The 288,358-nt window shown below is 45.2% G+C and overlaps 7 protein-coding genes and 1 long non-coding RNA gene across 16 annotated transcripts; 4 read left to right on the top strand and 4 right to left on the bottom strand.

Annotated features, from left to right (window-relative positions):
- Positions 1-8,799: 8,799 nt before the first annotated feature.
- Positions 8,800-80,928, top strand: si:dkey-97m3.1 (fatty acyl-CoA reductase 1). The gene is made up of 13 exons (XM_042335841.1): positions 8,800-8,977; positions 21,746-21,813; positions 42,409-42,633; positions 58,929-59,104; positions 64,044-64,223; positions 65,729-65,906; positions 68,371-68,415; positions 69,351-69,469; positions 75,365-75,432; positions 76,737-76,908; positions 77,405-77,534; positions 78,479-78,606; positions 79,171-80,928. The coding sequence occupies exons 3-13, from the start codon at positions 42,433-42,435 to the stop codon at positions 79,331-79,333; spliced, it is 1,560 nt and encodes a 519-aa protein (XP_042191775.1). The 5' UTR covers positions 8,800-8,977; positions 21,746-21,813; positions 42,409-42,432; the 3' UTR covers positions 79,334-80,928.
- An 11,111-nt stretch (positions 80,929-92,039) lies between these two features.
- Positions 92,040-95,925, bottom strand: LOC121849207 (lectin-like). Its single transcript, XM_042335437.1, has 5 exons — positions 95,907-95,925; positions 95,315-95,487; positions 94,784-94,927; positions 93,974-94,085; positions 92,040-92,145 (listed from the first exon to the last, which is right to left on the bottom strand). Exons 1-5 carry the CDS (start codon positions 95,923-95,925, stop codon positions 92,069-92,071), a joined length of 525 nt encoding a protein of 174 aa, XP_042191371.1. The 3' UTR covers positions 92,040-92,068.
- A 29,138-nt stretch (positions 95,926-125,063) lies between these two features.
- On the top strand, positions 125,064-129,698 carry LOC103186226. Its single transcript, XR_488722.1, has 3 exons — positions 125,064-125,152; positions 125,791-125,902; positions 129,550-129,698. It is a non-coding gene; the product is annotated as an uncharacterized LOC103186226 (long non-coding RNA).
- A 17,595-nt stretch (positions 129,699-147,293) lies between these two features.
- LOC103186225 (TUB like protein 3) lies at positions 147,294-225,457 on the bottom strand. 5 transcript variants are annotated; one of them, XM_042335311.1, is made up of 14 exons: positions 225,207-225,457; positions 194,293-194,344; positions 180,703-180,865; positions 177,356-177,481; positions 173,191-173,322; positions 170,415-170,543; positions 169,461-169,622; positions 169,128-169,246; positions 160,402-160,599; positions 159,558-159,670; positions 157,749-157,863; positions 155,260-155,358; positions 152,110-152,281; positions 147,294-150,933 (listed from the first exon to the last, which is right to left on the bottom strand). In XM_042335311.1, the coding sequence occupies exons 1-14, from the start codon at positions 225,224-225,226 to the stop codon at positions 150,800-150,802; spliced, it is 1,734 nt and encodes a 577-aa protein (XP_042191245.1). In that variant the 5' UTR covers positions 225,227-225,457; the 3' UTR covers positions 147,294-150,799. The 5 variants fall into 5 exon arrangements, with proteins under 5 accessions (XP_042191245.1, XP_042191247.1, XP_042191246.1 ...); XM_042335313.1 differs by lacking the exons at positions 170,415-170,543; positions 173,191-173,322; XM_042335312.1 differs by lacking the exons at positions 173,191-173,322; positions 177,356-177,481.
- A 10,569-nt stretch (positions 225,458-236,026) lies between these two features.
- rhno1 (RAD9-HUS1-RAD1 interacting nuclear orphan 1) lies at positions 236,027-246,745 on the bottom strand. Of its 2 annotated transcripts, none has more exons than XM_007905113.2 (3): positions 245,748-246,745; positions 241,452-241,639; positions 236,027-237,869 (listed from the first exon to the last, which is right to left on the bottom strand). In XM_007905113.2, the coding sequence occupies exons 2-3, from the start codon at positions 241,617-241,619 to the stop codon at positions 237,012-237,014; spliced, it is 1,026 nt and encodes a 341-aa protein (XP_007903304.1). In that variant the 5' UTR covers positions 241,620-241,639; positions 245,748-246,745; the 3' UTR covers positions 236,027-237,011. The 2 variants fall into 2 exon arrangements, with proteins under 2 accessions (XP_007903304.1, XP_007903305.1); XM_007905114.2 differs by lacking the exon at positions 245,748-246,745 and adding an exon at positions 244,999-245,095.
- Positions 246,746-249,931: 3,186 nt separating this feature from the next.
- foxm1 (forkhead box M1) lies at positions 249,932-266,563 on the top strand. Of its 3 annotated transcripts, none has more exons than XM_042335902.1 (9): positions 249,932-249,990; positions 251,000-251,689; positions 255,524-255,672; positions 258,767-258,925; positions 259,665-259,793; positions 260,304-260,369; positions 260,802-260,859; positions 261,241-261,434; positions 264,430-266,563. In XM_042335902.1, the coding sequence occupies exons 2-9, from the start codon at positions 251,044-251,046 to the stop codon at positions 265,291-265,293; spliced, it is 2,265 nt and encodes a 754-aa protein (XP_042191836.1). In that variant the 5' UTR covers positions 249,932-249,990; positions 251,000-251,043; the 3' UTR covers positions 265,294-266,563. The 3 variants fall into 3 exon arrangements, with proteins under 3 accessions (XP_042191836.1, XP_007903303.1, XP_042191837.1); XM_007905112.2 differs by having other exon boundaries at positions 261,238-261,434; XM_042335903.1 differs by lacking the exon at positions 260,304-260,369 and having other exon boundaries at positions 261,238-261,434.
- Positions 266,564-268,635: 2,072 nt separating this feature from the next.
- LOC121849206 (testis-expressed protein 52-like) lies at positions 268,636-271,554 on the top strand. The gene is made up of 3 exons (XM_042335435.1): positions 268,636-268,676; positions 270,009-270,557; positions 271,194-271,554. The coding sequence occupies exons 1-3, from the start codon at positions 268,636-268,638 to the stop codon at positions 271,351-271,353; spliced, it is 750 nt and encodes a 249-aa protein (XP_042191369.1). The 3' UTR covers positions 271,354-271,554.
- Positions 271,555-273,779: 2,225 nt separating this feature from the next.
- LOC103186222 (DNA ligase 1-like) lies at positions 273,780-280,060 on the bottom strand. 2 transcript variants are annotated; one of them, XM_007905109.2, is made up of 3 exons: positions 279,800-280,060; positions 278,758-279,417; positions 273,780-275,955 (listed from the first exon to the last, which is right to left on the bottom strand). In XM_007905109.2, the coding sequence occupies exon 3, from the start codon at positions 275,814-275,816 to the stop codon at positions 274,074-274,076; it is 1,743 nt and encodes a 580-aa protein (XP_007903300.1). In that variant the 5' UTR covers positions 275,817-275,955; positions 278,758-279,417; positions 279,800-280,060; the 3' UTR covers positions 273,780-274,073. The 2 variants fall into 2 exon arrangements, with proteins under 2 accessions (XP_007903300.1, XP_007903302.1); XM_007905111.1 differs by lacking the exons at positions 278,758-279,417; positions 279,800-280,060 and adding an exon at positions 276,875-276,899.
- Positions 280,061-288,358: the final 8,298 nt, after the last annotated feature.

Below are 288,358 nucleotides of genomic sequence, written 5' to 3'. Positions count from 1 at the left end.
GCAGCCAAAGAAGGTCGAGTTCATGCAGGTTCTCAGAGAACAGCATCTCCCCTCGCAGACATAAAGCTGGCTGTCAAAATGGCTTTTTGGTGTTAATTCATTTCTATGTTTCACTCTCCTGCAGATAAACAAGATTTTAAAGAAAATTACCTGTATTTGATGTACAGCATGTTGAAACGTGATACTGTTGGAACAGCTAAAAAAAAATCGAAATGGCAACAAAAATCTAGGTTAATGCCATTCTGACTGCAGTGTGTTCAAACCAAACCTAAAAATAGCTGTATGCTGATAAAAGGGTTAAGGAGAGTTGTTGGTGCAGAGTGACAGATTTAATGGCCTGATTATTTTTCTCTCCATCATGTGGTTTTATTAGTCAGCTATTGAGGTGTCCTGTAACTCGGAGTCCTTGCCTTTTCTCTGTGTGATGCTGTGTATTAATACCTACCTTGTCCTGTCACTTGTTGGTGCCTTATCCTGTCTATGTGTAATGCTGTGTATTGATGATTGACATTCCCTCTCCATTCACACAAGCACATAGAGAACATTGGTGTGTGAAACTGCTCTTATATACCTTCAACATTTTATATACTGCTTACCTGACCCTTGGAGAAGGAGCACGGCCTGTCCTTTGGCCAAACAATGGGGCATGGTGAATTGTCGTGGTAATGATTTGGTGGGTAACAGCAGGACTGCCTATAATTTTTCCCTGGTTGATTGATTTCATTTTAATTAACTAAATTAGATTAACAGAAATGTGTACATGGTTTACCACACAACCACAAGGTTCCCAATCTCTCTGCAGGCATTGAACTTATCCTAAATATATACACACTATGTAGAATAAAAAAAATCTGCCTGTTCTCATTCTCAGCCTGATTTGGTTGAATTAATTTCAAGAAAAAACACAGTTTATTCAATTCCAATATGACAAATAAAGATTATTAATTGCATTTTTTATTGGTTAAAGGTTGATTAAGAAGATTGAGCTCTCTCCCTTTCTCCTTCTATATGTCAGTGAAAACACAGCATAAGTGGAGCACTGAATGGCATGAACTGCAAGTGAACCTCCCTGAAGCCCAGCTAGATTAATTTGGGTTTGCTCAAAAATGTCTTAAATTGTCGTGGTCTCCCCCGAAGCAGCTAAAGAACCTTTTGGAGATCATTTCGTAGAAAGAAATGTGTTTGAGAGGACACCTGATAGAGTTGTTTAAAATTAAGGAAGGGTTTGATAAGGTGGACATTAATAGGCTGTTTCCACTTGATGAATCCTTAACAGGGGGGCATAATTGTAAAACAGTCCTCTCAGAGGGGAAATGTGGAATTCACTTGAAGTTATAGTTTACACAGAAAGTGTCAAGGGTTTGAAAAGAAAACTCTTCAAAGAGAATTCAGTGAGGGTGAAGGAAAGACCAACTTAAAAAAGAGTCCAGAGAGAGAACTCTGTTCAAAATTCTTTGCCTGGATAAAAAGGAAATGAATGTAATTACAAAAGCATATTTTCCCTGCAGGAACGTGTCCTCTCTGTTCCACATTTCCAGGTGTATCCGTATAGCGCTGCCCCCCTAGCCTGGGAGAGCACAGCCCTCTCATGATACTGCACATTCTGGAGGTCAGGTCTGGATTGATTCCCAAGTTTCTGTGAAGCTTCTGCTCCATTAAACTCAGGGACATGGGTGAAGCAGCAGTAGAAAGGTGGAGATGGGCCCCAGACTTTTGGGGAAAAATGGGGATTCCTTGAAGCAAGGCAAAATATAATAATCCTTGCATTTGATATAGCGGATTATCTCATCTTCGAGACGTCTCAAAGCTCTTCACAGAATATACTGTAAAGTGAATTGACTGTATATTTTGTGGGACCAACGTGGCAGCTAATTGCGCACAGCAGTGTCCCACAAACAGTTGTGGATTGAGGTGAACGCTTTATTACTTTTTTTTAAGGAATAATTACCCCTGGAAAAGTGATTCGTTAATCAACTAACAACCGGCTTCCTACTTACTGCTAGGTAAACAGAGGCGTATGGAGTAAGGAAACTTGCACAACACATCGCCCTGCTGGGAATCGAACCCAGGTCTCTCGCTTGCAAGGCAAGTACTCTAACCACTGAACTACAGGACTCAAATATGTTTTTTAAAGTCTCGATACCTGTCTATGTCTACGCACTTCAAGCAGAAAGACTTTTCTTCAAGATCTTAGACATTTCTTCCCCCTTTAGCATAGAATCTGTGTAAATAGAGAAATGTGACGCGCACCAGTCAGTAACTGAGTATTTGTCTAGGCCTCACTTTGAGTTTCAAGTGTACAGATGTTGTTTTCTCATCATTGTTGTCTTTTGTAACAGAGGGGGGAGAGAAAATGTGCTGAGTGCACAGATGTACATTTCCCTACCAAACACACAAAACGTTTCAGTAGTAGTGCAGCCAGAGAGCATTCTGCTGCCTGCCTGCTCAGTGGGAGGTGGCTCGAGTATGGAGACAATCAGAAAGAATGTGTGAAAATGGAGCAAAAAAATGTAGTTTTACTCAGGGGGTGGAGGGTGGGTGGTGGATGGTGGAGTCACCTCTAGACAGTGCTCATAAGTACAAAGGAAGCTCACAAGAGTTGAATTCAGCACTTTGGCATCCTCAGTCTGTCCCTCACACACAAAACTGCTTGCTCCAGCAAAGACTGCAGAAACACGCCTTCTCATACATACTTCCAGGAGCTGGAAACAACGCCTGCTTATGTTTGACTCATGTTTTGCTAGGAGAAATAGAATGAGGACTATTTGGTCCATTCATTTTTTGTTGTTGTTGGTCAGACGGGTGTCTGATACACATGGAAACCCATCACCATGATTAAGAGTATCCAAACCAAACTGAGAGTTCCAGGGAATGGAATGCACACTCTCTCCCAGGGAAGACGCATCCTGCTTACCTAAATCCAGGAAGCATTAGTTGCAAGTTGGCAAGAGCCCAGGCTTGGGGAAACCAGAGTGTGCATTGGGGTACTGCTGGGGTCTAACCAGCTAAAAACGCATAGCTTGGCATTGAGGACACTGCCTGGCAAGCTTTCACGCTGCTTAACCATGTAGGACCATCCTGCCTTTTTGGGCTTTAGATTGCAGGGTTAACAGGAGCAAAATGGGAGGATTCCCAGCTCCGAGTCACTGGTCTGCCTTTCCAATTCCCACTGATGAGCCAGGTTGGATCTGCTGTCATCAGAATGCCACAGAGGGTTGGTTCAATTCAGATATTCAGTTCTGCCAGTTCAGCTCCAAGGAGACCCCACTTATCTTCCCCAACACCCTCCAAGGAAGATAGGTCCATTAAATGCCTGCTCCTTTGAACAGACCACACAAAACGTGTGAGCCCTGTAGCTTAGTGGTTAGAGCACTTGCCTCGCAAGTGAGAGGACCTGGATTCAATACCCAGGAAGAGCGAAACATTGGGCAAGTTTCCTTACTCCACAAGTCTCTGTTTGCCTAGCAGTAAGTAGGAACCCGATTGTTAGTCGAATGGCAGATCGCTTTTCCGGGCATAATAATCCCTTAAAACAAATATGGTCACTCAATCCACGACTGTTTGTGGGACACAGCTGTGTGCAATTGGCTGCTGCATTTCGCCCACAAAATATAGTCAATTCACTTTACAGTATATTCTGTGAAGCACTTTGAAGATATGATAAGGTGCTATATCAAATGAAGGATTATTATTATTAAAACCTACCCTATTACAGGTGTAATTGATACAGATCATCAACTGTGGCAAAGATCTCCTCATGTACTATATTCTTAATGTTTAATGATGTTGGTAAAAAGGAATTAATTTCCCCAGTGATTGGGAATGTACATGGGCTGATGTCTGGCAAATGAAGTTCAATACAGATAAGACTAGGATAAGTAAGAATAGGAGCGACGTGGAAGAATAAAATAAAATCCTTGCATTTAATGAAAGCGCCTTATCACATTGTTGAGACATTTTAAAGCAATTCATAGGATTTACTGTAAAGTGTAGTGACTGTGTAAGTGTGGGCCAACGTAGCAACCAATTTGCGCACAGCACTGTCCCACAACCAGTTGTGGATTGAGTGACCAAATTGTTATAATTTTTTTGGAAGGGATTATTAACCCTGGAAAACGATCCACCAATTGACTAATAACCAGGTTCCTACCTGCTTGGTAAACAGAGGCATGTGGAGTAAGGAAAGTTGCTTGGAATTGAACCTGTGTCCTCTCGCTTGGGAAGTGAGTGCTCTAACCAATATGTTGCAGGACACCATTTTTTATAAGCAATTGGACCCAGTTGTGCCTCAGGACACTTGAACCAGTTATAGTGCCCTTCGTGCCATCTGCCAGAGATCAGTCGGTGACTATCCTGCTCTGTATGGTTGAGATACCACAGTGCAATTTCCTCCTGATGTGAAAGGCACTATAAAAGAGTAATTTGTTGTTGTTGCAATTTGATTTCAAGGCTATCCTATTAATGCACATTTTTTTATATAACAACATTGGATGAATGTATCTCAAAGTACTTCACATTGGTGATGGGGATCTGCAGTGGAGCTGGCAATGACCAGGAAGATCTCAGGTCTTGAAGCCACTTTGAACCCTGAAAATCCACACTCACTTGTTGGACACCTAGTATGACTTTCCTGGATGGTTCAATGGATCGCATGATACTCCAACCAGATAGCATTAGGAAATATATTTTATCCTTTAAATTAATAAAAAGAAACTCTTGTGCACACAAAAGGCAAAAGGTGATTTGCCAAGTTTGAAAAGCAATTGGAGAAAGACCTTCAAGCGCAGAGGATGCTGACGCCTGGAAAGGAAAGTGTGTCTCAGACAGTTTTAGTCTGATAACTTTGCAGACTGTCAGGTAAAACATTGTTGGAAGCTGAGTAAAACTTCCTCAACTCTGCCCAAGCAATACCGTTTTTGGGTCTTGTGCGCAAATTGGCTGCTGTGTTTGCCCACAAATACAGTTACCAACAACAGCAACAACTTGCACTATATAGCACCCTTCACACAAGGTAGCATCTCAGAGTGCTTAACAGTGGCAGATCCTGATTCCGAGCCGGCGTGGGTGGGTGGGGGGTGTGGACGTGGCCATAAGCATAGTTGAAGAGGAAGGTTTTCAGATGGGACTTGAAAAAGTGGAGAGGGACTGAGGGAGAGAGTTCCAGAATTTTGGGGCGTAATGGCTGAAAGCGCAATACTTTGCAATACTTCCTGTGAAGCATTCCAAGAAACTTCCCCTCATGAAGAGTGCTATATAAATGCAAGTTGTTGTTGCTGGCTCAACGATGTGATAAAGCGCTGCATCAAATGCAAGGCTTATTATGAAGTTCCACAATGTGCACCAGCCATCCTCAGGCCCTTCCGAGTTCTACTACCAGTTTAGTGCAGAATTGAATAAAGCTTTGCGTCCACAGAGGGTGGGTCAAAGTTAATTTCAAACAATTTCGTTTACAGTCATTCATGTGGGCTGGATTTAAACCCAGGACCTACAGGTCAAAGATGATTGACACTAAATTACCATATGAATCAGCTGGTAACCCTCACAATTTTGGCTCAAGAGATTTCAGAGTTGAAAGCCCACATTGGGGAATTTGAGCTCACAGTCCAGCCTACGTTGTATTGTTGGGGAGCGTTTCTTTGTCAGAGGTGCCATCCTTCAGATGAGAAAGTGGCTGAATGTTTGGTCCACCACAGGAACATGTGTACTTTAATCTTTCACTTTTTGTAGCATTGCCATTATGGAGATACAATTGTAACCTACAGTGGAAACCTCCATGGTTTCCAGCTCTTGCCGCATTTGCAACCTTCGCTTTCTCTTCAAGGTGCTGAAATGAGTTGTTGCCTCCCAGCTTTGTTCCTTCATCTCCTACCCCTTCCTCTGTGAATCCCTCCCATTCATCTGCAGGCATGGGATCCCTTCCACATTTACACGTTTTGCACCCAATGCTATCTCTCTGCCTCTATGCTTGATTCTAGGACCAATACCGTTCTGACCGATTGACCGTCAGACATCAATTTGAACTTTCCACGGCTCAGTGTCAACAAGCCTGGGACTCCCACCTCAGGTGTTGACTACATCAATTCATATGGATTATTTCTCAACCTTGCGTCGCCTGCTTTAGCCCCCAGATTGTAGCACTTTTGATGAGGGTTAGAAGCTTTCTTCCAACCAGACCCTCATCCACGACTTCATTGACTCCAGCCAGGCTCTATTACTGCAACTCCCTGCTTGCTGGATTCCCCATCTCCTCTCTTCAGAAATTGCAGACCATCCAGAACTCTACAAGCCATGTGAGGTGCGCTGCATTAATGTAATTTGCTGTTGACTGGTCAGCATGTTTAGGCAGACATTAAAGTCATTAAAACAATCCATAAGATAAAATTGGTCACTCACTCCATGGTTGTTTGTGGAAATTGGCCATTCCGTTCGCCAACAATGTACAGTCAGTCCATTCTACAGTAAATTCTGTGAAGTAGTTAGCGACATCTTCCCAATACAATAGAAAATACAAAATTACATTGTGCTTTGAAGGAGGCAAGGGAGGGAGCAAGGCAAAGGAGATGTGGGATGGAGTTCCAAAGGGTGGGGGCAGAGAGACTGAAAGCCTGACCGCTGATGGTGGGGTGAACCGGGTGGAGGATATGAAGGGGCTGGAGCCTGCTGAGCGGAGGGAGCAGATGGGTTGATATGGGGTTAGCAGGTCACAAAGGTAGGAAGAGGCAAGGCTGTGGAGAGCCTTGAAGGTGAGGATGAGGATTTTGAACTCTATCCTCCAGAGAATGGGGAGCCGCGATGGTGGGGTGATTGGATCACGGACCCTGGTGATTCTTGAGAGGACTCGGGGCACAAGCTGCAGAGTTCTGGATGTCTGCAGCTTGTGGAGGGAAGCGTTGGGAAGGCCGACAAGCAGGGAGTTGGCTTAGTTGAGCTAGATGTGATGAACACATGAATGAGGATTTCGGGGGCCTGAGGGTTGAGGCAGTGACACAGCCGGACAATGTTGTGGAGGTGCGGGAAGGCAGAGCAGGTCATGGCATGGATATGGGGTAGAAAGTGCAGTTGAGTGTCAAACAAGACGCCTTAGGTTCCAAACTGGCTCAGTGAGATGGGGAGTGCATCAATGGATGGTGATGCTGCCAGTGCCTGAGGTGTTAAGGTGCTCTATAAATGGAATCTTGTTGTTGTTGTTGTTGTAAGGCGCTGACGGGAGCCAATCAGGAGAGCTCGGTCTTTTTGACGTTCAACTGTAGAAAGTTAACAATCATCCATCAACAACAACAATGCGCATTTATATAGCGCCCCTCACGTAGGGTAACGTCCTGGAGAGCTTGACAGTGGCGAAGCAGACATACATTTTTTTTTGGTCAGCTGGGTGTCTGACACATGCGGAAACCGATTATCATGCTTAAGAGTCTCCAAACCAAGCTGAGAATTCCATACATCCCACCTACACATGAAAATGCCAGAGATAGATTTTTGGAATGGAATGTGCACTCTCCCCCTCGAGGGACACATCCTGCTAACCTAATTTTGGAATTTATTAGGCGCAGGTCGGCAAGAGCCAAAGCTTGGGGACCCCATAGTGTGCGTTGGGGTAACTGCTGGAGTCTAACCAGCTAAAACTGCATAGTTTGCCATTGATATTGCTGTCTGTCAAACTTCCTGCTGCTTGGACCTCACTACGCATTCGGGCTTTGGGTTGTAGCGTTAACAGGAGCTGAGCTGAGTGCAACAGTGGATTGGAGGGGGTAGTTTTGGGGGAAAAACAAGTGCAGAAGCCCTCGGACCCTCCCCTTCACCATTGGAGGTCGCGCTTTCAACCACTCTTCCTCAATCCTTTTGCCTTGCCCCCTCCCTCCCCTCTTTCAAGTCCTGCACGAGAACTTTTCTCTTCAACCGTGCTGACAGCCACCTCCCCCCACCCCTGGTTTGGAGTCAGGCTTTGCCACCGTTAAGAGTTCTGAGACACTACGCTGCGTGGAGGGCGCTATGTAAGTGCAAGTTGTTGTTGTAAAAAAAATTTGAAACTTGTTGAAATAGCAGCAGCTTCAAAAACAGACTGAAATCTCTTCATTATTCGAATGAGAACATCGCCCCCCCCCCCCCCCCATACATGGGGTGAGGCCATCCCTGTTCCCCAGCCGCCGGTTTAAGATGTGAGTGGAGACGATTTGAAGCTATTTAAACCCAATACAGAGAGGCTCAGTTTATTGCAGTGAAATTACACAAACCAGGTTCGTTTGGCAGATTCTTCCGACAACAAACAATATATATAAATGAATGTCGTTTGCTTGAACGCTCTGCGGGTGGAGCTGACGTGTGGAAGGCAGGAGCGCGGGTCCCAGGAAGGGGCAGAGAGTGAGAGGGGATGAACAGAGGCAGGAATTCAACGCTGTCTAATGTGAGCCCCAGAGAGAGAGAGACAGACAGAGACAGAGAGAGACAGACACAGAGAGAGAGAGACAGACACAGAGAGAGAGAGACAGACAGAGACAGAGAGAGACAGACACAGAGAGAGAGAGAGACAGACAGACACAGAGAGAGAGAGGACAGAGACAGAGACAGACAGACACAGAGAGAGAGAGACAGACAGACACAGAGAGAGAGAGAGACAGACAGACACAGAGAGAGAGAGACAGACAGAGACAGACAGACACAGAGAGAGAGAGACAGACAGAGACAGACAGACAGAAGAGAGAGAGAGACAGACAGACAGAAGAGAGAGAGAGAGAGAGACATACAGAGACAGACAGAAGACAGACAGAGAGAGAGAGAGACAGAGAGAGAGAGAGAAACCGAGAGAGAGAGAGAGAGAGAACAGACAGACAGAGAGGGGACCAGAAAGGCGACTCCTGAGTTGCGCTGCGGAAGGAGAGAGAGAGAGATCGAGGCGGCGAGTGGCTGCGGTGAGGGTCTCGGGGCTCAGGGCGACATCCGCAGCAGCACCGCTCACCTCCCACAGCGACCCGTGGCCACGGTGAGCGCTCACACTTTTATTTTGCATTCCCCCCCACTCTGCATTTTGACAAACTTGTCATACAACAGATGGTTTTTGGGGAGTGGAGGGGTGCGGGAGGGGAGGGAGGGGTGCGGGAAGGGAGGGGTGCGGGAAGGGAGGGGTGCGGGGGGGAGGGGGTGCGGGAGGGTGCGGGAGGGAGGGGTGCGGGGAGGGAGGGGTGCGGGAGGGGGTGCGGGAGGGGTGGGGGTGCGGGAGGGGAGGGGTGCGGGAGGGATGCGAGGGAGGGCGGGAGGGTGGGGTGCGGGAGGTGGGGTGCGGGAGGGAGGGGAGGGGTGCGGGAGGGAGGGGAGAGGTGCGGGAGGGGTGCGGGGAGGGGTGCGGGAGGGGTGGGGTGCGGGAGGGGGGGAGGGGTTGCGGGAGGGAGGGAGGGGTGCGGGAGGGGAGGGGTGGGGCGGGTTGTTGCAAAAAAAGAGAAATACTGTGAACGAATGTAATGCTATTAGGATGTGCGAGGGAGAGGGGAGGGGAGGGGAGGAGGGGAAGGAGAGGGAGAGGGGAGGGAGAGGGGAGAGGGGGAGGGAGAGGGAGAGGGGGAGGGGGAGGGAGGAGGGGGAGGGAGAGGGGAGGGGGAGGGAGTGGAGAGGCGGAGGGAGAGGGAGAGGGAGAGGGGGAGGGAGAGGGAGAGGGAGAGGAGAGGGAGAGGGAGAGGGAGATGGAGAGGGGGAGGGAGAGGGAGGGGGAGGGAGAGGGGGAGGGAGAGGGGGAGGGAGAGGGGGAGGGGGAGGGGGAGGGAGAGGGGCTCCGTAGCTTCAGGCGGATCGGGAGTCGGCGGTCCTTTAACGTGTGGCTGAATCTCCAGTAAAGGTCCATCCGAGGAGACGCTCGTGGAAATTGAAGAGAAATGAAGAGCCGCTGCTTCCTCCCACAGTTGGGTGTGGATCCGCAGCGGCTGTCTGTCTGGGTACCACCCCCCACCCCCCACCCCCCACCCGCGGGGTCTCTGGCAGTTATTTCCTTCCAGCATTGCAAACCCCGCACACTGGGGTTAGGGTGTGTGCATATCAGTGTGTACATATTGCACGTTTTTCTTTTTCATTCCCCCTCCACTCGCTGCCCCCACAGGGCAACTAAAGGGCGTTTGACTCATCGCGCTCAGCATCTTCATTAACCCCGTGTAGGGTCTGATGACATTCCCGCACACCCTGAGCCAAGTACTTGGTCGTTGAAGGTGCTCAACATCCAGCAGCAGCACCGAAAGCTTTCGAAGACATTATTATTGGTGGAATCCCATAGTGTATGGTTGAGAGCACAAGTTTGGAGGGCTATGGGGAGACCGCGGGGGAGTGGGATTGATTTGCATAGCTCTTTTCAGAGAGCCGCCGCAGACACGATGGAGCGAATGGTCTCCTTCTGTGCTGCATAATTGTATGATTCTATGAGCGTACCAAAATGACAGTTTCGGTATCTGTTAACCGTGAGAGGCGAGAGAATTGTTTTGCCTCCCCACCTGTCCATTTCACAACAAAAAAAAATTACATTTATATAGCGCCTTTCTCGTCGGATAGACATCCTAAGGAGCAAGGCAGTCATGGATTTGCACCCAGCTGGGGCTCAAACCAAGCTGGTTAGAGTGCAGGGGTTTGGGGGTGGGAGGGTGGCCGAAGGTGCGGTCAAAGAGGAAGGTCTTGAGATGGCCCTTGAAGGAGGCGAGGGAGGCATGAGGCAGAGAGATTTGAGATGGAGTTCTAGAGGATGTGGCTACTTAATTTAAAAATATATAATATCATTTTAAAATGTAAAATGTTCTTACTCCGCAAGCCTCTGTTTACTTAGCAGTAAGTAGGAACCCAGTTGTTAGTCAATTGGCGGATCTCTTTGCAGGGGTAATAATTCCTCAAAAATTTCAATCCACGACTGTTTGTGTTACACTGCTGTGTGCGATTGGCAGCCATATTTCGAACACAAATTACAGAATCAATGAACTTTACAATATATTCTGCGAAGCGCTTTGAGACGTCTCAACGATGTGATAAGGTGCTATATCAAATGTAAGGATTATTGTTATTATAATTGCTTCAAAAAGGAAAGAGATTGTTTTTTGTTTGGGAGCTGTATTGCGTAATAAGTGTTCCCAAGATTCTACACTGTGTAAAGTGTGCTATATAAATACAATAATAATCCTTGCATTTGATATAGTGCCTTGTCACGTCTTTGAGATGTCACAAAGCACTTCACAAAATATACTATAAAGTGAATTGACTGGATATTTTGTAGGCGAAACAGATTGAATGTGAGGAAGGAAGGAGAGCTGAGGATCACACTGAATTGTTATGGAATGTTATAGATGCTATAGAATTCCATAGCACACATCTTCTCCTGCACCAGCCTCCGCAAACCCATTGCTCTCCTTATCGTCTTCCTGTGGTCAACAATCACGCACTTGCTTTATGACCAGAGCAATCCTCTAATGGTTACTCCTCTTGCCTTTGCTTGGTCACCTGCAGAGAAACCCAGGTGTCTATCCTTTTCCTCATCTACATATTTCCTCTTGCTAAACTAATCCACAGTTAACTTCCACATGTATGTAGATGACACCGAAACTTACTTTTCCATTTCAACTCTTGACTCCAGTTTCCCTGATGTTTTATCAGACATGAAGGTCTGACAGCTACAATTTCTTGCAGCTCAACATGGATAAGATCTAAGCCATCCTCATCAGCTTCTGACAACATCTCCTCATTTTCGGCTCTGACCTCCTAAGCTTCCCCAGCCTCTCTCTCAAACTCACCTAACCAGTCCCAAAGCACAACCTTGGCATTCGGTTAAATCCTCAGCTCTACTTCTTTCCTTACATTCGTCCCTGACCAAGACTGCTTTTCTTCACATCGACTACATAAGCCCCAGCTAAAACTCCGCCACCCTTCATCCTTACTCCCACCAAACTCCATATGCCCATCACTCCAGTCCTACTAGATGCCACTGCTTCCTTGTCTCCCAACGGATCAACTTCAAGGTCCTCATTGTCACCTATCATCCCATCACACCACAGCACTCTGTGATCTCCAACCCCTCTTTCAGAGGCCTCTGCTTGGCACATTTAGACTTATTGCGCATCCCCTATTCTCTTTGCACCACCATTGCAGGCCAAACCTTTATATTCTGTAGTCCCAATCACTTGAACTCCTTTTCTCTCCCCCTCCATTTCAACTCCTCTGTCTGTCTTTAAATAATAATAATAATCCTTGCATTTGATTTAGCGCTTTTCACGTCTTCTAGACGTCTCAAAGCGCTTCACAGAATAGACTGTAAAGTGAATTGACTGTATATTTGGGCGAAACGCGGCAGCCAATTGCACACAGCAGTGTACCACAAACAGTCATGGATTGAAATGACCAATTTATTATTGTTTTTTTGAGGGATTATTACCAGGCGTCTGGAGTAAGGAAACTTGTCCAAGGTTTCACCCTGTCTGGAATCGAACCCTGGTCTCTCACTTGCAAAGTGAGTGCTCTAACCATTGAGCTATAGAACTCGCAAAACTGGTTAGCATGCTTAATAATAATAATAATAATAATAATGATCCTTGCATTTGATATAGCACTTTTCACGTCGGGAGGACGTCCCAAAGCGCTTCACAGAATATACTGTCAAGTGAACTGACTGTATATTTGTAAAGTGAATTGACTGTATATTTGTGGGTGAACGCAGTAGCCAATTGCGCACAGCAATGTCCCACAAACAGTCGTAGATTGAAAATGACAAATTTAATTATTGTTTTTGTTTTTTGGAGGGATTACTATTAGGTGTGTGGAGTAAGGAAACTTGCCCAAGGTTTCGCCCTGCCTGGAATTGAACTCAGGTCTCTCCCTTGCAAAGCGAGTGCTCTAACCACTGAGTTACAGGACTCCACTTCTCGCTTGTATCACCCAGGTTTGATTGTCAGGCAGGGTGAAACCTTAGGAAAATTTCCTAACTCCACACGCCTCTGTTTATCTAGCAGTAAGTAGGAACCCAGTTGTTAGTCGATTTGCAGATCGCTTTCCGGGGTAATAATCCCTCCCCCCAAAAATGTGGTCACTCAGTCCACAACTGTTTGTGGGACACTGCTGTGTGCAATTGGCTGCCACATTTTGCCCTCAAAATAGACAGTCCATTATTTACAGTATATTCTGTGAAGTGCTCTGAGTCATCTCAATAACGTGATAAGGCGCTACATCAAATGCAAGGATTATTATTATTATTTTTATTATTTTCTTACAAGCTATGTAATTGCAAGTTGATGTTTATAGTAACTGCTGTATGTAACAGGATTCCCATCTAATCTGATGTATTTTGTTTTTTTGTTGGATGTTTAAAAATTGGTAAGGATCAAACAAAGGATCAAATCAAATTAAGGGAGTGCATCATTCAGGGTCAATATTGTGCCATGCACTGAAATTAAAAAGGCCACAACACTTGTGTGTTCTGCAAACCCCTTCACAGTGAACAGGATGCAGCAGGAGAGACAATGTCACAATGTCTTTGAGTCTCACACCACAAAATATACTATTTTATCACTGCTTGATTTTATTTTCTCACATATTGATACAGGTTGGTTTGCAACAAAGAGACTTGGATTTGCTGTGGTGGAATTGTTTCTGTTTCAGGAACTCAGAGTGTGTGAAAGCTTTTTAATACAACATCCCTTTAAGATATCTTCCCAGTCTATGTTTGGATGGTGTCTGGTCAGTTGCTCTATGACTAACACATCCTGCCCGTTTGGCATATCGCTGAATCACTTAAGTTTAGGAAATAAGATGTAATCGTTATTCATTCTTTTCTGCCTAAATCATTTCAACAACTAAATTCTTTCCACTGTTTGGGAGAGCCCCGGTCACCTTTCTAGTTGCCCCGAAAAACGGCTTCACTCAGATGCATTCCTTTTAAGTGAGGAATTGAATGTGCGAGGAATCGCTGCATTTTAAAAGTCTGTACGGCAGTATAGAGGAATTGTAATAATTTAACCGTCTCCTGTAGTAAAGAGAGATTGCAAAACTTTAAAACTCTGCAGCAGTATGCAAGGATTGCAAAACTATAAATCTCTACAGCAGTAATAATAATAAAGCCTTGCATTTGATATATAGAGAGATTGCAACACTTTAACCCTGTACAGCAATATGGAGAGATTGCAAAATTTTAGCCCCGTACAGCAGTCTCAAGAGATTGTAAATACTTTCACTGTGTAATAGGAGAGAGTAATTGTAGCAGTATAGATGTCTATAACAGTAAAAATGTTCAGCTTAACAGGTGCTGGGGCTGTGTTGGATTCATATGTCAGAAAATTTGCTTATAAAATACAGTCGTTACACTTTACAGTGTATCCCATGAAGATCTTTAAGGTGTCCTCCTGACATGAAAGGCCCTATACCAAATGTAAGGACCTGAGACTCGGTGAAAAAGAGAAATGGTCAAGTATGGGAAACCTTGGTGTTTTCGCAATGACCCTGAGCCTGATGTTGACCTAAATTAGGCCTAGTCGGAAGTTTCTGCTTCCTCAAATGTTTTCATCCAAATTGTGACATAGTGCTCAAGGTTTGTACAGGATCCATACAGTGTTGTTGTGAAATCTGCTCCAGTCATGCCTTGAGCACAGAGAGCTGTCCGCATTACAATGACCTTTTGGAAATATTACTGCAGTGGAACTTAAAGGGCCACTAGCTACATTGAAAAGAGTTGAGGAGCATTTATTTTTTGCTGTTTGGGGATTGCGGAAAGGCCACGTCCCATTTTTGTCCTGGTAATGTGATATATATGCAAATACTTGACGAGAAGCTGCAACCCAATTCATGTCATTGTTTACGGACAAAAGAGGAAACATTTACGAGACTATCACAAAGAAGGTAACACGGGGTTGACATCGCACCAAAGCACTGTACTCCAGCTTCCCTGAATCCACTGGGTTACATACATCGACACAAGGAGCAAAAAAAGGCCTAGAGGCCTGTGAAATTCACTCCCACCAATGCTACAACAAATAATAATAATAATCCTTGCATTTGATATAGTGCCTTATCACATCTTGGAGATGTCTCAAAGAGCTTCACAGAATATGTTGGCTGAAGTTCACAGGTCTCAAAGCAAAAACTCAACAATAATGGTTCATCCCGTGGAATCCCATAGCATTGTGGATTGACTGTATTTTGTGGGCGAAACATGAGAGCTAATTGCACACAGCAGCGTTCCACAAACAGTCGTGGATTTGAGTGAACAATTTTTTTTGAGGGATTATTATCCCCAGAAACAATCCGTCAATCGACTAACAACCAGGTTCCTTCCTACTGCAAGGTAAACAGAGGCATGTATATTAAGTAAACTTGGCCAAGGTTTCGCCCCACCCAGGAATCAAACCCGGGTCCTCTCGCTTGCAAGGAGAGTGATCTAATCACAGTGCTATGGGACTCCACGGGTTTAACCATTATTTTTGAGTTTTTGCTCTGAGTCCTGTGAGCTTCAGCCAACTTTCCCCCCCCCCCTGTGTTATAGGGTGGAAGACGATCGGGTAGGTCTTGAGCGGTCTGTGAAAGAAGCAGGCTTGTGGACTGCATTTTTAGAGTATTATTAATAGATAGAAAATCGTTTATTCTTGGTCATGTATTTTCCATCCTCACAAGTCCAGTTTGTTTGCAAATATTGCAGAATAAACTCACTGTTCTCTGTTTCCAATGTGGATGTAAGTTGCTTTAAATTCTCCATGTTTCTACCTTTGCCTGACCCAAGATTTTATTTTATACTGAATGAATTTCTGGAATGCTTGCCCATGGAAACTTCCAACAGTCTTCCTGCTCTCTAATTTACAGTTTATTGTGCAGCTATGCTAGTGAAGGCTTGCTGGTCACTGGTTCTGAGGAAAATTCTCTTTCAAACTGAGACTGAATTTAAAACCTTTTTGTTTGGTCAGCCAGGGGTCTGACACTTATGGAAACCCATCACTGTGCTTAAGAATATCCAAACCAGACTGAGAGCATGGATGGAAATTCCCTGTGCCTGGAATGGAATGCACACTCCCTCCCTGGAGGGACACACCCAGAATGGAATTTGGTGTAATGATGAAGATTAACCAGCTAAAACCGCATAGCTTGCCATAGCACTGTCTGGCAAGTTTTCTACTGCTTTTCCAGCTATGACCAACCACCCTTTCCAGGGTTTTGCTTGCAGGCTTAACAGGAGACAAGTTAGAAGAATCTCTATCCTGTCTGCCCCTACAAATCCTACTAATGAGCCTGGCTTGTTGTTCTGTCTAGAATGGGTTGGAGTATTACAAACCCACCTGGCTCAGTAACTGGACTAGAGACCGCCACAGAGGCTTGCCTCGATTCCGACATTCCACTTGCAAACAAGTCACCTTGTAGGCAGCTCAACTCCCAAGGAGAACTGGAGGCACTTACTTCCCTCTTCCGACCCCACCTTCCCCAGGAAGATAAAGCTGAAACCATGAGGATACAAAAATTCTCTTATTGGCAAGAGATCAATTCAACAAATTAGATTGATTTAAGGAAGGAAAAACGTTCTGGTTACTGTATGTAATGACTTGTTTCATTGGACATATTTATATACAGAAACCCAATATTGATTTGTGTTTAAATGTATTCTTCAAATTGATTGTCCAAATCTTTGGAGAGCAAGACAAAGTGAGTTTGGTAGAGAGTTCCACAGAATATGCAAGGCCTGCTTACCCTTTTTAGCTCATTTTGTTTTTTCTGATCCAATAAGCACCAAAGTCCCCTCTGATCTGACAAGGAAAGTGTACCAACAACAACAACTTGGATTTATATAACGCCCTCCGCGCTGGACAGCGTCCAGAGCGCTTCACAATAACAGATCCCGGGGCCGAACCAGGGGGGAGGGGGAAGAAGGTGACCAAAGGCGCAGTCGAAAAGAACGGCCTTTAGCCGAGACCTTAAAGTTGGAAGAGAGGGGCGAGGCAAAGGGAGTGAGGAAGGGAGTTCCAGAACCTTGGGGCATAGTGGCTGAAGGTAAGGCTGCTGATGGCGGAGCGGAGGACTCGGGGGACAAGGAGGAGGCCAGACCTGGTGGAACGAAGGCAACTGGCACTGTTGTGAGGAGAGAGGAGGTCAGAGAGTTAGGGGGGCGCAGAGGAGTGGAGGGATTTAAAAACAAGGGTGAGGATTTTGAAATCGATCCTCTCTGGTACAGGCAGCCAGTGCAGTCTGGCAATGACTGAGATAATCGGGGAGCGGAGTTTGGTACAGATAAGAATGCGAGCGGCAGAATTCTGGATGATTTGGATTTTGTGAATGGTACTGGAGGGGAGACCGGCGAGGAGGGCATTTGAATAGTCCAGCCGAGAGGTGACAAAAGGCATGAACCAGGGTTTCAGCAGCTTTTGGGGTAAGATATTGGAGGAGACGGGTGATGAGTCGGAGGTGGAAGAAGACGGTGCTGGTGAGGGACCGGATGTGGGGGAGGGAGGATAATTGGGGGTCAAACAGGTTGCGCACGGGTTCGGAGAGTTTTAGGGCAGGTCAGGTAGGTGGAGAAGGTGAGAACTTTGGCGATTGAAGACTTTGATGAGAGCCAAAGAATATGGCTTCCGTCTTGTCAACATTTAGCTGAAGGAAATTCGCGCTCATCCAGCTCCTGATGTCTGACAGGCAGGCTGACAAAACATCAGGGTGGTCGCAAAGTGAGGTGGAAGAAAAGAGTTGGGTGTCGTCCGCATATATGTGGAAGTGTACCCAATGAAATCCCCAATAGATTAGGAAGAGGAGAGGGCCAAGGATGGATCCTTGGGGTACCCTGCAGGTAACCGGGTGAGAACGGGAGGAGAAGCCGTTTGTGCAGATGTACTGCTGGCGGTTCGTGAGGTAGGACTCGAACCAGGCGAGTGCAGTCCCACTGAGGTGGATGATGGAGGAAAGACGGTGGAGGAGGATGGCGTGATTGACTGTGTCAAAAGCGGCGGAGAGGTCCAGGAGGGCAAGGAGGCAGAGGGAGCCCTGGTCACAGATAGAGAGGATGTCATTTGAGACTTTCACAAGCTCAGTCTCTGTACTGTGGGCAGGGCGGAAACTGGACTGGAGGGGATCGAAGAGGGAATGGGAGGAGAGGTGTGCATGGAGTTGATTGGCAACAACGCTTCCTGGGACTTTGGCAAGGATGTGCAAGTTTGAAATAGGGCGGTAGTAGCTGGGGTTTGAGGGATCTAGGGACGTTATTTTGAGGAGGGGGGTTATGACAGTTTTGCGGAGGGCAAGGACTGATCCAGAGGAGAGGGACTGATTGATGAACCAATCATGCAACTCAGTCATGTAACCTGAGACCCAAAGGTTCTGTGTTTGAATGCCAATGGCACGGTCAAAGAAGAAGGTCTTTAGATCGGACTTGAAGGAAGCAAGAGAGAGTTCCAGAGTGTGGGTGCAGAGATGCAGAATGCCCATCCGCCGATGGTAGGGCAGGAAGTGCGGGGGATCTGAAGCAGGCCGGTGTCCCCCGAGCGAAGGGAGAGGACAAGCTAGTATGGGGTAAGGAGGTCGGAAAGGTAGGGGGAAGCAAGACCATGGAGGTCTTTGAAGGTGAGAACAAGAGTTTTGTACTCGATTCTCTACAGGATGGGGAGTCACTGAAGCTGGGCAAGAACAGGGGTGATTGGTTCGCAGAGCCTGGTGCAGAAGAGGACACGAGCTGCAGAGTTGGGAAGCAGCAGACAGTTGGCGAAGTCAACTACGTTGAAAGCGTGGATCAAGGTCTTGGCGGCCTGTGGTGAGAGGCAGTTTCAGAGGCGGGCAGTGTTGCGGAGGCGGGCAGTGTTGCGGAGGCGGGCAGTGTTGCGGAGGCGGGCAGTGTTGCGGAGGCGGGCAGTGTTGCGGAGGCGGGCAGTGTTGCGGAGGCGGGCAGTGTTGCGCAGGCGGGCAGTGTAGCGCAGGCGGGCAGTGTTGCGCAGGCGGGCAGTGTAGCGCAGGCGGGCAGTGCTGCGGAGGCGGGCAGTGCTGCGGAGGCGGGCAGTGCTGCGGAGCCGGGCAGTGCTGCGGAGGTTGGCAGTGCTGCGGAGGTGGGCAATTTTGCAGAGATGGGGAAAGGTGGAATGGGTCATGGCATAAATGTGGGGTTTGAAGGATAGCTGAGGGTCGAAAAGGACACCTTGGCTCGGTGAGGTGAAGAGTGCAGCCACGAATAGTGATAATATCTGCAGGTGAGGTGAGGAGGTAGCCAATTGCGCACAGCAATGTCTCACAAACAGTCCCACTGTTTGTGGGACTTTGTTCCCCCTATGGATTGAGTGACCAAATTTTATTACTTGCAGAAAGCAATCTGCCAATCGACTAACAATTGGGTTTCTAATTATTGCTGGGTAAACAGAGGTCGAGGGAGGAGAGTAAGGAAACTTGCCTAAGGATTCACCCCATCTGGGGATCGAATCCGGGTGCTCTCATTTGTGAGGGGTGCACACTAACCACTACACTCCATTTTTTTCAATAATGGACATTGCTTAATTCCATGATCTACTGAAACTGAATATATCTCCTATCCTGTTGTAGGGTAAAGGACGTTAATACATTTTCAACTTTCCTGCAAAAATATTTATTTCTCAAATGATTATCTGTTCAAATGCATGCTTGAATCATCCATTCACATCTTCCTCACTTCCAGGATAAATTTCTCTAATGTTGCCCTTGCTGATGTCTCCAACTCCACCTTTTCCAAACTTGCTTCTGCTCCAGAATCTTCTCCCGCACTGGATTCTGCTATCCTTATGAAACTCCACAAAATTGATTTCAGGATCCTCGCTTCAAATCCCTCCAAGATCTTGGTTTATCCAACTTTGCAGACTTCCATATCCCTCCAAGACCTGCCGTCTGTCTCTGAGCTATCTGCTCTTCTGACTCTGGTTCACAGCTCTCACCCCAGCCCCTTTGACTCTACGTTGGAGGTTGGACCTTCAGTCTCCATATCCCTTCTTCTCATAAACATTCTTCCAAAATTACTTTTTCTCATTATTTTTCTCATTCTCTCTTCATTCATAATCTTCCGCAATTGATTCTTGCATTTGCCAACAAAATACACTCACTACGCTTCACAGTAAATCCTGTGAAGTGCATTGAGATCGTCTCCTGAGGAGAGTGCAAGGATTATTATGAATCCAAGTGCGAGGATTATTATTAATATACTATTATTATAAATCCTTCCTGCTTCTTGAAAGCTTTGAGGTGTTCTTTTACGAAAATGCAACAGTGTAAATGGATCTGTTGTCCTTTAAATACTCGCCAGAAATTTTTAGCTATAGTTTTTTTTCTTCCGTACACTGATCTCGTTTAGTGTGGGGTTTCTCCGATGCTGCAGCATTGAGTGGCAACTGATTTTCCAATGCAATGCAATGACAATATCACTTTTGAAAACAGTGCAATATTTCCATGGTGCAGACAACAACAGCAGATAGCACATATATACTTCATAGCTGTTCACGCAGGAAAACGTTTGACAGAATCAGTCCCTGTGCAAGTAAGTGCAGAAGAATGGAGTGTGCTGCGCAGGTTTAGAACTAAAAATATGATTGGTTCAGTTCAAGTAGATTGGTTTAGTTAAAGTGTGAGGACTGTTGTAAAATATAAAATAAGTGTTGTGCTTCATGGTATATCTGTGATCCTTTCCGAATGGAAGTGAAATTTTGACACATAATCCAACAATAATTTATACTTACACAGCACCTTTTACATTGGAAGACTGTTTCAAAGTGCCTTACAAAGACTGAGCGGGAGCTCAAGCCAGCAGAGAGACAGGAGGGGAAAAGGGGCTTGGTGACTGAAAGAGACGTTTTCAGAAGGGTTTTGGAAGTCTAGATAGAGGGTGCAAGGTGGAAATTTTAGGAAGGGAGTTCTAGAGGGAGGAGGCAAAATAGTTGAAAGTTTGCCTGCAAATGGTAAGGAAGAGCAAGTGGGGAGGGGGAGGGGGAGGTGGGTGGTGGGGTGTAAGTAAGCAGGGCAGAGTTGGTAAAGCAAACAAAACATTATAAATGTCTACAATCATTCATAGGCGTCTCATTCTTCTGCTTCGTGTCAATTGACCAAGGGCAGTTTGGGTATAGGTTGTCTGTAAATAGATAGCTTCCACATCAGGAAACTGTTTGCTGTCAGCAGCAAACAACAGCTTGTAATTATGTAGCACCCTTTACATAGATAACATCTTAGAGCACTTGACATTGATGGATCCGACACCGAGCAAGAGAGGGGTGGAAGTGGGAGGTGACCATTGGAGTTAGGTTTTTAGGGGTGTCCTAAATTATGTAAGCAGGAGATATCCACTGGTCACCAGCATTGTTTACTTTGGCAGCATCTGCTTACAATGTAGAGTCCAGTAGCATAGTGATTAGGGCACTTGCCTCGCAAACAAAAAGACCTGGGTTTGATTCCCAGGCAGGGTGAAACCTTAGACAAGTTTTCTTACTCCACACGCCTCTGTTTACCTTGCAGTATGTAGGAACCCAGTTGTTAGTCGCTTTTCTCGTGGTAATAATCCCTTCAGAATTTTTTTTAATAAATTGGCCACTCAATCCACGACTGCTTGTGGGACGCTGCTGTGCGCAATTGGCTGCCACGTTTGCCCACAAAATATACAGTCAATTCACTTTACAGTGTATTCTGTGAAGTGCTTTGAGAAGTCTCAATGATGTGATAAGATTCTATATCAAATGCAAGGATTATTATTATTACAATGGAGAAATCTCATCATAAACACACAACACAATCTGTGAAGGGACCCACGAGATATTAACCTCCAAATATTTGTTCCCAGACAGGTTCTCACCTAAACTTTCAACACTGCATCACAGGAAGGAGAGCACTTGGAGGTTACAGTAAACGGTGAGATACTTTCTCTGGCACTCTGAAGGATTGTGTGGAAATTTTAGACAAATGCAATTTTTCAGGGATCTGGCCTACCGGTAGAGCTCTACCTGGCTCTGTGGGACATGATGGGCCTGGACCTGCTACAACAACAACATTTATAGAGCCCCTTTCACATTGGGGGGGACATCCCAAAGTGCTGAACAGTTAGGTGTCAGGGCCTGAGCATGAGGGAGGGGTGGTTTAGGGGTGAGGGAAGGCAGAGAGGTGGGAGGGTGACCAAAAACACGGTCGAAGAGAAGGGTCTTGAGACCGGCCTTGAAGGAGGCAAGGGAGGAGGTAAAGAATTGGCAACTAATCTCACTCCTACTATGGACTGTAAGATCCCAGCAAAGGTAATCTCCGAGCAGATAAAGACTGTCCTCGGGCTTGTAATACACCCAGACCAGACCTGCACGGTTCCGGGCTGAAGGATCTCAGACAGCCTTGCACTGCTCAGGGATACCATTGCATATGTGCAGGACAGGTAGGTGAAGGCCTAACTGATCAGTCTTGATCAAGAGAAAGCCTTTTGCAGGGTATGTCACAGCTACATGTAAGAGGTACTCTCCAGAATGGGATTCGGGGAGGGAATATGCAAGTGGATCCGACTGCTCTACAGAGGCATCTGTAGCGCAGTTACAGTCAACGGGTAGGAGACTGAACCGTTCCCCATCAGGTCTGGAGTAAGGCAGGGCTGTCCCCTATCCCCCATCCTGTTTGTCTGCTGCATTGAACCCTTTGCACAGGCCATCAGGAAGAACAAGAGCATCAAATGTGTCACCATCCTGGGCAACCACGGCTCACAAGCCAAGGCTGCCCTGTAGATGGATGATGTCACAGTTTTTTACACACACCAAAAATCATTCTTGAGCCTGCTATGCATGTGCGACCGGTTTGAACAAGCCCCGGGAGCCAAGGTCAACCACCAGAAAAGCGAGGTGATGTATTTTGGAGACTGGAAAGAACGCAATCACATACCGTTTGCAGTGAAGCCAGACTCCATCAAAGTCCTCGGCATCTGGTTCGGGGCTGTTGGGGTGTGCCAAAAAAGCTGTGATGAGCGTCTAGGTATAGTGATGAAGAAACTGGTGATGTGGCGCCAGCGCTCACTGTCCATCACCAGGAAATATCTGGTGATAAAGTGTGAGGCCCTCTTGGTGTTACTGTATGTGGCCCAAGTCTGGCTTTTGACCAGGAACAACGCAGTCACCAGAGAAGTCCTCCAACTGATCTGGGGGTCCAAGATGGATTGTGTCCGCAGAGACACAATGCACAAAACCCTGGAAAAAGGGGGGAAAGGGGTCCCTAACGTGCCCTGATCCTCATGGCCACCTTTGTGTGTAGCTGCCTGAGGCTGTGCCTGGAGCCACGTTACGCTGGCAACAAATGCCGCTACATGTTGGGATTCTACCTGTACCCGGAGCTGAGAAGGGTGGGTCTGGCAGAACTGCCTCGAAACACCTAATCTATGTTGAGAAATTTCTGAAAAACACTATCCCAGACCCCCGCGCAATCACCGAGTGGTCCATGCGACAGGGAGTCGAAACAGTTTGAAAGGGGGTGGAGGGCAGACCCGATCGTGAGATACCCTGCGGCGATGGCCAGCTGCGCCTGGCAAAACGTCTCGTCACTGGCCCTGACCAACATCCATCAGGACATGGCCAGGCTGGTGATAAAAGGGGCCCACATGGATGTAGTGCACACAGGGGTGACCCCCAACTGTTTTAAAGAGAGCGTCCCAAAAATCATGTGCACAAGCTGTGTGCGGTGAAGGAATGTAAGGTAAAGAACGGAATGTTTTTGTATCGGGAGAAAGGGAAAAATGTAACAGAAAATGCAGTACATTGTGTTTGTTTTGGATTTCTGTTGTACCAAATATTCTATTTATAAATAACTATATTTTCAAGAAAAAGCAATTTTTCACGAATCTGGGTGAAATCTTAGTCAAGTTTCCTTACTCCACACCCCTTTGTTTATCTAGCAGTAAGTAGGAACCTGATTGTTAGTCAGTTGGCAGATCGCTCTCCAGGGGTAATAATCCCCTTCCCACCAAATTGGTCATTCGCTCACAAAATATACAGCTAATTCACTTTACAATATATTCTGTGAAGCTTTTTGAGACGTGATAAGATGCAAAGATCAAATGCAAGGATTATTATTATTATTAGACAATAATTGCAATTCTCACTGAGCACATTATCAGGAGATCAGAAGTTCTTCCTCTTTAGAAAAATTGATTGCAATTGTTGTCTCTTCCACTCAAATAATAATAATGAATAATAATAAAGGAAAATAATCATTTGGTAAAGAACCTTTTACATTCGGAAGACATCTCAAAGTGCTTTGTAGGATTCATTGTAAAGTGTACTGATTGTGCATTTTGTAGGAGAACAAGGCATACAATTTGTGTACAGCAATGTCACACAAACAGCCATTAAGTGAACAACAAATTTATCTAGGGAATTACTGGGCAGGACACTGGAAGAACCTTCCCTCTCTTTTCCCATTGTGCCATGATTTTCAAGTGTTTTCAAGCTGTGCAAATTTTCCTTGACTGAGACCCTCAGCTACCAAAATATCTTCATATCACCATCTATCATACAGAATCAACACAAACCTTTTGCTTCTGCTATGGCTTCCTTCTCTCCTTTCTAATTCTCTCCCCAATTCTCTGCCTGAGTATCCTAGTTCAGCTGGTAATACTCTCAACTCTAAATCAGAGGATAGTGGGTTCAAGCCCACATTATAAATTTGAATTCATCAGCGCATTACTGGAGGTAACGTCCTTCGGATGAGACATTAACTGAAATCCTTTCTGCTTTTTCTCGTGGATGTTAAAGGCTCTATTTGAAAAGAGGAGGGAGCTTCTCCTGGAACCTGGTCAACAATCCCACAATAAAATTGGTCACTTACTCCATTGCTCTTTGTGGGACTTTGCTGTGTGCAAATTGGCTGTCTCGTTCGCCTGCAAATACATAGTCGCTACATGTTACAGTAAATCCTATGAAGCACTTTGAGACAACTTGACCATGTTAAAAAGCATTATGTCAAATCTAAGAATTATTATAAGGGTTATTATTAATCAAGCAATTATTATTAATGAGTGTCTTGGTTCTGCTTTCCGAGTCTTTCTCTTCCATGTCCTGCCTCCACACTCAACCCTTCTGCAAATAACATCAATGACTAAAGTGTTACGTTTGCCAATAAAGAACTGTTAAAGAAGGCAATAGAATGAGTAAAGGGAAGAATCATTGAATGGTAGGTTGGGTCTGCCGTTAACCAATGTCAGGTGGATAAATTCCAAAGATTACAACAAAGTACACAAAGCACTGTACACAGGAATGACTTCAGAGATAAGGGTGAGGCGAATGAATGAAAATAATTTAGGAATGGTTTTAGATCAACTTCTCAAGTGCTCTCAGGTTGACAGAGAAAAAATGTGGTCGCTCAATCCACGACTGCTTGTGGGACACTACTGTGTGCAATTGGTGTTGTGTTTCACCCACAAAGTACACAGTCAATCCATTTTACAATATATTCTGTGAAGCGCTTTGAAACGTCTCAAGGACGTGATAAGGCACTATATCAAATGCAAGGTTTATTATTATTATTATTATAACATATTTAGTTACTTTATTGGGGTTGTCAGAGAAATGTAATCAAACATCTCCTTGTTTCCATTTGCCTTCTGGTTTCAGTTGTATCCGGGTTTTGTACTAACTGGGAAACAACTCGTATTAAGTTCTGTTTAGTTTTATGCTGCCAGTAGCAACACCTCTTAAAGTAAGCTGCATGATACCAGTCCACGAACACCACCGGGATCTGTGGCGTGTGATGTGTGGTGTGTGTGTGTCACCCTCCAGCTTCAAATACATATAATTGGTTAGTCTGGTGCAGATTCCACCACTCACAGCACCACAGCTCAGGATAAGCAACAGAACTGCAATGTCATTTTCCTGTGTGTGCACATGCATGCTCACTCTGTACTGGAAAGTGTACCTGTGTCTGTGCACACAGGTGGGTCCCAGAGACAGCACAGTTGTCACAAGATAAACGCCGCAGCTTTAGGATAAGCAGTGCTGAACTTAAGAATTCATCTCCTGCCTTCACTTTTAGGAGTTTCCTCCACACCACACTCAAGACGAAGGATAGAGCATTCAGATATGTTCATTCTGCCTTTAATAGAGTGTTTCATTCTTGGGTCACAAAGGGCTGAGAGAATTATGTAGAATGAACCAGAAACAGGCCATTCAGCCCAATTTATCTGTGCCAGTATTTATACTGTAGTGCAGCACTTTGTTAAGTGGCCTGATCGTCACTCCCTGTATTGCCAGTGCACCAGGCGATTCCATACATGATTTGTGGAGTTCAGTAGCGTATGGTTAGAGCACTCGCCTCGCAAACAGGATGACGCAAATTTGATTCCTGGGTCCTGCAAAACCGTAGGCAAGTTTCCTTACTCCACTCGCCTCTGATTACCAAGCAGTAAGTAGGAACATGGTTGTTAGTCGATTGGTGGATCGCTTTTCCTGGGGAAATAATCCTTCCCCCCAATAATGTGATTACTCAATCCACAACTGTTTGTGGGACACTGCTGTGCACAATTGGCTGCCACGTCTCACCCAAAAATATGCAGTCAATCACTTTAGAATATATTCTGTGAAGCGCTTTGAGGTGCCTCAACAATGTGAAAAGTGCTATATCAAATACAAGGATTATCATTATTATTATTTATCCTCCACACGAGGCTGCATCCCTTGTATTCCCCTCTTCTATACACCCTCTCTTCTCTCTCCCTCCTGTTTGCCTCAAGTATGCCATGGGATCTTTGATATCCATCTGAACAGATGGGATGTTGATCAAGACAGCAGAACAAGAGGACACAAGTTTAGAGTTGCAAAGGGCAATTTGAGGACAGATACAAGGAAATATTTATTGACTCAGACTAGGATTAACGACTAGAACAGTTTGCCAGGATGGAAAGTTCAGGCAAGGATGCTGGACTCATTTCAAAAACAGCTTGATGGTATGACGGGAGGATGGTAGATTGGGTATTCTGTAAGGATGAGATCAAATCAGCTAACAGGCCATTGAGTCCTGGACGAGAGATAACTTTCTCCAGCTCAACGTACGCAAAACTGAGGCCCTCCTGATTGGCTCGCGTCAGCGCCTCCGCACCTCAGGCGCTGACAGCATCAGCATCCAAGGCTGCACTCTCCACCTCTCAAAGCCGGTCAGGAACCTCGGTGTTCTGTTCGACCCTGAGCTGTCCTTTCTCCCTCGTATCTGCGCCACAACTGGCACCGCCTTCCATCACCTCCGAAATATCGCCAGACTACGGCACTACCTCACCCCTCACGCTGCTGAAACTCTGGTCCACGCCTTCATCACCTCAAGGCTGGACTATGGGAACTCTCTCCTCGCCGGCCTTCCCGGCACCTCCCTCCACAAGCTGCAGGTCATTCAGAACTCTGCAGCTCGTGTACTGTCCCGCACCAGGCTTCGGGACCACATCACTCCCACCCTCGCTCGCCTCCACTGGCTCCCCATCCCCCAGAAGATCGAATTCAAGATCCTCACCCTCACCTACATGGCCATTCACGGCCTTGCTCCCTCCTACCTCTCCGACCTACTATCCCCCTACCTACCCGCCCGTACCCTCCGTTCCTCTGGCTCCGGTCTGCTCCACATCCCCCGCCCCAACCGCCCTACTATCGGTGGCCGGGCCTTCAGCCTCTCAGCCCCTAGGCTCTGGAACTCTATCCCCCAGTGCCTTCGCCTTGCCTCCTCCCTTTCCTCCTTCAAGGCCGGTCTCAAGACCTTTCTCTTTGACCGTGCCTTCAGCTCCCCTCTCGACTCTCTACCCCCTCCTCGCTCCCTCCCTTCCCTCCCCTCCCCCTGACCATTTCCCCCCTGCTCGGGTCCAGACCCAACTGTACAGCGCTTTGGGACGTCCTCCCGACGTGAAAGGCGCTCAATAAATGGAATCCTGTTGTTGTTGTTGTTTACCTGAACTAATCTGGTGATCTTTTAAATACATTGGCACATTTTGCTTCAACCATTGCTTCCAGCAGTGCGTTCTATATTCTCACCACTATTTGTATAAAGACATTCCTCCCAAACTCCCTTTTAGATTGTGACCAGTTATCTGATATTCTTGGCCTCTCGTTTTGGACTCACCAGCAAGTGGAAACAGTATCAATGTCCACCTTATCGAATCCATTCATAATTTTAAATACCTCCATCGGGTGCAGCAGTGCAAGGACAGTGGTATTTGGATTAATGGAGAAACCCTTGATAATCGAGTAAGTTGTTCCTCAGCTTTTTTAAAAAAACAATTAATAAAAAAGGAGGGGATTTAAGCATTAGAATTGGCCTCGTCTTTGATGCGCATTTATAACAACAAGAACAACAACAAGATTGCATTTGTATAGTGCCTTTCACATTCCAAGGCGCTGGAAGATTTAGGTGGCTTTGTAGATCAATCCTGGAAACAGATTTTACCACAAATGTGACAGTTGAGAGATTATCCAATTGATAATACGGTTGCAGCAGATAGACTCCTTCTGTCTACATTTCTCTTCTTCCTTGGAAAACTCTGGCTTGTTCAAAATCTTTGAAATAAAGAGTTGCGTCTGGGTATCAGGCTGTGACTCCTGAATTACAATCAATGGCCAAGACCTGGCAGCAACGGCCTATCAGTGAAGGTACTACTGGACTGCTGCAAAACATGCGTCAGTTTGTTGTCAGAGAATAGTTTTGTGGAGGTGGTACTCTTAGCGACCGGTGACTTTAGTTTCTTTACACCCAAAGTAACAGCCATCGCTGTCCTATGAACTATTTGTAAGCCACATAAAGGCATAAAATTACAGGGAGAGAGGAGGTCATTTGGTCCATCAAGATTCAACTTGTTGCTTGGTAATCTGAAAGCATTTTACTTCTTCCCCCAATCATAATAATAATCCTTGCATTTGATATAGTGCTATAACATTTGATATTTTTGAGGGATTCTTATCCCCAGAAAGAGATCTGCCAATCAATTTACAATCGGGTTCCTCCTTACTGCTAGGTAAACAGGCATGTGGAGAACTAAACTTGTCTAAGCTTGCGAGGCAAACATGCTAACTACTATGCTACGGGACTCCCTTTTCACTTCTGTCAAGAGCACATCAAAGTCAATAGTGCTCCAATTGTTTTCCTTATAAAAACAACAGTGTTGGGGTCTGCAATTGTGAAACCGGCAGGGGCCTGATCAGCAGAGTAACAGTTTGTCGTGATGTAGTTATTGATGTTTTAGCAGCATCGATAGTATAGTCAGCCAGTCACACCCAGGCTGGCCTGAGGATTTAAAAAGAACTTAAATGTCTCATTCAATCTCCCATATAAACCACCCGTCTTGCTTCCATTCAAATCTCCCAGTCCACTGCTTCATTCATTACCTTTGGCCTTTAACTTAGTTAACAGTGTAAATAATCATCAAACAACCTCACATTTCATATTGTGTCGATAGTGTATGAAGAGGGCTCAATAGGTAATTGCTGTCAAGTGCAATCACTGTGCATTTTGTTGCAAATACAGCAGCCAGTTGCATACAGATATGTCCCGCAAACAACGTTGAAGCATATGACCAATTTTACCTGGGGGACTGTTGGCCAGGACACCAGAAGAAACTGCCTTCTTTTTTTAGAATAGTGCCATGAGATCATTAACATCTACCTGAACAGGCAGGTGGGGCCATGGTTTTACATCGAGTCCAAATGACGGTACCTCTGACAATGCAGCACTTCCTCCAACACTATACTGGAGCTTCAATCTGGACTGTGAGCTCAGTGGCCTAGGTCTCTCCGAATTAGTGGGCCTCATTCCATCTACTCACATCTGTACCACTCATCAGTCAGATACACAGAGGCGCTGGCATGCATTCCTTCAACATTGGTCTGTCTAAACAACCAACTCACTTCTTTGTGTAGCACAGTTTTTCCTGCTGGTTTCGACTAGAACCCGGATGGTGCTGAGTTGATGCAGCATTAATGCTGTTGCACAACCTGGAATAGCTCCCACAAGACTCATTCTTTTTCAAACTAAAATCAGCTCCACCAATTTCTAAATATTGTGCTGCTTGTTATACCATTCCTCATGCTCAGGTTAGCTCGCCGGAGGACCAGCAAAGATCTGACTCGGCAGAGGGCAGTTTTGAGGTGAGTAAGTAGGTAGAGCAGATATATCCTGGTTTATTTCGTTTCAGTTTGCGGCTATTTTTTCATTACTTTATTCAACAAGAACAACAACAACTTATTTTTATATAGCGCCCTTCACGTGGGTCTTGGAGCGCTTAAAAGTGGCAGAGCCTGATGCTGAGCCGGGGGAGGGAGGAGGTGATAGTAAGCCCGGTCGAAGAGGGAGGTCTTCAGTCATGATCTAAAAGAGGGGAAGGAGGGGGCAAGGTGAAGGTGAAATGGCTTCCATCTGTCGGCATTCAGTTGCAGGAAGATTGGGCTCATCCAGACCTTGCTGTCTGACAGGCAAACTGACAGAACATCAATGGACCCGGAATCGCACATAACTTGATTCAGACAGTTGCCTGACTAAAATTCAGTGGTGCTCAGAGACAATTTGTTGTTCTGTTTCCTTAACCAACACAAATTGTTTGATGTCTTCAGAGAAAGAATACTGCCCATAATAATTAGGTAGTGACTGAAAGGAGCAAATACATAAATGTTACCATCATTCCAAATTGTTTTTACCTTTTCACTTAACAAATACCAGAATAAGTTAATGATTCTTCACAGTGTAATGATGGGAACATTGTATTGGTGAGATACCAGGAAGGTGTGGAAATGATAAACAGCTCAAATAATATGACAACAACTTGGGTTTATATAACGGCCTTCAGCGAGGTAGAGTCCCAGAATGCTGAAATAATAAACAGAAACGTGTTGAAATATGTAACAGCACGAATTATATCACAGTACAGTAATGTGTGGATATGTGTATCAGTGTGAATTATACCATAAGAGGCAGATGGTTGCACTTTTTGTAGGAGCAAAGTGGTCAGGAGACCACTGTGAGGGCATGCTGAGCCTTTCTGCTGACTAGACTTTCAATACTTGTGTGAGCACCATTAAAATGCTGCAAGTGAATGTCAGCAAATAATGAAGAAACTCCAAGGCTCAGGACAACAGCTGTTGGCAGGTTTTACCTGGAGTCCTGGTTTGCAAACACACATATATAATAATAATAATCCTTGCATTTGATATAGTGCTTTTCACGTCTTCTAGATGTCTCAAAGCGCTTCACACAATATGCTGTAAAGTGAATTGACTGTATATTTGTGGGTGAAACGCAGCAGCCAATTGCGTACAGCAGTGTCCCACAAACAGTCGTGGATTGAAAATGACCAATTTATTATTTTTTGTTTTTTGGAGGGATTATTATTAGGCGTACCCAGAACTTGGTGTACATCTGGATTGATTTGCAACGTGGTGAGCAACTGCTGCCCAAGCTCCGCATCTCCATTCTGTGGATGTGGCATCTAGTGTATGCAGTATCCCTTTGAGGGATGCTCCAATGATGGGAGGCTTCCCAAAGGAAATTCTTTTCATGAAGGTAGAAAGTCACATTGATTTTATGTTGGCAGCATTTCAATGACTTTATATTTGGTTTCTTATTATTTTAGGAGACCACTGATCACAAAGTCACACTAATGATTTTTATTCTGGAGTAAGCATTTCTGAAATGGGTTTAATTTTTATTCTGGAGTAAGCATTTTCGAAATGAGAATCCATGGTTGTAGTAAATCAATGCAGCGTGATGATAAATGAAAGTAAGGCAGCTCCAAGGCACAAGTATTACTGACATGAAACCCTCCTGTTAATCAGCTATTGTGCAGAATGCAATGTGGTACATTTGTCAAGCAAAGTGTCTGGTCCTGGTGAATGTGAATTCATGCTGCAGGTGACAGTGTTGATCATCCTTTGCTGGTTTGGTTAAATGAACTGAGTCCTCTCAAAGCTGAGAAACGTCTTTCACATTTGCTGCTGGTAAGTGGAATTGCTGCTGACATCCTTAATGGGACGGATGAATGTGGATGAAATACTTTACCGCTTCTTTGCCATGTATTTGCATCTAAATTTGCATCTTGCAAGTGAGACACGTGGGTTCAATTCCTGGCAGGGCGAAACCTTGGGCAAGTTTCCTTACTCTACGTGCCTAATAATAATCCCTCCAAAACAAATCAGTAATCGGTCATTTTCAATCCACGACTGTTTGTGGGACATTGCTGTGCGCAATTGGCTGCCACGTTTCGCCCACAAATATACAGTCAATTCAGCAAATGCAAGGATTATTATTATATTATAATGACTCATCCTCAGATATCTTGAATCGGAGTCCTGTAGGCAATTGGTTAGAGTGTTCGCCTCGCAAGCGAGAGGACTCGGGTTTGATTCCCAGCTGGGGCGAAACCTTAAAGAAAGTTTCCTTACTCCACGTGCCTCTGTTTACCAGGCAATAAGTAGGAACACGGTAGCTAATCAATTGGTGGATCGCTTTCCAGTGATAATAAGGCTTTTAAATAAGTAAACAAACAAGCAAGCAAGCAAACAAATAAACAAACAAACAAACAATTTGGTCACTCAATCCACAACAGTCTCACTGCTGTGTGCAATTGGCTGTAGTGTTTCGCCCACAAATACACAGTCAATTCACTTTACAGTATATTCTATGAAGCCTCAATGATGTGATAAAGCGCTAAATCAAATACAAGGATTATTATTATTATTATAGTAAGATATTGTGTCAGCCTGGCTCAGCTGGGAGTCAGGGTGTAGCACTTGCGTTGTCTCGGCTAACACTCATACATCGTTGGAGATGCTGCCCTTCGGATGACACATTAAACTGAGGCTTTGCCTGCCCATTCAGGACGTCAGAGATCCTGTAGATGGGAGTTACTCCCAGTGTCCTTACCAACAAACCCCCAGACAATGGCTACTTGTGGGCAAATTAGCTTCTGTGTTTGCGTACATAATATACAGTCACTGTAGCTTGCAGTGAATTCTGTGAAGAATTTTGCTCTTTGTTCCTGACGTGAAAGATGCAGTATCAACTGCAAGGATTATTTTTAAGGTTTTTATCGGCTCCACGACTCGTCGTTTCATTGCAGCACGGGCTCTCTGTTTAGGCAATGTGATGCATTTGGCAGAGGTAGACGTGTCAGCTGGTCTCTCATTTAGGTAGGAAGGGAATTGGCTGGTTCTTCACATTCTTCCAGTGATGCTCATGAGGTTGCATTGGATCAATGTGTTTCTTGGTTAGATGCCAAAGCTACCAGGTTGTGTGATGGCTTCATAACTCCTCAGAGTATAACTCAACACAATACCCTCATGTCCTTTTTCCCTGATACTGTTTGTTATTTGATCAGCTTCCAAGATGTCCCCTTCCCCCTCTTCGTCCAATTATTTGTTGCTTGGAACTGCAAATGGCCTTGAGTGCTGAAATATTGCATGTTGGTATGACAATTCCCGTTTGGTTATTGTCGTGAGTAGGTGATTTGGGATGTCCTCCCGACATGAAAGGTGGTATACAAGTGTAATTTTTTCTTGTTATTTGGGTGGGACACAAGCAAAGATTAAACAGTGTTGCTGTCAGAGTGCTGCAATGTTCTGGAACTTTGCACGGCAACGTTTTAAGATCAGGGAGCTGTAAACATCTCCCTCAGGGGATGAAATAGATACAATGGCCTCCCTAATATATCATGTGGAGCAGTCGTGTAAGCCAAACAGCCTTTTCCATTTCTGCACCTTCCTACTTTGTGGGGAGGAAGATGAAGGATGAGGAAGTAGCATCAGGAGATAATGTCAGAAAGGACTTGATGGATCAAGGTCAGAGAGGAGATGGAAACTACAGTGAAGAATACAGTGAAAGTTGAAAGAAAGGATTGAAGATAAAATGTCTTCATATAGATTTCCACCACCCAGCAATGGCTTCCTACATAACTTTTCTATTTTTTTTTGTTGACTGTATGATCTTTTTAAAAAATATATTCTTACAATATTTTCTTTTTCTTGTCATTCCCTGTTTAGCAGTGTGAGGATTGTCATAATTATGGAACATAACAGCCTTCCTCTGGGGCAGCCAGTGTCAACATCAACAAGCCCAGGATTAGTGTTCTGTAGCACTTAATTAGATGCAGTCCATCTAACTGCTGTCTCCCTGAGACAGTCTCAATAATGTGCGTCAATCTCAAAACCACTGCCCCACCAGTGTGACATTTCTCAGCTATTTATTTTGAGCCTCATTCCTCTATTAATTAACATTGGAAGTTGAATTGAGATTGGCATTCATCAACACTGCTTTATAAATCCATCGCATCGCTACCTACTGTACCTACTGCTTGCCATCCCATTGATGTTCCCATACGTCAATGGGGGTTCAGGTGAAGGCTCTTCCATCACATCCTGTAGCTCAGTGGTTAGAGCACTCGCTTTGCAAGTGAGAGACCTGAGTTCAATTCCAGGCAGGGCGAAACCTTGGGCAAGTTTCCTTACTCCACACGCCTAATAATAATCCCTCCAAAAAACCAAAAACAATAATTAAATTGGTCATTTTCAATCTACGACTGTTTGTGGGACATTGCTGTGCGCAATTGGCTGCCGCGTTCGCCCACAAATATACAGTCAATTCACTTTACAGTGTGTTCTGTGAAGCGCTTTGGGACGTCCTCCCGACGTGAAAAGCGCTATATCAAATGCAAGGATTATTATTATTATTATTATCCCGATCCTTTGTCAGAAAAAAGGGAAAGAGATAGAAAAGGACAAAGTCATGAGAATGTAACTCAGTCAGGTCTAAGGTGCTCCAGTACCTTCTCAGACAGTGTTTATTCCAGCATTGGGTCTAGATAAAATGCAGAACAGATACCTAGATGGCAAAGGAAAGGTACTGTAAATTTCTTAGCCTTTTGGTTGAGATCAAGAGAAGTTTAGCTTCTGTTTGGTTTGGGACTTGGATCTGGTTATGGGGAAAATTCTTAAATTCAGTCTCAATTCAAGAGTCCCGTAGTTTACTGGTCAGCGCACTTGCCTTGCAGACAAGCAGATCCCGGTTCGATTTATGGGTAGGGCAAAACCTTAGGCAAGTTTCCCTACTCCACATGCCTCTGTTTACCTAGCAGTAAGTAGGAACCAGGTTGTTAGTCGATTAACGGATTTCTTTCCGAGGGTAATAATCTCTTGAAAAAAATATTAACTTGGTCACTCAATCCATGATTGATTGTGGGACTGAGCACAATTGGCAGCTGCATTTCACCCACAAAATACAGTTAATCCATTTTGCAATATATTCTGTGAAGCGCTTTGAGAAGTCTCAACCACTTGATAAGATGCTATATCAAATGTAAGGATTATTATTATTGTATTATTATATTAATTCAGGTCAGTTCTTAAAATGACCCAATTAGCACCCCAATTAAGACTGAATTTGAGAATTTCCACAATTCTGTGCAGTCTTAACATTTAAGACAAAATGTTCTGACAGATGAAGAGCGGGTAGAATTTCAGGCTACTGTTAAACAGCTTTGTTGTCCATTGGTCTTTGGTATTGAGATTACATGACTCTCAGTGTCTCAGTAGGTGCCAGTTTCATGATAATAACATAATAATCCTTGCACATATCATGCCTTATCATGTCGTTGAGACGTCTCAAAGCTCTTCACGGAATATATTGCGAAGTGGATTGACTGTATCTTTTGTGGCAAAACGTGGCCAAACTGGGTTCCTACTTCCTGCTAAACAGAGGTGTGTGGAGTAACAAAAACAACAAATTACACTTGTATAGTGCTTTTCATGTCGGAAGGATGTCCCAAGGTCCTGGCCTATGATTTCAGCCCGCCTGGGAATCGAACAAATAAAATAAATCCTCTTGTTTGTGAGCAGAGCGCTCTAAACCAACACTACAAGAGTCCAGGGTATATTGGTAACACCTGATTTTTTAATCTGTTATGAATGCAGTTATCATAGGCTCCTTATGTTAGGCAGGTGTAGAGTGTGGATACGACTTGTGAGTGTCAATATAGACGTTTTTTGACAAAATGTGTTCCTTAATACGTTAATTGTTACTTGGTTGTCGGGTGAAAGCGAGCGATGGGCGAAGTTACATCTGCCGTAGTCAGCTGCAATTGTAATTTTAATTCTAAAAGCTTTGCAAGCTCAATGCACATGGCTCTCTGATGTAAAGGATAATCACATAAGACCTTTGATCACCTGGCATTGGAATTGTAAGCATATGGAATGATTAAATTCCCATTAGCTTTTTTTAAAAAAATCACTTGCGGAAAGCTGGCATTTCCTGTTGCAGTTTCCCTGTTATATTAATACTCTGTTTTTAAATTCCTTATTATTTTTAGAAAAGATTGCAGTGCTTCAGCATTTTTATTGTCCGGACCCTTGGCATCTTGCTTGACCCTCAACTATCCTTTCTATCCCACATCCGTGCCATGAACCTCTCTACCTTCCCCACCTCCGCAACATCGCCCGGCTCCGCCACTGTCTCACACCACAGGTCGCTGAAACCCTCATTCACGCATTCATAACATGCAGGCTTGACTATGGAAACTCCCTGTTTGTCGATCTCCCCAAATCCTCCCTTCATGGGCTGCAGATCACCCAGGACTCTGAAGCCCATGTCCTCTCCCTCACCAGGCTCCGTGACTCTATTACCCCCACTTCTCGCTCGACTCCACTGGCTTCCCATCACACAGAGGATACAGTTCTACTGGTCCTCAACTTCAACAAGACAGAGCTCCCCCAGCACTGCACTGACGGAATTCCAGAATGACTGAGCACCTCGCACAGGTGTCAGCCGGTAATTCTTGTGAAAAGAATTGTTTTAAAATACTTTTTGAGATAATTGTAAATTAACAACCACATTACTGATCATAATAAGGCAGTAATTCAAATTTTTTGGGGGGTCAGCCGAGTGTCTGACACGAGCAGAAATCCATTTTCCATTTTCATTTCACCTTCCGTTTTGTTTATGATGATTGATGCTATCATTTTATAATAATAATAATTCTTATATTTGATGTAGCTCCTTATTCAAATTATTCAAAAATTATTGTTGCTTTGTGGTATAAACAACAATGTTGCTATGCTGTTTAAATTGAGGAAGTGGTTTCGTTCTCAGAATGAGAACTGTATATATAATATTTAATAATAATAATAATCCTTGCATTTGATATAGTGCTTTTCACATCTTCGAGACGTCTCAAAGCATTTCACAGAATATACTGTAAAGTGAATTGACTGTATACTTATGAGCGAAATGCTTGTGCAGCCAGAATGGCTTGTGCTTTGCGATTTCCTCTATGGTTCAATCAATTACCTTCCCTATTGTTGATTCGCTCACACCCGATTTATTCACCACGAAATGTGGCAGCCTGTTTGCGCATAACAATGTCCCACAAACAGCCATGGAATGAATGACCAATTTCATTTAGGGGATTTTAGGCCAGGATTCCGGGAAAAACTCCCTTCTCTTTTCAAATAGTGCCATGGGATCTTAACGACCACCTGAACAGACAGATAGGAACTTGGTTTAACATCTCATCCGAAGGTGCAACCTTCTCCGACAGTGCAACATGCCCCCAGCACTGCATTGGAGTGTTAGCTTAAACAATGTGAATACGAGTTCCAATGTGGGGCTTGAAACCACAACCTTCTGACTCAAACAGCAACAACAACTTGCATCTAGATATCTATATAAATAGCAGAAGGGATGAGGGACAAACACTGAGCCAAGCGGACACCAAAAATGTCATCTCACAATAAACTAATTCACCAGTGAGTCAGAAGGTTGTGGGTTCAGGCCCCACCACAATGAACAGGGTCGACCATGCGATCGCTATAGTGGAATTTATGCTGCAGTGAAGAAGTGTATTGTAGTTGCACTGCATTTGTGCTACAACCATATTTATGTGACATATTTATGTGAGGTGCCATTTCGGCTGCAACAAATGTCTCTGTTGTCCCAGGAAAGCTGATTTCCTGAATAAGACCCTGACTTGTTTCGAGTATTATTTTATTCATCTCCTTCCCTTCCCATCCTCTATGAATGCTCTCCCCACTCTCTCCCCTCTGCACTATCTCCTCTAGCCTCCCGTGGCCACCATGCCTACGGGCTGACAATGCCCCGTTAAATACCTTGCTCCCGGTCTCTGTGTGCACACTGTGGCTGTTGCCCAGACCCTGAAAATGCTTCCCTTCTAGTCCCCACTCTCTGCTACTCCCAATCAGTCCTTCTGTCCCACTGCCCTACTTACCCTCTGTCTCTCCTAGATCTCATCAATGCATCCTTCTGCTCCAGCTTGTGCATCCTCTGCCGGGCCTATCGTCGCTCTCGGTGATGGTTGACCCAAAGCAGCCACCCTAACTGCCCCATCACTCACTCTCCCCAACACAGCAGCCTTGCCCACCTCCGAAAGGTAAACATTTTCCCCCATGGATATCCTTACCCTTCCCAACTCCCCCCCGCCTCTCCCACTCTCCACAGTCAGTTGTCTCCCAGAGCCTAAAATCCTCCCGACCCTCCCTCTGAAGTCCTCCTCCACCATCCCACCTACTTGCATTTCTCTCCAGAATATCGGCTCGCTCTTAAACAAAGCCCTCAAGGTTTATGACCTCATTCTGAAACCTTGGGCTCACTGAAAACTGGCTGTCCCCCGGCGACCCTGTCTCCCTGATTGAAGTTTCTCCAGCCTGGTTACACCTTTCACCACACCCCCCCACCCAAACCGACATGGAGGTGGGGTGGCCCTCATCTCCCAAACTTCCCTCGCTCTATCCCTCTATTCCTCCGGCTCCTTCCCCTCTTTTAAACACTTAATCTTGTAGCTTCCCTCTCTCCTTGAAAATCCTCATCATTTATCGTTCTCCAAAACTGCCTGGTTCCTGACATCACCTCCCTCCTCTCATCCATCTGCCTCTGCATTGAACACCTGCTCATAATGGGTGATTTCAACCTTCACCTAAACTCCTCTTGCCCCATCTCCTCTGACTTCACTGCCCTCCTCTCCACACTAAACCTCACCTTCCACGTAAACTTCCCGACCCACAACCGTGGCCACCCCCTCAACCTCATTATCACTAATGGCCTTAACATTTCTGATCTGTTCATCACGGATAAGGCCATCTCAGATCATTTCCTCATGTCCCTCTCCTCCCGCATCACCCTCCCCTCTTCCAAGCCCTCCACCATCTTTGTCCGACCTTGGAAAAAGCTTCCATCTGAGTCCCTCTTCCTCAGATCTCTTCTCCCACAGCGATCCTGATGCAGCCACCAAGACACTAAACAATCGCCTCTCTGCAACCCTCAATTCCCTTGCCCCCTGAAATCCCAGGCTGTCTCCAAATTTATCCATTCCCCCTAGTACAACAGTCACCTCCTCTCCCTCAAAATAAAAACCCAGATGCTTGAGCACAGATGGCACAAATCCAGCCTCACAACTTACTGCCAGCTGTGGCTCGAGGATCTTTGCAACTATCGCCTTTCCCTCTCACAGGCCGAAACTGCCTATTACTCCAAAACTATTTTGGAAACCAAAAACAACCCAAAGGCACTGTTCTCCACAATCCATCACCTCCTCCACCAGGGGTAATAATTCTTTCAAAAAAAAATAAATGCGTCACTTCAATCCACGACTGTTTGTGGGACACTGCTGGGCACAATTGGCTGTCACATTTCTCCCACAAAATATACAGCCAATTCACTTTACAGTATATTCGGCTTTGAGACGTCTCAAAGTTATGATAAGGTGCTATATCAAATGTAAGGATTATTATTATTCCTTGCCAAAGCTTTCGAATGCATTGTCGCAAACCAGCTTTGCTCTCACGTCTCCCTCCATGCCCTCCTCAAACTCCTCCAGTTGGTTTCCCCCCTGCCCACAGCACAGACAAGACACTTGTCATGGTCTCAAACAACGTCTTCTCTCTCTATGACCACGTCTCCCTCTGCCTCCTCATCCTCCGAGATCTCTCTGCCACCTTCTTCCATTCTCACCCTCCGCCTTGCCCCTTCCTTCCCCATCTTCAGGTCATGCCTGAGGACCTTCCTCTTCGACCGTGCTTATGGTCACCTCCTCTCGGAGGCGTCACGCTCTGCCACTGTCAAGTGTTCTGGGACGCTACTCTGCATGAGGGGTGCTATATAAATGACCTGCTAACTCCATACAGACCTGTCTGCTTCCTCTGCTCAGCAGTCTGTGGCCTGCTCCATGTCCCCCGACCTGCCTGCCCAACCATCGGCAATCGGGCCTTCAGCCTTTCTGCTCCCACCCTTTGGAACTCAATCCCACATTGCCTTCGCCTTGCCCTCTCTTCAACTGCGCCTTCGGTCACCCTCCTACCCCCATCATCCCTGCCCTCCACCTCTCTTGATCCCAACCCCCAGTTTGGGTGCAAATCCTTGACTGTTCAGCGCCTTAGGATGTCCTTGCTACATGAATGGTATGCTATGCAAATGTAATTTGTTGTTGTTGATGCATCAAAGCAAGAGCTGAACTCTGCTGAGCACCGGGAGAATCCTGGGATTTTCATAATTTATGCCAGCAAGCCTGCTGCCAGTGGGAGGGGGAAATGAGGAGAACATGGTGAAGTCCAGAAGAAAGTTTGACACAGAGACAGGCTTCTTTTAAAAAGGACTGTGAGTTTATAAACATTCGGGGAGGAGCTCAGGAAGTTAACTTGTTCTGAACAGTTGTGTTTCAGAGCGGTCAACCATTGCTAATTGTGTCTTGTGATGGAATTGGCTGTATATAAACCAGCATCTATGTTTCTGTACAAACTGCTGATGTCTGAGAAATCTCCAGCCTCATTAAAGACTTGCCGAGGGATGCGTGGTGTCCACTTTGAAATAAAATAGAGGGTTGTTGTTCGGAGGGGTCACAGCCCATCTGTAAAATCTGACACAAACAGAGGTCCACACTGTCAAGTACGAGAGAAGAATCTGAGAGAGACTGAGAAAGAGAGACAAAGAGAAACTGAGAGAGAGACAGACTGAAAGAGACAGAAAGAGAGAGAGACAGAGACACAGAGAGAAATTGAGAGAGACTGAGAAAGACTATGAGAGAAAATATATTAAAGGAGTCCAACCATTGGGTCCTCCCGAAAGGAGTCCTCCCACAGGAGTCCTCCCAGCTGAGTGTACAGCTGAGTATATGTGGAGTCCTGTAGTTCAGTGGTTAGAGCACTCGCCATGCAACCTGGGTTCAAGTCCAGGTAGCGCAGAGTTTCCTTACTCCACATGCCTAATAATACAAAACACAAAAAACAATAATAAATTGATTATTTTCAATTCACAACTGTTTGTGGAACACTGCTGTGTGCAATTGGCTGCGTTTCGCCCACAAATATACGGTCAATTCACTTTACAGTCTATTCTGTGAAGGGCTTTGAGACGTCGAGAAGACGTGAACAGCGCTATATCAAATGCAACGATTATATTATTATTACATAAAGATAAAATGTCTATCTGTGTATCTGTCTGTGTGTCAATCTATATTCCATATTGGATCCTTTGGTTGCAAGCGAAGCTGTAACGGGTACAACTAGTTAAAAATAACCAGCCACTTCTCAGAAGCAACCTGGCAGTTTCTGCAAATGGTGCCTGGCTAGTGCTCTCTCTCTCGGTTTATCCACTGTATCACCACCTCCAAGAACAAATTACATTGTATAGTGTCATTCATGTCAGGAGAATGTCCCAAGGTGCTGCACAAGTCAAGGATTTGGACCTATGCAATGGTTGGGATCAGGAGGGGTAGAGGGGAGATAGGGTAGGGGTAGGAGGGTGATCGAAGGCGCGGTTGAAGAGGATATAATAATAAACATTGCATTTGATATTGAACCTGATCTCGTCTTCGAGACCTCTCAAAGCTCTTCACAGAACATATTGCAAAGTGAACCGAGTGTACATTTTGTGGGCGAAACTCGGCAACCAACTGTGCACAGCATTGTCCCACAAACAGTCATGGATTCGGTGACCAAACCATAATTTTTTGTTAGATTTGTTTTAAGGGATTATTACAACAAGATTACATTTGTATAGCACTTTTTACATCAGGAGGACATCCCAAGGCGCTGGATTGCCCCCGGAAAAACGATCTGCCAATTGTCTAACAATCGGGTTCCTACTTACTGCTAGGTGAACATAGGGGTGTGGATTAAGGAAACTTGCCCAATGTTTCGCCCTGCCCGGGAATCAAACCCAGGTCCTCTCGCTTGTGAGGTGATTGTTCTAACTGCTGAGCTACAGGACTCAAGCTCCACACTAAGATACAGGGTACAGAACGTCTCACGTTGACATCAAAATTCACAGAATTTACTATAAAGGGTTGTGACTGCATATTTTGTGCACAGCAATATCCCACAAACAGCCATGAAGTGAATGACCAAGTGAATACAATAATGTGTAAAAACATAGTGAAAGCCAAACATGAACCAAAGACTGGTGCTGCCCCTGCAATTTTCAGGGATCCAGAAAGCGTATTTATTAATTGTTTGTCCTTGTTTTTCAATCAAGGAACACTGCGAAAGTGGGGAAAAAATGACGACCAAGATGTCAGCAATCGCCATGTACTATGCAGAGAAAAACGTGCTTATCACAGGAGCCACAGGCTTCATGGGGAAGGTGCTGGTGGAGAAGTTGCTGCGATCCTGCCCTGACGTCAAAGCCATCTACATGCTTGTGAGGCCCAAGACTGGGCAGTCGGTGCAGGAGAGAGTCACCAAAATGATGAAGTGCAAGGTACCGCATTACCATCCTCCAGATAACCCTGCACACTTCAGGCTGTGTTGCTATGTTGTGTTGGGCAAAGGATCCAATTGTCCTAATAATTGAGTGATTTGTTTCTTGGGTTTTGCTGGAACTGGGAACTATTTTACACGTGAGGAAAGCTGGCATTCATATTGACCATGAGGCATGGGAGACGGGAGAGAGAAGAGGAAAGTATCATTACACATGGGTGGAGAGGCCATTTCTTGTGATGTCAGTGCAATATAGTAAATCGTTTAAAGCAGCAACAATGCTACTGGCCAGATATATGACCGCTTTCAGTGATGTATGTTACCAGCCTCAGTGATGATGTACATTCCTGATCTCAGTAATGATATACGTGTGTCCATCCCTCAGCAATCAGTGAATTAATAATAATGTTGGCTCTTCTGTTGCTTATGTAACTCACTGCAGTGTCCAAAGTAAATCAGATGCACTGGAACCACATGAGCGAAATCAGGAAAGTTTTTGTAATGGTTTATATCTGTGGATGCACACCAGTAAGCCCTAGTGGGAACTCAAATTCATAACCTTCTGACTCAGAAGAAGCTATCTTATCTATCACCTCAAAGACTTTGGACCCAACCAGGCTGATTCAGGCAGTTTGCCAACCAAATGGGCAAAGGCCCAGATGTGGCGATTGAGGAATCTCCACCAGAGACCAACAGAGGTTAAGTGTGGGAATCTCGGTTTCTTCCTGATAGTGAAAGGTTTACCCGCCTCCTGATTTTTCTTGATGAGAAAAAGTAACTGCTGGAAAAGTGGATGAGAGAACTCTCTGCTGAGCTCTCAGTGTAAGCACTTTAATCCTTTTGCGACAGTTCTCACTCCTTGATGTATGTGCAAACTTTAGTAATGCTTTTGTACTAAGTGGCCTCTGCTCTCTCTGTCAGTGTGAGTCCCTGTTTTGAAGATGACTCAAACTAGTCAGAGTCACATACAGATCAGTATTCCCGGTTAACTCCAATGTCTGGTAACTGGAATGTCTAATCGGAGTCTGCTCGCACTAGCAGAACTCCTAAGTCAACAGCTACTCTCTGAAGTGCTTACACCTTTTCTTGTTTTAGAATATTACAGAGACTCAAGGATACATTCGGTAGAAACAACCATAGGCTACCTTGCGTTAAGGAACACAACAATTTAAGATATACAGCAATGAGATCAAACGTAACTATCACACATAACTATATCAACTTGCAGTCCAATACGACATTAGTAAAATAGATTTAAACCAACCCGATGGTACAATAGTCCTGTACATGTCAGTACGTACAGGAGGATGACCATTAGTTAGCGACCATGAGGAGCAAGAGCATTGCTTTTTATAGGCGTGTGGCTCCTCCTACCGTATGATCCAAATGCGAGGGCTTTTTCCCGTGCCAGCGCCCACGTGTCCTTCCACTCTCCAGGCAGCTTGTTAACTGACTGTCAATCAAACAACCCTGGACCTTTACATTGCTGCAAGTCGGGGACCTTAAGTACTCTGTTTGCGAAGTCTTTTGCAAGCAGCTTCTGCAACAGAATCCATTTAAAGGAGGCGGAGGATGCCTCCCCATTTCACTTAAGTAATATTATATTGGTTTCTATACTAATAAAGCAATATTTGTGTGTGTGTATCAGCCAAAATCTCAATAACCGATTGACGTAGAGACATGATTTATCATAAAGATCTTGGAACTGGGAGTGTCATGGGCTTATTTGTTTTGGGGTATCTTTTATCTTTGATGAGCTATGACCTAGACAAGCTCATTACACATGTATGTGCTGCAGTTACACCTGGTGGCCGCGCCACCTGACAGTGGCGCTGTGGCATCGTGCGTCACAGAGCACGCACACACGCAGCACGAGCTCAGACTAAGCCAAGGGGCGGGAATAAGATGGTGGTGGTGAGGTGGCAGTTACCTCGAGCAGCGTTGATGGTAGCCGTTCGGCTGCTTTTCCTGCTGTTCCTGGGCAGCCTCGGGCTGGACTCTGCCACGTCAAATTTGGGCCGGTGGCGGGTGACGGTTGGCTCGGTAAGGCCGCTGGATTTCCGGGTTCCTCCACACCGCAGCCTAGAAGCGACCAGCCGGGGAGGGCGTGACCTGGGGCTCGAGTTGGGGGCCGGGGTTTAGCCCCTCCCCCTCTGGAGTTTAGCCTCTCCCTCTCTCCCGTTCCTTATGTATATAATTTTATTAATAATAATAATCCATGCATGCTTATAAAATCGAAATGTCTGTCTGTGTGTCTGTCTGCGTGTCAATCTACATTCCATGTTGGATCCTTTGGTTGCAAGTGAAACTGGGTACAGCTAGTGTGTGTATATATATATATATATACACATTATTTACACATTACCACGGACTGCAAGAATAGGGGAACGATGACACTTTGACAGTCGCCTCCATTCAGATAACAGAAGCAATGTTGCCATTCAGAGTTGACCTTTGAAAAATTGTCACAAAGCAAAAACTGCTTGGACAAAAATAAGTTAGAAAACCTTTGAATATGAGATCTGGAAGCATAAGAACCAGCCCTGGGACAGAACTGCTCCTAGTGCTGTGGGGACTGTTGTTGAAGCTGTCACATTAGTTTATTTGTGCCCAAGAGTTCTCACAGGCGGGTAATATGCTTCCATTTTCCTGCAATACTTTCAGCCTAGTATTTATTTCTACTTTTAGGTGTCAGCCTGGTTGAATTGGTAGAAGTCTCTCCTCTGAGGTTATATTCCATGGCGACATGCCTTTGCAATGTTGGAGGAGTGTTTGGTTATGGAGGTGCCGTCATTTATATTAGGTACCTCCTCTTCCCCTCGCTCCTTCCCCTCCCTCTTCCCGCATTGCTGTTCGGATCAAATTTTCCTCGCTTTTTTGAGTGATGATTTGAACTTTATTTAGCATCTTAGTTTCACCCCATTGATAAGCTGTACACTTCCAGAGTGCTGCACGACCCTGCACTATTCACACACTTTCACAGAAAGATTCAGCCCGCAAGGCTTTGAAACATCATCAAAAGAATGCAGCTGTAAATCAGCAGGCATCTGTGAATTTTTTAGTGGCAGTAAAATTTGTACAATAATAATCCTTCCATTTGATATAACGCCTTATCATGTTATTGAGAAATCTCAAAGCACTTCACAGAATATATTATAAAAAGACTTGACTGTGTACTTTGTGGGTGAAGCCAATTGCACACAGCAGGTGTCCCACAAACAGTAGTGGATTGATTTTATTTATTAACATTTTATTTTAGGGGTTATTATCCCCAGAAAGCAATCTGCCAATTGACTAACAACCGGGTTCCTACTTACTGTTAGGTAAACAGAAGGTGTGGAGTAAGGAAACGTGTCTTAAGATTTCACCCTGCCAGGGAATCGAACCAGGTACTCTCGTTGTGAGGCGAGTCCGCTAACCGTTACACTATGGGACTCCATAGTGGATCTCCCTCCCTCCACACCGTTCCCAGCTCCCAAACTTTCAAACACCGCCTCACAACTTACCTCTCAGACATTTTGGCCATCTTTGCCCTCCCCACCCTCTTCAGCAGCTACTCCTTCTCCCCAGCAATGATAAGTGCTTTTAGATGTCCTCCTGACATAAATGATGCAATATCAACACATATTGTATTGTAACTAGTATGGTATGCCTTTCAAAATCTGAGTTCAGCTGCTTTTCACCATAAGAAGGTAGACCCGTTGAGCTATTGACGTACACAGCTACAGATCCAAGGTTGCCCGTAATGAGCCTACGGGTGAAAATAAAAACATGCTTATGTTGGAATTCTGCACTGTACAATCTATCAATGTCCGGTGTCGAAATCTTATAAAGGAAGCCTGTTCCTTCCAGTTCTGCTCTTATTGTTTCGGTCAGACAGTCGTGTCTTTCTGGGCCTCCCAATGCTGGCACCATGTGGTGAGGTGCTTTTGGACTGCAGACTGAACAATTGTGTTCTTCACTGTCCAGAACAGGCACGTAATTCAGCCACTAAGCCTGAATCTCCCACCATTAATGACTTGGTTCTTCTGTCAGGTTTGTTCACAGCGCTACACTGAATGTCAAAAAGTGAATCAAGGATCAACGAAGTTCTTCTGCTGAAATAATTGGCATCTCCTCTGCTGGAGAAGCTGAACCTTTGCCATGCCTAAGTAGCTATAAATTGTTAATGTCCAGCAGCAAAAGTTCAAGGGACAAAATGAGTCAGTACATTTCAGGGTGGAAAAAAACATGATGTAAATATTTCACAGGAGAAGATTGTGTGTGATTGCACACATCTGAAATGTGGTGGGGAAAGGGACTCAGAAACATCTGAGATTGAGGGGCGGGAGCCTCTGTAGGGAAACTAACAGAAGACATGCTGTAATTGAAGGTGAGAGCAGGTATTGGTCAGAGTCAGTACACAGAGGGAATCTGCTTCCAGGTGGCAATCGTAACAAAATAATAATAATTCTAATAATAATTCATAGATTTCATAGATTCATAGAATGTTACGGCACAGAAAGAGGTCATTCGGTCCATCGAGTCTGTGCCGGCTCTTTGACAGAGCAAGTCACTTTCACTAACCCCAATCACCAGCTTTCTCCCCAAAAACCCTGCAAACCCGTCTTCCCCAGATACCTATCCAGTTCTCTCTTAAAAACTGTTATCGAATCGGACTTTACTATCCTTTCAGGCAGATCATTCCAAATTCGAACAACTCGCTGAGTGAAAAAAATTTCTTCTAACCTCCCCTCTGCTTCTTTTGGTAGATATCTTAAGCCTGTGACCACGGGTCACAGACACACCTACCAGCGGAAACAGCTTTTCCCTATCTAGCCTGTCGCAAGATTTGCCTTTAACAAATCCATGTTGGCCGTCTCTAATTACCTCGTGTTCCTCTAAGTAGAGATTTATTCTGTCCCAGATTATGGACTCCAGTAGTTTTCCGATGACCGAAGTTAGGCTGACTGGCCTGTAATTTCCGGGTTTGTCTTTCTGCCCCTTTTTGTAGAGGGGGGTAACATTAGCCATTCTCCAGTCTCTTGGCACCACTCCTGTGTCCAATGACGATTGAAATATAATGGCCAAAGCCTCCGCTATTTGAACCCATATCTCCCACAGCAACCTTGGGTGAAACCCATCTGGTCCTGGTGACTTATCAATTTTGAGCCCAGTCAATCTTTCAGAACTTCCTCTCTGTCTATAGTAACCTGATCTATGTCCTCTACCTCTCATCCAATACTGCGGCATTTGGGGCATCCATTTCCGTTGTGAAGACAGATGCAAAGTACTCGTTCAGTACATCAGCCTCTGCCTCCACAACAAGATTGCCATCATTGTCTTTGATTGGCCCCACTCTATTTTCCTTTATGTGCTTGTAATTCTTTAATTTGAGATAGCACTACAGTAAAGTGAACACAGCAGCCCAATTTGCATGCAGCAGCTAATAATAATAATAATAATAATAATCCTTGCATTTAATATAGCACTTTTCACGTCTTCACAGAATAGACTGTAAAGTGAATTGACTGTAGATTTGTGGGCGAAATGCAGCAGCCAATTGCGCACAGCAGTGTCCCACAAACAGTCGTGGATTGAAGTGACCAATTTATTATTGGGTTTTTTTGAGGAATTATTATCAGCTAAGAAGTGAATGGTCATTTTTTATTTGGGGGATTATTGGCCAGGTCTTCGGGAGAAACTCCCTTCCCTTTTTGAATAGTGTTATGGGATATTCAACTAAAGAACAGTCAGACAGGACTTTGATTCAATGTTTCCTCTGAATGACAGCAACTCCAACGAGGTAGCACTGCCACAGTAAATACTGGAATATCAGTTAGACAATGTCTGCAAGCCCTGATTTGCATCTTGAACCCACAACCTTCTGACTCAAAGATAAGTGCAAGCCAAGCTGCATCACATCTTTGTAATTGTTTGCTATCCTTCAGCCTTGCTTATCATGGTATCATCTGAAGTCATCGTCTAAACATGAAATGGTGTGCAACTCATTACCATGGGTAAATGAATTCTGTGCCAGAACTTGGATCAGTTAGGAAGCCACCTATAGACATTGTGTGCTAAGAACAACAACTTGCATTTATGTAGCACCCTTCACACAGGATAGCTTCTTGGAGTGTTGAACAGTGTTGCAGCTAAGCTAAGGAGAAAAGGGAGGTGACCATAGGCACGGTTGAAGAGGAAGTTCTGCTGAATGAGCAAACTGGAAGAGGAATAATACCCAGGAAGATTCCAAAACGACGAGCTGACAGAGGGCTTTAGAAACGTGTTGGAAGCCACTCCAGCACAATTGCCTCAGTATACATTATCTTTATGCCTCCATTTGATTGCTATCTTGTAATCACCTTTCCAGGATCCATTAGTCTACATTAGTGGTGGCCAACCCATGGCCCACGGGTCAAAAGTGGCCTGGGGGCTATAAGAAAATGGCCCACCAAATATTCGCATTTACCTGGGTGAGTCTGTTTTTTTCAATGTTTTATTTCCAGTAACAACTGAGTGACAATGTTTATGGTGTGCCCATATATCAAGAAATATTCAAGCAAGAAAATTTATTTGGTTGTCCGATCCACATAATTGCTGCCAGGTACCCATTTCTCTGAGTCCTGTTAAGATATAGTGTGATTTTATTCCAACTGCAGTTCAAGAGGTCAAAACGTTGTGATATCTACCCTAATATTTAAAACAAAAACATAATTTCTTTAAGACTTACATTGCAATGGTATCACTACTATATCCCGGTATAACAAACACCATTGAGTGCGATAAATGTATCCCATATCCACTCAGATTAACCATGAGAGTGCTGTGTCCCAGAATATTTTTCAGAAAATATTGCAGATGAAGAAATGTTCTTTTGCCCCTTTTATTTTGCAATTTTAAGCATGAGAGAGACACAGAACATCTGTTCACTGTCTACTGAACAAGAAATAAAGCAGGTGTACATTTGCATTGCAAGATGAGAGTGAGTATGTAAAAACTGATCATTGCTGTGATGAGAAGGCAGTTCAGTTCTATACCTGGTCCCGCTTCCAACAGATCACTTTGCCCACTTATTTCATCCTCCGTTTCAAAAACGATGCTTTTTTTTGAAAACCACACAACTCAAGATAGAATACTGCATTTTATTAGCTTGCCCCACCCTCTGGAATTCTATCCCCAAATCCCTCCAACTCGCCCGCTCCACCGCCTCCTTCATGGTCCATCTCAAGACCTTCTTCTTTGACACTGCCTTTAGTCACCATCCCACCCCACTCCCCCTACTCTCCAACCCAACCCTTAACTCTCCAACACCTTGGGACGTCCTTCCGATGTGAAAGACACTATATAAATGTAATTTGTTGTTGTTGCCAACAGAGAGAGCTGCTAGAACAACAACAACAACAACAAGATTCCATTTATAGAGTGCCTTTCATGTCGGGAGGACGTCCCAAGGTGCTGGACAGTTGGGTCAGGACCCGAGCAGGGGGGAAATGGTCAGGGTGAGGGGACGGAAGGGAGGGTGCGAGGAGGGGGTAGAGAGTTGAGAGGGGAGCTGCCTATTTCCACCTGCTTCACTGCTTGGCTATGTTCCCTGGTGTATTCTTCACTTCCTGACTATATTCCCGGGGTATTCTTCTCTGTCTGATGTTTCGAGAGGTGACTCCTGCATAAAGCCCATATGTGTCACTCTGATCTCTAGTTATTCAGCTTTGAGTGTGCTCCCTTTCAGAGTCACTGTCCTGAGACATCACTACATGGGCCTCTCTGACCTGAAATCCTGAGGACAATGTCACTGCTAGACTTGCCTGTTATAGTTGCTCCTTGTGTCCTAAGAAGATTTTATCAGTGTGGCAGTGTTGCTCCCACTGTTGTTTTTTTTTGCAGAACACATTTTCAAATCCAATGTTGTGTTAGTCATCAATTTTTGGCTGTATTATAAAATTCTCAAAACCATGACGGAGGACATCAGTTCATTTGTGTTCAAAAATATCAGGAAAAGGTTCATGCACCGTGTGCTTTCAGGAACGATATTTCCTCAGATCAGAAGAGATAGTAATTTCACAATCTGCCTTTGCTTTGCAGATTTACATTCTGCACTGCTTGTGGTTGTTGAACACAGTGGCTTGTTACAATACTGCAACCGCAGATAAAAGGGAAACAAGTTCAGTGGATTTACTTCCCAGAACAACTTTCATCTTGTAACTGAGAAAAAAGGTCGCCCGGGCTTTCACCCGCTACGGGTAATTTCACAATGGAAAGAAAGATGTTTTATGGGAACGGGTGCTGATGACATGCCTCTTGTCACTGGTCTGTTAATGTCAAAAGGCTGCTGCAGGCCTGGGGAGATGTTTGCAAGATGATTGCCCCAACTTTCCCTCCATAACACACACTTAATTTCCCCTTCATCTCATTCTGTAAAGTGCTTCCAAGAATTTTCTTTTAGGGTAAAGGCAGCTCATAAATATAAATTGTTGGTGTGGATTTGAACAGCTGGTGCCTGGTGTAAGAATGACGTGAAGAGGAATACTCACTGATGTTGTCAGATGTATTTGTCAGATGTATGGCGGTGGTACTGAACAGATTTGGATTAGCACGATACTGACAGTGGAGTAGGTGACAACTGGAGGATTGCTTTTGTACATTGTCATGATACTTGTCTCCATCTTGTTTCATGAATAGTGGATTGAAGTGAAGAGTATCCTGCAGTGTGCCTTTCCCCTCAGGTCGGGTGTCAGCTGGTGGGGAGAGAGGATACACAGAGAAAGAGAGAAATAAAATCACTGCAGACTGTGGTTAGAAGAGTTCTGAAAGTTAGATGGAACAGAACCATCTCTGCTTGGCCTGAGATGTACTGTACATTGCACACTGAGTTGTTTGCTCCTTCAGATTTGCCATCCAGTGTGCTTGAACGATCTATGACTTGTGCTGCTAATCCATATCAATCGAAGATTCTTTATGTCCCTGCACTGCAAGAATTTGTCAAATGAGCATAACATTCTTATTGGCCCCGTCCGCTCAGTTATTTTTTAATCCCATTAGATTTTTAATAGTAATAATAATCCTTGCATTTGATATAGCACACGTAGCATGTCATTGAGACATCTCAAGCGTAAATAATATACTATAAAGTGGATTGCCTGTATTTTGTGGATAAAACTCAGCAGCAAACAGCCATGGAGTGAGTGACCAATTTTATTTTGGGAAGATTGTTGACCAGGACACCAGGAGAGAGAAATACCCTTCTTTGGTATCTCTTTAACATCCACCTGAACAGACAGATGGGACCACGGTTTTAACATCTTGTCCGAAAGATAACAACAATAGCTTACATTTATATAATGGACCTCATGCAGGGTAGCGTCCCAGAGGATGGCACCTCCAAGAATGCAACACCTTCCAGCACTGAATTGGAGTGTCTTCTTAGACTATGTGATTCCAAGTCCTATCTTGGGGCTTGAACCGACAATTTTCTGACTCTGAGGTAAGAGTGCTACCACTGCACCAGGCTGACACACCAACCATTTTGCCAACATCCATTTTGCCAAATGGTCATCTGAGGAGACTGAAATTGAGCAGATTCGAGGAAAGTGAAAAATAAAGATGAGTTGCTTCTAACCAATAAACCAACATTTCACTGCTGGTTAGGTTATCGTTGAATATTTTCAACATTCATTTCGACATCTAGCCTCAGTTATTGTTTACATCAAGTTTTCACTGGAGGAGTAAAGAGAGCAGGCTGGTTGGCTTGGGGAAGGACAGGAAAACCAGTGCTCATAAATTTCTGACAATTCACCCCAGGGCTTCACCATGATCCAACCAGCTCTCTTGAACAAGGACAGTGTGAATGCTGGAGGGAGAAGAGGATGAATGGGGAAGTTGTGATGTGAATATGGGATGACAGCTGAAGTTCAGACATTAGTGTTGGTGTATCAAACAGTCAACTTTGCAGAGTACAATTCATTTTTTTTTTCCACCGTAAACAAGAAAACCGCATATAGTTGTCCTCCCATCCCTTTGCTACTGTCTGGCGCTGTACAGAAACAGGGGGAAGTGGGAGATTACTTTAATTGGGAAGAAAGTAGGCATTTAGGCTGTTTGCTATGTATTTACCTGTTAATAAATACAGGGAATGTGGGATGGACTTCCAGAGGGTGGGGATAAAGAGGCTGAAGACCCGACCACCGATAGGTAGTATAAATAATAAGCAGATTATTTTCTAGAGGGGGAGAGACTAGATAGTGTTAATGTTCAAAGGGATTTGGTTGTCCTTGTACAATAGTCACAAAAAGTTAGTATGCGGGTACAGCAAGCAACTAGGAAGGCTAATGGCATGTTGGCATTTATTGCAAAAGGGTTAGAATACAAGAGTAGGGAAGTCTTGCTGCAACTGTATAGGGCCTTGGTGAAACTGCACCTAGAATATTGTGTGCAGTTTTGGTCTCCTTATTTAAGAAAGGACATACTCGCCTTAGAGGGGGTGCAGCGTAGATTCACTAGGTTGGTTCCTGGGATGAGGGGGTTGATCTATGAGGAGAGGTTGAGTAAACTAGGTCTATATTCTTTAGAATATAGAAAAATTAGGGGTGATCTTATAGAATCATATAAGATTCTTATGGGGCTTGACAAAGTAGACAGTGTGAGACTGTTTCCCCGGTAGGACAATCTATAACTAGGGGTCACAGTCTTAAGATTAAGGGTCAGCCTTTTTGAACAGAGTTGAGGAAACACTTCTTCACTAAGAGGGTAGTAAATTTATGAAATTCTCTACCCCAGAAGGCTGTAGATGCTCAGTTCTTGAACATATTCAAGACTGAGGTTGATAGATTTCTAAGGATAGAGGGATTAAGGGATATGGGGATAAGGCGAGTAAATCGAATTAGGTTAGAAGATCAGCCATGATCTTATTAAATGGCGGGGCAGGCTCGAGGGGCCGAATGGCCTACTCCTGCTCCTAATTCCTATGTTCCTATGTAATACTTGGCTGTGTGGCTCTGTGCTAACACACTCAATGTAAGTTCCTACCAATCCTTTGGTTATGAATTATAACATGTCTACCTGGCTGAGCAGAAAGTGCATTAGTTACAGCTCTGCTTCAAGTTCACAACAAATGAGACAGCTCATTGAAGAGATGAACACTAGCAATTACAAACTCTCAGTATCCGTAACCTTCAAACTCACAGACAGACCAACACACTCTGAGATAAGATGAACAAAGTCAATAAGTTTAATATTAATGTATAAATGTGTTAAATTGTTTTCAAATTTTCTCCCCATTGATATACACCTGTCTGCTCATGACCTGACCTCCACTTGCTGAGGTGTGGTTCTGCAGGCACCAGTTGCCCTCTGGTTCCCTTCCCCATCTGGAGTACTGCATTTAGTTGTGGGCACAGCACCTCAGGAAAGATATACTATAACAGGGCTAAAACGATTGAATTATGAGGACAGGCTGCATAAACTTGGCTGATATTCCCTTGATTTTAGAAGATCTAATAGAAGTGTTTAAAATGATAAAGAGATTCAATAGGTTAGATACAGATAAACTAGATCCTCTGGTGGGGGAATCTAGAACAAGGGACATCATCTTAAAATTAGAGTTGGGCCATTTAGGAGTGAAATTAGGAAGCACTTTTTCACACAATGGGTTCCCCAAAAGGCTGTGGATGCTGGATCAATTGAAATTTTCAAGACTGAGGTGGATTTTTGTTAGGTCAGGGTATTGTGGCTTATGGAAGAGGCAGGTAAATGGAGTTGAGGTACAGATCAGCCATGATCTAATAGAATGGCAGAACAGACTTGAGGGGCTGAATGGCCAAATCCTATTTCTATGTTCCCAGTTGGCCATTGTTCGTGTCTGAGCCCTGGCTGTGTTGGATCCGTTTACGAATGACCGACTGATGCTCACTGCTTGGGTTCACGCATGCAGTAAAAAGTTACAATGAATAATAATGAATTTACTTGACTGTAGAGGATGTCACAGCTGAACCTGGTGCACCTTTCCCCACCTAGCTGCCACATATGTAAACTACCAGCAGAGGGCAAATTAGAGAATCCAGAAGCACAAATCCTGGCTGGTTTACCTCTCCCTCATCTTGGAAATGCTGGGACCAATTTGCCTTACTGTGCAACCCCAGATGAAACAAGCAAATTGGGAAGAAACCTGCAAGCTCCTAGAGTAAGTTGCAGCTCTGTTTCCTGTACACTCAGGCTGCGGATGCTGCATTTCTTAAGAGCAGTTGTTGGAAGTTGCATAGTTGGCACAACAGCACGATCCTTGTACAGGGTGACCAAAAAGACGTGATACCATTACATTGTCTAATAAGTCTTAACAAATTGGGATTTTTTTTGGAAATATCACAACCTTTTGGTCACCACATATTTGTGTCATTGCATACATTGCACATCTTTATCTCAGACATGGGAATGGAAACTGCTGATTATCTTGTGCTGACTTGTATAAGCTGAGAAACATATTTGCAGTCTTATGTTGTTTGGGTTTCAGTTGCCCACCTCAGGAACGATATTCTGATTTTGGAGGGTATCCAGTGATGATTCACTGGAGCAATATGTGGGATGAAGTGGCTTAGCTATGATGAGAGGTTGCGTAGATTTGAGTTATATTTCCTCTGATTCAAGTGGTTAAAATAATGCAGGAATTGACAAGCTAGATAGGGCATCCTGTGGTGAAGTGATCCCAAACAAGACAGTATTAAGCCTGCGAGCCAGGTGGGTTAGAAGTGAGATCAATAGACATGAAGGCCATTGATTCTGACTGATTCAGAATCCACAGCCTTCACAGAAGGGGTTGTGAAGGCCATAGTTTCTGAATCAGTCATGATTTTCAAAAGGGAGATTGACAGATATTAAGCAATTTGGAGAAAAGGCGGGGAATATCTTCCATAATGTAATAATAAAATGGCAGAACAGGGGGCTGCTTTCCAGGGCAATGTTGGATTAAAGGCATGGTTTGCCATGATAACTGGGAGTTGTCATGCTGTCTTAATACTGCTGGGAATAAAGCCAATGTCGAGATCTCTTACTGGGACAGTGCACAATTGGAACTCCAGAATCAATAAAGTTATGAACGAGGTTACCATGTGATCAAGTCCGTAAAAGCTTGAAAGTTTTGAAAGTGCCTTGAAAGTGAAAAAGTGCTTCCTGATTTCACTCCTAAATGGCCCAGCTCTAATTTTATGATGATGCCCCTTGTTCTGGATTCCCCATCAGAGGAAATAGTTTCTCTGTAGCTACCTTATCGAATCCCTTTATTATTTTAAAAACCTCAATCAGATCATCCCTCAACCTTCTAACTCAAGGGAATACAGATCAAGATTATGCAACTTGTCCTCATAGGTTAACCCTTTAAGACCTGGTATCATCCTGGTCAACACCTTGGGATGTCCTATACAAATGTAATTTGTTGTTTGTCATTGATTCTACGCTGCACCTTCTCCAGGACCAATATAGTTTTCCTGAGGTATGGTATTTGTTGGAGAATGCAGCAGCCAGTTTGCTCACACCAATGACCCACAATCAGTCTTGGAGTGGGTGACCATTTTTTTAATTTGACGGATTGTTGGCCAGGACACGTGGAGAAACTCTCTTCTCTTTTCAAATAATGCCATGGGATCTTTCACGTCAATCTAAATGGGCAGACATAGGTTTAATGTTTCATCTGAAGGACAGCACTTGCGACAATGCAAGCACTGCATTGGCATGTCTGCCTAAATCTCGACGTGGGTCTGGAACCCCCAACTTTCTATCTCAGAAATTTCATAAATGTATTTAATCCGTGAACTTATTTTTACATTATGCATACTGGACATCTGGTCCAATGCACAGTTGTGTGCAGATTACCTGCTAGGTAACAGCTATTGTGGATCCTTCACATCACAAAGCATCCCACAGTGTTAAGGTTTGCAATTTGTTGGGACTGCAATGGAAGAGTCATGCAAACCCATGATAAATGACCTGATAACTATACCCTTTACATTTTGAGCCTGTTATAGTGTGGAAGGTGTTCACTTGCCACAGAAATAGCTGTGGTGGCATTTGTGGCTGTTGAACATGGCTGCAGAAAACACAGGGATTTATAGTCTAAATATTGTTGTCCTTCTACTTGGTCAGAGAAGCTCTCATCAGATGGTGTATTTAAGATATTATTCTTAGCATGGTCTGTTTGCACAGTCCCTAACCACTGCGGTGATTATGGGCAAGGGGCCCAGAAAGAGCTGGCACTGAGAAATACTGTTACCTTTTATTTTTCTACTATGTTGCCGTCGATTCCTTCCTTTTGCTATTCAGTTTGATTTGACAAGATAAGTTTCAGAGGGAACATTTTAGTGGCGTGTTGATATTGGATGGGATAGAGAAAGTAAACCCGGGATATGTTGAGTTATGTCAATACAGCAGTACAAGAGGGCACAGGTTCAGCGTTGGAATATTTTAGGGCAAATTCTAGGAAGCATTATTTTACACAGAGAGTGGTTTACACTGGAACATGTTACCAGGAAGGGTAATGGAGGCCAGCACTACAGTCTCTATTTAAGAAATAGCTTGATGAGTTCTAATGGCTGAAGGGCCTTCTTTATATGAAGAATTCTCCTTAGGGAAACCCAAAATAATTAAGTGAACTATCGCAAACAAATTGTGCAGATGCTATAGCGATCCTGTGGTTAACAAAATCATCTATATCTGTCCAATTCGCCCAGTTTCCCATTTCAGGCAGCCAGAAATTTTGAGCAAAGCCCATGGGGATGAGTTCACTGTATTTTGTGTCTGAGTGCAGCTGTGCTTGAATCACACATGGTCAATGCTGTGCTGTAAACTCCTGCCATGAAGACTTCCTGTGCCTTCGTTGGGAATAATCTCCAAGTGAGGTAGAATTGATGCCTGCCTGACTGTTGGATAACTGCTTAGGATTATTGGGATTTTCACCTACAGTTACACAAGATACCTGGACATGGCATCACACTATCCATTTTACATGTTTGTGGCCCTTAGTTGGACAGAATACTAATCTTTGCATTTAATATAGTGCTTTATCATGTCGTTGAGACGTCTCAAAGCGTTTTACAGAATATATTGTGAAGTTAATTGACTGTGTATTTTGTGGGTGAACCTGGGATTAAATTGTAGACAGTAATGTCCCACAGTCGTGCAATAAGGGACCAATTTTATTTATTGGGGGGGAGGGATTATTACTCCGGTAAAACGATCCGATAATTGATTAACAACCAGGTTCCTGCTTGCTGCTGGGTAAAGCAGGAGTAAGAAAACTTGCCATGCTTTCACCCCGCCCAGGAATTGAACCAGATTCCTCTTGCGACCGCGCTAACCAATATGCTACGGACCTCACAGTTGCTTAGCGTAGTTGCTCATTACTTTTTTGCGACTGTTACCCCTACAGCTTACGGTTTCTCTTCTTTTCCTGATGAAAAGGTGAAGGTTTTGGAATTCTGGAAACCAAAGAATTGAAGTGCATAATATTATACAAGGAGACTGGATTTTAACATTGTGAGGATGCGCGGCAGAGGAAAAGAGATTAGGGGAACAACAGAGAAAGATTTCTGAGAAGCACGTCTGCTTGAAAGATGCTTTATAAATGCAAATTGGTGTAAGAAGGGAAATGGAGCTCGTAGTGTTGGTCAATCAGCATCTGATGGAGAAACAGAAGTCTGGTTAGCCTATGGTTGTCTTAATGATTGGTCATAATATAATGAAGCTGCCCTTTCATAGCCAATGATTGTATCATGAGAAGTATTTTCTATCAGTGCCATGTCTGGCTCAGGTGGTAGCACTCACAGAAGATGGAGGGTTGTCCTGACCAACACCCAACCCCCCCTTCAATAAAATTGATCACTCACTTCACTGTTTGAGGGACGTTAGTTTGCACAAATTGGCTGCCATATTCACCACAGTGACGACTCTTCACAGTAAAATTTGTGAAGCACTTTGAGCCATTTTGACAATGCAAAAAGCATTATATTAAATGCAAGGATTATCACAATTAATATCATTGTTGCAACGAAAGATGCGAGTTTGTTTCTGTTGCTTTGCAAATGACGGCTCTGCCTCTTTCAGCTCTCGCTTGAACTCTCTTTGATTTGGCAAGTGGAACGTGTTGAGAAGCCCAGACCTTTCCAAATCAAGGCAGAATTAAATGCTGAAAATATCTCCTTCAAATGCATCCACATTGTGGGAGAATTGATTGAACATTAAAAGCTAAGCACATTATATTGGTAAAGCCCGCTAAATGGAGCAGGGTTGCAGTCCCTAATCCATTAACAATATATTTAATCTTTTTCATTACAGTTGTTTGATAGGGTAAGAGAAGATTCCCCAGACTTCCAGAAAAAGATTATTCCCATCAGCAGTGAGCTGACACAGCTGAACCTTGCCATCAGCGCAGTAGACACCGAACGCCTGCTCTCCTCCATCAACATCGTCTTCCACTGTGCAGCCACCATTCGCTTTGATGAACCTTTGAAGTAAGTGCCTTGGATGACTTGTGCCAGCAGACAGCAAATTGAGAGAAATCAAACAAAGATGAGTTTCTTATCTAATTGCCCTAATTGGGTAATTAGCAGGGAACGCAAAACACACTGCTCTGCAGGGGGCGCTTTTAACCAGACCAGTTACTGTGTTGGTTTAACCTGCTACCCTTACACAACACCTTTCACACGCATACTTCCTGTATGTCCTTTAAAACTGTTGGTCATTTCCCTCCCTCTCCTATGTTCTTTCCTTAACCACAATCACCAATGTCTTCTGGCTACTGTTCTAGAGGCATTGGCTGCCTTTTGGTACCTGGTGGAAGTGGCCATTCTTTATTTGTGAGGCTAAATAGTCAGTCAGCAGGCTATTCGACCAAGGTGGGATGTGTGGCAACACTTATCCAACCTTTTCCACATATTTGCACTTTTCAAAGAGATCACTGGATTGTCATTTAAAGCAAAGGAATCCTGGCTGATTACCCTCTTCCCCTCCCTCACCCCTCCCCATTCCTGGCCAAGGGGTGGTTCTGCTGATTGACATGCTCCCAGTGTTGCCTGCCCAAGACTGGACAAACCATAAGGAGAACAGACACTGGAATGAACTTGGAGATTATTATAGCAGCTTTATTTGGATGGTAAGAACAGAGGAATAAGAGTAGACGCCTTTGGTCACCTTCCTCCCCCTCCCTCTGGCTCAGCCCCGGGATCCGTTACTGTAAAGCGCTCTGAGACGCCGACCGGCGTGGAGGGCGCTATATAAATCCAAGTTGTTGTAGACGATCAAGCCATCAAGTTCAAGTTCAAACCATCAAGAACTCTTCCACAATTTTATTACAGTATGATTGATCTGCAACTTAATACCATTCCAATCCTTTCACCTTATCCCTTGACATTCCTAAATATTCATTTGCCTCCCTCTTAAATATTTCAACTGACTTATAACCTTTTGGAACAGTGAATTCTACATTTGCACGATGCTTTGTAGGATTTTTTTCTGATTTCACTCTCAATTTACCTCCAATACCTAGGTTATGTCCTAGAATCCACATGCTTCAGGGATTCAACCAGGGCTGTCTGGGTCTGTGTAAAAGTAGCTTTGCCAACTGAGCATTGGGAGAACATTAACTAATGCAATTTCATATTAATATATATCATCTATATATCATTTGTATATATATATCATATATATCAATATATCATTTGCCAATTCAAAGAGAATTAGGGGGGTTATTTGAAGACTGAAAACTTTGCAAATCTAATTCCACTTGGGTATCATTCCGATCGACATCAAAGGTACAAAATCTTGTTGCTGATAAAAAATATTAATTTTTTTCAGAGAATGCAAAAAAAAATTGCAGTGTAGGAAAGCATTTGAAGCTGATATTACCATGATGCATTGCTTACATTTGTATGAAGGTGACCCCAATACCCCCACCCTCGTCCGGTTCCACTGGCTCCCCATCCCTCAGAGGATAGAATTTAAAATCCTCGTCCTCACTTTCAAGGCCCTCCACGGGCTTGCCCCCTCCTACCTCTGTGACCTGCTGATCCCCTATCAACCTGTCCGTTCCCTCCGCTCAGCAGGCTCCGATCTGCTCCAGGTCTCCCACCCGACCCGCCCTGCCATCGGCGCCCAGACTTTCAGCTGTCTGTCCCCACCCTTTGGAATTCCATCCCATCATCTCTTCGCCTTGCTGACTCACTTCCCTCCTTCAAGGCAGGACCCTCTTTTTCGACTGTGCCTTCAGCCGCCCTCCTACCACTCTGCCCTTCCTCATCCCAACCCTGCCCCCCCCCCACACTCCGGTCTTGATCCCCAACTTTCAGCGTGCTGGGACGTCCTCCTACATGAAAGACGCTTTAAAATGTAATGTTGTTGCATAGCATCTTTCATGTTGGGAGGATGTTGCAAGGCGCTGGACAGTCAGAGATTTGGACCTGAGCTGAGGTTCATGGTCGGGAGGGTGGAGGGCAGGGGAATAGGAGGGTTGCCGAAGACTCTGTTGAAGAGGAGGGTTTTGAGATGCGCCTTGATGGAGGCAAGGGAGGGAGCGAGGCGAAGGGAAAGTGGGATGGAGTTTCATAGGGTGGGGGCAGAAAGGCTGAAGGCCCGACCGCCAATGGTGGGGCAGGCTGGCCAGGCGGTGGATGTGGAACAGGCCACCACCTGAGGAATGGAGGGAGCGGACAGGTTGATATGGGGTCAGCAGCTCACAGAAGTAGGAAGGAGCAAGACCGTGGAAAGCCTTGAAGGCGAGGACGAGGATTTTGAACTCTATCCACTGGGGAGCCATTGGAGCCGGGCGTGGGTGGAAGTGATCGGGTCATGGAGCCTGGTGCGGAAGAGGACACAAGCTGCAGAGTTCTCGATGATCTGCAACTTGTGGAGGGAAGAATTGGGAAGGCTGACGAGCAGGGAGTTGGCATAATCGAGCTTTGCATTTGACATAGCGGATTATCACGCCTTCGATATCTCTCAAAACGCTTCACTGAACATACTGTAAAGGGAATTGACAGTGCACTTTGTGGGTGAAACACGGCAGCCAATTGCGCATGGCAGTGTCCCACAAACAGATGTGGATTAAGTGACCAATTTATTATTATAATTTTTTTTGAAGGAATTATTACCCCCGGAAAAGCAATCCACCAATCAACTAACAACCGGGTTCCTATTCACTGCTAGGTAAACAGAGGCATGTGGAGTAAGGAAACTTGCCCAACGTTTCGCCCTGCCTGAAATTGAATTCCGAGGCAAGCTCTAACTACTGAGCTGCAGGACTCCATGTGATAAATGCGTGGATGAGGGTTTTGACGACCTGACAGTGACTGATCCGGGTAAATGTTGCGGAGGTGGGCAAAGGCAGAGCGGATCATGGCACGGAGATGAGGTAGAAAGAACAGTTGAGGGTCAAACAAGACACCAAGGTTCCGCATTGGCTCAGTGAGATGGAGTGTGCATCCTTAGATGGTGATGCTGCCAGTGCTTGAGGTATGGATGTGCTAATTGGAGCCAATCAGGAGGGTCTTGGTCTTGTTGACTTTCAACTGTAGAAAGTTAGCTGTCATCCAGGACATTCTGTCTGGACAACAGTGGTCCTGGAGTCGAGGGTCGAGGCAGAAAGATAAAGTTGGGTGTACTCCAACCTAAAATAATCTTTATTGCTCAGTAACATTTTGAAAATTGAGGGATAATGTTAATCGTAATATTCTTTGATTTTGGTAGGATCCTTGTGACACTGGAAGGTCTCAAAGCTCTTTACAGGTTATTGCTGAAAAGTGAGGTGACTGAGTCAAAGGCAAATGCAGCAGCCAATTTGCCAAATATTACAAAATAGAGCAAGAAAGTGAAAATCATTCCAGCCATTACTGCAGTCTGTCAGGAAGTCAACGCAAGCTGAGGGGAAAGCAAGTGGCTCTCCTGACAATCACGTCCTCCTAATCGCTGGCTCCTGCCACTGCCATGAGTTCACCCAGGAGGAGTGAGTAGGAGGCTCGCAGTTGGAAATGGTCTCGGGCTAGATGAATCATCGACCGGGCTGAGTGATTGACAGAGAGGGGTAGAGAGAGAGTGATTAAGAGAGAGAGAGCTTGAGGGAGAGCGGGAGAGAAACATAGAGAGAGGGAGAGAGAGACAGAGGCAGAGAACAGAGAGGGGGAGAGAGTGACCAAGAGAAAATGTGAGAGGAGAGAGAGAGAGTGTGTGTGTGTATGTGGGAGGGAGGGGGAGGGAGAGAGAGTAATTGTGAGAGAAGGAGAGTGTATGTGAGGGAGAGTTGGGAGAGAGTGATTGAGAGAGGGGGGAGAGAGAGAGTGTGAGAGCAGAGAGAGAATGTGTGGGAGAGAGTATGTGAGAGAGAGAGTGTGGGAGAGAATGTGTGCAGAATGATTGAGAAGGAGCCCACCTCCCTCAGCTCCCATTCCCAGCTTGTGTGCCTAGCCGTGGAGTGTTGATCGCTTTGAGACATAAATTTTGTTATGCTTCTGGAAGGGAAACACAAAAATATTGCTTACACGGCCCGTGGACATTTCTCAAATATGACATCCGGCTCTCGGCAGCCAAAAGGTTGGACCACTCTGGCCACATGAAGGAGGATTACTTTTTATTGGTGACAGAATCAATTCCTTCTTTCCTCTTCAAGTTATCATCAGGCTGTAAAACCTGTGAAGAACAACCTGCTCACAAGACACCTTATCACCTGTGGGAAATAATATTAGTCCATAGCTTTATCCCAATGCATTCAGTTGCATACCAGTGGCATTGTTTGCTACTGTGTGTGGGAGGCCTGAATTAGATACATCATTTCCATACACAGCAGGGTGGGTGTGATCAGGAACTCAGGCCAGTGACGATTGGAGTAGAAATGGAGCCTACATCTTTTCTGTTCCTCTCGGGGTTGAGTCTCTTGGGTGGTGAGCTCCAATCAAAAGGAAAGTTATGGGATTAGGTGAGGGCATAGAGGAGCACTGTGGCCTGAGTTTTGTTTTTGCTGATGTTTTAAATTAGTGAGCAAATCAAAATAATAAACAATAATCCTTACTTTTAATGCAGTGCTTTTCATGTCAGGAGGACACCTTAAAGCCCTTAATAGGATTTACTGTAAATTGTAGTATATTGTTAGTGAATGCGACCCTAGTAAACCCTAATCTGCCTCCACTTCCTGAGGTGCAAGAGGCACTGGAAAGAATGGACTGTTTTATGAAATTAAGAGGAGCCTGGAAGCCTGACCGAGTCTCTTGAGTCATCTAATGGTTTGACAAGTACACACGTCGTTGTGGCTCTGATTTGTATGTTTCAGTGAGGGAAGTTGGCACTGAATTCCAGATTACTGAATGCGAACTCATGCAGAAAATGTGTGCTGTGCAATTCCATGTCTCATTCGGGGATTGCTGTTTCTGCTCAGTGACTCTGTGTTCCACTCTGGTTACCCTGTAGACACGCCCTCCAGCTGAACGTGGTGGCAACACAGCAGCTCCTGGCCCTGGCACGACGGATGCAGAATCTTGACGTCTTCATCCACATCTCCACTGCATATGCAAACTGCAACCGGAGCCACGTAGAAGAGGTCATCTACCCACCCCCCGTTGAACCCAAAAGACTCATTGACTCTGTGGAGTAAGTATGCTTTTAAAGATAGTTGAGACCCAGATAATACGTGGTTTGAGTCTTAAGTTCATTAAATAAAAATTTCAGATCATGTGCTCTGTTGTAGATTTTTAAGTGCACTCATAATTTTGAAGCTCAGATTCAGAGAATTTAAATGACCCCACATGAAAGGGTGAAAGAACAATCAGCTCTTTTGAAGGACAGTAGCGTTTTTTTTTTGTCGAGTTTCTCCTCTGAAGCAGGCACAGTTTTTATGTCAGGTGACGATGCCTGGCATTCCTTCCTCATAAACTCTTCATTAAATGTGTGAGCCTAAAGGCTCTACTGTTGCCCAGTGCTTGAAGGGGGTGTCCACTGATTAACTGTGGCCCTGGGCATCATGATAGAGAGAAGGTGGGAAGGAGGAGAGGTAACAGCTAGTTGGTAGGCATAGGAACTTTGAATTTGTAACGGCACACGGTTTGTGATGAGTTGTCAGATCACTATTGTGGTCTCTCATCAATCCTTTAATCCTTTAAGTCAGTATACACCAGGAATAGGACTAAGTACTTCCCAGTGCCAGTTAATGGAAGTACAGCAATAATAATTATGATGATCTATGAGTTTGGTATGGAGCCATATCAGCTAATCGAAATGTCTCAAAGCACTTCATAGGATTCACCGTGAAGTGTAGTGACTGTGTATTCTGTATGCAAACGTGGCAGGCAATTTGCAAAAGGCCAGTGTCGTACAAACAGCTGTGAAGTGACACACCAATTTTTATCTGGTGTTTTCTTGACCAGGACACCAGGAGAAAATCCCTTCTTTTTTGAACAGTGCTATAGGATCTTTAATGTTCACCTGAACAAGTAAACAGGACCTTGGTTTAACGTCTCACCCAAAGGATGGAACCTCCAACAATGCAGCGTTGTGCTGTACGTTAGAATACATTGCAAACAAGATACTTAACAGTGAGGCAGAAGAAGGTTTTTGGATTATCTAAGAGATATCTTTACAAAATGAAGCAATTGTGGAACAAACAGCCCGTCGACTTTCTGGCGTCCCCCAGGGCTCTGTCCTTGGCCCTCTCCTCTTTAATATCTACATGCTCCCCCTTGGTGACATCATCCGCGTACATGGGGTCAACTTCCACATGTATGCGGATGACACCCAACTCGGTCACCCTCTTTCCCCTCCCCTCCCTTCTCCCTCCCTGACCCCAGCTCGGGTCTGAAATGTCCAGCGCCTTGGTACATCCTCCCGACGTGAAAGGCGCTATACAAATGTAATCTTTTTGTTGTTGTTGTTGTTGTTGTAGGGTACACCAAGCTCCCAGTGCCATTGATATGAAGGAAGCACCATTAAAATAAGAGCATTGTGACCAGCTTTTTACAAGTGGTCGCATTTTATAATAAGTGAAGATAAAACATAATTGATATGTAACCCAGAGACCAAATGTTTGTTTATTAATTGTTGGAAGCGATTCAGAGACGTATGTTTGGGTTTCCAAGAGTAACAAATATTCCTTTTTGTAGGTGGATGGATGAAAGTATAATTCGAGACATTACTCCAAAGCTGCTCGGTGACTGGCCCAACACCTACACTTACACCAAGGCTTTGGCAGAATACATTGTGCATCAAGAAAGTGCCAATCTGAACATTGCCATCATCAGACCCTCCATTGTTGGAGCCAGTTGGCAGGAGCCATTCCCAGTAAGTTTGCTTGCTCTGAACAGAGTGCTTGTCGCCGGTTACTGTTGCCCATGGTAATGTTTGTCATTGCGAATATGGATATAGTGAATGGAGGTCTTGCTCGCAGGAGCAAGACGGAGGTAAATTTGTTGGGGGTGGGCAGAAGATTGACGATAAGGTCAAGGAATTAGGAAAGGAATTCATATGGGCTCACACCATGTGACCAACTTGCTGAACAGGTTTGAGCATCAACAACAACAACAACAAGATTACATTTGTATAGCGCCTTTCACATCAGGAGGATGTCCCAAGGCACTGGACAGTGTGCAGCATTTCAGTCCCGAGCTGGGGTCAGGGAGGGAGAAGGGAGGGGAGGGGAAAGAGGGTGACCGATGGCATGGTCGAAGAGGAGGGTTTTGAGGCGAGACTTGAAGGAGGCTAAGAGGGGGCGAGATGGAGTGATTGGGAGATGGAATTCCAGAGGTTGGGGGCACAGTGGCTGAAGACTCTCCTGCCAATGGTGGGGCGGGTGGGTCGGGGGACATGGAGCAGGCCGGAGCCGACTGAGCGGAGGTAACGGGCGGGTTGGTAGGCGGTTAGGAGGTCGCAGAGGTAGGGTGGGGCGAGACCATGGAGGGCTTTGTAGGTGAGGACCAGGATCTTGAACTGGATCCTCTGAAGGATAAGGAGCCAATGGAGTCGGGCGAGAGTGGGGGAGATGGGGTCACAGAGTTTGGTGCGGGAGAGGACACGGGCTGCAGAGTTCTGGATTATCTGCAGCCTGTGAAGAGAGGAGTTGGGAAGGCCGACAGGCAGGGCGTTTGCATAGTCGAGCCTGGAGGTGATGAAAGCATGAACAAGAGTTTCATTGTCCTGAGGGGTGAGGTAGTGGCAGAGTCGGGCGATGTTACGGAGATGAGGGAAGGCAGAATGGGTCATGGCTTGGATATGGGGAAGAAGACAGTTGAGGGTCGAACAAGACACTTAGGTTCCTGACTGGCTTGGTGAGTTGTAGTGTGCAACCATGGAGGTTGATGCTGCCAGAGTCTGAGGTGCAGAGGCTCTGACATGAGCCATCAGGTTGGCCTCAGTCTTGTTCACATTCAACTGTAGGAAATTTGCCCTCATCCCGGACTTGATGTCCGACAGTCAGTCTGTCAGGACAGCAGTGGTGCTGGAGTTGAGGGTGGAAGCAGAAAGATAGAGTTGGGTGTCATTCGCATATATGTGGAAGTTGACCCCATGCCTGCGAATGATGTCACCAAGGGGGAGCATGTAGATATTAAAGAGGAGAGGACCAAGGACCGAGCCCTGGGGGACGCCAGACGTGACAATGTGGGGGCCGGAGGAGAAACCGTTAGAGGCAACAAAATCGAGGCGGTGAGAGAGATAGGATTTGATCCAGGCAAGGGTAGGTCTGCGAAGATTAAGTAAAGAGGAGAGGCGGTGTATGAGGATGGAGTGGTGACAGTGTCGAAGGCAGCAGAGAGGTCGAGGAGGACAAGGAGGCAGAGGGAGCCCTGATTACAGATATTCAGAATGTCATTAGTGACTTTGACCAGGGCTGTTTCCATGCTGTGGGCAGCGCGGAAGCCGGATTGGAGGGGTTCAAAGAGGGAATGGCGAGAAAGCAAGGAGCAGACCTGGGAGCAATGACTCGTTCCAGGACCCTGGAGTGGAGGGATGGGTCCAGGGAAGGTTTTTTTAGGATGCGGATGATGATGGCTGTGTTTATGGGGGTGGGACCTGAACCGGTGGTCAGGGAGAGGTTGATGATGTCGGTCAGTGCTGGACATGCATTCGGCACTTAGTGAAACTGAACAGCAGTCCTCAGAAAATGTGAATTGATGGTTCTTGGCTTGCAGACAGTGAGAGTAAGCATGAAGAAGTTCAATGCTGTCTTGTAGTGTTAAACTGCTTCAGGAAATTAGTTTCATCAGGTGTCAGCCTGATTTTGTTGAAAGCACTTTTGCTTCTGAGTGTGTTGGTTGTGGGTTCAAGAACCGCATTTGGACATTTGACTCACAGTCCAGGCTGACATTCCAATGTGAAGCACTGCATTGACGGAGGTGCAGTCCTTCGGATGAGACATTAAATTGTGGTCACATCTGCCTGTTCAGGTGGACTTTCAAGATCCTTCAGGGCTATTCTGTAAAAGAAGGGAGTTTCTTCCGGTATCCTGGTCAACAGTCGCTAAATAAAAATGGTCATTCACTTCATGGCTGTTTGCGGTACATTGCAGTGTGCTATTTGTAAATCCTGTGAAGTACTTTGAGACGGAATCCTGACATGAAAAACGTGACATTAATTGCAAAGAGGCCAATGTCAGAGTTCTGATTTGTGTTCTCTTCTCACACAAATAGGTTTGTTCTGTGATGGTCACTGTAGCACAGAGTGGAAGATTTAATGTGTTTAAGGAGATTATGCTTTTATTGTGGTGGGGCTGTATTTAAGTGTATTCTACAGTGTTGACTCTTTTTTGCAGGGTTGGATTGACAATTTCAATGGACCAAGTGGCCTTTTCATTGCTGTATGTAACACTGTTCTTGTTTCTAAAAAAATAATGAGAAAGTAATTGTAATTGTACAGATTGTGTGTCCTAATATCTGATTGAGGTGTTTAAAATGATAAAGGGATTTGATTGGGTAGATACAGATAAACTATTTCCTGTGGTGGGGGAAATCCAGAATAAGGGGCATCATCTTAACATTAGAATTAGATCATTTAAGAGCAAAATCAGGAAGCACTTTTTCACACAGAAGGTAGTGGAAATCTGGAACTCTCTCTCCCAAAAGGCTGTGGACCAATTATAATGTTCAAGACTGAGGTGGATAGATTTTTGTTAGGTAACGGTATCAAGGGATATGGAGCAAAGGCGGATAAATGGAGTTGAAGTACAGATCAGCCATGATCAAGCTCAATGGGTTGAATAGCCTACTCCGGTTCCTATGTTCCTTCTGAAAGGCACTTTGGTGGTTGATCTTTTTGGAAACGTTTTTTAAATCATCCCAAGTTTAGTGCACCGCTAATGAACATTGTCTTTTTGTTAGCTTTTGGCCTCAGCTCAGTTTCAAGGATGGGCTTTGCTTGATCACATGAAAGCAGTTTAATCATCAGTTGAGGGTGATGTATTCCAAAGAGGTGGTTCATAATAGAATGCACCGAGACAACAGAGAAAGAGAACACAGCCTGAGAGTTGTGAAGCATAATTTCAGGACAGACATCAGGAAGTATTACTTTACACAGAGGGTAATTTATGGCTGGGAAGAGTAAGAGTGATTGAAGCCAGGTGAGATGTATTCAAAAAACAGCATGATAATGCCATAGGGCGGGTATTCTCGAAACATCAGTTCAAGTGGGTTAAAGGTCCTTCCCTATCCGAACCTCTCTGGTAACAACAGAGATGGAGCGCATGGTTGGGTCAGGTGGATTTTACAAATTGTTTATCTTGTTTCCATTATTCAGGCAGGCAAAGGAATTCTTCGAACCATGAGGGCAACCAACAACGCAGTGGCTGACCTCATCCCTGTTGATGTTGTGGTTAATCTGACTCTGACCGCTGGCTGGTATACAGCAGTTCAGAGGTAAGCAACTTTTGTGCTCTACACAGGATCTCATTATCACACCCCTGCATTTGTTAAAATGGCGCAATACACCCAGACCTTACTGGCTTTTAATGTTTTGTGTTGTATTTATAAAGCAAATTCATATCTTTATTGGAAGAGCGAATTTTAGTTGTGAAAGTCACTTTAAATTGGCAACCTAGTGATGAAGTATAGTGCGAGGTTTGGGGAAATTGTCTGAAGGGATTCTCTCTTGCCCAGCGTCATGGCCATTAAACCCCCAAATAAAATTGGTCCATGGCTGTTTGTGGGATTGCCTGTGTGCAAACTGTCTGCCTTGTTAGATCACAAAATATACAGTTTGCACTTCACCATATGTGCTGGAAGTCCTTGTACACCCCCCACCCCAATTACAAAGTAGCAAAATGAGACTATGGAGGAGCTTAAAAAAGCTGTCAGAGATGCATTTCGCCTCACCACTCCATCCATGTTACAGAAAAACATTATTGCCATGAAAATAAATGTTGCTCACACTGATCCTCTGGATGTCCAAATACAGTTAAACACTTCTACAGAATGCAATTACTTCTAAGTACAATTATCATCATTCTTCCACCTGTTTCAGTTGTTGGTCAGAAAAGCACTGTAGAAAAAAACAGTAACATAATAAAGAAAAAAACTTCTGGGAATATGGTGGATCAGCTGAGACCTGTTGCATGCACATTGTGTGCCATGTGGGAACTCCAGGATGATTCACTTGTGCTGGACAACCATATGTGCAGAAATTGCGGCCGGCTACTAGAGCTCAAGCTTAGAGTTTCTGAGCTTGAGGAGGGGCTAGGGTCACTACAGTGCATCCGGGAAGCTGAAGCCTTTAATCGAACGTACATTTCAGGAGGTGTTCACCCAACAGCCACAAAGAGTTCAGGAGGAGAGTTAGTGGGTGACCACCCGGGGTGGTAAGAAGAAGAGACAGGCAGTGCAGAAATTCTCCGAGAGTGTGACACTCACAAACCATTTTTTTGGACTCAAGCTGGGGGTCGGGAGCAGGGAGGGTGGAGGGCAGGGGGGAAGCAGGGTGATCAAAGGCACGGTCGAAGAGAAGGGTCTTGAGATGGGGCTTGAAGGAGGCAAGGGAGGGGCCGAGGTGGAGGTACTGCGGGATGGAGTTCCAGAGGGTGGGAGCAGAGTGGCAGAAAGTCAGCCCGCCTATAGTGGGGCGAGCGAGGAGGGTGACATGAAGCAGATCGGAGACCGCTGAGCGGAGGGAGTAAGCAGGAGGGTAGGGGTTTAGGATCTTGAACTGTATCCTCTGTGTGATGGGAAGCCAGTAGTCAGGTCATGGAGCCTGGTCCAGGAGACGACATGGGCTGCAGAGTTCTGGATGATCTGCAGCCTATGGAGGGAGGAGTTTGGGAGGCCGACAAGCAAAGAATTTGCATAGTTGAGCCTCGATGTAATGAAAGTGTGTATGAGGGTTTCAGTGGCCTGTGGTGTGAGACAGTGGCGGAGCTGGGCGATGCTGTGGAGGTGGGGAAAGCAGAGCGGGATATGGCACAGATGTAGGGTAGAAAGGATAGTTGAGGGTCAAACAAGATGCCAAGGTTCCAGACTGGCTTAGCAAGGTGGAGTGTGCAACCATGGATGGTGATGCTGTCAGCGCCTGAGGTGAGGAGGCGCTGACAGGAGCCAATCAGGAGAGCCTCGGTCTTGTTCAACTGAAGAAAATTAGCTCTCATCCAGGACTTGATGTCTGACAGACATTCTGCTGTGGGGGAGGGTTTAAATTAATTTGGCGGGAGGGTGGGGGGGAACCAGGATGTGCCATCAGAGAGGAGAAACAAGGAACATAGAGGAATGGGAGAGAGAAATAACTGAAATAAAGAGGAGAGATCAGACAGGGAATAAATGCAAAGCAGACAAAGGCAGTTTTGGAGTGCATGTATGTAAATGCCCAGAGTGTAACAAATAAGATTGGTGAGCTGCAGGCACAAATTGCCACAAGGGATTATGATGTAGTGCCAATAATTGGGATTTGGCTCAAACAAGGGCAGGAATGGGAGCTTAACATTACAATGTATTCAGGAGGGATAGGGAAGGAAAAAGAGGAGGGAGTTGGCAGTATTGATCAAATATATTGTTAGAGCCCTGGAAAGGGATGATGTGCTAGATAAGTCAAAGACAGAATCTATTTGGTTAGAGTTAAGGAGCATTTAGCTGTTTAGCTGCAGGGTGTATACTATAGATCACCAAATAATGGGAAAGAGATAGAGGAACTAATCTGAAAGCAGATTTCAGAAAGATGTAAAAACAATAGAGTTGTGATAATGGGGGACTTAAAATATCCAAACATAGATTAGGAAGAAAATAGTGTAAAGGGCACAGAAGGGGAAGAATTCCTAAAATGTGTACAGGACAACTTTCTCAATCAGTATGTTTACAGTCCAACGAGGAAGGAAGCAGTGCTGGATCTAGTGCTGGGGAATGAAGTGAGGCAAGTGGAGTGGGTTTCAGTGGGAGAGCATCTGGATAATAGTGATCACAATATCATTAGGTTTAGAGTAGTTATGGAAAGGGAGAAGGAACAAGGTGAAGATACTCAATTGGAAATGAGCTAATTTCAATGAGTTGAAAAGGGATCTGGCCCAGGTGGATTGGAAACAAAGATTGACGGGTAAAATGGTAAATGAGTAATAATAATAATAATAATCCTTGCATTTGAAATAGCGCTTTTCACGTCTTCTAGACGTCCCAAAGCGCTTCACAGAATATGGGAGGCCTTCGAGGAGGAGATAGTTGGGGTACAGACCAAACACATTCCCATGATGGGGAAAGTAGGGTATCCAAAGCTAGAGCTCCCTGGATCACTATGGAAATTGGGATTAAAATTAAACAGAAAAAGGAAGCTTGTGATAAATGTCAAATTCAAAATACATTTGAGAATCAAGCAGAGTACAGAAAGTGCAGAGGAGAACTGAAAAAGGGAATAAGAGTGGCAAAGAGAGTGTATGAGAAAAGATTAGCGGATGACATAAAAGGGAACACTATAGTCTTCTATAAACGCATAAAGAGTAAAAGGATGGTCAAAGCAAGTGTGGGGCTGATTAGGGATAAAAAGGAAAACTTCTTGTGGAAGCAGAAGGCATGGCTGAGGTACTGAATGAGTACTTTGCTTTTATCTTCATAAAACAGGATGTCACAGTAAAGGAGGAGGACATAGAGAAATTGGATAGGATAAAAATAGATAAGATGTACTTAAAAGGTTAGCAGTGCTCAAAGTAGAAAAGTCAGCTAGTCTGGATGGGATGCATCTTCAATTGGTGAGGGAAGTGTGGGTGGAAATAGTGGGGGCTCTGGCCACAATCTTTCAATCCCCCATGTATATGAGAATAATGCCTGAGGACTGAAGGGTTGCAAATGTTACCCCTTTTTTTAAAAAAAGGGGAGTGGGATAAAGTTGGTAACTACAGCCCAATCAGCCTAACGTCGGTGGTGAGGAACTTCTAGAGACCATAATCTGGGACAAAAATAATTTTCATTTAGAAAAATATAACTTAATTAATGACAGTCAACATGGATTTGTTAAAGGCAAATTGTGTCTGACAAACTTAATTGAGTTCTTTGATGATTTAATGGAGAGGATTGATGAAGGTGGATTGATGCAGTTGATGTAATGTATATGGACTTTCAGAAGGTATTTGACAAGGTGCCGCATTATAGAGTTAGCAAAATTGAAGCCCATGGGATAAAAGGGACAGCAGCATGGATACGAAATTGGCTCGGAGTCAGAAAGCAGAGGGTAGTGGTGAATGGTTGTTTTCAGACTGGAGGGCAAAAAACAGTGGTATTCCCCAATGATCAGTATTAGGTCCACTGCTCTTTTTGATATATGTTAATGACTTGGACTTTTGTATAAAGAGCAAGATTTTAAAGAAACAAAACTTGGGAACATGGTAAACAGAAAGGTAGCAGACTGCAGGAGATCATAGTGAAATGGGTAGACATATGATAGATGAAGTTTAATGCAGAGAAGTGTGAGTTGATGCATTTTGAGTGGAAGAATGAGGAGAGGCAATATACAATAAATAGTACAGTTTTAAAGAGGGTATAGGAGCAGAGAGACCTGGGGGTTCGCATACACAGGTCGTGGAAGGTGTCAGGACAGGTTGATAGAGTTGTTGAAAAGGCATATGGGATCCTTGGCTTTAGAAATGGAGGCATTGAGTACAAAAGCAAGGAAGTTATGCTAAACCTTTATAAGTCACTAGTTAGGTCTCAGCTGGAGTATTGTGTCCAATTCATGGCACCACACTTTAGGAAGCATATCAAGACCTTGGAGAGGGTGCAGAGGAGATTTACCAGAATGGTACCAGATTTGATAGACATTAGATAATGTGGAGAGACTAAAGAAGCTGGGATTGTTCTCCTTAGAACAGGAAAGGTTAAGGGGAGATTTAATAGAGGTGTTCAAAATTATGAGAGGTTTTGATGTAGTAGTTAGGGAGAAGCTATTTCCACTGCCTGGTAGGTCAATAACCAGGGCACATAGATTTAAGATAATTGGCAAAAGAACTAGAGGGGAGATGAAGAGAATTTTTTTATACAGAGAGTTGTTATGGTCTGAAAAGATGGTGGAAACAGATTCAATAACAACTTTCAAAAGGGAATTAGGTAGTTACATAAAACTGAAAAATTTGCAGGGGTATAGGGATAAGAGCGGGAGAGTGGGACTGATTGGATAGCTTTTCTAAAGAGCCGGCACAGGCACAATGGGCTGAATGGCCTCCTTCTGTGTTGAAAGATTCTATGATAACTGCACTTTGTGGACACTCTGTACTTAATGAATAGAAATTGTTGTCAGGAATCCTGTCTCTGCAGGTTAATGGTAAGTTGTTCCATCTTGTGATAGAAAGCAGTCATTCCACAATGGGAGGATTTTCACTAAGTGAACATCTGCTTACAGTTGTGAATTGATTTATTTTAATTAACTCCATCTGTCTGTCCTTTCTATAAGGCCAGGAGAACAAATGAGGAGAGGTGGGTATTGGTGACCGCAGAGTAATTGGTGTCAGAGTGGTTCAATTGGTAGCAATCCCACCTCAACATCAGCAGGTTGTAGGGTCAACTCACACATCAGGATTGGAACTTGATGTCTACCTTCAGATGAGAAGTTAAGGCCAAGGTCCTCTCTGCCTGTAGAGGTGGATGTTGAAAATCCCATGGCACTCCTCAGAAAAAGGGAGATTCTCCCGGTGTCCTGTCCAACTATCCCTGAAAATAAAATTGATTTCACAGCTCTTTGATTTATACTGATGTTTATAAACTGGCTGCTGGGTTCATTGACAAAAAACAATTGTAACGCTTGACAGTAAATCTTGGAAACACTTTGAGACATTCTCACACTGAAAGATAACATCAAATGCAAGGATTATGATAGTGCCAAATTCTGAGCAGATGGGAGGGATATCTCTTTTAAATACTTTGCTCTTTTAAATACCTAGCAGCGGTACACTAATTGCATTTGTACTTTGATTTAACGATGTGATCAGGGAAAAATAAAATGTTTTGAGTTGCAAGAAGCTCAGAGGGCAAGTCCAGTGTCCAAGTTACACTCAGGTATTTAACAAGAGACAGGAGGTTTGTGTTTTTGGAATTTGACACAGATACATTGTGAACATCACCAAGATTTAGGAACCTGTATTCAACCACAAATGTGTGACTGCTTAGTGCCATTCATTCCCCCACAGTTAGGCAAATGCATTTGTCACAGCTGCATTCTGATCAGAATCTCTGGGATACTCACTGCATATTATTGCAAGGCTGGAGAACTGGAACTAAGATTAAATAAGATAATACATGGACTGCTGGATCAAAAGGGATGAACTCACATTTGTGCAAATTTTGGTTATATTTCAGACCCAAAAGTAGCCTTATTTACAACTGTACTACAGGAGCGATCAACCCATTTCACTGGGGAGAGATTGGTAAGTTACACTTAGAAAAAGAAATGAGGTGGTGGGTGAGCTTTGCTTCAGTAAAATTGTGTTGCATGATGTGGTAGGAATGTGCGTGAAAATAATAGTTTTGTTTGGGATGAACTGAGTTGGGTTGCTTGCAGTGCAAAATAGGTAATTGATAATCACACTCCAAATATTGTTCCGCCTCAGGAACTTAACGTCTTCTAAACTGTTTTTGTTTTGTACAACAAAGATCGTTAAATGCATACAAGAAAATGATGCCAATGTTTTTAATATCAGACTTCTGAAGTACCACTCAGTAAACATCACTGAATTTGCTACATCAAAAGCCTTCAGTACTGCTCTCTGTCTCAAGGTTACTTTTCCACGTTTTACAGATGTTAGAAAAATGCGAGTTCCAATCAAACACAGCTACTGTTTGCAACTAGAGTGGTGTTTATTAAACTCAAGGATCCGTTCAAATTCCCGATGGGCGTGGGCAAGCAAGTACAATTGATAGATTCACCAACAAAACAATACTACCGGGATATAAATCTTCCGTCAGGTCTTCACTACGGAGGCTTCCTTCAATGTTCAAGCTTTCAGTCTTCCAGCACCAGTAGATATTGTCTCGGAGACCCAGTCTCAGACGGCCCCCGAACAAAGGGTTGAATGGACTTTTATGCTCACTTACGTCCAATCATTATTCAGACATTGGATCACATGGCCCAAATCACACTGGGTTCACGTGAACATCTCATGGTGTGTACGTGCAGCAGCAGCCACATATTGTCTTTGAGACACTCACGTAATCTTGAGCGTACGTGCAAGCAGCACAAATATTGTCCTTGAGACACTCATGTGATCGTGAGTGTCAATCATGAGTTTCAGTCCTGCCCACGAATTCCCGTGGGGGTGTCCGGTTGTCTCATACTTAAATCTAAAAGTTAACCCGTTCGCAACATCTTATGATTTTAACATTATAAAAAAAATTAAAATTCTAACACAGTAGGCAGAAGATACATTTGTAGCACATAGTACAGTGCCATCTACAGTATGTGTGCGCAGTAAAGTTATAATTTATACAACTCTTCCAACAAGTGAATCTTCTCTTTGGGTTGTTCATCGGGAACAGATGCATCTCACAGGACAGGTGAATTATTTTCTGCAGCACCAGATCTCAACTGTAAGAATCATGGAAATTTACAGCAAAAAATACTATCATTGGCCCATTACTTCTATGCTGGATTTTTTAAAAAAGCAATCTATCCAGTCCCAATCTACCTGCCACAACTCTGCAAATTACTAATGTAATTAATTTCTCTTTCCAGAATACCATGTTATTTCCACCTTTAAGAGGAATCCCTTGGAGCAAGCCTTCCGGAGGCCCAATGCAAACATAACATCCAATTACTTGATCAATCAATACTGGATCACTGTTAGTCACAAAGCCCCTGCTTTACTCTATGATGTCTACCTGAAGCTGACAGGCCAAAAGCCAAGGTAAGTACACATCCTAAAGGGTGTGGTAAATTTTGAGCACCTACAGTTGGACTCTGGTACTGCTTGTAGCACTGTTATTCCCTGGACATCTACATTTCCCATTGCAGAATAACTTGCATAGTTCAGAGAGACTTGAAATTCAGCTCGAGCAACACCAAATATTGAGTCATTGAATATGGCGACTCTTCAATCTGCCCAGAATATTCTGGTCACTACGTAAACCCCACTGTCTCGTGAAGGTGCGTCACACTGGGCATCGTGCAAGGAAACAGATTTCAAATACTGGCAGAAGGCAAGATCAAAAGAGATTGCCAGCAAGTCAGGCATTTGGCAAGCGTTGCTCAGTCTCTGCAGTCCATCAGGTCTGCTCAACTGAACCCTGTCATTTTACCTACAAAATACACAGTCAATCCACTTCACAGTATATCCTGTGAAGTGCTTTGAGATACAAAGGTGTGATAAGGCGCTATATCAAATGCAAATATTATTATTGCAGAATGATGAGGATCTTCAACAGACTTCACAAATCCATGATGCTACTGGAGTACTTCAGCAGCCAGTCCTGGGTGTGGAGTTCAGACAATATGAACTTGCTGATGAATTACCTCAGTCCTGAAGATAAGAAGGTAAGCACCAATTCATCCATCCAGCTGCACAATGCTGAATACCAGTCCAGTGTTGTCAGGCTCACCGACACCTCCTCACACTCGATCTTGACCTCTGCACCATGCACTGTGTTAATAGTGGCAAGATTAGTTTAGTACAGATGGGCCATTGCAGTGAACTTAGAAATTGTTAAAAACACAACTTTAAAATCGTACACATGATAAAACCAGTATGACTATCGACTCCTTACCGACCTGCGGACTCCCTCCGCTCAGCAGACTTTGGCCTATTCCATGTCCCCCGCCCGGCCTGCCCAACCATCTACAGTTGGGCCTTCAGCCTCTCTGCTCCCGCCCTCAAACTCCATCCCGGAGCACCTCCACCTCTCCCCCTTCCTTGCCTCCTCCTATGCGCATCTGAAGACCTTCCCCATTGACCTTGACTTTGGTCATCTTCGCATCGCCACCCCATTCCCTCCCCCCTCTTAATTCCACCTTTCTACTTGGCGCCCAGAACGCTAAATTTAATATGTCAACCTATCATGGGAGGTGTTTAACTGCAAAAACAGGGCAACCACAAGGTGTCCCACAACAGTGGATGCCTGGTGCGCATCCACTTTTTTGAGCCATTTGAATCAGAAACTGAAGATCATTGTCCAATGTTATCAAAGATAGACAGAGAGAGTATCAAGATGAATCAGGAATAAAGCAAAGTCCAATCATTGACCAACAAATCTGCTCAACGGTGCCTGTGGCAGAGTTGGACAATTCTAACAAATTGAAACGTAGTGAGTTTTGTTTTCTCTCCCAAGTCACACTTGCAGACCCCAATATTTCAACCCAAATTTGTGAGCCAACTGTAATTTCACTGCATTCATGAGGGAGAATGTTTGATGGAGAATTTCTACCTTGATTGATTGAGGCAAGACTGAGGATCTCATCATCCTTCCAATTGTTATTTTCAGGGATTCAATTTTGATGTCCGTCAGCTTCACTGGCCAGAATACATAGAAAATTACTGTATAGGAACAAAAAAGTATGTGCTGAATGAAGACATGTCTGGGTTGCCAGCAGCAAGACAGCACTTAAAAAAGTAAGTACTTGGTCTCAGTCCTATGCACTTCTGTTTAGAAAATGTAGGAAATGGGAGGGGGGGGGTGAGATGATAAAGCTACAAGGATACCCAAATCCCAATTCCTGCAGGATAGCGGATATAGAACCATAGAAGTTTACAGCATATTAAACGGTTATTCAATCTATCATGTAGCAGTGACTCACAAATTCTTATGTCATGTCAGTATTGGCAATTTTTCTGTGCTGATGACACTCCTACTGACTGAAGTGAAATGATTACGCCTGCCAATTCCTTGGCTTCTGACATTCCTCATTTGCAAAGCTCTGTTGAATGCTCCATTTTGTGCCTAAGCAACATTCAGCTGCTCAATGTTTGAGAAGGTTGACTGAGGGTTAAATCCCAACAAGGAAGTTCTCTTCCCTCCTCGCTGCAGGTGATGTTTCATAACTGCAAAAATAATCCTTGAATCCACAACCTTCTGACTCGGGTACCAGATTGCCACCAAGTGATCGAGACAGGCTCCTTTTCAGAGACATTCAATTGAGTGTAAACCGACATTCACTCCTGACTTTTCCCTTCCAGGCTACGAAATATCCGCTATGCCTTCAACACCATCCTCCTTGTCGTCATCTGGCGCGTTTTCATTGCCCGATCCCAGATGGCTCGTAACATCTGGTACTTTGTGGTGAGTCTTTGCTACAAGTTTCTATCCTACTTCAGGGCATCCAGTACCATCAGGCACTGAGGCCTGTGGTCCTGCAGTGGGAACGACCTGGACTTCACGAGGCCTGAAACCAAATGAAAAAACCCAGACAGAGACATTTTAAAAAGCTGAAACAGAAAAAAACTTTCCAAGCCATTCCACAGGAAACTGTTTGATCCTGCAACCACTGCACACTGCCAATGTTAAAAACCCAGTCCAGCAGGAGGCATATTAAACCTTCAGCCAACCCAGCCACGGTGCGATCTTCTGGTTTCCTAGCCTTAGCAACTGCTTCAGACCGACGAGACTGACATTCATTATCAGTAGTTCTGTGCCCTCGTCATACAATACCCCATTCGGTTTTATTAACGATAGCACGGAACGGACTGCAAGTGCCACGGTGATTTCAGTGCAGTTATATTTACAAACTGCTGTTCATCACACACAGAACTGGTTTCAATGTACAGCTTCGACAACTTTCAACGCATTGGACATAGCTGGTGAAGGCTGCCACCTCTTCCCCTGATTCTAAAACCACAGATAATGTGTGGCTCAAGCTCAGAGGTTTGCTTTCTTGATAAGAATTCATTGGAAACCTTGAATGGAAAATTCCTTCCTCACCAAGAGAAAAGTGAAGTAAAAAAAAGATGACTGGTGTCTGATTTGAAGACAATCCACTAAGAAACACCAGACGGGTGCAACGCTGCATAGATCACATCTGACAGTCAGTGTGACCTGCAGGGCCTGTTATACATTCAAATCAGTCATAGAAAGTTTACAGCGCAGCAGTAGGCCAGTGGAGGGAAAACCATGTTTCCAGAAAATACACAATATAACTTGGTGCTAAAATGAAAAGTTTACCAAACATGAAGCATATGCAACTTTTCACCAAAATGTCTGAATTTCTTCCTAATGTTTCAGAAAGGGAGGACTTTTCCAGTTTAACAAATGCCAATAAGTAATGACTGCAGAGCTTGGCGACTGCGAAGCACAAGATGTTGATGGAATAAAAAGGATTGGCATGTGAAACTAAAACCACTCATTATATGTTGACCCAAAGTTTTTTTTAATATGCTTAGAGTGAGCTATCTCCACATGCTTTCACTGTCCTTAAACCATTTCCAGCAATAATAATATATTTTTCAGGTTCCAGGTGGGTTTGTGGTTTAAGAGGGAATAAAGGCTGCAGGGAAGGACGACTCCTGACTCATGGACCACCACTCAACGGGCAGGTGTGGTCTAAGCTGAGTTAAGTTGTTTGCCAATCATGATTCAAACCTATTCTCAAATCCAGCTAACCAAACCAGAGCTCTTGTCTTCCAACCAGGCTGAGGCAGTACATACATACATAGATAGAAACCCATCACCAATGTCCATCTTGTCAGCTGGCTCTCAGCAAGAGATATACTTGAAGTTTTTTTTTCAGCTGATTGTCTGAAATATTGAATGCTTGACAGTATGCTTGACAGTTCCACATATGCAAATTCCCACCTGAAGCATTAACTCATTGTATTTCAAATGTTGTTTCATCTTCTGTGAGCTGCCAACATTCTGTCGGTTATTTTTTTCCTGCCTCGAGTGATGTTAAAGTGTCTTCACATTTGTGGAGGAAATAGATACAACCATTTGTACCCTTATAGTAATTCTGCCTCATGTTTATCACAACAACAAAATTGCATTTGTATACCACATTTCACGTCAGGAGGACTCCCAAGGCGCTGGACAATTAGTGTTTCTGACTGGCTTTCTCATCTAACCAACCCACCTGCTCAGTGAGGAGTGGCCTGCTTCACAACCCCTGTTCTGCTTGCCTCACCCTCAGCAGTTGATGTTTCAGAGTTTGCTGCCCCCACTTTGGAATTTCATTCTGGAGCCCCTCAGTCTCAACCGTTCCAGGTCCATCTCAAGACCATCTGTTTTGACCGTACCTTTGGTCATCATCAAAAAAAAATGTGGTCACTCAATCCACGATTGTGTTTATGGGACACTGCTGTGCGCAATTGGCTTCCATGTTTCGGCCACAAAATATAGTCAATTCACTTCACAGTATATTCTGTGAAGTTCTTTGAGACATTTCAAAGACATGATAAGGCACTATATAAAATGCAAGGATTAGATGACTATCGTCCCCCTGCCCTAGCCCTTCTGTTTTGACCGCACTTTTGGTCATCTTCCCCAACGACAGCCGTATCTCAGATACCAGCTCAGGTGCAGCTCTCAGCTGTCCAGCATCTTAGGCTGTGCTCCTGCTATGAAAGGCTCGGTATAAAAAGTAAATTGATCATTTGATATTCAAAAAGTTGACTGCAGTGTTCTTTGCATTTAATGTGGTATAACTTTAGTACAAGATAAGTCAAAAATTCAGTTTATCCTTTCAAACAAGCTTCAGTACATAGTTTATGATGATTATTAATATAGCCAGACAAAAATGCGTTTAAGAGACTATTAAGAGTTTCCATCGGATTCACTCAACTAGTCACTATAGGTGAATGTCGCAGCATATAGTACAATATCCCACAAACATCCCTATAGTGAATGACCAATTTAATCTGGAGATTATTGGCTTGAACATCACAAGATACTCTTTGTATAGTACTGTGGGATCCTTCATATCCACCTGAACAGACACACAGCATTTCCAGCAATTTGATTTTCCAGTTGTCCTGTGAATTCCTCCGTACTCTCTTGACCTGATTTGGATCAGTAATTGTCAACCTCAATGTAGAAACTTAACATTTTGTGCAAAATATCATTGAGACAATAAAAATTCCTTACTTCAGTAAGAATTTCAATTACAAACTAAAGTCCTTTTGAAATGTTGGCATATATTCCTCATTGCTGAATACAAGTATGGTAAGTAACCATTAGTATCAGATGAACCATATCAATATTTTACTCTTTGTGGCTTGCTCAGTAAATGAAACTTAACTAAATAAGTTGCACGTTGGACAAAATACTTCATACTGACATCATAGACATAGTGCCAGTACTGTTTGGCTAGTTATTAGATGTAAACGATAGTCATACCAATACTCTAATCACCATATTTCCCCACTTCTAAGAAGCCGGATTGCAGTGAAAGGCAGCTCCTGGCACCTTGGAGAAGATTAGTGTCCAAGCTGATGAAGATTGGAATGAAATGTTCCCATTTATGTTACACAATTCATTTCAGCATTGGTTGATCTCAGTGTCAGATGCACATCGATACTCAGGTGAACTGCTTTTTTCAGGACACCATCTCCATATTTCCTCCATGTATTGAGCGTTATGCTATAGTCTTTCAGCCCCCAAGCTTCAAACTCTCTGAGCCATTGAGGCACAAACCTCTTCCCTTTTGCTTAGCTACTGCTTTTACAGTTTTGCTGCTACATGATCAAGAGAAGGTATTGTCTGTTTCTGCACGACTTTAACCCCTCGCCCCTTCTCTAACAGGACATTCTCTGCCTCCTTTGTGTAATCTCCATCACAAATCTAATGTAAAGAGCATTACCTCCATCACAAATTCTTTGCAAGAATGGTTTCAAAAAAGGTTTGCTTCCAATCACTATATAAAAATGGTGCATATGTCAATCACTTGTTTGAATTTTCAATGCTGCGATCATATTCACTGGAGTCAAATTGTTATTGAAAGCAGGTGGAGTTCTAAATGCTGTAGCTGACAGATGAAAAGGACTGACCACATCTCACATGGTTGGTCGGCTTCTATTGAATGCTCAGATGGTAATTTGTCAATATTTCTGGTTATTTATACACGTTACTTTGAAATGGGCCCTGGTTAAAAAAAACACTGGTGGATTAATATTTCAGTCAGCTTGCATAGTTAAGATAATAAGGAGTAAGGCAAAAGGAAACGGTCATTGGAACAAAAAGATCTGCCAAGATTCAAGTAATCTGCCAAGGGTTGATAACAGGCTTGGTAAGGATAAGGCAGTGGATGTTTGTATATCCGAGTTCAGGAAGATCTTTGATACAGTTCCTCGTGAAAGGCTGGTACTGAAAATAAAGAAAGTGGGAATCAGAGAAAGTATCTTGCAATGGATATGTAATTGACTGACCGATAGAACCCAGAAGGTGTGATACAGGAAATATTATGAGGCTGGAAGAATGTTACTTATGGAGTTCCACAGGGGACTGTTTTGGGACCTCTTTTATTTAACATCTTCATAAAAGACCTGGAACTAGGAGTCATAAGCACAGTGGCTAAATTTGCAGATGACACAAAGATAGTAGACTGCAAAGATGAACAGAATAGGTTACATTCTTGGGAATTAGGCAGACGATGACAGATGAAATTCAATGTACAGAAATGCAAAGTACTTCACATGGCAACAAAAATAAATCGAGGAAGGGACTATTATTTAAAATGATGAGAAATAATCCGTATAGAAAATGAAAAGGTCATGGAGTCCTGATTGAAAATAAATTGAAGCTATTGCAACAGTGCTATTGCTGTATAATTCTATGATTCTATGATTGAGTAGCTCTTCCAAAATGGCCTCATTCTATGCTGTAAGATTCTATGATTCTATGGACACTGCTTGGTAGCAGTGAGTAAGGCAAATCAGATGCTGGGTTGTATTAAAAGGGCAATATTGAACCAATGTAGTGGGGTAATCCTAACACTTTATAAATCACCGGTGCAACTTCACTTGGAATACAGTATGCAGTTCCGGTCACCGCAATATAACAACAACAACTTGCACTTACATAGCATCCAGAAGCGCTCGACAATGACCCCGAGCCAGGGGGAGGTGATAGTAAGCACGATCAAAAAGGTCTTTAAGCAACATTTGAAAGTGGGGAGGGAGGTGGCAAAGCGGAGGGTTTGAGGGACGCAGTGGCTGAAGGCACAGCCACCAATGGAGGAGCGGAGGGGACGAGGGATGAACAGAAGGCTGGAGCCAGCCAAGCATAGGCAGTGGGTGGGGGAGGGCATGAAGGGATTTGAAAACTATTGAGAGGGCCTTGAAATCGATCTGTTCAGTAATTGGGAGCCAGAGGAGCCTGGCAAGGACTTGTGTGATGGGGTACGGAGTTTTGTGCAGGTGAGAATCCGGACAGTGGAGTTTGAATTATTCGTACTGTGGAACTGGGGAGACCAGGAAGGAGGGCATTGGTTTAATCCAGCTGGGAAGTGACGAAGGCACGGACAAGGTTTTGTCTTCTTTTGTTGTGAGGTACGGATGGAGCCGAGCAATGTGACGGAGGTGGAAAAAAGCGGTCCTCGTCAGAGAATGGATGTGGGGTAGGAAGGAAAATTGGAGAATCAACCTGACTTCTAAGTTATGCACAGGTTCGGTGAGTCTGAGGGAGAGCCTGGGAAGTTTGAGGAGTTCAGTCCCACAGGAGAGAAGACATTGATGGGAGCGAATGAGTATAGCTTCCATCTTGCCAACATTCAGCTGCAGGAAATTTGTGCTCATCCAGGCCTTGATGTCTGTCAAACAATCTGACAGGACATCAGCAGATTGAGAGTCAAAAAGGATATTGCAGCGATTGAGAGGATAGAAAGGAGGGCAAGCAAAATGATTGAGGGATGGAAGGACTGGATTTTGAGGAGCGAGTAGATAAACTCAGCATGTACACACTGGAGAAAAGGTTCACACTGTGGAGTCCTGTAGCTCAGTGGTTAGAGCACTCACTTTGCAAGTGAGAGACCTGAGTTCAATTCCAGACAGGGCGAAACCTTGGGCAAGTTTCCTTACTCCACACAGAGCCTAATACTAATCCCTCCAAAACCAAAACCAATAATAAATTGGTCATTTTCAATCTATGATTGTTTGTACAATTGTTTTTGCTGTGCGCAATTGGCTGCCGCGTTCGCCCACAAATATACAGTCAATTCACTTTACAGTGTGTTCTGTGAAGTGCTTTGGGATGTCCTCCCGACGTGAAAAGTGCTATATCAAATGCAAGGATTATTATTATTATAAGGTTGAGGGGGCGATATGATTATGGCCTTTAAGATTCTGAAGGGAATAGATAATGCAGACCATGATAAGCTGTTTTATCTTGTACTGAACAGGAGAACCAGAGGACATGATCTGCAATTGAATGGGGGTTCATTTCAGAACAATTCTGTTGAAAATTCAGGACAAATCTGCAGAAACACTACATCAGTGAGCGAGCAGTAAACTTATGGAACAGGTTCCCTAGGGAGACGTGGAAGCAGAAAATGTTTCAAGAACAAATTAGATAGATTTCTAATAGAAAATAATATCTTGTAATACGGTACATAGTTTGCGACATAAATGTCAAGCGACTGCCAGGATGGACCTTGGTCTTCTTTCACCTAGCAAATTCTTATGTTCTTATGGATGACTAATAGTTATCATGTCAAAGCACTTCACAGAATATACTGTAAAGTGGACAGACTATATTTTGTGGGCAAAATGAAAGGACCCCTCCTGTTCCATTTTGTCAATGAACTGCAAAATCCTTCCTGCAGTGTATGTTGGACAGGAGGATTGATCGTTACTCTGATGCAAGAGTCATTAAGAGTGTCTGGGGTTGAAGCAGAAATGGAGGACAAGCCTCAATGTCAATATAATCCAACCCACAATGGGACTCAGGTACCACCCACTCTTCCTTCAAACACCAAATTAACCTTTTAATTTCCTTTCCTTGCCCTCCCTTCTGTTTTACAACTTGATTTGATTTTGAAGATCCCTCCATGTCATGTACTTCTTCAATTTAGCTGTCTGCAAGGAAAGCTAGGTTTTTGATGCACATCTTATTTGCGACAATGTCTTTGTACCCAATCAGTCTCATATATGAAGATATCCTATAATTTAGTCTTATGCTTGTTTTTGTCTAATTTACCCGGTCAGTTCTTTCATTAGTTATTATTTGTAAAGTGTTAAATGCCCTAATGTACACCTCAGTCTGTTTTATAGCCAGTATGATGCTCTTTTGTTACATATGGTATCTGGTATCAGCTATGGTCTTATTTCCACATAGGACAACAGGACAAGCCAGCTCCCTTCACCAGAGTCCACTTTGACAACACTCCTGTTGCAGCTTGGATTTTAATGGTGATCAGTTTTCATTAACCATCATACTCATTGTCGTTAGATGCTGTGGAGGCTCACGTTGAGCATCAACATCAGCAGAGACTGGTTGGGCTAAATGATCAGTTTCTGTGCTATAGATTTAATGTGTACATCTGATGCATCATCCATTTGAGCTTTAAGTTAAAAATCTTGCACTGATAGTCATGTCCTATTTGAGAGTGATTTGGAAGGGAATGGATTCTTGTTAATTCTGCAATTTATCTCCCCATTGCACTTTGACACAGAAATTTAGTACAATTATGTTCAAAATCAGTAATCTGAAACCACAAATTCATACATCAGTCACTTCACATCGTAATGGTCACAATTTTTTGGAGTGCCTGGAGCACACAAAATTGACAGACTGAAATATACAGTCGTGGAACTTTGTAAGGGCACCCTCTGCAGGAAGCTTCATGGTTCAGCAACTTGAAAGCAAGGATAAAATTGAAACAGCTCAAGTTAAAATAAAAATAATTAACTAGATGTTTAACATTGTGGAACAAAAATCACTCACAAAATACAGTTAAAAGACACTTTACAGTATATCCTATGAAGAGCTTTGTAACATATTGATGATGTGAAAGGCACTAAAACAACAACAACAACAAGATTGCATTTATAGAGCACCTTTCACGTCGGGAGGACGTCCCAAGGCGCTGGACAGTTGGGTCGGGACCCGAGCAGGGGGGAGATGGTCAGGGTGAGGGGAGGGAAGGGAGAGAGCGAGGAGGGGGTAGAGAGTCGAGAAGGAAGGTGAAGGCACGGTTGAAGAGAAAGGTCTTGAGACCAGCCTTGAAGAAGGAAAGGGAGGAGGCAAGGCGAAGGCACTGGGGGATGGAGTTCCAGAGCCTAGGGGCTGAGAGGCTGAAAGCCCGACCGTCAACGGTAGGGCGGTTGGGGCGGGGGATGTGGAGCAGACCGGAGCCAAAGGTGCGGGACAGTACACGAGCTGCAGAGTTCTGAATGACCTGCAGCTTGTGGAGAGAGGTGCCAGGAAGGCCGGCGAGGAGAGAGTTCCCATAGTCCAGCCTTGAGGTGATAAAGGCGTGGACCAGAGTTTCAGCAGCGTGAGGGGTGAGGTAGTGCCGTAGTCTGGCGATGTTTCGGAGGTGATGGAAGGCGGTGCCAGTTGTGGCGCGGATATGAGGGAGAAAGGACAGCTCAGGGTCAAACAGAACACCGAGGTTCCTGACCGGCTTTGAGAGGTGGAGAGTGCAGCCTTGGATGCTGATGCTGTCAGCGCCTGAGGTGCGGAGGCGCTGACGTGAGCCAATCAGGAGGGCCTCAGTTTTGCGCATATTGAGCTGAAGAAAGTTGTCTCTCATCCAGGACTCGATGTTGGACAGGCAGGCTGTCAGGACATCGGTGGTCGTGGAGTTGAGGGTAGAAGAGGAAAGGTAGAGTTGGGTGTCATCCGCATACATGTGGAAGTTAACCCCATGTCTGCGGATGATGTCATCGAGGGGGAGCATATAGAGGGTGAAGAGGAGGGGACCGAGGACAGAGCCCTGAGGGACACCGCATGAGACAGTGCGGGGGCTGGAGGAAAGCCGTTTGATGAGGCAAAATTAAGACGGTGGGAGAGGTAGGACCTAAACCACTCAAGGAAGGTTGAGGTGGGAGGACAAACGGTGGAGGATGATAGAGTGGTCGACCGTATTGAATGCGGCTGATAGGTTGGGGAGGACGAGGAGGCAGAGGTCGCAGATGGTCAAGATGTCATTAGTGACCTTGACCAGGGCGGTTTCCGTGCTATGGGCAGCACGGAAATCACTATATCAAATGCAAGAATTATTATTATTATAAACATGTACAGATAGATATCAAGTCAGGCATCAGGAACCCAAGCTGACCTCTCTCCTCCTGAACCATCAGTGAAGAGTTCTCCTTCAATCAGAAGGTGTGGGTGTCCAATCTTTCCCTTAGCCCAGGCACAAATTAATTTTTCTAAAAGTTCCGATTTTGAATTAGGTGCAAAAGGTTCAGAATAGACACAAGGAAGAATTTCTCAACCCAGCAAGTAAAAATTGGAACAGGTCACCAGGTGGACAATGATTGTTGGTTGAGGTAAGCACACTTAGCGTCCTCCCGATGTGAAAGGCACTATACAGATGTAATTTTGTGTTGTTAATTAAAAGGTGCTCGACGCTGATATGGGAGGACCGGTAGGTGGGTATCCCAGAGGAATGAGATCAGGTAGAACCAAGAATTATCTTTATCCAAACTTCTTATAATCTTGTGCAAATTTATGCTTTATATCACTTGGAGTAATCAAAACTGAAAACATACTTGCTTCTTCCTACTTGAAAAATCATTCTCCACCTGCAATCTAACAACATCCAGGTCTACAAAACATATTTATACTTCACAATTAATACAGCTTAAAACTTGAAAATAAAGCAGCAACATACTGCTGATTAACAGTTTGTTGTCCATTTGTAGTGGATTCTCTAAAAACAAAGATTCTGCCAAAAACAAATTCAGCAACCAACTAGGAAGAAATGTGTTCAACCTAGCTCAACAGACTTATTTGTTCTCAAACAACTTTTAACATATATAAGAAAATGCAACTGCAACAAAATTACATTTATATTTATTTACATTTATATAGCACTTTTCACAACAGAAAGACGCCCAAGGCGCTGGACAGTTACGGGGTTTCAGCAATATAGAGACTACAAGACAACACAACAAAGAATAACCATTGCTGAGAAGGTCCTTTATATATGAGCAGTAGCCAATCCCTTTCCAGTCCTGATCAACCAGTTCTTTTGCCAGGAGAAGATCCATCAGCTGAGGTCCATCCCACCCCAGTTTGTCTACTGAAAGAACAACAGTGTCAACTAACTACTTGTTCACACATTAATGATTTTTATTAATTCGTTGAACCCATCCCTCTCTCTCAATTTGAGATATATGAAATGCAAGGATTATTATATTATAAATTACATTTGGTCCATCACATATTTTCACCGGCTCTGACCACAGCATTGTGGAGTCCTGTAGCTCAGTGGTTAGAGCACTCGCTTTGCAAGCGAGAGACCTGAGTTCAATCCCAGGCAGGGCGAAACCTTGGGCAAGTTTCCTTACTCCACACGCCTAATAAATATCCCTCCAAAACCCCAAACAATAATAAAATTGGTCATTTTCAATCTACGACTGTTTGTGGGACATTGCTGTGCGCAATTGGCTGCCGCGTTCGCCCACAAATATACAGTCAATTCACTTTACAGTGTGTTCTGTGAAGCACTTTGGGACGTCCTTCCGACGTGAAAAGCGCTATATCAAATGCAAGGATTATTATTATTATTGTAACTTCAGCTATAGGCGTGATCTCAGACAAAAGTATTTCATCTTGCTTTTGTTGTAGCACTGATAATATCAAAATATCTTAAATTACTTCACCGGCAATTACTGTCAAATGCAATGACTATGCAGTTGTGGGCTGACTCTGCAACTGGTTTGCACACAGATTCACAAAAGCATGCGTAAAGTGAATACAAATTAATCTTGAGGGTTTATCACCTCCAGACTGGACTTCTCCAATACCTTCCTCACCAGCCTCCCTAGTTTTTTAAAATTCAGCTCCTCACATCCTCATCCGCATTCCACACCCTTGTCTTCAAGGGCCAATTTTTCACCACAAAACTTTGCCTCCTCCCACCTCCACCATTCCCGGGCGGTGCCCCTGGGCCGAGCACTGCAGCCAATCCTGGTTCTCATCACCAGAGGCTTCAAGCAGGATGAAATCACCATCTGGGGCCAATCACAGCCCAGTTTATCTCCAGGAATACACAACTTTTGAGTTATTTCAATATAAATCTCAACAAACAACTTGTGGAACAAAGTCAACAAAGTATATCTTCACTCAGTAAACAGCACATTCATTTCAATGTCACTGAACCAAAGACTGTGATAGCCTCCTCCAACCCTTGCAGAATCTCCCCTGAATTGGAAGATGTGCTCTACATTGAAGGTCACCTTGAGTGACACTGAGACATTCAGGTTCTGGGTTGCTTTGACGGAATGAAGCTCAGTGTCTGAAACCACAAGTGAAACACATAGTGATCAGGGGCAGCTGCGACTGCTCCAGGCACAGAGTAAAGGGGACTCTAACATCAACTCTGTTAAAAGTTAAAAGAAACAGATGTTTCCCTCAATGGGTGGTACGAAGGGAACAGTCATGGTGACCGGACTAGTACCAAAGGTTTGAATCCTGCAGTTGCATAACTTGAATTTAAAAAAAACAAAATGACTGGCTCAGTTCACAACACTTTCAACTCTGAGTTAGAAAGTTGTACGTTCAAGCCCCACTTTGGGACATGGAACTCACAATCCAAGTGGAGACTACATACAGTGCTGAGAGTATCAATGCATTGTAGGTCATAAAACCTCACATAGATCATAAAACCAAGGTTGGGTTGCCTTTTCAGCTGGATGGAAAAGATTTTGTGGTACTATTTGAAAACAGAAGAGTTTCTTCCTGTGTCCTGGTCAAAGAGAAAGTCATCAATGCAACTTGTAATGTAAGTAAAGAGGGGTTGAAGGGGAGGGATTGAGTGTCACTTTGCAGTAAATCCTGGGAATTGCTTTGAGATGTTTTGACATGATAAAGCACTGTATCAAATGCAAGGATTACTTTTGTTCTCATCATCAAAGACAGCAACCAACCCTCATTCCAGCTGGAGAGCATGAGAAACAGCATACTTTGGAATGAGTTGCCAAACTACTGAAGCTGTGGCACAAGACGACCTGCATGCTAAACATCAAAGTGAAATGTAATAGATCAAGCTGAGCAATCTTACCTCCAACGGGTCAGACAAATACTCTGAATTACAAAGCAGTCACATCTCAGGCTGACCTCACCCACTGACCTGCTGGCAATTAATACAGGCCATCACAAGGCTCCTGGGTGCCAGCCGCATGAGGCAAGACAATGCTTGGCGCCAGAATTGGCAATGATCCCATCTCACTGATTTTGTGACAAACTCAGTGTGTGATCAAGTTGTGTTTTGCTTTATTTTCAGGTTTTGAGCCAAAATGTTGTTGATCTGGAAATTCCAAATTCAAGTAGAAAACTTCGAGGAGGGGATGAGTGGGTTTGACTCAGTGTTTCACCTGAAGGACATTGGTTTCGATCCAACCCAAATGGATTGTATGAATGTCTCCTTCACTGGCGGCTGGAAGGATCTTATGCAACATTGGTTTACCCAAGTCTAATCCCATTCCTTATGAGCAACAACAAAAAACAGATATTTCCCAAGTCAGATACAGTTCAGGTTAGAAATAAATGTAACACCCTTTTGACATTGTTCCATCCAGCACGCCCAGGTAGCATGTCTGACCCGTTGGAGGTAAGATTGCTCAGCTTGATCTATTACATTTCACTTTTCGTGTTTAGCATGCAGGTCGTCTTGTGCCACAGCTTCAGTAGTAAATCTCCCTTGATTTACTACATCAAAATGAGCAGCCAAATCTATACTGCACAGTGCATTGCCTTAGTGAAACATCTGAGGAACTGTCCACAAATAGCAGGAGGTTCAACTTCATCTTTCAACATGGAGAGTAAAAATGCTCCTATAGTCTGCAATAACAGAACAGGGAAAGGGAAGAGCAAATAAGATGTTTGAATGCTTTATTTGTCTCTGATAGAGCATCATATGACAATACATCTACACAGCTCCACTCACGCATCAAAGTGATTTGCAGGTTAAGTATTAATCTATTTATTGCTCAATTTGTAGGAGCAAATGAAGTTATACTCTTGAGAGCAGTCAGCGTCGAACCACAGCCCGTTCTCTGGAAAACAAACACAGACACACACTGTGAGACTTGTCCACAAACGCATGCAGAAAATCCCAAAGAGAGAGCCAGAGCAATGCAATCATATAAGCAGATACAAGCCCATCTTCTGTTAATAAGGTGAAGAACCAGAGGGTGATCGTTCCAATCACCATTTTGAGGTTGACGAAATAAGGATCATGTCTAAAAGCTCTCTGATGTGAAAGGAATGAGAGAGACAACAAACGACCCATTATTTGAGACATGCCTGGCAAGAGCAAGCAGGTCAGAACAAAAATATTCCTAAAAACTCATGCATGCTGAAGTCTCATTCCCCTGATCTTCACCCACCATGCCTGTGCTGCTGGTATTTCTCCCATTGGAGCTATCTACACGAATCTCATTCCCTGCTTTCAGCCCCATCGAGTCTGTGCTGGTGCTCGTTCCTCCAACGGAACCCACTAGTCTAATCTCATTCCTCTGATTCCATGCTTTGTATTTCTAGCTGGTTAAACACCAGCAATTCTCAAACACTGAGGTCCCCAAGCCTTGGGGACTTGACACTTTCTGGAATAAGATATGTAGGATGTGTCCCTCCAGGAAGAGAGTGCCCATTTCCATTCTAGACACAAGGAAACTTCCAAACTTCTCAGTCGGAACTGGCATAGTGATGGATTTTTGCACATGGCAAACATCCAGCTGACGACAAAAATGAATCTCCTGCTTTTACTCCAGCATGTCTCATCAAGTGTGAGCTCCCACATTGGAAATATCTAATCCCATTCCTTACATTTTCCCCTCATCTCAGGGCTCGTGCCCTTCGCGGTGCAATATACTCAAATCCCTTTCCTTACTTTGTTATAGCTCCCCCACTGGGCCTATCTCATACCATCCCCTGCTTTTCCTTCATCGTATCTGGGCTGGTGCTTGCATCCTCACTGGAGCTATCTCCTCCATAAAAATAATAATCCTTGCACTTGATATAGCGCTTTTCATGTCGGGAAGACATCCCAAAGCGCTTCACAGATCATACTGTAAAGTGAATTGACTGTATATTTGCAGGCGAACGCGGCAGCCAATTGCGCACAGCAATTCTCAATCCAATATCTTCATTTTTCAAGTGTTCACCTTATTCGCTTTTAAAAGATGTAACTGACTCAGCTGTGTATGACCATGTATTCCACATCCAAATAACACTGAGCATCTTATCTCCCCTTAACATTTTCAGCAATAACCCTCAGTTGTTATGCCCATTTCACCATGGGAATAATCTGTGACCATTTAGCTCTCAAACACTTTACTAGTTTTCAACATGTCTATTTGATCTACTGAGAATACCACCCCAGCATTTAAACCTCACGTCATAACTTTATCCTTTCTCCCTGGTATTACGACCAGTGGCCAGACTACACTGTAGTAGAACACCACACATCCATACAACTATCCAAGTATCCAAGTTGGACTCTGATGTTGGCAAGAAAGTACCTGTTATTGTGTACACATGTGCAAAGTTACAAGGTTCAAGATTTAATCGTTAAGTGTGACGGTTGGGCACACAACAAAAGGAAGGCAAGTCATTCAGCAAATTATTATAGGAGCAGTGTAGAATCTGAGTGGGAGATAGACACAGAAAGAACACTTGAGACAGAAACAGTGGGTGTGAAAGAGATACAAGTGTACCTGCACAGGAAGAAAAATGAGAGGACTGGTATGTGTGGCACTTTAGTGACAGTGTAACGCCTGATGAAAGGTTTTGGTTGATGACCCGTTATCCTTAATGTTTCCATATCCACAATTGGGCCAATCCCATATACTGCTTTTGCCAGCACAAGTAAAGATGACATACTGTTTTTATTCATCATCACACAGTTTTCCTTCTGCTTCCCATCATCAGGCTGGTTGTAATACCATTCGCTGTGGTCCATCCGTGAACCGTCCAGCCACAGAAAAGTCCCCTCCTGCAACAAACCGATGAAGTTTATCAATGTAGAGAAATTACTTGCAAACTGAAAAATGTTTTTGAGAATGTGGAACACAGACCTAAAAGGGAGTTTCGTAGGAACTTCTTCAGGCAGAAAGAGGTGGGAATATGGAACTCACTGTCAGAAGTTGTCATTGAAGCAAAAAGTATCTACGTATTTAAGGAGTCCCGAAGCGGTTTGGAGTTCCATAACACTATGGTTAGTGCGCCTGCCTCACAAGCGAGAGGACCCAGGTTCAATTCCCGGGTGGGGCAAAACCTTGGGCAAGTTTCCTTATTCCACACACCTCGGTTTACCTAGCAGTAAGCAGGAACCCAGTTGTTAGTCGATTGGTGGATAATAACTGATTGAGGGTAATAATCCCTCCAAAAAAAGAATTGGTCATTCAATCCAAGTTTGTGGAACACTGCTGTGTGCAATTGGCTACTGCATTTCGACCACAAAATACAGCCGATTCACTTTACAATATATTCTGTGATGCGCTTTCAGATGTCTCAACGATGTGATAAGTATTATTATTATTATGTGGAAACTTGATGCATACATGAGGGAGAAAGGAATAAAGAGGTCGAGGAGAAGGAGTTGGAAGCTCATGTGTAAGATAAATACAGACTAGTTGGGCCAAATGACCTGTTTCCGTGCCATATCATACTATCGAACTGTATGTAACTTACTTTATAGCAGTCACTAGCACCAATCCATGTCATTGTGTCTGCATGGTGGTACGAGATCTGTATGAGGGCTGAGAGGAACAAGTTTTCCAATGGGCAATGCACAGAGGCGAGATGCCCTCCTTTGGCCAGGTTTTGACAGAACAACTGAAAAAACAAAAGACACGATAGTAACGTTTGGACTTGTTGATAGTAATGTTTGGACATGGCGTCAACTTCCACATATATGCGGATGATACCCAACTCTATCTCTCTGCCTCGATCCTCGACTCTGGACCACTGCTGACCTGACGGAATGTCTGTCAAAGATCAGGATGAAAGCTAACTTTCTACAGTTGAACATCAACAAGACTGAGGCTCTTCTGATTTGCTCCCATCAGCGCCTCCACACCTCAGGTGTTGGCAGGACGCCTAGCACGCCCCATCCCCCACCCACTCTACACACACTCCCTACACACCCTCCCATCCCGCACCTCTCCAGCCACAGCCCTGCCATACCCCTCTATTCCCACACAGGAACAAGGAACGTGTTACCTCTGCATCAATCCAATTGATCTTTTCATGGATGTACTTGGAACAGATTCCATTATAACTAACAAAGCCTTCCAGGCAGGGTCCCTTGCAGATACCCGTTTCATAACAAAGGGATTCAATTTTCCCACCATAATCTGATGTGCTTTTGCTTTCAGCAGGTGGCACATAGAAAGCTGCAGGCAAAGAAAAAGAAATTAACATTAAACATGACAATTCAGCTCCAAATGAAAAGGGCACTTTGTCCTGTGTGTTATGTTCTCAACAAACAATGTGTAGAACACTATTTTATTTCAGCTCACCGGTTACAAAAATCAAAAAGTCCAACCAAAAGTTCTCTACTCAGTTCTCCCTGCTTCCTGCATTTCTACCTCATGATCTCCTCCCATTGCTTCTTGTCAATTGGTCCTTATTGTCTTAATGAGTATCCAACATCTTCCCTTTTTTGGTTTCTTCTTATTTTTATTGTTTTTCTTTGCATTTCAGTTTTGTTTTCAATTAATCTCCTTGTTGATTTTACTACTTTTCCTGACTTGGTGATTCTCAATGTTTTTGGCATCCTCATATCTTCCATTTGCTCTTCTTTTTTTTTTACCTCTGTCCTTCTTTGGCATATTTCCCACGATGTCCTTCCATATATTTTTCCTTTATCACTTTTAAGTCAATAAGATCTTGAGTTTTCAATGGTACCTTATAATCCGAGCAGATTATCGCCTTTTAATTTTACAATGTGAAACTTTATCTACTTTTAGTCTACTTTTCCCCTTTTCCAATTTGTCTTTATTGGATTCTCCCAGCTGTATATAATGACATTGCACTTGCCTGAGCTCCTGTATACAATTTGCACCTTAACCGTTTCCTTTCTTCTGTGCACCATAGCGATATCATACACTCCCTTTTTTCTTTTTCTGTATGCGCTATCTTCATGATTTTTATTGCATCAATATTATTCTCTTCTTGTTCAGTCACTCCAGATTTTGCATCAGAATTATCCCTTATTTCATCTTGCCTTGATCTTATTTGCTCTATTCTAGTTCTCTGTGGCTTATTTGGCCCTTTGTACTCATTTAGTCCTATATGCCTTTTCTCTGCCATAACTCTTCTATCAGATCACCCCTTACACTTCTCTTTTCAAGAGAGAAGAGTTCAAGTATGTTCAGCCTTTCCTGATAGGTATAAGCTCTCAGTTCTGGGATCATCCTTGTGAATCTCCTTTGCGCCCTCTCCAGTGCCTCTACATACCTTCTATAATGTAGGGACCAGAACTGCACACAGTATTCTAAGTGTGGTTTAACCAAGAGATTTACTTATAAAGAGATTTATTTATAGAGGTTTACCATAACAACAACAAGATTACATTTGTATAGCACCTTTCACGTCGGGAGGACGTCCTAATAACTTCCCTACTTTTAATTTCTATCCCTCTAGAAATGAACCCCAATACATGGTTTGCTTTTTTTTATGGCCTTATTAACCTGCGTTGCTAGTTTTAGTGAATTGCGTATGTGTATCCCTAGATCCCTTTGCTCCTCTACCCCATTTAGGATTTATTTTCCAGGATATATGTGACTTCCTTATTCCTTCTACCAAAATGTACCACCTCACACTCTTCTACACTGAAATGAATTTGCCATTTAAATGCCCACTCAGCAAGTTTATTAATGTCTTGCTGTAATTTGTTGCAGTTCTCCTCTGTATTAACAACTCCATCTAATTTAGTGTCTCTGCAAATTTTGAAATTGAACTGCTGATTCCCAAATCCAAATCATTAATGTATATTGTGAACAACAGTGGTCCCAATACCGATCCTTGTGGAACACCACTGCCCCCCCGCTGCCAGTCTGAGTAGCTACCCTTTACCCCTACTCTCTGTTTTCTGTTTTGCAGCCAGCTTGCTATTCATTCTGCTATTTTTCCCCTGACTCCACATGCTCTGACCATATTCATTAGTCTATTATATGGTACCTTATCGAATGCCTTTTGGAAATCTAAATATATTACATCTACCGCATTACCCTTGTCTACACTTTCTGTTATCCCTTCAAAGAATTCAGTGAAGTTGGTCAAGCATGACCTTCCTTTTTTGAAATCCATGCTGACTATTCTTTATTATATTTTCTGTTTCCAGATGTTTTTCTATTACCTCCTTCAGTAAGGATTCCATTATCTTTCCTACCACCGATGTTAAGCTGACAGGTCTATAGTTCCCTGAGCTTGTTCTATCTCCCTTTTTAAATAAAGGTATAACATTAGCTATTCTCCAGTCCTCTGGCACTACTCACTTTTCTAATGAGTTATATATTTGTAATAGTACCTCTGTTATTTCTTCCCTCGATTATTTTAATATATACTGATGCAATCCATCTGGAGCAGGGGTTTATCATCTCTGAGTTTTGTTAGTTTTTCGATTATATCTCCCCTTTGTATCTTCAATGTATTTATATTATTTTTGATCACTTCTTCTACTGTCATGTCCACCTGATCCGTCTCCCTGGCGAATACTGAAGCAAAGTAATTATTTAATATTTCTGCCATTTCACTCTCGCAGCCTGTGAGCTTATCTTGTCCATCCCTTAGTGGCCCTATTCCTATTTTAATTTTTCTTTTGTTATTTATATGTCTGTAGAATATTTTACTATTTATTTTTATATTCCTTGATAATTTAATTTCATAATTCCTCTTTGCCTTCCTAATTTGTTTTGACTATTTTCCTGACCTCTTTGTATTTTTTTTGTCATGCTTTTCCTTGTTGTTTACGTACTTAGTGAACACTTCTTTCCTGAGTCTCAACTTTGCCCTGAGTCTTTATTAATCCATGGTGTCTCATTATTATTTAGCTTTGTCTTGCTTTTTAGTAGAATATATTTCTCCTGGACTCTATTGATCACTATTTTAAATGTTTCCCACTGCTGCTCTATCTCTTTGTTTTCCAGTATTGTTTTCCAGTTTATTTTCCCAACTTCCATTCTCATCTCCTCAAAATCAGCTTTTCCCAATCTATTACCCTGGTCTTTGTCATACTCGTGTCCGTCTCAATCTTTATCTTAAACCTTATTAAGTTATAATGGCTATTGGTCATTTTCAATCTATGACTGTTTGTGGGACATTGCTGTGCGCAATTGGCTGCCGCGTTCGCCCACAAATATACAGTCAATTCACTTTACAGCATATTCTGTGAAGCGCTTTGGGACGTCCTCCCGACGTGAAAAGCGCTATATCAAATGCAAGGATTATTATTATTATTATTATTGCCTAGCTATTCCACTACTCGTACTTCTCTTATCTGCTCTGGTTCATTTCCCATTACTAAATCCAGCAGGGATTTCCCCCTTGTTGGGCCCCTTACATACTGGGTAAGAAAGGAGTCCTGTACATATTGAAGGAACTCCATTCCTTTATCCCCTTTACCTACCTCTTCTTTCTAGCCAACTTATTTGGGAGTAGTTGAAATCCCCCATAATTATTACTCTATGTCTTTTACTCATTTGCTTGCATATTTCTTCCTCTACCTCCCTTCCACTATTAGGTGGTTTGTAGAGTACCCCTATTTGTGTTATTGATCCCTTCTTATCTTTTATCTCTATCCACACAAATTCTGTTTCTATCGTACTGATGGCTGTGTCCCTTTTTTCTACTGCCATGATATTATCCCTAACGAGTAGAGCTACTCCACCACCCTTTTTCCCATTTCTATCCTTTCTAAATATGAAAAGGATACTTTCTACAGGTTTCCTGTATATTTATTTGCCTTCTAGGCCTGTTTATCCTCCGAACTCCATAATCATTGTCCGAATTATCCCAGCTTCTTCTTTGAGCTAATTCATCACTTTCCATCATCTCTTCTGCATTTCTATTAATGTCCCTCACGTATGCTTTGGACGTTATTTCTATACCAATAAGTTTCTATACCAATAAGTTTGATTTCAAGATCCTCATCCTCACCTACAAGGCCATTCACGGCCTTGCTCCCTCCTACCTCTCCGACCTACTATCCCCCTACCTACCTGCCCGTACCCTCCGTTCCTCTGGCTCCGGTCTGCTCCACGTCCCCCGCCCCAACCGCCCTACCATCGGTGGTCGGGCCTTCAGCCTCTCAGCCCCCAGGCTCTGGAACTCTATCCCCCAGTGCCTTCGCCTTGCTTCCTCCCTTTCCTCCTTCAAGGCCGGTCTCAAAACCTTTCTCTTTGACCGAGCCTTCAGCTCCCCTCTCGACTCTCTTCCCCCTCCTCGCTCCCTCCCTTCCCTCCCCTTACCCTGACCATTTCCCCCTCCTCGCTCCCTCCCTTCCCTCCCCTCACCCTGACCATTTCCCCCCTGCTCGGGTCATGACCCAACTGTGCAGCGCCTTGGGACGTCCTCCTGACGTGAAAGGCGCTTTATAAATGGAATCTTGTTGTTGTTGTTGTTGCAGAGCTTTTTGGAGCATTAACTTCTCCTCTTTCAAGAGCTTACTGCGTATTTTATTATTCAACCCTATTACAATTTAGTCTCTGATCATCTTTTCTCTTCAAGCTCCATGATTGCATGTTTTACTCAGTTTTCTTAAATCGCACAGTATTGATGAAATGATTCCATACGCACTTGCTTCCTTGTTCCAAATTTGTATCTATCTACTGTGATATAGTCGTACAGCATCTTTCCTGCATGACCTTTATCATCTGATCTAATGGCTTGTCCATATCTTTCTCCGTAGTTGCAAAGTAATCCCTTGCTTCTTCTTCTGCCACATTTAGGACAGAAGCCGACTGCTGTAGTTGTGCCAATTCCTTCACATTTGACACTATTGCAAATATTTTGAAATCCCATTCAAATCTTTGCCAATTATGTCTTAAGTTATCTTCCAACCTTAATAGTCACTGTATTTGTAGGTATCTTGTCATTGCATCTCGCTCTGCTGCTCCAACACTCATTTTGTCTTTTGTTCACTTCCCTGTTCAATCTCTTAGTCTTTTCAAAATCGGTTCAGTGTTACTTCTGACACCATGTTATGTTCTCAACAAACAATGTTTAGAACACTCTTATTTCAGTTCACCAGTTACAAAAATCAAACAGTCCAACAAAAAACTCAGTTTTCTCTGCTTCTTGCTCTTCTACCTCCTGATCCCCTTCCATTGGTCCTAGTCAATTGGTCCTTATTGTCTTAATGAGTATCCAACACTGCGCAACCTCATCCTTGCAGAATACCCACCCTCCTGTAGAATCACAGAATCATAGAATTTTACAGCACAAAAGGAGACCATTCGGTGTATGTGAACCCCTAGGTTTCTCTGCTCCTAAACCCTCTTTAAAACTGTACGATTTAGTGTATATTCCTCTCCTCATTCTTTAACTCAAAATATATCACCTCACACGTTTTTGCATTAAACTTCATCTGCCCTCTATCCCCAAGTCTGAGTCATCAAAAAGAGCAGTGGACCTAAAACCAACCCCTGGGGGACACCACTGCACACTTCCCTCCAGTGTGAAAAACAACCATTTACCACTACTCTCTGCTTTCTGTCTCCTAGCCAACTTTGTATCCATGCTGTTACTGCCCTTTTATCCCATGGGCTTCAATTTTGCTAACTAAATGATGAACCTTTATAAAACACTGGTTAGGCCTCAGCTAGAGTACTGTGTTCAGTTCTGGGCACCACACTTTAGGAAGGATGTCAAGACAACAACAACTTACACATATATAGCACCCTCCATGCAGGGTAGTGTCTCAGACCACTTAACAGTGGTGGAGCCTGACTCCAAGCTGGGTGGGGTGGAGGTGACTGTAAGCACGGTCAAAAAGGAAGGTTTTCAGGCGGATTGAGGGTGAGTGTTACACAGTTTCGGGGCAGAATGGCTGAAAGTACAACCTCCAATGGTGGAGCAGAGGGTGCGAGGGATAAGTAAGAGACCAGTGCCAGTCAATCAGAGGTGCCGGGTGGTGGATTGGGGAGTGAGGAGGTCGGAGAAGTTGGAAGGTGCCAGGAAGTGAATGGATTTGAACACGATGGTGAGGATCTTGAAGTTGATCCATTTGGTGTTAGGGAGACAGTGGAGCCTGGCCAGAACTGGTGAGATGGGGGTATGGAGTTTGGTCTGGGTTGGTATGCAGGCAGCAGAGTTCTGAATGAGCTGAACTTTTTGAATAGTGGAGTTGGGGAGATCAGCGAGAGGTGCGTTTGAGTAATCCAGGCAGTTAGTGACAAATGCATAATTGTTTCGGCTGCATTTGGGGTAAGGTACAGTCGGAGGCGGGCAATGTGGCGGAGGTGGATAAATGTGGTCCTAATCAGGGACCAGATATGGGGGTGGAAGGAAAACTAGCGGTCGAACCAGATGCCTAGATTGCGCACTGGTTTGGTGAGTTTGAGGGAGAGCCCAGGGAGGTTGAGGAGTTTAGGTCTGCAGGAGTGAAGATGTTGATGGGAGCCAAGGAGTAGGGCTTCCGTCTTGTCCACATTCAGTTGCAGGATGTTTGCACTCATACAATCCCTGATGTCTGCAAGGCATTGGAGAGAGTGCAAAAGAGATTTACCAGGATGGTACCATGAATGAGGGACTTCAGTTATCAGAAGAGGCTGGAGAAGCTAGGATTAGAGAAGACTAAGAGATGACTTAATAGAAGTTTTCAAAATTATGAGGGGATTCGATAGGGTGAACAAGGAGAAAAAAATTATTTTGGGTGGGTCAGTAACCCGAGGACACCGATTTAAAATGGTTGTTAAAAAAAACAGAGAGGGGAGGTGAGGAGATTTTTTTTCACAAAGCGAGGCTTATTATATCTTAGAGATGTCTCAGAGCACTTCACAGAATATACAATGGCAAGCTTTAAGGTTTCAGCTGATTAAACTCCAGCAGTAGCCCCAAAACACACTATGTGGTCTCCAAGCCTTGCCTCTTGCGTACCACTACATACATAAAGAATGGCCCTTGAATAAAGGACTGGAAATGCAACTCATGAACTGAACACCACATGAGACAAAATTCTTCACCAGAGGAGGGAAAAAAGATAGAATAGACAAAGAAACCCAGGGAGTCTCAAGGAGAATTATAGTATACAATGGAACAAAGACAGACCAAAAGCTGAATGCACAAACCACCTTTTCTTAGTCTAGGTTTCGGTAGTTTATTTTTTAAAAATGGCTCTCAAATTATGATTTCAAGAATAATCCACAATTCTGCGCAATTTTAAGACAAAATTGTCTTAGAGGTTAACACCGGGTGGACCTTCAGGTCAGAAAGTCACCAGCAACAGACCAGATGGGTGCAGAAAGCAGTCAAGCATCAAATTCAGGAATCAACTTGGAACCGGGGATGCTCATAAATTCTGAAAAAAACTGTACAAGAGAACTGAGAGTACTGACCGTAGGAACAGCCACCAAGAACAAATGCAATTACACCAGACATGGGAACAAAGCAATGTGCAGGTCCAGTGAAGATCATTGCAATCAATCTGTGAAGTCCCAACCTTTGACATCTATGATATCCTTGAATAAATTTATTGAACAAAAATCTGTCCAGCTGCCTCTTCAGTTTATAAATGCCCATTGGTGATTCATATTCAGTCTACTTATGATATTTCTTAACATATTAGGAATAAGAAGTGTAATTATTGAATTTCCAAATCATTGAGCATGTCGAAGAATGAAATTGAATGTTATAAGAATTCGATAATTTTGCATTAAGGAATATCCCAGATTAGCTCTTAATTTTCCTTATTTGAGAACATACATTGTGATGGTGAAAAGAGTTGAAATGGTAATGTGAATCAGTTTTATTGTCTTTTAAATGAGTTTATTGTCTTTTAAACAATGTGAACAATGATATACAGTTGTCTCAAACACCTACTGAAGAGTACTGCACCGTCAGAAGCAGCAGCACTTTGGTGCCTTTTGCTATTTGTTGCAATAAGGACATTCTGCCATTGCTGTTTAAGGTCAAGGGCAGTATCCATTCAACCTATCCACACAGACTGAGGCCGGGGTTTCCCACTGGCTGACATTTGCAGACTGACCCCACACATCCATGTAAGCAGATGGTTTGCTCAGGTCTTTGCCTACCCGTTCTGTGGAAATCCTCTGAACAGCGCAACTGGGGAGCTTGTGGAACAAACTTCCATCCATCAGAGTTGCAGTTACTTCCCCCCCTTCCCACTTTTAAAACCCGCCTCAAGACTTACCTCTTAGATCACACTTTTGGGTTATCTTTTCCCACCCCGCCCACTTCAGCTCCCCCCTTCCTGCCTGCTCAATGCCCAGCCAGCAGTGTGAAATGCTTTGAGACAATCCTCCCAACATGAAAGATGCTATATAAATGTAAATTGTACTGTAATTAGATGTACACTTGAACCATGAAAATATTAAAAGGTTGAGTGAATGGGACCAAAGTAGATAACTCTAGTAAGAAGATATCATGCCATAGGCATGATTGGCTAAATGGTCTCCTGTGCTGAAATTTCTCACATGTAAATTCAATAGCTTAAGATTTTATTTTGTTTCCACTGGACTTCCATGCAGGAAATCCAATCTTTGTAAACCAAGCACTTTGTTTAATTTGCTCTTTATGGCAATCAACTGAAACTCAGATGTTTAGCAAAGTCAACAGTGGAAATTACCTGCTGCAATCGTGAAGAGCGTCCAACTCAATACCAGAACAGAAGTCAACATTTTGCTGAAGCTTCCTTTCAACTAAATAGGAAAGGATACAACAAAAAGCTTTCTGTGATAAACTTGACACGGATCATACATGAATTGCATAAAAACCTGCTATCACCATGCTCCTTGCCCTCATTTGGCAAGCCTGGCTTCCCCAGTGCTATAGTTCTATTTGATTGCAACCAGTTATAAACTACCTTTTGTTGTAAACACACAATTCCAGAAAAAGCCTGTTTAACCCTTTATATATGGGAGAGGTCCAACAAAGATTCATACCAAATTTGTGTTGTAATATTGGTTGATTCTGAAGTACTCTAACAGCTAGTTTATTTCAACCTTGCCTATTCCAAGTGCAGATTTATAGTCCAAATTGTAAACTTTCTGTTTTTCCACAGGTGAACAGCACAGATCCGAGCAACTCTAAGACATCAAACTCGCTGTTTATGCAACTTATATGCGTGCCAATTTATAAACTCAGAACTGCATTCTGCATAGAAAGTCGCTGCCCACTTATATAGATACTTTTGAAATTGAATGACTTAACGACCGATGCTTAAATAACAACAGATTGTATTATCCTACACCAAACAAAAATGCGCATAAGGTTATAGGCCCTTAATATTGTCCATCTATTGTACTTCTACAGGCAACTCAACAGAATTTTTTTTCACAAAAGGACATGTGGAGTCCTGTAGCTCGTGGAGTCCTGTAGCTCACTGGTTAGAGCATTTGCTTTGCAAGCGAGAGACCTGAGTTCAATTCCAGGCAGAGGGCGAAACCTTGGGCAAGTTTCCTTACTTCACACGCCTAATAATAATCCCTCCAAAACCAAAACCAATAATAAATTGGTCATTTTCAATCTACGACTGTTTGTGGGACATTGCTGTGCGCAATTGGCTGCCGCGTTCCTCCACAAATATACAGTCAATTCACTTTACAGTATATTCTGTGAAGCGCTTTGGGACATCCTCCCGACATGAAAAGCGCTATATCAAATGCAAGGATTATTATTATTACCAGTGGTTCACTCCTCCCGTCCTCTTCCCAACATTTCAGAGTGTGTTTCACTTCACTTATGCCTTAGCAAAGTGTTTTGGATCCGCTGGACACCATTGGCCCATGGACTTGTCAGTCATATGCTGCCTTTTTCCCACCCACAAAACCCCACCCCAGATAGTGCACTGCAATGCTTGTTCCCTGACCTTGGTGCAGCTGGGGGCGATTCTCTCAAACACAGCATGAATAGATTTTCTTTGGCATTTTTGTTTATAGCAGTTTTTTGTGTGTTCATAACTCCATGACATTGCAAGAGTTTTGACCTGGAGATTTATATAACAACACCCCACTGAAACTGGACTGCAAGGCTGGGCAGACGTAACCTTATCAAGACCAATTTGGTGTCACAGCCCCCAGAAGTAACAAAATACTTACCCCACCACCAGTAGGACATCAGCACACAATCTACACCATAAGCCTCAATCACACCAAGTGCAATAGACAACTCTGAGCCCAAACGTCAGACCTTTGCCAGCATTAACAGCCTCTGTTCGTGCAACCAACATCAAAACAAGGCTGCACCAGTCTCTCAAAACTGATTCCAGTTCTTGAAGCAAAACCCAGTCAAGACCCTAAATCTGTGATTTAGGGCTTCAACTGTTATTCCTGGACTATTGAGACCACTGACAACTACCTGGAGTGTACACATCGGAGTCGTGGGCCAACTAGGAAGCCACACATGCACATGCAATGTTAGGAAGCTAGTAATGTTCTGTAAAGCGATCCAAGACGCTACCCTATGTGAAGCGTATACAGTGAAAGTGATTGTTGTCGTAATGTATGAGACAGGAAAGACCATTGCGGCCCCACGGTTGAACTCAAGTTAAATCAGAAATCTGACACTTTTCCACGTCTCATTCTCCTCAATGAAGTTCTTTGCCGAATATCTATCCAATTCTCTAAAATTTGCTGCCACAATCTGCTCCCATCACCTTCCTGGTCCATTCCAAATACAGCAATCACTCTGTAAAGTCTATGAATCCTGCTCTGTAACCTTGGACCAAGTTAAACTTGTACTTAAGGTTCAGCTTATCGATACCTATTTGTATCTTGAATACTTCAATAAGATCTCCCCAAAGCCTTCCCTTCTCCAATGTGAACATTACTAGCTCCCGTAACTTCTCAACTCAGGTGCCTAATTATCCACCTTTTAATTAAATGAATTAAATTACCTGTGTGCAAGGAATCATGCTATTGTCGAGATGTGGAGGATGTGAGTTGGAGGAAGGATGTGTAGGACATCATATTTGGAGCTTGGATGGAACAATTGAGGAAAGTTCAGAGAACCCATATGACCAGAGTTGTAGAATATGTAGCACAGAAACTTTAAGTCTACACTCGTCCTTTTCTCCAGATGGGCCACCACATCAGTAACATTAGTAGTGGGAAACTTCGAGAGACAATAATCTGGGACAAAAACAAAATTCACTCAGAAAAATATAGGTTAATAAAAGACAGACAAAAAGGATTTGTTAAAGGCAAATCATGTCTAACAAACCTGATAGAGTTTTTTGATGAAGTAACGGAGGAGGTGGATGAATGTAGTGAAGTTGATGCATGGATTTTCAAAAGGCCTTTGATAAACTGCCACATAAGACACTTGTAAGCAGAATAGAAACCCAAGGTATTAAAGGGACAGTGGCAGCATGGATACAGAACTGGCTGGGAGACAGAAAGAGGGAGTGGTTTTCTAACTGGAGGGAAGTGTGCAGTGGTGTTCCGCAGGGGTTGGTATTGGGACCACTGCTGTTTTAATCTATATAAATGACCTGGACTTGGGTATAGGGAGTAAAAATTCCAAGTTTGCAGATGATACTAAACTAGCAAAAGTAGTAAACGATGAGGAGGATAGTAGCAGACTGCAAGAGGACATAGACAGACTGGTAAAATGGGCAGACACGTGCAGACAAAGTTTAATGTAGAGAAATGTGAAGTGATGCATTTTGGGAGGAAGAATGAGGAGAGCTATAAGCTGATGGTACAATCATAAATGGGGTGAGGGAACAGAGGGACCTGGGGGCTCATATAAGTAATTTTTTAAAAAGTGACAGGACAGTTAGATAAAGCTGTTAAAAAAGCATACAGGATACTAGGCTTTATAAATAGGGGCAAAGAATACGAAAGTCAGGAAGTTATGATGAACCTTTATAAAACACTGGTTAGTCCTCAGCTAAAGTACTGTGTTCAGTTCTGGGCCCCACACTTTAGAAAGGATGTCAAGGCATTGGAGAGGATGCAAAGGAGATTTACCAGAATGGTACCAGGAATGAGGGACTTCATTTATGAGGAGAGGCTGGAGAAGCGAGGATTATTGTCCTTGGAGCAGAGAAGGTTAAGAGGAGATTTAATAGAAGTTTTCAAAATTATGAGGGGATTCGATAGGATGAACAAGGAGAAACTATTTCCACTGGCGGGTGGGTCGGTAACTCAAGGACACTGATTTAAGACAGTTGTTAAAAGAAACAGAGGGGAGGTGAGGAGAAATTTTTTCACATAGCGAGTTGTTCGTATCTGGATTGCATTGTCTGAAAGGATGGTAGAAGCCAATTCAATAAAAAAATTTAAGAGAAGTAGTTCATTATTTGGGGAGGACAAATTTGCAGGGCGATGGGGAGAGCGCAGAGGAGTGGGATTAATTTGGATGAATCTTTTCAAAGAGCCGCACAGACACAATGGGCCAAATGGCCTCCTTCTGGGATGTATAATTCTATGATTCTATGATCTCATTCCCCTCTCTCGCTCACTCATTCCCTACACCCTTTAATATTCACTTTTTCAATCATATATCTCATTCTCTTTTGAAGTCATCAACAGACTACTACAACTACAGTTAATAGCAAAGAAGTTGTTCTCTGTGTAAAGAAGATTTTTTTAACCTTTAATTCCTTTTACAATTATCTCACATGTGTTTTCTTAATTTACTTATCAACCAGTGGAATTTATCTATTGCTGTTTATTGACCATTGTTATTTATCCTATCAATAGCCTTCCTAATATTGAAGATTTACATGACGCTGTGTCCTAAACTTCTCAGTTCCTTAAAAAGTTCCAAATTCTTAAGCTTCTTTTCATCCTTTCAGTATCCCTTTCCCATTGCTCTATCTTTCTTGTTCATGGGGAGTGGGGGGGAACAGGTCAATACAAATGATAAAAAGCAACTAGTAAATATTCTTTAAATGACAAGGGGAGATACATCTACCATCATAAAAGCCTGATGAATGCCTGTATGACTGTCCTATGTTTTCTTGTGTTAATTCAAATGGTAGCCTGGCTCGGTTGGTAACAGCCTCTGAGACAGAAGATTGTGGGTTCAAAGCTCCACATTGGGATTTTTAACTCTCAGTCTAGGCTGAGCCTCCAATACAGTCCTGGGGTGCGCTGCGTTTTTTGGAGGTGCTATCTTTCGGATGAGACGATAAACCATCTTCCTATTAAGGATCTCATGATATTATTTGAAGAAAGAAGATTTTCTCCCAGTGCTCCGGCCAACAATCCCCTGGATAAAATTAGTTATTCGCTTTATGACTGTCAGTGGGACATCGCTGTGTGCAAATTAGCTGCCACGATTGCTTACAAAAATGCACAGTCACTACAGTTTACAGTGAATCTTGTGAAGTGCTTTGAGACATCTTCCTGATATGAAAGGCACTATATCAAATGCAAAACATACATATATTATTTGTATAATTGATGGGCCAAGACACACGCAATGTAATTGCACAAAGCATGAGATTGCATGCTTGATTAGAAAGTACATTTCCATTGGGTGTGCACTCTGACCTTTAAAAAAAACAATTCGCATGGGAATCAATCTTGCAAGTGATCACATTGATGTGACATATGGGTGAGATTGTGTACTGTGTAATTTTTCGGAGCGTACCTTATTTATCTCTTTGCACCTTTTACTTATTTAAGCTACGATTCTTCACTAGATTGGATCTTACATACAGACATCCTAATATCATTTACAAAATTCACATAAAATGAAAGTCCCTGACTTGTGATTCAAGTCCCAAGTCAGGGATTTGGAGCTCATGGTCTTGGCTGACACTCCAAGCAGTGTTGATGGCTGTTGCCTGGATGAGACATTAAACTGAGATTGCACCTACTTGTTCAGGTTCAACTATTCAGCAACATTCATTTGTATTGCATTCTTCATGTAGGGTGCTATATAAGCACAAACAGCCATAGAATGAATGACAAATTTTACCTCGGAGATTTTTGGTCAGGACACCAGGAGAAACTCCTTTTTCTTTTAGAACACTACCATGGGATCTTTAACGTTCACCTGAACAGGCAGTGGAGACCTCGGTTTTACGCTTCATCCAAAGGACAGCATATGGATTCCAGTGCTCTGAGGCACTATCCTGCATGAAGGGCACAATTTAAATACAAGCAAGTTATTTTGTTGTTGAGTGTCAGCCTGGATTATGTGAATTCAAGTGCCGATGTGGGTTTGAACCCACAATCTGCTGACTCGGAGGTAAGATGCTTCCAACTGAGCCAAGCTGGCACCTGTCATGGATGGAATAGATGGATACGTGCATGAGTGGGATCGATGGTAGGTGCATGGATAGGTTATGAATAGATACAACGAATTCCCTCATAATTTTGAAAACTTCAGAAATTTTGATAGGATAGATAAGTGGATGGGTGGATCGGAATTGAATCTGAATTAAGGTAGTGTTTCATAGAATGTCAATTATAATATGACAATAAGACATATCAGTTGGGATCATACATTTAATATGACTTATGCAATGTATAAGACATACCACATACCATAACTTGCATAAGTCATAACATATTGGAGTTCCATTGGAGGTAAGCGTGGGAAACATAGTTTTGATCCAGCAGCCGGTAAGTGTGGTATTATAAGTTGCGCGATTGTTAATACGATTATTGCAGATAAATTAAAATGGCTCTAATAGGAAATTCAAAGGGACTTGGGCAGATGTACAAGTTAGGCGATTATAAGATTTCTACAGTGCAGATGTATGTGAGTTTCACTGTACCTTCCAGTTTTGCAATGATATCTTGGGATTAGAAAAGGATTTCACTGCACCTCGGAATATTTCAACTCAGCTCAATCACCCTCTTCAGGAGATTAATGAACCTGGATCATTCCACGATGAAACACAATCGTACAAACATTGAGATTTAAGTGTGTTTGCTCATGTCATACTTTCTTCAATTGATTGAGTAAAGTCTAGAGCCCTCTTGTGGCCATAATTATGCTGTTCAGTTCTGTGAGCAGGTTGGTGCAGAAACTGTAAAGAAACATCAACATCAAGAGTACTTTTTTTCTGCAATCTCTGGAAGTCAACGGTCCTAAAATCACAGGAATAAAAGCAGGCACAACAGTAATGTAGCCTGATTTTCAGGTACCACCATTAACATTGAACAAAAACCCTCCAGTGGTTTGTGAAGTCCAACAAAAACATTTATATAGCACCCTTCACACGGGGTAGCATCCTGGAGTGCTTGCACGCATGTCTCAATATCATTAAGATACTTACACGATGGCATCAAGACATCTGCAAGTAAGGGAATACCACTCAGTCTCCTGCGGGTCGGAGGCTGTGTTCAAACACCGAATGCACTTTTTGAACTGGGTTTCTGGAATCTAGAACCCCTGGGAACCACAGTATTATAGGGTAACAATAACAGACAGCCAAGTCTCTCAACAACAACAATAACTTGCTCTTATATAGTGCCCTCCATGCACGGTAGTGTCTCAGAGCACTTAACAGTGGCGGAGCCTGACTCTGAGCCGGTGGGGGAAGGTGGCCGTAAGCACGATCAAAGAAGATGGTGCTCTTCAACCGTGTGACCATATATTGTAAAGTGTAATGACTGTATATTTTGCGGACAAAATAACTAACCCACACACAACAGAAACAGCTTTCAAAGCATCAACTTATTTACAATTTAAACTCATGCACTTAGCTTCCATCTCAAAACTCAGGATAGAACTAGAGAAAGCAAATACCCAGCAGAAATATTTGATTCTCAAAAAATAAGAGCAACAGTGAACTGTCCCAGTCTTCATCGAAAGTCTGTTTTGGTACATGACCATGAGCAAAGGCATGTCTGTCCTGTGAACCTACCTGACGATAAATGCTGTTCACAGCCAAGTCTTAAGGTCCTTCTGTTTGCACCACTCTTCAAAATGTCCACTCCCTCTCCAGCAAATCTTTCGACATCCATGACCTCAGCCAGAGCATATCCATCTCCTTGGGTTAACAGAAACACGGCTGGCCACCAGCAACCGCTTCACCAAAGCCTCCCTGCCTGGATACATGTTCCACTATACCCTTACGTGACTAATACTCCTTGGGATGGAGGAAAGCAAAATCTCCTTGGAGCTGAGATAACGCCATGTCCAAGGTGACATGGTCTGGCAACAGAATGTCAGAATTGAGCCAGCATTCTTTGGTGGCCTCCGTAGTCCAGTGCCTAGGCCTGATAGGTCCACAGTATTCCAGGGCACTATTGATGGCAGTACATCAACAGGACTTGGAATGGCAGACCAGTCACTGAAAGCAAGGAATCCTCCCACTCAAGTCCTGTTAACCCTGCAAGCTAAGCCCTAATGAGTAGGATGGTCCTAGCTGGACAAGCAGTGGGAAAGCCTGCCAGACTATCAATGGCAAGCAATGCAGTTTAACCTGGTTAGACTCCAGCAGTTATCACAACGCACACTCTAGGGTCCCCAAGTCTGCCAGACAGTACAGTATTATCAATGGCAAGCTACCCTTACCTAACTAATGTGGCGGTGGGTAAAGTTCTCATCTCCTAAACCTCCCTTGGTCTAACCCCCTACTCCTCTGCTCCTTCTCATCTTTTGGGCACCTAACCCTGTACCATCCTTCCCTTCTCAAAATCTTGCTAGTCTCCCCCCACCACCTGGCTCCTTCCTCACAGACATCTCCTCCCTCCTCACATCCCTCCCCATCTGTATTAAGCGCATCTTCATCATGGGCGACTTCAACCTATATCTAAACTGCCCCATCTCCTCCGACTTCTCAGCCCTTCTTTCCTCCTCCCATAACGGAACTGCCTGTATCAACTTCCACAACCACAGCTGAGGCCATGCACTAACCTTATTATTACACATAGAACCTTGACATCTCTGAGCTCTCTATCATGGAAAAAAACAATTTGCATTTGTATTGTGCCCTTCACCCAAAGCAGCGTCTTAGAGATCTTATCCAATAAGGCCATATCCAACCATTTCCTCATCTCCCTTTTCTCTCTCATCCCTCTTGGGACGTCCTCCCAACGTGAAAGGCACTATACAAATGTAATCTTGTTTTTTTTATTGTTCTTCCAAGCTCTCCACCATCTCTTTCCACTCCTGGAAAAAGCTTTCCCCTTAGTCCCTCACAAATGCCCTCTCACCTCGGACCTTCTATCCCTCTATCTCTCCACCTGCAACAATTTCAATGTAGCCATCAAGCTGCTAAACGAGAGTGTCTCCTCCGCTTTCAATTCACTTGCCCCCTCAAAATGAGAGGTCTCCCACCCCATCCACTCCCCCTTGGTACAACAGCCTCCTTCACTCCCTTAAATTCCAACCCGGGAGCACGAGCGCAGATGGCACAAAACTGGCCTTACGGTTCACTGTCAGATGTGTCTCAAACACACTGAAGCTTACTTATTTTCCCTCATTTATGCCAAAACCACATTCTACTCCCATGCCATCCTAGAGGCCAAAAGTAATCCCAAAGTTTTTGTTCTCCACTGCACATTACTTCCTCCATGCAATTCTCAAGCTCTCTCGATCCTCACCTACGATGTCTAGTGCAAAGAGATAATGGACTTCTTCATATTTAAAATAGACATAAACTGATTGGCTGCATCCACCTCCTACCCCCTGTACTCCATTCGCCCGCACTCTACACTCCTTTGCCCCCATTTCTCCCTCGTCCCTTACAACCATAATCAGCCACATGAAACTTAGGTGTGAGGTTAAATCCCCAGCTGTCCGGCCTACCCTACATCCATTCCCTGAGCAGGACTGCTTTCCTCTACATCCACACATCGCCAGCCACCAACCATAACTCACACCTACTGCAGCTGAAATCCATTTTCCATGCAATGATCTTTCGCCTTGATTTTTCCAATGCCCTCCTCGCTGGTCTCCTCAGCTCCACCATCAGTAAAATCCAATTAATTTAAAACTCTGCCATCCATTTTTTTTATCCGCACCAAACTCCACACTTCCATCACCCAAATACTTGCCTGGCTCCACCAGCTCCCTATTGCAGAACTGGGACATTTAAATCACTTCCAGCCCTGACACCTCCTTACCTCTCCGACTTATTTAGACCCCACCCCTCTACCTGCATTTTCGCTCACCTGGCTCCAGCCTCCTGCAATTCCCTCATTCCCTCCGCTGCACCACTGGCAGGCCCGATACTCTGAAATTCACTGCCTCAACCTCTCTACCTTGCCGCCTCCTTGACCATCTTCAGATCACACCTAAAGACCTTCTTCTTCAACCGTGTCTCCCCTTTCTCCTTGGCTTGATGTCAAGCACTGTCACTGTTAAGCACTCCAATATGCTAACCAGAAGGAAATGGCATTATATAAATGCAAATTGTTGCAGTTGTTGCTAAGTCACCTGCATAATAATAATAATAATAATAGTAATAATAATAATAGTAATCCTTGCATTTGATATAGCGCTTTTCACTTCAGGAAGACGTCCCAAAGCGCTTCACAGAATATACTGTAAAGTGAATTGACTGTATATTTGTGGGCGAACGCGGCAGCCAATTGCGCACAGCAATGTCCCACAAACAGTCGTAGATTGAAAATGACCAATTTATTATTGTTCTTGGTTTTTGGAGGGATATTATTAGGCGTGTGGAGTAAGGAAACTTGCCCAAGGTTTCGCCCTGCATGGAATTGAACCCAGGTGTCTCGCTTGCAAAGCGAGTGCTCTAACCACTGAGCTACAGGATTCCACGCACTTTACAATGCGTACAGGCACACGCATTGTAAAATTACACACACACTGACTGAACAATCACTACCTTTTTCATTTGGAATCACCAAGAGCAAAATCATTCACTTCAAGGCCCATTGCCTCCAGGCACGTGAGAATTCTCAAAAGGATTGTGTGATAATTCCTAAGTATGTGACTTGGAGATCCCAGCTCTTTATCCCAGTACAGAGCGAGCAAGTACAGGTGAAACGCTCACCCGACCGTATCAATTCATGCTTCAAAGAACGATTCTTGTGAAGTTTCCACTATTATTGGCCACTCCATATCTGATTCCAATATGCCTCTTGGTTCCACATCGCTTTCCTCTGATTCCTACATCAGGTAAAAACAGTGAATGCAATATTGATTTGACCTCTTGTGTTCATGGTGTCTGCAGCATTTTAAGATAGTACTGGGAACACAGATAGTATGAACACAGTGAATATCTTCAATACAGTAAGACCCAATAGTACACAGAGAATCTCCAATTGGCCAGACTTAGCTCATGTTTTGTCCCAGAGGTTTGTATTGGGATGAAATACACATGATCTGGTGAAAGGGAAAGGATATTAACATTTGCAGATATCATGAAATGGGAGGGTACGACAAACTGAAGCAGATTGCAAGAGGTAACATAAGGAATATAGAGTGTGAATCAGAAATCCTTACTCATAGTTTTTAATTATTAATTATGTTTTTTTAAGACAACATTTGTAGAGAGTTTGCAGCTATTACAGATGTCTTTCATCACGTTCGTGAAAGTTTTTGTCATCAAGTTGATATATGTACACATGGAATGCAGTTTGAACATCTCATAGACCTAAGAGTAAGGACTTTTGATTTGCCCTTTTGATTGTACAAGTTAGAACATGGCACAAAGATAATGGGCCAATTACCCTCTTTCTCTACTGGAACTTCAGGATTTTATTCCAAACAATCTGGTAGTGCTTCACACCTTCTATCCACACGCTATGCCTCCACATTCATCCCGAGGTGCCTGCCTTCCACGTCTCAGGAACACATTAAGCATGTTGTAATCTCCCATCTTATCTAGATAAACCACATTCAGCAATCTCAGATCTAAAGTTGTTTGCTCCTCCTTCAGACTTACCACTGACGTGTAACAGGAGGGGTGGGCCTATATTGCAATGTGGCACAATCTGACTGGTAGGCACTGCACAAGTGGCTTAGAATCCCACCCATTTTCCCTGGTTATTAATTGTAAGTTTGACCAAACCTAATGTCAGCCCCCATCCTCTCACAGTTTGCAGGGTGGGAACAGCATGTTGTGGCAGTTTTAAACACACATCATGTGCATTTCAATTGTGTCCACCTTCCCATGCAAGTAAGCAGCAACAACATCAACTGGCTTCAGCCATTTCAAGCATCATAAGATTATTGTTTAAGCTCATTGCACTGTAAAGATGTAAAAGAGTGATTAGAGGTATGGAGCAACCCAGTCAAGGAGAGCACAGGGAAGATTCCAGGGTAAAAAAAAACATCAATCCACAGCAGTCCGCATTAAACCCCACCTGAGCAGAGCATTGTCTGCCACCCGCACCACTGTACCAGCTCCCACTTCCCTCAGCATCTTCAGTCATGATCTCTCCCAGTGCGATCGCAAAATCAAAGAATGCACACCAACACAGCAACAGGCCATTCAATCCATCGAACCTGCGCTGGTGTTTCTCTCCACAGAAATGTAAGACATTCTCTGTACAAGAAACCTATTCGGCATATTGTGTCTATCCGACTCTAGCTGTTTTATAAACCACCCTTTATAACAACAACAATTTGCATTTTGTATAGTGTCCTTCATGCAGGATAGCATCTCAGAGCACTGCAGAGCAGCGAATGAACTCAGGGTGATAGATGGTGACACAGAGGAATATCAATCCCACTTTCTGGGTTTAACGTTTTAACTTCTCAGCTGCTTGTTCAGTTTCTTTTTCTGAAGGATTCTATTAATCTAACCTCAAGATCCAATCACTTGTGGTCATTCATTCCAAACCCTACCAACTTTACATGAAATGAAATGCTTTCTACTCCCTCCACAAGTATTTCTGTTGACAATCCTGAAACAAGACCCCTTCCAATACCAAAGGAAATAGACTTTCCCTAATTACCTATTTCAGGATCTTAAACACCTCAATCATATTCCCTTTCAATCTTTGCTCCAGAAGAAAAAGCACCAATTTAGCCTGCTTCTCTTCATACGTGTATTGACTCATACTTGGTATCAGCCTTGTGAATCTGCAATGCATCCTTTCCCCCACATGCTTTCTTGCTAACCTTTTGAACCTCCTGCATCGTCTTTTGTGATTCACGTATTTGTACTCCAGGTAACTACATTTTACATTTATATGGTGCCTTTCACATTGGAAGAACGTCTCAAAGCCCTTTATAGGGCACAGTTTGATTTTAATGATTCCAATTGACTATCGTATTAGGGGAACTGGAGGGGTCGAAACAGTTCAGGGTGTGGTTGGGGCGAGGGTGCTGAGATGGAGGCGAGGGAGTTGGTGAGAGCTCATTAGATACAGTGAGGTCATGACAAGTGAAGGACCAGAGGGGGAGTTCAGAATATTCAAAGGTGTTTGTGATAGAGAGAGGAGGTAGTTTTCTCCAAGGGTTGAAAGAAACAATGCTGGACTTTGGAGATTGTGAGGGGGAATAGGAAGGTTAGAAAATGGTCAGAGATATAGCTTTGTCTGAGATGGAGATTTTGGAAATGGAGACCCTCAGAAATAACCAGATCATGGGGATGGCAAATTATCCGAGTGGAGGCTTTATGTGCAGGATGAGGGAGAAGCGTGGAGAAGTCAGAAAGGATGAGAAAGCGGCAAAGTGGAGGCTAAGGTTACGCAAGGGGTGGAGGTGTCAGTGAGAAAGGTATCGGGTTTGGTTGTATGCGGTGGAATTTATGTAGTGGGTAAGGTTGATTGAGCTGAGGAGGGAGGAGAATTTGTTGGAGATGGGACAAGCATTGAAGACTGAAGTTGCCAAAGATGAATATATGCTTGGAGCAGAAGCTTAGGGTGGAGAGAAGGGTGGAGAATTCAGCAAAAAAAGCACTAGGAGGTTTTAGATGAGTTGTAAACATTGAGGATCTTGAGGGAGAGATGAGAGGGATGGTAAAGAGTGAGTGAGGCATTTGAAGAAAGGAAAAGCTCCGGAGGAGAAAGAAGGAACAAGAAAGGATTTAGGAAAAGAGTACTGGTGGGCCTTGGAGCATGAGAGGAGGGCAGAGTAGTCAGGGTGGCTGCTCTGGGATGGCTGTGTGACAGAGGATGCCCAGGCTGCAGCAAAGGGAAGCTGTGGGGTGATCCAGGAGAGAAGTGAGTTGGGACATTGACAGGAGAGGAGAGAAAAGAGGCAGTTGTGAGGAACTGGAAAGGGAATAAGAGTGATAGAGTGGCAGGAGCTAGGATTGCTGACCAAGAAAACAGATCAACAAGGCAAGCCCTAAAATTACCTTGTTTCAGGCCTCAACTCATAAGAACATACGAAAAGCGAGGCAAAAGAAGACCAAGGTCCATCCAGTTCACCTTCCAACATCCTGGCAGTCGCATGTTATGTCCCAAACTATATATTGTATCCAAAGATATTATTTCCTAACATAAATCTAGCTAATTTATTCTTGAAAGACTCAACACTTTCTGCTTCTATTGTCTCCCTAGTGAACCTGTTCCATATGTTTACTACTTGCTCACTGAAGTAGTGTTTCTTCAGATTTGTTCTGAATTTATTCCCCTTCAATTGCAGACCATGTCATCTGTTCCATCACAAGATAAAACAGCTTACCATGGTCTACATGATCTAGTCCCTTTAGAATCTTAAATACCACAATCATATCGGCCTTCAACCTTTTCTCCATCATGAACATGCCCAGTTTACCTAATCGCTCCTCATATCCAGTCCCTCGATCCCGTCATCCATCTTGGTTGTCCTCCTCTGTATCCTCTCAATTGCTGCAATATCCTTTTTGTATTACAGTGACCAGAACTGCACACAGTATGTAGTAACCAGGTCTCCCTGTGGCGATTGGCCTTACAAATAGTAAAAATAGTTAGCATTTTTTAAAAAGACACTTGGACATGTAAAGTTTTTGTCAAAACCTGTGTTTTTAAAGTCTTTTTTTCTTTGTTGGTTGAGCTAACTTTGAGTGACTACATCTGATTGTCTGATTGTCCTACCTCTCCGACCTACTATGCCCCTACTTACCTGCCCATACCCTCCGTTCCTCTGGCTCCGGTCTGCTCCACATCCCCCGCCCCAACCGCCCTACCATCGGTGGCTGGGCTTTCAGCCTCTCAGCCCCGAGGCTCTGGAACTCCATCCCCCAGTGCCTTCACTTTGCTTCCTCCCTTTCCTCCTTTAAGGCCGCTCTCAAGACCTTTCTCTTCAACCGTGCCTTCAGTTCCCCTCTCGACTCTCTATCCCCTCCTCGCTCCCTCCCTTCCCTCCCCTCACCCTGACCATCTCCCCCCTGCTCGGGTCCTGACCCAACTGTCCAGAGCCTTGGGACGTCCTCCCGACGTGAAAGGTGCTCTATAAACGCAATGTTGTTGTTGTTGTTTGACATTTTGTCAAACTGGTGTTTGTAAACTGATAATGACTTTGTGCCATAAATATACGCCAATTGGTAAATATCCAGACCAGCAGAAAATAATAATCCTTAATAATAATCGTTATATTTGATACAGCAAGAAGTCCTGTAGCTTAGTGGTTAAATAACTTGCCTCACAAGTGAGAGACCTGGGTTTGATTCCTGGCAGGGAGAAATGTTAGGCAAGTTTCCTTACTCCACATGCCGCTGTTTACCTAGCAGTAAGTCTGTTGTTAGTCGATTGGCAGTTTGCTTCTCCGGGGGTAATAATTCCTTAAAAGAATACTAATAGATAGGTCACTTCAATCTACGACTCTTTGTGGGACGCTGCTGTGCGCAATTGGCTGCTGCATTTCGCCCACAAAATATACAATCAATTCACTTTAGAGTATATTCTGTGAAGCGCTTTGAGATGTCTCGAAGACGTTATATCAAATGCAGGGATTATTATTAAATAATAGTGCCTTCCTGGATTTTTTGTTCCCACGTGAAGTACTTTGCATTTCTATACATTGAATTTTATCTCCCATCAATCTGCCCAATTCCTAAGTATGCTCAAGTCTTCCTGTAACCTATCCTGTTCATTTTTGCAGTCTACCACCTTCATTAATTTTGTGTCATCTGTACTTGTGCTTGTGATTCGTAGCTCCAGATCATTTAACACCTCATGTTATGTTTCTGATAGAAAGATGAATAGTTAATTCTATTATTTGTAAGGACTGGTCATGTTAAATCTCTGCTAACTCTGAGTAAGTAGGAAAAGTTCTCATACACTCTCAATTGGCAGTGAACCTAATATGTTTGAATTGAGTGTTAAGCTGGCATCTCCACCGACAATCTGACTAAACTGTATTAACAGTTGTTTTGATTTTTAACAGATAGCATCTCTCCAATCAAAGAGTGGAAAATTAATGGGTATGTTCTGAGGCTGGTCCTGTAGGTCAGACTCACTTGATTGGTCCAAATGTACCAGAAAGGTAGAATTAGAGCGACGTATCCCAATCTTACAACAGTGCTCTTAATATGGTCCTCAATGTGTGATTCATAACAAGCGTTTAACAGCTTAAAAGGACTTGCTTTGCAGTTACCCTTGTTTATTATTGGAGATTGAGCACAACTTTGTGGGTGCTGTGCTTGCTATCGCAACTGATAATTTGCAGGTATGCAATGATTCAATAAAGTTAATTCTTCATTTTGGGATAGTCCATTTTGAATTGTGTTTATTTTGCTTTTTTATTTGCTTTGTTCTATTTAGAGCTGGTGAAAGCAAGCTTCAGCAAAATGTTACCTCTGACTCTACTCATCATGGTCATCTCTGTTGGTACAGGTAATATCCCCTCTTCTCTTCTAAGCTTCAAACAGATCAGAATGCCAGCTGATCCTCACCAGCCCAGAGTGGGTCCAGTCACTGTGCTCATCAAAAACAGTCCTTTGCATATCTCACTGTAGTGGCCTAAGGGTGATGCACCCTCAGAGTGTCCTCCCAAGTCAAACAAACAATTTGCATAAAATGAACTGGTTGTTAAGCATGTTTTGAATTTAATTTTCCATGATTTGTTTTTGGATAAGCTATGTGTCTAACACTTGTGGAAATCCATCACCTTGCTTAAGTGTATCCAAAACAGACTGAGAATCTACTTACGTATGCCACCCACACATGGAAATTTGCATCTAACATGAAATGCGCAACCTCTCCCTGGAGCTACATACCCTGTTTACTTAATTAGATGCAGGTTGGCAAGAGCTGAGGCTTGGGGACCCCAGAGTGTGCATTGAGGTACCACTGGAGTCCAACCAGTTAAAACCGTATAGCTTATCACTGAGAACACAGTCTGGCAAGTGTTCCTGCTGCTTGTTCAGCTAGGACTACCCTTCCCATTAGTGCTTTGACTTGCGGAGTTAACTAACTGGGAAGAATCCCTACTCTCAGGGATTGTTTCAAATTGTTTGTGCAGCCAAAAAGGTTCCAGAATCTGTTGTAGGAAACTACTACATTTTAGTCACAAAATAAATGCTTCCTGTGAGCTAAAAGTCCCAACAAGGGGTTTGACCCTAACCTCTGAGACCAGCATGTTTACTCTTATGGAAAACTGACAATGCCCACCAGTCTATCTAGCTACCTAAATCATTTCTCTTAAGATTGGTTCACTCACTTTAACCAACCCTAAATCCTTTTGTTTGAAAGAAACATTTATAGTTCCCTTTAGAACTTCAATACTCTGTAGTGCCAACAATACTTTGTAGTGCCAACAATTTTTTCTGCATATATGTCAGCCTGGCTCAAATGGTAGCAATCTTGATCAAAAGATTGTGAGTTTAAGCCCCAGATCAAGTATTTGAGCTCATCATTCAGGCTGACACTCGAGTGCAGTGTTGAGGGATTGCTGGATTATCAGAGTTGCTATCCTTTGGATGAGATGACCTAAACCAAGTCCCTGTTGAGAGGGATATCAGGCCTGACCCCAGAGCAGCCAGTCTTGCTGCTGGGACTTGGAATGGCAGACCTATCACTGGGAATAGGGATTTTTCCTGATAACTCTGCAAACCAAAGCCCTACAGGTGGGTGGCTCTTGCCTTGGAGTACTGTGGACCCAACCAGTCAAGAACTGAATAACCGAGGCTGCCTATTTGATTCCTTTGTTCAGTTGGCAAGCTGGTCACTTTGAAGCCAGATCAACTCCAAGGACACCTGGCTTACCCCTCCCCACCCAAGCAGGTGAGTCACAAGTTGGTTATTTGACATTCGACAAGCACAGGTTTGAACCCTTATAAAAATCCCATTCAGTTCAAATTGCAATGCCCCAAACTCCGTCCATGGAGTTTGTAGTGTAGTAGAATTCCTATATCTGCACTTTGGTGTTCAATGTGAATCATTTACAAATAATAACTAGAGTGAAGTTCTAGGGTCTGGGAATTCTGCTCTGAAATAATAACCTTTGCGTTTGCCTCATTTTCAGCTTTTGTTTCTGCATCTCACCATCCCAATTTGTCAAGATATTTCCATGGAGAAAAAGATAACAAAGACATATATGGAGTTCGCAAACCTTTCTTTGGAGTTAAAGAAGACACACAGCTTATGGACATACCAAAAGTCAATCAACCCGTCAATGAACCGTACAGTGTCCCATTCTCTTATGCCCCCGTTAACCACTGGTATGGAGGTGACTCATCCACCTATGAAATGACAAAGGACAAGTTTGCCCTGGCTGCTGATCGAACCTGTAAAGATCAATCTGGCATTTGTAAAGGCCCCTGCAAAGATGACTATGTTGCTTTGAATGGTGTCTGTTATAAATACATTCACCTCCAACTGTGCTTCGCTGATGCAGAGGTAACGTGCCCAAGATTTAAATTATGTTATGAATGGTATATTATTATTCCATTGTTGATAATAGTTTCAGAGAGGAAATAGTTTTTGCTGTGCCTCAAAGTTGTACATGAATTGAGCAGATTATTTAAACAAATTATGATGTTGACTTCTGCACAAGCAAGAATAAAGGTGGTATCTGGCTTTGCCAATGCAGAGGTCAGAGAATTCAGTGCCACGTATGAAATAGAATCATATAGACCCAGAGCGTTCTTGATCCAATTGTATTGCGAGCTCAGGCAATGAGTCCCAACCTAAAGAGCTCTAAGGGCACTCGTAGGATCACTACATTGTCATGGTGAGATAAACTAACTGAACCCAAACCAGGAATCAACCTTAGGATCTAACAGGGTTTCATAAGAACAGTGAAGGACAGGACACATCATACCTCCGAGCCATGACTTTCTGGTATTAAATTATTAAATTTGCCATCTAAATTTAGACTCAAAGTTGATCCCAATTCTGGAAACATCTCTCTCCCAGATAATCCAAATATCCAACTATCAATTAATCTAAACACAGAAAACAGCTCTTCAGTTGCCACATTTCCCAAAGCGTTGGGCATCATTTGCTGCAATATAATTGGAGAAAACAATAAGTTTTGTTTTATTAAAAAGCTAAGTGTGTGTGTGTGTGTTTATGTATGTGTGTTGAGGGCCGAATCTCCATGCTTGAAAAGAGCAGGAGAAGACAAAATTGATCAAGTTCTGGTTTGAAGAGTGGTTAGATATACATTAACCTGTAGAGTGTGGCAAAAAAGCAAAGACTAGGGGAGTTGAGGCATCCAGGAAAATAATGAGTTGAAAGAGAAGATGCTGTGATATGTTTTTATTTCAACGGATTGAGGATTGAGGGAGAAAGGAGAAGGAGTGAGATCTGGAGCTTGGGAGAAAAAGAGGGGAACATTCAGAGGATGCCTGTCAGACTTGTATCCTGTCCTGAATGTGAGAGAGTAAGAAAGAGTCTCCTGATATACGGGAGATAAAAGAACAGAATTTGCAGAGTTAGAAAGGGGTAACTATGTGTATTTCTGTTCCCTTTTTATAAAATGGAGATAAACTATTCAATGTAATAGCATTATATTTAAGCACTCTGAGATGCTACACTGCGTGGAGGGCACTATGTAAGTGCAAGTTGATGTTGTTGTCCTCCCGACGTGAATGGCACTATACAAATGTGATTTTGTTGTTGTATAAATTGTAAACATTATATACCATATCAAGTTTTTCCTTATTGTTCTTAAATATTTATACAATAGTTATGTAATATTCAGTTCATTACTTCTACAAATCATAATTTACACATGACTGACTCTAATTTTCTAAAGTTTTTTCAATCCATGACGTAATTGAAGAGGACTTTGAGCAGTCGAATGTAATTCCTTTAAGGAAGACAAGGTTTGGAAAATTCTTCAAATTCCAATTAAGGCAAAATAGTCTTGGAGGATAAGGCTTAGTGAAATTCTGACCTCTCAAATCTAGTCTCATGGGAAACCTTAATCAGATGTGGAAGGAAGTTCTTGCTTCAAGTCTATTGTGTTTGCTTGCACTCTATTTGGAAACATTTACTCTCCCAGCCCTGGGTGATCACTCTGGAGACTGGTGAGTTTGACTGTCAGTAATCTAATTCTGCACCCTGTGGGATTGGCCATACAAATAGTTAGCATTTTTTATAAAGACATTTGGACTGTTAGAAACCAGTAGAAAGTACATATAAAGTACTGCACTGGGTTTTTGTCAAAACCTGTGTTTTTAAAGTCTTTTTTTCTTTGTTGGTTGAGCTAACTTTGAATGATTACATCTGATTGTCTGCCGTTTGACATTTTGTCAAACTGGTGTTTGTAAACTGATAATGACTTTGTGCCATAAATATATGCCAATTGGTAAATATCCAGACCAGCAGAAAATAATAATTCTTAATAATAATCGTTGTATTTGATATAGCAAGGAGCCCTGTAGCTTAGTAGTTAAATCACTTGCCTCACAGGGTTTGATTCCCAGGCAGGGCGAAACATTAGGCAAGTTTCCTTACTCCACACACCTTTGAATACCTAACAGTAAGTAGGAGCCTGGATGTTAGTCAATTGGCGGATCATTTGTCTGGGCGTAATAATACCTTCCAAAAAAATGTTTTTTCAAAATTTGGTCATTTAATCCATGAATGTTTGTGGGACACTGCTGTAGGCAATTGGCTGCCATGTATCGCAGACAAAATATACAGTGAATTCACTTTACAGTATATTTTGTGGAGCATTTTGAGACATCTCGAAGGTGTGATTAGATGCAATATCAAATGCAAGGATTATTATTATTATTGTGTCTTATCAGGTTGTTGATAGGACTCAAAATGCTTCATACAATATACTGTAAAGTGAATTGACTATATTTTTGGTCATATGCGGCAGCCAATTGCACATAGAGTTATTCACCATGTAAATATTCTCTGGTAGGAAAATAAATACTCCAAAAGACAGACCAAGATATGCCACCCATCCCACAATTTTTGGCTGACTTCCAAAAAATACAAGATGACATTCAAAAGATTAGAGAAGAGGAAGTATCCATGCTGTAGTGGATTGATTGACCAAGTTATGATTTTTTTTAAAGGGATTATTACCATAGAAAGCGATCCAGCATCAACTAACAACTGGGTTCCTATTTTCTGCTAGGTAAACAGAGGCATATAGAGTAAGCAAACATGCCAAAGGTTTTGCCCTACCCAGGAATTGAACCCGGGTCCTCTTGCTTGTGAGGCGAGTACTCAAATTAATACACTGCACGGACTCCACCAGTATATAAGAATAAGCCTTTCAGTGTTTGATTAAGTTGTTTGGCTTAGGAGGACAGTGGAGAAGCTATTCTCGTCTTTGATCAGCTTTGATAGTATGTTATCAGCGTTTGTTCCACTGTGACGGATGAAAATATAGAGAACCAGTCAGACTGCTGAGACAGTTTTTTCCTGAAACTCTAGCAGACGAGGTGTTAAACGTATTAATTCTTATTTTGAAACAAATAACTGTGATTTTTCATTATCCAATCTGCAGCAATACTGCAAGCAAAATGCGCCCGGTGGCCATCTAGCCTCCATTCACTGCCGATTGAATCATATGTTTGTCACAAATGTGATTGAGGTCTCGTATATAACATTTCCGTACACTTGGCTTGGGGGCAGTGATTGCAACAAAGTAAGTATCATTTGCTTTTTCTGGCTTCACTGAATGTATTTTAATTATTTTCCAATCTCTATTTCTCTTGAAGATACTGGGTTCAGGCCTGAAGTTAAACTGGTAACTTGCTTGGTCTGCCTGAGGTTTGCTTTGCAACCCAGCCATTGTGTACACCACAATACTATAACACTGTGTACACCACAATACTGTAACATTGTGTACACCACAATACTCAGCACAATATTGTTCAAAACTAACATTGCACATAATTGCTGTGCGCAATTGGCTGCCGCGTTCGCCCACAAATATACAGTCAATTCACTTTACAGTCTATTCTGTGAAGCGCTTTGGGACGTCCTCCCACGTGAAAAGCGCTATATCAAATGCAAGGATTATTATTATTATTATAATGTACAATACTATACAAATGTACACAGTACAATACTGTACAAATAAACACAGTAAAAACGACAATATGTACTAATGTACACAGTACAATTCTGAATAAGTGCATAAAGCGCAATACTGTGTCACAACATAACATTGTGTCAATACGACATAAATCTGTAATGCCAACAGGCTCCCTCAATTCATCTTTTCCTGGGAATGTTGGACAGCTGACAATGGAATATTAAAGAGTCATTGATTCATTGCAGGAGGGGATTTTCGTTTGGACTGATGGTTCACCCATGGACCACACAGCTTGGTGTCCCAGTGAACCATTCAACGCAAATGGAAAGGAGAGCTGTGTTGCACTCAACCACAAGAGTAAGTTGACTTTCTCTCATATGTATTTTAATGTTCTTAAGAGGATCTGCAAGAAACAAAGGCTCAATGCCACTTCAAAGCAGATTCTTACTTATGCAAATTTTGTACTGACGGGCACCATATCAGAAATGAGAAGGCCAGGCTACACTATGTCAATAATAAACTCATTGCAATTCCCAAATGTTCCCTCCACAAACTGCAAACTCTCCAGACCTGTGCAACTCGTATCCTCCCCTGCACCAGATTCCGCAAACCTACCAACGCCATCCTCACCCAACTCTACTGGCTCCCCATCTCCCAGAGCATTGAGTACAAGATCCTCATTTTCACCTTTAATTCCCTCCACACGTTTGCTCTACCCTACCCTCTTAGACCCTATCAACCCACCTGCTCCCTCCACTCAGCAGGCACTGGCCAGCTTATCATCCCTCACCCTGCCTGCCCCACCATCGGAGAAAGGACTTTCAGCCTATCTGCCCCCACTCTCTGGAACTGCATCCCAAAGTCGTCCATTTTACTCCTTTCCTCGCCTCTTTCAAGGTCGTCTTCTTTGACCGCACCGTCGGTCATCTTTCCACCCCATTGCCCTTGACAAACCCCCTCCCACCCCACGACCCACCATAATCCAAGCTCGGGTGCAATCCCTCAACTGTCCAGTGTTATAGAACGTCCTCCTTACATGAACAGAGCTATATAAATGCAATTTGTTGCTGTTAGGAAGTGGAACATTCAACCGGTCAGTCACACGCAGAGGAAAATCTCTTTAGCTCTGCTCAAATACCTAGCGAACTTCATCTCAGTCGCGTACCTACTGTGTTAGCAAGTACCGGTGTGATATGTCCAATAACAGCCACCTGGATTCGATCACCAAATTAATGTTGAATTGAGAACAACCACACCAGGAACTATAATCCAAATACCCTGTCTATTCTCATACGGAGTCTTGCAGTAACAGACAGAGACCCTTGGCAGACTGGACTGTATTAGAACCATGTCAAAATGACAATTTGCTAACCCTGTTCACCTATGGCCCCACTGTCAGATATGAGGAACTGATGGAGCTACATGGACGGTGAATGCGGGCAAGATTACAACACTCTGGAAATTTGTGTTTTTCGTGACAAAACGATCAAAGTGCACTTCATGCAACAGCAACTTGCAATTATATAGCATCCTCCACTCAGGGTAGTGTCTCAGAGCACTTGATGACACATAGAGGAGCAATGCTGCATTGAATCACATCTTGAACTTCAAAATTCCACTGTCCTCCAAGGCCAAAATGGCTGGAACGATCTGATGTGACCCCAAAAAAATTAATTCATCACTAAGATGTCAATCTCACTGTCATAGGGCCAATCTGATAATAATAATAATCCTTGCATTTGATATAGCGCTTTTCACGTCTTCTAGACATCTCAAAGTGCCCTCACAGAATATGCTATAAAGTGAATTGACTGTATATTTGTGGGCGAAATGTGGTAGCCAATTGCACACAGCAGTGTCCTACAAACAGTCGTGAATTGAAAATGACCAATTTATTATTATTTTTTTGTTTTGGAGGGATTATTATTAAGCTTGTGGAGTAAGGAAACTTGCCCAAGGTTTCGCCCTGCCTGGAATTGAACCCAGGTGTCTCGTTTGCAAGGCGAGTGCTTGAAGTAGAGTGGAGTGAGTGAGTGCTTATCTAGGTTGAGACATAGATAGTTCAGATAGAACTTTACTCTACAATTGACCCAACCTGTACTAGACTTGAGAATGTTTGGAGAGCTCTATCTCAACTGATCCATGCTGTGCCTGACCTGGTGATGCTTGACAATGGAATGGAATTACGATGGAATATTGCTCTATTTCCCAGCACAAACTTCCCTCATTTTGTTTGCTGCTTGGCAGCGAGACAGTGCAATTCAATTTGAGCGCTGGCTATTTTGGCATGATATATATAATATATTTTGGCATGATGTGGCTTTGTATCTAAGTATTATTTTTATCACCCATCTGAACTCATCCTTCCGAAACACCCACCCTACCATCTTTAAATCACAGCATCAAGCTACTGTTTAAATATGTCCCATGACCTGGCAAACTGTTACAGTCATTAATTACCCTGTGGTTAAGCAAAAACTTGCTGGTTCTGTCCTGAAATTGCCCTTTGCAGCTACAGGACGTGGAGTCCTGTAGTTCAGTGGAATGGAATCCTGTAGCTCAGTAGTTAGAGCACTCGCAAGCAAGAGACCTGGGTTTGATTCCTGGGAGAACGAAACATTGCGCAAGTTTCCTTACTCCACGCCCTGTTTACCTAGCAGTAAGAACCCGGTTGTTAGTTGATTGGCGGATCACTTTTCTGGGGGTAATAATTCCTTAAAAAAAAAAAAAAATTGGTCACTCAATCCATGACTGTTTGTGGGACACTGCTGTGTGCAATTGGCTGCCGCATTTCGCCCACAAAATATACAGTCAATTCACTTTGCAGTATATTCTGTAAAGACATCTCAAAGACGTGATAAGGCATTATATCAAGTGCAAGGATTATTATTACTATTAAAAGTACTTGGTGGTTTGATATATAATTCATAGAATCATAGAATTATACAGCACAGAAGGAGGCCATTTGGCCCATCGTGTCTGTGCCGGATCTTTGAAAAGAGCTATCCAAATCAATCCCACTCCCCTGCTCTCTCCCCATAGGCCTGGAAACCTCAAACAAAAGCACCCAGTTTCGACTGCCTAGCAAATTTATTAATCCCCAACATCTGCCCTATGATTAACTGTTAATTGACTTATTTGCCTGCTTACGTATAAGGTTGTCTCTACCGCAAGAAAGATTTCCCACTCTTCTGCTGAATGAAAGAGTTCTCTCTTGCTCTCTGGTATCTCTCTTGCTGAAGAATTCCTACTCTCACCAAATTCCTTAACAAAATTCTCACTCTGTTCTACCTCACTCAATTCCCTCCTCACGGTGCTGGGCTCTCTGCTCCAATTCAAATCCAATTCAAATTCAAATGCTTTTGGACATCCTCTCAACATGAAAGGTAAATAAAATAAGTGTAAATTGTAATGTATTGTATAATTCAGCCCTTTACTGGCTGCTGACCTGCTGTGAGCCATCTCGTACTCTCAATAAATCCTGCCAGTCAGACGATATTTCCTCCAAAATAAATAACGTAACATTATTATCAAGGAACAATCAAAAACATATTGGCATGATGATGCGGAAACTATTAGGCGTTTCCACATCACCATGCCTAAGAGTATCCAAACCAGAGAATTCCATGCATCCCACCTACACATAGACATCCTTCTTACCTAATTCCATAGAGTACAAAGCACGGGTTGGCAAGAGCCAAGGCGTGGAGTCCCCAGAGTGTACCCTGGGGTACTGCTAGAATTTAACGAGCTAAAGCCTAGTTATATGCATTGAAGTTATTATCTGGCAAGCTTCCTGCTGCTTGTCCAGCTCGGACCACCATAACCATTTGAGCTTGGCTTGCAGGGTTAACGAGCTGAGTGGGAGGATTCCCTGCCAGGCGAGCTGGTCTGTCATCAGCAGTGCTCCAAGTATCCGTCTCTCTGCTCAGGCAACTTGTGCAATTCTACACTTATTCATGTATTGAAAAGGTTAAATCTCATTCTGTTTATATTTTTTTTAGGTCACTTTCTCTGGTCAAGTGAAGACTGCAACAAACAGTTCAATTTTGTCTGTGCTTATAAACTGGCCTGTCCAAGCCCTGACTGTTCAGCTTGTTGAACCACATGAAGCATTGGTTGAATAGCCTTACATTCTACCTGACATGTTGGTCTGTTATTAGTAGAAAATAAAGTAGTGAAGCGCTCTGTTTTGTCTATGTTTGTTAATGTATCCATATAAGTGAAGAACAATTTATAGTCTTCAACATTCCTTGATTCACTCATATTGTTGACCCTGGCTTATTCAGTACTTCATCCATTATTTCATCATCAGCCCAGGCAACTCAGTTTATGGAGCACTGAACCTGGGACCATAATAAGCCCTTCATACGGCCAGAGCATATCCAGGCTAACCATGCCTGAGAAGAAGTCCAGCAGAGAGGAACACGCCTGATACATAACTTCAGAGTTATGAGGAACAATTAGATAAGTCCTCAGCCTCAAAAACAGATGTCTTCAAGACGCGCTCAGAAAGGTTATCAGAAGTTTTAAGGACAGGGAAAATAAATCTGGAACATTTTCTGATATCCCAAGAGAGCAGGGCAAGAGGACACAGGTTCAGAGTTGTGAAAACAAGCTTTATGACATTTGCCAGCAAGCATTTCTTTACAGAGAGAAATCAACAGCTGGAGCAAGTAACCAAAAAGAATAGTTAAGGGAAATTACAATCTGTAACGGGAAGATGCTAAGGTGGGATTTCACATAATGAAAGGTTGAGATCAAATAGGATAAAGGGCCTTATTGGCTTAGTTTACAACACTTCCACATCAGGTTCTGGGTCCCAGTTTCACATTGGGACTTGAGTCCAAAATGACATTGCAATGTAGTCCTGTGAAAGTGCTTCACTGTCAGAGGTCCTTCAGATAAGATGCAAAGCAAGATCATTACTCAGGTGAATGTTAAAGATCTTATAACACTTTTCTCCTAGTCAACAGTCCTCCAGATAAATTCATCATACGCTTTCTTGGTTGTACGTGGGACCTTGCTGTGTAACTGCTATATTCAGCTGCAAATTAACAGCAATGCCTTGTGAAGCATTTTGAGACGTTTTGATAATATGGAAACTGTATCAAATGGAATGGTTTATCTGAATACCCTTATCTATGAAGTCTCTAACAAAAATCATAAAAATAAGTCTCTAAAAATAAAAGCAGTTTTAGTCAACCTGGAGTCAGTCAATTGAGATATTGAATATCTTTGACCAATCAGTCTCAGTTAGACCTGGGAGTGTCGGGACATCCTGATTCTTGGGAGTTAATGTGCTGGGTTCTCCCAGCTGGACGAATTCTGTCGGTTTTCCTTTTTCAGTTCACTCTTGTAAACCTTTATTGAGGTCATAGTTCCAAAGCATGAAAACACAGTCAGAAATGTTTTCTTCATATTCATTTTTACATAAATATTGATTGAAAGGAGGGTAAGCCAATAAGTGACTATTTAAGATTATTAAAGTTGAAACCCAGTTACTAAAGGAGCAGCTGGTGATGCTCTTTCACCTTCGGAACTGAGTTCAAAACAAGGATGAAATTCTCTTTGCTGCCATGAATGCTTCATTGTGAAATAAACTTTTGGTTATCTCAAATCTCTGTAACAGATGGCCACTACACCGAGTAGAAATTTGTGCAAAATTCACTACAAATTGTAGGTTTTAATCTCAATCTAAACTATGTGCATAGAATAGTAGAGGCTGATTTATTTTGTACTGAACCTATCCTGCATCTGATTTGGGACTGCAGGATGGGCCAACATAGAGGGAGGATTACTCTGCATCGAACCTGTGCTGGACCTGGAAGGGGTCAGTGGGGCAGTGCAGACGGAGCCTTTGTATCAGCACATATGCAGCATACAATTCTCAGTTTACAGTACATCCTGCAAAATGCTTTAAGATGTCTTTCTGACTTTTTTTTATCTAACCTGGTCTGTAGTTGATACGGGAGTGAATGATTAATGTAGTTTAGAGGAAGCTTTGCTCTGTATCTAAGCTGCACTGTTCCTGAGTTGAGATGTATAAAAACAGAAGTCACTGGGAATCTTAAATAGTCACTTATTGGCTTACCCTCCTTTCAATCAGTCATCATAAAGTAAGCAACTCCTTATAAACAAAAACAAGTGTACTTCACTCAACTCCTCAGTGAGGTGTATCCAGTGAGTTGCTGATGAATCCAGCTGAGGAACATCCCAGGTTCATTAGTATTGGCTACATCTCAGCCCTATGGAAAAGAAGGAGAAACTAGAGGAATAACATTTCACCACTTCTCACAGTGTTCCTTACTGCTACGCATTAACAGGCTTGGGAATATTGTGCGATGGAAAGGCGATAGACATTGTGTGACTATGGATAGACTATTCAAGGGGAAATGAGAAAAAAAACATTTCACAATCAAAATATTTGTGATTGTGGTATCTCGTTGGGAGAGTGAGAAAACATAATTTGGCTCACTGAGTCAATTCATTCCACAGCGTGTGTACAATCTAATCAATGAAGAAGTCACTCTCCCTTATTTTATTTCCAAACTGAAGATTGTCCAAAAAAGATTTACAATACACTGGTGCCTCCAATTTATTTCTTATGCAATTTATCAACCTCCTACTTTCAAAATGTCTCAACTTGTTGGAAAACCAAATTGATGTTAACCTATGAATTTGACATTTCTAGGGAGCCAATGTCAGCAGCATGAATATTCTTATAAGGAGCCAAGACGCAACTAAACCTAATAGTGTGGAACACCTAATAGAACCAATCCTTGGTACACAGAGTATAAACGGGGAATGTAAAACACTCCCAGATTTTTCTCACGATCCATAATGAGATATTGCGAGTGAATCAAGTCAGTGCAGAGATCTGTTGGGTAGATAAGCACGGAAACTCCTTTGTACAATCCAGTATATCTCTGATATAACTGTGGTTCTCATTCAAGCATAGCGTTCTGTGCTCCAGTCCAGTTCTCACTTGTTCCCCTTACTTAGATCATTTCGCCAGGCAAATCATTCCCTTACCCTTTATTCATTGGTCCAGTCAGTATGTATGAAACACAGTCAACAATGATTAATTTCACTTAAAGGCACTGATTTAACTATGATTTGATGATAATAGCATTGATTCAAGGATAAGATAAATGGAATGAAATTATGTAGATTCAAGGAAGGCTTAACATATTCCCTTTTCACACTAATCTTCTGCCCAACAATTTACAGAATTTATAATAATTATATTTGTGTGTGAGGTAACGCCTATAATAATGATGCATCTCAAAAGGTGACAAAGAGGCATCAGCTGGCAATAACTACACAAAATTAATTTATCTAATCTCCAAACAGCACAACATCGTCCTTCAACCCACGAGCACACAAGTTATACTTCATGAAGGAGCAGGGACTGTTCCTTCGTCACTTAAAGGTCTTAAACCACATAACTTCACAAAAATCTTAACACTGCAGTCCTGGTGATGTACTGTGGAAGGGCAGATGAGCAGAACACAACTAAGATAAGACAAACCAAATGTGAGTGTTAAGTGAACACGTAGGATGGCATATTTGGTGCTTGGAACCAAAGTTCAGAAGATAAATAAAGTAGCATCGATGGAGTTAAGATAACATTGGTGCGAGAGAGAGAGATAAGAGTAGCGGCTAAAAGATTTGTGCGGTATACTAAGTCTTACTTGGAGACTGTGGATCACCAATTAGATCAGTGACTTAATGTACTGACCCACATGGATGCAAAATATTCATTCCCTTGATTAGATTTTATGTGTAGATCAAAGAAAGCTCATGGCTCCTCCTTTCAAGATCAGCTCAATTTGCTTGTTCTGTTGCTATTGTAACACTTTCATTTTCCTTTGAGTTGAACCAACTTCAATTGCTCTTTCTGATAGAAGGTTGGTCTTACTGCAACAGGAAGGAGATGTGGAGATATTCATTTTATTTGCTGAAAATGTAACATTCAGGACTCAGTTTGAAAGTAGGATCTCCTTGGAACTGAACTGGATCCAAGGTGACATATTTGGCAACGAAATGTCAAAATCGAGCCAGTCCTCTGTGGCGGTCTCAGTACTCCAGTTCCCAGGGCTGCAGTACTCCAAGGCATTGCTGATGATAACACAGACACTCTGGTTCATCAGCAGGATTTGGAAGGACAGACCAGTCACTGGGAGCAGATTCCCTGACTGGTCTGTCCTTCCAAGTCCTGCTGATCCACTCAGCTCCTGCAAGCCAAAGCTCTAATAAGTAAGTTGGTCCTAGCGGGAAAGCTTGACAAACTGTGAGTTACAAGGGAAATGGCTCAACAGCTTTCCTCATAATATTAACAATAAAACACACCCGTGACAGAACAAAGAAAACATTGGCAAAAAAAACAATACATTTCAAAACCGTGACAAATCACAAACCCATCCTTTTGTTCCCCAAGCAATTGTATAAACACTATATTCCATTTGTCTTAAGGAAGAAAAACACACCTGTAACAGAAAAAAAACACGCATTCCACTTTAAATTGTGGATTCCTGTAGCTCAGTGATTAGAGAACTCGCCTCGCAAGTGAGAGACCTGGGTTTGATTCTGGGCAAGGCGAAACCTTGAGCAAGTTTCCTTACTCCACACGCGTGATAATAATCCCTCAAGAAAAACCCTGTAGCTCAGTGGTTAGAGCACTCGCCTCGTAAGCAAGAGACCTGGGTTTGATTACTGGCAGGGCAAAACCTTGGGCAAGTTTCCTTACTCTACACGCCTGATAATAATCCCTCAAGAAAAAAAGCAATAATAAATTGGTCACTTCAATCCACGACTATTTGTGGGATACTGCTGTGCGCAATTGGCTGCCTCGTTTCACTCACAAATATACAGTCAATTCACTTTACAGTATATTCTGTGAAGCGCTTTAAGATGTCTAGAAGATGTGAAAAGCGCTATATCAAATGCAAGGATTATTATTAGGTTCAATATTGTCAATATAGTGCTAGGGAGCAGTTACACTTTGGTAGTACCATCTCTGCCTTCCTTCCCTTACTGGATGGCAGGCCAAAATTCCCACTCCGTTGCTCCCCCCTTTAAGGGGAGAGACTTTTTCCTACCCACCCACGCACTCTCTTGGGACATTCTCTGGTTACAGGTTGAATATCCCTCTCTACAAACCTTTCCTGAGTACAGGGACCCGGCGGGGAGGTGGCACTAACGCGCGTGCACGCACGTATCGTGGAGCTGCTCTAGCCAGAGTCAGGCCCCATCTGACCCTAGCCTCAGCCAAACCTAGCTACAGCACGTCCCTCATGACATACTCCCTGATTCTCGCCTACACTAGTCTGTAGCAGGCCTTTACTGACCCATCTCGATGCCTGAAGACCATCCCAAAGGGCTTCCTTCACCGAGTTGATGACCCTTCAAGCACATTCAAGGTCAGTCGCTCTTTGCGTCACCGAGAAGAGGCCATACAGCACAGGATACCATGACAGTGGAACTCCCAGGATGAAATGCAAGACTAGCCACTGTGTCCTTTTACACCTCATTGGCGTATGTCCAGGTGTTTATTGGACAGGTCCAGCGACGACCTTCTCCCACATCTGACTAACAGTCACCGAAGGGTACCCGAATTTCAGTTCCCTCACCTCTCTCTCTTAGACAACGCCTATTACCTGCTGTGCTGACCACTTGGTAATCCCACAGGGGGCCACAGTGTTCCTGGCTAGGAATTTCTCTATTTCAGTTAAGTACCTTGGGACACTCCAACTGAAAGGAGTGTTCCTCGGCAGGTCTGTCAGCCCCATCCTTCTTAACACTGGGTACAGCAGGTATCGATACACAGAGCCCGTATAGCGGGGCTCCAGGCATATCCTCACGCAGCTGCACACGAAAGTGGCCATGAGAAATCAGCTACATTTGGGACCCCCTTATCTGGAGTTTTGTGCATTGTGGCTCTACAGACACAATCCATTCCAGATCTCCAGATAAAGTGAAAAATGGCTCTGGTGACTGCACAGGCACTGTTTTTGGTCAAAGGCCAGACTTGCGCCATGTGCAACAAACCAAAGAATCACCTCGCACTGGATCACCAGATTTTTCCCAGTGATTGACAGTGAACGCTGTTGCCACCTCCCTAGTTTCATCTTTACTCGCATTGTCCACTCTTCCCAGTTTTTCTTGCATGCTCCGACAGCCCCGAACCAGATGCCAAGGATGTAATCTGGCTTGACTGCAAATGGTGTACATTCACGTTCTTGCCAGTTGCCGAAGTACTTCACCTCACTTTTCTGTCAATTGACCCGTCAGGCCCGTTCAAAATGGTCGCAGATGCCCAGCAGGTTTACGACCGATTGTCGGTCAGAGCAAAAGACTGTGACATCATCGATATACAAGGAAACCTTGGCCTGTGAGCCGTGGCTACCCAGGATGGTGACACCTCTGATGCTCTCCTCCCTCCTGATGACTTGTGCAAAAGGATCTATGCAAAAAACAAACAGGGTTCTGCCTGACTCCAGAACTGATGGGAAGAATCTGCGTATCATGTCAATTTAGCATGATTGCACTACAGATGTCTCTGTAGAGCAGCCGGCCCCAATATAGAATTCTCTCCCCGAAACCCACTTTGGCAAGGACCTCAAACATGTAGTTTTGAGATACTCCGTCAAAACCTTTCTCCTGATCCAGACTGATTAGGCAAGTCTTCACCCCATCCTGCATATAGGCAATGGTATCCCTGAGCAACACAAGGTTGTCAGAGATCTTCCAGCTCAGAACTGCACAGATCTAGCCAGGATGTATCACCTGCTCCAGCGCCATCTTCATCCTCTCAGAGATCAGCTTGGCCAGGATCTTATAATCCACATTTAGCAGCGAAATCAGCTTCCAGTTTTTCATCTCTTCCCTTTATTTTTATATATCAGGGTGATGTTGCGTTTCTTCATCGAGTCCACCATGATCCCCTCCAGAAGCATGCTGTTGTACACTTCCAGGAAGTCCGGTCCTATCTCAACCCACAGAGCTGAGTAGAGCTCTACCAGGAAGCCATCACTCCCAGGGGTCTTATCGGTCTGAAGAGACTTGACAGTCCTAGTCAACCTGTCCACCATCTTCTACCACCTGTGGAAGAAGATCTCCCCATGGTCCCTCTCCGCTGCCCTGGAGCCCACCGAACTCCTCCCACTCTGGCCCATCTCTCGCACCAACCCACTCGCTGTGCTTACTCTTCTCCACAGCACCCTCTCCACCACACTCGAAGCCCTTGCCTCCCTCACCTCCCAAACTGCCTCCTATTCACGATCCTGACCCTGGATCCTCACCCTGGTTCACCAGCCACCTCCGCTCGCTTAACAGCCAGGTGTGAGCTGCCAAACGCATTTGGCTCAAATCCGACCTAACGGTCCACTGGCACATCTGGCTGGACCTCATCAAAACCTACCGCTCCGCTCTCGCCTCGGCCAAATCGTCCTTCTATTCCAGGTTAATCCTGGAGGTGAAGGGCAATCCCAGGCTCCTGTTCTCCACCACTAACCGGCTCCTCTGCCCTCCCCGCCACACCTCGCAGATTCTTTCCTCTGACTCTCACTGCAAGAAAATGCTGGACTTCCTCGAGTCCAAAATCGAGGGAATCTGCTCAGCTGCCACTGCCCCCCAATTTGCCCCCATTCCGTACCCCTACCCCACACTCCGACAATTACTCATTTCTCCTTCCACACCTTTGAACCTGTCCACCCCTCAGGTCCTAGCTTTCACACCGTCTCCACTTTGTCGCAGCTTCTCCTCCAGCCCCCGCACCATCTCGTGCGGTGTTTTTCAGGGCTCTGTCCTCGGTCCCCTCCTCTAAGCCCTCTGCATGCTCCCCCTTGGTGACATTATCCGCAGACATAGGGTAAATTTCCACATGTATGCAGATGACACCCAACTCTATCTCTCTGCCTCCACCCTCAACTCCAGGATTACTGGCGTCCTGACCGACTGCCTGTCCAACATCAAGTCCAGGACGAGAGACAACTTTCTCCAACTCAATGTCAGCAAGACCGAGGCCCTCCTGATTAGCTCTCTCCAGCACCTCTACACCTCGGGCACTGACAGCATCAGCCTCCATGGCTGCACACTGAACCTCACTAAGCCAGTCAGGAACCTGGGTATCTTGTTTGACTCTGAACTGTCCTTTCTCCCCCACATCCACGCCATGACCGGCACTGCCTACCACCACCTCCACAACATTGCCAGACTCCGCTACTGCCCCACCCCTCAGGCTGCCGAAACCCTCACCCACGCATTCGTCACATCAAGGCTCGACTCCCTCCTCATCAGCCTTCCCAACTCTTCCCTTCACAAGCTGCAGATCATCCAAAACTCTGCAGCTCGTGTACTCTTGCGCACCAGGCTCCATGACCCCATCACTCCCAACCTTGCCCGACTCCACTGGCTCCCCATCCCCGAGAGGATCGATTTCAAGATTCACGTCTTCACTTTTAAGGCCATCATGGTTTTGGCCCTTCTATCTCTCTGACCTGTTGACTCCCTACCAACCTGCCCGCTCCCTCCGGTCAGCAGACTCCGGCCTGCTCCATGTCTCCCGCCCTACCATCGGTGGCCGGGCTTTCAGCCTCTCTGCCCTCACACTCTGGAACTCCATCCCATGGTCCCTTCGCCTCGCTTCCTCCCTTGCCTCTTTCAAGGCCGCTCTCAAGACCCTTCTCTTCAATCGTGCCTTTGGTCACCCTCCCATCTATCTACCTTCCCTTAATAATAATCCTTGCATTTGATATAGCGCTTTTCACGTCGGGAGGACGTCCCAAAGCGCTTCACAGAACACACTGAAAAGTGAATTGACTGTATATTTGTGGACGAACGCAGCAGCCAATTGCGCACAGCAATGTCCCACAAACAGTCATATGGATTGAAAATGACCAATTTATTATTGTTTTTTTTTGGAGGGATTATTATTAGGCGTGTGGAGTAAGGAAACTTGCCCAAGGTTTCGCCCTGCCTGGAATTGAACTCAGGTCTCTCACTTGCAAAGTGAGTGCTCTAACCACTGAGCTACAGGACTCCAAACCCTACACTACACCTCCCTCATGCTCGGGCCTCGACACCTGACTGTTCAGCACTTTGGGACGTCCTCCCGACGTGAAAGGAGCTCTATAAACGTAATCTTGTTGTTGTTGTTGTCCATAGAGAGCGGGTGATCTAAGTTCTTCCGGCTGCCCTCATTCAGTACCTCGGTGAGGGCAGACAGGAAATCCAGGAGGCTGTGCTCTCCATGGGCTTCTCACAGTACAGGTCGGCATAAAATAACCTTGTGATCCTCTGCATGCCTTCCTGGTCTACGCACACCGAGCCATTCTAGTCCTTCAATCCAGAGATCACAGAGCTGCCTCTGTTTTCTGGAAGAAGAATCTCAAACACTTCTTGTCCTGTTCTATTGTGTGAAATCTGAAGTGGAAAATCACCTTGGAAGTCTTGGAGGCAAGGAGCGAGGTTTGCTGGCCTCTCACTTCCTCAAGTTCCTCCCTCACCTCTGCACCTTCCAACCGCTGTCGCAGGAGGCCCTGCAGTCTGATCTGGGGTCTGGCCATTTCCTTTTGCCTCGCTCACCTTATCCCTTTCTGATCAAATTTATTAATTATTATCTTTACCATTTCCCACCATTCAGTTGAGGAGTCACAGAAATCCCTAAGATTTGCGCACACTGAGCCGTTGATACCCTTGATACCCTTCCACAACACTTCCAGATTTCCCCGTCATTAATTTCACGTTCAAATTCCACGTCCCCTTACCCATCCTACGGCTTTCCCGCACTTGCAGGTTAGCCAACAGGAGGCGGTGGTCAGTAAAGAACGCTGGCTGGACATCTCTACTCCTAACCTCGAGACTTCTCAAAACGAAGAGGAAATCTATATGTGAAACAAAAACACCCATTTGGCCTGGAAAGGTGAACTGTTTTGGTGCACCATCTGCGGGGCCCTTGAAAATGTCATACAGATGCATGTCCATCACCACTCTTTGGAGCAGCTTGGACATAACATCCATTTCCCATCAGATCTGGAAGATCTCCCATCTCTCTTCAATATACAATTGAAATCCCCTCCTAGAATGACTGGTTTGGATGTGACCAACAGCGAAGAAAGCAACTGGAACAGGGCCACGCATTCATTCTTCCCTGTCGGGGCATACACATTAACAAGCCTGATCGGAGCTCCGTTATACAGTACGTCCACCACGTGGACTCCTCCACTCCTCCTTATGGTCAGTGTTAGTGAGGTTCTTCCCCCGAGGTAGGACCAACATTCCAAAGCTGCAGCTGTCATTACACCCGTATCACACAGAGTCTGTAGGAATACTACCACTTGGATCAGGCTCTGTAGCTGTCGGAGTGCGAGATTCTGCACTCCTGTAGGAACAGCACATCGGCCTTTACCCTGGATAAGTAGTGGAGTGTCACAACACAGCCCGGTTTATCATATATGTTGGGCACGTTCAGGGGTACCTATCTTCAGCGACATCTTACCCTATACTTACTGCCTTTTCCTTGTCCCCTTCTTTTCCAATCTCCTGCTCTGATCTGTTCCCAACAGCTTTGAAGGAGCTGGCAGGTACCCTCGACCAAAAGTTCATACTTTCCTTCTGTTTCCAGTTTCCCGTAGTCCCCGAATCATCAGTCCTCTGCCTGTTTTTAGTCCCAAGGATGATGTTGCGGGAGCTGGTAGTAAACGCCCCCAGTTTTCCTTGTAGTCTGGGGTTTTTCAACTTCTTTGTCTCTTCGTCTCCAGTCCCCTTCCTGTATTTTTCCCATTGTTGTTGGGTCTGGCAGAAACCTCGCCCAATTGTCCATACTTTTTTAGGGTTCCCGCCTTTTTTCCCCTTTCACTATCACCCCCACTCCTTCACTGTCCGTGTCCACGTTTTCTGTCTCCTCCTTCTGTTGGGTTTTCACTCTCTTCTTCGCCTTTTTTTTCCCCGCACCCGTTTGCCAGCCACCTGCCACTGTCCCTCTTTTCCAGACTTCTTTTGTTCGGCCCTGTTCTAGCTTGGAGGTTTTATAAGTTTTTCCTCGGTTTACCTCCATCTCTTCCTTGCTGCCTTCCTTTTCGCTTGAATCTATTTCTTCCTCAGAGGAGGTATCATCCAAAGATGATTCCATTTTTGCCTGCCTGGGTATTAACTTCTCCTCCATGAGCAGCATGACCTGCTCCTCCTGTTGTCCTTTTTTCCTCTCTTCCTGTCACAGTCCTTTTCATGTGACGGCCTACTTTCCCTCCATCACCTACTGCCTTGCCTGGTCTCTGGAGTGATGGCTCTGGACCGGTTTCTGTCCACTCCTCCTTGGGCAAGTTCAGTAAAGGTGTCCCATTTCACCACACAGGTCACACCTTTTGCCCATTAGATAGTCTTGTGCCAAGTGGCCAAAACTTTTGCAGTTCCAACAGTCTGTGTGCAGGTTGCAACATAGGGGCCCATCTGTCTGCATCTCAGGAAGCATGCTTGGGGCTGTCCAGAATAGTACAATATGCCCCTGAAGTTCCCAATGATAAATCGGGAGGGGATGTGAGCAACACTCCCCTCACCTCTCCGCTGCAGCTTCGGCCACAGACCCCGACCTCCTTTATCTCCCTTATATTGAGCACCTCCTCACAGTGCTTTTCTAAAAAAAAACAGATGTTGGACTCCAGCACTTGGGGATCATTCATTCTTACAAGAGCTTTCCTCTCCTGTCTTAACCTCTCTTGGAACAGGGCCCTAATCTCATATGGGGTCAGGTTCCCCTCCCCTTGATCTCCTTCAATTTCATCGCCTCCTCATACGAGATGCGCATCACCTCGTATCTGCTCTTTTCTTTATCTGCGTAGACACACCTTAGACATTCTTTTGTAGTGCTCAGGGTCTCATCAAAGCCCTTCTCAATGAAGGCCGCTCTGTCCATATTATACGGCACATTGTTCCAGACCTTGAAAAGGACAGTGTCCTTTATATATAAGTCCTCCTCTTTTCTCCCTTTTTTTGCATTTGTTTGTCCCCTGACTGCAGTCGCATATGACATGAGGTTTGGGGGGGGGGGGGCCTGGCTGGATGGGGGGGGGGGGGCTGGATGGATGGGGGGGCTGGATGGATGTGGGGGGGCTGGATGGGGGGGAGGGGCCTGGCTGGATGGGGGGGGCCTGGCTGGATGGGGGGGGGGGGCTGGCTGGATGGGGGGGGGGAATGCCTGGATGGGGGGGGGGGGGGCCTGGCTGGATGGGGGGGGGGCCTGGCTGGATGGGGGGGGGGAATGCCTGGATGGGGGGGGGGCCTGGCTGGATGGGGGGATGGGGCCTGGCTGGATGGGGGGGGGCCTGGCTGGATGGGGGGGGGGCCTGGCTGGATGGGGGGGGGAATGCCTGGATGGGGGGGGGGGGGCCTGGCTGGATGGGGGGGGGCCTGGCTGGATGGAGGGGGGAAATGCCTGGATGGGGGGATGGCTGGATGGGGGGAGGGGGGCTGGCTGGATGGGGGGGGGCCTGGCTGGATGGGGGGGGAATGCCTGGATGGGGGGGGTGGCTGGATGGGGGGGGATGCCTGGATGAGGGGGGGGGCCTGGCTGGAGGGGGGGGGATGGCTGGATGGGGGGGGGGGTGGCTGGATGGGGGGGGGGTGGCTGGATGGGGGGGGGGTGGCTGGATGGGGGGGGGATGGCTGGATGGGGGGGGGATGGCTGGATGGGGGGGTGGCTGGATGGGGGGCGATGCCTGGATGGGGGGGGGGAGCCTGGCTGGATGTGGGGGGAGGGGATGGATGGGGGGGTATGGCTGGATGGGGGGGGGGGGGGCTGGATGGGGGTGCTGGATGGGGGGGCTGGATGGTGGGGGGTGGATGGGGGGGGGGTTGGCTGGATGGGGGGGGTGGCTGGATGGGGGGGGATGGCTGGATGGGGGGGGTGGCTGGATGGGGGGGGGGATGGCTGGATGGGGGGGGATGGCTGGATGGGGGGGGGATGACTGGATGGGGGGGGTGGCTGGATGGGGGGGGGGGGTGGCTGGATGGGGGGATGGCTGGATGGGGGGGGATGGCTGGATGGGGGGGGGAATGGCTGGATGGGGGGGGGAGCCTGGCTGGATGTGGGGGGGGGCTGGCTGGATGGGGGGGGTGGCTGGATGGGGGGGGGGATGGCTGGATGTGGGGGAGGGGATGGCTGGATGTGGGGGGAGGGGATGGATGTGGGGGGAGGGGATGGATGGGGGGGGGGGATGGCTGGATGTGGGGGGGGATGGATGGGGGGGGGATGGCTGGATGTGGGGGGAGGGGATGGATGGGGGGGGATGGCTGGATGTGGGGGGAGGGGATGGATGGGGGGGGGATGGCTGGATGGGGGGGGATGGCTGGATGGGGGGGGCTGGATGGGGGGGGGATGGCTGGATGGGGGGCTGGATGGGGGGGGGGGATGGCTGGATGGGGGGGGGGGGGATGGCTGGATGGGGGGGGGATGGCTGGATGTGGGGGAAGGGATGCTGGATGTGGGGGGAGGGGATGGCTGGATGTGGGGGGAGGGGATGGATGGGGGGGGGATGGATGGGGGGGGATGGATGGATGGGGGGGGATGGCTGGATGTGGGGGAGGGGATGGATGGGGGGGAGGGATGGATGGGGGGGATGGCGGATGTGGGGGGAGGGGATGGATGGGGGGGGATGGGTGGGATGGGGGGGGGGATGGCTGGATGTGGGGGGGGCTGGATGGGGGGGGATGGCTGGATGGGGGGGGCTGGATGGGGGGGGATGGCTGGATGTGGGGGAGGGGATGGATGGGGGGGGGCTGGCTGGATGGTGGATGGGGGGGGGCTGGATGGGGGGGGGATGCTGGATGTGGGGGAGGGGATGGATGGGGGGGGAGGGGCTGGATGGGGGGGAGGGGATGGATGGGGGGGTGGCTGGATGGGGGGGGGGTTGGCTGGATGTGGGGGGGGGGTGGATGGGGGGGGATGGCTGGATGGGGGGGGGTGGCTGGATGGGGGGGGGTGGCTGGATGGGGGGGGGATGGCTGGTGGGGGGGGTGGTGGATGGGGGGGGGATGGCTGGATGGGGGGGGGATGGCTGGATGTGGGGGGAGGGATGGATGGGGGGGGATGGCTGGAGGTCGCCCCATCACCCCTAGAGGGAGCTGCAGCTTCCGTCCTTTTACTGATCCTGTGCCGCCCCCTCAAGTTTATCCGTCATTTCCGGAGTGTTGGGCCTGTCCTGTCCCATCTTTATTGATGAGGTTTGTCTGTGCGGCTCCGCAGTGCTGTGTTCCCGCCGCTGTGCTCCCCGGTGGGCGCTGTCCCTCACGCCTCTGTGTCCTGCTCTGCCTCATGGTTTCCCTCCGCGGTGTCGCTGTATTTTACTGCCTCCTCTGACCCGCGGATGGGGCTTTGGGCCTCACGGCCTCCGAGGCCTCACAGTTTCCCGCCGCGTCTTCGCCATCATCCGCTTTGGCTCCACTTCCATCACCATCTCAGTCCCCGTCATCTTATTGCCACTCCCGACTCTTAACCTTCTCTGTGTTTCCCCACTTTGCTTCCCATCAACTTTCTCACTTCCCTCTTCCTCACCGCTCTCTCAGTCCTTTTCTCCTTTCCCCTTCTCCCCCTTTCACTTGTCTCCCCACCATTTCTCCTCTCACTGCTGCCATTGCCTTTCCCTCTCTTAGATTTCCTGCCATTTTCACTTTTACTTCTCGTTCTATAGCTACTATATCCACTGGTACTTTCATGCACCTTATCCTCTATTATTTCTCCTTCCACACTACTACCCCTCTTTATCCCCTTCCTATTTGTTTCCCTATGACGAGGCTAAACAATTGCTGGGATTTCCCTAAACGGAAAACCCGGGCTTTTTCCTGTCCTTTTATGGGGGTGTTATTCTGGTATCAAACCCCTTTCCCTCTATATATTTCCCCTAACCTCAAAATATTTTACCTCTTATTAGCTCCAAATTACGAATCAAACAATCCATCCAGAAATCTTATCCCCAGTTCTCTCCGCTTTTCTGTCTCCTGACCCAGTTGTCCGAGTGAATTGGACCTTATTGTGTTAATGGGTATCAGCACAGCCGTCATCCCCACTCCACTCCTGAGCTCTGTATTCCTATTGCCTACAGATCAACCTCACTTTGAGAATTAGTAGATATGAACCATTGCAGTTATGGGAGGCGAGGCCCTGGGCTTTCAGTGCAGGCAGAGTAATAAATAGGTCAGGACTCCTGCCCCTCATTTCAATCCAATAACCATAACTGGATGGTCTCCAGCTTTCCTTTGGGTATCTTTTAACTTCCTCGTCTGTTTCTATGTTTCAATAATAGAATGTTGCAACAGAGAAACACATTATTTTGCTGATGAGTTGTGCGGTGATGTTTTTCCCACATCAGCCACTTAATCAAATACCTATATTCCTTCCTTCAAACACCCAATTTCACTAATTAGTACTGAATTAGGGAGAGTAAGCTTCTAGAGAGGGTGGGCATGGAGCTCTTGTGTGCCCACCATTATCTACCATTCAGAATTTTTTCACACAATAATACACCATAATATCTGAAAATCTGTGGGTAAATCTGATAGCACCAAAATTGTGGCAGCCATAATTTCTGGCTTTGACCAGATAGCATCTGCACGGAAATAAGGCGCAGAAGAATGAATGGGCTGCTCCTATGGCGCCATGATCAGCGACGGATGTGGATACCGCCTTTAGATCAGGCGGGCAATCAACTGCTTATTCTTGAAGCGCATATTATAACCCCCTAACGCACCTCACGATTTACAAGAAATGGCTGCAAAATTGCCTGAATACAATGGCACGGGGTTGGACAAGCGCATTTTGAAGAAGTAGCGCAAATAGTTGCACTTAATGATTTAAATGACAAGGAGCAAGCTAAGCTGATTTTATGTATGCTGATGCCCAGTTTTTAATGCTTTGTCAGGAGATGCTAAAACAGGGAATAGGAATGCTACTCAGACAAAGGAAAATGTTTTAACTTGTGTGGGATTTGATAGAGGGGATCCATACAGAACACTGGGAGAGTGTTTGCGAAATCCAAATGAACATCCTGAGGCATTTGGACAGATTATTGGCATGTTATAATCAAGCACCCAGGCAGGGTGAAACCTTGGGCAAGTTTCCTTACTCCACACAAAGCCTAATAATAATCCCTCCAAAAACCAAGAACAATAATAAATTGGTCATTTGCAATCTACGACTGTTTATGGGACATTGCTGTGCGCAATTGGCTGCCGCGTTCGCCCACAAATATACAGTCAATTCACTTTACAGTGTGTTCTGTGAAGCGCTTTGGGACATCCTCCCGATGTGAAAAGCACTATATCAAATGCAAGGATTATTATTATTATTGGTGGAGCATTAAATAGAGCAGCAATAGCAGGACCAGAATTTGACCATTCACTGCCTTGAAGGAACAGCTCTGGAGGAAATGTATGATTCAAGGGATCCTACCCATACAGAAATGTGGATGATACGCAGAATGCAGTTAAAATAGGAGGCAGCCCTGTTTAAGCAGAAACAAGAAAAAGTTGAACAGAGAGCCCAGCAGCAGGAGGAGGGAACTGAGTGAGGTGTTAATGAATTTGGTGAGAGTGGGAATTCGGTGCAGAGGGGGAAAGTGGTGCATAACTATAAAATATATAATAGTTATATTAAAACAATATAAAATGTCTGGGAATATGGCAGGGTAGCTGAGCGGATGCATGCACAATGCGTGCCATGTGGGAACTCCAGGATGCTTTGTGTGCCCAGGACAAACGTGTGTAGTAATAATAATAATCCTTGCATTTGATATAGCGCTTTTCACCTCGGGAGGACGTCCCAAAGCGCTTCACAGAACACACTGTAAAGTGAATTGACTGTATATTTGTGGGAGAACGCGGCAGCCAATTGCGCAATTGGCTGTTGCGTTTCGCCTACAAAGAGTCAATTAATTTTACAGTATATTCTGTGAAGCACTTTGAGACGTCTAGAAGACGTGAAAAAGCGTTATATCAAAAGCAAGAATTATTTATAATGATTATTACCATAATACCTGTTACATTCAGGTGATCGAATTGGGCGTACCATAATATCTGGATACTTTCGGATAATTAAATTGGATATGCAATAATACCTGGATACTTTCAGCTGATTGAACTGAGAATCGTACAATAATATTTGGATACCTTTTGAAGAGCCATTAAAAAGGACACATTAAAATGGACATTAAATTGGATATTGCTCCTCTAATCCTCCCGCAGCATTTGGTAAGATCAACTTAAATCATTCTGAACTGTAAGTGGATACGGAAGTATTATTGTGATGTATTCTTTTAATTACTTATAACTATTACTAATCTGAATTAATTAACATTTATATTTTTGTACATTTGTGTTAGTCCTTATGTCACCGCAGAGGCACAAGTTTAAATTAACTCTTACAACAGCGCTTACTGAATATACTGTGAATAATTTAGATTTCAACTAATTCTGGTGAATTTTAGGCACAGGTTGGCAAGAGACAAGACTTGGGGACCTCAGACTATGACTGCTGGAATATTAACTAGCTAACACCACATAACTGATTATTGCAAGCAATATCTGGTAAGCTTCCCATTACATGTGCGAGTGCGTGTAAATTGGAAAAGAATAAAACAGTCTAGACATTAACTTTAATTGACTGCCTGTAAGTCACTCAGAATGAGAAAAGAAACCAATTGAGTCTTTTGCAAAATGACAAATGAAAACAAAAATACATTAGAAAAAAGGCGTATTTACGTATTTGAAAGTAGTAGATTTTAATTCAGTGACAACAACAACAAAATTACATTTATAGAGCGCCTTTCACGTCGGGAGGACGTCCCAAAGCGCTGAGAGTCTCGTCTATTCATTCCGCCACCAGATGGTACGAGCAGTTCAGCAGATAAAGCAGCAATAGCGTTTGCTATGTACTGCCACCAGCCGTAAAGCGAGGACACAGTGGAACCCGAAACAAGGAGCATTGTTTGACTGACTGGTTCTGCCATTGCTTTCAAGACCAATAGTGATCACCGACAACAGCCCTGAAACACATGCAGGTTTTTCTCCCATTCCATGTGTTCAAGGCAGAACAAATTCCAAATATGAGATGATAAATGTATTTAAGAGAAAAAATACTGCAAAGCCAATGGATGAGATTGCATGATTAACAGCTATGCTCTGTTTGACCAGTAATTACAATTACATAATTCAAAGAGAGCATGACAGGGAGTGCACCTGAGCTAACGCAGATAACTTTATGGTACTGCATATTGGTCAATAAAAATAAGATGCACATGGACAGGATAGAACTTATTTTGGAGTGGGAATTTGTGAGAGAATCAAAGTGCGAGGTTAGTCAGTGAAAAGGATAAGAGAGATAAAATGAGATCGCACAATTTTTGAAAGAGGTGAAAATGTGAGGGAAAATAATCGTGAATGAATGTTTGAGAGCGTGAGCGTCTGAGACCAACTGTGAATGAATGTGAGTGAATGCGTGAGGAGAATAAGTGTGAATGAAAAAATATTCAAGTGTATGAATGTGAGTCCAAGAATGAATGAGAATGTGTGAAGTGAAACAGTGCGTAAATGTGTGAGAGACAATGACAGTGAGTGAGAAAGCGTTTGAGAATGCGGGAACATGTAAAGGAATGCATTTGTGAGAGTGAATGAGAAGTGAGCATACTTGAAAATGAGGAAATTATGGAAAACTGCCAGCTCAGCTTTCTTAGTGTTACTGAAACTGATATGCATGTACACAACTCCAACACATCATAAAATTGGAACAATAAAATACTTTTCTGGAGGATTGTTTTAAGTCAAGGCTGATACCTTGTTGTCTGCAACAACATTGGGCGTGCCTGATTGACGGCAGATTCAGAGCTGTCTGTAAACTCATCTTTCGAAGCAACACTAATGGGTTTGAGAACTATACGCACATAAATATTATTCATAGCAAGGATGGGTTGGAGCTCACTTCAGCCTCTGTCAGCACCCAGGTATTGACGTCACATGCACCAAAAGCCCAAGAACACCAATAAACTCACCCCCGTCTAGTGGATATGTGAATGCACTGCTCTTCCTGACATACTGTAGTCTCTGGTTACACTCTGCCAAAAGGATATACAAGTGGCTGCCATCTGAAAGGGTCGGACACAAATATCTGAACTTATTTTTTTAAATCCACCCCATCTTTAGAGAGTTCAGAGGTCAGAGGGTGATTCTAGCTGAAAGAGGTCAGCCAGGCCATGTCACCTGAAAGGACAATTCTGGTTGAGGGAGGTCAAAGAGAGATTTCTGCCAAGTTGAAAGGCAACATGATCAGAGGGTGAATTGACCCAAAGGGAGGTTAAAGGGTAACATGACCAGAGGAAGGTCAGAAGGCCAGATGCCACCTGAGGGAGGTTAAGGAGGTCAGAGGGCGATGTCACTGGGGGAAGTCAGAGGGTGATGTCTAAAGCCAATCTGAAACCAAGAAAAGTACTTGTGATACGTGCCATTAATAAATGGGTGGAGAACTACTCTCCTGAGATTTTCTCAAATTCGTTCATAACACAGAGTTTTACTTTGTTTTGCCTTTTCCATCAACAACATTGTTGAATGATGAGAAAGGCAGTCTTTATAATGCACACATGAGGTCACACTGGATATTCAACTTGTGAAGAATGTACCTGAACTTGATATTATAGCTGATGTTTAGAAACAACGATGAAATATTTTTGGAAAAGGGAAGAAGAAAAACAAAATCCTGCATTTTACAATATGTTGGAAAGACTGTTCATCTAAATTACCTGATTAAAATAACTAAGTTATAAATAAAGAATAACACAGCGGCTAGTGTGTGACACACAGGACAACTCAGATTGCAGTACATGACACAGAGTCTGCATGTATCATACAAAGCATAACTGATTTGAGACAGTGATGTCCAGTCCTAGAATCTGAATGAGAAGTGACAGCAGCCTTTGCTGCGCTTTAGAATGGGGCTGAAGTCCCAGGGACAGCTGCCCTCCAGGAGGCTGCAGTTGAAGTCTCCAGGGACAGCAGAGTTTATTGCATTTTACCAGTCCATTGTGTTCTGTTTGCTTTCCTGCAAGCAATCACTGTACTTACTACCAGTCCCTGATGTCTTATTTTACTCAGTGGACAGCTCAAGGTGTGAGCAAGTGTCTTAATGTATATCCTGCTAAATCCGTGCAGGGTGGAGCTGAAAGGTGTAACTCTTGGTCTCTCTCTGCTTCAGCAGCTCTAAATTTAAAATTCGGTAACAAGGGGTATTGAAAAGGTATCAGTCAGCGTGGAGAGAACATGACATTTAGAAAAATCTCATAATCCAGCCTGCACCCAAACTATATTAAAACGTGTTTAACAATGAGAATACTTTACACTCCTATCTGCAGAATTTGAATTACTGTGTCAAGTCGGGTGATCTCACTCAAAGCAGCAGTGCAAGACACTGGGTGTACCTCAGTGGCCCTTAACTAGGGAGAAACAAATCTCAGGGATAATATTCCTCAACACAAGCCAGCAAGCCCCTGCTGCAGATGTCCTCGTCTGTGTTTTGTTGGTGAGGATAGTGTTGGGTTTGAGAGTAACCACTCTATCCCACTTTAAGTCACACATGTTGAACAGCCACGTGACAAAGCACTGGAGAGCAGTGCTCTCCCTGGCAAATCCATCCTCAGTCCACTGAACAGCAGCTGTTTCTGGGGACTCCAATATCAGTCGAGTGGAGGGCAACTGTCCCTGGGTCTCCAGCCCCATTCTTCATGCCCCCACCAAGTGAGTGGGGCAGAAGAAAAATCAGAGGCTTTCCATCCTGCAGGTTGGAAAGAAGTGCACATTATGCAGAACCAAAATATGAGTGGATCACATGACATAATCTAAGGGTCAACTGCTTTGCCAATCGAATACTAGGGTCTGGCTCAAGTACTTAAATAGTTCCCCTTTCTGGTCTCTGTGGGCATTGATGGCTTGGGTATGCATGGTGTTACACACAACAGTTCCACTGTTCATTCAAGTACCACAGTATAAAGAAAAGGGCAACTGATCAACATGCCATAATTGTAGGCCACGTGGGAAAGTCTAACATCTATTTCTGACAGTGTCTTTATTTCCTTGGTTTGTATTATTTCCTGTTCTGATCTAACCCTTTTCCATAATACAGATCTGTTGTGTTTGCATGATTACAGTACAATAAATAAGTCCCTTTCACATTTCGCTTCCGACACAAAGTGGAGGCCTGCACCACCGTTGCTGTCCTCATTCACACGCCAGTTTACTGTCAAAGCTGGAGAGTCCGATTGCAAAGGCCTGGAGGGCGCATACTGGGTAGTTGTAGTCCATTGTGAAAACATCTTCAGCCACTCTTCCAAACTGCATCACAATGTAGTCAGCTGGTGAGACGAGAGGGAGGAAGATGGAGGAGGAAGGACGTGTATAGAGGAGGAGGAGGAAGAGGGTGAAGAAGCAGGAAAGAGGAGGAGGGAGGGAGGAAGGGCGAGGAGGAGGAGGATGAACAGGGAGAGTAAGAAAGGGAAAGTAGGAGGAAGAGAGGGAAGAGGAGGAAGTTGGGAGAGGGAAGGAAAAAGGGAGAGTATAAAAAGTGGAGAAGGGAGAAAGAAAGGGAAGAGGAAATAGTTAACAACCATTCCAAGACTTTCAGATCCTCGGTTTCTATTCATGAGGCTGGTGCTAACTACACACTGCACAGGGCAATGTGCATGGAAGTGTACGAAACAATGGTACACAAGAACATTGTCTCCTACCGTTCTTGAGACAGTTTGATCAAAAATATCTACTGTTACATACAGTGGCACTCCGAGAATCATTCCCGACACATCTAATTTTTCACTGGGGTCAGCTAGTACACATGAAAATAAAAGCTATTTTTAAATTCAGGATCTAAGATTGTGTGTCAGCTTGGCTCAGTGATAGCACTCTCACCGAGTCAGAAGCTTGAGGGTTCAAGCCACACATGGGGCTTGGAATTACATACTCTAAGCTGATGCTCCAATGCAGGGCTGGGGTGGTGTTGCATTGTCGGAGGTGTCGTCCTTTAGATGAGATGTTAAACAGAGGTCTCATCTGCCCGTTCAGGTTGATTTTAAAGATTCCATGACATTATCACTATTCAAAAAAAGAAGGGAGTTTCTCTCTCCCGGTGTCCTGGCCAACAATTCCCTACATAGAATTGGTTCACTTATTTCATGGCTGTTTGTAGGACTTTGATGTGAGCAAACTAACTGCTATAAATAATTCGTCATTTTCAATCTACGACTGTTTGTGGGACATTGCTGTGCGCAATTGGCTGCCGCGTTCGCCCACAAGTATACAGTCAATTCACTTTACAGTGTGTTCTGTGAAGCGCTTTGGGACGTCCTCCCGACGTGAAAAGCGCTATATCAAATGCAAGGATTATTATTATTATTATTATAAGCAAATTGGCTGCCACATTTTGCCCACAAAATGCATAGACACAACATTTTCAAGTACATCCTGTGAAGTGCTTTAAGATGTCTAAACAACATGGCGCTATATCAAATGCAAGGATTATTATTATTACTACTTACGATCGTTGTCATGAACAATCTGAAAGTTCTTGACAGATGCCTGCGTGACTCTCCCATGGAAGTTCAGGACGTAAGACTGTGTGTCATCATTCCACACCGGCGCTTTGTTGTGTAGCTCGATTAGATTTTCCATGTTGCGATTCTGCCACATCGACAACAAGCTTTCATGTTCCTGTGGTTTGAAAGCAGAATGTAATCTTTGCCGCAAGCCCTAACATTCAGTGCTGAGACAGCTGCCCAAATGCAGACAATATAGCATAGAACTACAGGAAGAGATGCTATGTCAGGAGACAGAAACCCTGATCAGTTTCACATTTGCTTATTACATTTACTGCCAGTGCCTGGCTCTCATAAAAGACATATTTCAAGAAAATAAAGAACTGGAATTCAAAAGTTCAGGGACCTCATCTTAAAATAAGGCAAAATGCAACAAAACAGCAAATACAGAATATGGCACCAGACCATTGAATAAGCCTGAACTTGAGGGAGGAGAAAATACATTCGCCCCTGAGTCAGAAGGCTGTGATTTTCAAATCCAATATTGGGACTGAACTAACAGTCTTGGCTGGCAGTTCAATGGTGTATTGCATTATTGGAGGTATCATCTTTCAGATGAGACGTTAAACTGAGGTTCCGTCTGCCTGTTTAGGTGGACATTAAAGATCCCATGGCACTATTCGAAAAGAGAAGTCCCATTATCCCAGCCACCAAAGTACAGTTGAATTCTACGATGAGCTTCGAGACATCCTCTTTGATACATTAAAAGTGCTATATCCAATACAAGGATTATTTTAATATTATTACTTATTGATTAAAGGGCAGTAAGACATTTTATCCTGCATCCATACAGCAACAAGCAGCCTCAGTGAGATAAGCTGTATTTACATGGCCTCTTTCTATTTCTTGGGGAGATTGAGATATCCTCCCTCACAGCAGCACTCTCTAGCATCCAGATTGCAAGCATCTTGTATAACAGGGAGCTGTACAAGCGCCACACTGAGAGTTCGGGAGCCTCAGAGACAGATTAGAATGGCGGAGAGGCTTTGTTTCACTGTGAGGCACACAACACAAGGCCATGATGTGCATCACCTCGATATAATGAATGTGTGTATGAGGGTTTCGGCGGCCTGCCGTGTGAGATAGTGGCGGAGGTGGGGAAAGGCAGAGCGGGCCATGGCAAAGATGTGGGGTAGAAAGGGTAGTTGAGGGTCAAACAAGACGCCAAGGTTCCGGACTGGCTTAGTTAGGTGGGGTGTGCATCCATGGATGGTGATGCTGTGAGCACCTGAGTTGTGGAGGAGCTGACGAGAGGCAATCAGGAGGACCTCGGTCTTGTTGACGTTCGACTGAAGAAAGTTAGCTCTCGTACAGGACTTGATGTCTGACAAACATTCTGTCACGCAGCAGTGGTCCTGGTGCGGAGCCAGAGAGGTACAGTTGGGAGTCATCCGCATACATGTGGAAGTTGACCCTATGTCTGCGAATGATATCACCAAGAGAGAGCATATAGATATTGAAGAGGCGGGGACCAAGGACAGAGCCCTGTGGAACGCCGCACAAGATGGTGCAGGGGCTAGAGGAGAAACCATCTGTGGAGATGAAGTGGAGACGGTGTGAGAGGTACGATTTGAACCATTCAAGGACAGAACTGTGAAGGTTGAGGTGAGAGGAGAGGCAGTGGACAAGATAGAGTGGTCAACGCTGTCGAAGGTAGCAGAGGATGAGGAGGCAGAGAGAGCCCTGGTCACAGATGGACAGAATGTCATTTGTCAGTTTGACCAGGGCTGTTTCTAAGCTGTGGGCAGCACAGAAACCTAATTGGAGGGGTTCGTGAAGGGAGTGGCGGGAGAGGAAGGAGCGAAGCTGGGAAGCAATGACTCTTTCCAGGACCTTGGAGAGGAAAGGAAGGTTGGAGATGGGGTGGTAGTTTGAGAGCAGGAATGGGTCCAGGGAGAGTTTTTTCAGGATAGGAGTGATGACGTCTGTTTTTAAAGGGGTGGGAACAGTTCCAGTGGACAGGGAGAGGTTTAAGATGTCTGTGACTAGAGGGGCAAGGAGGTGAAGCTGGGAAGTAAGGAAAGGGGTAGGGATGGGTTGAGGGAGCAGGTGGTCGGCATAGTTGGGTATCATCCCAGACCTTGACTTCAAAGTCCTCCCGTGGGTCTTGAACCCTGAAGCTTCTGACTCTGAAACGAGAGAGCTAACAATTGAGCCAATATTAAGCAATTCCCAGTGGGCCAATTGATGAAATCCATCTGACATGATCACAAGAAATGCTTCCTAACATTTCTATGAGAACTGGGGCTTCCTAGAGGTCTGATAATAATGATAATAATAATGTCTTACATTTGATATATCACGTCTTTGAGACGTCTCAAAGTGCTTCACAGAATATACTGTAAAGTGAATTGACTGTATATTGTAGGCAAAATATAGCAGCCGATTGCACAGCTGTGTCCTACAAACAGTCTTGGATTGAAGTGACTAATTTATTGATGAAGACCTGTAGCTCAGTGGTTAGAGCACTCGCTTTGCAAGCGAGAGACCTGAGTTCAATTCCAGGCAGGGCGAAACCTTGGGCAAGTTTGCTTACTCCACACGCCTAATAATAATCCCTCCAAAACCAAAAACAATAATAAATTGTTTATTTTCAAGCTATGACTGTTTGTGGGACATTGCTGTGCGCAATTGGCTGCCGCGTTCGCCCACAAATATACAGTTAATTCACTTTACAGTGTGTTCTGTGAAGCGCTTTGGGACGTCCTCCCGACGTAAAAAGCGCTATATCAAATGCAAGGATTATTATTATTATTAAGGCATTCATTACAGAAGGCAATTGTGACTGAATCAATACTTTTAATCAACGGCAACTAAGAAGCGAAAACACTTTGGGATATGGGGAAAAAGGTGGAAGGTGGGATTAATGAAAAGAGCAATTCAAAATAAACAGAGGGAGGAGGAATACCAACAAGGTTAGCCACATGCCTAAAAGGGAGTAAGCGACAAGAGTAAGGGCAAGTAAATGGAATTGAAAGGATTTCTCTTAAAAGAAACAGTACAGACACAATGGGCCAAATGGCCTTCTTCTTTGCTATGGTTCTATGAAATGTGTTGAAAATTTCTACGTTTATATCTTTTTGAATGACTTACATGGCGAGGTCTGACGGGGACTCGTTCATGATTCATGTTCATTCCAGGAATGACCACCGTCATCTTCCTTGGTCCTTTAAAGCCTAGCACGTTAGTCTCCTACAGAAAGTGAAAAGTACAACAACAACTTGGATTTATATAGCGCCCTCCACGCCGGAAGGCGTCTCAGAGAGCTTCACAATAACGGATCCCGGGGCCGAGCCAGGCGGAGGGGGAAGAAGATGACCAAAGGCGTGGTCAAAAAGAAAGGTCTTTAGCCGAGACCTGAAAATAGGAAGAGAGGGGGGAGGCGAAGGGAGTGAAGAAGGGAGTTCCAGAGCCTCGGGGCATAGTGGTTGAAGGCACGGACGCTGATGGTAGAGCGGAGGATTCGGGGGATAAGGAGGAGGCCAGACCCGATGGAGCGAAGGCAACAAGCACTGTTGTGAGGAGAGAGGTCAGAGAGGAGTGGAGGGATTTGAAGACAAGAGTAAGGATCTTGAAGTCGATCCTCTCTGGAACAGGCAGCCAGTGCAGTCTGCAAGGACTGAGGTAATCGGGGAGCGGAGTTTGTTACAGGTAAGAATGCGGACGGCAAGGTTCTGGATGACCTGGAATTTATGAATGGTAGTGGAAGGGAGCCCAGCGAGGAGGGCATTTAAATAGTCCAGCCGAGAGGTGACAAAGGCCTCGACCAGGATTTCGACAGCTTTTGGTGTGAGATATTGGCGGAGACAGGCGATGTGTCGAAGGTGGAAGAAAGCGGTGCTGGTGTGGGATCGGATGTGGGGGAGGGAGGATAATTGGGGGTCGAACCTGATGCCTAGATTGCATACGGATTTGGAGAGTTTTAGGAGGTTGGGTAGGTGGAGGAGGTGAGAATCTTGCGATTTAAGACGTTGACGAGAGCCAAAGGGTATGGCTTCCGTCTTGTCAACATTTAGCTGAAAGAAATTCGCGATCATCCAGCTCCTGATGTCTGACAGGCAGGCTGACAGAACATCAGGGGACTGGGGGTCGCAAAGTGAGGTGGAAAAATGGGTCGTCTGCATACATGTGGAAGTGTACCCCATGTCTGCAGATGACGTCCCCAAGAGGGAGCATATAGATTAGGAAGAGGAGGGGGCCAAGGATGGATCCTTGGGGTACCCTGCAGGTAACCAGGTGAGAGCGGGAGGAAAAGTCTTTTGTGGAGATGTACTGCTGGCGGTTTGTGAGCTAGTGTTAGAATTTACACTTGTTGTATAATGCTAGAATCATAATAGATGTTGCGAACAGGTTAACTTTAAGTTAAGTGTGGGGGACAACTGGACTGACACTCATGATTAACACTCAAGAGCAACAAAAGGCAACTCTCAATAATAGCAGCTAATGAGCAAGTTGCTTAAACTAGAGGACCTTGGTACCATTCCGGGATACTGATAAGAAATAACCAGTCACTTAAAAGGAATGTACTAATGATCCCACCTAACAAAATAACAAGCATCAGATAACAGGGATCTTAAGGACAGTGTGTTTCTGTGCTGAGGCACGTACACCCCATGAGGTGTTCACGTGAACCCAGTATGATTTCGACCGGGTGATCTAATGTCCGCACCATGATTGGACGAACATCGGTATAAGAGTTCCGATAACTTTGTACGGAGACAAGGGTACGGGAGATGGGGCCGTCCCGGGCTGCGGAGACAAGGGTACGGGAGATGGGGCCGTCCCGGGCTGCGGAGACAAGGGTACGGGAGATGGGGCCGTCCCGGGCTGCGGAGACAAGGGTACGGGAGATGGGGCCGTCCCGGGCTGCGGAGACAAGGGTACGGGAGATGGGGCCGTCCCGGGCTGCGGAGACAAGGGTACGGGAGATGGGGCCGTCCCGGGCTGCGGAGACAAGGGTACGGGAGATGGGGCCGTCTCGGGTCCCGGAGACAAGGGTACGGGAAATGGAAGACTGAGAGCTAGAAACACTAAGACTGAGGATATCAGATGGAAGATTGAAAGCTGTAAGCAAAAAAAAGCATGAAGAATCAAGCTTGTGTGCTGTAAAGACACAGTGTTGAACTCAAGATATCTACTGTGGTATTATTGTGTTATAAGGTCTGTTGATTGTACCGGCCTTTGGTCTGACCCATCGGGACATTGGGAATAACGAACGAATGATAATAAAACAGTCTGATATCTGGTTGCAAACGGATTATGGCTGATTTTATATTCTAACAGTAGGGCTCGAACCAGGCGAGTGCGGTCCCACTGAGGTAGATGACGGAGGAAAGGTGGTGGAGGAGGATGGCATGATCGACTGTGTCGAACGCAGAGGAGAAGTCCAGGAGGACAAGGAGGCAGAGGGAGTACAGATTCTTCTACAACTGCTCCATGGCCACACAGTGAGAAGTAAGGTAAAATAATAAGCCTTGTATTTCATTTTGAGTTTCTCATATCAAAAGGTTGCATACGTTCCACTATCACCTGGTGTACTCACAAAACACACTCCGATAACTCCTGCCTGTTATTGTACTCACATAACACACCGCAGCTAACTCCTGCCTGCTGTTGCTCTCTTCAAGCAATCCCACAGCTTTAGCAGGATTTACTCCATTGTCGTAGATTGTAAATTTTGTTCCCATTAAATTCGACCTAGTCAGGGGCAAAGACAGAATGGTAACAAACAAAGTTGCAATCTAAAGGTAATATACTGCAAGTATATTTCTTTCAATACATGATCTACAAACATATATTCCTAAACAATAGAGCCGCAAAGTCTAAGCCAACATTCCAAAGCAATGCTGAGATGTGTTGCATTGTTGGAGGTTCTGTAACTCGGATGAGATGTTAACCTAAGGTCCCATCTGCTTGTTAAGGTGGATGTTAAAGAACCCATAGCACTATTCGAAAAGAGAATGGAGTTTCTCCTGGTATCCTGGCCAACAATCCTCAAAATAAAATTGGTCGCTCCACGGCTGTTTGTGGGACTTTGCTGTGCGCAACTGCTGTGGAATGTGGAACACTGCTTTGGAATGTTTCACCAACAAAATACAAAATCAATCCACTTTACAGTATATATAACGACGTGATAAGGCGCTGTATCAAATGCAAGGATTATTATTATTGTTTTTCAATCAGACGATGATCACTTGGTATATAGCTGAGAAATTCCTAGCCACTTTGCAATGAAAAAATATGCAGATATACAGGTAGAACATTTTAATTGTGATAAACATTCTTAAAAAGGTCTTAGCTTAGCTATCTCCCTCAGCTCTGAAACAAGCCTGGCCAGTGACTCAAAGCATGTTTCTTGCCAAAAGATATCGTGGAGAAAGTTTTGTCCTGATGAAAGTGAGGGATGATTGCAGTGAGGAAAGGAATTTTCTTGTTTGCATCCTGTTTATATACTGTCTGAATCCATTTACGCTACTCCATCTAGCACTTTCAGGTACTACATGTTTAGATGCAGAGGAAATAACCTAATGGAGTGCATCATCGTGATATAATAATAATCCATGCATTTGATTTAGCACCTTATCACGTCACTGAGATAGAATATATTGTAGAGTGAATTGACTGTGTACTTTGTGGGTGAAATGCAGCAGCCAATTGCACATAGCAGTGTCCCACAAACAGTCGTGAATTGAGGGACTTTTTTTTGAAGGATTATTACTCCCGAAAAGCAATCTGCCAATTGACTAACAACTGGGTACCTATTTACCGAAGGAGCAATGTGAAAGGCGCTATACAAATGTAATCTTGTTGTTGTTGTAAGCAAACTTGCCTAAAGTTTCGTCCTGCCCGCAAATCGGACCCGAATCATCTCACTTGCAAGGCGAGTGCCACTACACTATGGGACTCCACATACTTCATATACTTCAAGTAGATCACACTGATATACTCCATTCGTCTATTTTTTCTGCATCTAACCATGTAGAGGAAATAAAGAAATCCTGCATATGATGTACTTTCCCCTTGGTGTCTTATCATCAGGCCTGGGTCAGGTAAAGCACTCTGAAATGCTGTCCGACGTGAAGGGCGCTATATAAATGCAAGTTGTTGTTGTAGGTTAGATATAGAGTAAAGCTCTTTCTTCCCTGCCAAAATGGGGTTTAAAATGCAGGGTTTCTGCTGTAATTCCCAAAGGAAAAACACATTTTAGATCCCGTCTTCTAATCAATAAAACTGAAGCTGCATGGGTTAAAGCTGCATCCCGTCTTCTAATCAACAAAACTGAAGCTGCATGGGTTAAATGGGTGCAAACTGAAATGCATCCACCACACCTGGATTTATGTACACTTCACAACAATTCACTTGTGCTTCACTGTTCCATCAAGGGGACTTACCTCAGTTTACCAATGAAGCTTATGGCTTCTCGGGACAAATCTGTGGCATCGATGGAGATCAAGTAATTAGACGTTTTGCTCTTTTTCCGTTTCCTTCCTGCTAATAAAAATACCTGAAAAATGAAACGGACTTCAATGCTCGTATCTCCTCTCTGTTCACAATCAATACACCCAGTCTAAGGTCTCACTCAGGGCTGCACCAACAACGGGGTCTCCTTGGAGCTGAACAGGCTCCAAAGTGACATGCTCCAATGGAATGTCGGAATCGAGCCAGCCCTCTTTGGCGGTCTTGGTAGTCCGGTTCCTGAGCCAAGCCGGCCAAAGCTATGCAGTTTTAGCTGGTCAGTCTCCAACTCACACTCTGGGGTCCCCAAGCCTTGGCTCTTGCCAACCTGTGCCTAATAGTCTGAAATGCTGAACTCTGTCCAGCGCCTTGGGACGTCCTCCCAACGTGAAAGGCGCAATACAAATGTAATCTTGTTGTTGTAATACTTTCCAGAATTAGGTAAGCAGAATGGGTATTCCAATTCAACAATGTTTCTCTGGGATTTCCATGTATAAGTGGGATGCATGGAAATCTCAGCTTGGTTTGGATACTCTTAAGCATGGTGATGGGTTTCCGCATGTGTCAGACACCCAGCTGACCAAAAAAAACTCAAGAACAGCACAATTCTTTATTCTTCTGGATCGAGAAGGAAACTGTCCCACTCAGATTCAAGAGGGAGCAAGAGCAATGAGTGCGAGCTGACAGCATGAACACTGAACACAAACTGACAGCAGGTGTACTGAAGTTGAGTCTGATCTTATGCCCAGGTTGTACATTTACAAGCAAGCATTCTGTCACCTTCTTTCCATCATCCCGCTCTAGATGCACATAGTAGGTTGGATACAGCCCACGGTCCATTCCTTTCTTGTCCCGGGTGATCCTGCATTTGATTGTGACTCCACGAGGCGCTGGTCTCAAGGTAAATTCCTCCAAGTTGTCCAACTCAATCGGGTTTAGGCCAGGACTAGGAGAAGGGAGGGAGACCGCTGATGTTTCCTGGGAATAGGAGGGAAGAATTTTTGACAACAAACAGCTCCGAAATGAGCAAGCAAATAGTGTACTGCTGTAGCAACTGAACCATGAGGCTGTTTGTTTCCAGGATGGCAGGTTTCAGTTATGAAGAAAACCTAAGCCTTTTTCACTTCAACTGAAGTTAAAGGATAACCTGACGGAGGTCTTCAGGATTGTGAAGAATTACAATAGTGCAAACAGTAATCTAGTGTTCGGTGTGTCAACAACAATATACACAAATTTAAGATCATCACAAAAGGCATTAAAGGGGAAGGAGGGAGGTCACGTGTATCTATACTAATTATATATCTGTTGGTCTGTCTTGTGTATCCGTCAATCATGCAATAACCGATTGACGTAGAGACATGATTTACATCTCATCAGAAAGGTCTGGCAGTGTCATGGTCATATTTGTTTTGGGGGGAATCTCCTATCGTTGATGAGCTATATTAAATATTAAGCCCCAAAATATGAGGTATGCATCATAGTCTGCAACTATGATAGAGCGACAGAGGAAAGCATACACCGTTCAGAGAGATACATCTATATTCTGCGACAAGTACATGGCACTTTTTTCTGGTTGTTATAGGAGCTAGAGTCCTCCCATGTGGGACATACAGTGAGAGAGGAGAGAGACTGAGATAGTGAGAGAGACAAAGAGAGAGAGGCTGTGAGAGAGAGAGACTGGGCGAGAGAGACTGAAAGGGAGAGAGAGACTATGAGAGAGAATATATTATAAAGTGTAGTGACTGTGTGTTTTGTGGGAGAGACACACAGAGAGAAAGACTGAGAGAGAGAGAGAAATAGAGGCTGAGAAAAAGAGACTGAGAAAGAAAGAGAGATTGGGAGAGAGACAGAGAGAGAGAGAGAGAGAGAGAGATACTGACAGAGAGACTGAGAGAAAAAATATATCAAAGGAATTTGAATCCTCCCACAGGACCGAGTATAGATAAAGCTGAAATGTCTGTCTGTGTGTCTGTCTGGGTGTCAATCTACATTCCATATTGGATCCTTTGGTTGCAAGCGAAGCTGCAACGGGTACAGCTAGTATATATATATATGTATATTTTAAAAAGGACTTAAAGAATCTTGAAAAAGAGTAATAGTAAAGAAATGTGTGGGATAAGATTCGGTGATTGATGTGGAGAAAAACAAAATAATCTCACTATAATAATAATAATCCTTGCATTTGATTTAGCGCTTTTCATGTCTTATCGACGTCTCAAAGCGCTTCACAGAATAGACTGTAAAGTGAATTGACTTTTGTGGTCGAAAGCCAGTCATCTTCTGTGAGTCAGCCAGTCAGCAGCACGAGAGCGAGGGGTGGAGCCTAGACCGAGCAGTGGGGATATAGCCACAGTGAGGAGAGCCGTGTCAGAGGATAATTTTTTTTTTAAAAAAAGCGAGAAACTTAAAAAGCGACGTCAGAGCGACGTCAGTATCAACAGTAAACTGACAACTTTCAACACATCACACACCACGGATTTAATTTGATCAACTTACCTTGATTGGTTTAAGTTAACTTGAGCAACTTAATTGGATCAACTTGATTGACTTAAAACTTAATTAACTTAACCTAATTAACTTAAGTTGATTGACTTACTCAGATTGGAAGAGGTGACAATGGCGTGGCAGGTGTTATGTGAGGAGTGTGACATGTGGGAGCTGATGGAGGGCAGTCTGACCCCGGGTGACCACATCTGTAGTAGATGTCTGCAACTGAGGCAGCTCCAGCTCAGAGTGGCTAAACTGGAATCCGAGGTGCAGACACTGCGGAGTATCAGAGACAGTGAGTGCTTCCTGGATAGCTACATCCTGGAGCCAGTCACTCCCCTGAGGGAATATACACTCAACATTGATTATGGTCAGGATAGGTCAATGGACAGTCAGGAGATCAGAGGGACAACGGAAAAAGTGGTAGTAAATCCGCCATTAACCTTGAACAACAGATATGAGATCCTTGGAACTTGTATCGACAAGGAAGCCGGTGAGGTGGAAGGAAAAACTACCTCTAACACTGGGGCAAAAGAGCGGATGGTTGTCGTCATTGGGGACGAGACTATTAGGCAGACAGACACAATAATCTGCAACACCAACCAGAAGACTTTGTTGCCTCCCTGGGGCCGGGGTGAAGGATGTCTCGGCAGGGCTAGACGACAATTTAAAATATGAGGTTAAGGATCCGTTGGTGGTACTTCACATAGGTACCAATGACATCGGTAGAGTAGGCCAAGATGACTTGAGAAGGGAATTTGAAGAGCTGGGGTCCAAATTGAAGTCGAGATCATCGAAGGTGGTAATATCGGGACTACTGCCTGTACCATACGACAATTGGAACAGGAACAAACAAATTAAGGACTTGAATGCATGGCTAAAAGAGTGGTACGGAACTCAGGGGTTTCTTTTTATGGGCCGTTGGCACGAATATTGGGGGAAAAGAAAGCTCTTTCGGAGAAAAGGGCTGCATTTAAATCGTGCTGGGACAAATGTTCTAGCTAAACGAATTAACAGGGAAATAAATAGGAATTTAAACTAGTAAAGGGGGGGGAATACATCGGTAAGAGAAACCATAAGTTAGCATTAGAAAAAGTAAAGATGACAGTGCAGAATAGCATGCCAGATAATAGGAATCTGTTAACTAGGGCTAAGAAGCTTGGCAAAATAGATAAGGAATCAGAGAGTAGAGGAAATGGTAGGAAATTAAAAATGTTATATCTGAATGCGCGAAGCATTCGGAATAAAACTGATGAACTAAAGGCACAGATAGACACATATGGATATGATCTAATAGCCATCACTGAAACATGGTTACAAGGAGATCTAGGGTGGGAGTTAAATATTTCAGGGTCCTCAGTTTACAGGAAAGATAGGCACTGTGGGAAAAGAGGTGGGGGGGTAGCCCTGTTAATTAGGGATAAAATAAAAGCAGTGGAGAGGAAGGATCTGAAATCCGATGACCAGGAGGTCGAGGCAATATGGGTGGAAATAAAAAATAATAAAGGGCAAAAAATATTAATGGGAGTGGTTTATAGATCCCCAAACAGCGATCACAATATAGCACAGGGTATCAATCAAGAAATCAGTGGAGCATGTAGGAAAGGTAAAGCGATAATAGTGGGTAATTTCAATCTTCACATAGATTGGGAAAACCAAACCGGCAAAAGTAAGTCAGAAGAAGAGTTCATTGAGTGCATGAGAGATAACTTTCTAGAGCAGCATGCTGAGGAACCAACTAGGGGACAGGCCATCCTAGACCTTGTTTTGTGTAACAAAACAGGGTATTAAGAATCCTCTGGGGCAGAGTGATCGCAATATGATTGAATTCTGCATTAAGTTAGAGAGGGATACAGTTAAATCTGAGGCAAGTATTCTGAATTTAAATAGGGCTAATTTTGTAGGTATGAGGAAAGATTTAGGTAAAATAGACTGGAGAATAAGATTAAGAGGTAAAAATGTAGACCAACAATGGCAAATATTTAAGGATGTAGTGCAAAATTCTCAGCGGTCGCATATTCCCTTGCAGAATAAGAGTATACCACAGGGAAAGCAATTCATCCGTGGCTAACTAGAGCAGTTAGGGAAAGAAAAGGCTTATAAAACTGCCAAGAAAAGCGGCAAATCTGAAGAATTGGTGTGAGGGAAACTGTTAGCACTAAAAATTGACAAATCCCCTGGTCCGAATGGCTTGCATCCCAGGGTTTTAAAAGAGGTAGCTTATGAGATAGTGGAGGCCTTACATCTGATCTTCCAAAATTCCTTGGATTCTGGAACAGTCTCCATGGATTGGAAGATCGCAAATGTCACACCACTATTTAAATAAGGTGGAAAGGAAAAGATGGGGAACTATAGGCCAGTTAGTCTCATATCAGCGATAGGAAAAGTTTTAGAATCGTTGATTAAGGATGTGGTAGTGCAGTATTTAGGGGAGCACAATATAATTAGGCCAAGTCAACATGGCTTTACAAAAGGGAAGTCATGTTTGACAAATCTCATAGAGTTTTTTGAGGACATTTCTAGTAAACTAGATAGAATCAGTGGGTGTGGTCTATTTGGACTTCCAGAAGGCATTCGATAAGGTGCCGCTTAAAAGGTTAGTCCAAAAGATAAGGGCCCATGGAATTGGGGGGAGCATATTAACGTGGATTGGGGAATGGTTAACAGGTAGGAAACAAAGTGTAGGGATAAATGGGTCCTTTTCGGATTTGCGGGATGTGACTAGTGGAGTGCCAGAAGGATCAGTCCTTGGGCCTCAGCTATTTACTATCTACATCAACGATCTAGATGAGGACATCAAAGTTAATATATCTAAATTCGCGGATGACACAAAACTAGGAGGAAGTGCCAACACAGAGGGCCACATTAAAAAAATGCAGAGAGACATAGATAGGTTAGGTGATTGGGCAGGTAAGTGGCAGATGAAGTATAATGTAGGGAAGTGCGAAGTCATTCACCTAGGTAGCAAAAACAGTAGAGCGGGTTATTTTTTAGAAGGGGAGAGATTAGAATGTAGACTTCCCTACTCATACTCTAATCCTTTCATAATGAATGATAACATACCGTTCGTATGGTCAAAGAGAAAGGTCTTGAGACCGGCCTTGAAGGAGGAAAGGGAGGAAGCAAGGCGGAGGCTCTGGGGGATGGAGTTCCAGAGCCTAGGGGCTGAGAGGCTGAATGTCCGGCCACCGATGTGGATGTGGAGCAGACCGGAGCCAGAGGAACGGAGGGTACGGGCAGGTAAGTAGGGGGATAGTAGGTCAGAGAGGTAGGAGGGAGCAAGGCCGTGAATGGCCTTGTAGGTGAGGATGAGGATCTTGAATTCGATCCTCTGGGGGATGGGAAGCCAGTGGAGACGAGCGAGGGTGGGAGTGATGTGGTCCCGAAGCCTGGTGCGGGACAGTACACGAGCTGCAGAGTTCTGAATGACCTGCAGCTTGTGGAGGGAGGTGCCGGGAAGGCCGGCGAGGAGAGAGTTCCCATAGTCCAGCCTTGAGGTGATAAAGGCATGGACCAGTGTTTCAGCAGTGTGAGGGGTGAGGTAGTGCCGTAGTCTGGCGATGTTTAGGAGGTGATGGAAGGCGGTACCAGTTGTGGTGCGGATATGAGGAAGAAAGGACAGCTCAGGGTCGAACAGAACCCCGAGGTTCCTGACCGGCTTTGAGAGGTGGAGAGTGCAGCCTTGGATGCTGATGCTGTCAGCGCCTGAGGTGCGGAGGCGCTGACGTGAGCCAATCAGGAGGGCCTCAGTTTTGCGCACATTGAGCTGAAGAAAGTTGTCTCTCGTCCAGGACTCAATGTCGGACAGGCAGCTGTCAGGACATCGGTGGTCGTGGAGTTGAGGGTAGAGGAGGAAAGGTAGAGTTGGGTGTCATCCGCATGCATGTGGAAGGTAACCCCATGTCTGCGGATGGTGTCACCAAGGGGGAGCATATAGAGGGTGAAGAGGAGGGGACTGAGGACACCACACGAGACAGTGCGGGGGCTGGAGGAAAAGCCGTTTGCAGAGACAAAATGAAGACGGTGGGAGAGGTAGGACCTAAACCACTCAAGGACAGGGCCTTGAAGGTTGAGGTGGGAGGACAAGCGGTGGAGGAGGATAGCGTGGTCGACCGTATCGAATGCAGCCGATAGGTCGAGGAGGACAAGGAGGCAGAGGGAGCCCTGGTCGCAAATGGTCAAGATGTCATTAGTGACCTTGACCAGGGCGGTTTCCGTGCTATGGGCAGCACAGAAACTACTATATCAAATGCAAGAATTATTACTATTATAAACATGTACAGATAGATATCAAGTCAGGCATCAGGAACCCAAGCTGACCTCTCTCCTCCTGAACCATCGGTGAAGAGTTCTCCTTCAATCAGAAGGTGTGGGTATCCAATCATTCCCTTACCCCAGGCACAAATTAAATTTTTCTAAAAGCTCCAATTTTGAATTAGGTGCAAAGGGTTCAGAATAGACGCAAGGTCTCAATCCAGCAAGTGGTGTCCTTGAGATAAGGGCTACACCACCGCCACTGCAGCTGGGGTGAGGGATGTGGTGGGAGGTGTAGCCGGGTGGTGTGGCCTCCGTGAGGGGGAAGGTGTCGCCTGGGGTGAGCCAGGTTTCCTTTAAGGCCATGACCCAGGCCTTGTTACAAAGGGAGCGGACGTTTTGTAGTCCGATGTGGAGGGAGCGGTTGACAGAAGGGTGTGTGGGGAGGGAGGGGCGTCCAGGTTGTGAGGCAGGGCTGGGGGATGGGGATGAGGGAGGAGAGGTTGGCTCTCTGAGTCTGTGTCCGGGGTGGCTGGCGAGTGTGGTGGGGAATGGGGCAGTCAGTATGGCTGCTGCTGGACAGCCAACACCGAGTGCCACGGTGAGCCCGGCGGAGGATTCCCAGGCTGGAACAGAGGGAGGTTGTGGGAGGGTCAAGTGGGGATAGAAGGCGAGGGGGACGGAGAGAGAGGACAGAGCGGGAGAGATGCAGAAGGGGGAGGGTTTTGGGGGAGAGAGAAGGGGGGAGGGAGGGAGAGGGTGAGGGAGCTTGGGTCAGAGCGGCAGCCATAATGCGCATGCAGGGACCGGGAGCGAGCGGTCAGGTGGATGACATGAGCCCATAGGCTGGGGCTGGGGCAGCTAACCCAACTGGACCATGGTGGTCCCTGATGCGAGCCCTGGGGGGGCGCAGAGGTTTTTTTTTGTTGCGCGCACACACTCCTGAAACTAATCTATGACGTCAGCGGTTCCCCCGCTCCGCCCTCTCCCCGCCCCCACACCCTAGTTGAACTCCTTGCTGCCTCGAGCTTTATACTACCTGAGAAGGTAGGCCCAGGCTCCTCCCCGCGCTGCCCTGCCACCGCTCCCCTTGTGGACCCAGGTGCCTCGCTTGCAAGGCGAGGTCTCTAACCACTGAGCTACAGGACTCCACTATTATCCCCGTCTAGTCTTGAAGGTCACTTGTAATCTGCTGTCTGACAGACTGCCTGTTGGACATCAAGTCCGGGATGAGGGCAAATGTCCTACAGTTGAATGTGAACAAGACTGAGGCCCTCCTGATTGTCTCACGCCAGTGCCTCAGCATTTCAGGCTCTGGCAACATCAACTTCCATGGTTGCACACAACAACTCACCAAGCCAGTCAGGAACCTTGGTGTCTTGTTCGACCCTCAACTGTCTTTTCTCCCCCACATTCAAGCCATGAGGAGCCATTGTGGAGTCCTGTAGCTCAGTGGTTAGAGCGCTCGCTTTGCAAGCAAGAGACCTGAGTTCAATTCCAGGCAGGGCGAAACCTTGGGCAAGTTTCCTTACTCCACACAGAACCTAATAATAATCCCTCCAAAACAAAACAATAATAAATCGGTCATTTTCAATCTACGACTGTTTGTGGGACATTGCTGTGCGCAATTGGCTGCCGCTTTCGCCCACAAATATACAGTCAATTCACTTTACAGTGTGTTCTGTGAAGCGCTTTGGGACGTCCTCCCGACGTGAAAAGCGCTATATCAAATGCAAGGATTATTATTATTATTATTATGACCTGCTCTGCCTTCCCTCACCTCCGTAACATCGCTCGACTCCGCCACTACCTCACCCCTCAGGCCACTGAAACTCTTGTTCATGCCTTCATCACCTCCAGGCTCGACTATGCAAACGTCCTGCTTGTCGGCCTTCCCAACTCCTCCCTCCACAGGCTGTAGATAATCCAGAACTCTCCAGCCCGTGTCCTCTCCCACACCAAACTTCATGACCCCATCTCCCCCACTCTCGCCCGACTCCATTGGCTCCTTAAGAGCCAATCCTTAAGAGGATCCAGTTCAAGATCCTGCTCCTCACCTACAAAGCCCTCCATGGCCTCGCCCCACCCTACCTCTACGACCTCCTAATCACCTACCAACCCGCCCGTTCCCTCCGCTCAGCCGGCTCTGGCCTGCTCCACGTCCCCCGAGCCATTCGCTCCACCATTGGCGGGAAAACCTTCAGCCACTCTGCCTCCAACCTCTGGAATTCCATGCCCCAGTCACTGCTCCTCGCCCCCTCCTTAACCTCCTTCAAGTCCCACCTCAAGACCCTCCTCTTCGACCAGGCCATCGGCCACCCCCTTCCCCTCCCCACCCGACCCCAGCTCAGGTCTGAAATGCTGTACTCTGTCCAGCGCCTTGGGACGTCCTCCCGACGTGAAAGGCTCTATACAAATATAATCTTGTTGTTGTAATATGGGATTTATACAATACAGTATTCCCTGAGAAAGCCTTTCAACTTATGTTTAAAAGAAGGAATTGCACAGAAAATAATTTCAAGTGGAGAACAGAATTAATCACAAAGAAAGCTTTTGGTATGAAGTGTGAAGCTTGTGAACGGAAAAAAGGACACACCACGGTTACCAAGATATCCAAATAGAGCACAAAATAGGGTTTCAATGAATAGACATATCTGAAAATCATCAAAACAATATCAATGTAAAACCTTGGAGTTTGACAAACCCAGTCGCACTGTCACTCTCCATAAAAGCATAGCAACTGCAGGTTCCCAAAAGGAATTCACCTTGTCAGATTTCTTGCTGGTTGCAGATGAGGGCCTGATGCTTTCTTCAGTCTGTGAGCCTGAGGTATTTTCAGCCTCTTCGTCTTCATCCTCATCAAAGTTCATGCTGCCAGAGATTCCTGGTATTTACAACGTAATGTTTAATCCCACTGTTCAATCGATGTAGCTATTCTCATCAACAACAACAACAAAATTACATTTTATATAGCTCCTTTCACGTCGGGAGGACATCCCAAGGCGCAAACAATTCAATCCTTTTCTAATGATCATGCTTCTGAAAAATGGCCCTTTCTCACTCTATGCATTCTTAGTTTGGTCTGTGTATTTTCCTACCTCTTTGCTGCATCACTTCCTGGATATCTGGCTTGGATGCCGAGTCCAGGAGAGCCTTGGCATCATCACAGTCAACGCCAGGTTGTCTAACCGAAAGCATCTGAACTTTGCTGCCAATGTCCTGCATCTCACTGATTGTGAAGGCAGCTGGGCCATCAATACCTGTACAAACAAAAGCAACCTTGGTCAGTGGAGATTTCTTGTGTTGAAGTACTTCTTGTACTTGCCTGACCACATGCTCTCCTTTTATGTTATTTGGTCACACTGGGAGCTTTCATGTCTCTTCTAAAAGACAGTACATTACAGAGTAAGTGCTCTAACACTCAAACAGTTGGTAGTCCCTGAATGTCCTATAGACAGAACACTCAGTACTCTGATCTCCGCCAAGTCAAGTTAAATCCCACATTCATTTTCAGAATTAAAAGTGATGTTTCTAAGAAGGAAGCAGAGAATTCATATGTAGAATGAACACAGTCCTGTTTCCGCTACAACCCACAAATCCCATTCTCCACTGGTCAACAAAACTGCCAGGTTTAACACACAATCTTAATAATAATTAGGGCATTTGACATAGTCTTTAAGGATAAACTGTTGAAAGTACATCACAGGGAAATGCTGTTGAGTCCAGTTGACTATATTTTTAGACAAATATGGAGTCAAGTTGTGCATAGAAAGGTTTTATAAACAACCTTGAGATGAATAACCAATTTACTTAAGAGGACTGTTGATCCAGATAACTCTTGTCTCCTGTTATTCAAGTGACTGGGTGTCACAGGCGTGGTGACAGAGCATGAAATAAAGTGTGTTTAAAGAAATATTGAAAAAATAGTCCATCTTATTTATGACGTGTGACTTTGTTTGTGATTTGATAGGTGGTGCAGCAATGGGAGAAATGTCCCGTCCACAACGGTTCAAAACTTTTTGAAATCAGAAGTTACTGCACTAAATGCTAACCTGGCTCTCCTTTGTCCCTCTTTTTGCTTCTCTCCAACTGACAACCTTCCTGAAGCCTTTTCAGTATACGGGCTCCTGAATCCTCATTCGGGAGCTCATTCTCCTCATCCCTATCTTTATCTTCTCCTGCTAATTGACATTTCAAAAGAAGAGAAGGCTAAAAACATGCAAATACTGAGCAACTGCCAAGGTGAGTAAATATATATTTGCATGGGTCCAACCTTTAACAACAACAACAACAACAAGATTCCATTTATAAAGCGCCTTTCACGTCAGGAGGACGTCCCAAGGCGCTGCACAGTTGGGTCATGACCCGAGCAGGGGGGAAATGGTCAGGGTGAGGGGAGGGAAGGGAGGGAGCGAGGAGGGGGGGGGGGAAATGGTCAGGGTAGGGGAGGGAAGGGAGGGTGCGAGGAGGGGGAAGAGAGTCGAGAGGGGAGCTGAAGGCTCGGTCAAAGAGAAAGGTTTTGAGACCGGCCTTGAAGGAGGAAAGGGAGGAAGCAAGGCGAAGGCACTGGGGGATGGAGTTCCAGAGCCTGGGGGCTGAGAGGCTGAAGGCCCGACCACCGATGGTAGGGCGGTTGGGGCGGGGGACGTGGAGCAGACCGGAGCCAGAGGAACGGAGGGTACGGGCAGGTAGGTAGGGGATAGTAGGTCGGAGAGGTAGGAGGGAGCAAGGCCGTGAATGGCCTTGTAGGTGAGGATGAGGATCTTGAAATCAATCCTCTTGGGGGATGGGGAGCCAGTGGAGGCGAGCGAGGGTAGGAGTGATGTGGTCCCGAAGCCTGGTGCGGGACAGTACACGAGCTGCAGAGTTCTGAATGACCTGCAGCTTGTGGAGGGAGGTGGCGGGAAGGCCGGCGAGGAGAGAGTTCCCATAGTCCAGCCTTGAGGTGACAAAGGCGTGGACCAGAGTTTCAGCAGCGTGAGGGGTGAGGTAGTGCCGTAGTCTGGCGATGTTCCGGAGGTGATGGAAGGCGGTGCCAGTTGTGGTGCGGATGTGAGGGAGAAAGGACAGCTCAGGGTCGAACAAAACGCCGAGGTTCCTGACTGGCTTTGCGAGGTGGAGAGTGCAGCCTTGGATTCTTTATACTGCAGCTTTGCCCCACACATCTCGTACAGAAGCAACTGCTGCCCTCATGCTGTTCGACTCACAGTCACACACAGACATTGTCCGAAACAAGGACAGCTGGTGCTTTTACCTCACTGCCTTTCTCTCACACATATGCCGTCCATGTAGAGGGTCCATGTATATCATATAGCACTGTCACACATGTGGAGTGTTGCAATACCCGGAGTTGCCAATGAGGCAAGGCCCCCAATCCCACAAGGTACAGCTGGCAATAGAGAGCGTCAGAGCAAGGCTTCAACCTAAATAGCACAGGAGACATTACAGAAATTGATATACTGTGCCACCCAGTTCTCCAGAAACAAAAGATTTTAAACTTTATATCACAAAGTTAAGAATCTTTTTACAATCCTGATTTTTGGCGAGGAGCAGATTTGGGGCCCTGGATTTGCTCATGCTAATTTTTCCCCTGTTGCATCATTTTCATAGGTCACATGAGGGCACCCCAAAGGTGGCCAAAAGATGCAATATAGGGCACCCTTTACAATATCTTGCACAAAGTGAAGACAAAAAACAACAATGAGTGCGATGGAAAGCCAACGCCATTCTGAGTGAGAGGAACAATAATAATAATAATCCTTGTATTTGATATAGCGCTTTTTACGTCGGGAGGACATCCCAAAGCGCTTCACAGAACACATTGTAAAGTGAATTGACTGTATATTTGTGGGCGAACGCGGCAGCCAATTGTGCACAGCAATGTCCCACAAACAGTCGTAGATTGAAAATGACCAATTTATTATTGTTTTTTGTTTTTGGAGGGATTATTATTAGGCTCTGTGTGGAGTAAGGAAACTTGCCCAAGGTTTCGCCCTGCCTGGAATTGAACTCAGGTCTCTCACTTGCAAAGCGAGTGCTCTAACCACTGAGCTACAGGACTCCACACATTTGATATCTTCTGTATATCACCAAGAGAAGTTGGTCCAGCTTTCGATTGTGAAGCTTGGCCGTCAACGTTTGCCAAGTTGCAAAGAGGATGGAGCAGCAGGGCAGACGGGGGGAGGATTGGGTCCAGATAAGACATAAATTTTGCTTTTGGTCACAATGCATTTAAAATCTCAATAGCCAGCACATTATTGCACAGAATACATGACAGATGAAGTTCCAGGCAACGTTCCCCATTACAATCATCACAACACAGAATTCTACCTGGAATTTTAGCCCCCTGGCTTCAAGTTTATCACAAGGCTTGTGGTGTCCATTTTATAATCTGGAAATTGTTGGACCCTCTCCACGTCCCCAAATAACAGGAAAGTGAAATCATACCTCGGTACAATCCTGACCTCTCACTTGTTCTGCTCACAAGCATTTTCTAGCAAAGGGCTCTGAGAATCAATTTTTCTCCTCCCTGAGCGAGGGACTGAGGCCATGGGTAGCCCTGACATTTGACTGGCTAACATCCAGTATCTCTGCACTACCTCAAGGTCAAATTGAGACCCTTCCTGTCTTTATTGCTCAGTTTCACATTCGGCTAGTTGTGGCAGCACCAATTAAGTCAGAGCAGGGAGAAGCTGCAACACTGGAATATAAACAGAGCTGCTTTTACACTGTTGCAGTGGTGATGAATGCGAGTCTGAATAACTCAACATACATTTAAATGGAGATCACTTTCTACACTATCACTCCGTGATTACTGTTAGAGCTAACCTGACTGGCCTTCCTTCCTTTCCTTCATTCTTGCCAATTCATAAGCATCTTGCATGTTTTTCAACAGGAGGAGTCTTAAGGTTTCCTCAGAGAACTCGGTCTCCCCAGTCTTCTTTAAACTCTCTTCCTCTGCTATAGAAAGGAAACACAGAGCAGTAAGAACGCCTCCATCTGTCACGCAGGAAATAACACGCCAGGAAGGTCATTCAGTTTGACTAGGACCAAACAGTTCTGGGTTCCAACTAGTGAGTCCACTCAACTCTTTCAAGGTTGATGGAGTCTAATTTGCTGCACCCGTTGAGTTCTTTATGAATTTCTGTTTTACAACATTCATTGCCCGTAGATTCCAATTCCAATTCAGGTAAATCCAGAAAAAAGCCAGCAAATAAAGTGCTTGCAAAAGTACTCTGATTGGAATCAATTAGTGACTGTGTTGGAATCATCGTGCACTGCAATGACTTGAGTGAGTGGGGTCCCCCTGGAGCTGAACTGCCTCTGAGGAGATAGGATGGTGAAGCCAAGCAGATCCAACATAGACTTGTCTTCAACCCTATAAGCCAAAGCCCTAAAAGGGAAAGCTATTCTGGGTGGATCACGCTGAGTCTTATACTACGGCCAGCAACACAATTTATTTCCTGATCTTCATCAGTGATATCAATACTCTTCATATGAATGTTTGTCAAATGATGTCATTTTTGAGCTACAACACATCCAACCAATTCTGGAAGAAATTTTAAATTCAACCGATTTTGTCAGCAGCACCATGTGAGCGTGTGAAAGGGCCCTATTTAATACAACAATGTGCCTTGAAGAGTGTCATGTGGAAGTGCACTGGTTGGAATCAAGTATTGACTATTTTGGAATCAGGAGTCTAGAACTGCACTTTGGAACTGTATTGAAGGGCACTCCAAGAAATCCATTGGTTGGCATCGCAATCGTGACAAACTTGGGCAACACTATAACGTTCAGGGCAGATGCCTAAAGCAATGCTTTTCTTGAAGCTGTCAAAAAACCCACCCTCGATCCTTCTAATCTCTCACACTACCATCCCATCTCCAAACTACCCTTCCTTGCCAAATCCGCATTGTTGCAGGTCAACTTCGGTCACACTTCTCCCTCCACTCCCTCCTTGAGCCCCTGCAGTCTGGTTTTCGCACTGCCCACAGGAGACAGCGCTTGTCAAAGTCACAAACGACATTCTCTCTATCGGCGACAATGGCTCCCTCGTCCTCCTGGATCTCTGCTGTGTTCGACACAGTCGACCACGCCATCCTCCTCCACCGCCTCTCCTCCTTCATCCACCTCACTCGCATGGTTCGATTCCAACTTAACGAACCATTTCCATTTCATCTCGGCAAATGGTTTCTCCTCCCTCTCCCGTCCAGTCACCTGCAGGATACCCCAGGGCTTCATTTTTGGCCCTCTTCTTTTTCTTATCTATATGCTCCCTCTGGGCGATGTCATCCGCAGACACGGGGTAAACTTCCACATGTATGCGGGTGACACATAAATCTACTCTGTCTTCTCCAGTACCAACTCCAGGTCCACCGATGTTCTATCTTGTCTGGCAGACATCAGGGCCTGATGAGTACGAACTTCCTGCAGCTGAATGTGGACAAGACGGAAACCATACTCCTGGGCTCCTGTCGATGTCTTCACACCTGCAGATCTAAACGCCTCAACCTCCCTGGGCTCTCCCTCAGACTCACCGAACCAGTTGGCAATCTAAGAGTCTGATTCGACCCCCACCTGTACTTCCTCCCCCACATCCGGTCCCTGACTAGGACTGCCTTCTTTCACCTCCGCCACATTGCCCAACGCCGATGGTACCTTACTCCAAATGCAGCTGAAACCCTCATGCATGGTTTGTCACCTCCCATTTAGATTACTCAAACAAACTCCTCACCGGTCTCCTCAGCTCCACTATTCAAAAGGTCCAGTTCATTCAGAACTCTGCTGCCCGCATACCTACCCAGACCAATCTCCGTACCCACATCTCCAGGGTCCTGGCCAGGCTCCACTGGCTCACCATTAGCGAACGGATCGACTTCAAGATCCTCACACTTGTGTTCAAATCCCTTCATTCTCTGGCACCTCCTTCCCTCTCCGACCTCCTCACTCAGCAATCCACCACCCAGCGCCTCCGCTCGACTGGCACCGGCCTCCTGCTCGTCCCTCACACCCTCTGCCCCACCATCGGAGGTTGTGCTTTCAGTCACTACACCCCAAAACTCTGCAACACTCTCCCTCTCTCCCCTTTTTCAAGTCCCCCCTGAAAACTTTCCTCTTCAACCGTGCTTACGGCTACCTCCCCCCAACCACCCGGCTCGGAGTCAGGCTCCGCCACAGTTAAGCGCTCTGAGACACTACCCTGCGTGGATGGCACTATCTAAGGGCAAGTTGTAGTTGTTCTGCTCATACGAGCGTCTGACGTACAGACAATCCAGAGACCTTGCCCCAATATTGTCCTTTGTAAATAAAACCACCTCCCATCAACTGAGCTCCCTTCATTTTTGATATCGAAAAATCCAATTCTAGATATTTTATTGCTGTGGGTGGCTCTAAGGGAAATGCCACCATTTTGCAAATCAACATGAACTGTAATGTTCAGGGCAGATGCCTAAAGCAATGCATCCACCTTTCTTAAAAAAATAACAAACACCACACATCCAGACTCGCTGGTACAGTTGATGTGGAATGACACTGAACAACAACAACAACAAGATAATAATAATAATAATAATCCTTGCATTTGATATAGCGCTTTTCACGTCGGGAGGACGTCCCAAAGCGCTTCACAGAACACACTGTAAAGTGAATTGACTGTATATTTGTGGGCGAACGCGGCAGCCAATTGCGCACAGCAATGTCCCACAAACAGTCGTAGATTGAAAATGACCAATTTAATTATTGTTTTTAGTTTTGGAGGGATTATTATTAGGCGTGTGGAGTAAGGAAACTTGCCCAAGGTTTCTCCCTGCCTGGAATTGAACTCAGGTCTCTCACTTGCAAAGCGAGTGCTCTAACCACTGAGCTACAGGACTCCCAAGATTTCATTTATAGAGCGCCTTTCACGTCAGGAGGACGTCCCAAGGCGCTGAAGAGCCTGTAATGCATTCTGCATTCACTTCTCCTCCTTTCCTTGGTTATGCCTGGCAAAATACATTTTATTTTGGTCAGCTGGGTGTCTAACACATGCGGAAACCTATCACCAAGCTTATGACTATCCAAACCAAGCTGACATTTCCATGCCTCCCACCTGCACATGGAAATCCCAGAGACAGATTGTTGGAATGGATTGCGCACTCTACTGTAACCCGCCTGGCTCAGGAACTGGACTACCGAAACCGCCACAGAGGGTTGACTCAACTCCGATACTCCATTGCCAGGCACGTCACCTTGGAGCCATTACACTCCAAGGAAACCCTGTTTACACCCCCTCACCACCTGATAGTCGTTAGTTCAACATCTGACAAGCGCAGGTTTGAGCCCTCACTACAACAACAAATTACATTTGTATAGCGCCTTTCACATCAGGAGGATATCTCAAGGCACTGGGTGGATGGTAGATACAAAAAACTCCTGTCGAGCTTACCAGTGGCAACGCATCTCAGCATAAAATGCATGAGAGTTTTGCCACGGTCTTCCTGTCCACAGCTCGGGTACACGTCCCTTCCCATTGAGTGATGGTTCCACCAATTGGAGGTGTAAATCTTAAGCAGCAGCCACTTGGCTCTCTGCAGGCCAATCAAGGTGGACTCCAGGCGCTGGACGTACGAACGCTTGTTCTCAAACTCGGACTCCAGGTAACGCCTTCCAGCAGCTTTCGCCCAAAGCCTGTTTCCTCATCAGCTGTCTGGCAGGCAGCTCCAAAAGATGTGTGAGACAAACAAGTGTGAAAACACTTCTCTCCATGAGAAAACAAGTGTCCTCTCACTGCTCATTTTGTCCTCACTAATACCAGCTTAGAACTGGGCTGCAATACCTATCGCTGTACCACCTAACTGCAAATGCTGTATAACTTCTTTAACAAGTTAAATTGTTAAACAAGCGGCTTTTACAACTTCAGCTGACCAGTTCACCAGTTTTATTCACTCCAGTTCCTGAGAGGAAAGAGGGGATTTCCATTTCCATAGGACTGGCCTGCTGTGATTTTAAAGCTAACCTGACTGTCCTTTGTTTCTGTCACTGTTCCTTGCCAGCTGGTGAGCCGTCTGCACATTTTTCAGTTTATGAATCCTTAAAGGTTCCTCGGGCACTTTGTTCTCAGTCTTCCTTCTATCATCTCCTGCTAATGTCGATTAACAAAGGAAAAGGAGGCTGAAAATAAACATTCAAGCCAGGAATACATAACATAATCTTTTAGCAGCTTCTCTCACCTCCCTCTGAATAGACATAAGGTTCGACCCAAAGTCGAATCAATCTGTACCCAATTGAGACTGCTCTCTCTGTAAGAACATCTCAGTTAATTACTCCATCTCAAGTATGATCAGTGAAATTGTGGAGATTAACCTCAGCATTAAATGATGTTAACTGGGAACATGAAGTACAATATTATGGATTATAAGATTTGAAATGTCATGCTCCAACAGAAGTGTCCAATTGATTTTGCATTTCTTGTATTTTTCTGGTTGGGAATTCACAAAGATGTATGCAGTTGCTTGAGAATGAAAGACTGATTGTGATTTGGAAGCTCTCTACAGTGAAGCACTGTATTGCCAGAACCGGTACAATTACACCATCAGACTCTGCAATGTCTTGGCTTCTGCCACTCTTCCTGGAGACCAGTTCAAGCCTGTTCTTCTGTGTAAGGAAATACTTCCTGTTGTATCTTATAAACATGACAGTCCTAACTCAAAGCCAATGTCCTCTTGCCTTATCTGAAAATATTAAAGATTATTAAAGGCTTAAAGATTAGAATAAGCCTTTCATTTGATATTGCACCTTAACATGTTAAAGCAACTTCACAGAGTTTTCTGTAATGTGCAGTAACTGTTTAATTGTTGACAAACTTGGCAGAAAACTTGTGCAAAGCAATGTTCCACAAACAGCCACATGGCTTCCAATTTTTTTAATCTAGGGGATTCTTGGCCAGGATACCGGGAATGCCTTTCTTTATTTCTATGATGTTATGGTTTCTTTAGCATCCACTTAAACGGGCAGACAAGCCTCAGTTTAACATCACACCTGAAGGACAGTATCTCAGAAATGGAGCATTCCCGTTGCAGTGCACCAGTGTCATCCTGGATGATAAGGTCAAAAGCTACAAATTCTCTGTCCCATTGAACATCTTAAATACCTCTAAAACATTCCCTCAACCATTTATTTTGAGGCAGAACATACCTATCTGTGATCTTCCCTTATAGCTAAGCCCTTCAACACTGGATATCAACCTTGTTCCTCACTTCTACATTGGCTGTAGACAGTCCCCTTATGTCATGGTAGCTAAAACTGCAAACAGGACTTCAGATGTGGCCTGACCAGCACAATTCTGGAGGTATGAATTCTGATTTGGCAACTTAATCTGGAAACCTCTTTACCTTGTTCCCTGCTGAGGTTCCAACTGAGTGAGCAATGAAACACCTCACACCCTGAGGTCTGTCACTTCATCATTTCTCACCAAATTCTATCCTGCCGGTTATTGCATATGCCAATCTAAATCTCAACCAAGAGTTTCACGGTATGCATATTCCACTCCTTCCCACCATTGCTAAATCACAACAACAAAATTACATTTGTATGGCACCTTTCACGTCTGGAGGACATCCCAAGACACTGGACAATCAGTGTTTCGGATCCGAGCTGGGGGTCGGGGTCAGGGAGGGTGGAGGATAGTGGGGGGAAGGAGAGTGATCGAAGGCACGGTTGAAGAGGAGAAAGGTCTTGAAGGAGGCAAGGGAATGGGCGAGGCAGAGGGATTGCGGGATGGAGTTCCAGAGATGGGGGGGACAGAGTGGCTGAAGGACCGCCCGCCAATGGTGGGGCAGGCGAAGCAGGGGACATAGAACCCGCTATGCGGAGGGAGCAGGCAGGTTTGTAGGGGTTTAGGAAGTCGCAGAGGTAGGGGGGAGCAAGGCCATTGAGGGCTTTGAAGGTGAGGACCAAGATCTTGAACTGTATCTGTACGATGGGAAGCCAGTGGAGTCAGGCGAGGATGGAGGTGATAGGGTGACGGAGCCTGGTGCAGGAGAGGGCATGGATTGCAGAGTTCTAGATGATCTGCAGCCTATGGATGTAGGAGTTGAGGAGGCCAGCAAGCTGGGTGTTTGCGTAGTCGAGCCAGGATGTTATGAATGGGTGTATGAGGGTCTTGGCAGTCTGCGGTGTGAAACAATGGCAGAGCTGGGTAATGTTGCGGAGGTGGGGGAAAGCAGAGCGAGTCATGGCACGGATGTGGGGTGAGAAAGGGTAGTTGAGGGCCAAACAAGATGCCAAAGTTCCGGACTGGCTCAGTAAGGTGGAGTGTACATCCTTGGATGGTGATGTTGTCAGTGCCTGAGGTGTGGAGGCGCGGAAGGGAGCCAATCAGGAGGGCCTCGGTCTTGTTGACATTCAACTTTAGAAAGTTAGCTCTCAACCTGTACTTGATGTCTGACAGACATTCTGTCAGGACAGCAGTGATCCTGGAGTCGAGGGTGGAAGCAGAGAGATAAAGTTGGGTGTCATCCGCATGGGGAAGTTGACCCCATGTTAGCGGATGAAATGCGAGCATATCGATATTCAAGAGGAGGGGATCAAGGACAGAGCCCTGAGGAACACCACACGAGACGGTGCGGGGGCTATAGGAGAAACCATTTGTTGAGATGAAGTGGAGACGGTGTGAGAGGTAGGATTTGAACCATTCAATGACAGAACCATGAAGCTTGAGGTGAGAGAGGTGGTCGAGGAGGATAGAGTAGTCAACGGTATCAAAGGCAGCAGAAAGTTCAAGGAGGACGGGTTATTTGCCACTTTGACTAAAGCTTTTTCTGTGGATCAGAAACTCAATTGGAGTGGTTTGTGAAGGGATTGGTGGGAGAGGAAGGAACGAAGCTGGAAAGTAACGATTCGTTCCAGGACCTTGGAAAGGGAGGTTAGAGATGTGGTGGGATGGGGCCAGGGTGGGCTTTTTAAGGACAGGAGTGATGACGGACGTTTTTAAAGGGGTCGAACGGTGCCAGTGGACAGGGAGAGGTTTATAATGTCTAGGTGTTACTCTTAACTAGGTTAACCCACTGTATATAACTTTACCACCACTGGGCAGACGGGGCCTCGGGTTACATGCTGTAACCCACACTTTAAAAGTGCTGTACCCCACTGCATGTTACATTACTGTGCTATAGCTCACCATGTTACTTCAACCTTAACAATGCAGCGCTTCCCAGAACTACAATGGAGTGTCAGCGTGGACTCGTGAGGTGATGTGAACTTGGTATGCAGTGTTCACACGAGTGAGCAAGAATGTTTAAGGAGCTCTGGAGTGGGCGCACTCAGGCCTTTGGCTGCTCAGCCCTCAGAAGAGAGGTTACATACCATCGAGTATTATATTGCTGGTGATGCTGCTGCGTGATTCAACCAACGGGGCCTGCTCCTCACATCGCTTGGGCTTCAACCTCCGGGGTTTGGCTTCATGTGTGGGCTGGACCATGAGCAGCTCCTGACGTTTCCTCCTCTGCTTCTGTTCCAGCAGAGCCCGCTGAAAAAAAGGACAGCAATGGTTAGCTTTGTAAATGTTTAGTGAACCCCTGCAGCACCTAAAACTAAAACCACCCCTCCTGATATGATCTGTGACACCTTCTACAGTTTCATAGACTGCCAACACTTACTGCCAAGGCACACACATGAACAAATGCCACTGGAGTCAGATTCTGGAGGGTAACTAGAGCCGTTGGAAGCGGATCCTCGAATGAGGAACAGAGACCAGGAGCAGAGAAGCACATAGGGAAAAAAAAGAAAAAATAGTTTTACACAGAAGGTGGTTGGAAAGTGGAATTCTCTGCTACAAAACCATAATTAAAGCAGAGCTTTCCTTTCTTTTGAAAGGAAATGAGATGCTGTTGAGAAGGAATATCAAAAGGTATGTGGAACAAGCAGGAGAGTGGGACAACTTCAGAGCTTTTCTTTAATAAGTAGTTTGTGCTACCTTTTCAGTCCATTTGGTGGCAGAAGAACAAGGTCCAGCTCGTGCCGGGGTACGTCTTAAGGTTATCAGCCTGGAGATTGCTGTCTGACTGTGATTTGCTCCTGACTCGGACTATCAATCGAGCAAATCCTGATTTAATTGTAATATTATTTCGCAAACTAAAGTTTTTTGTTTTTCTCACCACCAGTGTTTTTCCGCTCATCCTCCAGAAAGATTGATTCCTATCTTCTTTCTATTAGGGTTTAGTTCCATAAGTGCTCTCCAGTACCTCACCAAATAATCATTAGCAAATCTGAGAGCCCAGACAGCAATAGCCATAAAATATTGAGTATTACATAACAGATGTAAGCTATTTGGTGCATCAAGTGTGGTTCAGCCACTCTGTCCCCTTCGCCTCTGGAACTCCATCCCACAGTCCCTCCGTCTCACCCCCCCCTCTTGCCTCCATCTCAAGACCCTCCTGTTCAACCATGTCTTCGATCACTCTACTTGCCCCCTCCCTCCACCCTCCCCAATCCCAATCCCCAGTTCGGGTCCAAAACACTGACTGTCCAGCGCCTTGGGTCCTCCCGATGTGAAAAGGGCTATACAATCTAATCCCATTCTCCTGCTCAATTCTCACATGTGAGGCTTCTTCCTGTTACTCTCAGCTCACACAAGACAGCTCTTTCACAGTTATTCAAATTGTTCCATACCATATAGAAAAGTCATCTTGTAAGCATGGCAAACCACAGCCGACGTTAAGAATGAATAACAGGACAAAAGTTCACCAAAGTTCAAAGTGCAATCAGAACAATCTTATTCAAAATTTGTTGATCTTTGCTGCACCACCAATCAAAGGACAACCCTTGGAAGAACAAGAACTTGGATTATGCCGATAATGTTAAGTCAATAACATTGAAATGTCTCAAAGTGCTTTACAGTAATTACTGTCAAATATGTTCACTTGTATAGTGTCTTTTACGTCGGGAGGACGTCCCATGGCGCTGGACAGAGTACAGCATTTCAGACCCGAGCTGGGGTCGGCGGGGGTGAAGGGAGGGAAGGGGAAGGGAGGTGGCCTATGGCATAGTCGAAGAGGAGAGTCTTGAGATGGGACTTGAAGGAGGCTAAGGAGGGGGCGAGGCGGAGTGACTGTGGGATGGAATTCCAGAGGTTGGAAACATATGGATATATGTTTATATAAACATATAAACATATATCATATAAACCATAAACATGACTCCCGTCAACATCTTCTGTCCTGCGGCTCTGATCTCCTCAAACTCCCCGGCCTATCCATCAGACTCACTGAACTGGTGTGCAAAGTCAGGTTCAACCCACAGCTGCCCTTCCTTCCCCACATTCAGTCCGACCAATACCACCTTCCTCCACCTCCGCCACATTGCCGGCTTCCAACTGTACCTACCCCACATGCAGCCGAAACACTCGTCCATGCATTCACCACCTCCTGACTCGACTTTTCAAATGCCCTCCTTGCCGGTCTTCCCAGCTCCACCATCCACAAGATCTAGCTGATTCAAAACTCCGCTGCCCACATACTCAGCCATACTAAACTCGGTACCCCCACCACACCAGTTCTAGCCAGCTTCCACTGGTTCCCTATCGCCAAAAGGATCAATTTAAAGATCCTCACACTCGTTTTTAAATCGCTTCATGCCCTGGCACCTCCCTAACTCTCTGACCTACTTACTCCCCAACCCACTACCTCCGCTCAACTGGCTCTGGCCTCCTGCATGACCCTCGTGCCCTCCGTTCCACCATCGGTGGCCCCACTTTCAGTCACTACTCTCCGAAACACTCTTCCTCTAATCCTCCACCTTGCCCCTTCCTTTCCCATCTTCAGATTGTGCCTGAAGACCTTCCTCTTCGACCATGCCTACGGTCAACTCCCCTCTCCCCAGGCTCAGTGTCATGCTCCGCCACTGTCAAGCATTCTGGGACATTACCCTGCATAAGTGCCGCTTGATAAATGCAAGTTGTTGTTATAACTAATTTGTCCAAGACACTGAAAGAAAGATTCTTTTCTCTTTTGCAATCGTGCCATGGGATCTTTAACATCCTCCTGAGCTGAAACATAGTTGAATGTCTTCTCTGAAAGTTGGCATCTACAACATTCAGTGCTCCCCAGTACTCAAGTCCTTTGGGATGGAATCCACAACCTTCGCTCAAGGTATGAATGTTCACAACAGAGCCACACTGGCACATTTCATTCTCCAGAAGGGGTTGGCGCTACTGTAGGAGCCAGTCCCACTGAACCCAGATCAACTCTATGGTGTCACAAAACTTGGCTGAACAGATTGTACCTTTATGTTCAAATTCCTCAGATTTTAAAGGTAAAGATGGAACTGGGCAGTCTTCTCTCAATATTTGGACATGTGCAAACTGATCTACCTGAGCATCATCAGCTTCTAGTTATGTGGCACTGAGCTGCCATCTTCAACATATTTTGACACAAGCAAATACTCTTGGTCAATGACCGAATTGACCATTGATCTCAATAGCAGAAGCCAAATTCCTCACTGAAAAGGACATTGGTCTTCACAGCTACCACAAATTCAGCCTTGGGTGGGAGACCAATAACATCAACAGGGTTCTTGTTGGAATGGCTTGACTCCCCGGTAGAATTCCTGGAATTCAATTTCTCAGAGTCCATCTGAGACCCCAGCTAGAGTTGAACCAGCAGCAGTTCCCAATATGAGGTTGTGTTTCTGTTCTAAATTCTGAACCAATTTGATCGCTTCACTGGCTTACCTCATTTTTAATTGATGTTAGGATAATTGTGCCTTCGGGGCTGGGAATATCTTTTCAATGAGCGAGGCTGGTTCCTCATTCTACTTTATGGCTTAAAGGTGTTCAGAAAAAGAAGTCTCAAAGCATTAGCTTATTTAGAGGATTAGGACTGAATTAGTATAGCTTACTGGGCTTCCTTCTTGCTTGAATCATCTTGTATTGAATTCCAAACAGTTTTCTGTGTTTTGAAACATGGATCTATGAAGTGTGTGAATATGGAAAAGTGGTCTGGAGCAAATGTTGAATGTTGTGGCATTCTCATGTTGAGTACAGCAGGGCAGAAATGAAGAATTGAATGCAACAGTTTTATTAAGTAGTGATGGATTTTAACCAGCTTGTTTCCTTCTCTTTCATTTATTGTGCACATTCAGGAACCAAATTGTGTCTACCACACAGAGGACTAGAATAGGTTTCATTAATGTGTAGCATGTCTACAGAGTCAAGTTGGGAATTACATTAGGAAGGGTCAATGCTCGGTAGTTAGGTTCTCGGATTCTCTTGTAAAGATCTTCTGCAGGGGTGTCAAGTGGGCACACCATGAGACATCATAGGAACAGGAATAAACATGTGCTGCCTGTCAAGCTTGCTCTGCCATTTAAACTTTGGTAACATTTTAATTTAATTTACTTGCCTTTTCTCCTTACTCCTTAAAATACTGTATAGCCAGACATACCAGGGAGAAGAGCAAACTGAAAGTCAGGTCTCATCAGATCACTGTGCAAAACAAAAAGGGGTTCCCGAAATCAAGCTCATGCAGTACTTACTTACCAAGAATGTATCTATCAATTTCGCTTAAATGTGTCACATACTCCTGATGCCAAAGGTGCAATAGGCACTTAAAAAGGAAGAATTTGCAGGGTGATGGGGTAAGAGCAGGAGAGTGGGACTAGTTGGTAGCTTTTTCGAAGAGCTGGTACAGGCACGATGGTCCGAATGGCCTCCTTCTGTGCTGTGAAATTCTATGATTCTATGAAATGCAAGGATTATTATTAGAAAGGTATATGAAAGATTGATGCATGAAGGGGTATGGGGACAAGGGAGGGCAGTGGGATTGATTACTTAATGTCTTGACAACTGATGCAGACTTAAGGAGCTAAATGGCCTCCTCCTGTCCTGTAAATTTCTAAGATTTTTTGAATTTGATAAAATGTTGAAGAGGAAAAATATTAGATACAGGGAGCAAGCAGGGAGTTGGCAAAACCAAATTGTCATCAAAACACCAGCAAAGATTTTATGGGCAAAATAGCCTGTTTCGGTTCCTGTTTCTATGATTTTACAGATCAACATTTTACATGGCAGAAAGCTTGAGGTGTTTCAGAAAAGGTCTTCTAAGTATTTTCCTATGAGTTCACTTAACACATAAAACACCAATGAGTGGAGCCAACTAAAACCAATAATATATAAGGGAGGGGAGAATGGATTCTGGAGAGCTCATTTTTATTCAATGAACAGAATTAATCAGAAGTGAAGATGCCTCTTACAAGCAGCCAAATGCACTTGTTTTGCATGGATCACGTTAATGGACTCTTGTTAGGAAAGTGCTGCAGAGAAATAAAGGACCCCCTGTGACAACAGTACCCGTTCTATTCCCTTTTATTTACAGATGCTTTGCAGAACTGCAGCTGTGCAAAGAACACCATGCTCCTTATAAAAAGTTTCTTAGGCCCTTTCATCTTTGGCTCTCTCAGGATGCAGGAAGACAAGTAGTTTTTCTTTTAACAAACAAAAAGGAACCTGAAAAATGCTAACTAATTTAGCCACCAAAGCAACTTTGTGTTCTTGGAAGATTAACTATGCAAAATGATTAAATGTCAGCAACAAGAGGCAGCAAATTCCGCTTCACTTCAGCAAGAATGATGGGACAACTACTGTCTTCTCTCCATCAGCCGAGAGAGATACTAATTGAGGGCATTGTTGCTTGTGTTGGTTTTTTTGGGTCAGCCGGTTGAATATCAGATACATTCGAAATCCATCACCATGCTTGAGAGTATGCAAACCAAACCGAGAATTCCATGCATCTAAGCTACACCTGGAAATTCCCATGTATTGGAATGGAATGTGCACTCACTCTGAAGGGATGCATTCTGCTTCCCTCTAACCCTTCCCCCAATTCCAAAGAGTATTGGGCCCAGGTTGGCAAGAGCCAAGGCTTGAGGACCCCAGATTGCTGTGCTGCTGGAGTCTAACCAGCTAAATAGACCAACAACAAATTACATTTGTAAAGTGTCTTTCATGTCGGGAGGAGGTCCCAAGATGCTGGACAGTCAAGTATTTGCACCCGAACTAGAAGTTGGGATCAGGTAGGTTGCAAGGCAGGAAGGGTGGGGGTAGGAGGGTGACCGAAGGCAGGGTCGAAGAGGAGGGTCTTAAGACAGGCCGTGAAAGGCGCTCTATAAATATAATTTTGTTGTTGTTGTTGAAGGAGGAAAGGAAGGGGCGAGGCGAAGGGACTGCAGGATGGAGTTCCAAAGAATGGGGGCAGAAAGTCTGAATGCTCGACCACCGATGGTGGAGCAGGCACAGCGAGGACATGGGAGTAATCCTCTGAGTGGAGGAAGGTCGGTATTGATACGTTTTATACATTTGGCCATAGGGCTCTTGACCACCATAGATGTCTCATTCAATTTCCTCTGCGGACTCTAGACTGTGGCAGTTGCAGAAGCCACAGTATTTTTGTCTCCATGCAGGAAATGAATTCTTTCTGAGTATCTCCCTTTCTTCCAGCCTATGTTTTCTCCTTAATCTAATTGAGAAAGACAACGTTGAGTGATCACTGGCTCCAGCATCGACCCAACTGACACAAGCAATGCAGAACTATGTTAGTGGCTCCAGCAGTGACCTAACTGAGCCAGGTGATCTCGAGTGATAGAGAGCATGAGCACTGTCCCATTTGTGATGGGCAATGTTGACCCAACTGAAACAGCTTTCAGTCAGCCACTGCCACCACCAAGCAGTTCCTTCTGACAAAAGAATGGTGACAGAGAATAAGCAAGCAGTTCGCAACATGGTCCTTCATAAACCACGGATCACTCACAATCTATTCAAATCAATTACAGCCATCCCCTTTAATTAAATGCATGGTTTTTGACTCCCAAACTTAAAGATTCCATTTAAGATTCCAGAATCACAATCTAGATTTTGATAACACTTTATTTTAAGGAAGTTGTGAAAAATTAGAGCATATACCAAAGGTCAAATTTCAAAACTGTTTACACACTTCAAAGGATGACAAAAACAAAGGGGAAGTAAATAATAAAAGATCCTTACGTTTAATATTCCGAGTTTCATGTCAGGAGGACATCACAAAACGCTTCATAGGATATACTGTAAAGTGTCATGACCGTGGCTTGTGGCCAAATAGAAAAGGTGTCGTATGAAAATTCCCCCAAAATGTGCTGCTCACCGTTAGGCTGGCAAGGAGTTTCTGGAACCCCCTATCCACTTAAGTGTGAGCTCAAACTATACTCGTAGGTCAAATGTCAACCCAGTGAATATTCTGTTTGGGAGAGAGGGGGTGGTGCAGAGGGGGTTCTCCTTGGAGATGAACTGTCTCCACGGTGATGGGCTTGGCAACAGAATACCAAAATCCAGTTAATCCCATGTGGCAGTCTTGATATTCCAGTTCCTGAGCCAGGCGAGTCTACCGTCTTTTTCTCACAATTACTAGAGCTACAAACATGAACAGGAACTTTAACAAGGGACCAGATTTACAGAATCTCATGATCAAGCAGTTTACCACTAAAACAACCATGAAGTGAATGACCAACTTTATTCGGGGGAATTGTTGGCCAGGACATTTTCAAATTGTGCCATGGGATCTTTAAAAATCCTGCTGAACAGACACTTCATCTGAAGGTTGGCACCTAAAACAAATCGGCATTTCCCCAACAATGTATTGGAGTGTCAGTCTAAACGGTAAGTTCAAAGATCCATTCAGACCTTGAATCCACAACTTTTTTATTACAAACTGTATTAATTGCCTCTTAAGTGTTTTGAGAGATTTGGCCATGTTGAGGCACTGTAATAATGTTAGTAGTTTATTACTCACTGACTTTCTTTTTTACCGTGTGAAAACAGACCTCACAGGGCCATTACTTTAACCATGGTCTAAGCCAGGGGTGCACAATTATTTTGGCTGGCGGGCCACTTCACGAGCTTTGGTAAGCTTCGTGAGTCACAAACTTAATATAGATGCAAAGGCTTAATAATAGCTCAAAATCAAGTTTTACACTTGTACACGCATAAAATAAAGTCTACATAATGCACATTCATTAAAATTAGGTTAAATCAAAACAACTCATTGAGCAGACGTTTATTCAATATTGATTCATTTAGTGACATATCGATGAGAATGTGAGAAGCTCACTCAATGGGAAGAATGAAAGCGCTGTTGTGCATTAACCAGACAATTGAAGTCAGGCAGTCTCCGTTGTTGCAATGCGGAGCACTGCTGCAATGTGGTCATCAGTCATCACAGATCTATGTTTTGATTTATTGAATTTCATCACAGAAAATGTCTCCTCGCAAAAGGATGTTGATCCAAACAGCACAAGCATCCTCCGGGCATGAGCCTTTATTTTTTGAAAGGTATATTCATTGAGAGGCATAAAAACTGGGAAGCGGCACTGATTTGAATTGCTCCGCAAGCAATGGATCACATTGCAGGTCAATAAGCTTGAATTGGAGGTCAAATGGGGCTTTGTCAATATCAAATGATAAAGGTGAAGAGACCAAAAATTGAAATCCTGGAATTGGCGAGAAAATTCGGCATTTAGGTCAAGTAGTGACGAAGTTTACTTTTTAAGGCTTTGATCGCAAATCTGCTGCAAAGTTGGAAAGTGAACGAACAGCCTGTTTCTTATCTGACACGATAAAATAAATAATTTTGTCATAAATGACTTGACACTGCAATATAAATTGTGCACAAAGGCCCCCTTCCGTTGCCGTTGAGGATCTCTTGGTGGATAATGCAGTGTAGAAAAACAATATTCTGTTCTGGATTTGTTTCTTTGACTTGATCTTGAATTCTTGTCAGTAACCCAACATTTGCCTGTCAGATTTGGGCTGCCATCGGTGGTCACATTCGTCAATTGTTTCCACTCCACTCCTAACTTTATGATACACTTATTTACTGCCTCCAAAAAGTGTTCTCCAGTTGGCCTATCTTTCATTGACTGCATTGATGCCAATTCTTCTGTGAGCTCAAAATGTTTGGTGATACCTTGAATAAAAATTATCAACTGGGCTGTGTCTTTGACATCACAACATGCAAAATTGCTTACTTTATTTTTTAACTGCAGATACAGGTTCTCAGAGATATCCTCAACACGTCTCACAATAGTTTGCCTTGACAAGCTAACTTTCTCGAACTGTTTTTTCTTGTCTGGGCATAAAATCGAGGCGGAGTCAACCATACATTCCTTTATAAATTCTCCTTCAGAGAATGGTTTGCTGTTCTTGGCGATTTTGTATGCAATCACGTAAACTCACTCTTGTAATCTATTCCTGGGACGCACATTGTTTTGTGAAAACGCTTTGCCCTTTTTGCATTCGAACAACCATCTCATCAGCTTTCTTTCCTTTTTCTTCGGCAGAAATGTTCTTATATTTGCAAACAAGTTTGCTCTCAAAATGGCGATTCAAGTTGTAGTCTTTGAGCACTGCCACACCTTCTTTGCAAATTAAGCACACAGCTTTTCCACCACACTGGCAAAAAAATAATTAAAGTTCATTCTTTGTTGAATATTCAACCTTAGTATTGATGTTCTGTGGCAGTAAGGCTCATGCTCATGCCGTGGCCTACACTGTAAATCAGCTGCGGTTACTGTGCGCGAGTTTGAAAATTTGCCGATCCGTAAATTTCTGACATCAGCCGGATTCAACACTTAAGGGAGTGTGCGCACAACTAAGCAGAGTGACTGGCTGATGTTCCCAGTCTGATTGAAATGCAAAATTTGTGGAGAAAAAAACTAACGACATTAGCAATTAAAAATCGATGCTGTGACAAAAGTAAGAAACGTAAGGGATGCATTTAAAACTGATTCTTTCTGGGACTGAACAAACTATAATTTTTTCTATTGCTAGACACAATGACGGGCTGGATAGAATCATTTGGCGGGCCGGATAAGGCCAGCGGACCGTATTTTGCCCACCCCTGGTCTAAGCTGACACTCCAATGCAGTGCTGGGTGTGTGTTGCCTTGTTAGAGGTGCCTTGCTTCAGATGAGGCGTTAAACCAAAGTTCCATCTGCCTGTTCAGGTAAATATTAAAAGATCCTATAGCACTGTTCGAAAAGAGAAGGAAGCATCTCCCATCGTCTTGGCCAACAATTCCTTAAACAAAATTGGTCACTCACTTCATGGTTGTTTGTTGGACATTGCTGTGTTCAATTTTGCTGTTTGCTCTACAAATACTCCATTTCAACAATAAAGCCTGTGAAGCACTTTGAACATGGTAAGGAAAGGTTATTAGGGCCAAAGAAATTAGCTTTGAAAATATGTTCTGGAAATTACAAAGCCTGGCCAGCTCCTTCAGGACGTCAGTCTGAATCAGATCCCCAAGTAGTGCTTGAAGTGTTAACACCTCAAGTTTTAAAAAACAGATGGGAGAATACTTCTGAAATCTGCCTTACCTTTTCAAGTGACATCCTCCAGAATAATGCGGCAGTCACAAACAGTTTGAGCACCAACGAGAATAGATTCAGCTAAATCAAGACTGCAGGACTTGCTGTTTTTGAGGGCATTGAGGACAGCAGGGTGATGGAGCAGAATCTGCCTCTCTCTCACTTTTTCTTTTCTCCTTTCCTATCAACTGACAGCCAGCTGCACATTTCAGTCATCTTATTACTTGAAAAACCCAGGCTTCTTTTCCAGCATATCCAGCCATAGCCACAAGTCAAGAGCTGGAGCGTTCCATTTCAAAGACAGGGGTAGCACTGACAACATGCAGAACACTCCATTTACTTGCTTGCAGCAGCTTTCAAATACACACAAAAGCAGCAAAACACAGTTTTCATATACAATGCTCTTCAGAGAATTTCCTTTGCTGTAGTTTGATCTCAAAGCTTCCAAGACAAACTTGAAGAAAAACTGAACCCAGCTCTCAGCCTCCAATAAAAGGAAAAGATTATTCCCTCTGATTTGTAAATTGGCAATAAAGGGAAGAAAGAAGCTTGGCAACTGCAACAAATCAGTGATTAAGAACACTGAGTGCGCAACATAAAAGCAGCCATCTCTAATTGTTCAGCAGTAGTTTATATCAGAATAATTCTCCCTTTTTCCACCCCAAGTGAGAAAGGTAGAGTCCTGTAGCATAGTGGTGAGTGCACTCATCTCGTAAGCGAGAGGACCCAGGTTCGATTCCCTGGCAGGGCAAAAACTTAGGCAAGTTTCCTTACTCCATACCCCGCTGTTTACCTAGCAGTAAGTGGGAATCCGGTTGTTAATTGATTGGTGGATCACTTTACAGAGATAATCCTCCCCACAAAATAATAATTTGATCAAGAATCCTCGACTGTTTGTGGAACACTGCTGTGCACAATAGTTAACGTGTTTCACACGTAATATACATTCAACTCACTTTACAGTATATTCTGTGAAGCTCTTGATTATTATTATTATTAAGATAATCATCTCACTGATTCTGTCACAATCTGCTATGCCCAAACTCATGACATGGAGATTGTTGTGTTTCCAGATGATTGTTTAAAGAATACCAGTTGCATTCTCCTGAAAACATAATAGAGATACAGGTTTGAAACCAGTCTGTCAATCTCTTTCAATAAAGGGCAGTCTTTCGCCTGGTTTTCAAGGATTGACACTAGATTTTGTAATTGTGTTGCTTCTTTCTCTCTCTCTCAGATATTAACAGTGCATTGAGCCCATCCATCTTTAATTTTAGTATCCAAATGGTTTCTGTTTTGAAGGTTTAGATACCAAAAATTCTCAATCAAATGAAATATTGACTGAAATATTAATATGAAATAATAATTCAAAGGAGACAAAACAAAACTGAAGTGACCAGCACCTATAAACAACTCTAATAATATAAATGCAATCTTGGTTTGTGTGATCATATGAAGGCTGCCAAGAAGAAGTTCTCAACTTGCTGAATAATAGATATTACTGTCAGCTTTGACCACTCGGAAGACCACCTTCAAAACTTCAAAACCAACTCTTACCCGGGGTTAAGGTTATGATATTACATAACATCTCTCCACAGCTATTAATATCAATTAAAATGCTCTCCCCCCCNTCCCTCTCTGCTGCCCTGGAGTCATCTGAATTCCTCACACTCTGGGCTTCCTCCTGCAATGACTTATCCTTCTTGGTCACTCTCCTCCAAACTCCCTCTCTGCCACTCTCGATGCCCTTGGCCCCCTTACCTCCCAAACTGCCTCCTACACACGCAAGATACCCTGGTACACCGGCCACCTCTGCTCCCTCAAGGCACAGGTATGTGCTACCGAACGCACCTGGCTCAAATCTAATTTAACGGTCCATCTGGCTGGATCACATCAAAACTTACCAACCCGTCCTCGCCTACGCCAATAGTCAACTTCAACTGTGCGGAGATGCTGGACTTCCTCGAGACCAAAATCAAGGGGATCTATTCAGCCGCCTCTGCTAGCCTCTCCCCATCTCCACCTCACACTCCGGCCCCTACCCATACCTCCCTCCTTCGAACCAGTCTTCTCCTCATCTCTCACCACCATCATAACCCATATGAAACCCACCATCTGCTCCCTACCCCTCTCCTTATCTACCAGCTCCACCTCTTTGCCCTTCTACTCACGGACGTCAACCTCTCCTTGTCTACTGGCACCGTTCCAACTCCATTAAAAACAGCCATCATCACCCTTTCCCTGGATCCATCTCTGCTCTCAAATTACCACCCCATCTCCAACCACATTTTCCTTTCCAAGCTCCCGGAACGGTCCATTGCTTCCCAGCTTTGTTCTTTCCTGTTCCGCCACTCTCTGTACGAACCCCTCCAATCAGGTTTCCGTGCTGCCCAAAGCACAGAAACAGCCTTGGTCAAAGTGACAAATAACATTTTGTCAATCTGTGAAGGGCTCCCTCTGTCTCCTCGTCCTCCATGACCTCTCTTCTGCATTTGATACAGTTGACCACTCTATCCTCCTCCACCACATCTCCTCTCACCTTAACCTTCATGGTTCTGTCCTTGACTGGTTCACACCATCTTCACTTTGTCTCCACAAACAGTTTCTCTTCCAGCTCCCACATGTCTTGTGCAGTGTTCCTCAGGGCTCTGTCCTTGATCCCTTCTCTTCAATATCTACATGTTCCCTTTTGGTAACATCATCCGCAGATGTAGGGTCAACTTCCATATGTATGCAGATGATACCCAACTCTTATCTCTCTGCCTCCACCCTCGTCCAGGACCACTGCTGTCCTAACAGAATATCTGTCAGATATCAAGTCCTGAATGAGAGCTAACTTTCTATAGCCGAATGTCAACAAGACCAAGGGCCTTCTGATTGGTTCCCGTCAGTGCCTCCACACCTCAGGCACTGGCAGCATCTCCTTCCACGGATGCAAATTCCACCTCACTGAGCCAGTCCGGAACCATGGTGTCTTGTTTAACCTCAACTGTCCTTTCTATCCCACATCCATGACATGACCCTTCTGCCTTTCCCCACCTCTGCAACATCACCCGGCTCTGCCATTGTCTTTCCCCTTAAGCCACTGAGATCCTCATTCGCACATTTATTACACCTAGGCTCGACTTCGCCAACTCCCTGCATGTCAGCCTTCCCAACTCTTCCCTCCACAAGCTGCAGATCATCCAGAACTCTGCAGCTTGTGTCTTCTCTCGCACCAGGCTCCGTGACCCCATCAACTCCACCCTCGCCCAGCTCCACTGATTTCCCATCCCCCAGAGGAGAGAGTTCAAAATCCTTATCCTCGCCTTCAAGGCCCGCCATTGCCTTGGTCCTTCCTACCATTGTGACCTGCTAATCCTATATCAACCTGTTCGCTTCCTCCGCTCAGCAGGCTCCAGCCTGTTCCATGTCCCCTTCTTATCCTTCAAGAATACCCACCTACCATCTTTCCATCATAACATCAAGCTGTTTTTTAAATGAGTCCAGCATCCTGGCACAACCACAGTTATTAATCAATCAGTGAACAAAGCTTTCATCTCTCTGCTTAACCTAAGTGATTACCTGTTTTTCCAGCTTCTGCTGTCGAAGGCTTGCATTTTCATCATCAAGGACACTGAAAGAGAAAGAGGCCTTATTACTTCAGAGTAACCCAAGCAACAGCAGATAAGCCACGCAGGCAATAACATTCATTCATTCCCCATTGGAGTATCTGTCTGGTTCACACTGGCTTTTGTTTGAGGGCTGGCACAGAAAATGCTGCTCCGCCTCTGCTCTCATCCTCCTGCAGGAACTGACAAACCTGCTATTCATTTTCAGTATTACAATGTCTGCCAACATTGCTGCGCTCAGATCACGAGATACCTCACTGCCTCAATCGCTGTCTCACTCCCTGCCCATGAGAGCAATCGCTTCTTGGCCTGAAAAGTCCTATGGATAACTGTTTACAAAGTTTTATAAATTCGCACAGATTTTTTCCGATACAGTACTGATTCATCATGAGCCCATATCAGGCATTTGCTGGCACGTGTCTCTTTTGAAAGGAACAAGTTCAAAACATTTCTTTTTTTAATTTTGAGGTAAGAAATCTGAAACGTTGACTCACCAAACCTTTTCAAAGAGTAAAGAAACCTGCTGCTTAAAAGTGATGGAAAATCCTGTTTACCAACACTGCACAAGCTGCCGTTAAAATAAAATGGGAAAACTGTGGTGTAAAGGTACAGGATACTGCTTGGGCATTTATTTTATTACCTGTACAAGATCCATCTGCTTGATTGTCTTGAAAACATAGGATAACAAAGAAAGGGAAAAAAAGTGGGAAAAACTTTGGGGAAGAAAACAATGACATCCGATACAGATATGGATGGCTCAGTAGAACGACAACTATATGGTGTCTCAAGCTATAAAATCTGAACCGCTGTAATTTCAGGAAGCCAGCACTTCCTGCTGTTGCTTCCTGTAGCAGCACACGATTAATGGTTGCACAGTGACACACAGGATGTTTTGTGAAATTAGTTGCACCCCCAAATATAAACAAAGCAAATGTGGAGAAGCATTGATCCAGGAGCCGAGACCTGTTTACTAAGAAGATCAAGGTCAAAAGCTTCCCAAACTAAAATACATAAATTATTTGAAATCTTGTCCCTCTGCAATACCGTCAGAGGAGACTCGTCTTCCAGCAAAGCGATTCTGTCCAGAGCAAGCTTCTTCAATCCTGTTGTTCGCACACATTTTAAGGACTTCGGAAACCATCCAAGCAGCCAACCTTGTTCAAATTGAGTTGTTAATAGGAATTGGTAAATGGCATCGGGATTAAAAGGTCTGCTAAAAACTGGTGGAATAGAATTAATGGGCTAAAAGGCTCTTCCTCTTTTCCAGTGTTTCTATGATATATGTTGGTCCAGCACTGACAATATTATAGCAATGTTACCTGATTTCTGTGGGCAGAAGAGGTTAACTGGAAAAGGCTGAAGATGTGTGGACAATGCAGTGAAATCGAGATGGTTTCTCTGTAGGGCTCCATTTTAAATATGTATGGTAATACTCATATCTATGGATTTAAATACAAAGTTAACATGACCCTCAGAATGCTTTCAGCTCCAAGGAAATGATGGCTTCAAGCCAAGTAGATATTAAATTGTGATATGCACGCACACACAAACCTCGCCCAAGCCGACATTACAATACAATTTTCATTTATGTAGCATCTTTCACATCAGGAAGACTCCTCAAAGCTCACTGAGCTGCTCACTGGGCACCCAAACTGGGGGGTGGGAGCTAAAGAGAGTAGGAAGTGGAAAGATGACCAAAAGAGTGGAATGCTTACTTCACACGGCCATCCTGTGGTGATAGCAATATCAACAATACAGAATGATTCACTGGTGCATAGCCAGTGGATGGCAGTGTAATAAGTCAGGAGAGCTTCACATTCCTTACAAACCATGCAGTTTATACATGCAACTATAATTTGTCTCCTGACCTCTCTGCAGCATTACAGTGCCACCCACTGGCTACTCACCAGTGGAGCCCTCAACCAACAACAATTTACTTTAAAATAGCCCCTAGATGTCTCAAAGCACTTCACACAGCTGAATGGGAGATGGAAGAAGGGAAGAGGTAGTAAAAATCATAATCTAAAAGATATAGGTCTAAGGGTTTTGAAGGTTGGGGGGCTAGGGAGGGAGGACGGAGGCAGGGAACAAGACAGAAGTCATCTGACTGTCAATTCCTTCCCTCATTATTAAATACTGTGGAAGCCGATTTAGCCAGACGGCGGGTAACCTCAGAAACCAGGTAAATTGGACAAAACGCCCAGTTCCGATTCATTTATATTCTTACCAGTTTTAAATCTGCAGAATAATTTGTATAACAATCTGCTTAATCTGGACAAGATACCGCGTTGGTCACTGCTGAATGTACTCACTCGCGCCTTCTGTGTCTTGAGCGGCTGATTCAGGTATTAGTGGCTCCAGGATGGAGATGGGAAGAATTAAATTGTGATTAATTGACAGTGAGGGAGGGAGCAGAGGAATGGGGAAGAAACAAGGGAGGTAATGGGTGGTGTCAAATCACGATTGATTGACAGTTGGAACCACTTGTGAATGGGTGGAGCGCCCATCTGATCACAAGCGGTTCCAAGGCTGTCAATCACCTCGGAGCTGCCGCTTGAACAGACATACCTGTTGGGGCCTGGGTTTTAACGGATTTATTTTGTCCATTTGACCTGTGATACTGACTCTAGAAAGAGTAGTTTTACTTCCTCCAAATGCTTTTATGAACATGTTACTTATTCAAACAAGCCATTCATTGTATGTTTCTTGCTCTACCAAAGTCAACAAAGCAGTGTTAGATCACTGAAAAAGTCCAACATATTAACACAAAGGGCTATCCCACATTTTATGCAAAGCATTTGTCAATGCATCCCTAGCAACATGGCGTACGATACTTTTCAAACTATTCCAAATACCAAAGATGAGATCAATTCACCGAAGCTCAACAAAGAAAAGAGCAATCAAGGTAACATTTTGTTTGGTCAGCGGGGTGTCTTGACATATGCGAAAACCCAACATTATGCTTAAGAGTATCTGAACTAAACTGAGTTTCATGTACGTATACCACTTAGACATACCCTGCTTACCTAATTCCAAGAATATTCAATGTAGGTTATACTAATACAAATATTAGGTTGGCAAAGAGCTGAGGCTTGGGACCCCCAGCATGTAGGTTGGGATCCTATGTGTCAGCCTGCCGCACTCTCTGAGTCAGAAGATCGTGGGTTCAAGCCCAAATGAAGACTTGGAATCATATAGTCTAAGATGACACTCCAATGCAGTGCTGGTGGTATGTTGCATTGTCGGAGGTGCCATCCTTCAGATGAAACATTAAACCAAGGTCCCAACTGCCTGATCAAGTGGATTTTAAAGATCCCACAGCAATATTTGAAAAGAGAAGGCAGTTTCTCCCGGTGTCCTGGCCAACATTCCTGCAAATAAAATTGATGGATGGTACAATTTGTATCTGGTAGTTTTAAACTTGGGGAACACCGAACCAAAAGATTAGCGGGTAACATAAAATATATATAAAATATATAAAGAATAAAAGGTTAGTCAAAGGTAGGGTGGGTCCAATTAAGGGTCAAAGAGGAAATCTTCTTGTGGAGGCGGAAGGCATGGCTGATGTACTGAATGAGTACTTTGCGTCTGTCTTCACAAAAGAGGAAGCAGCCAATGCCAAAGTATCGGAGGAGAGGGTAGAGAAATTGGATAAGAATAAACCAATAGGAAGTATTAAAAGGGTTGATGATGCGGATTAATATGACCCTCAGAATTCTTGTTAAAGGCAAATCGTGTCTAACAAACCTGATAAGAATTTTTTGATGAAGTAACGGAAACAGTGGATTAAGGTAGTGCAGTTGATGTAGTTTATATGGATTTTCAAAAGGCGTTTGAAAAGTGCCACATAAGAGACTTGCAAGCAAAATAGATGTCCAAGGTATTAAAGGGACAGTGGTGAACGGTTGTTTTTCTGACTGGAAGAAAGTGTGCAGTGGTGTCCCCCAGGGGTCAGTATTGGGACCACTGCTCTTTTTGATCTATATAAATGACTTGGGTATAGGGAGTACAATTTCCAAGTTTGCAGAAGTTTTCCTAAGCTAGGAAAAGTAGTAAACAGTGAGGAGGATAGTAGCAGACTGCAAATGGACATAGACAGACTGGTAAAATGGGCAGACACGTGGCAGATGAAGTTTAATGTGGAGAAATAAGAAGTGATGCATTTTGTGAGGAAGAATGAGGAGAGGCAACATAAGCTGATGGTACAAAAGGGGTGAAGGAACAGATGAGGTTCATATAAGTAAATCTTTGAAGGTGGCAGGACAGGGAGATAAAGCTGTTAAAAAAGCATACAGGATACTAAGCTTTATAAATAGGGGCATACAATACAAAAGTTAGGAAGTTATGATAAGCCTTTATAAAACATTGGTTAAGCCTCAGCTACTGTGTTCCGTTCTGAGCAAACACTTCAGGAAGGCATTGGGAGAAGTGAAAAAAGATTTACCAGGATGGTACCAGGAATGAGGGACTTCAGTTATCAGGAGAGGCTAGAGAAGCTAGGATTATTCTCCTTGGAGCAGAGAAGGTTAAGGGGAGAGACGTACAACAACAACAAAATTACATTTGTAAAGCGCCTTTCATATCAGGAGGACATCCCAGGGCCCTGAACGGTCAGGGATCAGGACCCGAGCGTGCAGGGGCAAGGTTGGAATGAGGGAGGGCAGTTGGGGTACGAGTGTGGCTGAAGGCAGTCAAAACAAAGGGTCTTGAGTCATGCCTTGAAGGAGGCAAGAGAGGGAGCAAGGAGAAGGGATTGTGGGATGGAGTTCCAAAGAGTGGGGGCAGAGAAGCTGAAAGCCCGGCCACCAATAGTACGATGGGTCGGGCAGGAGGGAGCGGACAGTTTGTTGGGAGTCAGCAGGTCAGAAATTTAGAAGGCAATGGTCGTGGAGGGCTTTGAAAGTGAGGACGAGGATTTAAATTCTATCCTCTGAGGGATGGGGAGCCAGCGGAGCCGGGCAAGGGTGGAGTTGATGGGGTCACGGAACAAGGTATAGGCGAGGACACGAGCTGCAGAGTTCTGGAGGATCTGCAGCTTGTGGAGGGAAGAGTTGGGGAGGCCGAAAGGATGGAGTTTCCATAGTTGAGCCTTGAGGTGACGAATACGTGTATGAGGGTTTTAGCAGCCTGAGGGATGAGGCAGTGGTAGAGTCGAGCAATGTTGTGGAGGTGGAGGAAGGTAAAGCGGGTCATGGCATGGATATGGAGAAAGGACAGTAGAGGATCGAACAAGATGCACAAGTTCCTAACTGGCTTGGTGAGGTGGAGTGTGCAACCATGGGTGCTGATGCTGCCAGTGCCTGAGGTGCTGAGGCGCTGGCGTGAGCCAATCAGAAGATTAAGAAGAGACTTAATAGAAGTTTTCAAAATTGTGAGGGGATTCAATAGGATGTACAAGGAGAAACTACTTTCACTGCTGGCTGTTGGTAACCCGAGGACACCAATTTAAAATAGTTGTTGAAAGAAATAAAGGGGAGGCGAGGAGAAATTTTTTCACACAGAGAGTTGTTCGGATCTGGATTGCATTGCCTGAAAGGGTGGTGGAAGCCGATTCGATAACAAAATTTAAGAGAGAAGTAGATAATTATTTAGGGAGGACAAGTTTGCAGGGCTATGGGGAGAGAGAGGGGACTGGGATTGATTTGGATAGCTCTTTTCAAAGAGCCGGCACAGACACGATGGGCCAAATGGCCTCCTTCTGTGCTGTATAATTCTATGATTCTATCATCTAAACTAAATAAGTCATCACTTTTTCCAAAATCATCATTAATATCTTTTCTAACTACAGCAATTAATTTCTCCAATGCACAATATAAACTAAACTTCAAGATCGAGGAAAGAAAGTTCAAGTTGTTTCAACTAGTTCTTGGTTTGGTATTTGCAAAATAAAAAGGTTTATAATTTGGGTGGGACTTGACCACACTGGATCCACTTCAGTAGTTTGGTTACACTTAGAATTGATTTTTGAGTTTGATTGGTATGGTTGGAAATTATAACAGAAACAAAAATCTATCACATGAGTATCTCCAAAGGCAGTGTGGGTCTACAGATTTTTTTACACATTTTCTTTGTTCTGATGGGATTATGAGAGGCTTTCATCTCACAGCTTTCTTTGAAGTGTCAAGCAGGCCACAGAGAGAGAGATGAAAGACTGAGGTACATTTATAGCTAAGTAGTAAAGGTCAACATACAATCAAGCCTCATTGATTCATCTTAGAATGCAATAGGACCAGCCTTTGCAATGTGGAGTCCTGTAGCTCAGTGGTTAGAGCACTCGCCTTGCAAGCAAGAGACTTGGGTTCGATTCCCAACAGGGCAAAACCTTGGGCAAGTTTCCTTACACCGCACGCCTGATAATAATCCCTCAAGAAAAAAAACAATAATAAATTGATCTCTTCAATCCACGACTGTTTGTGGGACATTGCTGTGCGCAATTGGCTGCCGCGTTTCACCCACAAATATACAGTCAATTCACTTTACAGTATATTCTGTGAAGCGCTTTGAGACATCTAGAAAACGTGATAAGGTACTATATCAAATGCAAGGATTATTATTATTATATTATTATTATTTCAATGTTCTTTAAGAACAAGTTGCTCATTAAATGGCAGATTATTTTTAAAATGCTGTATGCCGGAGGGCAACGATCAGGTTATGAAGAAAAAGACACTTTTCTAGTGCACTACAGGCCAGTCCACCAGGAGTAAAAGCAGCAGCTTCACAGGTATTCAGAAGTACATCAGGAACCACTTGTCCCTCTTGTGTACATTATAACATGTAGCAAGCAGGTGAACAGCTGCGACAACTGCAGTCTAAGTCACTGCAAAGATCTAAGTTACAGGCAGACGGGATCTCAGTTTAATGTTTCATCAAAAAAATGATGGGGAACCTGTACATTCTGGCTAAATCCAAATAACTGGTGCAATTCCTTATTCAGGAATATAAAGGTTGAGTGTTCTCCTTTCAAAGGCTGGTCCTATTATATTCTAAGATGAATCAAAGTGACCAAAGTAACTGATTTGATTACTGTACGCTATAGTTGTTACAGTTGAATAACCCGATAATATGATTCAGTTTATACCAAAAGAGTGCACTTGATTGAAATTGATGCACCGCAGCTTGGTTAAGCTGCCCATATTCCAAACTGAACTGGTTCTCATTGGAAGAAAGATTATACTGGGCAAATATAATACTTCTTGCATTTGATATAGCGCCTTATCACATCTTCCAAGACATCTCAAAGCGGTTTACAGTGTATACTGTAAAGTGATTTGACTGTATAATTTGTGGGCGAAACGCAGCAGCCAATTGTGCACAGCAGTGTCCCACAAACAGGCTTTATCGGGAATTAGTTTGGCTCAGTTGATAGCACTCTCAACCCCAATGGATGTTGAATGTTGTGAATGTGTTGACCCATATTGGGACTTAAATTCACAATCTAATCTGATACTTCAGTGCAGTTCTTGGGCAGTATTGCATTATTGGAGGTGTGATTTTTTGATGAAACATTAAACCGAGATCCCATCTGCCTGTACTCAAATGAACTCTAACGAACCCATGACATAATTCAAAAAGAGAAATAAGTTTCTCCCATTGTCCAAGCCAACAACACTCCAGATAAATTGATCATTCTGCTTCTGAATGACTGATATGGGTAAACTGGTTGTGCATTACTGAATATAATTTTGTTGTTGTTGTTCACCTACAAAAATGTTCACGGCACTTGACAAATTACCTGTGAGTTTAAAGATGCCATGGTAATAGCAGTTTCTCCCAGGTCAAATTGGTCATTCATTTTATGGCTGTTATGGGGCTTTGGGATAATACCCAACACTCAACCTCTCTGCCTCCAACCTCGACTCCAGGACCACCGGTGTCCTCACAGACTGCCTGCGGGACATCAAGTGCTGGATGAGAGCAAACTTCCTCCAGTTGAATATCAACAAGACCAAGGCCCTCTAGCTTGGTTCCCGTCAACGCCCCCATACCTCAGGCTCTGACAGCATCACCCTTCATGGATACATTCTATGCCTCGTGGAGCCAATACAGAACCTCAGCATCCTGTTTGACCCTCAACTGTCCTTCATCCCCCACGTGACCCGTGCCACCTTTCTCCACCTCCGCAACATTGCCCGGCACCGCCACTGTAGATCATCCTGAACTCTACAAAACCATGTCCTCTCCCGCACTAGGCTCCGCAACCCTATCCCCCTCATCCTCGCCCGGCTCCACTGCCTCCCCATCACTGAGAGGATAGAGTTTAAGATCCTGGGCCTCACCTTCAAAGCCCTCCACAGTCTTTGTCACTTCCTAACCCCCTACCAACCAGTCCCCTCACTCAACCCAGCGGGCTCCTGCCTGTTTCACGTCCCCAGTCTTGCCCGACCCACCATTGTCAGGCAGGCCTACAGTCTCTCTGCTCCCACCCTCTGGAATTCCATCCCACAGTCCCTTCGCCTCTCCCCATCCCTTGCCTCTTTCAAGACCTGTCTGAAGTCCCTCCTCTTCAATCATCCTCCTTCCCCTATCCTCCCCACCCTCCACCCTTCCTGATCCCAACTACCAGCTCGGGTGCGGATCCCTGACTGTCCAGCACCTTGGGAACATCCTCCTGACGTGAAAGGCACTAGACGTATGTAATTTGTTGTTGTTGCATAACTAACAAGTTAGCCTACACCTAGACTTTACAGCAATTGCTTATGAAATGCATTGTCACTTCATACAAATGCTAAACTGTCTGTGTTGAAGTCTTGCCATTTGGAAGATGCCCCGAACTGAGTTATTACACTCCAAATATGCTTCTCACACTGCAACCTGTAAGTATCATTTTCAGCACTTGCAACACAAGTCTGCATTACTCACCAAATGTAAAATAACACGGGCCAATCACGCCCTCGTTCTTCAGATTGTACAATTAAGTAAATAGCATACATTAAATAATTCACTGATTATTCTTATACCAGGCAACACCAAAGAATCAACGGGCTTGTAGCAACTTGATAAGCAGTAAACAGGACCAGCTCCTCTTACAAACTCAACACCCCTAAATATAGAAACAATGTACTACCTTTAATTTAACACATCAACAGCTTCTAAAAACATAGGAGACTCCCTTTTGTCGGGGAGACTGCTTGTAATGAGGGGGAGCTCTGTGACTAGTAGGAGGACACTGGCACTGTGATGGGATGGGAAAACAGCAATAACAACATCGAAAAATTACATTTGTATAGCACCTTTCACATCAGGAGGTCATCCCAAGGTGCTGGACAGTCAGGGATCCGCACCCGAGCTGGTGGTTGGGATCAGGGGGTATGGAGCACGGAGAGGGTAGCTGGAAGAGAGAGATCAAAGGTCCGATCGAAGAGGAGAGTCTTGAAACAGGTCTTGAAGGAGGCAAGGGAGGGTGTGAGGCGGAGGGACTGTGGGATGGAGTTCTGAAGGGTGGGGGCAGAGAGGCTGAAGGCCCGCCTGCTAATGATGGGGTGGGCAAGGCGGGGGACATGAAGTAAGCTGGAGCCCACTGAGCACAGAGAGCAGACAGGTAGGTAGGGGTTTAGGAAGTCATACAGGTAGGGAGGAATGAGGTTGTGGAGGGCCTTGAAGGTGAGGACCAGAATCTTAAACTGTATCCTCAATGATGGGGAGCCAGTGCAGTTGGGCGAGGATGGGGGTGATATGTGTATGCAATTGGCTTCCACTTTCCGCGCACAAAATATAATCACTTTACAGAAATATTCTGTGAAACGCTTTGAGACGTCTTGAAGACGTGACAAAGTGATATATCAAATGCAAGGATTATTATAGGGTGGTGAAGCCTCAGGAGAGGACCTGAACTGCAGAGTTCTGAATGATCTGCAACCTGTGGAGGGAGGAGACGGGGAGGCTGACATGCAGGTAGTTTGCGTAGTCGAGCCTGGATGTGATGAACTCGTGGATGAGAGTCTCGGCAGCCTACGGTGAGAGTGGCGGAGCCAAACAATGTTGCGGAGGTGAGGAAAGGTGGAGGTGAGGAAAGGCGGAGCTAGTCATGGCACAGATGTGGGGTGTGAAGGTCAGTTGAGGATCAAACAGGATGTCAAGGTTCCGTATTGGCTCAGTGAAAAAGAGCAGTGTGACCGGATATTATCAAATTAGATTGAGACTCGACCACGCAAACTCACCCCAACTCCTCCCTCCACAGGCTGCAGATCATCCTGAACTCTGCAGCCCGTGTCCTCTCCCGCACTAGGCTCCGCAACTCTATCACCCTCATCCTCGCCCAACTCCACTGGTTTCCCATCACACAGAAGTTACAGTTCAAGCTCCTGGTCCTCACCTTCAAAGCCTCCACAGTCTTGCTCCCCCTACCTCTCCAACTTCCTAACCCCCCTACCACACTGTTTGCTCCCTCCACTCAGCGGGCTCTGGCCTGCTTCATGTCCCCCGCCTTGCTCGCCCCACTATCGGCGTGTGGGCCTTCCACCACTCTGCACCCACCCTCTGGAACTCTTCCCGCAGTCCCTCTGCCTCGCCCCCTCCCTCGCCACCTTCAAGACTCACCTCAAGACCCTCCTCTTCAAACGTGCTTTCAATCTCCCTGCTTCCCCCACCTGCCCTCCACCCTCCCTCACCCCGACCCTCAACTCGGGTCCGTAACTCTGTCTGTCCAGTGCCTTGGGTCATCCTCAAATATTGAAAGGTGCTCTACAAATGTAATTTTGCTTTTGTTGTTGTTAAATACAGTAATTCGGCAGCTCAATGGATTGAAAGTGCCAATGCCGGACTTATCAGCTCGCTTGGGTAAATGGTGAGGAAAATAGGGAAAGATAGCTGATCATTTGACTAGACACTTATGGGGTATGGGCGTGAAGCAAGCCAATTAGCGGAGTGGATGGAATAGCTGAGAGAAAGGTATACAGGGAATCATACAGTAAGTGTAAACTGTAAAGTGAAGTGATTGTGTGTTTTATGAGCGAAATTGGGGCAAGGCCATGAAGGCATTTGAAGTTATGGACGAGAACCTTAAAGTTGATCTGCTGAGGGACAGGGGGACAATGGAGCTGAGCAAGGATGGGGGGGGGGGGGGGAGAGATGGGGTGGAGCTTATGGGTGGTTGAGCTCGGCTGGATAGTGAGCTGGAAAAGTCTTGAGGTGACAGGAGTAACTGAGAGTTTTCACTGAGTGGGAGGCGCAGTAGAAGCGGAGGCAGTTGATGTTGCAGAGATGATCAAGCCCAAGTGAAAGGTTTGAAGTTGAGTTGACAGTCAAACAATAGTAAGATTCCACACAAGCACTGTAAGTTAGAGTAAAAAACTGGAGAGCAGTGTGGTCCCGGAGTCCAGGGTGGAAGCAGGAAGGAGAGCTGAGTGTCATCTGCATAGAAAGATATTGTCCAGCAGAAAAATACTGTTCCAATATCAGGTTTAACTGAAATCAATGCCAAGTTGAGAAATATTTTAGATCGCCCATATTTACAAGAATTGTTCCATTCTATTTCAAAACAGATCGGAGGATATCTGCAAGACACCAGGTGGCTCAACTGTATAAGCAAAAGCTTAAAATGTAGAACACAGCTTAATATTTGAGCATATACTTACTTGTTAATGCAATTAAACAAGTTGTTTATTCACCAAAATACTAAAATATTTAAAAACATAAAGGACTGCCGTTGAAAGTCAAAGGTCATTTTTCAAAATTCTTCCATCTGCCTATATGAGCTCCTGGTCCAGACAGACACGAGTCCTGGGTTAGTTCATCTAACAATTAATATAGCTTTCCTGTTCTATCTGTGCCGAGCCTCACGAAGTACTCAGCCACAATACCACTTACAGGAACATTTCACAGAAGGCATGGGAAGTTTCACCAGCAGTACAGAATGCATCATTGTGTGGAGTCCCGTTTCATTTACCTCTTGTAATCCCAGCTGTTATAGCTCCAATTTCTGCTGTTGTTCAGCCTCTCTATCCTAAGCCAAAGTTAGACAAGAAACTAGCCTGTGAATAGGGGCTATGCTCCACCGGTATGTTTCACAGCTGCAAACTTTTAGCCCAGCCAGCCCCCAATCTTGGCATCAAAGACTATGTGAGTCAACTGACAGACTTGCACAGAGGCAGGACTTCAATATAAGTCAGATCGAACCAGGCAAACAGGACAACAAGAGAATCAGAGATCAGATTGTCAAAAAACTGTCTAGAAGGAGTGCACATTTTACACTGAAACAGGTCACAGACTTTGGGGAGTATCACCATCAAACACCAAGCAGAAAAAGTGAACGAAGAAAGAAGCACTGCTAGACTGACTGTGTTTCTCAGTTTAAAGTTCCCAAATCTTCCACTATAAAATTTACTTCACACTTCAATGTAATGCCCAGCTCTCCGTCTGGAAGCAGATAGTGAAAGTGTTCATAAAACGCAGCAGGGACTTGCACAACAACAGGATTGCAAGCAATAACTCTGGCTAATTTTCAACTGTTGAATTCAGAGATGCTAAGGTCTCATTTAAGCCCAAACTCCAGGCTCAGAGGGGTGAGATCAATAAACTGCATACAATCAAAATCTGTGATTTTTCTGTATTGCTCAGTTTGACACTGGCCAGTGATCTACTAACTAAGTGATTGGGGAGCCTAGTACTTTATAATTTTCCTCTGATAAGTCTGTGATGAAGTCCCATTCTTCCTGGAACTCATTTGAAAGTCCACTGCCTTGCATTTTGTCATATAAACTACAGCCAAGGAATAAAACACCACAATTCACACTCACTAATGGCAGCTGTTTTTGTCATAGCTCTCCTTTGGCAGGCAGTTCATTTTTCTCCCTTTCACTTCCACGTGTCATACCCTGTGCCCAGCTGAGAGTACAGGCTGCACATGACTGCCCTTGAGCACTCTATCTTGCTACTTATGGAAAAATATCATAAGCATCAGAAACCACAAGTGTGGAATAGTTGGTATAACCATCTGTGCTGTATAAGTTACGACTTACAAACAGTGCTACCTCCTATCACTCCCCCAAACGGAAATTTAGTAACCAAAATATTAATGTCAATGTTCTGGAAAAAAACCTGAGATAAGACATTGCATTTTAATTGAGCATTATATAAAATTCCATCTTTTGGATTAGACTTCGAATCGAAAAAGACGTCTGTTAAAGATCCTGTGGTAATATTCGAAAAGAGAAGGGAGTTTCTCCTGGTTTCCTGGTCAAAAATCCCCCAAATAAAATTGGTCACTCACTTCAGTTGGGACATGGCTATGTGCAAACTGGCTGCCGCCTTTCTCTCACAAAAATACAAAGTCACTCCACTTTATAGTATACCCTATGAAGAGCTTTGAGATGTCCCAACGATATGATAAGGCACTCTATCAAATGCAAAGATTATTATTAGAAAATGCTCCAGCACAAAAGCAGGCCATTTTGACCCATCAAGTCTTTAGCTGCTTTTTTTTTTGCTAAATGAGCCACCAAATCTAATCTGCTCACTCCCCACACCAAGTAAGTGACCTCGTTTTCAAGTGACCAGCGTATATCCTACTCATGAAAATTATATAAGGTGTTCATGGGAGGTGTCGGGACAATTTTAAAGTTATGTGCTAACGGACGTTTGAAGAAGTTATAAGTTGCACATCATATTTTTCATTATTTGCAAAAGTGCCATTTTCTTTCAGACTCCCTAACCTCGCCACAAGTGAAATCTAAACTAGGGAAACCTATCTCCACAATCCCAAACCCCAAGAAGAACATGCAATAATGCATGTTATCACAAACGGCCGCACACTTCTATTGACCCAGGATATGTCCAACACTAGGACAGTGTATTTGTTTGAGGTACGATACAATTGACATTTGTTTTAGGCCATTCATTTCAAGAGGATATATCTGCAGTTATTACAGACTGCCCCCACATCAGGATGGTATAATTATTTGTACCATTCAATTATTATCCAGTACCCAAGGAAAACTGCAGTGTTGTTATTGGAGACTCCAAAACTGGAACAGTGTCGTTATTTTGGGATCCCACATCTCAGAAATAATGTAGTGTCATTACAAGAAATCTCTAATGCAGGACACTAGTTATTTGAGTACCCATATCTTCAGAACAGTTTAGTTATAAGGAAGTCCTACAATGTTAAGTTGTTAGGGCTCCCTACCAAGGGATAGTTTTGTTACTGAGATCTCGGTCATGCTTGACAGGAATAGTCACAATTCTTTGCACTAGAAATTAATTTTGAACATTTTGTGTGCATTTTCAAGTCTAGCAAAGATCAAAAGATGTGACCGACTATTAAAATAAAGAAATTTTTATTTGATAAAATAAAATCATCATTCCAAACATAAATGTCAACTGTCCATGTCTCTACATCTTTACATCAGGTTTCTGTTCACCAAGATTCATACGAACAAAACATACAGTCATTCCACTTCACAATATATCCTGTGAAACACTTTGGGACATCCTCCTGACATGAAAGGTGCTATTCCAAGTGCAAGGATGATAAAAAAGCTTTTGCTTAGGATTGCACTCCAACTCGGTAAGGATTTCCCAGGCATTTATAACTGAGCTACGTGTCCATTTCTTACTGTTGGATCTTGCGGTTAAGAGATGGGCGATTTCTACTTCTATATTTCGGACTCATGTTATCAATGAGACAAGCAAAAGACACTGCCAAATGTCTTAAAAATGTTGAGTGGTGTGTGCAATTGCATGGAATTTGATCCATCCTTAATGAGTAATTGAATAAAAATATCAGATAAACTAACAAGCGTTTATAGATCAAAGCTAGCTCAAAAATAAAAATGATTAATCCAATATTCTTTGAAGTGACATCCACTGCAGCGCCCATTTCCCCAGTCTTCCACGATGGTTGGTGGCACAATTGAGAACATACCTTTCAAGCAGCAACTCAAAATTGTCAAAAAAAAATTAAAATAAATATAATTCAAAGGCATATTCTGGCATTGCAAAGTATAGTCAGACCCTGTAGTAACAGGCCCCGATCCACCTTCTAGTGAATGGTTGGCTTCCAGGGGCACAGCTCAAAGGTGCTCATAACTCACCACTACTACTCATGACACAACAACCACTGGAAATGTTGACGGAGCAGTTTCTGGTTTCCTGCATGTTGTGCACATGTATAGATTTCAGGAAGTGACATCAGTGGTAACCTAACAACCTGCAAGCACTGATTGACAGCTATTTTAATAATGCGCCCAATTGTACATGAAGTCTGATTTTATGGACCCAATTCACTGCATAAGGGAGTTATTTAACAGGACCCCAACTGTGTGGAGACGTCTACTATAAGATACACAGGCAATGCCTGCATGTGATGGAAAGAAATAGGGCAAATTGTCTGCTCAGACAACAGAAGAGGAAATGTCAACCAGTGAGCGCTTACATTAAGATGCACCTTCATGGAGTTTTCAGCAACAAGCTGTCTTCACTTCCTGCCCCAGAGAAGGAAGACACGAGTACGTCTGAGAAGCTGCCACCAATTTTTTTGATTTTTTTTCTGTGTCTTCTTCCCAAAGCCCACCCAAATCTGGTTCATTAATAAATGTACCCATTTTCACTCCTTACGAAACTGGCTTCTTCCTCCTCTGTGTCCAACTTTACTTTCATAGAAACAGGAATAGGCCATTCTGCCCCTCAAGCCACTTTGAGACGTCTTGAAGACTTGATAAGGTGCTATATCAAATGCAAGGATTATTATTATAATATACTTGAAGCATCATTTTGTGGAGTCCTGTAGCTCAGTGGTTTGAGCACTCGCTTTGCAAGCGGGAGACCTGCGTTCAATTCCAGGCAGGTCAGGGCGAAACCTTGGGCAAGTTTCCTTACTCCACACGCCTAATAATAATCCCTCCAAAAACCCAAAACAATAATAAATTGGTCATTTTCAATCTACGACTGTTTGTGGGACATTGCTGTGCGCAATTGGCTGCCGCGTTCGCCCATAAATATACAGTCAATTCACTTTACAGTGTGTTCCGTGAAGCGCTTTCGGACGTCCTCCCGACGTGAAAAGCGCTATATCAAATGCAAAGATTATTATTATTATTTCCTCTCCTTTATATTCCAGCCCCCTTGAGCATTTTGATAACTTTTTGTATCTTTCTGTGTTTGGAAGGTCCTTGCACTTAATTATAATAATTGAGTTATTGAGACTCTCTTCGAGAATTATAATAATAATCCTTGCATTTGATATAGCGCTTTTCTGGACGTCTCAAAGCGCTTCACAGAATATACTATAAAGTGAATTGACTGTATATATTTGTGGACGAAACGCGGCAGCCAATTGCGCACAGCAGTGGCCCACAAACAGTCATGGATTGAGTGACCAAATTATTATTATTATTTTGAATTGATTATTCGCCTGGAAAAGCAATATGCCAATCGACTTACAACCAGGTTCCTACATACTGCTAGGTGAATAGAGGAATGTGGAATAAGGAAACTTGCCCAACATTTTGCTTTGCCTGGGAATCGAACCAGGTCCTCTTGTTTGCGAAACGAGTGCTCTAGCCACTGAACTACAGGCCTCCACTCCAATTCCTGGTCCCTGCCTCAGGAAGTCAGTCAGAAAAGATTTGTTTTTGAATCGTCTGCAATATTGCAAGAGTCTGCTGAATGCAAGCAGTCACCTGCCTATAATTAGCACAAAATTATTCCCATCACTCAAACTGCCAGCATTCCTTCTCATTGAGTCTCCATTCAATACATTCCAAGTTTTCACTGATCCAGGAGAAAGGCCACAGTTGCTAGTCAACACAACGTGATAAACTCTCCAGAGCACGTAGAGGGCAAAACACATCATGAGAGTCTCACTTGTGATATTTTGTAATAGGATTCTTTAACAAGTAATTCAAGTTTTACAAACAGCAATGAGAAATACGTCCAACCTGACTGAAGAGAACTATTGGAGCAAAGTTGCATTTGCCCACCACTGATAATAGTATATGCTGATTAACGCACATCTGATATCAAGCCCAATCACGTCGTTCAAACACAAAACCTCTCAAAGGATTTACTACAATGTAGTGACTGTGTATTTGTAAGCGAGCGCAGGGGCCAATTTGCGCAAAATATTGTCTCACAAGGTTTTATTTAGTCCTCATTTGAACACTGAGAGAAACTCCTTTACTTTATCAAATTATGCCTGTATGCCTGGTAAGGTGGACTTTAAAGTCCACCTTACCAGGCATACAGGACCTTGGTTTCACATCTCCTCAAAGGAATGGCCACTCCAATGATTTTGCAGACTCTCCCAGCACTCTTGGAATGTCAGCCTAGATTGGGTTCAAAGTCCCAATGTTGTTCTTGATATTCTGACTCACATACAAGTATACAACCAAATGAGCCCACAGACTAATATGAGCCAAATGTGCTATGTTCTCCATATCATTCTACTGGATTAAATCATCTCACAAAATCAATAAACTCACACATTCCATTTGTCCACACACACAAGCACACACACATTCACAGATATGGTTTCTGGACAGCCTTCAGGATCAAGGACCCTAGTTGATTCCCTCTTTGATTCCTTCTTTGTCATGAGGGGACACTCGGCCCAGCTCAAGCTAGAACTGCCAGAGCTGAGATCAGCTAACTCAGCAAAGACCAAGATTCAAACCTGACTGTGATCCTAGTAGCCACCACAGTAGGTTTGAAACACTGTGACAAATAAAGCTGCTTCCAACTTCTAAACTGAGCAATGAGAGAGGGGAAAAGACGATGTCAAGAATGAAAAGGTTAGGTCAAAACAGAATGGCAACAGTTGAAATAAAATACCACTGATCGAGAACAGTTAAAGAAGGCAAAGCAATAAAACAGGCCAAGCATTCATGGTGAAGTTTTTCAATTATTTGTGCATTTCAGTGAGTTATGGTTATATTACACTGATACTGCTGCTGTTCTATTACTGTAACACAAGGAGATGCCATTGCAAGCCACTTCTCCCATGATTATTTATTCTGCCATCAGTTACAGCTTAACGTTCAGCTCTTTTGGGAATCCTCGAGATCAGTGTCAAACCAATCAGATGCACTGTAGTGCCCAACGAGAGCAACGTTTCTTTGGAGCCATATTCGCTCCCTCTAATCATGACTCTCACTGCCCCATGGTAAGACCAGTACTGACAGGTCTCTGATAACTAAAGAAAAATAAATGCATTTCCGAAGAAGGTTCACCAAACGTGGCACAGTTTACAGATTTTCCCTCTCTGATCCATTCCCTGTCTCAGGGGTGGGCAAAAGGCAGCCCCCGGGCCATATCCAGCCCGCCAAATAATTCTATCCAGTCCGTCATTGTGTCTAGCAATAGAAAAAATTATAGTTCATTCAGTCCCAGAAAGTCGCACAAATTTTGCATTTGGATCTGACCGGGAATATCAGCCAATCACACTGCTTAGTTGTGTTCACGTATTGAATCAGGCTGACATCAGAAATGTACAGATCGGCAAATTTTCAAAAATGCGCATGGCAACTGTGGCAATACTTTTCACTGAAGAGGACGTTAATTCTAAATGAGTTTGCTAAATGAAGCGGAAAGTGGACACTGAACGCCGAATATTCTTTTATCAATGTGGGTGGAAAATAAAACAAATAAAATAAAAAGAAATTAAAAATTAAATCAAGACAATAAAAAGTGTGCAGTTACAAAATAAGGTAAGCAATTTTGCATGAGAGTTTCAATGTCAAAGACACAGCCCAGTTGATAATTTTTATTCGAGGTACCACCAAACATTTTGAGCTCACAGAAGAATTGGCATCAATGCAGTCAATGAAAGATACGACAACTGGAGAAGACTTTTTGGAGGCAGTAATTTAGGGTATCTTAAAATTAGGAGTGGAGTGGAAAAATTGGTGAATGTGACCACCAATGGAAGCCCAAATCTGACGGGCAAAAATGTTGGGTTACTGAAAAGAATTCAAGATCAAGTCAAAGAAACAAATCCAGAACAGAATATTGTTTTTCTGCACTGCAATATCCACCAAGAGGTCCTCAGCGGCAATGGAAGGGGGCCTTTGTGCACAATTTGTATTGCAGTGTCAAGTCATTTATGACAAAATTATTCATTTTATTGCATCAGATAGGAAACAGGCTGTTCGCCCACTTTCCAACTTTGCAGCAGATTTGCGATCAAAGCCTTAAAAAGTAAACTTCGTCACTACTTGACTTACATGCTGAATTTTCCCGCCGATTCCAGGTCAAAAATGATCGAAAATGACCTGTCTTTACCTTTCTCATTTGATGTTGACAAAGCCCCATTTGACTTCCAACTCGAGCTTATTGACATGCAATGTGATCCATTGTTTGCGGAGCAATTCAAATCAGTGCTGCTTCCCGGTTTTTAGGCCTGTCATACAACAACAAGAAGATTCGATTTCTAGAGCGCCTTTCACGTCGGGAGGACGTCCCAAGGCGCGGGACAGTTGGGTCAGGACCCGAGCAGGGGGGAAATGGTCAGGGTGAGGGGAGGGAAGGGAGGGAGTGAGGAGGGGGTAGAGAGTCGAGAGGGGAGCTGAAGGCACGGTCAAAGAGAAAGGTCTTGAGACCGGCCTTGAAGGAGGAAAGGGAGGAAGCAAGGCAAAGGCACTGGGGGATGGAGTTCCAGAGCCTAGGGTCGTTGGGTCTTAATGAATATACCTTTCAAAAAATAATGGCTCATGCCCGGAGGAAGCTCGTGCTGTTTGCATCAACATACATAGGCGAGGAGACATTTTCTGTGATGAAATTCAATAAATCAAAACATAGATCTGTAATGATTGATGACCACATTGCCAGTTAAAGTTAAAATACTCACAAAATTCAGTAAAATATATTTATCTTTGTTTGGCAGTCCAGTACTTTCCTGCCCAGCAGAGTGGGGCGGAGCTCTTTCCCATTGCTGTTCCCATTGATGGGAAGGGGACCAAATAGCAGCGGAGGCTCTGAGGTAATTGACAGCCTGCAGCTGGCTCAGCTGTCAATAATCACGATTTCCCTCCCTTTTTCTTCCCCATTCCTCTGCCCCCTCAGTGACTGGCAGCACAACACCTTTCATTTGTGAATGGCTGGAGTCCACTGTCAATCACAATTTGATTTCTCCCATCTACATCAAGGAGCCCCTTGTGACTGAAGGCTCCACATAAAAGACCTGAGTGGTACATTCAATACAACCAGTGAGGCATTTTGCCGGATTAATGGATTTTCGTCCAAATTAGCAGCCATATTTAAAACTGGTAAGAATACAAATAAATTGGGGCCTGGCGTTTTGTTCTGGCATCTGGTAAAACCGAATTCCACTGCAGTTATAAATGGAAAATCGCCTAATCAGCCATGTGATATAATTGTAGCACAAGTTCCCTGTTCAGACCTGAGATAAACCATAGTTCCCAGAATCAGAATAGTGAAATTCCAGATCTTGAATGCTTGCAAATCAGACCTCCAGTTAAAATGCACCACCTAGAAAACATAACATGTAGGAGCAGGAGCAGGCCTTCGGCCCTTCGAGCCTGCCCCGCCATTCAATCATGGCTGATCTTCTAATCTAACTCCAACTAATAACCAAACCCTGCCTTATCCCCATATCCCTTAATCCCTTTCGCAATAAGAAATCTATCTATCTCAGTCTTGAATATGTTCAAGGACTGAGCGTCAACAGCCCTTTGGGGTAGTGAGTTCCATACATTCACCACCCTTTGAGTGAAGAAGTTCTTCCTCAACTCGGTGCGAAAGGGCTGGTCTCTGATTTTAAGGTTGTGAACCCTGGTTTTAGTTTCTCCAACCGGGGGGGAAACAATCTCCCACTGTCTACTCTATCATGCCTTTGATGATCTTAAAATACTCATTTAAAGATTAATTTGAATTGAAGAATCTGATATGTGGTGATAAAGAGTCTGTCATATTCAGCTAAATATTCCTTCCAATCCTCAGGCTGAAAACGATTCATGAAAACTCAATCGATAAACATACTGCATAGGATTCTGACCCCAGTGTGACGTGGTGAGATTTCTCAGCTATCCAGTCACATTGGTTGAGACAGAATGATACTGCTTCCCAAAACACATTTATGTATTTCACTTGAGAAGAATGGCCCCTAGAACAGGGGTGGACAATTATTTTGACTGGCGGGCCACTTCACGAGCTTTGGTAAGCTTCGCGGGTCACAACTTAATATAGATGCAAATGCTTAATAATAGCTCAAAATCAAGTCTTACACTTGTATATGCATAAAATAGTCTATGTAATCGGCATTCATTAAAATTAGGTTAAATCAAAACAACTCATTGAGCAGACATTTATTCGATATCTATTCATTTATTCACATGTTGATGAGAATGTGAGAAGCTCACTCAATGGGAAGAATGAAAGCGCTGATGTGCACTAACAACAACAACAAGATTGCATTTATAGAGCACCTTTCACATCGGGAGGACGTCCCAAGGCGCTGGACAGTTGTGTCGGGACCCGAGCAGGGGGGAAATGGTCAGGGTGAGGGGAGGGAAGGGAGGGAGCGAGGAGGGGGTAGAGAGTCGAGAAGGAAGGTGAAGGCACGTTTGAAGAGAAAGGTCTTGAGACCGGCCTTGAAGAAGGAAAGGGAGGAGGCAAGGCGAAGGCACTGGGGGATGGAGTTCCAGAGCCTAGGGGCTGAGGAACGGAGGGTACGGGCAGGTACATGGGGGGATAGTAGGTCGGAGAGGTAGGACGGTGCAAGGCCGTGAATGGCCTTGTAGGTGAGGATCTTGAATTCGATCCTCTGGGGGATGGGAAGCCAGTGGAGGCGAGCGAGGGTGGGAGTGATGTGGTCCCGAAGCCTGGTGTGGGACAGTACACGAGCTGCAGAGTTCTGAATGACCTGCAGCTTGTGGAGGGAGGTGCCGGGAAGGCCGGCGAGGAGAGAGTTCCCATAGTCCAGCCTTGAGGTGATAAAGGCGTGGACCAGTGTTTCAGCAGCGTGAGGGGTGAGGTAGTGCCGTAGTCTGGCGATGTTCCAGAGGTGGTGGAAGGCAGTGCCAGCTGTGGCACAGATGTGGGGAAGAAAGGACAGCTCAGGGTCGAACAGAACATCGAGGTTCCTGACCGGCTTTGAGAGGTGGAGAGTGCAGCCTTGGATGCTGATGCTGTCAGCCATTGAGGTGCGGAGGCGCTGACGCGAGCCAATCAGGAGGGCCTCAGTTTTGCACACATGCGTTAACCAGACAATTGAAGTCAGGCGCCGTCTGATTTATTGAAACTCATCACAGAAAATGTCTCCTCGTATATGTATGTTGATCCAGCAACAACAACTTGGATTTATATAGTGCCCTCCACACCGGACAGTGTCTCAGAGCGCTTCACAATAACGGATCCCGGGGCTGAGCCAGGGAGAGAGGGAAGAAGGTGACCAAAGTTGTGACCAGGTAGAGAAGGGGAGGAATTAAAGTAGGGGACAAAGACATGGCAGAGTCATTAAACAAGTACTTTGCTACTGTCTTCACCTTAGAAGACACTGAAAACCAACCAAGAATAGAGGGAAACCAAGAAGACAATGTTAGCGAGTAACTTGGGGGAATTAATATTAGTAAAGAAGTGGTTTTAGGTAAACTGTCAGGTCTTAAAACTGATATATCCCCTGGACCTGATGGCCTACATCCTAGGGTTTTAAAGGAGATGACTATTGAGATAGTGGATGGCTTGTCTTTGATCTTCCAAAATTCTCTGGATTCTGGAACGGTTCCCATTGATTGGAAGATTGCAAACATAACAACACTATTTAAGAAGGGTGGGAGAAAAAAGTTGGGGAACTGTAGACCAGTTAGTCTGACATCAGTGGTAGGGAAAATTCTTGAGTCCTTAATTAAGGATGTCCCTATGGGATTCCTGGAAGGCCATAACAAGATTAGGCAGAGTCAACATGGCTTTACAAAAGGAAGTCATGCTTAACTAATCTTTTAGAGTTTTTTGAAGATGTATTTAGCAGGTTAGATAGGAGGGAACCAGATGTAGTATATTTAGATTTTAAGAAGGCATTTGACAAAGTGCCACACAAAAGGCTATTGCACAAAGTTAAGGCCCATGGGATTAATGGGAACATATTAGCATGGATTGAAGAGTGGCTAACGGGTAGAAAACAGAGTGTAGGGATAAACGGGTCATTCTCGAATTGGCAGGATGTGACGAGTGGAGTGCCACAAGGATCAGTGCTTGGGCCTCAGCTATTTACAATTTACATCAGTGATCTAGACGAGGACATTGAATGTAACGTATCTAAATTCATGGATGACACTAAATTAGGTGGGAGAGTAAGCTCTGAGGATGATACAAAAAGATTGCAATGGGACATAGATAGGCTAGGGGAGTGGGCGAGTAGGTGGCAGATGTAATGTAATGTGGGGAAGTGTGAAGTTATTCACCTAGGTAGCAAAAATAAAAAAACAGATTATTTTCTAGAGGGGGAGAGATTAGACAGTGTTAGTGTTCAGAGGGATTTGGGTGTCCTTGTAAACCAGTTTGCAGGTGCAGCTAGCAACTAAGAAGGCGAACAGCATGTTAGCGTTCATTGCAAAAGGTTTAGAGTACAAGAGTAGGGAAGTCTTGCTGCAACTGTATAGGGCCTTGGTGAGACCACACCTAGAGTATTTTGTGCAGTTTTGTTCTCCTTATTTAAAAAAGGACGTACTTGCCTTAGAGGGTATGCAGCGTAGATTCACTCGGTTAGTTCCTGGGATGAGGAGACTGACCTATGAGGATAGGCTGAATAAACTAGGGCTATATTCTCTAGAGTACAGAAGAATTAGGGGAGATCTTATTGAAACATATAAGATTCTTAAAGGGCTGGATAAAGTAGACACTGAGGGACTGTTTCCCCTGGTAGGAGAATTTATAACCAGGGGTCACAGTCTTAAAATTAAGGGTCAGCCTTTTAAACAGAGTTGAGCAAACATTTCTTCATTCAGAGGGTAGTGAATTTATGGAATTTACTACACCAGAAGGCTGTAGATGCTCAGTCCTTGAACATTTTCAAGGCTGAGACTGATAGATTTTTTTAAAAATAGAGGGATTAGGGGATATGGGGATAGGGCAGGTAATTAGAGTTAAGTCAGAAGATCAGCCATGATCTTATCGAATGGCGGAGCAGGCTTGAGGGGCCGAATGGCCTATTCCTGCTCCTAATTCTTAAATCTTATGTTCAAAGGCATGGTCAAAAAGAAAGTAGGTGAGGGGGTGAGGCGAAAAGAGTGAGGAAGGGATTTGGATTGTTTGAATCCTGTGAGCAAAAATAATTTATTCGCTAACTTCTGTTTACTATCTTCTGTTCCGAACGCCTTGGGACGTCCTCCAGATGTGAAAGGTGCCAAAAATATGTAATTTGTTGTTCAAACAATTACAATGCCAGCATCGTAATTGCACTGTTGGAATTGCCTGACCGGATCGCCACTCTCATCTCCCCCGATTTGTCCAGTTAACCTGGATTTAAGTGTATTTGAAAAGAAAGTTTTTCATGGTGTCCTGGCCAACAATTCCCTCAAATAAAATTGGTCATTCACATTGTGCTGTTTGTGGGATGTTGCTGTATGTAAGTGCGCTGCCATGGTTGCACATGACATACACGGTTACGTTACCTTGCGGTATATCCTGTGGAGGGCTTTGAGACGTGCTCCTGACATGAAAAATACTATTATGAAATGGAAGGAGTATTATTATCACGGAATTAATTCTTGTGAAAAATGAACATTTCTATAACCGGCCTTTGTTTGCTTCTAGAAATTACCTAGAACTTGTCTACTTGTTATTGATTCATCACGAGAATAAATTATTTGTCAGTATTTACCCTCAAACTTTTTCAGCTTGAACACTTCTATTAACTCCAATTAATTCAGCCACATTTTAAAAAATATATAATTCTTGCATTTGATGTAGCGCTTTTCACGTCTTCTAGACGTCTTAAATACATAAAGACATAAATACATGATCTCAATGCTCAATTAGCGGTCACACTTCGCCCACAAATATACAGTCAATGCACTTTACAGTATATTCTGTGAAGTGCTTTGAGATGTCCAGAAGACGTGAAAAAGACTATATCAAATACAAGGATTATTATTTTTATATTAATCTCCACTATGCAGTGCCTAGAATTGTACTCAGTCCTCAAACTATGATTTCATCAATATTTTTGAAGATGGTTCTGATCAAATCTATGATTTCAAATACTAATTTTAGATCTTTTGATTTTATCCTGAAACTTTACACAGTTCCTTCAATCCTTTTGCATAGCCTTTTCTATTCCTTCTCCTCCCACCATGTTGTAAAGCGCTATATCTTGACAATATGATAAACTGCTTTATCAAATGAAAGGACTATTATGAAATTATTATCAGCAACTTTGAGGCTCTCCGTCTCACTCCAGAGCTTCCAACTTTAAACTTACACAAGGATTTCCCCCCTCTCCCCCTGGTTTTAGGGTCCACCCCCCACCAGCCCAATCTGTTATCTGGGCAAGAACATAAAACTGTGCAACAACACATTTATATGTAATGCCCTTCAATATAGGAGGTCGTCTAAGGCCCTGGACAATCCAGGGTTTGTTGTGTCACTTTGGTTTAAGTGAACCTGATCCATGTGTAAAGTTTCCTCTGCCAAGTGCCTCATTGAAGAAAATTGCAATCGTACTTAAACAACTCCCATCCACCCACACACAAGTCATGAATTTATACACACAAATGTTATTTCTCAAACTGTCATAGAACACACTGTAACTAAACAGTTCTAACCAACCATTATTATGTTATGGTTGAAAGTTGAAACATAAGTACTGACTCAGTTTGTTGCTGCTTTACACCTTTGCTTTAGGAAACATTGAATAGATTGCTCTAGTTTTACATACCAGATATGGCAGGGGTGGGCAATTATTTTGGCTGGCGGGCCACTTCACGAGTTTTGGCAAGCTTCGCGGGTCACACACTTAATACAGATGTAAATGTTCTAAATCAAGTCTTACACTTGTACATGCATAAAATAAAGTCTATAAATTCATTCATTAAAATTAGGTTAAATCAAAACAACTCATTGAGCAGACATTTATTCGATATTGATTCATTTAGTCACATATTGATGAGAATGTGAGAAGCTCACTCAATGGGAAGAATGAAAGCACCGATGTGCGTTAACCAGACAATTGAAGTCAGGTATCATCTCCATTATTGCAATGCGGAGCACTGCTGTAAGGTGGTCATCAGTCATCACAGATCTGTTTTGATTTATCGAATGTCATCACAGAAAATGTCTCCTCACATATCTATGTTCATCCAAACAGCACAAGCATCTTCCTGGCATGAGCCTTTATTTTTGAAAGGTATATTCATTAAGAGAGGTGTAAAAACTGGGAAGCAGCACTGATTTGAATTGCTCCGCAAGCAATGATCACATTACACGTCAATAAGCTCGAATTGGAGGTCAAATGGGCTTTGTCAACATCAAATGAGAAAGGTGAAGAGACCAAAGACAGGTCATTTTCGATCAAATTGAAATCCTGGAATCGGCGGGAAAATTCGGGATTTAAGTCAAGTAGTGACGAAGTATACTTTTTAAGGCTTTGATCGCAAACAGTAATCTGCTGCAAAGTTGGAAAGTGGGTGAACAGCCTGTTTCCTATCTGATGCAATAAAAGAAATAATTGTCATAAATGACTTGACACTGCAATACAAATTGTGCACAAAGGCCCCCTTCTGTTGCCGTTGAGGATCTCTTGGTGGATAATGCAGTGTAGAAAAACAATATTCTGTTCTGGATTTGTTTCTTTGACTTGATCTTGAATGCTTTTCAGTAACCCAACATTTTTGCCTGTCAGATTTGGGCTTCCATCGATGGTCACATTCACCAATTTTTTCCACTCCACTCCTAATTTTAAAATACACTTATTTACTGCCTCCAAAAAGTCTTCTCCAGTTGTCATATCTTTCATTGACTGCATTAATGCCAATTCTTCTGTGACCTCAAAATGTTTGGTGATACCTCAAATAAAAATTATCAACTGGGCTGTGTCTTTGACATTGAAACTCTCATCGAGTGCCAGTTAAAAACATGCAAAATTGTTCACCTTATTTTGTAACTGCACACTTTTTATTTTCTTGATTTAATTTTTAATTTATTTATTTTATTTGTTTTATTTTCCACCCAAACTGATAAAAGAATATTCGGTGTTCAGCGTCCACTTTCCGCTTCTTTGATAAACTCATTTAAAATTAACGTCCTCTTCAGTGAAACGTATTGCCACGGTTGCCACGCGCATTTTTGAAAATTTGCCAATCCGTACATGTTTGACATCAGCCTGATTCAACACGTGCACACAACTAAGCGGTGTGATTGGCCTATGTTTTTGGTCAGATCAAAATGCAAAATTTGTGCAACTTTCTGGGAATGAACAAACTATAATTTTTTCTATTGCTAGACACAATGACGGGCCAGATAGAACCATTCTGCGGGCCGTCTTTTGCCCAGCCCTAGGATCTCAAAAGGGAGTCATGAAAGAACTGTATTAGTAACTTAATTCGTAAAAAACAAAAAGGCGTCAGCTTGGTTCAGTTCGTTGTACGCTTCACAAAGGCCAGAAGATTATGGGTTCAAATATTGGAATATCAAACTATTCTAGGGCCTAAATCAGCAACCCTCTAACACAGCTGATCGATACTGGGAGAACACAACATTGTTAGAAGAATTATCCTTCAAATTAAACATAATAATCTTTCCATTTGATATAAAGTCATATTCTTCGGATGAGTTAAACCAGGGGTCCAATGTCTGTCTTTTCAGGTGGATGTTAAAGATCCCATGGTACAATTTGAAAACAGGTGTTTTTCCTGGTGACCTGGTCAACAATCACCCAAGTAAAACTTTATTTTCTTCATGGTTATTTGTGGGACATTGCTTTGCATAAATTGGCTACCATGTTTACCAACAAATACAGTCACTATACTCCTTAGTGCAATCCTGTGATGAAATACAATGCAAGGATTATAATTATGTTGAAATGTCTCAAAGAGAGGGAATTAATAATATTCCTTGCATTTGATATACCACCTATTATGACGGAAGGGGGGGTGGGGGGGGAAGTCTCAAAGCACTTCACAGGATTTACAATACAATACAAAATTACATTTGTATAGCCATGGGAGGACATCCCAAGGCGCTGGACAGTCAGGGATTTGGACCCGAGCTGTGGATTAGGATCAGGGAGTGTGGCCGAAGGCACGATCGAAGACGAGGGTTTTGAGACGTGCCTTGAAGGAGGTAAGGGAGGGAGTGAGGCAAAGAAAACGTGGGATGGAGTTCCAAATGGTGGGAGCAGAAAGGCTGAAGGCCCAACCGCTGATGGTGGGTTGGACCCGGCAGGGTTTCGCCGGCCTGACGGGTCAGCACAACCTGCTGAGCAGAGGGAGCGGACAGGTTGACATGGGGTTAGCAGGTCGCAGAGGTAAGGAAGGAGCAAGGCCGTGGAGGGCCTTGAAGGCAAGGACAAGAATTTTGAACTCTACCCTTTGGGGGGATGGGAAGCCAGTGAAGCCGGGCGAGGGTTGGGGTCACAGAGTCTGGTGCGGGAGAGGACACAAGCTGCAGAGATCTGAATGATCTGCAGGTTAGTGGGGGGAAGAGTTGGGAAGGCTGACAAACAGGGAGTTGGCGTAGTCGAGCCAAGATGTGATGAATGTGTGGATGAGAGTTTCAGCGGCCTGCGGGGTGAGGCACTGGCAATGTTACGGATGTGGGGGAAGGCAGAGACATGGGGTGGAACGAACAGTTGAGAGTCCACCAAGATGCCATGGTTCCGGAATGGCTAGGTGAGATGGAGTTTGCATCCCTGGATGCTGATGCTGTCAGCACATGAGGCTTCAGAAGCCATTCAGGAGGCTTCGGTCTTGTTGACGTTCAACTGTAGAAAGTTAGCTCTCATCGAGTACTTGATATCTCACAGACATTCCGTCAGGATAGCAGTGTTTCTGGAGTCAAGGGTGGAGGCAGTGAGATAGAATTGGGTGTCATCCGCATACATGTGGAAGGTGACCCCACATCTGCGGATGATGTCACCAAGAGAGCGCATATAGATATTCATGAGGAGGGAACCAAGGACAGAGCCCTAAGGAAGGCCGCACGAGACAATCCAGGGACTAGAGGAGAAGCTGTTTGTGGAGATGAAGTGCAGGTACGATCTGAACGAGTCAAGGACAACGCTGATCTGAACCAGTCAAGGACAGCAGAGGTTGAGGTGAGAGGAGCGATGGTGGAGGATAGAGTGGTCAATGGTATTGAAGGCAGCAGAGAGGTCAAGGAGGGCGAGAGGAGGGGGAGAGCGGGCGCCTGGGCGAGAGGAGGGGGAGAGCGGGCGCCTGGGCGAGAGGAGGGGGAGAGCGGGCGCCTGGGCGAGAGGAGGGGGAGAGCGGGCGCCTGGGCGAGAGGAGGGGGAGAGCGGGCGCCTGGGCGAGAGGAGGGGGAGAGCGGGCGCCTGGGCGAGAGGAGGGGGAGAGCGGGCGGCTGGGCGAGAGGAGGGGGAGAGCGGGCGCCTGGGCGAGAGGAGGGGGAGAGGAGGGGAGAGCGGGCGCCTGAGAGAGAGGGAGGGGGAGAGCGGGCGCCTGGGAGAGAGGAGGGGGAGAGCGGGCGCCTGAGAGAGAGGAGGGGGAGAGAGCGCGCCTGAGAGAAGAGGGGAAGTGTCTTCCCCCCTCTCACCCCACCCCCTTCTATATCTCTTCCCTCCTATTTCCCCCCCTTCTCCTCGTCATTCTCCCCATTCTCTCCCCAACCCCACAGGGCTCTCCCCAACCCGAACAGGCTCTCCCACCCCTTTCTCCCGGGCTCTCCCGTACTCCACACCTCTCTCTCACCCCACCCCACACCTCTCTCTCACCTGCCCCCCGCCACATACTTCTCTCTCACCCCACCCCAGGCCCACCTCTCTCTCACCCCCTCCCCCTGCCGGCCCACCTCTCTCTCGCTGTGAACTCCCATTGCCAGCTCCTGTAACTGGCCTAATAGGACATTCACCACGAAGGGAGGAAACAGGTTGGAATATTGGAAATGATCTCGGGCCAGATGCGGCCCGCGGACCTTTCTCAAATAGTGAATTTGGCGCATGGCAGCCAAATGGTTGGACCACCCTGACTTAGGAGTATTGTGAAGGTGAATTAAAGAAGCAAACTGCTGTACACATGGAAAAATCAGGAAATCGGACCAGTGGAATTTTCATAATTAGAACCTTTGAAACAAGAGTATTTTTTTATAATTTTTTCAAATAAGACTTTGGAAAACTTGAAAATAAGCATCTAGTGACATAATTTAATTATACAAATTTGCAAAAAAAAATTACCCAAAAATACAGAAAACCAGCACTTTATTATGACTATGCCCTGAATATGCTAAAGTTCTTACTCACACCATTTTCAGAGCTGAACAAGTTACATTGAACTCGAAGGTCAGAACGACCAAAAACGGCCATAAGACAAGACACAACTCGCCATCAATGAAAAAAAACACAAAAAGGAGGATTTTAACCCAGTGAGAGGTGTCCCACAGCCTGTGCATATATTTTAAAAAGCTGGAATACCTTTTTTACACCCTCTCTCTTTCTGAAGAAAAACGTAACACATTTTAAACACGTCAAAGCTGGTTTCACGGTACCCATTCAAATGCTTCTCACTTCACACCAACAAACAAACTCCTTAACTAAACCCCAAGGTTGCGACGCCGGGTTACAGTGCTTTCTGCACATTCCTCTCCCCCGGGGGCTGCAAGGCTCGTGCGGAGGTTGCAATGAGGGGCGGGAGCGCCAGGCGCTAACCGTACTGCTTCGGGAGGAAAGAGTAGCCCCCCACCCCCGACACTCGCCGCGACCCCTGTCCTTTTTTAATCATCTCCAAAACGCGTCGGTGCTCCTACCTGACGCTGTAGTAAGACATGTTTCAGCGCCACTGCCGTTGCTATGGCCGTGGCAGCCCCCACCCTCTGCCTCCCTCGCTCACACCGACCTTCCGCTCGCGCCCGGCCCCTAGCAACGCCCCCCCTCCCGCTCTCCAGCAACACCTCTCCTCATTGGTCCCTGCCCGATGCCTCCCGCCCCGTCCCGTCAATCAAACCAGGACCCGCGTGTGCGCATCGTCACTCCCTCCACCCCAGTCTGCAGAACAATCTTACAGTCATCCTCACCTTTGATGTAGCGTTTGATCACGTATCGAGACGTCTCAAAGCGCTTCACAAGATATATTGTAAAGTGGATTGACTGTATTTTGGGGGTGAAACGCCGCAGCCAATTGAACCAAATGAGTGACCAATTTTATTTGGAGATTGTTGACCAGGACATCAACAACAACAAGATTCCATTTATTGAGCGCCTTTCACGTCGGGAGGACGTCCCAAGGCGCTGTACAGTTGGGTCAGGACCCGAGCAGGGGGGAAATGGTCAGGGTGAGGGGAGGGAAGGGAGGGAGCGAGGAGGGGGTAGAGAGTCGAGAGGGGAGCTGAAGGCACGGTCAAAGAGAGGTCTTGAGACCGGCCTTGAAGGAGGAAAGGGAGGAGGTGGCGAAGGCACTGGGGGATAGAGTTCCAGAGCCTGGGGGCTGAGAGGCTGAAGGCCCGGCCACCGATGGTAGGGCGGTTGGGGCGGGGGACGTGGAGCAGACCGGAGCCAGAGGAACGGAGGGTACGGGCAGGTAGGTAGGGGGATAGTAGGTTGGAGAGGTAGGAGGGAGCGAGGCCGTGAATGGCCTTGGTAGGGTGAGGATCTTGAATTCGATCCTCTGGGGGATGGGGAGCCAGTGGAGGCGAGCGAGGGTGGGAGTGATGTGGTCCCGAAGCCTGGTGCGGGACAGTACACGAGCTGCAGAGTTCTGAATGACCTGCAGCTTGTGGAGGGAGGTGGCGGGAAGGCCGGCGAGGAGAGAGTTCCCATAGTCCAGCCTTGAGGTGATAAAGGCGTGGACCAGAGTTTCAGCAGCGTGAGGGGTGAGGTAGTGCCGTAGTCTGGCGACATTCCGGAGGTGATGGAAGATGGTGCCAGTTGTGCGGATATGGGGGAGAAAGGACAGCTCAGGGTCGAACAGAACCCCGAGGTTCCTGACCGGCTTTGAGAGGTGGAGAGTGCAGCCTTGGATGCTGATGCTGTCAGCGCCTGAGGTGCGGAGGCGCTGACGTGAGCCAATCAGGAGGGCCTCAGTTTTGCGCACGTTGAGCTGGAGAAAGTTATCTCTCGTCCAGGACTCGATGTCGGACAGGCAGCTGTCAGGACATGGGTGGTCGTGGAGTTGAGGGTAGAGGAGGAAAGGTAGAGTTGGGTGTCATCCGCATACATGTGGAAGTTAACCCCATGTCTGCAGATGATGTCACCAAAGGGGAGCATGTAGAGGGTGAAGAGGAGGGGACCGAGGACAGAGCCTTGAGGGACACCGCACGAGACAGTGCGGGGGCCGGAAGAAAAACCATTTGTGGAGACAAAGTGAAGTCGGTGGGAGAGGTACGACCTAAACCACTCAAGGACGGCCTTGAAGGTTTAGGTGGGAGGACAAGCGGTGGAGGAGGATAGCATGGTCGACCATATCGAATGCTGCCGATAGGTCGAGGAGGCAGAGGGAGCCCTGGTCACAGATGGTCAGGATGTCATTGGTGACCTTGACCAGGGCAGTTTCTGTGCTATGGGCAGCACGGAAACCCGATTGAAGGGGTTTCCACCTCTCAGGAGAGAGAGGAGACGGTTCACACCCTTTGATGTACATGCAAATTTTATTAACGCTTTGTGCTAAGTGTCTTTTGCTTCTCTTAACTCTGGCGGAGTGAGTCACTATTTCAAAGATGACTCAACCAAGTCAAGAGTTTCACATAACAACTTGCACTTATATAGCGCTCTCCACGCAGTGTCTCAGAGCACTTAGTCAACTGTTTGGTTGACTAAGTGCTCTGAGACACTGCATGGAGAGCGCTATATAAGTGTAAGTTGTTATTGTAATTGGAATGTCTAATCAGAGTCTGCTTGCGCTAGTAGACCTCCGACATTGACAATTACCCTCCGAAATGCTTAAATTCAGCAGCATCAACTTAAATGCTTAAATGCAGCATCAACATCCACGGTTGCAAACTCCACCTCACCAAGCCTGTCAGGAACCTAGGCATCTGTCCTTTCTCACACATATCTGTGCCATGACCCATTCTGCCTTCCCCCACCTCCGCAACTTTGCCAGCCTCCCCCATTGCCTCACCCCTCAGGCCACGAAACCCTTATTACACATTCGTCACCTCAAGGCTTGACTACAGAAACGCCCTCCTTGTCGGCCTCCCCAACTCTTCACTCCACAAGCTGCAGATCATCCAGAACTCTGCAGATTGTGTCCTCTCTTGCACTAGGCTCTGTGACCCCATCTCTCTGGCCTCCTTCAAGGCACAACTCCACTCAAAGTCTTGTCTTGCACTAGTAGACCTCCAATGTTGACAACTACAAAGTTGCTTACTCCTTTTCTTGTCTAGAATACGACAGAGACTTGAGGATACATTCAGTTGAAACAACAGCTCTTTAATTAAAACCTACCAACCCTAGGCTACCTTGCATATAAGGTACACAACAATGGCAGATATACAACAATGGGATCAAACATAACTATCACAACTTGCAGCACAATACTACATTAGTAAACAAATATGAACCAACCCTGACTTACCGAATGATGACAATTAGTTAGCGACCACAAGGAGCCCAAGCATTGCCTCCCACAAATATACAGTCAATTCACTTTACAGCATATTCATATTCCATTCCCTTAAAGCACAGGTACGAGCCGTTGAACGTACCTGGCTTAAATCAAACTTAACGGTCCATTGGCAGATCTGGCTGGACCTTATCAAATCTTACCACTCTACCCTCACATCTGCTAAATCATCATTCTACTCCAAGACAATCTTGGAGGCCAAGGACAACCCAAGGCTCCTTTTCTCCATCACCAACCGGCTCCTCTGTCCAACCCTCTCACATCTCCCTCATCCTCACCTCAAATGCCGACTGTGAGGCGATGCTGGACTTCCTCGATGCCAAAGTCGAGGGGATCCGCTCAGCTGCCTCTGACATTCCATCTGTTACACCATCCCCATCTCCCCTTCCCACTCCGGCCTCTACCCATCCCTCCCTCCACACCTTCGAACCTGTCTCCCACTCCTCTCTCACCACCATTATAACCCACATGAAAATGACCACCTTTTCCCATGACCCCATACCTATAACCTCCCAGCTCCACCTCCTTGCCCCTCTAATCACAGACCTCATAAACCTCTCCCTGTCCACTGGTATTGTTCCCACCCCATTAAAAAACACCGTCATCACTCCTATCCTTAAAATACCCTCCCTGGACCCATCTCTACTCTCAAACTATCGCCCCATTCTCCAACCTCCCTTTCCTCTCCAAGGTCCTGAAACGAGTTGTTGATTCCCAGCTTCGCTCCTTCCTCTTCCGTTACTCCCTTCACAAACCCCTCCAATCGGGTTTCCATGACGCCCACAGCACAGAAACCACCCTGTTCAAAGTGACAAATGACATTCTGTCCATCTGCAATCAGGGCTCTCTGCCTCCTCTTCCTCCTTGACCTCCCTACTGCCTTTAACACTGTCGACCACTCTATCCTCATCCACGGCCTCTCCTCTCACCTCAACCTTCATGGCTCTGTCCTTGACTGGTTCAGATCGTATCTGTCACACCGCCTCCACTTCATCTCCACAAACGGTTTGTTCTCTGCGGCCTTCTCGTGCAGCGTTCTTCAGGCCTCTGTCCTTGGTCCCCTTCTTTTCAATATCTTATGTGCTCCCTCTTGGTGACATCATCTGCAGACATGGGGTCAACTTCCTCTTTGCTCTCATTACATCAAGCCTTTATGCAAACTCCTTGCTTGTCGGCCTCCCCAATTCCTCCCTCCATACACTGCAGATCATCCAGAACTCTGCAGCCTGTATCCTTTCCCGCACCAGGCTCCCTGACCCTATCACCCCCATCCTCGCCCGACTCCACTGGCTTCTAATCACACACACATACAGTTCAAGATCCTGGTCCTCACCTTCAAAGCCCTCCATGGTCTTACTCCCTCCCTATCTCTGTGACCTCCTAACCCCCTACCATCCTGTCCGTTCCTTCCGCTCAGCGTGCTCCAGCCTCTTTCACGTCCCCCACTATGCTCGCCCCACTATTGGCAGGCGGGTCTTCTGCCACTCTGCACCCAACCTCTGGAACTCCATCCCGCAGTCCCTTGCCCACTTCAAGACCCATCTCAAGACCCTCCTCTTCAGCCATGCTTTCGATCTCCCTGCTTCCCCCCCTGCCCGCCACCCTCCGCAATCCCGACCCCCAGCTCGGGTTCCGAAACTCTGTCTGTCCAGCGCTTTGGGTCGTCCTCCCTACATGAAATGTAATTTTGTTGTTGTTCTTCTTATATACATGTGTGGCTCCGCCCACCTTCTGATGCCAATGCAAGGGTTTCTCCTGCGCTCGCGCCCACGTATTATTTTCCGCTGCAACTGCTTGTCAGCTGACTGTCAATCAAGCAGTCGTGGATCTATTACTTTGCTGCAAACTGGTGCAAGCAGCTTTTGCAACTTGGAATCTTACAGAACCCTTTTAAAGGGGCAGGCTTCACCATTTCCCTTAAATAATATTATATAGTTATATATACATATTCTTAACACATTACAAAAGACTGCAAGAATAGGATAACCATGACATTTCCCCCTCTCAAGGAGGAAAAAATTTAAAAGTCTAACAAAGGGTCTGTCACAAAACTTTCTGTTCTGTCGTACTCTTGCCCCCATCACTTCCCGCACTGTCTCCTACTCCCGCTCCTCCCCCTGGTACACCACCCACCTTCGCTCACTGAAATGCCAGGTGCGGGCTGCTGAGCGCACCTTTGTCAAATCCGGCTTAACGGTCCACCGACAAATCTGGCTGGACCTCCTCAAAATTTACCGCTCCACTCTAGCCTCGGCCAAGTCGTCCTTCTACTCCAGGATAATCCTGGAGGCGAAGAACAACCCCAGGCTACTGTTTTCCACCACATCCCGACTCCTCCGTCCCCCCCGCCACCCCGCGCAGGTCATCTCCTCCAACCTTCACTGCGAGGAGATGCTGGATTTCCTTGAATCCAAGATCAAGGGAATCCGCTCCGCGGTCACTTCCCCTCCAACTTCCACCCACCACCCACCCCTTCCCTCCCACACTCCGACTCCTACCCATCCTCCCCTACACACCTTCGTACCCGTTTCCCCACCCTCTGTCACTGAACTCATCCTATCCCTAAAACCAACCACCTGCTCCCTTGACCCCATCCCCACTCCACTCCTTATCTCCCAGCTCCATTTTCTTGCCCCACACATCACTGACATCATAAACCTGTCCCTCTCCTCTGGCTCTGTCCCCATTCCATTAAAAACTGCCATCATCACGCCCACCCTGAAAAAACCCTCCCTTGATGCGTCGCAGCTATCAAGCTACCGGCCCATCTCCAACCTCCCCTTTCTCTCCAAGGTCTTGGAAAGAGTTGTCGCCTCCCAACTGCGCTCTTTCCTCTCCACCCATTCTCTTTTTGAACCCCTTCAGTCAGGTTTCCGTGCTGCTCATAGCACAGAAACTGCCCTGGTCAAGGTCACCAATGATATCCTGACTATCTGTGACCAGGGCTCCCTCTGTCTCCTCGTCCTCCTCGACCTATCGGCAGCATTCGATACGGTCGACCACGCTATCCTACTCCACCGCTTGTCCTCCCACCTCAACCTTCAAGGCACTGTCCTTGAATGGTTTAGCTCTTACCTTTCCCACCGTCTTCACTTCGTCTCAACGAATGGCTTCTCCTCCACCCCCCGTACTGTCTCATGTGGTGTCCCTCAGGGCTCTGTCCTCGGTCCCCTCCTCTTCACCCTCTATATGCTCCCCCTTGGTGACATCATCCGCAAACATGGGGTTAACTTCCACATGTATGCGGATGACACCCAACTCTACCTTTCCTCCTCTACTCTCAACTCCACGACCACCGATGTCCTGACAGCCTGCCTGTCCGACATCGAGTCCTGGACGAGAGACAACTTTCTTCAGCTCAACGTGCGAAAAACCGAGGCCCTCCTGATTGGCTCACGTCAGCGCCTCCGCACCTCAGGCGCTGACACCATCAGCATCCAAGGCTGCACTCTCCACCTCTCAAAGCCAGTCAGGAACCTCGGCGTTTTGTTCGACCCTGAGCTGTCCTTTCTCCCTCACATCCGCACCACAACTGGCACCGCCTTCCATCACCTCCGGAATATCGCCAGATTACGGCACTACCTCACCCCTCACGCTGCTGAAACCCTGGTTCACGCCTTTGTCACCTCAAGGCTGGACTATGGGAACTCTCTCCTCGCCGGCCTTCCCGCCACCTCCCTCCACAAGCTGCAGGTCATTCAGAACTCTGCAGCTCGTGTACTGTCCCGCACCAGGCTTCGGGACCACATCACTCCCACCCTCGCTCGCCTCCACTGGCTCCCCATCCCCCAGAGGATTGATTTCAAGATCCTCATCCTCACCTACAAGGCCATTCACGGCCTTGCTCCCTCCTACCTCTCCAACCTACTATCCCCCTACCTACCTGCCCGTACCCTCCGTTCCTCTGGCTCCGGTCTGCTCCACGTCCCCCGCCCCAACCGCCCTACTATCGGTGGTCGGGCCTTCAGCCTCTCAGCCCCGAGGCTCTGGAACTCCATCCCCCAGTGCCTTCGCCTTGCTTCCTCCCTTTCCTCCTTCAAGGCCGGTCTCAAAACCTTTCTCTTTGACCGTGCCTTCAGCTCCCCTCTCGACTCTCTTCCTCCTCCTCGCTCCCTCCCTTCCCTCCCCTCACCCTGACCATTTCCCCCCTCCTCTCTCCCTCCCTTCCCTCCCCTCACCCTGACCATTTCCCCCCTGCTCGGGTCATGACCCAACTGTGCAGCGCCTTGGGACGTCCTCCTGACGTGAAAGGCGCTCTATAAATGGAATCTTGTTGTTGTTGTTGTTGTATTGCTCTCCAAGGAGGCCTGTTGCTTCTCTCTCTCTCTAACTTACACACAGTATTTTGCTCACTGAGACTTATGCTGGTTACTACTAAAAATATATATTCTTATGTATAACAAAGCAGCTCATTGTTACACAAATTTAATAATCAGCAGGTTAATCCCAGAATTTTGAATACCATTTCCAGACGTTACTATTGAACATTTGACAACTGTATTTGACTGTCACCTCCTGGTGTTTATAAAGCAACAGCAACTTGCACTTATATAGCGCCCTGGGTAGGGTAGCGTCTCAAGAGTGCTTAACAGTGGCAGAGCCTGACTCCGAGCCGGGGAGGGGGCGGGTGGTTGCTGTAAGCACAGTCGAAGAGGAAGGTTTTCAGGCGGGACTTGACAAAGGAGAGAGAGAGTGCAAGGCTAGCGGAGACCCCGGGTGGTAGATTGGGGAGTGAAGCAGTTGGAGAGGTAGGGAGGCGCCTGAGATTGAAGGCCCTAATGTATGCCAGACAAACATCGGAGGACCTGGAGTGGGTGCTGGAGGAGGCAAAGTAGATTTGTATGTCATCCTCATATATGCAGAAGTTTACCCCGTGTCTGCGGATAACATCGCCCAGAGGGACAAGAATGGAGCCCTGGGATTCGCCTCAGGTGACTGGGCAGGGATGGAAGGAGAAACTATTTGCCGAGATGAAAAGGAGGCGGTTGGTTAAGTAGGACTCGAACCATGCGAGTGTGGTCCCATTTAGTCCAGTTTTAGAATGTCTCCTGCATTCTCGCATTCCTCAATATCTGAACCCGAAGAAAGGGATTGGCTCACACATCACTGTCTCCCCGACATCCGAATAGTTTGACAAACTTGTACTCATTTGACCTGGTTGGTCAAAATTGTTATCTGAAGTGAGGATTATTATCATTTTAGGATTCAGAACTTCCACAAGTTTGCTGGGTTTGTGGAATCTCTCTCGTAAAGTCATGAGACTTCCAGGTAACCATATCCCCCTGCTTATAGTTGCAAGTGTTCCCAGAATGGTGACCTGTATTATATTGATTTATGATTTCAGATAAAGACTCTTCAAAGTTCTCTAGCTGCGAAGTAGAGATTTCCACTGGCGACTGCGTAAGCAGAGTAATCATTTGTCTTCTGTGGAAGAGGTAAAACGGTCTGTCGCTGAGGGGTCTATTGATAAGCCCCATCGAGACCCAGGGGGTTCGCTTGTCCCATCAGCGTCCTTTCTGGATATATGCCTTTTTTTAATGAGTCTGTTATTCCTCTCGACTTTTCTGGAACTCTCTGGATGGTAAGGTACATGTAAATTATGTTGATTGGCTAGGTTATCGGTCACTGACTTTATTATGTCTACCATGAAATGACTTCCACAATCAGACTCGAGAATTTTCATAACCCCGTTTCTGGGGATAAGCTGCTCTGTTCCAAATTTTCGAACCTGTCTCCCCTCCTCTCTCATCACCACCATATGCAGCATGAAACACACCACCTGCTCCCTTGACCCCATCACCACCCCTCTCCTAATCTCCCAGCTCCACCTCCTCGCCTCTCTATTTTTCTTGAAAAATAGAGGGATTAGGGGATATGGGGATAGGGCAGGTAATCAGAGTTAGGTGAGAAGATCAGCCATGATCTTATTGAATGGCGGAGCAGGCACGAAGTGCCGAATGGCCTATTGCTGCTCCTAATTCTTATGTTCTTCTCGCCGACACCATCAATCTCTCCCTTTCATCTGGCATCATTCCCCTAAAAATAGCTACAATCACCACCATGCTGAAAAAACCTTCCCTGGACCAATCCCTACTTTCTAACTTCCGGCCCATCTCCAACCTCCCTTTTCTTTCGAAGGTCCTTGAAAGAGTCATTGCTTCCCAGCTTTGCTTCTTCCTCTTCTTCCACTCCCTTCACGAGCCCCTCCAATAGGGTTTCCATACAGCTCATAGAACGGATACTGCTCTGGTCAAGGTGACAAATGACATTTTATCCATCTATGTTCAAGGAAGACGAGGAGGCTCCCTCTGCCTCCTCGTCTTCCTTGAACTCTCTGCTGCCTTCCGATACAGTGGACTACTCCATCCTCCTCCACTACCCCTCCTCTCAGCTCAACCTTCAAAGTTCTGTCCTTGAATGGTTCAGGTCTTATCTCTCACACGGTCTCCAATTTGTCTCTGCCAACAGTTTCTCTTCCAGCTCCCGCACAGTCATGTGTGGTGTTCCTCAGGGCTCTATCCTCGATCCCCTCCTCTTCAACCTCCACATGCTCCCCCTTGGTGACATCATCCACAGACTTCCAAATGTATATGGATGACACCCAACTCTAGTTCTCTGCCTCCATCCTCGATTCCAAGACAACTGACGTCCTGACAAACTGTCTGCTGACATCAAGTCCTGGATGAGAGCCAACTTTCTATGGCTGAATGTCAGCAAGACTGAGACCCTTCTGATTGGCTCGCGCCAGCACCTCAGCATCTCAGGCACTGGCAGCATCAACATCCACGGTTGCAAACTCCACCTCACCAAGCCTGTCAGGAACCTAGGCATCTGTCCTTTCTCACACATATCTGTGCCATGACCCATTCTGCCTTCCCCCACCTCCGCAACTTTGCCAGCCTCCGCCATTGCCTCACCCCTCAGGCCACCGAAACCCTTATTACACATTCGTCACCTCAAGGCTTGACTACAGAAACGCCCTCCTTGTCGGCCTCCCCAACTCTTCACTCCACAAGCTGCAGATCATCCAGAACTCTGCAGATTGTGTCCTCTCTTGCACTAGGCTCTGTGACCCCATCTCTCTGGCCTCCTTCAAGGCACAACTCCACTCAAAGTCTGTCTTGCACTAGTAGACCTCCAATGTTGACAACTACAAAGTTGCTTACTCCTTTTCTTGTCTAGAATACGACAGAGACTTGAGGATACATTCAGTTGAAACAACAGCTCTTTAATTAAAACCTACCAACCCTAGGCTACCCTATATATAAGGAACACAACAATGGAAGATATACAACAATGGGATCAAACATAACAATCGCACATAACTATAACAACTGGCGGCACAATACTACATTAGTAAAGAAATATAAAACCAACCCTGACATGTCCTGTGCATGTCAGTAGGTACCGGATGATGAGCAGTGATGACCACGGGGAGCGCCGAGCGTTGCCTCATATACGCGTGTGGCTCCACCCACCATATGATGCGAATGCGAGAGTTTTTTCCCGCATTCGTGCCCATGTGTTATTTTATGCTGCAGCTGCTTGTTAGCTGACTGTCCATCAAGCAGCCCTGGATCTACACTTTGTGGCAAACTCCTGTAGGTTGCTTACTAAGTATGTGCTGCAAGCAGCTTCTTGCAACTTTCAGAACACATTTAAAGGGGCAGGCTTCTCCATTCCCTTAAATAATATTATATAGCTATGTATACATATTATTTACACATTACAAAAGACTGCAAGAATAGGGTAACCGTGACAGGATGCATGATGGTTTAGTCAGTACCAACAGAACAGTGAGCTGCTGTATTGTACAGGCACTAGCTCAAAGTATTTGTACAATCAGCACTTCAGAGCCATCAAAGCACTTGCTGGTGCACAAAAGGAATTCTTACTTCTCGTTTGCTGACTTGTAAAGCACAAGGTTGCCCTTTACAAGTGCAAGGATTATTGCAAAGATAATTTTTTATTATATTAAGAAAGCCACTTGATAAAATGCAGGGAAAGTGCCTCAAACAAGTCCTTTATTTGCGATCCTTTCTTTTCAGACAGCAACACGGGATATGGCAGACACTCAACTGTTCAATGCATATCCTTGCTCCAAATCAATCTGTACAGACACCAGTGTCGAAGCAAGCATAACAAAGCAAGATATTAACAAGGAAACACAAATCTATAATATGGATGACAGAACCATTTACCTTCAGTATTACAACACTGGTGGCGTGCACTCACTGAGCTAAGAGCTTCAAGACACGCATGAAATTGAGCAAACACCATTTCAGACAATGCTTCTTGTCTTCCACTGTACTCCGCAACTGTACGATCTCCTGCATGTTTCCTCTGACTACTGCTTCCATGTGCCCCCCGCCCAATTATGCCACCTTCGAATGTAATTATCCCTCCAACTGCACAACCTATATTTATCCACCTGTGTATTTTGATTGTACTTCCCATTTGATCTCCACATGTAACCCTCTTACCATATCTCTGTGTACCCCGTAACTATTTCCCATTTCAGCTTGGACCATCACAACCAACAAAGAGAGGAAACTCATTCCACTGATATGGGGCAGGATAGATTGCAAGGATCCCAAAGTGAAATGGCAGTATTCCATTTCATCAACTTAGAATAAAAGTGTGTGGAAGCCGATCTCTTCAACAAACCTCTGAAAATTCGGAATTAATCTTCACCCAAGGGGATTGGGCAGCATAATCATCACCACACTGACCTTTCACCTTAGGGTCCTCACGGGTGAATCTCTCTGCTGTGATAGGACAAAGAGAAACAAAGACTCGAGGAGCCAATCGCAATGAAGTTTTCCAATCAACCAGCCCGGGCCTTGGCCTCAGCGTGGTTCACCAGAGGACACTTCACACTGGTGAACCAATGAAAGCATCGCACACTCCCAGATCACAGCTCACATGCAATTCAACATCAACACCCAGACCAGAGGTCACAGCCGTGCTCAGATCACTGCCACGAGATAGTTCATGTGCGAGCGAGGGGTCCCATTCGAACACTGATCAGCACGTCTTCTTCTGACAGTTTTCCTTGTTCTTGCAGAAACTGCATGATGTGCGGCCGCTGTCGCCAGGTCACTTTGAGTCCATACTGCTTCTCGGGAGTGTCCGGTACCAGCACCTGCACAGACTGGGGATCCGTGCACCCAGCAAAGCCGCCCCTCAGATCAAACTTCCTGTTCCAATGGTCCCAAGCTCCTGGTTGACCATCAGGGCCATCAAGTCCTTCTCTTGTCCCTCCATCGAGATTTACTCTCTGGTTGCCAGGGGACAGTAAGGAGGCAATTACGGGTGTATTCACGTGTGGTAGAGTGAAGGAGTCCTCTGACGAGCAAATCAAGTGATCCACCAGTGGTGCTTTGTTCCCAGTGGAGCCATTTTGACACCTGGGATGACATAATGGGCTGACATTGGAATTGTTTCCAACAGTATGGAATGGATTGTGCTCGACAGTCTTAATGACATTACCTTCACCAACTGGGATACCCTTGAATTTCTGGCACAGCATCTCTGATCTCTGAACTCTCTCACAGGAAGACTCAACTCCACATCCTTGAAGGTTGCCTTCCAGAAAAGATCTTTTTAACTCCGGCCTAGTTGAAGAAGGAGTCTGCGCCTGCTTCTGAAGGTGGGACTTTGACACCCAACTATTGAAGGTCAAGGGAACAAACGCAAGATGCGGCTTTTTCAGTTTCTTCAGTTTTGAGGCTGAGCTCAGCTTCCTTTCACACTTCCTGTGTTTCAGCAGGGCCTTGTCAGTACGCTTCTGGTGTCTTCCCATTGCCCCTCCATTTGGAGCGTGTCCTACCTCGAACTGGGGCGTCACCTTGTAAACGTAGCATATGTCAGATTACACAAATCTGCAAACCGGGAATGGATTGACTGTATATTTTGTGGGCGAAACGCGGCAGCCAATTGCGTACATCAATATCCACAACAACACAACTTGCGTTTATATGCTCCTTTCCAGCTTCCCAGAGCACTTGACAGTGGTGGAGTCTGATATCAAGCCAGGGGAGAGGGAGGTGACCGTAAGTAAGCATGATCAAAAAGGAAGGTCTTTAGGCGCGATTTGAAAGGCGGAGGGATTGAGGGAGAGAGTTCCAGAGTTTCAGGAAATAGTGGCTGAAGGCATGGTCACCAATGGTGGAGTGGAGGGGACTAGGGGCAAACAGGAGGCCGGAGCCAGCTGAGTGGAGGCAACAGGTGGTAGAATGGGGGTAAGCAGTTCGAATAGGTAGGGAGGTGTGGGGGCATGAAAGGATTTGAAAACGAGTGAGGGGATCTTGAAATCAATCTGTTTGGTAATTGGGAGCAGTGGAGCCTGGAAAGGACTGGTGCAATGGGGGTACGGAGTTCTGTGCAGATGAGTATCTGAGCATTGGAATAGTCCAACCGGGAGATGACGAAGGCACGGATGGGGTTTTCGCTGCTTGGGTGGTGAGGTACGGACAGAGGCAGGCAATGTGACGGAGGTGGAAAGAAGCTGTCCTGGTAAGGGAACGGATGCAAGGTAGAAGAGAAAGCTGGGGATTGTATCTGATGCCTAAGTTGCACACAGGTTCGCTGTCTGAGGGAGAGCCTGGGGAGGTTGTGGAGTTGAGACCCGCAGGAAACAAGAATTTGACTGTAGCCAAAGAGTGTGGATTCCGTCTTGCCAACATTCAATTGGAGGAAATTTGCGTTCACCCATCCCTTGATGTCTGTCAAAATAGTTGACAGGACATCAGCAGACTGGGAGTTGGGGCTCGGGGAGAAGTAGATTTGGGTATCATCCACATATATGTGGAAATTGACCCAATGTCTGCGGATGACATCACCGAGAAGGAGCATCTGGATAAGGAAAAGAAGAGAGCCAAGGATAGAGCCTTGGGGTATCCCGCAGGTGACTGGGCAGGGCAGGGTGGAAAAATAATTTGCCGAGATGTATTGTTGGCGGTTTGTTAAGTCGGACTCGAACCATGGGAGTACAGTCCCACTAAGGTGGATGAGGCAGGAAAGGCAGTGGAGCAGGATGGCATGACTGACTCTGTCAAACACGGCAGAGAGGTTCAGGAGAACGAGGAGGGGTTCAAGTAGACTGGAGGGAGAGGTGTGAGCCAAGTTTATTTGCAATGACTCATTCCCAAACTTTGGCCAGGATGAGCAGGTTTGAGATGGGTCTGAAGTTTGTGAGTTTGGAGGGTAGTTCCATTAAGGGTAGGTTTTTTTTTTAAGAAGAGTTTTTTTGGGGAATAGGTCAGAGCTGAGGAGAGGGACTGTTTGATTGTGTCAGTCAGTAGTGGTCAGAGGAGGGGGATTTGAGTGACCAGAAGCTGGGTGGGGAGGGGGTTGAAACAACAGTTGATGGGCTTCATCTGGATTATGGTACATTCAATATACAGCCAATTCACTTTACAATATATTCTGTGAATCGCTTTGAGATGTCTTGAAGACTTATAAGGCGCTATATCAAATGCAAAGATTACTATTATTATGGTGGAGGAAAGGGAGGAGGGAGAGATGGGAGCAAAGGAGTGTAGGGTGGGGGTGGTGGTAGGAGCCATGGTAGGTGGAGAGGGTGATGAAGGAGTCATGGGGAGAGTGGTAGGTGACATGTGAGAACATAAGAACATAAGAAATAGGAGCAGGAGTAGGCCATTCGGCCCCTCGAGCCTGCCCCATGGCTGATCTTCTAACCAAATTCCATTTACCTGCCCTATTCCCATATCCCTTAATCCCTTTAGTTTTTTTTTAAAAAATCTATCGATCTCAGTCTTGAATATGTTCAATGACTGAGAATCCACAGCCTACTGGGGTAGAGAATTTCATAAATTCACTACCATCTGAGTGAAGAAATATTTTCTCAACTCAATTCTAAAAGGCTAACCTTTAATCCTGAGACTTTGACCCCTAGTTTTAGATTCTCCAACAAGCAATACAGTCTCACAATATCTACCCTGTCAAGACCCTTAAGAATCTTATAGGTTTCTAATTCTTCTATATTCTAGAGAATATAGGCCTAGTCTACTCAACCTCTCCCCGTAGGTCAACCCCCTCATCCCAGGAACCAACCTAGTGAACCTACGTTGTAGCCCCTCTAAGGCAAGTATATCCTTTCTTAGATAAGGAGACCAAAACAGCACACAATATTCCAGGTACGGTCTCACCAAGGCCCTATACAATTGCAGCAAGCCTTCCCTACTCTTGTACTCTAACCCCTTTGCAAGTAACGCTAACATGCTATTAGCCTTCCTAATTGCTTGCTGTATCTGCATACTAACTTTCTGTGATTGGTGTACAAGGACACCTAAATCCCTCTGAATACTAACACTATCTAGTGTTTCCCCCTCTACCTAGGTGAATAACTTCACACTTCCCCACATTATACTCCACCTGCCACCTTCTTGCCCACTCATTTAACCTATCTATATCCCTTTGCATCCTCCTTGTGTCCTCCTCACAGCTGACTTTCCCACCTAGTTTTGTATCATCAGCGAATTTAGATACATTCAGCTCTATTTCCTCATCTAAGTCATTGATGTAGACTGTAAACAGTTGAGGCCCAAGCACTGATCCTTGCAGCAATCCACTAGAGGGGAGGAGGAGGAGGCAGCCAAGCAAATGTTATCAACACTCTAATCTAAGGGCCGCACATGCTCACCAGTGAAATAATAAATATAACAATCCTTGCATTTGACATAGCACCTATCATGTCAAGTGGAGTCTCAAAGCGCATCACAGGATTTTCTGTAATGCCCAGTGACTGCTATTTTGCAAGTAAACGTGGAGCCAATTTGCACACAATAATATTCCACAAATGGCCTTGGAGAGAGTGACAACTACAAAATTACATTTGTAAAGCGTGTTTCATGTCGGGAGGACTACCCAAGGCGCTGAACAGTCAAGGATCAGGACCCGAGTGTGGGGGGAAAGGTTGGGATGAGGGAGGGCAGAGGGGGTAGGAGGGCAGCTGAAGGCACGGGCAAAAAGGAGGGACTTGAGACGTGCCTTGAAGGAGGCAAGAGAGGGAGCAAGGCGAAGGGATTGTGGGATGGAGTTCCACAGATGGGGAGCAGAGAGGCCAAAAGCCCGGCCGCCGATGGTAGGGAGGGTCGGGTGGGAGATCTGGAGTAGACCAATTTATCTGAGGAACTGGTGGCCCTGCCACCTAGAGAAACTCCCTTCTTTTTTCAAATTGGCCTGTGGGATCTTTAACGCCCACTTGAACAGGCAGACTGAACCTCGGTTTAAAATCTCATCCAAAGGAGGGCCCTTTTGAGAATGCAGCGCTCCCCCACCTGATCATGTCAGATCTGAAAGTTCAAATTCTCGATGTGAAGTTTGAACCTTCTGACTCAGGGGGAGTAGCTTTATGAATTGAGCCAGGCTGACGCCTCACAGCTGCATAACACAGAACGTAACCTACCCAGGTTAAAAACGAAGAACTCTGCTTGATGGGCACACTGGGGACTTGCTGTGGGTTTACCGCACACGGCAATGGGGGCACTGTCAGACACTCCCGTCCCTTCACTGGAGACTCCAAAAACAACAAAGGGTCCTTCCTGCCATGGCTTGGTGGCTTTTTTCGGGGCATCAGTCATCTGGCATCTCGACCTTGGGAGAGAGAGAACACCATGTTTACAATCAATAGTAAGTAACTATAGGAACTTCACCAAATGTTAATATAACCAGGAAAGTCCCAGATTCAAGTTAGCTGATTTCACCCAAGCAAGCGATAGAGCATGACATTTGGAATCAGTATCGTTGGGTCTAAAGAGGGTGAAAAAAAACAGATGGCTTCCCCGCTTCCAATTCCTATCCTTGTGAAAGGTGTACATAGGGATGATAATAATAATCCTTGCATTTGATATGGTGATTTTCATGGTGAGAGGATGTCTCAATGTACTTCTCATGATTTAATGTAAAGTTTAGTGACTACATTTTACAGCCAGATGTGGCAGCCCATTTGTGCACAGAAATGTCCCACCAATAGCCATGACGTGGATAATTTTATCCGGTCGGGACACCAGGAGAAAATCCCTTCTGTTTTTCAATAATGTCTGGAGAGGGCAGTATCAGACTCAGTTGTGGTGTCCACCAATCAAAACAAGAATGCCATTGTGCAAATAGCCAGAAGGAAAAGTGGAAAAGGTGCACTTTGAACACAACATAAACATTGTAGGCTGCCTGTTTCTAACTGTATCTTCTAAAATTGCACCCCATATCAACGGTCCTTTGTTGTATGTTTTGATACAACATCTGATCGATAGCATGAAGCCACTGTTCTGAGTGATTGGTGTCAACCAGCACCGTGAATGTGCTTTGCCTCCTTTTCCAGACAGCAAAAGCTATATAAATGTATATTGTACCATAATACTTTCTGGAATAAGAATCAGGGTGCGTCTCTCCAAGGAGAGAGTGCACATTCTTATATTAGGGTGGTCCAACCTTTTTGGTGTCGAGGGCCAGATTTCACATGTGTGAGATGTCTGCAGACTGCATAAGATATATTTTTATTTTTCCCTTCCAGAAGCACAAAGAATCATATAGAAATCCTATGTTTTAAATTGTTTCACAATTTTTTTTAATGTATTAAAAAGTCAAAACACAATATATCAACTCAACACGTGGAGACCCCAGCAAAGAATACTCAACAAAACCCAAACAGATTAATCCACAATTGTAAAACTAAGAAAGGAACACAATAAAGAAACTTTTGAATAAAGATTATTTTGATTATATAATTCAAAATAATATTAATATACAACAATTATCATACAATCCACTCTAAATCTACATATAATCTAATTATTTTACTTAACATACATTTTCTTGACACTTAGAAGACCACTAAATATCTTAGTGGGAACAATCATAGAATCATAGAATTATACAGCACAGAAGAATGCCATTTGGCCCATCATGTCTGTGCCGGCTCTTTGAAAAGAGGTATTCAAATCAATCCCACTTCCCCGCGCTCTCTCCATAGCCCTGCAAACTTGTACCCCCCAAATAATTATCTACTTCTCTCTTAAAAGTCGTTATCAAATCGGTTTCGACCACCCTTTCAGGCAATGTATTCCAAATCCGAACAACTCGCTGTGTGAAAACATTTCTCCTCACCTCCCCTGTTTCTTTCAACAACCATTTTAAATTGGTGTCCTCGGACTACCAACCCACCCGCTAGTGGAAATAGTTTTTCTTGTTCACAATCCCCTCATAATTTTGAAAACTTCGATTAAGTCTCCTCTTAACCTTCTCTGCTCCAAGGAGAATAATCCTAGCTTCTCTAGCCTCTCCTGAGGAAAATGTTTCTCTTGAACCAGAGCTCCAGTGTCTCCTTCAAATTTAGTCATGGCAAGTCGGAGACAGCACCCAAAGGTATTGCTATTAAGCCTGTTACGATGTCTGGACTTAACAAGTTGTAGAAAACATGCTTTCACAAATGTATGTGGTTGCAAAAATAGAACACATCTTCAGTGCAAAGTCATTTTATTTAGGAAAACAATCCTTAGGAATAATTTTCCAGAAATTTTCATGAATCTCATTCTTACTTGAGAGGAATAAAGGGTCACCCTGCAGTTCACACATCTCCATCTGAAGATCTTTTGGTTGCTGCCCAATCAACACCTCCATCAGATTGTTGAAGTCTGGACCTCAGACCCTCATTATCAGCAAATCTGGCACTGAACTCATCCAATAGCTCTGTTATGATTTCCAAAAAGCTGTGAAAATCAGCATCATCAAGTTCAGTTGCAAGTTCCATGATGATGGAAAATGAGTAAGATTGTTCTGCGAGAGGGATGAGTTCAACATTTGTAGCTTTATGCAGAACCCATCAACATCTCACATAAGGTGAGAAATATTCTGAGTTCTACCTTGTAGTTGAAAATTGAGGATGTTGAGATGGCTTGTTATGTCTTTTAAGAAAGCCAATGAACATAGGTAAGTTGGATATTCTAATTCCTCTTCAAACTGTGCGGGGTTGCTCTTTAAATGTTCCATGAGAAATTAAGTACCTCCTACCTGAGTGAAAAAAACTGCACGAGGCAGTTGCACCCACTCAGCCAACGCACTTCTGAATAAAGAGGTAAATCACAATATTCTGCATCTCATTTTTCAAGGGAGTTTATGAACGTTCTGTGACTCTGTGCTTGAATTCCTCTGTGGATAATAATGATTACTTTGATGACACTGCTCATAGTATTATTCATTTTCACTGGTTTTCCGCAAAGGGACTCCTAGTGTATGATGCAGTGATAGTACACTCAATTCCATTTTGTTTCAACAAACCTGCGCTGTGCACAATTGGCTGCCATGTTTCGCCCACAACATATACAGTCAATTTACTTTACAGTATATTCTGTGAACTGCTTTGAGACGTCTCGAAGACGTGATAAGGTGCTATATCAAATGCAAGGATTATTATTATTAAACCATTTTTACAGACGGTCATTGATTTTGCACCATCCGTCACAATGCAGGAACACTTCTGAAATCCACCATATTTACTGACAGTTGAAGTAAGAACCTTGTAAATAACTAACCCCTTTTTTTTAAAGCAGTTTTTGGAGGAAATTAGCTCAAGTATTCTTCATGAACAACAACATTTTCATCAATAGTTCCGATGAAAATTAATAGCTGACTGAAATCAGTAACGTCAGTCCTCTCGTCTCGAACTAATGAGAAGTATTCAGATTTTTCAACGATTGTCCTGAGCTTTGTATTCACGTGTTCGTGGATGTCACTTATTCTCCTTGCCACAGTTTGGGGAGACAGTGCTACACTTTCAAAATTATTGGCCATTTTTCCATCACCAAATGCACAAACCAGAATATTTGTTGCATTTTGTCTTGTGTTGTATGTTATAGCACCTTCTGATGTTGAACTCCTTCCACACAGATGTTACTTTCAAGCAAGCAACTAAGGTTTCCCATTATTTTCAATAACCAACTAATCAATTTCCCACTTACACTGAAATCCTCTATTTTCCACTTCTATCTTCCATTTCCTAATGAGACTCATATTCCTGCTGGGCCTAGATTCTTCCCGTATGTCCACAGGTTACACAAGGTACGAGTAGTGCGGAGAAAGGAGGGGGGGGCGGCGTAGCTGGAGTCCTCCCGCTCCACCCCTCTTCCTGTCACTCTCTGCGCAGCCTCATGCTGCCGCAGGACACAGACTAACCAGGAGAGAGGTGCAGCAGGGAGATCAAACTGTGAAGTCCAAAATGGTTACCGAGCCACCCACCGGGCAAGGTTGGACCACGCTGACATATATCATGGAATCATAGAATCCTACAGCGCAGGAGGAGGCCATTCGGCCCATCGTGCCTTTTCAAAGAGGCATAGTGCACATTGGGTTTCTGCATGTCAGACAACCAAGCTGACAAAAACATTAATCAGTAATCAGACATATTTCAGACACCTGCCATCTCTTAGTCATAACCAAAAAGGATCCTCCACCCGTTGTATTCCTGCCCTGCTCCAGTACAACTATGTCAATGTTCCATGTGTACTCACTGTAACCTGCTGGACCATCCTCATCACTACACGGTGTTTGGTCCAGCATTGGACCGCCTCACAATAACCAGTTATATCAAGTACTCCGTATGACAGGAAAATCATGTTTGCTTCTTTTTCTCCCATCAGACACCTATATGTTTATTAACAGTCAGCGAAACATACCCATAACAATATAATAATTATATATGGAACATTACCTGTGTCCCAGCTCTTCCCCAGGCCATATCTCTGATTCAGGCTGTGATCCTGTCTCTTTCACTTTTATGGCTGTATCCAGCCTGTTTCCCTCTCAACCTGTGTCTCAGACTCTGTCTGAATCCAAGATTTAGTCCAGATTTTCGCTTTGTATTCAACGTGTCAAAGTCTTAGGCTGTCTTTATCTCATACGAGAACTCATTCTGGTCTTCTCTCCCTCTCTGTACCAGTTTCTGCCTTAATCCAGACAGTTAATCTTTACTGTGTTTCTGTCCCAAATTGGTGGTCAGTTCAACTTAAATCCTGACCTATGGCTGTTTCTCTCAGGCTCTGTGTGCATGTCTCCCTCTGATTGTGCGTTGTGTTTGTGTGTGTCTGTCTCTCACTGTGTATCTATCACTCACTCTGTTTGTGTGTGTTGCTCTCTCTACGTTTTTGTGTTATCTATTTTTCTTTCTCTCTCCATATGTCTGTTTCTATGTGTGTGTGTGTATGTCGATTCTCACACACCGACTTTCTAACTGTATGTGTTAATCTCACAGTCTCTGTGTCTGTATGAGACTCCCTCACACACTGTGTGTGTCTACGCGTGTGTGTCTCTCTGTGACTCACAATCTATGTCTCTGACTGTTTGTGTGTCTCTCTCTCAATCTGTCTGTCTGTCTGTCTGTCTATCTGTGTGTGTGTCTATCTGTCTGTGTGTGTGTCTGTGTGTGTGACTGTGCAGCTGGTGGGTAGAACTCATTTTATTTCCGGGTTGTGTGTCAGTGTCGCTGTGGCTCCGCTAATCTTATTGGTCCTCAACGAGTTCCAGCGTGTGCTCGCGGTTGGCGTTCCAATCGCGCCCATTGGAGCTCGAGCCCCACGTGGCGCATCGCGTGTCACTCTATTGGTGGATTCAGACAGAACGCTGGAAATTCAAAAACATCTGGGAACCGACTGACCCCCAACACAGAGACTGACTCCACACACACACACACACAGAGACTGACTCCACACACACACACACACAGAGACTGACTCCACACACACACACACACACACACAGAGACTGACTCCACACACACACACACACACAGAGACTGACCCCCAACACAGAGACTGACTCCACACACACACACACACACAGAGACTGACTCCACACACACACACACACACACAGAGACTGACTCCACACACACACACAGAGACTGACCCCCAACACAGAGACTGACTCCACACACACACACACACACACACAGAGACTGACTCCACACACACACACACACAGAGACTGACTCCACACACACACACACACACACAGAGACTGACTCCACACACACACACAGAGACTGACCCCCAACACAGAGACTGACTCCACACACACACACACACACACACACACACAGAGACTGACTCCACACACACACACACACACACAGACTGACTCCACACACACACACACACAGAGACTGACCCCCAACACAGAGACTGACTCCACACACACACACACACACACAGAGACTGACTCCACACACACACACAGAGACTGACTCCACACACACACAGACTGACCCCCAACACAGAGACTGACTCCACACACACACACACACAGAGAGACTGACCCCCAACACAGAGACTGACTCCACACACACACACACAGACAGACCCCCAACACAGAGACTGACTCCACACACACACACACAGAGACTGACTCCACACACACACACACACACACAGAGACTGACCCCCAACACAGAGACTGACTCCACACACACACACACACACAGACACAGAGACTGACCCCCAACACAGAGACTGACTCCACACACACACACAGACTGACCCCCAACACAGAGACTGACTCCACACACACACAGAGACTGACCCCCCCAACACAGAGACTGACTCCACACACACACACAGAGACTGACCCCCAACACAGAGACTGACCCCACACACACACACAGAGACTGACCCCCCAACACAGAGACTGACTCCACACACACACACACACACAGAGACTGACCCCCAACACAGAGACTGACTCCACACACACACACACACACACAGAGAGACTGACTCCACACACACACACAGAGACTGACCCCCAACACAGAGACTGACCCCCAACACAGAGACTGACTCCACACACACACACACACACACACAGACTGACCCCCAACACAGAGACTGACTCCACACACACACAGAGACTGACCCCCAACACAGAGACTGACTCCACACACACACAGAGACTGACCCCCAACACAGAGACTGACTACACACACACACACAGAGACTGACCCCCAACACAGAGACTGACTCCACACACACACACACACACAGAGACTGACCCCCAACACAGAGACTGACCCCCCAACACAGAGACTGACTCCACACACACACACACACACACAGAGACTGACCCCCAACACAGAGACTGACTCCACACACACACACATAGACTGACCCCCAACACAGAGACTGACCCCCCAACACAGAGACTGACTCCACACACACACACACACACACAGACTGACCCCCAACACAGAGACTGACTCCACACACACAGAGAGACTGACCCCCAACACAGAGACTGACTCCACACACACACAGAGACTGACCCCCAACACAGAGACTGACTCCACACACACACACACAGAGACTGACCCCCAACACAGAGACTGACTCCACACACACACACAGAGACTGACCCCCAACACAGAGACTGACTACACACACACACACACAGAGACTGACCCCCAACACAGAGACTGACTCCACACACACACACACACACACACAGAGACTGACCCCCAACACAGAGACTGACTCCACACACACACAGAGACTGACCCCCAACACAGAGACTGACTCCACACACACACACACACAGAGACTGACCCCCCAACACAGAGACTGACCCCACACACACACAGAGACTGACCCCCAACACAGAGACTGACTCCACACACACACAGAGACTGACCCCCCAACACAGAGACTGACTCCACACACACACAGAGACTGACCCACACACACACACACACACACACACACAGACTGAGTCCAGAGTCAGATCGGAGCGAGTGGGGGCAAAGACATTAAAATAGACTGAGAGAAAGAAAGATTTGAGATCAGAGAAGCGGGGGAGACTGAGACCAGAGAGACATTGGGCCGAGACAGAGGAGGAAACTGAGACCAGAGAGACTGATCCTGGAGAGCGGGAGAGACTGACTCAGAGAAACAGATCAGACACAGACTGAGCCGCAGCGAGAGACCCCGGAACCAAGTAATAAAGATCAGCTCCGCCCAGAGCGGGACACTCCGGCACAGCCCGGAACACACTGCGGCACCAACAAGGCTCTGACTTCCGGATTTACCGCCAGAACATCAACCCGGAACCGAGAGACCACCACCACCACCACCACTGGCTACAAACTAACAGCTCCGGTACCATCCGCCCCCCGAGAGCCCACAGCGGCAACACGCGGACACCCCGAGTGGTTACAATCTGTCAGCCCAGGACTGTTAGCGGGCAATCAGGGACAGCCCCCCGGACAGCCCCCCCGGCCCGGCCCCCCCCGACAGCCCCCCCCCGACAGCCCCCCCCGGCCCGGCCCCCCCCCCGGCCCCCCCCCGACAGCCCCCCCGGACAGCCCCCCCCCCCCCCCCCCCCGCCCCCCCCCCCCCCCCCCCCCCCCCCCCCCCCCGCCCCCCCCCCCCCCGGACAGCCCCCCCGCCCCCGGACAGCCCCCCCCCCGGACAGCCCCCCCCCGGACAGCCCCCCCCGGACAGCCCCCCCCCGGACAGCCCCCCCCCCCCCCCCCGCCCCCCCCGGAGGCAGCCCCCCCCCCCCCCCCCCCCCCCCCCCCCCCCCCCCCCCCCCCCCCCCCCCCCCCCCCCCCCCGGAGCCCCCCCCCCCCCCCCCCGGACAGCCCCCCCCCGGACAGCCCCCCCCCCCGGGACAGCCCCCCCCGGACAGCCCCCCCCGGACAGCCCCCCCCCCCCCCGGACAGCCCCCCCCCCGGACAGCCCCCCCCGGCCCGGCCCCGACAGCCCCCCCCCCCCGGACAGCCCCCCCCGCCCGGACAGCCCCCCCCGCCCCGGACAGCACCCCCCCGACACCCCCCCCCCCCCCCCGGACAGCCCCCCCCCCCCCCGGACAGCCCCCCCCCCGGCCCGGCCCCGGCCCCCGGACAGCCCCCCCCCCGGCCCCCGGAGAGAGCGGACAGAGCAGACCCTAAAAGCCTAACCATGCAGGTAAGAGATGGATCAACGAGAACAACACAAATTGCATATGTATAGCACCTTTGACATTGGGAGGATGGAGGTATTCCCAGAGCGCTGGACAGTCAATGATTTGCACCCAAGCTGGGGGTTTGGGATCGGGAGGGGGGAGGGAGGGAGTCGGTGAGTTGACCAAAGGTGAGGTTGAAGAGATGGGTCTCAAGACCCGGCTTGAGGGAGGGGAGGCTGTGATCCCCAGCCTCAGGTTAGCAGTGATTGCACAGTCACTCAGACAGGAAATGAGGGGTTCCTGGAACAGTGATATGGGAATGGATCAGGAACCTGAACATAGTCTGGTCACATCCACACAGAGTCAGATTGTCAGAGATGCTACAATTTCACTGCTATCTGAGGCCTCCGGGATCACAGCCTCCCCTCCCTCAAGCCGGTTCTTATTAAACTAAGACATTAAACTATGGTTCCATCTACCTGTTTAGCTCGATATTAGAAATCCTGAAAAGAGTTAGACATTTGAAAATAGAAGGAAGCATCTCGGAGTGTCCTGGCCGGCAATCCTCCAAACAAATTGGTCATTCACTGTGTGGCTGCCAATAATAATAATAATAATCACCGGGACAACGAGAGAAACTCCCTCCTCATATTGAATAGCTATGGGTTCTTTAACGTCCACCTGAACAGGCAGACAGGACCTTAATTTAAAGTCTCATCTGAAGAATGGCACATCCGACCATGCACTGCATTGGAGTGTCATCGTAGATTGTGTGAGTTCGTAACCCACAATTTTCTGACTTAGAGACAGGAGTGCTTCCACTGATGCAGACTGACATTGACAATTGCTGTGCCCAAAATGACTTACATTGCCAACAAAAATCACTACATTTGAGAGCCTATTATCAGTCCTTTATCGAAAGCAAGGATTATTGTAAATCTGTAAATGGTGCCTCAGAGAGAGTAAGTCCTTGTGACCTGCCACGCCTGCTTCTTTACATCAGATTGTTTCTCATTTGTTGTGTTGTTACAGGTTCTTTGTAGACTGATGCTGGCGAGGCTGCTGTAGGGGTTAAAATGAAGGCGAGCCCAAGGAGACCTCTGATCCTGAAACGCAGGAAACGGCCCCTGAGCTTCAGCGGGCCCACAGACGTGCAGCAGGATCCTGGTCGGGATGAGGCCGACGGCGGTAAAAGCAAACGTGGGAGTAGTGGGTGTGATGTGGCAAGTGGCTGCCCAGGGATTGGTGGCATGGGCACCTCACAACATGACCCACAGCTTGAGAGCCAGAAATTCCCCGAGGGTATTCGGATTGCCAATCACCCATCTATACCCAACACCCAAGTGGTGGTGATTCCACGCAATGCGGACTTGCAAAGCATCATCAAAGTGCTGACAGCGAAAGGCAAAGAGAGTGGCACCAATGGCCCCAAAAAGTTTATTCTGCTGAGCAGCAATGGCTCATCATCGTCTCGCTATGGGCCATCTGTGAGCAGCAAAGATCCACGCACCTCCGAGACTGGCATTCAACCGCTCAGCCAAGGTGGTGGAAAGTCTGTGACATGTCAAGGGGAGCCTGACCTCCGCATTGCTGCTGTAAGTGACCAGGTACATCCGGCTGATCTCGGCTTACGAATCATCAAAAAAGAGGAGGAACTTCCATCTTTCGAAACAGCGGATACTCTGGTACCTTTGACTCTCACCAACAAGGAAGCTGGTACAGGTAGGAAATAACCTGGCACAGGAGACTTGTCCCAAGATACAACATTGCTAAAAACAGATTTATTAAAAGGGAATATGTTTCAATCCACCAAATACCCAATCAGATTCCAGCCTGTCACTCACTTCTGGGATCAGTTATTTTATGTTTTAACCATTGATCCTTTGAAATCGATTCCAACCTCTATTTTATCCCCCTATTACTCTGGCTCCTTCCCCTCTTTTGAACATTTAAACCAGTACCTCCGCTCCTTCACCTTCAAAATCCTCCTTATTTACTGTCCTCCCAAACCGCCTGGCTTCTTCATCCCTGACATCTCTCTCCTCTCATCCCTCTGAACACCTGGTCATAATGGGTGATTTCAACCTCCACCTAAACACCTCTTGCCCCATCTCCTCTGTCTTCACTGCCCTCCTCTCCACACTCACCTTCCACATAAACGCCCCGATTCACAGCTGTGGCATCCCTTCAACCTTGTTATCGCTCATGGCCTTGACAGCTCTGATCTGAGCATCATAGATAAGGCCATCTAAGACCATTTCCTCATTTCCCTCTCCTCCCGCATCCCCCACCGCTCCTCCTAGCCCTCCATCATTTTTTTCCGACTTTGGAAAAAACTTCCACCCGAGTCCCTCTTCCTCGGATCTCTTCTCCCTCTGAACTTCCAGCCGCAACGATCCTGATGCAGCCATCAATCTTCTAAACGATTGCCTCTCTGCAATCATCAACTGCCTGCCCCCCTGAAATCCAGGGCTGTCTCCAAATCTACCCGCTCCACTGGTACAACCTTTGCTCTTTCAAAACTAAAACCCGCGTGCTCAAGTGCAGATGGTACATATCTGGCCTCACCGCCAGGTATGACTTGAGGATCTTAGCAATTATCTCCTCTCGCAGGCCCAAAGTGCCTTTTACTCCCAAACTCCCCCCTCCCTCTCAACCACCATCTCTCAGATGAAGCCCACCACCTGCTGCCTCCTCACCCAGTTGCTGGTCACCCAACCTGCCCTCCTCTCCCTGCTGTTGGCCGACACAGTCAAACAGTCGCTCTCCTCAGGTTCTGTTCTTCTCCTCCTTCAAACTGCTGCCATCGCTCCCTTCCTCAAAAAAAACACCGTTGACCCCTCCCAACTTCACAAATTACCATCGCATTTCCAATCTGCCCTTTCTTGCCAAAGCTCTGGAACCAACTTTGCTCTCACCTCTCCCTCCACGAGGCCCTCAAGTCTGATTTCCCCCCTGCCCATAGCACAGAGACGGTGCTTGTCAAGGTCACAAACGACATCCTCGCTCTCTGTGACAAGGGCTCTCTCTGCCTCCTTGTCCTCCTGGACCTCTCTGCCGTGTTCGACAGTCGGGCAAGTCATCCTCATCCATCTAAGTGGGACCTCGTAGACTGGTTTCTCCCCCCCACCCGGTCACCTGTGGTGTACCCTAGGACTCCATCCTCGGCCCATTCCTCTTCCTCATCTATGTACTCCGTCGTAATGATGTCATCCACAGAAACGGGTTAAACGTAAATGTATGCAGATGACCCACACATCTAGTTCTCCTCCACCAGCTGCGAGTCCGGGTCGACCGATATTCTGCCAGCTTGTCTGGCGGACATCAGGGCCTGGCGGAGCGAAAACTTTCTACAACTAAATGTTGACAAGATGGAAGGCATACTCAGCTCCCATCAACATCGTCTATCTTGCGGCACTGACCTCCTCAACCTCCCAGTAAACCGAACCAGTGCACAACCTAGGCATCAGGTTCGACCCACAGCTGTCCTTTCTTCCCCACATCTGGTCCCTGACCAGGACTTCCTTTCTCCACCTCCGCCACATTGCCCACCCCCGACTGTACCTTACCCCAGACGCAGTTGAAAAATGGATTTGTCACCTCCCGACTCAACTTTTCAAATACCCTCTTTGCCCGTCTCCCTAGCTCCACTATGTACAGGATCCAGCTAATCCAAAACACCACAGAAAACTCTATAATCCCATCAAACCAGTTCTAGCCAGGCTCCACTGACTCTCTATCACCGAATGAATCAATTTCAAGATCCTCACACTCGTTTTCAAATCCCTTCATGCCCTGGCATCTCCCAACCTCTCTGACCTGCTTACCCCACAACTCAATGCCTCAGCTCAATTGGCTCTGACCTTCTGCATGTCCCTCATGCCCTCCGTTGCACCATTGGCGACTGCACTTTCAGTCACTACACCTCAAAATTCTGGAACCCTCTATCCCTCCGTCCTGCCCCTTCCCCATCTTCAGGTTGCTCCTGAAGACCTTCCACTTAGACAGTGCCTACAGTCACCTCCCCCTTCCCCCAGCTCAGCGTCATGCTCCGCCACTGTCTAGCGCAAAGAGACAATTACCCAGCGTGAGGGGCGCTATATAAATGTTAGTTGTTGTATTGTGTTGACATCTACATCCTCCCCCTTGCTGACATCATCCGCAGACATGGGATCAACTTCCACGTGTATGCGGATGATACCCAACTCTGTCTCTCCAGGACTACTGCTGTCCTGACAGACTGTCTGCCGGACATCAAGTCCTGGATGAGGGCAAATTTCCTACAGTTGAGTGTGAACAAGACTGTGGCCCTCCTGATTGTCTCACACCAGCGCCTCTGCACCTCAGGCTCTGGCAGCATCAACCTCCATGGTTGCACACTACAACTCACCGAGCCAGTCAGGAACCTGGGTGTCTTGTTCGACCCTCAACTGTCTTTTCTTCCCCACATTCAAGCCATGACCCGCTCTGCCTTCCCTCACCTCCGTAACATTGCCCGACTCCGCCACTACCTCACCCCTCAGGCCGCTGAATCTCTTGTTCATGCCTTCATCACCTCCAGGCTCGACTATGCAAACGTCTTGCTTGTCGGCCTTCCCAACTCCTCCCTCCACCGGCTGCAGATAATCCAGAACTCTGCAGCCCGTGTTCTCTCCCGCACCAAACACCGTGATCCCATCTCCCCCATTCTCACCCGACTCCATTGGCTCCCTATCCTTCAGAGGATCCAGTTCAAGATGCTGGTCTTCACCTACAAAGCCCTCCATGGCCTCGCCACACCCTACCTCTGCGACCTCTTAACCCCCACCTATCCACCCGTTCCCTCCGCTCAGCCGTCTCTGGCCTGCTCCACGTCCCCTGACCCACCCGCCCCACCATTGGCGGGAGAGCCTTCAGCCACTCTGCTCCCAATCTCTGGAATTCCATCCCCCACTCACTCTGCCTCGCCCCCACCTAAGCCTCCTTCAAGTCCCGCCTCAAGACCCTGCTCTTCGACCATGCCATCGACCACCCCCTTTTCCCTTCCCCTCCTGACCCCAGCTTGGGTCTGAAATGCTACACTTTGTCCAGCGCTTTGGGACGTCCTCCCAACTGAAAGGCGCTATACAAATTAATCTTGTTGTTGTTGTTGACTTGCAATGCTGTCTTGTGCGGTATAGTTTAGGAATAATTTTTGAGTAACCGATTCCTTTGCAAGATGTATTCCTAACTCCTAGATTGCAGAATTCAGAGCATCAGATGATCTCTAAAACTCATGAACAAAGTTTGAACTGTTAATTACTGAGCCCTTGGGTTGGCTATTTGGAATATCCTCTCAAATGGAGGTTTCAATTCAGATTTGGGAGCAATCAGTACTTTGACTGTGTTGGGCTCCCCAGTGTAAGCTCTTCACTGTAGGTATTCTGCATTTGGGTGGGATGTGAACACTTCAGATCCTCGAATTGTATATTGTACTAGGTGCCAAGTGCTATATCCAGTGAGCATTCTCTGGGCTGTCCGCTGACTAATCCTTTGACAGGCAATGTTAATTTCTGCTATCTTGTTCCACATTCGTAGGTGCAACAGGCCCAGGAGGCCCTCCCCTTGATGACAGCCTGACCAACATCCAGTGGCTGGGTAAGATGAGCACTGACAGCCTGGGTGCATGCAGTGTGAAGGAGGAGGTGGAGAAGGAGAACCAGGAACCACCAGCAGAAAGCAGCTCTGTAAGTGCCTGCTCCTGCCCATGTGGTTGCAAACTTTTCATAAACACTGGGATTATTATAACATAGCATGTAGGAGCAGGAGTAGGCAATTCGGCCCTTCAAGCCTGCCCCGCCATTCAATCATGGCTGATCTTCTAATCTAACTCCAGCTAATAACCTAACCCTGCCTTATCCCCATATCCCTTAATACCTTTCGCAATAAGAAATCTATCTATCTCAGTCTTGAATATGTTCAAGGACTGAGCGTCAACAGCCCTTTGGGGTAGTGAGTTCCATACATTCACCACCCTTTGAGTGAAGAAGTTCTTCCTCAACTCAGTGCGAAAGGGCTGGCCTCTGATTTTAAGGTTGTGACCCCCTGGTTTTAGTTTCTCCAACCGGGGGAAACAATCTCCCACTGTCTACTCTATCATGCCCTTTGATGATCTTATAGGTTTCTATAAGATCCCTTCTAATTCTTCTATATTCCAGAGAATATAGGCCCAAATTGGTCAGCCTATCCTCGTAACTCATCCCCTTCATCCCTGGTACTAACCTAGTAAATCTACGCTGCACCCCCTCCAAGGCCAGTACATCCTTCCTTAAATAAGGAGACCAAAACTGCACAAGTATTCCTGGTGTGGTCTCACCAGGACCCTATGCAGTTGCAGCAAGATTTCCCTACTCTTATACTCTAATCCTTTCATAATGAATATACCGTTCGCCTTCCTAATTGCTTCCTGCACCTGCAGACTAACTTTCTGCGATTGGTGTACAAGGACACCCAAGTCCCTCTGGACGCTAACACATTCCAATCTCTCCCCTTCTAAAAAAAATCGGCTCTACTGTTTTTGCTACCTCGGTGGATGACTTTGCACTTCCCTACATTATACTTCATCTGCCACCTACCTGCCCAGTCACCTAACCTATCTATGTCGCGCTGCATTTTTTTAATGTCATCCTCTGTGTTGACATTTCCTCCTAGTTTTGTGTCATCCGCGAATTTAGATATATTAACTTTGATGTCCTCATCTAGATCGTTGATGTAGATGGTAAATAGCTGAGGCCCAAGGACTGATCCTTGTGGCACTCCACTAGTCACATCCCGCCAATCTGAAAAGGACCCGTTTATCCCTACTCTTTTGTTTCCTACCCGTTAACCATTCCCCAATCCACGTGAATATGCTCCCCCCAATTCCATGGGCCCTTATCTTTTGGACTAACCTTTTATGCGGCACCTCATCGAATGTCTTCTGGAAGTCCAAATAGATCACATCCACTGATTCACCCTTATCTACTTTACTTGAAATATCCTCAAAAAACTCTATGAGATTTGTCAAACATGACTTCCCTTTTGTAAAGCCATGTTGACTTGGCCTAATTATATTGTGCTCCCCTAAATACCGCACTACCACATCCTTAATCAACGATTCTAAAAATTTTCCTATCACTGATGTGAGACTAACTGGCCTATAGTTCCCCATCTTTTCCTTTCCACCTTTTTTAAATAGTGGTGTGACATTTGCGATCTTCCAATCCATGGGGACTGTTCGAGAATCCAAGGAATTTTGGAAGCTCAGACACAAGGCTTCCACTGTCTCATAAGCTATCTCTTTTAAAACCCTGGGATGCAAGCCATCCGGAAGATGGGAATTGGCACTTTTTAGTGCTAACAGTTTCCCTCGCACCAATTCTCTACTAATGAAAATTTCCCTAAGTTGCTCTCTGTCCTTATCCCCTCTATTGTTGGCAGACTTGTTGTGTCTTCTAGGGTGAAGACAGATGCAAAGTACCCATTTAGGGACTCGACCATGTCCTTATCCCTCATTACAACTTCTCCCGTCTCTGATTGAAGTGGACCTACATTTGCCCTCACTAGCCTATTCCTCTTAATGTATTTGTAAAAACTTTTACAATCAGACTTAATGTTCCCAGCTAGCTTACCCTCATACTCCATTTCTCGCTCTCAATGTGTCTTTTAGTTTTTTTTTTGCTGGTTTCTAAAACTCTCAATCTTCAGATTTGCTGCTTTTCTTGGCAGTTTTATAAGTTATGCACCATATGCAAGTCGTATTTACACAAGGCACATCAAAGATTTTATTGTTTGAGATAAAAACATTGGAACTGAATTCTTGGGAAGTGGTGGATAGAAAGTCAGCACAGGCCACAGACCCTAGATCAGAGGCCACATGGGCTGGGGTAGGCAGGCCCAGATTACATAGGCCAGGGGGCTCCAGGACCAAGGGCACACAGGCCTTTGGGAACAGACATAGATAAAAACACTGTCACAGGGGCAAAGACTTTGTGTTGTGGCTGATGGACCTCTTGCATGAAGTGCTGGTATGAATTGAATGGTTTGAAGTGTTTTGGAATTTGTGATTTACACTTTGGGTTCAGTAGGGGCAAGCGGCCCGAGACGGTGTGACTACACCAAGTGCACATTTCTCAACCCCTGCTCCTCTTTGCTCACTGCCAACAAATGCTTCACAACATGACCATCATACAAATTGTCCCAGTTTTTATATACATTCTATCATTTATGTTTTGAGAGCATTCTTGGTCGTTGAATGCTGCAGCTCACGGGCAACTGAGCCATGTAGGTCAGGGACATTGCAGATTCTGTTCCAATCTAATTATGCAGTTAATGATGTCAGTCAAGGCTGACTTTGGCTTCAGCAGCTTTTGGCACTCCAGATGGGAAAATCAGTCAGGGTTCTTGCTTCTGATTTCCATCCAGGTCAATAACTTGCAAAGACCTTTGAGACATTTTGGCATAACAAGTTGCTATAAAAATACAATATCTTTCTTTCATATGTTGTACTTTACCTTGGGAGTGCTGACAGAACAGCTCAGAACCAGCTTTACTCTGTATCTCACTCTTGATGTACATTACCTGAGAATGCTGATAGGACAGTGTCAAGGGAGGTTTTTTAGTGTGCCTTATATGTGTTGTGCCTGACCTGGGCGTATTTGTTACATTGAGCTTTTCTCATGGACCTAATGTCTAAGCTTCAGTTAACTCTCAGACGATGGCACTGGGAGTTTGGTGCGAGGCAGGTGAAATTTGCTTTAAGGTTGATGTTCAGAATGGATGTGAGTGATTTGCTGATTGCAGGTGGAGTCCGTCCATGAGAGACCCCCTTACTCCTACATGGCCATGATCCAGTTTGCGATAAACAGCACCCAGAGCAAAAGAATGACGCTGAAAGAAATCTACACCTGGATTGAAGATCACTTCCCGTACTTCAAACATGTGGCCAAGCCTGGCTGGAAGGTAGGTATCACAGATGCGGTGTCTAGATAACTGGTGTTAGGTCAGCTGCTTGCCTTGGGGGAGGAGGTTGGAGATTCACAATCTCTTTCCTTCTTGCTGCTTTGTTCCAGATCTAGGATCTGTAAACCTCCTTCCCATTGATAAACACGTTCTGCCCAGAGCCTGTGCCTGGATGGTTTTTGGCTGGCCAAAGGAGCACAGGTGAAGTTGTGGGTGCTGAGAGCATTCAACCTCTCTATAGAGATGTGTTAACATGGATTTCAGCCAGGGGGAGAGATGTCAGAGTGAGAACACATTCAGACTCCATGTCATGTGCACTTGGTCTATCTCTGTTGTTCATTGAAGCTTCTAAGTGATTGTAAATGTTCCCAGCTGTCCTCACCTAGGCTCTCCCAGTCCACCCCTGGCAGCTGCCCCCAATCTGGAACCATTAAATGCAGGAATGCCGGTGTACTTCTGTTCTCCCATCCCACATTTTCCAGTCACTGCTACACACCTCCTGCCTTGTCCATGCTGATGGGAAAATAACCAGAGCAGTTTGGATCAGTCAGTGATGCCTGGGATCAGGAAACATCTGTGGAATGGACAGGAGGAAACAATGGGTGAAACATCCAGCTTTGTTCTGGCTGGTTAACATTCTCTGATCAGATTAGGCAAGGGCCTGTGAGAACTTGTAGTTCCCTCAGTGATTGACTCTTCTTCCCCATGAATCTCGACTCATTCGCCTTCTTTCTCACAGAACTCCATCCGTCACAACCTGTCCCTGCACGACATGTTCATCCGCCAGACCTCTCACAATGGCAAGATATCCCATTGGACCATCCGGGCCGAGGCCAACCGCTTCCTGACCCTTGATCAGGTGGTGAAGGTGTGTGCTGCACAGCATGGGCTTATTGTTTACCAGTAGATTCTTCCGGGTTCAGTTTCCTCACTTAGTTCTGTTGCTAAAAATCTCAATTTGCTGAGAAGACTAGGGCAAGAACAGTTGGTTGGGACAAAGATGAAGTCTTTAAGGAGCAGCTGATCAATCTGCGTTCATTAGGGCTGCAAGTTCTCTCTGAATCAGTTGTAGTAATGTCTGGCACAGCAGATAGGTCCCCTGTGGAAAGTAGCCAGCCAAGGCAGAACAGTAGAGATTGCTTGATCAGACTGCATGCTTGCTGGGTTTACAATGTCAGAGTATCCCGTCGCTAAGGAAGTGAGTGAGAATATCCTCTGTGGCATTGCAATCCTACCTGCTGGATGAAGTGCTCCAGGACAACATGTGACATTTTGCACGTGTTTGCTGGCCCTTTGCTGGTTTGAAGTGAACCTTCCCTTTCCCTGTGTGTTAATGTTGAACCAATTCTCATTCTGGGTTGATGCTCCCTCCATGCAGTCTCCGGGATACAGCCCCAGCGAACAGGCGCATTGGATCTGCGCAACACCCCTGCTGCTCTGCCAAGTAAGATCACCAATGCCATCTCCTGTCTCGTTTTCTGTTTGCTTCAGCTGATGGTTCCTGTCCCCATTGCTTACATTGAAATGTCATCTGGCTTCCTGGACACCTTGTTGCTTGTTATCCATGTGCATCAACTTGTTTTTGGATGTTTACTAAGAATGTTTAATACAGTATTTGTGATTATATACTGGACAGCCCACTACAGCTGCTCTCCTCCTTGAGGGGGCAATGTCTTCTCCAGCTCAGGGGAAGCGTCTTACCTTTTTGTTTCCTGGTGAGCTACAGAATCTGTTTCCTGCTCAATGGGGTGAGGTGTGGGTGGGGAGGGTTCCATGCCTGTTCCTGTGCTTGGTGAGCTGAGGGAGCCTATATCTGTGTTGGCCCACAATTTTCAGCCATTTCATTTCCTTTTCGTTCTTACTTTGGAAATTTTAGCAGCAAAAGCGAACTGGGAGCAACGATCTGCTGAAGAACCCTGGGGCCGGGAGCACAGGTATTGTTTAGTTTCTCTCTGCCATGCTGATAGGCTGTTAATGGAAATTATAGGCTGAGATACTGATCTGAGCAAGATTATCCGTCGATGGTTAAATTGGTCTCAGCCTCACTGGGTTGGGGGTGGGGGGTGGAATCAGCCTGGTTTTCTGCACTATCCAAAGACCTTGGAACCACCTCAACTCCAAGGAGTTCCCATTTACAACCCAAGGAGGATCTGGGATTAGAGTGTGTGTGTGAAAGGAGGGGAGTGGGATGTGAAGGGAGGGGAGTGTGAAAGGAGGGGAAGGGTCTGTGAAAGATTCGGGAGGGGAGTGAGCGAGAGGATAGGGAAGGGGGTGAGAAGGTGAACTATATTTTCACTGCTTTCTTTGCACAGAAGTTGGGTTTCGGAAGATGAAGCCGTTGCTGCCTCGTACTGACTCGTATCTGGTGCCCATTCCCCTGTCACTCAACTCCCCCCTCATCCTGCAGCCGTCCACTCACATCACCCTGCCATCCCTCCAGGTGCCGCTGACCAGCTCCACCTACACCGAGCTGACCCGCAGACGCAAGCGCATCAGAATTGCACCCAAGGTAAGCAAAGGGATCAGTCACTGACTTGAAATTTGTCAGGAGCAAGGGGCAAGGTTAGAGATTAAAACAGGAGAAGTGCCCACAAAGAAAGCCCTTCAACTATTGGATCTCTTCTTTGCTGCTGACTTCCAACTTCCAATTAGAGCATCTCGTTTCTTAACTGATTACAGTAGTATGCACTCTACCGTCTTGGTATACCAATCTACCTGTTCACATCCCTTCTGTATAACAAATTAATTCCTAGTGTCAATTCAAACCTTGTCTTATTCCTATTACCTTAGCATATCTTGAAAATATTCTTAGGAATTTGCTTTCTCAGTCCCATTTGGTATCTTATCTACCTACAACAACAACAATAAGATTCCATTTGTAGAGTGCCTTTCACGTCGGGAGTACGTCCCAAGGCGCTGTACAGTTGGGTCAGGACCCGAGCAGGGGGGAAATGGTCAGGGTGAGGGGAGGGAAGGGAGGGAGCGAGGAGGGGGTAGAGAGTCGAGAGGGGAGCTGAAGGCACGGTCAAAGAGAAAGGTCTTGAGACCGGCCTTGAAGGAGGAAAGGGAGGAGGCAAGGCGAAGGCACTGGGGAATAGAGTTCCAGAGCCTAGGGGCTGAGAGGCTGAAGGCCCGGCCATCGATGGTAGGGCATTTGGGGCGGGGGATGTGGAGAAGACCGGAGCCAGAGGAACGGAGGGTACGGGCAGATAGGGGGATAGTAGGTCGGCGAGATAGGAGGGAGCAAGGCCGTGAATGGTTTTGTAGGTGAGGATGAGAATCTTGAATTCGATCCTCTGGGGGATGGGGAGCCAGTGGAGGTGAGCGAGGGTGGGAGTGATGTGGTCGCGAAGCCTGGTGCGGGACAGTACACGAGCTGCAGAGTTCTGCATGACCTGCAGCTTGTGGAGGGAGGTGCCAGGAAGGCCGGCGAGGAGAAAGTTCCCATAGTCCAGCCTTGAGGTGATAAAGGCGTGGACCAGAGTTTCAGCAGCGTGAGGGGTGAGGTAGTGCCGTAGTCTGGCGATATTCCGGAAGTGATGGATGGCGGTGCCAGTTGTGGGAGAAAGGACAGCTCAGGGTCGAACAGAACCCCGAGCTTCCTGACCGGCTTTGAGAGGTGGAGAGTGCAGCCTTGGATGCTGATGCTGTCAGCGCCTGAGGTGCAGAGGCGCTGACGTGAGCCAATCAGGAGGGCCTCACGTTGAGCTGAAGAAAGTTGTCTCTCGTCCAGGACTCAATGTCGGACAGGCAGCTGTCAGGACATCGGTGGTCGTGGAGTTGAGGGTAGAGGAGGAAAGGTAGAGTTGGGTGTCATCCGCATACATGTGGAAGTTAACCCCATGTCTGCGGATGATGTCACCAAGGGGGAGCATATAGAGGGTGAAGATGAAGGGACCGAGGACAGAGCCCTGAGGGACACCGCACGAGACAGTGCAGGGGCTGGAGGAAAAGCCGTTCGTGGAAACAAAGTGAAGACGGTGGGAGAGGTACGACCTAAACCACTCAAGGACAGGGCCTTGAAGGTTGAGGTGGGAGGACAAATGGTGGAGGAGGATAGTGTGGTTGACCGTATCGAATGCTGCCGATAGGTCGAGGAGGCAGAGGGAGCCCTGGTCGCAGACGGTCAGGATGTCATTGGTGACCTTGACCAGGGCAGTTTCTGTGCTATGGGCAGCACGGAAACCCGACTGAAGGGGTTCGAATAATGAATGGATGGAGAGGAAAGAGCGCAGCTGGGAGGCGACAACTCGTTCAAGGACCTTGGACAGGAAGGGGAGGTTGGAGATGGCCGGTAGCTTGATAGCTGCGACGCATCAAGGGAGGGTTTTTTCAAGATGGGAGTGATGGTGGCAGTTTTTAAGGGAATGGGAACAGAGCCAGAGGAGAGGGACAGGTTGACGATGTCTGTGATATGTGGGGTGAGGAGGTGGAGCTGGGAGATAAGGAGTGGAGTGGGGGTGGGGTCAAGGGAGCAGATGGTGGGTTTCAGGGATAGGATGAGTTTGGTGACAGAGGGTGGGGAAAATAGGGTCCCTCAGTGAAGTCTCTTTTCAAGGATGAAGAGCCATTTCGCCAAGCCTTCATAGCGCATAGCTTACCGTTCTGACACTGGGAATCATCCTTATTGCTGCCTTGAACACTGCCTTGGTGTTCTGGGCAGCCAGAACTGTACACAGTCCTTTAGGTGCAGCCAAACCAGATTGAGCATTAACAACAACAACAACTTGGATTTATATCGCGCTCTCCACGCCGGACGCCGTCTCAGAGCATTTCACAGGAACGGATTACTCCTGGGATTGTGAATTCAACCAATTTAACAGTGTTGCCCAGAATCTTGTTTCCCTCATTTATTGCTGTCACGGTTAGGAACAAGCCAAAATCCACCCGAAGATTTCTTTCAACCTCTTATTTGGTAACTTCTGTCCCATGCGTATCTGACTCAGAAGGTTGTGGGTTCAAGCCCTCACATCAAGAATTTCAACTCACAATCTAGAAACTGAATGACACTCTTATGCAGTTGGATACGCGCTGCATTGTTAGAGGAGTCCTCCTTCAGATCTTAAACCAAGGCCACCTTATGTCTGTTTAGCACTATTTGAAAAAAAACATAAATCTCTCCCAATGTCCTGGCCAACAATCCCCCAGATAAAATTTGTCATTTACTGCATGGTAGTTTGTCAGAACTTCCTCTGTGCACATGAGTTTCCGATTCACTTGTGAAATGCACAATCACTACAGTTTGCAGTGAATCCGGTGAAGTACTCTTAAGACATCCTCCCAGTGTGAAAGGTGCTATATATTAATATTCATTAAATTTGCCATTGATGGAACCAGATGTCCATTGGTGGTGTTATCTCAATGAGTATTTGGCATCAAAAGGCCAGAAGATGGCTTCTTGGGCCCAGGAATTAAATGAGAGCTGGTGGGCGGGGGGGGGGGGGGGTTACTGTAAGCTTCTGTACTGGACTGTTTTAAGCATTTGGTGTTTTTCTGTGTGGTAGGTGCCCAGTGAGCCTGTGACAAGCAATCAGCCAGTGAATTTAATGATGGACTATCAGGCCCTGCCACTGATCCACAGAGCTGCCCCACTCCCCACCACTGCCTGTGACTCCTCGGCGGCACTCAGAATAGAGGAGGCTCTGTGTAAAGAGAACACCTCTCGGCGGAAGCAGAGGCATGTGCCTCAGCCCATGGAGGAGCCCGTCCTTCTGTTTCCAGATTTCCCAGACCCAGGCATGGATTCCGGCATGGCCTCTGACCTCTCCACCTTCCATGAATCGAGAACCCTGGAGCAGGGTTCAGACTTTGCCAGCACATCTGCGGATTACAACTTCAAAACTCCCATCAAAGAGAAGCCTTTCCGAGACCTGCCTGCCTCCTCTACCCCCAGCAAGGGGGGGAGCAGTCCGTCCCTTGGGGGTGGAGGTGAGGGCTGGAAGTTCAGTCTCACCCCACTGAAGAAAGAGGATAGCCTTTTTGAGTTCAGCCCTGTCAGGACGCCGTGTGGCTCCTTCCTGACTCCACTGCGGAACAACCCCGGGTACCTCAGCCTCAGTAGCACCCCATTCAAGGATTTTGCTATCTTCGAATCACCCAGGGAGCTGTTGAATTCACCAGTCAAGGAGCTGGACCCCCATAGCCTCTCCCCTCCCCTCGCAGACGACCAAGGGGAACGGTGTTCCCGAGAGCTGCTGGCGAGCAGCGGCCCCTCAGCCAACAGGTCTTTGACCGAAGGCCTGGTCCTGGACACCCTGAATGATAGTCTGAGCAAAATCCTCCTGGACCTGAGTTTCACCGGATTGGAAGATGAGGACTATGATCTTGGAAATATGAGCTGGTCAGCGTTAATACCTGAGCTGAGGTAAATGCTCCAGGTCCCTCATGCAGACTGAGCCCTGAAGAATTTGCTACTAAATTGGCTTTAAAAAATCATCAAGGGAGGGACAGTAAAAACTTGTAGATTGTGTCTGAAAATAAATGTTATTAAAAGTGTAAAAGAAGTGAAGGAATGGAAGCTGGTTCAATACAGATGGTCATTTTTGTATAAGACCAGACCACAGACATCTCTGTTGCAGTGCTTGGTACTCAGCATTGACTGGTGTAACAAGACACCAGGGAAATGTCATTGATATTTGTTTATGCCAGGTGGAAAATCACCAATTCCTAGAAGTGTACACATGTGCTTTCATGTTGTATATATGCACATTTTGTTTGTATCTGTGTGTGTGTGTGTCACAAACATTATGAGTGTATTACTTGGATGCCTGTTAGTATCCTGTGTCTGCTTTCTCAGAATATCCCTCATTCTCCTGGGAGTTTTGCTTCTTCATCATCAGTTCTGAAACCCCCTCTGCCACCATGAACATTTCTCTGGGGTCCTCAGGGATTTGGCAGTGTCTGGAGCCCCAGAGCTTTCTTTGGAAGCTCGGTTGAACACAAGCCACACACATGACAAACTAATTCCCAGGCACCTTTGCCCATTAAGGGAAGTCTGTGAAGAGGAAGCAAAAGGATCAGGGACGTGCTGTGGACCATCTCACCTGGTCTTAACCTGCCATTTCATGAACTGTTGCAGAAGGAAGTTATGAAAGATACCACAGGAGGAGGTGTCAGAGTCTTGTGCTCTGGGACAGATGGAAGCTTCTGTTTATTCAACAAGTGGGTCTGGCAGCCAGCAATCTGTCCTCTTTGCCATTTTTTGACCATGGTGGTGACTGCACTAGTACAGCAGAGTCGCAAATGGAGGTGTAATCCGCCTCCCCCCGCCCCAGCCTGTATGCAGTGATGGGACCTGGGCTCAAGTCAGCTGTCACTGTATCCAAATCAAGCAGGTGCAGGGTTCAAAACTGATGTGTGCAACATTTGGTATGTATATGTGCACTTCATCTGAAGTCTGTGTTCTCAAAGGACACCATTAACCTTTTCAAATATCTGCTTTATAAGCAAGAAAGCTTCTAGGCCTACAACAATTGCAGACAGTTCTCCTGTTCTCAGTCTATTTCAAAATATAAATTATTGGTCTTGGCTATGAAACCGGCTGCCACTGGATTTGGTCATGTTATTCCTTCTCTCCATGCCCACTGCATCCATGTCTGCAGTCTCTCTTCCCAACCATGTCTGCAGTCTGTCTATGATTACAGTGGTGAGACATCACCTTGTTGACGAGTATCAACAAGATAATAATAATCCCTCCAAAAAAACCAAAAAACAATAATAAAAAAAAAATTGGGTCATTTTCAATCTACGACTGTTTGTGGGACATTGCTGTGCGCAATTGGCTGCCGCGTTCGCCCACAAATATACAGTCAATTCACTTTACAGTGTGTTCTGTGAAGCGCTTTGGGACGTCCTCCCGACGTGAAAAGCGCTATATCAAATGCAAGGATTATTATTATCACTGATGACACATCTGCTTGTATCTGTGTGTTTCACTTTCTTACTCCAGGATGTTGAAAGTGCTCAAAGCACTGATATATCTTTTCGCTTACCCCACCCCCCCAACTCAAAACAAGCCGAGGCCTCAACCTTATCGAAATTAACCCCGCCACAGGGACAGCAAACAAATATTGTGAGTGGAGAGTTGGCAGCCTGCACTAATAGTCTCAGCAGGACACTAATGCACACACTTCAGAGTTTTGTTCTAATGCACCTTATTACATTGTCTTGTCTGAAACGTGCCACATGCTGTGCTCCAGGAGAGCACTGCCCATTGTAATGGCTCAATTGCTGCTGTATGCTGACTACAGATCAATAAAGGCAACTTATTTTACTGAACTCATTATCTTTCTGATCACCCCATATAAAACAGCACTGTCAATGGAGGGCCAGCAGGACATGGAGGAGCAGGCCGGGCTCCAGGCCATTCCTGAGAGCAGGGATTCTACCAACTCACTTTGCATTGACCCTGAAAGCCAAAGCCCTAAAAGGTAGGATTGTCTTGGCTGAACAAGGGGCAAAAGGCACTGTAAAACACATTTAGAACTCCACAAAGCTCCTTCAACCTGCGAGACTGCAGGTTCCTTCAAAACCCTCTGAGTAAGCCTCAACTCCCACAATGAGTAAGAGCATCATTGATAAATAACAAGAACAGAACAGCATCAAAATCAGCAGCTCTTCAAGTAACTGACTGCAGGGAAGCCACAGCTGGGGGATTCACATCTGGGGTATCAGAGCCCCAGGGAAGCCACAGCTGGGGGATTCACATCTGGGGTATCAGAGCCCCAGGGAAGCCACAGTTGGGGGATTCACATCTGGGGTATCAGAGCCCCAGGGAAGCCACAGCTGGGGGATTCACATCTGGGGTATCAGAGCCCCAGGGAAGCCACAGCTGGGGGATTCACATCTGGGGTATCAGAGCCCCAGGGAAGCCACAGCTGGGGGATTCACATCTGGGGTATCAGAGCCCCAGGGAAGCCACAGCTGGGAGCCATGGAGGGGGATCCCACACCTAGGGAACTGTACACCCAGGGGAACTGCACTCATCAGGGAACTGCACACCTTGGCAGCGTTCCCTGCCTGTTCACCTCAGATAGTATTCTCTGTGGCATCATGGCAACACCCATCCCAAGCAAAAACTTGCTCATTGAGTATCACTGTCCAAGATTATATTGGTCAACAGAGAGACGGGAGCCTGATGACAGACAAGAGAGCAGGCAGCCACACTGTGAGGCAATAAAGTCTGCATCCCACCCCTCAGAAGACAACCCACAGCTCAGGGACCCCCACACCTTTGTTACCACAAACCTAGGAGAACTCCACAGCTTTGGCAGCATTCCCAGCCTATTCATCTCAACCATGGCAATTCTGTGTGACAATATGGCAACATCCTGCCCCCTGCAGAGTAAGCAACAGGTAGCTCACTAAGCAGCACTGTCCCAGTTTGAACAGGTCACCAAGGAGACAGGAGCTTGATGACAGACAAGAGAGCAGGAAGTCACACTGTATGAGGCCATGAGGTCATCTTGCATTGAGAGGGGAGTGGCTACAGCCCTGCAAAAAAGTTGTTTCCTGGTACAAAACTTTTCCTTCCAATTTCTAACCTGTGGCTGAGACATCCCTCTCCTCACTGCTCTCACAATGAGATGATCTCGCTGGAAGCTCAAGTGAATTGTGGACAGCGTCTCGGGGCTGAGACAGGGTGAGCTGTCTGCTATCGCCTGATATTGGAGCTTGGCACTCGATATTGGAGCGAGGTGCCCGCATGTTAGATGGCAGTTGGCAAGCTCCCCAATAGTTCTCTGAAGGATAGGTGAGCTTTAAATAAATAAATCTTTGCATTTAATATCTCACTTATCATGTTATGATAATAATCCTTGCATTTGATAAAGTGCCTTATCTCGTCATTGAAATGTCTCCAAGCGCTTCAAAGAATATATTGTGAATTATAATAATAATAATAATCCTTGCATTTGATATAGTGCTTTTCACGTCGGGAGGACGTCCCAAAGCGCTTCACAGAACACACTGTAAAGTGACTGTATATTTTGTGTTGAAACACCTCAATGCACTTCACACGCAATTTCTGCCCATAAAATCACAGAAATGTACAACTGGAGGCCATTCTGCTCATTGTTTTGATATTTGATTCTCCAAGAAGCGGTCCATCCTATTCCCAATCCTTTCTCTTTACCTGAAGTCTCTTATAGCCTTCCGCTGCATGCATGTCCACTTCTCTTTGGAGTCCTGCTGGAAATTAACTAGCTAAACCTACACAGCTTGCCATTGAGAGTATTCTCTGCCACCTTCCCGATGGTTCTCCAGCTAGGACCACCCTACCAGTTAAGACTTTGGCTTGCGGAAGACTCTTAAATTGATCCTGAAACTTTTTAAGAACTGCAGAAAACTGGCTTCCGAATTAAGATGACATTTAACAGTCACAATCAAGAAAGAGGAAGCCAGAGTAGTCTGAAATGTTAAAACAAGGTGGAATTTCAGCCCTGGCTTATTTCTTCTCTCAAATCTATGGTCTTTGGAATGCATGTAGCCCCAAAATTAGCCTTGGTTGAGTTCAACAACTCAGCTCAGAAGCTAGAGCTTTCTTTTATAACCTAAAGTGATCATCCTGCATTTTGGGTTGTGGCTCAGACAGAATCTGAAGGGAGAAGGAGGGATTTATTTAGACTATGCCTAGGTCTAATACTTCCAGCATTAGGTAAGCATGGTGTGACTCATTGGGTAGAGAGTTTGCAATCCATTCGAGAAACAGAAATTTCCATGTGGAACTCTCAGTTTGGTTTTGATACTCCAAAGCACTGTGATTAGTTTCCACATGGGTTGGCTACCTGGCTAAAATGTTTAAGCAGAGTACTTAAGAGAAGAGAATTCATCCCGGTGTCCTGGCCAACAATCCCCCAAATAAAATTAGTTATTCACTCAATGGCTGTTTGTGAGATATTGCTGTGTAACTGGCTGCCGCATTTCACCCACAAAATACAGTCAATCCACTTTACAGAATTTCCTGTGAAGCGCTTTGAGTTGCGTTATCGACGTGATAAGGCATTATATCAAATGCAAGGATTATTATAATTACTGTGTTATTACTTAGGTGTACCTGACACAACACTGTTTGTGATTGCTGCAGGGAAGCCTGGCGGTTGGCCATTCCAGCTGGCACAGGCACAGTGCTGCCAGACAAAATGCCAAGAATGACTGCCTTCCATCCCAGGCCTAACCCAAAGTCCGAGGCACAGAAGCCCTTCTACACGGATGTGGTGGATGAGCTGCACCATCGTTTGCAACTCAACAAGATGCACAACCGGCCAAATCCGAGATTCCAGGCTTGGCTGAAAATCGGCAAGCTTCCACTCATCCTCCCGGAAAGGCCTGACAAACCTTTTGATAGTAAAGTCTGGAGATGTTATGTATCCTGTGATCCCATATTCTCTCGGGACCAGAAGGACGTGGCTAATCTGATGGCCAACCTGTTCCCCATTACTATCCCACCTCCCTCTTGCATGAAGGAACAAACGCTAATCAACTTTGTGTCCAGCGGCAACTTTTACATTGACAACAAGGACAAGGAGAAAGCCATCACCCAATCAGCCAAGGAGCTCCTTCAGATTAAGAGACTTTCAATGCACGGTATGAGTCGAAAGCAATCCACAAAGAAGAATTTCAAATCCATCAAGCGGTAAGCCTAAAAAAATTCAAATCCTGTGAAGTGCTTTGAGACAATGACAATGATATTTCATACACCATCTCCACAATGATCCACCGCTATATCTGACTTTGTAGTGCTGATGGATCACCTTAACCCAAATGCAAAGGAAGCTTTACTCTGTATACAACTCAAGCAGTACTGTGCATAACCAGTTTAATATCAAAAACACGATACTACATAAGAATACGAATACATAACGATTCTTTTCAGATTAAGAAGTATATTACAACTTTTCTCCTCATAACACTGGTCTTCAGGAGACAATAAGTCTATTACTATCATCAATACTGCCACGGGTGCCGTACAAATAAGAGTCTATTTTGACCAAAAATACTATCTTATGTCCAGAAAACAATAAGGAGCTGATTATAATTTCCAATAACACTGCCCTATGTACAGTACAAAATCAGAATCTACGAAAACCATTAATACTGCCCTATTGTACCGCATTGAATAAGAGTATATTATTACCAGTAACATCTATAGTATAATATTAAAGGATATTATGACCAATAACACTACCCTATGTACAAGTCAGAATTAGGATCAGAATTACCATGTTATTCTTGGTGCTGCTCCAGCTATAATTCCTGCTGTATGTTACAGGGTCCCTGTTCCTACACGCTATGCGTCACTGGAAGCCTGCGTGCGTGGGCGGAGCCCTGAAGACATCCACCAAGACTACAGCAAAGTCATATCATTCTGCAAAACCAATGACGAAGTCTGCTTGACCACCACACCCTGCTCCACCCCGTTTCCACCCTGAGATCAGAATTAAGCCAGAATAGGTGGGGGAGAAATTCAGGAGATAAAAAGGTTACAGAGAACACCAACATGCCTCAATGTAGCATCTTACCTCTGGAGATTTCTGCAAGAAAATAAATGTTACTGTCGCAGGAATGGATTTCAATCTCATGGGCTGGGGATATAAAGCCTGTACTGTATAAAGTCCTCTGGTGTAACTGTCCTCTGTCTGTCCCTTTCTTGTCTCCCTGTTGGGTGTGTTGCATTAACTCATAGAACCACTTCTATATCTGAAATGTACGAACAGGGGAGGAAAAGTTGTTAAATGCTCAAACAGATGTCCAAGGTCAATCATTAAAAACACCATTTGTTGCACTGCGAGCGATTGGTCAGTCAGAACCCAACTACTGGATATGGAATAGAATCGGCTTGTTAGAGCTTGTTCCTCGGGCAAACAAAATATAATTACTTGAGGTAGGTACAATTGACCTTAGCATCCCTGAGCAAGAGAACGAGAAGTCAGAATCTTTCTCCTCCCTCTCCCTTTCCCCCCCCTCCCCACCCCACACACACTTCCACACAACAACAAATTACATTTGTATAGCACCTTTCATATCGGGAGGATGTCCAAAGGCACTGGTCAGCGATTTGTACCCGAGCAGGTTGTTGGAATCAGGAGGGCTGGAGGGTAGTCGTAGGAGGGTGACCGAAGGTGCGGTCAAAGAGGAGGGTCTTGAGACATGCCTTGAAGGAGGCAAGCGAGAGACCAAAACAAAGGGACTGTGAGATGGAGTTCCAAAGGGTGTGGGCAGAGAAGCTGAAGGCCCAACCGCCAATGGTGGGGTGGGCTGTGTGGGGGACATGGAGTAGGTCGGAGCCTGCTGAGTGGAGGCAGCGGACAGGTCGATATGGTGTTAACAGGTCACAGAGGTACAAAGGAACAAGGCCGAGAAGGGCTTTGAAGGCGAGGACGAGGATTTTGAACTCTATCCTCTGGGAGATGTGGAGCTGAGCAAGGCTGGATAGGGTCACAGAGCCTGGTGCGGGAGAGGCCATGAGCTGCAGAGTTCTGAATGATCTGCAGCTTGATCTGTAGTGGGAATAATAATCCCTTCAAAAAAGATTATAATAATAATAATTTGGTCACTCAATCCATGTCTGTTTGTGGTACACTGCTGTGCACAACTGTCTACTGTGTTTCACCCACAATTCTGTGAAGCGCTTTGAGATGTCTTGAAGACATGATAAGGTGCTGTATCAAATGCAAGGATTATTATTGTGGAGGAAAGAGTTGTGAAGGCCGACAAGAACGGAGTTGGCGTAGTTGAGCCTAGATATAATTGTGTGTGTGAAAGAACCTAGACTCCTTGACACACACAGACACTCCACATGCAACTGAAAGCAAAGCTAGAAATTCTGCTCAACTTCAAAACAAAACTCACCTAGTCTTGAGATTTTAGATCACGCTATATTATGAGTAAAAAATCTTAAATTACAATCTTAACAATCTTCAAAATTGGCTTCAAAATTGAGCTATAATGAAAGAAATTTGAATAATAATCCTAGCATTTAATATAGCGCCTTATCACTTCATTGAGACATTTCAAAGAGTTTCACAGAATAATAATAATAATCCTTGCATTTGATATAGCGCTTTTCACGTTGGGAGGACGTCCCAAAGCGCTTCACAGAACACACTGTAAAGTGAATTGACTGTACATTTGTGGGCAAAATGCTGCAGCCAATTGCACACAGAAATGTCCACAAGCAGTCGTGGATTGAGTGACCAAATTATTTATTTATTAATTTAGTACTTATTTATTTGCTTTTAAGAGATTATTATCCCTGGAAAGCGATCTACCAATCGATTAACAACCAAGTTCCTACTTACTACTAGGTAAACAGAGGCGTGGAGTAAGGAAACTTGCCTAAGGTTTCGCCCTGTCTGGGATTTACTTGTGAGGCAAGTGTTCTTATTAATATGCTACAGGACTCCATAAATTTTCATAAATATTAAATGTTATGCAAAAATGTTATAACAGGTAAAAACTTTGTCTCAGGCCAGCTCTTTATTGACTTAGTGAGAAAATGTACAAATATATTAAAGGCTATCAGAGGAGCCAATAAGAAGTCAAAATCTTCAGCAGCACAATACAAGATTGTCTGAAATGTTCTCTCCCCTTTGAAGGGGGCATCTTGTGCCAAGCGACAGTTCCACAGATGCTTTCCAGTACTTCACCCCAAGAGGGCATTATGAAGTGAACCAGACGACCAGTGCACAGAGTGTTCAGCCACAGAAATTGGTATCACAGCTGAGCCTAACCTGTCCGAGAAAAACATCCAGTTTCCAGCAGGAGGTGGGGTGGGGGTGGATATTGGATAGAGATCAGGAGCAGGAACTGAATTCTGATCCAAATGCAGAGGGCATGGAACCTGTGGTGTCCTGAGGGTGCCTGAACACTGATTGGGGTATTGGTCAATGTCTGCAATCAAAATATTCTGGAATGGAGCAACAATACTCCCCTCCCAGCTACATCAGCCCATCCAGATCCAAGCAGGATGGAAAGAATGGACAGTAATTTCCTTTATTGTGGAGATTGACATTGCTTTCACTGCTCTGCTGCATCAGTATTCCCATAAAATATGAATCCAATGCATTTGTTGCTCCCCCCAACCCCCACCCCGGACTTGGCTCAGTCAAAGTGCGCTGTGTACATGGATGGGGAAGCCCATCTTTTGCGGTCAATTAGTTGGGTGGTTTTCCCTGCCCGGTGGATCTGGTCTTCGCAAATGTCTTTTGTACTTGAGGACAAAGCCAGTGGGGCTTTCCCCAGCTGCGGACTTTGCACACAGAGCTGTAGGGGCCTTCTGTGGCTGCCCAGGGCCACGTTCCCTCCCTTGTACCAATGAATCACCACCTGCACCTGTAACTGCATCCTCAACTAACCTGTACATGAAATGTTTCTGTACCGCTGGAGTTAGTCTGGCGCTACCTACCCAGTGTGAGGTCTGGGGGATTGTTGTGCACTCAGGGGCTGTCATTAGGTTAGCTACTCGGTCAAACTCTAACACTGCATCTGCCTTCTTTTTCCTATCCATTATGCTTTCTGTTCTCTTTCTTGCAAGTTTCGGGAGAAAATCTTGAAAACCTCTGTCTGATTCCACCTCCTCTCCATTGACCATCAGGGTTTTTTTCTGTGATTTTCTTGACAGCCACTGGTTGAAGGACAGTCTGTGTACAGGCTGTACACTTTTGTCGAGGCTGGCATTGGGTAGGTATTTCACCTGAGCTGTGCTGCCTAAGGATCTTGCAATTGAATTTTGACCTGTAGGTTCAAACCCTGTATTTTCCTCAATTTCTTGACCCATTGCCCCAGCCATCTTCGTCTTCTCTCTGCTGGGCTTCTGAGTCACCCAATCACCAGGCTCTGCATTCACAACTTGCTCCCAGAATGAACCAGTGGAAAGTTGTGAAGACACCTTGGTTCTTGGATTGCCTGGATCTGGGACAAAACTTCCCCAGCTCTGTCTCTCCAGCCTTTTCTGATTTACTTGTTGGTCAGTCTTCCAGGCTCTTGATGAGTTCTGAATGATGGATTTCCTGTCTGCTCTTGATGCAGGAGTCAACCTCTTAATATTCCGGCTGATAATCTGAACATCAACACTCAATATTCTTGGGACTGTAGCCACTTTCACTGCTATCTTTTCTTTTTTTCCTTCTTTTCTTTTTCTCTCCATCCACTTTTTCACTTTTTCCTCTGACTCTTTCTGCTTCCTTTTCATATCGCTCTCTCGTCTCTTCAGTTCCTCAGCTTTCTGCTGCCTCTGCCTCATCTTCACTGCGCTCTCTTTTCTGATAAGAGCATTCTTCTGAAACATCCAGCTCTTCAGGGCAGCGTTTTTTGAGTTTTCCAGGCGACTATCTATCGGTTCCAAAGTTCTCTTCCTCTGACCATCCTGGCCCAGCTGTTCACTGTGCATTTGCCTTTTCACTCTGGATGTCTCACTGTAGTGAACAGACACACCCTCAACCACAACAGGATTTGCCTGGAGAATCTGAAGGCCAAGTGGCTTCAATCTAGATGGGTCCTGAACCTCTTGTACAGCCTGGGATTTGTTAATAATGCAAACTTTCAGCTGACTCATTAGCTTTTCAGGATTGGTGCATTTATCTTCCCTCTTCTCGCATTGGTACAGGTCCAGATGAATTGTGCTCATTCTGGGAAAGAACTGATCTGCCATGTGCTTCTTTAGCTTCTTAGGCGATTTGCGCAATTGCCTGGACTCAATGAGCCTTTTCTGTGACTGACATGCAGTGCTTGGATTGTAGTGGGAGTGCACACTGAAGAACCCTTCTTGACTTTTTCTCCCTTTAGTCTTCTCCACTCTCTTACACGTTGCACCCTCTTCTCCTATGACTTTGCTTATCTCAGCCAGCTGTTTAGACAATTGAACCTGTCTTTCTCTGTGATGTTGCAGCATCATTTCCTCCAATTATCTATAATTTGTCTGCGTGTCACAGGCTGGTCCATGTTTAGGGCTCAGCTTTTATCAAAGAAACAAGTGGATCGAACAAACAGCCAACAAAAGTCTTGTGGATTGGATTTATTTTCCAATGTTCAACCTGCAAAGGGAGTGCATTACATTAGACTTCTGCAGCACCATACGTACACTATGCCTGACTGCTCTAATAATACTATACAACTTCTGACCAGAGACTGTGCACTGAGTTCAGCATAAATTTACAGTCATCCGAGTGACTCACCATAAACACATAAACCACACAAAATTCCGATTTAGTACAACCATATGATTCTCAGGATACACAACTTGAAACCCCGAACCACTGGATTATATACTAGTCTCAAAGACACTCCTGGGATCAGTTATTCTGTATATAGCCCCCAAATCCCTGAATTAAATTTTGTTCAGTAAATCATTCCTGGGTATCAGTTACTCTTTATACTCTCCCTCTCATCAAAATTGGATATTGGCTTGTAGCTCACTCTTGGGATCAGTTATTCTACATATAATTACACCCCCTCCTGAATTAGATAATGCATTGTAACTCACTCATGAGGATCATTTTTTATATATATATATAAACTTTTCTCCCCCAGAATTTGATCCTGGTCTGTAATCCACTCCTGGGGATCCCTTTTTCTATGTATAATCCACCTGAATTCCTTGATTGGATTCCAGAACTCATCTCTTGGTTCTATTATTCTTTATATGACATAGAATAATACAAAACATAAACAGGTCATTTGGCCCACATTATCCATGGCTGGTGTTTATACTTCACACGAGCCTCCACCGCTCCTATTCCTCTCTCATATTAATCTCTATTCCCTTCTCTCTAATATACGCATCAAATTTCCTAGTTAATACATTGAATTTTTTTACTTTAACCACAGCTTTCAGCAGTGAGTTCCTCCAAAATTTCCTTTTTGATTTGCTACGAGCTATCTTATATTTACACCCCCTCATTTTGGACTGACCAAGAAGTGGAAACAGGTTATCATTGTTCACTTTATCCAAACCTTTATTATCTGAAACACCTCTATCAGGTCCCCTCTCAATCGTTTCATCTCTGGAGAAAAAAATCGTCATTCTGCTTGTGAACTGGTCAATTCTGAAGGTGAATGTGGAACTACTTCACTGAGTGAGGCTGGAACCTGGTGACTGCTTCCTCCAAACCACTGTGAGAGGTGGAACCCCAAAATAGTTTTTCTGAGGTATTGCTTCTGTATGTCACTTTTATTACTTCGGTCTGATGGAAGCTTTACACCCAGCTGGCAGCTTCTATCTGTTGCTAAGATATAGGAAAGCTGTTTTGCAGGTTACCATGGTGTCAAAAGACGTTTACCAAGTCCCCTTAAAGGGGTATGTCTCATCATGGAAATAAAGGTTGGCCAAACTTTTCCTAGAACAGAAATGGCATTTCATTTCACCATGTATTTCTGGGTTGCATCAGAATTTGAAGTTTGTATTGTATTCTGATGTGATAATTTTGGGACGACCAGCAAAGGCACAAATCCATCCAGCATTCGAGAGAGAGAGGCCATGGTGTGGTCTTCAAGTAAAAAAGGACCTGGCGGTATAGGTTCTGCGTAGTTCCCAGCGATCCTAAATACTGGTTCCAGGAGAACAACAATAACTTGCAAATATATAGTACTCTTCATGTAGGCTGGTGTCTCGGAGAATTTAAACTACCGTCTGATGTTTTCAGGCGGCAAAGGCATTAGATCTCCTGCTTTTTTCAACCACACATTTCAACTGGTGTTAGAATGTGCAGTTCCCTCAATACTGTGTATCACGCTAGCACTGAGCACCACATGGAAAACTGGCATCTGTGCCCCGCAGGCACTGTGAGCAAAGGAAATAGCAATTGATAATGATTCAGGAATGTCAGGAGTGTGTGCTGGCCGTGCTACAAAAGGTTGATAAGACACTCTGTTGTCACAAAGTTTGCTTGCTTATGATCCTGCCAGAGATCACAGCACTGGAACCAATGTCATCGCTGCTGGTCAGAAGTTGGGTGAGAGCCACACATACACGGCAGCATGTTGACCCAACTCACACCATGTATGCAACAAAGGTCACAAGATATAATAATAATAATCCTTGCATTTGATATAGAGCTTTATCCCATCTTCTAGACGTCTCAAAGCGCTTCACAGAATATACTGTAAAGTGATTTTGACTGCGGCAGCCAATTGCACACAGCAGTGTTCCACAAACAGTCTTAGATTGAAGTGACCAATTTATTATTATTTTTTTGAAGGAATTATTACCCCCGGAAAAGTGATCCACCAATCAACTAACAGCCGGGTTCCTACTCACTGCTAAGTAAACAGAGTAGTGTGGAGTAGGGAAACTTACATTTCGCCCTGTCGGCAATTGAACACAGGTGACCTGAGGCGAGTGCTTTAACCACTGAGCTACAGGACTCCATAAGATATGGCCAAGAATCAAAACTAGTACAACAACAACTTGCATTCATGTAGCACCATTCGTCTCTGTGTGCTAAACAATGGTATAGTTTGACGCTGAGTCAGGGAGGAGGGGCGGTGACCATATGTATAAGTGTAAGTATTTATATATACATAATATACAACACAATACAAATTTACATTTATATGGAGCCTTTCACATCAGGAGGACGTCTCAAGGCGATTAACAGTCCTGGCTTGGCACCCGAGCTGAGGGGTGGGAGCTGAGGGAGGTGGGGAAGGGATAGATGACTAAAATTGTGGTCCACAAGGTAGGTCTTGAGACGGACCTCAAACGAGATGAGGGAGGGAGTGAAAATGATATATTGTAATAAATGGGTTCCTCACGATGTAACACAAGAGTTAATGTTTTAATAACCGAAGTCAATATTTAAAACCGGGGACCATTCAGATTCAAAAGGCCATCCAACCTTCCTCCAGGAGAGAATGGCGACTGTTGTTGATCTGCCCTTCTCCTTTGCCTCAGAGTCTCTGAGTCTATTAAACAGAGTCTTTTCCTCTCTGTGTCTCAGAGGAGTTTTCCTCTATCCGTCCCGGTAGATAATGGTGGCTGTCTCCGTCCTTCACACGATGCAGCCTTCTCCTGCCATGTGGCCGCCCTGACTTTGCTACTATGGCTGCGTCACCCCCCACCAGGTGGCAACAGTCCAGGTCATGATGGTTGTCTCTTTCAACAAAGTCTCTCTTACACGGAAACCAGGGTGGGGCGGTGTCTCAGCTGCATTCTTTCATCAGCTTACAGTCCCCCCTTAGCTACTGTTGGGCTGATGTACCATTGCCTACAGGAGCTACACTATGATAATCCTCAGAACCAGTGTATGTACTTTAAAACATTAACGTATATCATTAATGTATCTTCCTCAAAGCAATTACAGGGACTGTCGGACATCTGTTGGTAAACCTTAATTCTGTGCTTTTAGTATTGACCGTTTGCCACATATACTTATCAAAGTCCAAATGTCCATTAAACCATCAGTTTACTCATGATGAATTTTCTTTCTTCAGCAGTTTCCATCTGTTTGGTCACCATTCCCAAACCCAGAGGATGTCTTTTCACACCACTTTGAATCCTGCAAAATTATGAATATTTTCTGAATAATTGTTTCAATTGAAACTTTTCTATCATTGATGTCCCTTGTTTTTCTAACCTAATTTTCCTGTTGACTCTCTTTATCATGCAACACCAACAACACATCATAACACACAAAATTAGAATAACAGACTGTATTGTAACAAATATCTTACATATACATACATTTCACTTTCATTAACTACCATTAATGACATTGTAAAAGTAATATAAAACAAATCATAATATTTACATGAACTGTTAGCCATTTTACCACTACACTTGTGCAATCCTGGGTATAAGGTAACATCCCAAATTACGGATCATCAAGTGTTTTGGTATATCATCCTCATATTCTATTTTTTAAAATTTTGATCACTTACTAAATCCGGGACTCTTCCCAACTTAGTATCTTTCAGTGTTCTTTACAAAGTTTGCATAACTTCATACACATAATGGCTAAAGCTATATTCTCACTTTCCCGTTTTCCTCTGAATCTTTTGACATAGCTGGTTGGATTATACAAGATGCCTGTACCAATATATTGCCGTTTTCCTGCAATCTCAAACACTACATGTATCCTAACCACCATAATTCTCTCTAGTACAGCATATCCCCAGTTGTGTTCTGTTCAGTCGGGGAGCGGCGGCAGGACAGCGCGGGGAGGAGCCTGGGCCTACTGACCCAGGTACTTAAACTCGACGCCGGAGCGAGTGCAGCCCCGGGGGGGGGGGCAGTGGAGGGAGGGGTGGGGGCGGAGCGGAGGTACTGCGACGTCATAGATTAGTTTTCAGGTGAGTGCGCGCGCACAAAAAAAAAAAAAAAAAAAACCTCTGCGCCCCCCCCCCCCCCCCCCCCAGGGCTCACATCAGAGCCCACTATGGTCCTGTTGGGTTCGATGCCCCAATCTGCGGGATAATGCCATCCACCTGACCGCTCGCTCCCGGTCCCCGCGTGCGCACTATGGCTGCCGCTTTGACCCGAGCCCCCTCACCCCCTCCCTCCCTCCCCCTCCTCTCTCCCCCCAAACCCTCCCCCTCTCCATCTCTCCCGCTCTCTCCTCCTCTCTCTCCGTCCCTCTCGTCTTCTATCCCCACTTGACCCTCCCACAACCTCCCTCTGTTCCAGCTGGGAATCCTCCGCCGGGCTCACCGTGGCACTCGGCGTTGGCTGTCCAGCAGCAGCCACACCGACTGCCCCATTCCCCACCACACTCGCCACCCACCCCGGACACAGACCCGGGGAGTCAACCTCTCCTCCCTCATCCCCATTCCCCCCACCCCTGCCTCACAACCTGGACCCCCCTCCCCTCCCACACACCCTTCTGTCAACCGCTCCCTCCACATCGGACTGCAAAATGTCCGCTCCCTCTGCAACAAGGCCCTGGTCATCAACGATCTCATCCTTGATGAGAACGTTGATATCATGGCCTTGACAGAAACGTGGCTCACCCCAGGCGACACCTTCCCCCTCACGGAGGCCACGCCACCCGGCTACACCTCCCACCACATCCCCCGCCCCAACCGCCGTGGCGGTGGTGTTGCCCTTATCTCAAGGACACCACTTGCCCTATCCCCCTACTCCACTGGCTCTTTCCCCTCCTTCGAGCACCTCACCCTCTCCCACCCCTCATTCCTCTCCCTTAAAATCCTCCTCCTCTACCGGCCCCCTAAAACCTCTCCCACCTTCATCTCTGACATTTCAACACTCCTCACATCTCTTTGCCTCTCCTCTGATCGCCTCATCATCCTGGGCGACTTTAACCTACACTTCACCCCCTCCTGCTCCATCTCCACAGACTTCTCTTCCCTGCTCTCCTCACTCAACCTTTCCCTACACATAAACTCCCCCACTCACAGTCACGGCCACCCACTCGATTTGGTGATCACCCGGGGCCTCAGTGTCTCGGATGTCACTATTACCGACAAGGCCATCTCCGACCACTACTTCATCTCCTTCACCACCTCCACCCCCCTCCCCACCTCCACCAGACCCACCACCATCTTCTACCGCCCTTGGAAGAAGTTACCCCCACAATCCCTAACCGATGCCTTGGAGTCCTCTGAACTCCTCTCCCTCTGGCCTTCAACCCTCACCGACCCCTCTTCTCCTCTCTCCCTCCTCCACAATATCCTCTCCTCCACACTCGATACTCTTGCCCCCATCACTTCCCGCACTGTCTCCTACTCCCGCTCCTCCCCCTGGTACACCACCCACCTCCGCTCACTGAAATGCCAGGTGCGGGCTGCTGAGCGCACCTTTGTCAAATCTGGCCTAACGGTCCACCGACAAATCTGGCTGGACCTCCTCAAAATTTACCGCTCCACTCTAGCCTCGGCCAAGTCGTCCTTCTACTCCAGGATAATCCTGGAGGCGAAGAACAACCCCAGGCTACTGTTTTCCACCACATCCCGACTCCTCCGTCCCCCCCGCCACCCCGCGCAGGTCATCTCCTCCAACCTTCACTGCGAGGAGATGCTGGATTTCCTTGAATCCAAGATCAAGGGAATCCGCTCCGCGGTCACTTCCCCTCCAACTTCCACCCACCACCCACCCCTTCCCTCCCACACTCCGACTCCTACCCATCCTCCCCTACACACCTTCGTACCCGTTTCCCCACCCTCTGTCACTGAACTCATCCTATCCCTAAAACCAACCACCTGCTCCCTTGACCCCATCCCCACTCCACTCCTTATCTCCCAGCTCCATTTTCTTGCCCCACACATCACTGACATCATAAACCTGTCCCTCTCCTCTGGCTCTGTCCCCATTCCATTAAAAACTGCCATCATCACGCCCACCCTGAAAAAACCCTCCCTTGATGCGTCGCAGCTATCAAGCTACCGGCCCATCTCCAACCTCCCCTTTCTCTCCAAGGTCTTGGAAAGAGTTGTCGCCTCCCAACTGCGCTCTTTCCTTTCCACCCATTCTCTTTTTGAACCCCTTCAGTCAGGTTTCCGTGCTGCTCATAGCACAGAAACTGCCCTGGTCAAGGTCACCAATGATATCCTGACCATCTGTGACCAGGGCTCCCTCTGTCTCCTCGTCCTCCTCGACCTATCGGCAGCATTCGATACGGTCGACCACGCTATCCTACTCCACCGCTTGTCCTCCCACCTCAACCTTCAAGGCACTGTCCTTGAATGGTTTAGCTCTTACCTTTCCCACCGTCTTCACTTCGTCTCAACGAATGGCTTCTCCTCCACCCCCCGTACTGTCTCATGTGGTGTCCCTCAGGGCTCTGTCCTCGGTCCCCTCCTCTTCACCCTCTATATGCTCCCCCTCGGTGACATCATCCGCAAACATGGGGTTAACTTCCACATGTATGCGGATGACACCCAACTCTACCTTTCCTCCTCTACTCTCAACTCCACGACCACCGATGTCCTGACAGCCTGCCTGTCCGACATCGAGTCCTGGACGAGAGACAACTTTCTTCAGCTCAACGTGCGAAAAACCGAGGCCCTCCTGATTGGCTCACGTCAGCGCCTCCGCACCTCAGGCGCTGACACCATCAGCATCCAAGGCTGCACTCTCCACCTCTCAAAGCCAGTCAGGAACCTCGGCGTTTTGTTCGACCCTGAGCTGTCCTTTCTCCCTCACATCCGCACCACAACTGGCACCGCCTTCCATCACCTCCGGAATATCGCCAGATTACGGCACTACCTCACCCCTCACGCTGCTGAAACCCTGGTTCACGCCTTTGTCACCTCAAGGCTGGACTATGGGAACTCTCTCCTCGCCGGCCTTCCCGCCACCTCCCTCCACAAGCTGCAGGTCATTCAGAACTCTGCAGCTCGTGTACTGTCCCGCACCAGGCTTCGGGACCACATCACTCCCACCCTCGCTCGCCTCCACTGGCTCCCCATCCCCCAGAGGATTGATTTCAAGATCCTCATCCTCACCTACAAGGCCATTCACGGCCTTGCTCCCTCCTACCTCTCCAACCTACTATCCCCCTACCTACCTGCCCGTACCCTCCGTTCCTCTGGCTCCGGTCTGCTCCACGTCCCCCGCCCCAACCGCCCTACTATCGGTGGTCGGGCCTTCAGCCTCTCAGCCCCGAGGCTCTGGAACTCCATCCCCCAGTGCCTTCGCCTTGCTTCCTCCCTTTCCTCCTTCAAGGCCGGTCTCAAAACCTTTCTCTTTGACCGTGCCTTCAGCTCCCCTCTCGACTCTCTTCCTCCTCCTCGCTCCCTCCCTTCCCTCCCCTCACCCTGACCATTTCCCCCCTCCTCTCTCCCTCCCTTCCCTCCCCTCACCCTGACCATTTCCCCCATGCTCGGGTCATGACCCAACTGTGCAGCGCCTTGGGACGTCCTCCTGACGTGAAAGGCGCTCTATAAATGGAATCTTGTCTTGTTATCTTGTTGTTTTGTTCCCTAACTTTTCACTTTAACTGCTATCATCCGTTCAGTTATGTTTCTTTCTCCTTTTTAACATTTGGTGATCATGATTGTCCCAACGCTCGTGCTTCACCACACCCGACGCATACTGAACATGTTGCCAATGTCCATGTTGAGATCTTCTGTGTGGGTATTGGTTGCTGTTGTGGAATAGACAGCTGACTGGGTTGATCTTGTCTGCTAGTCTCCCCTGTAGATGGTCGAACTAAAATGAAAGGTGAAGATCAGCTATGTGGGTGGGAGGGTTGGGAAGGAAAGGGTAAGTCATCCCAGAAGATGTCACTGACAGGAGGTGATGAGGGAGATCATCATTAGGCATAGAAGGGACCACCACAGACACCATGGGTTGTGACGAGCCATTTTTGTTGGTACCTGTGGGGACTGTGTCATAAGGTAAAGGCTCCGGTGCTTTAAACAATTTCAGTTGGTTAATATGATACTAATAGAATCTGTGATTGCCACGTGAGGAGTGAATAGAAATTTGATAAACTGCAGGACTGGCTCGATTAACAATGTAAAAGGGGACAGTATATTTAGTACCAAATTGACCCACTGAATTATGAACTTTAAATACAACAACAAAATGAAATTTGTAAAGCACCTTTCACGTTGGGAAGATGTCCCAAGGCACTGAACAGTCAGGGATCAGGACCCGAGCATGGGGGGCAGGGTTAGGTTGAGGGAGGGCAGAGGGGGTAAGGGGGCGGCTGAAGGCACAGTCGAAAAGGAGGGTCTTGAGTAGTGCCTTGAACGAAGCAAGAGAGGGAGCAAGGCAAACGGATTGTGGGATGGAGTTCCAAGGAGTGGGGGCAGAGGGTCTGAAAGCCCGGCCACCGATGGTAGGGCGGGTTGGGTGGGAGACCTGGAGCAGGCTGGAGCCTGCTGAGCGGAGGGAACGGACATGTTGATAGGGATGATTCTCCCGGCTTTCGGGAGAATAATTCCCACCTTCTCCTCGACCTTCATTTGGCCTGTAACTTTCTCGACCATCATGGTCTCCACCACTTCTACCTCTATTAAAAGACTGCTGCCTGCCTCTCTTTTGCGAGAAATTAACCGATGGCCCTTCATTCATCCACGGCATTTCTTCTGCTATTGGAGAGGGTGCGCTTGGACCATTATTAGCGCAAGTCACTGCTGACACATTTACTTGTTTCTGCTTAAACAGGGCTGCCTCCTATTTTAACTGCATTCTGCGTATCATCCACATTTCTGTATGGGTAGGATCCCTTGAATCATACATTTCCTCCAGAGCTGTTCTAATCCAAGGCAGTGAATGCGAGATGTACAACTGCAATCAATGGTCAAATTCTGGTCCTGCTATTGCTGCTCTACTTAATGCTCCACCAAGTGCTTGATTATAACATGCCAATAATCTCTGTCCAAATGCCTCAGGATGTTCATTTGGATTTTGCAAACACTCTCCCAGTGTTCTGTATGGATCCCCTCTATCAAATCCCACACAAGTTAAAACATTTTCCTTTGTCTGAGTAGCATTCCTATTCGCTGTTTTAGCATCTCCTGACAAAGCATTAAAAACTGGGCATCAGCATACATAAAATCAGCTTAGCTTGCTCCTTGTCATTTAAATCATTAAGTGCAACTATTTGCGCTACTTCTTCAAAATGCGCTTGTCCAACCCCGTGCCATTGTATTCAGGCAATTTTGCAGCCATTTCTTGTAAATTGTGAGGTGCGTTAGGGGGTTATAATATGCGCTTCAAGAATAAGCAGTTGATTGCCCGCCTGATCTAAAGGCGGTATCCACATCCGTCGCTGCATCATGAGCGCCATAGGAGCAGCAGATAGTATGCCCGATGCCAGTGGTGTAGAAGTTATGGCCGAATGTGCCGATGGCCCATTCATCTACTAGTCACCGTCGTGGTAATAGTATACCTCATCATCGAGATCATTCCAGTTCACATCATCATCACCTGATGAACTTTGAAGGGCCACAATCTTCCCTGGTTCCCATTTGGTAATGGCACAAATCTTTTCTTTCTGCAGAAAGCATTTTCTTTAGTGCACTAATCTGACTTTCACACGTTTTATGTGAAACACTGGAGCCTTTCTGACTTTTAATTATTTGTTGAGTTGGCACATTGTATGCTGATCTTAAATCTTCATTTTATTGTTTTAATTTCCTACATCTCAGTTCCCAATCCAATCTCCTTGCCTCTCACTCCTTCTCTAAAAGATTCTCTACTTTTGATAATTTGGCCATTAATTCCTTGATCTTTTATCACTCCTCTTCTGTGGGCTGTGCGGCTTTGCGATAATTTCTTTCTGCCTTTAATTTTTCTGTCTTAATTTGGCCATATACATGTGCATGTGCGGTGAAGTGTCAAGATGCACTGAATTGCATTGACCCATCACCACATGCGGAGTTACTGGGTTCAGTGATGAACTATACCGCATCACATTTGCATTAAATTACACATGCGCAGTGTAGATTATTGATTAAATCGCGTGTTCCACGACTTCTATAGTTTGCCTGCAACTCGGACTTCGCTTAAGTCATATTAAGTGGTATGGCCCCAACTGATATGACTTATGTGAGTTTTTCTGTAATAATCCATGCAGCTATTATACTGCTGTAACATCAAAACATCGGAAAGCACTTCACAGAGAATTCCAAGTGATTGTCTAGGTTTAGGCAAACGAAGTAGCCCGATTTGAGCACAGCAAGGTTCCACAAAAAAATATCAGGAGGATTGTTGGTCAGGACAATGGGAAAAAATACCCATCCCTTTTTGAATCGTGCCATAGGATCTTTAAGACAGAAACAGGACCTTGGTTTATAAATTTTAGTCGAAGGACAGTACTTCAGACAATGCAAGGTTCCCCCAGTAGATGTCAGCCTCACTCAGTTGGTAGCATTCTCACCTCTGAGTAATATCATAAGATGAATTCACTGCACAACTTTGAACACACGGTATTGACTGACACCCATTGCATTGTTGGAGGTGCCGTCTTTCAGATGAGATGGTAAACGGAGAGCAGATGGTCTGCCTGTTCAGATGGACATCAAAGATCCCATGGCAGTTTTGAAAAGAGAAGTAAGTTTCTCCAGCGTCCTGCCCAATCATCCCCAGATAAAACTGGCCACTCACTTCAAGTCTGTTTGTGGAATATTGTTGTGGCAAACTGGATGCTGTGTTTGCCTGCAAAATGCACAGTTAAAGTGAAACTTGTGAAATGTCCTGCTGTCGTTATTATTTATTTGTGTACTGTACTGGAGCATCAGCCAAGACTATGAGGTCTATTCCAGAGGTGAAAGGCCTATAAAACTGAGCCATGAGATGGAATGCTGAACAGATCAATCAGATCTTCCGTGCAGATCAAGGAAGATTTTACCTACAGTGGTAATTTGAGGTGCTGTGGATTAATATCGTAGGAGAACTGTTAAAATCTAGGCCAATGCTGACACTCTTTGATGTACTTTTGGGGGGAAAGTGAATGGCCCTGAGTGCTTTGGTCACACAGTGCATCATGGGGGTGGGGAATCGAAGAATGTGTGTACGTATGTGTTCTGTTTCTGTGCATTTGTGTGTATGCCAATGTTAGTGAGTGTGCATTCTGTGTGTGTGCTTGAATTTGAGTGTGCCAGCCTGTATATATATGTGTCTCTGTGTGCATATAACTGTGCCCGTGTAGTGGTTTGTATGTGTATATGACGATTTGGTATCAAGTGCCAGATACAATACAATACCAAATTACATTTGTATAGTGCCTTTCATGTCGGGACGGTGTCCCAAGACGCTGGACAGTCAGGGATTTGGACCTGAGCTGGCACTCAGGATCGGGGAGGATTGCAGGCAGGGAGGATAGCCGAAGGCACAGTCGAAGAGGAGGGTTTTGAGACACGCCTTGTAGGAGTCAAGGAAGGAAGTAAGGCAAAAGGAATGCGGGATGGAGTTCCAAAGGGTGGGGGCAGGAAGGCTGAAGGCCCGAACGACCACCAATGGTGGGACGGGTCGGGTGGGAGACATAGAGTAGGCCACATCCTGCTGAGCAGAGTGAGTGGACAGGTTGATATGAGGTCAGCAGGTCACAGAGATAGGAAGGGGCAAGGCCGTGGAGGGCCTTGAAGATGAGGACGAGGATTTTGAACTCGATTCTTTGGGGGATGGGGAGCCAGTGGAGCCAGGCGAGGGGTGATAGGATCACAGAGTCTGGTACAGGAGAGAACATGAGCTGCAGAGTTCTGGATGATCTTCAGCTTTTGGAGGGAAGAGCTGGGAAGGCTGACAAGCAGGGAGTTGGCGTAGTCAGTTGGCGTAGTTGAGCCTAGATGTGATTGATAAATAATAATAATAATAATCCTTGCATTTGATATAGCGCTTTTCACGTCGAGAGGACGTCCCAAAGCGCTTCACAGAACATACTGTAAAGTGAATTGACTGTATATTTGTGGGCGAACGTGGCAGCCAATTGCGCACAGCAATGTCCCACAAACAGTCGTAGATTGAAAATGACCAATTTATTATTGTTTTTGGCTTTGGAGGGATTATTATTAGGCGTGTGGAGTAAGGAA

Source organism: Callorhinchus milii, unplaced genomic scaffold (assembly GCF_018977255.1).
Source record: "Callorhinchus milii isolate IMCB2004 unplaced genomic scaffold, IMCB_Cmil_1.0 Scaffold5, whole genome shotgun sequence".
NCBI lineage: Eukaryota > Metazoa > Chordata > Chondrichthyes > Chimaeriformes > Callorhinchidae > Callorhinchus > Callorhinchus milii.
The sequence above is the reverse complement of the archived record's forward strand: the minus strand, read 5'-3'. Positions and strand labels throughout refer to the sequence as shown.

Excerpts from the sequence above, each read along its gene's own strand:
- si:dkey-97m3.1 (XM_042335841.1), top strand. The coding sequence starts at position 42,433 with ATGACGACCAAGATGTCAGCAATCGCCATGTACTATGCAGAGAAAAAC. Across the intron at positions 68,416-69,350 it reads CAAGTGGCCTTTTCATTGCT|GCAGGCAAAGGAATTCTTCG; the intron begins GTATGTAACACT and ends TCCATTATTCAG. Across the intron at positions 78,607-79,170 it reads GCAAGACAGCACTTAAAAAA|GCTACGAAATATCCGCTATG; the intron begins GTAAGTACTTGG and ends TTTCCCTTCCAG.
- LOC121849207 (XM_042335437.1), bottom strand. Across the intron at positions 94,086-94,783 it reads GTGCTAGTGACTGCTATAAA|GAGGGGACTTTTCTGTGGCT; the intron begins GTAAGTTACATA and ends GGTTTGTTGCAG. Across the intron at positions 92,146-93,973 it reads TGTGATGATGAATAAAAACA|AGAACGGGCTGTGGTTCGAC; the intron begins GTATGTCATCTT and ends TTTGTTTTCCAG.
- LOC103186225 (XM_042335311.1), bottom strand. The coding sequence starts at position 225,226 with ATGTCTTACTACAGCGTCAG. Across the intron at positions 194,345-225,206 it reads ATGTCTTACTACAGCGTCAG|TGTCCTTGATGATGAAAATG; the intron begins GTAGGAGCACCG and ends TTTCTCTTTCAG. Across the intron at positions 152,282-155,259 it reads TCCCCGTCAGACCTCGCCAT|GAACATGAAAGCTTGTTGTC; the intron begins GTAAGTCATTCA and ends TTCAAACCACAG.
- rhno1 (XM_007905113.2), bottom strand. The coding sequence starts at position 241,619 with ATGCCCCGAAAAAAGCCACCAAGCCATGGCAGGAAGGACCCTTTGTTG. Across the intron at positions 237,870-241,451 it reads GTTCTTCGTTTTTAACCTGG|GTGACGCCCCAGTTCGAGGT; the intron begins GTAGGTTACGTT and ends TACGTTTACAAG.
- foxm1 (XM_007905112.2), top strand. The coding sequence starts at position 251,044 with ATGAAGGCGAGCCCAAGGAGACCTCTGATCCTGAAACGCAGGAAACGG. Across the intron at positions 260,860-261,237 it reads CCCTGGGGCCGGGAGCACAG|AAGTTGGGTTTCGGAAGATG; the intron begins GTATTGTTTAGT and ends TTCTTTGCACAG. Across the intron at positions 261,435-264,429 it reads GCATCAGAATTGCACCCAAG|GTGCCCAGTGAGCCTGTGAC; the intron begins GTAAGCAAAGGG and ends TCTGTGTGGTAG.
- LOC121849206 (XM_042335435.1), top strand. The coding sequence starts at position 268,636 with ATGGCAGTTGGCAAGCTCCCCAATAGTTCTCTGAAGGATAG. Across the intron at positions 268,677-270,008 it reads AATAGTTCTCTGAAGGATAG|GGAAGCCTGGCGGTTGGCCA; the intron begins GTGAGCTTTAAA and ends TGATTGCTGCAG. Across the intron at positions 270,558-271,193 it reads AATTTCAAATCCATCAAGCG|GGTCCCTGTTCCTACACGCT; the intron begins GTAAGCCTAAAA and ends TGTATGTTACAG.
- LOC103186222 (XM_007905109.2), bottom strand. The coding sequence starts at position 275,816 with ATGATGCTGCAACATCACAGAGAAAGACAGGTTCAATTGTCTAAACAG.